This window comes from Apteryx mantelli, chromosome 30 (assembly GCF_036417845.1).
Source record: "Apteryx mantelli isolate bAptMan1 chromosome 30, bAptMan1.hap1, whole genome shotgun sequence".
Taxonomy (NCBI): Eukaryota; Metazoa; Chordata; class Aves; order Apterygiformes; family Apterygidae; genus Apteryx; species Apteryx mantelli.
The window spans coordinates 5,606,137-5,888,772 of NC_090007.1; the positions used below are offsets into that span (position 1 = coordinate 5,606,137).

Consider the following 282,636-nt stretch of genomic DNA (forward strand, 5'->3'; position numbering starts at 1 on the left):
CCCCCCCGCGTCTGGCGCGTTGGTCGGGCCCGGCCCGGCTCCTCATTGTGCTCGCTTCACGCCGGCCCAAGATGGCGGCGGCGCTGGAGAGCCCCGCGAGCCGCTAACGACAATAGAGGGAGGCGAAGGGGAGCGGGCGCCCCCGCCGGCACCGGCCTCCCCCCTCCCCCTCCCTCTCCCCCCCCCCTCCTCCTCCTCTTCCTCCTCCTCCCCACCATCATCATCATCGCCGCCTCACCTCGCACACGCCCCCGGCCGGGCCCGGCCGCCACACCCCGACCGGCCCCCTCTAGCATGGTGCGGGGCCGCCGCCGCCTCCTCCTCCGGCTGCCGACATGGGCGAGAGGCTGGAGCTCAGGCTGAAGTCGCCCGTGGGAGCCGAGCCGGCCGTCTACCCCTGGCCGCTGCCCGTCTATGTGAGTATGGCCCCGCGGCGCGGGGGGGCGCCCGGCTCGGCGCCCCCGGCCCGTCGCGGCGGCACCTGCCCCCCCCCCCCGCTCCCTGTCACGCCGGTCCCCCCTCCTTCCCGGCAGCCGTGCCCTCCGCTCCCCCAATATCCCCCCTCCCCTTGTATCTTTATTTATTAATTCACCCCTTTTTATCCCCCCCCCCCAGCCGCCCTTGCCCGGCGCTGCCCCCGGGGGCTCCGGCCGGCGCCGCGCGGCTCCCGGGCCGCGGCCCCGTCCTCGCCCCGCGCAGCCCGCTCCTGCCCCGCGCCACCCTCCTCGCGGCAGGGATTTCTCCTCCCTCGGCGCCCCAGACGCACCTCTCCCGGCTCGCCGGACCCCTTTCCTTCCCCCTCCGCCCATAGTTCAGGCTGAATGTTTTATGTCACTTGTTAAGGCTTTCTTTTTTTTTTTCTCCCCCCTTACTGGAAGCTGTAACAATTTGGATTATGGCATATATCGTATAGTTATTTTAATATAATAACAAAAAAACAAACCCACAGGCTCCAGGGGGAAAGACTGTTGAGGCTGGATTCTTCCAGGCTCCCCAATCTGGGGTGCTGTTGCTCTCCTGGAAGTCAAATTCCCAATTTCTTTTTATAATTGGTTGACTAAACTTAAGGGCGGGGATGAAGACTGGTTAATGAAAAGTTTTCGTGTTTTCTTGAACTCAGCTCGTGTAACTAGTTAATAACCAGAGCTGTTTCAAACTGAGTATGAGTGAGAGGGCTTGCTAGTTTATAAATCCATACAAATCACCTATTCCTTCAGACAGTAGTGGGGATCTCCCCCCTCCCCAAAAACCCAAAACAGTCGCAGGAGTGGAGATAAACAGAGGAAAAGCATAATTTCATTGTGGGTAGAGAAGGAAAGGCTTTGCACTTGGTGTGTATTCGTAGGACTGGTGCTATTGCTTATGTTTTCGTTAAGCGAGTGCCCTTGTACGTTCTCTCTTACTTGGTCTAAATAAAATTCAAGGCAGGTTTGGCAGTTGATGGCAGTTGTAATCCACATGCTTTCAAATAAAATGTCACTGGTCCCTGTTTAGTTATGTCAACAGCGGTTTTTTTTTTTTTTTTTTAACTTGCCTGACTTCTGTCCTGCCTCTCCGGAGTCGGGAGTGGAAGATGTGTGACCTTGATAACAATGTCCACGTTCAAATTAGCGAAAATCTCACGAGAGGCAGGAAGCTTGCTTCTAGTTTTTGTGTAAGGCTTGTGCCAGTCCTTGAACGATTTTTTTTTTTCATCTTAAATGTTTATATTGCCTTTGAGAACAGTTTTGTAAAAGCAAAAAAAAAAAATTATCTTGGCTTGAGTACTGTTGATCCTTCCATGTGTTTGAGGGTTTGCTCTCGTACGTGTAACGCTTCGCAGGGAGAACATGCTGGGACATAGGCTGGGGAAGCTGCTATTGCTGATATCGTTGCTGACTTGGCAATCGTAGCCTACGTGTGTGTGAACGATTAGAAATACATTGCTTGTGGCAGAGGGGATGGCTGTGCGTTAGTATCTGCTGGCTGCCTTTTGGTGCTGTTGATGTATCTGTGGCTTCCAAAACATCCTCCATGTATGCTGGCGTGCTCTTTTAATCGGCTGCTCCCAGAGCCTGAGCCTCCAGCACACACTAGTTAATGCAGCCTTTCCTGTTTGGGCAGCTCTGTCATTCGTGTGTGTCTGTGCGCGGGCGCGCGCTATGCTTAAATTGACAGAAACTGAAAGTATCATGATGACCAGTTCAGTTTTCTTCATGTTGCCAAATATTAACTTGCTTCTCCAAGCAGGTTACGTGAAGTATAGGTTAAAGATTACACAGGTTAAGGATTAATCTGGAAGAAAGGAATGATTACATATATATATATATATATATATATATTCATAAAACTTTGTACGGGTTAAAAAAAAACAACTCCAGAAAAAAGCCCAGATCCACAAAAATGTGCATTTTAATGCTGTTTTTAACTTAGGATTTGGTTAATTGGGGAAAACTTGAGCAGCTGGTTCTGAAGATGGCAGAGGACATAAATTTTCTTTTCCAGTTGATCAGAAATACAGTGGGCAGGAGTGCTTATCCACATGTGTTATCTACATATGTTAAGAAATGCTGCAAAACCCGAACATCCTGCCATTAGAGTGGCCTCTCTGGGTTGCAGATTTTTCCATAGTAATACAGAAGCGGATGGTTCATCTGGAGCCAATCAGTATTTTGTCCTGCAGTTGTGCGGAGCAGATCATGCCGCATATTATAGAAGCGTATGTTTGGGGGGGGGGGGGGGGAGAGCACGCATGCATACGGCCTGCGGCTCTGGCCTTTGCAGCAGCAGATGAACTCTGACGCTTTAGAAATAAATCCTAGTCTTTGTACATGGCAGTGTTTGGCCTGCTAACATTGTACTCCGTTGAACTGTAGACTTTCTTTCCCTCCTTGGCTCAGGCTGTAGTTGGCAGCAGGGTATATGTACCGTTGTGGTTTTAGAGCTCGGCTCTGTTTGACGTAAGCAGAACATTTCTTAGTTTCACCACTCTTTCTGCTGCTTGGTTTCTAGGAAGCAAGGTGGGATACCTGGAAACAAAATACTTCAAGTAGTTTTATTTACCAACATTCTCTCTCTCAGCTTCCAAAGGCTTACTGCTTCCTGTTGTATACCATGAAATATGTTTTCCGAAAGGGGTTGGCGGAGGGGAACCCTCGGTCCTTACTAATTCTTTTTTGATAAGAGCAACGGGAATGGCAGAGAATCGTATTTCCCAACAGCAGAGGTTGAGCTGCATTGTAGAGTTGCTGCTTGATGAACACCTCCGTGATGTAACACTGTTTTAAGTAACTTGGCTATTTTTATGTTCTCACTACATCTTAAATTAGTGATGTTGGTGTTGCTATGCAAAAGGCTAAGAGTCTAATCTCCCATATTAATGGATGCCTGGATTAATAATGTGTCTATTTATTTAAGGACTGTTGCTTATGGTACATATAATAGGAAAAGTGGGATCTCTAAAGACTGCTGAGTTTGCATAATAGCTCAGCTGACAAACTAATGCTTGTTGAGATGCTAAAATGGCCTAGGAGGGTGATGTGAAACATGTATTTCCCTAGCAGACTCATTAAGGCCGTGGGAGGAGAGAGCATTGGTGTTACAGATACAGCCTCCCACTGGCTTACATACAAAACTGAAAGTATGACTCTTTCCCCCGCCTTCTGCTTTCCTCAAAGGGAAGGCCATGGTTTTCTAATGAATACATGGTGAGCAGTTCTGTCCATAACACACTGTGATGAGTAAGTTGAATAGTGCATGGTGAGTAATCTCTCCTCATGACTCACAAAATATTTTCTGATGTTGACCTCCGGTTTTTATGAGTGCCCTGTTTAATCAGAGCTGAAGTGCGTTTATTCTTTTGTATGCCCGGTTTAACTCCTTGGCTCCCAAATACCTGCCCGAATTTTGGCTTGCTCTAAGTTGTCAGAGGTCTGTGATCCTGCAAGCTGGGTTATGCTTCTCTTCTTGTTATCAAAATAAACAATTTAATACATGTGAAACATGTAGGCCTCTAGATAAAAGAAGTATATTAGCAGCTCTGCTGGCTCACCCATTTCAGCAAATGGATCCAGGTGATCATAAATAGGCTAATGCCAATAGAGAGTGTCATTTGTGATCATACTTCAGGTATTGATACACACAAATTAGTATTTATTACCTAGAGGTAGATATGCAGGGGACTTCATCCTTTGTACCCTTGTAGTTCTAAGTCTTGAAGATATTTAGGTTTATCCCGGAGAATTGTCCTTGGATTGGCTCATTTTCTTGTGGATGTCTCCGACTTCTGGTATGGTTAAATCTGAATACTTCTTAGGTTTGAATGTGAGTTTTTTTTCATAACCTTGATCAGTTCCACCTAATCTGCAAGGTATTTGGGGTTGTACTTCCAACACCTCTTTTGACAATAGGGCCTGCTTAAGGAGTCATGGCCTAGGATGTGCAAAAGGTTTTTTTTAAACCTGGGTCCGTTCCTTCATCTGGTTTGGGCACTGCTCTGCTAACTGTATCACTGGCATACCTGAGGGATTGTTTGTGTGCCGAACTGAGCCACCAGCGGCTCGGGAGCTGCCAAAGCTGATTTTTGTCACCAAAACCAATGTTTGTTCAACTGCACCTTAGGGTAACTTGCAAATTTGTATGTAAAAAGTCTGTTTTCTGGGTAGCCCGTATATCAATACGAGGGCACTTCCCTGGTCCCTTTTTCTCCTCTCTTTTGCATGTGCACTGAACCGCTTTGCAGGGTGATCAAAGCGAATGTCAGCCCTGACGAAAGGGAGGGAATGGCAAGGCGCAGTCAGGTGATGAGAGGAGGGTGGAATTGGTGTTGACTTTGAGTGGCTTAAGCTGTTGTGGAACTGCATCCTTCATCTTGATGGCTTTAAGTGACTCGCTGCCTGTCATGTTAAATAGTGCTTAAATCCTTGCAGGTTTCACAATTAGACATCTGCCTGTCTTGCCCTGCTCTTCTCATCTAGTAGACTTTCTCTCGTTTGCCTACGGAATAGCGTTCCCCCAAAAGCTAACTGCTAACCTCTGTACACGTCAGGATTTTTTTCTCAGGTTTGCCTTTTAAGGGCTAGCCATTTCTGTTGTGCTAATGCCTAGGAAGGCCTCTTGCAGCACAGGCCTCCGGTGAGCAAGTCGTTGTGCATCCCAGGAGGGTTACCCTTTTGGCATCTTTAAATTTTTGTTCCCATCTTCCATATTCCAGCCTGGAAATCTCAAAGTCTTGACTCTGTCCTAGGAGGGGACGGTCTCGGTTGTGCCTCTGTGCAAGTCGTATCGGGGTGAAGTACCTCTATGATGAGCCACTGAAGCTTAAGCCTCCAAACGGTGGTGGTAAATCCGGATTGAATAATTGAGTGATTTGTCTGTGTTTTTTCTCTTTGCTGCTGTCTTTCCACTCCGTTGTAACGGCAAGAAATTCCCATTGGCTAATTGAGTGTTGTCATAGCATCACTCTGTGCAGCTGTTTGAGAGGTATACATGTGTCTGTTACCAAGGAGCGATGGAATACAAGCTTGATAATACTTGACTTTATTTGTACAGGTGGAAGAGAGCATAGTATGTGGTCCCCTTCCGCCCCCCACCACAGCTTTAGCCTGTTGCCCCCCCTGCCCCAAACCAGGTCTGTGATACAGCTGATACAGTTCTGTCACCCCTGGGATGTGTTATGCACCCAAAGCTCAAGGACAGCCGGCGATAATGAAAATCGCAGCCCAGCAGGGAGTGTCACCCTTTAAAATTAAAGATCAGCTGTAGAGATGAATAACAAACCCTGTTTAAGAATGTAATGCTGGGTGTTTTTTGTTTTGTTTTGATGGCACTTGGCCTTGCTGGGAATATAGTTTCTCTGATAACTAGCTTTTACTTATGAGACACCTGTGTAGGTGTGGGAGCAGATGCTGAAGTTGAGAGTGCAGTTGCGCTGTATGGTAAGATCAGCTTAGGAAGGCCTTGTTTTCAGCAGCTTGTTCCTACTCCTGCGCAGTGCTCTCCTGGTTTGTACAGCGTGGTTTGGTATTGTACCTAATCCGGTGTAGCTGCAATGCTGCTGCTAAGGGTGGTGCTGCTACCTCCCTTTCCCCAGCCGCTTGCCATTTCCCTTCTCCAGATCCAGCCATTACTACAGATCACGTTACGCTTCAGCAAGATGACCTGATGGAAAACAGTTTCACTTTTTGCATGTGCGCATGGGGTTTCTGTTGGACCGGCTTGTGCTGGACGGCTGGAGGGAAAAGGCGGGAGCGCCTGGCCGGAGACGGGGGGGGCTGCACGGCGAGGCTGCCCCTTGCAGCGGCCGCCCGCGCTTTCGCTGCGGGAACGGTAGCGTCGGGCCCTCTGCGCTGCTGTAAGCGTGCTGGGAGTAGTTGGGTAAACCGGATCGCCGAAAATAATCTGGGCAGGGAAAAAAAAAAAACAACAGTTTTAGTGCTTTCGCAGTGCCCTCCCCCCCCCCCCCCCGGCCAATCTGTAATCTGACTCATGCTGTCTTCCCCCCGGGCAGTTGTGTCAGTACAAAGGAGGGGGTGGTGAGCGGAGGAAACTGGTGAGCTGGCTTTGCCAGGCAAAACCCCCTCACGCTTTGAGTAATCGCCCAGAAATACAGCAGTGGTGGCAGGGGTTTAGGGGATTTTTCTCTGATTTAATGTTATTGATGAAGCTTGTTGGGCAACGGTTGCGGGGATGACACATCCATGAATAAAGCTGCTCTAGTGAAAGAAAAGGTTTTGAAAACTTCAGACGACTTCCTATTTCTCAAGCCCTCCCTCCCCCCCCCCCCCAATTCTTCAAAAATGTGGAGTGCCAAGAGCGAGTAGTATAAAACCGGGAAATAATTGACTCAATCATTTCAAAAGTGCTCGGGCTTCTCTGCTACCCAGCAAATAAACAGAAGCAAATGACAGAATTGGCACGGTCGTATAATTTGTACTTTTCTGCTCCTGAGAATGCCAAGTGGAACTAAGCAGTGTGCTTGTTCTGAGGTTGTTAATCTACTAGCTCAGAAGGTGAGGAAGGCTGTAACCATGCAGGTTTTAACTGTGCAGCCTGTGGTTACTTATAGAACAGCAGTTTTCTTCTGTACTTTACCCTTTCAAGTCTAACTTGTCATGGGTGACAACCAGTATTTGTTCAGTTTTCAGACTGACTTTTGTTCAACGCTCTGACCCCAAAGATACAATATATAGCAGAAGTCCAGTAGGCCTAACTTTTTTTTTTCCCCTCTAGTATTTCTATATGAAAAGTGAAAATTGTTTTGTTGTGTTGTGCCATAAGACCACAGTACTCCTATTTTTCAGGTAGCTGAGAGGCAACTGTTGAAAGACAGAAGTAGTTGCTAAAAATCCCATTTTTCTTTTCAGAAGAACGGTGAGGATTAATGTCCCTGTCTGGACCTGACTTCCCACTCTGGTGGTTAGAGTTTATCTACCTAAAATTCACCCATCAGTTACAGTTGGACACGGTATTGACAGTTTTCAGTGTGCCAAGGGAAATTCATGCCACCACATGCAACTCCAACTCTTGTCCTTCATGGCAGCCCAAATATATATGGAGATGATTATCCTTTCAGGTCTCAGCTATGTGAATGAATTGTGTTTCTCCTGGGAATATAGGCAAAATATCTTGCCTCTTGGTATGCAAGATTTATGGGAAATCTTATCACCCTTCTCCCCAGACATCCGTATGTCTACATTTGTACTCTTCCTTCTTCCTTTCTTTTTCCCTTTTCATACTGCCTTTCTTTTTTTCTTGCTGCTTTAAGAGTTAACCTTTGACTGACTACTGCTTTTTACTGTATTGACAAAGATAAAGGAGCAGAAGTGGGGTGTGTGTGTGTTTGTTTTTTTTTTTTTCCTCCTCCCATTATATTTATCGCTGATTGTTAGGTTGATAATCATGAAGTATCTCAGGATATTTAAAATATTCTTGCATAGTTTTTGTCCTTCTAACAGAAGGATCCACAGAAGGAAAAGAAGTTTACACTGGGAACCTGTGTATATACTAAATTTGTTTTTGTAGCGGTCATTAAAGACAAGACAAAACCAACCCTGAAGAGGAGCAAGAAATAAAACTGGACATATGATACTTGCCACACATTGTATAGATATCAAATTGAGTAGGTACTATTTTTAGCATATAGGAGGAAGGTGAGTGTCTCTTACAGCAGGAAATGATGGCCTCATAGATAGGAGCAGATCTATGAATAACGAAAAAGTTTATGCTCTGCAGTTTTTTTTTTGTTTCACTTCATGAGTGAATGAGAGTTTCCTCAAAGTCAACACGCGAAAAATATTTTGGTTTTAGATGAAAAAATCTAATGAACAAATGAAGACAGCTAAATCATATACTGGAAAGAGTTTGTGGTATTGCTTATTAAAATTATTATTGCCTATTATTATTAGAAAACCTATAGAAAGTTCTGAGTAAGTTTCTTTGTAAAACCTAATGGATTGTTACACCTTTTCTATGACTGAGAAGGTTTCTGGTATTTTCTGTGCGGTGTGAAGTGTATGCAGTTTCCTGAGTTTGCTGGCCTTACAGTATTTTTGCTGTGTTTGACAGTATACAGTTTAAAAATCTAAAAACTCTAACTCTGAAACTCTAACTAAAAAGTTTGGGCTCTTAAACTGCTTTCTCATTCCTCTTCAGATACAGCTGGATTTCGGTTGTGTTGCAAGTGATCCCTCTGGTTTGCATATCTGTTTGCAAAGTTCTTTGATGTGAAGAGCTCAGGTGTTAGCGCAGGGCAGCATCTGACCCTGTAAAGCTGGTGATATGAGTCTGTGCTCTCACTTGATGTCTTCAGTGACTGCTTGTTTGAAAGCATAGTAATTTTGTTCTGTTTTTTTCTTTCTTCTCCTAAATGAAGACTACCTTGTAATATTGTAGAGCCTAAACCATTTTCAAGTCCTTAAAATGGAAGCTTTTAAAAATGATTAGCACTTAAAAATTCTGTATGTATGCTCAAAATCTGTAGTGGGTGTAACTTGTATCATTGCTCTGTAACAGAAGTTGGAGCTTACTGGAGGAAGAACATAACTATTCATGTTCTTCTTTTGTACCTTGCAGAAACATCTTTTTTTAGGAACTCAGTGGGCTTCATAAAGAATACAAGGCTTTAGTGCTAACTTATGTTGTAGTAGAATATTTGTGTGGTAAGTAGGAGCAAAATTTTTGAGTTGTCCAAGACTGACACTTCATAGAATGTAAAGTGGATGTTTAAGTCAGCTTTGTCCTACCGATGGCCTGCAGGATGCTTCCGTTTGGCCTGCCAATTTTCCTTGCAGGAGATGGAGAACAGCTATTCAAACACCAAATGCTCATGGGCTTCTTCCCAGACTCTCAGAGAACCAGTGTCCACCAAGGAGGTGGGAGGACAGTGGGCTTGTGGGAGCAAGAATGGGAATAGATGTGATAGCCTCTTCCAGCAACAACAATTATCCTATTCTTTCTCTTGGCTCATCTGAAAAGTGTGCATGCACTTGTCACCAATGTCAGCTTATCTCCTGCAGTCCTCCAATGTCTTGGTGACAGGTACAGCAAATACAGAGGTCAGAGTCTGCTGAGAGGAAGGGCTGGTTGCTGCTAGGAGGAAGTTGGAGCGGTCCCAAAGCCTTCATCCATCTCCCCTTGCTTTTGAGGGTTGGGTCATCTTAATTAAAGGTGAGACTAACCGCAAGAACAGGTAGAAGAGTTAGGTTTTTTAAGGTAGATTGCTTACCTTCAAAATGAGAAAAGAGTTATCTATATAAACCAGCAAAATTCTAGATCACATACAACTTCAGGCTCCCATAATTCTGTTTATTCTTTGGATGTGTTATGTGCATAGCCTGTTGATCCCTGTGACTTTTCCAGTCGAGTGAGATGAAATCCAAACATTTCACAGATGCTTTAAATGAAGGCAGTGGAGAGCCTTATTACAGTGGGAATTTTGTCACAGCCTTATTATTCTGGGAGTTTTGTCACAGAATGACACTTCAGGCAAATGTATTTGATAAGTCTGTTACTGTTTCCACTCTTCTAGAGGTAGACAAACATACGAGTTCTTTTATGAATAATACTTTTGGTTTTTTTAAATGTCATCAAAGAAATTTGGAAGAAAATGGGCTTAATTCCTGATTTCTTTTATTGCATCTGTGTTCCTAATGGAATTTTAGAATTAACGCAACTGCAGTTCATATTCGGGCACTTTTGGGACTGGGTATTCATTTCTATCAGGAATAACCTATGTTAATTGCCTTTGCTTAGGTTTTACATAAAGGCTTAAGTTTCTGGCAATGAAGGCTGCGTTCTTCTCTGCTTCCCCCCCATTCCCCCACTCCCTGCTGTATGGGAGGGTTATTTCTCTAATAACACGGGCCGTGGTTACATGAAAGTTTGAAACTGGTGCTCCTGCAGCAGAAACACTCCTGCCTTCCCTGTCCGGTTGCCGCTGTGTTAAAGCTGCCTCACCGTTACGATATGTCTGTAGAGTAGTGTGGTGAACTGGGTCAGTGAACTGGTCTGGTTGAAAAGTAACTACGCCAGGGAAAAAAAAGTTGAATTTTAATCTAGGTCTTCACTGACTTTGCTGTGTGTGTGCACAGGCACTGCGGGGCCAGAGGAGGAGGTGGCTTTAGTAGGCGGTAGTGGCTGGGCAGGTGGCTGCGTTGGTTTAAAGTGTTTGTGAAACGATGGCTGGAGCCTTCTTTCTTGTTGACTGTAGTGAAAGCCCAGCAGTCCACTCTGTCCCTGAATAAGCAAACACTGGACATCTTTGCGTGTACACATTGTGCTTCTTCAGCTGCTGGGATAGTTAAAGCATCAGCATGCTCCCTCCAGCTGTTGTATTATGGAAATGGTTTGTAATTGCCTAAAATTTACTGCAAGGACAAGAGCATATACCATGTAAGCTACCATTTTACTGAAATGGTTACATTCCTCTATATATTCCAGCAGAGCAGCCTGGATTTTTTTTTTTTTTTTTTTAAACTAAAAAGTTGTCTTGCATAATAGAGCTACTACTTAATTATGCCTGGTCTATGTCTGGTTCGCACAGACTGAAGCCAATAGGGTATATCAGTGTAGCTGTCCCATGTGGATGTTGCCTTAGACTCTTCTACAGAATGATTGCATGTTAATGTATTTCTACAGCCCCTCCTACGCACTATCATGGGAACCATTCCCTCTTGCATTTGCGCAGTGTCCGTAGCAACAGTTGTGATTGCTGTGTGGAAAGGCAAAATGTTCTTATTGTGGCTTGAGTAGCTGCAATGAAAGTGTGGGTGCCCTGTGGCAGCCAGGTCCACGCTTCTTGTCTACAAATTCTGGATCTCCTGTACTCGTGGTATGTGAGGGTTGCCCAGATCAATGTGGATCCGCTAGTCTGCTTATTTCCTTTGCTGATTTAGCAGTTTTAATAAATATTGGTCCAAACTTTGCTTTGTTTTTCTTTTAAAAATTCTTAAGTAGGTCTTAAGGAGGCCATAACGCACTCCATGCTTTCCATGGTGTTTTCTGTTTAGTTTTGTGTGGCACAGTAAAGTCTTACTAATTACTGAAACTACAACAAACTTGTCTTTTCTCTTGCTGTCTGGGAGATGGGTTTCAAAGTGCGGTCTCGGTAGCTCGCTCTTCCCAATTTAGTGAAGATTAAACGAATGGACCCAGGCCGTTGGCAGCAGAAGGCCTCTCTTTATATGTATCAGTATCTATGTATACTTTTCTCTGTGTGTTTATACTTTCTTGATATAAGGTAATAATAGCCACTGGATGCTTCAGAGAAGGCTTCTGGTTTGGTTGCTGCTGTGGAAATTACAGGGCACCATCGTATTTTTGCATAAAATCAGATAATGTTAAAGTCTAGCTATAAAGCATGAAATGTTGCACAGACCACACTTTCCCTTTTCCATACTCAAAAGGTTATAGGCTTTTGAGCATTGGCCAAGCACCTAAAAATTCTGAGTGATTCAAGGTCCATATATTGGACTGTCTGAACTGCAGAGCTTGAGATTTTTCCTTTTATTCAGCTGTCCCCAGGCAGTCTCTCTTTCTTTGCTGTTGAAGCAGCTGGAAGTACTTCTCAGATCGGTTTCAGCTTGTCATTAACTCTTATCAAGCACTGTTTGCAAGTGTATTGAATATAGACATGTTCCGGACATAGAAACTTTACTGGTGAATCTTACTAGACAGTATACAAAGTAAGTTAAGCCCTGGGGGGCTGTCCTGGGTCAGGAGGCAAGCAAACTTTGGATATCCTTAAGGCAGTGGTTTTCAAGAGGGCATTCAAGTGCCATGCAGAATGCTGCATCCTCTCCTAATTCCTTTGGGGCAGTTGCAGCTATAGTAGCTCCACACTACCTTTTTTTTGTATTTAGAGAAATACTTATCATCTGATCACAGATGGAGAAAATCTAGGGGATGTTAAAGAGGCACTAGTCGCATTAGTCTTCTGCAAGATAGATTGGCTCTTCCTATTCCATCTTTCTGATCTCTGCTAACCATCTTGTCTCCGGCTGTAACATCCTCTCCTTCAGATTTATGGCCACTGCATGTGGAGAAAGCTGCCTCTATGGGCAACCAGGCAGTGTTTAAATCCGGAGGCTAGTGAGGCTGACCTCTTCTGTTTTGCAAGTTTAAATAAGATCATAGTTGTTTGCAGATCAGAACTCGTCAGTTGAAGTGGCTTCTGTGAAAGTGTGAGGAATGGCGTCAGCATTTAGAAGTTGAGAGCCAATGTTAGATGATCCAAATGTTGGAAGTAGAATGACATTTAAAGATACATCATTAAAAAGTGCACGAGTGTCACTATTAACTTATTTTTAATTAGGTTGTCTCTGGTTTTGTTTCTTCTGAATTGTTTGGATTCATCTGGTGGACAATGAAAAGCTTGTAGGAGATCTCTTCCTGCCGCTTTGCAGATGCTTGACCACAGCTTGTTTGCCCAGTTCTGAAGAGCTGCTTTGGTCACCTAGTCCGTCGTTTGGGGAGGAAATGTGGTATAGTGAGTAGAACACCTGACTGGCTCTGCAAAGTTGAGTTCTTGCTGTGGGACAGTTTACTCTTGGGCAAGTCAACACTATCTGTGTTTAAAAAAAAAAACAAAAAACCCACACCCATCTGTGAAAAGCAGATAAGGAATCTTAAAGCCCTTTGTAAGGTGTTTTGACGTCTACTGATAGAAAGTACGTGTATTTTTTTTTTTTTTTCTCAAGACCACATCCAGATTCTCAAACGGTTGCTCTCCTCTTAGATTTGCAAGGTATTTTAACCTGCATTTTCCACTTGTTTTCTATGGGGTTTTTGCTACATTAGTATGTAGCACTGCGTGGACCGATAAGATTTCCTAGGGACACCCCATTTTACACATGGGAGAAATGAAGCTGGGTGTGAGATTAAGTTTAGGAGAACACAGCATTCGCCCTCCTCCCCCATGCCCCAACGTGATAAGCATAGTTTAATAAGAAGGAACGAAATACAAGAAGATGCAAATTTGGAAGGGCACTAGGATGTGGTTCCTTGCTTCAGGCAATGCCAGCCGCAGCATTTAATTGAATGTGCTCTGTGTTTGAGGAAGAAATGTATAGTGCTTAGATCTGTTGCTTTAGCTTAGAGATTCAGTTTACAATACAAATTGTTGCTCTGTGAAACAACTAGTCCCTTAACAAATATACCTGAGAGTCTGGGATACAGTGCTGGATTACAGAAGTATTTCACAGTAATGCCATTAAGCTATCCGAAGGGATGTTAACTTTAAAAATAGTCTGGCCCAAACAGCCACACCTCATGGAAAAGTGTGTAGTGCTTTGCATTTGATGTTATGTTGCCAGCCTTCATAACAGCTAGCTTATATTGTGGCGAAAACGTAACAAATGGTTGTTTTCACTCTTGCTTACTCTTGTAGCGTGTTCTGTAAAAACTTCTCGGGTAGCTGGGTTTTTATTAGAAATTTGGTGTGTCATAGAACAAAGCTATATGCAGACAACTGAAATGTGTCTGGTGCTGTTTATATGATGCATAGTGTGATTGGGTCCCCATCAACTTTCTTATGCAAGTGTTATAGTAACAGCTGTGATTGCTACTCCAAATTTATCAGTTCTGGTTGTATTGATGAGTTTTTTGTTTTTTTTTTTTAACTTGGGTTAACAAAAGGAGTAGGTGATTATAGAAAATAATGATGGTTGCATGAAAATACCTATTTGGGAAGTGTTTTTAGACACTATCTTGTCTTACCTTTAAGAACCCGTGCAGGGCTTCTTGTATAGCTGTCAGATATAAAACAGCTTCCAGTTCAAACAGGGCTGGCCGACTTTTGCATTGAGGCATTCAGAAACATTTATGCATCCTTGTTTTCCTGTGATGGGAGAGCCTAATTTAACCTTCAGGAAAAGGTCCTAGCTTTCAGAAAAAGCAGGTTGGATAGCTTTGGGGGAAGAGATGAAGGGAAAGATCAAACTCTCAAAAAATAGTTCCATGGCCTAATCTTCATGTCCATAAAGGCAAAACTGTGAAGGAAGACTCTTTCTGCTGGGCACTGTGTATAAGCACAACAGTGGGAGCTTCCCCTATCGGCACTGGGGTACTAAAAGTAAGAGTAATCAGGATACTTTTGGCTGTACTCTATGATTAGAGTAGTAGCAACATACGGATGGAGAAGTCTAGTCTTAAGAACTGGAACTGTGAAGCTGGTCAGTAGTGCCGCCTGCAACTCTTCTCCGCTCTTTTCCATAGAAAATTAGATTCTTGTAAGTGACTTATTCAAAAGTGTCTGCTTTCTTTCCATTAATTTTTCCAATGAAACATCTTGGCAAAAACTACTGAATCTTCTCTGGGAGCTCACATTTCAATTTTAGATTGAACATTTAGGTTGAAAATAAGAAACCTTTTATTATAAATATCAGCTGGAGAGAACTGACTGTAATAACTAGCTTTTAATATGTGTGTTTAAGTTTAAGAAAAAACTTGTTATGAATAGCTTTGGGCATTCTCAATAATTATATACTACAACTTTTTATTTTAAATACTTAGTGCTTAGACCACATTAAAGAGATAATGTCTCATCTCATGAAACAGCTTCCATTTATGTGGCCCAGAAGACTCAGAGTGCTTCTCTAACTACATGAATATAAGATCATTGCAGAAGTACAGCCAGACCAGTGAACGGCACGTAGTATGCTTCACATGAGTGGAGGAGGGAGAACGGCTCTGAGCAGAGCCAGAGGATGAATGGAGCTCCTTCTTCGTGACAAAAAGTACTGTGGCATCATCTCGTGACTACATACAGAACAGATACGTTGCTTGAGCCTCGTCCAAAAGGCTTCTGCACAATGTGTTTTATGATAGAGAGCCAGTCTGCTTGTAAGAGGCTCTTTATCAGTATATTTTACTGGCAAAGCATGGAGTGTATAGATGCAGATACAGTGTAAAGCTGTGCTGTCGCTGGTGACTGTTTGCCAAAGCACATCATGACATGTCTGTGTAATGCGCCTGTGCTAGAGGCATAGCTGGCATTCTGCTGTTGGTCATGGGTCACTGCAGCCTGAAAAAAATAGTAGGGTACGTCTGAATTTGAGAAGCTATAGGCCACCTTCAAATGTTCAGGTTCAACCATTAGCTGAGCTAGCTTTAAAGGTTGTCAGGCTTTTCTGATTGCCGCAGAACCATCAGGTTCCCATCTGCCCCTCCCAGCCTGCCAGTTGGTGTTCAACCTCCTGGGCCTGTAAAATGATCCAGGTTAGAACTGCTTCACCACGCTCAGTTGCTGTAAGAGTAGCACGTCTGGCCGAAACCAGTGCATCTACTTGGAAGCGTGAGGGGCTGAGGTTGATCCTGACCGGAGTGGAATCTGTGGTTTTGGTGAGGTTTCTGTTCGACTTGCTTTTTGAGTCGCTGAAGAATCTCCATCGTGATTGTGCAAACACATTGATGCCTGATGCTGGTTAGTGCCTGTTCTTATTAAATCTTACAACTGTAACGCTGAAAGGGACTAAAAGTGATGGCTAAAGAAAGTGATGGGTATTTTCACTAGATCTGGGTTCCCCCCCTGCCTTTCCCTCCTCCATTTCTCCAGCCATTTGCGCTTTGGAGAAATGTTGGGAGATCACCTCTAATTTCTTTTGGAAGACTCGCATAAGATCTTGGAGCTTGTCTACCCAGACAAAGTATATAAGTTAGAGAGTATAGTTAAATTGGTAAGTCTCTCAACATGAAAAGTTTTATTGAGGTAAATGTGGAGCTTTCTCAACTTTGTTAATCCTAAATAGTGACACAATAAACTCTGAAAGGCCTCTTCTGGCTGGAGTCCTCACATAAGGCATGAGGTTGCATTAGTAAAACCAGTTGTTTAAATTGGAAGATCTGTAGTTGTAGGCATGCATTGTGTTTTTCTTTTCTTTTTTTTTTCTTTTTTAACTCAGGATGAAGGAATCTGTTGAATAAGCGATTTTGAACATGTACAGGGCGTTTTCATGAAGACTTATAGGGCAGGGTTTTTTAACGTGTGTTCTGCTAGCAGTGAAATTGTGCAAAACAGTCAGTGAAGAATGTAAGTTTTTCAGAGAAAATGGTTATGCCAGCATAAGCATGAATACACTTTTGCAGCATAATGTGCTTATGTTGATAAAGCATATTCTTACTATACAGGAGCACAGTTTACTGGAAGAGCTAGATCAGCCAAGGGGTTTATATTGTGATAACTGTGCATGTAGTGAAAGGTGAAAACTTAAAGGGAGTGTTTATGGATGAGCTGAGTCTTTTGTGGTTTTTTAATACCTTGCAGATGAGAAATAAAAGGCCTGCTCCTATAAATACATATGTGTGTGTGTATTTATATATATACATGCACTGAGTCAGGTGCGGATTTTAGTTCAAACACTTGCCCGTTTGCTTTTTTTAGGCCAAGATTTATCAAGATGATTACTTACCTTCCCTTTCTGAACTTATATTGATTGTCTGTTTATTGATGCTGCTGGTTTCTGTTGGCTTTGGGGCTGTCCCAGTCTGGAGCCATGAGGTCAATGGCAAAGACTGGAAGAAGCATAATCCCAAAGTTTTTCTCGATGGCTTGTAGTGTTCCAGGCATTTGTGTAGCATTGCCGTTTTGTTATGAAACGTGACCAAGGTAACACTGGCTTTCTAGACTGCTGTGTATTGAAACCAAAATGTCCTGACTGCTTTTTTTGTTGACTTCTTCTCCTTTTTGATGATGATGATGTAGCTGGAACGTTTTGTTTTTCTTCAGTGATGAGATTTTTCTGCTCGTGTGCGACTCCTAGATATGGGGTTGACTTCTGGCATTCTAAAAGTAAAAACTTCTTCTAGTAAAATAGGAGATGTTCCTTCATACCTTTACTGTAACAGACTAAGAAATATTTGCCCTCGTTTCCATCCCTCTCACTCATGTGACTTTTTCTCCAGGTTGCCTCAAAGGCCTGTTACTTGTGTGTGCAGGTTTCTTGGAATGAGAACTTCTACGAGGCAGGTTGACCTTGAGTAGATGAACCCATTGCACAAGGGGAAAATCTGTCTCCTCGTGCAGACTTGAAAACTGTGATACTGTCAGGAAAAAGCTTACATTTAACTTGCAGCATGTCCTTCAATAACTTGTAGGAGTTAAAATAACGCCCAGCCATTTCTGTCATCTGTCCGTTAGGGCTCCTCTTCCACTCCCTTCCTTCCCCTGCTACCAACCCTCTGCTTTTTGTTGTCTGTCCCTACCCTTTGCTGTAGAATTTCCCACAGGTAGCACTGTAGAAATTACATTTCTGCAGCAGAAAAAAGGAAAATTATTTGAGAGAGAGAGAGAGAGATGGCATTTACCCTTCCAACTCTGGAAGGCCCTTAGATCCTGGAGTCTTAATTAAAAGGTCAAACCCACTCCAAGAAACAAATACCTAAATATAACCTAAACTCTCTGCAGGCAGTCTCTGGTAACTAAGACTTTACAATATGGACACAGTAAAATATATATAGGAACTCTTGTAACTTTCCTAAAATAGACTTAAAAAAACCAAAAAAACAAAAAAACCCCATGGTGCATATATATGTACCTACAATGGCTTTATTGGTGCTCATTTGGAATGACTTCTAAACTTGCTTGTGCTTCCGCTGTTCCCAGGTAACTTCCCAAATTAATGTCAACGAACATCTGTGCCAGAGTCTAGCATATACGTACAATGCGCAATTTTTAATGTGCTTTCCGTGTGTGTGTTTTGTTTTTCAATTGATGAAAAGGTCTACATTTTCAGGTAGAAACTGTCAGGTTTTTTATACTGATATCGGCTCTTACTGCTTATTTGATGCTTCATTTTAGAAAGCCATTTGCCACTCTAGAAACGTATTATCCATATGGAGATGCGAGCATGTACCAGACGCTAGGTCGATAAAATCAGCTGTTCGTTACAGAACTTGCAGTCCCATACCTCCTGCGTACCAAAAATCTCCCTGGGTATCAACTACACAATTCCTTACTTTTAGACATGACAAAGAAATAAGTGGAGTGGCACTTTCTTCATGTAAATCTTGTGCTAGTCCACAGAACCTTGAAAAAATACAGTCCTTAAGCCTTTTTCTCAGGGTGATCGTTTTTGATTGGTTTAATGGCCTGAGTGGCAATTGCAGACTCCTTCCCTTGTATGCTTGTCACCTGTATTTTTGAAAAGGTTGTGATTCCTGTAATCTGTAACTGACAGGTATGGTGTTTTTCAGATGTCTCTTTGAAACGTCTATTTTCCTTTAATTTCAGGACAAACACCATGATGCTGCTCATGAAATTATTGAGACAATTCGGTAAGTGTTCAATGCAGACGTGCCTAAAATGTCTTGTGTGTTACTTTGTATCAAGAACTCCATTTACTGAGATAAAGTATAAAGGAGGACAGTAGTCATAATAACTTAGCAGCTCTAAATTTAATTTTCTAAGCTGAATTGATGTTGTTGCAATACAAATCTGTAACTTTCCCTGTCCAACTTAAACTTGATTTTTTAACATGCCAAATTCTGTTCTTGTTTGGACAGAATTAAAAATGAATAGTGATATTCAACTTCTGGTGCTGTGTATAATGAAGTTTATGATGCTTCCAGGAAGCTCTGCTTCACAAACCAGTGATGGCAATTTGCATTCAATCTTTAGAGAAGCAAAATTAAGAAAATATCATTGTCACGATGTGTTGAGTTCTGGTCCTGTTCAAGATTAAACTGCTTATTCTCTTCTCTGCCTTCTTCCTTTGTTGCTGCGATGTTGCAGCATCGTTGGCATTTGTACTATTTGGAGATGATGTCCTTATTATCACTTCTCTTAATTCTGTTGATGGAGTTGGATCAGTGTAGGGGAAAAACGTGAGGATGGAGGTGAAAAACAAATACAAAGAGTAGGAAAACTGAATGTTTCCAAACAGTATTAGGGTCGGAGGAGGCAGTGGCTGTGACATGGCTTGCTGTTACTTCAGCAGGATGAGGAAGTGACTTTCTGTAGAGCAATGTCTGTTAAACAATAACAAAAACTCTCCAAACACCTCAGGTCAGTGTTATCCACATCAGTTTGTTTAAAAGCTGTTCTTGATAACTGTTTTAAAACCTTGGTTTTTTTTTAATGTTTTCCGGGTTCGAGGGCTTTCTGTGATTGAGTGTTGTATCTGCAGCAGGTTTTAATGGTTGGACAATGCAGATACGGATGAAATGTGAACAGTGTTTTGTCTGCACATCTACCTTGGCTTGAAATCTGATCAGTAGCATATGGCCTAGGAAACAGTGTTGAGGCTTCTTTGCTCCCGACATCACTTCAAGAGCTAAGTGCTTGCTCGGTCGTCAGAGCTGATAATATCACTTACATACATGAAATCACAGAATTTACCATGGTCTGCAAAACAGGTTTCTTTTGTTGATCGGAGACAATGTGTAACGACCGTGTTAGGGGCTGCAGCTGAGACTTGTTTCTCAAAGCAGTGTTCTTTCCTAACTACAAAACCTTGTCACAAGATGCACCGTCACTGCTGCTTCCAGTTCAGTTGCACTGATTTTGATAATATTCTGTGCCTTGGTACTTGTGGCATCATTTGTCAGTGTGGTTTTTGAAAAGACCCTCTGTGAGGAGATTTAAACAGACATGGTGCTGAAGCTGACTGCCGGAGTCATCTGTGCTAGCGCTGCGCTATACCAGCTGAAAGCAAAGAGGAAACTGTGTTAGAAAGCAATTGGGCCAAAGCAGTGTTTCACAACTTTCTTTTAAGTGTGATTGCAGTATATACGGGCTGTTAAAATGCTTTCATACTGCCTTTGTTTGCCTTGTGCAAAGTAACCATGATGTGGTTGCTTTTGATACTGAGCAGTCTTAGGAAAGTTTGGGGTAAAAGAGTTTGAAGAAGTCTTTCTCTTTTCAAGCTAGTACTAAACAGCTGTTGCCTGCCCATTGGCCTAATTTAAGGGAAAAGACTTGCAGATATTGAAGTAGTCACATTTTCAGGGCAATGGTAGATACTAGAAGAGAGGCAGCCATAGATCTAGAAGTTCTGTTTTTCTTCCTTTCTTGCTTATTTTTTTTTAATCATTGTGAATCAGCCAAAAGGAACCAGAACTGTTGGATCTCTAGTTATTATATTTTTTCCCCGTTTTTAAAATCGAAGTATGTGTCAAGGTGCACGAAGAAGGAACTTTGCCGTTCCCCTTGGAGTTCATCCTACATTACAATCTGAGTTTTCTTTTGATGATAAACGTTTTCCCATTTTGATGCTTTCAGAGGAAAGAGTGTGCAAAGCCTATACGGCTTTTAAGTTGTCTGTGAGAAGAATTAATTTTTCTGTTTTTGCACGAGTGAAGACCTCTTCTGTTAGATTCTGATGTTGGATGCATTGCAAGTGGGTGTGAGCTTTCTGTTCTTAATGGCAACAACATTTTGGGCTTTGTTAATTCATCATGGAAAAGGTTTTTTTTTTTTAATCAAAATTACTTTTGAAAGAGCAGTTTAGAGCACTACATGGAGGAGAATATCCTTGCAACGAATATTTGGCATTGTTTTGGGGTGCTGTAGGCAATGTCTTCTCTACATTCAGCTTTGTCAAGAATGCTTATTACAGTATCAGTTTTGTTAAAGATCTCATCAAAATATTGCACTTTGCATTACGTTTTATGTTAGGTTAGCATCAGCTCTGGCTTTGTGTATTTTTAGATGCGTTGAATATATTTGTCACCTCACTTTGAAGCTGTGCCATTTCAAGAGCTTTATACTACTGCCAATGTCTACAGGCATCTTACTGCTTGTTCAACAGAAGCAAATACGAACTATTGTAGCTTTCCAGTTAGCATTTTGTGATATCTGCCTTACTCCTAACAATGCCGTGATCTTTCATGTCTGCTGCAGTATTTTGTCTTGATATATGGCAATGGCAGTCTAGGATTGAGACAAATTGAGCCTTATTAAACTAAATTGGAGATGTTGTTTTTATTCTGTTTCTTCTCTCGTTTCAGATGGGTCTGTGAAGAAATCCCAGATCTCAAGCTTGCTATGGAAAATTATGTTTTAATTGACTATGATACAAAAAGGTGAGAGGAATTTTTTTTCCCCTTCTACCAGGAGGGCAGGCCAGAATGGTTTATAATGAATTGGTTTGTGACTGATTATTCTTAGACACTATAAACTGAAGTTTTCTTTTAGAACTGGCTTCAGACTCTGCAAAGTTATTTTGGTAGGAAATGTGTAATAGAAATATTGGCAAAGGCTGTTGGATTAAGGACATAATTGGAAACTCCACACGGCAGAAAGTTGAGCTCTGGTGTACGTTGGAATTACTCACTCTGAAACAATGATTGGTATCTGTGCTGTTGGACTGCGGCCAGAATTAGGAATCTGAATGGCATTGAGGTTTCTACTTTTGTAGTAGCTAAGAATTCCTGTTTAGAAAACGGCATGCCAGAACTGTCTGTCAGCACTATGTCCTTCTCTTGCCATGAATGTAGGAGGTTAACCTTCCCCATTCCTCCTCTGGTTAGAATTCAACGCAAGTGAGATGCTATTTGAGTGGGGGGGGATTACATTAAAAGGCAAAGTATTTATACCACTCTTCTGGGCAGCTAGAAGTAGCTTTAAGATGCCTTGGGCTACAAGCGCCGACCTATTCCACAAACAGCTTGGGATGAATGTATAGTATGCGGCATTCACCTAATGGTTGGGAGAGGCAGTTTTGGATCCCTTGATACATATGTGAAGTTGGCTGTTTTGTGTATTGACTTGTCTGTACTGAGCCTGGAAAAAAGAGATGGTAATTTGCAAAAACCTCCTTAATTGCTTTCATGGGAAAGACTGAATTTGTTCAAGTCTACAGCGTGACTAAACTTTCAGAACAAGGTTTACCAAAGAAACAGCATCAGTTTCTAATATATCATTGGCTACTGTCCTGAGCACCGGAGTGATACTTTTATCGCAGTCTGCTTGAGGGATTGCTTCCTCCACCCTTTATTTCATTTTCTTTTAATTGTTTCACTGCAAGACGTGTTAGTCCCTCTTTGCTTCCCAACGAATTCAGAAGGAGAGATCAGGACCCGGCAGCCCTTGTCATCAAATCCACGGTTTATGCACTGAGACCGCAGTGCTGTAACATTTGCAGATCTGCTGTCCTCGCTGGGCACGTGTAACTTGGTAGCACTGGCGCTGCCAGCAGTGGCACTGAATAAAAGAAACCTCTGTTCCCAAAAGTCTCACCTCGCTTATCTTCCTGCAGCTTTTCAAGCAAGTCATAAACCTGTAATTTTGGTGATGGTTTTAGTCTGTTTACTGCCTTTTGAAAACTTTGTCAGAAAAATTACTTGAAGAGAATCGACTGACAAATGCGTAAGGACGCCAAGCAGTGAAGTACGGAAACGGGTGCTCGGTGTGTCGATGAAACCCGTTTCGGCCTCTCTTGTTGTCTTAACAGGGAATTAAACACAGACGGTCGAAAGCTTGAAGAGGGTCCGCAGTGCCCTTCAATGGAGGAGTCTTAGCCAGCGTAGTGCTAATATGAGACTCACAAGAAGCTAAAGAGCTGCTTCCTCCCCCTGGCCTCCATCTCCTCCCCTGATTTGGGGATGGCCACGATTTAATTATCTCACTCGTATAATTCCCTGGCTTGCTCTTCTTGCTGCTGCTTTGTGGAATTGGATTGCGTATGATGTTCCTAGCGATATCTTTTCCTCCCTGGCCTGAGATGAATTTTTTTTAAATCCTCTCAGCTTCTGTCATTATGTGACTGGCTGAACTGACTGTAAACCCAACCAACCCAGGAGGCAATTGGTATGCTTTTCTGATGGGTGAAATTTTATAGATTATGTGCTGGGGCCGTCTGCGTGGACGGATGGAACAAAGCGCAGCAATTTACATGTGCGTTAAATTTCTGTGTATCCGAGGAGCTGGAAAGGAGGTAATGGACAATAAGAATACAAAACTTCCTAATAAATCAGAATTTATTTTAAGTTCTGTCCTTTTCCTATTGATCAAGGAAACTAATATTAAATGTTCAGCTTCCAAAATCTTAGTGTAAAATGCCACTTTTTCTCCTACTGCACGAGTATATTGTATTGCGGAATTTATTGCTCGTTTGTCATGTATTGCTGGTCTATTGAGACTTTTTTAAGGAAACTGCATACAATGCTCTAAAACTGTACGTAATTATATAGATTGCAGAAAGCAGGCTGCCTACTTACAGCATCTATGATTAAAAAAAAAAAAAAAAAAAAAAAAGCTTGTACCTTCAAATCTCAACTGTTTTTAACTGACCCTGAATTTTTTTTTCCTCCCTTTGTAGCTTTGAAAGCATGCAGAGGCTTTGTGACAAATACAACCGAGCCATTGATAGCATTCATCAGTTGGTATGTATTTACCTTTGTTATGCCATGATGTTTATCTAGCCGGTTTCAAATTCATGTATAGGGAATAATACCCAAGAAAGTGCTGACTTTCTTAACGCTGAACTACATGTGTTAGTCTAGCTTCATCACCAATATTTCTGCATTTCCATTCTTTCTGGGAGTTAATAAAACTTACATTAAACCTTGTTTTCTTGATTGCATCTGGGCAGTTAGGGATTTTTTTTTTTCTTTGGAGCGTCTTTCTTATCTAAAGAGAAAACCAAACTTGCAGTTGGGGGGGAAAAAAGATATATATATATATAGGCTATTACTGTCAAGTGTGAACCCTTGGCACCCTTGTCTGGACGCTTTGAAATAGCTGGGTTACCTTTCAAGAAAAGGTTTCCCTGAACTCCATGTGGAGCTTTACTCCTGCATGTGGAAATCTCTGGCTTATGGGTTACTTAAATAATCCATATGAACCCGCCTGTGTATTGCGGCAGTGATCCATGGCTTAAGAATTTCCTTTCTATTCAGTTCAGCTTCTCTGTTCTACAGGATCACTCTGGCAAAACTAGAGTGAAAAAGATAGTCCTTTTGGTTTTCTTACCCCAGTATAAGGTTGCATTGGAAGAAATAAAACATGAACACTGGATTAATAGTACTATTTAATTGTGGAAGTATAGGTGGATGTTTTTCTCTCTAATGTGCTTGCGGGCATTATTTGAAATATGCACCGTTATGACCATGAGACTTAACTTTTTCGCCAGGCTTTGCTTCGCTTTATGGGCCTACAACTCCATAACACTCGTGCTTGTTTGGATTCAGGCTTCTTCATTCATGTCTCTGTCAATAGCTAAAAATTTGAAGCCATTCAGCATTTGTAATTGCTGTCTGAAATGTTTAAGCATAGGCCAGCCTTGGAAGCTGTATCTGAATCTCAAACAGGGGAATGTTTGGGAGGGATCCTGGAGTTGTCATGCCCTCTCCTTTTTTCTTTTCTTTTTTTTTCTTTTTTTTTTGGAAGAAAGATGGTTAAGAAGTACAGTAGGAAGATTAGGAACAAAGTTAATTATCCAAGGAGAAAGTAAACATTTTAAACTTAACAACTTTTGTATTTAGGGGAGAGTCCTTCTCTTAAAGAACAGAAGCTTGATTTTCAACTCTTTCCTGCCACTCCCTACTTGAGTGCATATGACCTCTCCCATCCTACAATTTATGAAAGAAAATGAGACCGTTTCAAATATTGACAGTACAATTAACAGTTTGGTGATGATCGGTAAATAAAAAATGAGTAAACTCGCTTGTCACCTACTCTGAATATATTATTTAGCTTTACATTGCCTATTGATTTATTTTATTTTATTTTTTTACATCTCTTTAATTTCCCCTTACCACCTCTTTCCAGCAGGCGTATTGGAGGTTACTTGTTAGTTGATGTGACACAGACTATTATCTGTAACATCTTTTGCTCTTTTTAGAGAACACCTGCAGGCCGGCATGGGGGAGAAGGGATGGGAGGGAATTGTATCGGTTCTGCTTCCTGCAAATGCAGCCTTGTTCTGGGGAAGTTTACTTGTCCTTGTATTTGCTTTATGTTATTCTCTCCCTGCTCTCTGTTTAGTGGAAGGGAACCACCCAGCCTATGAAACTGAACACTCGTCCCTCCAACGGGCTCCTCCGTCATATCCTGCAGCAAGTGTATAACCACTCGGTGACCGATCCAGAGAAACTCAACAACTATGAGCCCTTTTCCCCAGAGGTTTATGGAGAAACGTCCTTTGACTTAGTGGCCCAAATGATAGATGAAATTAAAATGACAGAAGACGATTTGTTTGTTGACTTGGGCAGTGGTAAGTGACGAATAAACTTAAAGGATTTTTCTTTTTCTCTTTTTTGCTCACTGCTTTTTCCTTTCATTCATTCAAAAAAAAAAGTTAAAAATATTTTGAAAGTAAACCAGGCCTGAAGATTGCATTGCAGAATAAGTATCTTTTCTAGTTAATTCCCCAACGATGCTCTTGCTTTTTATGATAATATTAAGTAGACCAAACAGATATTCTTTCCTGCGCTGTTAGTGAAATGGACTAGAAATGCAATAAGCCCATATTACAAAAACAGTCTCTTCTTTAGAAAACTTCTAGTTTCTGTCGCTACTGGTAGATACACTTATAAAGAAGAGAGGGTCTTAAAAATGATTCTGGAAAGATAACAACAGCGGATTCCATTTTTAAGGATTCAACCATTTTCTGTGGATTGAGTTTATGCCCTTCATAAATGAAATTGTGATTTCCTGGCCCTTCCTGCGCCAGCGTGACATGCTTGACCTGTTATCTGAAAATCAAGTGGTTACTTACCCTCTGACATACTTTTCAGTATGTCAAAAAAGACTTTATAGTCAGCTTTGACAGCTGACTTTGACAGCTCTGTAACCCACAACTGCATCTCCTCTACAGGTTAGAGTTTTAAAAAGAAGTAAGTGTTTCTGGTTGGTAAAGAAACCAGATATGACTCAAACGCATGTGGAACAGATATACTGAGTAAGAAGATGATGTTCTTGCTAAGATCTGATTCAAAGCAGGAAAAAAATAATAAGAATTTCCCCTTTTACTGGATTGGTCATAAAGTTTTAGATGAAGCATGTTTTGGTTTTGTGGCTGGTAAGATAGAGGGCTTTGGGGAAAAATATTTTAAAATATACTTAACTAAATATATTTACCACTGGTAGTTCTGCTGTGGGTTTTTTTTCATACTTAGTATATTCCAAGTCAGGGGTCTTCAGCAATTTTCCCTCTTCTCCCCTCAGTGGAACTTGGGTCTTAAATTTCCTGTTTCAGTGACTTATGTACAAATGAGACACTTAAAAAAGCATCAGATCTGATGAGCTGTTTTCCATCTGGAAGAAAAAAAAATTATCAGAGATGCTTGCAATTGTTTGTGCAGAAAGGTCAAAGCAGATCATATCTGAAGTCCTGTAGTGCTGCTGTTTATGTAACAAGATGAAGTGTGTGATCAAGCTTAAAAGTTAGGTTTCCTTGTACCCAGTACCACCAGAAACAAAATCAGGTATTTATTACTACCCTTATCCTCACTTTAGTGTTGGCTATTGACCAACAGTATAAAAATTTTCAAATGCCACTGAAGCTCTGTAAAGAATGGTTTAAATTCAGGAGTCTTTAATGTTTGGAGCACTGAAATAATTAAAAGCAGAACATACAGAAAAAAGTATTCTCTCAGTTGTTGACTTTGTTCTGATAGAGTAAATTTTTGTAAATTGTAACGAATGTGATATTGAGTGCGGTGTAAATGAAAATACTGTGATAGGATATTATTTCTATGAGCGAACTTAATGTCTTTCCAATAATTACATGCATACAGCAGGGCTATACCCCCACCAGAATGTCGTGGCTGTTTTTGGTACTTCTGTGTATGACGTCAGGATGAACTGGCTGATTGCAAGTGGATTTTATGGAGGTATTGATCGTAATTAGGCAAACAAACTACAATGCAGTTAAGTCCTTGCAAAAGAAAAGCCAAGGAAAGACAAAATTAATAACTTATGCAGCATCCGTATGATTTGAGTCAATGCAGCTTGTTCTTGATCTTCTTTTTTGTCTTTCTGTCCTTGTTGCTCCTCTTAACCAAGAGATCCTGAAACAGTTGTGTCCCTCAGAACATTCTTTGTGTTTTGCACACCCCATGCCCCGTGCTTAATGTGAGACGCGTCAGTCCTTATCGAAGGCGCTGAACAGTTCCCCCTGCAGAAATGTGTACATCCGTACTTGCATGTGTTTAAAATCTGTGTGTACGCAAAATGTGAAATAACAACAACAACAACATCAACAAAATATCCCGTCAGTGCTGCACTTCTCGTTGTGCCAGGCGGCGTTACGCTGGTAATGGTTTAAAGGCAGGAGTTCCACCCCTTCAATTACCAGCGCGGCTTCCTGCGGGCAATCAATGAAATGGAAAACAGCAATATGTTTTCTGTGCAAGTGGGTTATCCTCTTAGATTGCTAGTGCGCTGGTGAGACGAGCGTACGTCTTGCGTTAGTCATAGACAAAAGGTGATGCATCAGTATATTACTGATGAACGTTGCATACTTGTAGAAAATAAAGTGACCGCTTTGAGCGATGTTGTTGCACGTGCTGAAGGAACGTGGAAAACCTGGGTCGTTTGTGCAGGCAGAAATCTAACTGATAGTTTTTCTTTTTTCTCTTTAACATAATCCAGAGAGAGAGAAGACAGGGAGTGTGTTCAGGCAAGGTGTGGAAATGGCAGCTAATTACTGGTCGAGTCCGACACAAGTAGAATTTGGAGTGATGGGAAGTTCGTGCAGTTTTAAGTAATAGTCTTGCCAGTGTAGCTTTGCGTCTGCAATTGTTTTGAGTTGTGAACCCTGTTTCTTTCTTTTATTTATTTATTTTATTTTTTATACAAAGCACATTTAAGAACAAGTATTACTTATTCTCAGACTTTAAGTGCAGCGTATCATGGTGGAAGGTTGTATAAATAATGCTGGACTCTTACAAACATTTTTGTCGTTCGTTAATGGTGTAGGTGTGTGACCAGCAAGTGGTGTGTTTTGGGATGTGGTGGGATTTGTCTAGGTGTTGTTTCAATTACTGCAATTAAATAGTGAAGTACAATGTAAAATCTGTAAACTTTATGGAATGCATATAAAATTTGTGGACAAAAAATTTTAAAATCCAGATATCCTGAAGGCCCTCTGTATCTGTAAAATTGAGCCCTTAATATTTAATTATAGTAGCTGTTAGTGTTTATCAATACAAATGTCGCTGTAAATGTTTAGTTTTAAGCTATTTTGATAAAAGCCCTCTGCGTATGCAAAAATATAAAATGCAAAACTATAACTTCTTTCTTACAGGCAAAAAAATTCTGCTACTAAATTGCCCTGTTTACTTTGTAGTTAGGGTGTAAAGTCCCTTTACTGGAAAGTAAGTTCCTAATATTTCATATAATTCTGGAAGACAGGACTCGGTTTAGTAACACATGTTGGCTTAAATCCACTTTTCAGTTGAGGAATGGAGAGGCTTGATATGAGAACTGTCAGGCAGAACTGGGAGTTGAAACTGGGTGTCCTAAAGTCCGGTCCCACAGATGATCTGCGTTTTCCTTGTTACCGCTTGGCCTTTGCTCTAAAAGCGCTCATCCCCACTTGCAGTGGTTTTATGCTGCGACTTGTTCTCAGGCTTGTTTTTTCTTTTCCCGCAGGTGTGGGTCAGGTGGTGCTTCAAGTGGCTGCAGCCACAAACTGCAAACATCACTATGGTGTGGAGAAAGCTGATATTCCAGCCAAATATGCTGAGGTGAGGGGTTTTTTATTTTGTTTTTTTTCCCTGTTGTTTGAAGTAAAGAGGGTGTGTGTGTGTGTGTTATTTGCTTTTGTTTATATATATATATAAATACACACACCTTTAAAAATATATATATATATAAATAAAAGGGATGTATATGTGTGTCTGTGTATATATATATATGTATAAAAGTACACACATCTTTTTATATATATATATATAAAAGGGATGTGTCTGTGTGTGTGTATATATATATATGTATAAAAATACACACATCTTATATATAGCACACATATATATGCAGACATTGAGGCTAACTCAGTGATTCAGGCTTACTGCCAAGTGCTGTGCAGCACCAGGCAGAAGAGCTGAGTTTCAGTCTTAGATGCTTTTGCTCCTCAGGTCGGTAAGACCTGGAGCACAGTGCGCTTGGGGCAAGCTGTGTACGTCCTCTCGTTTCCTAGCGGTGCTTGCTAAGCGACCAGAAACAGCATTAGCTTGGTTTTGAAGAGATTTCAGGACCAGGAGATGTTAAACTGTATAAAAGTAATGGTGTAGGACCTATTCAAAACAGAATGCGATATAGGCTTCACCGAAATACTTGGAATTCTGTGTCTGTAATGGGTCCGATACAGTGCTTTCAAAGACCGTAGCATTGGGCAAGTCTGGGAATGAAGGACAGAACAAATAATTCTTGAAAGCTATCTTTCTGCTTATTGTAGTGATGCACCTTTTTAGGTACCCCAAAGCTGAAATTCAGCTCACTTACTAAAATGTAGGCTAAAAAAAAAAAAAAAAATTGTTTACGCAAAAATGTGTAAACACAGCAGTGAAGATGAGAATTGGGTCATTAAAAAAAAATACAATTACTTTACCTACTAATTGAATATTAGGAGTATTAACTCGTGGGATCCTTTCAGCTTCAAAAGACGTGCATCAGTATTTCATAAGTTTACTGGATGAACAAAATGTACTGCATTATGCTTCCAGTTAGAGATGGTGTCCTGTCAGATTTAAGAACTCAGCAGCTGCTGCAGTTTCTGAATGTGTGAATCTGCCTGAGTACAGCTCATCTGCCTCGTGCTGTGTGTAGTGGACCAGTTTCTCTCCCTTTCTTTGACAAACATTTGTGGCAGGGATTGGATTAAACTTTGTTAAGACTTGCTGTGGCAACATGTCTCTGGCTACTATGATAGTTAATGCAGATGGCCTTGAAAAGCTTCAGCTAAAGAGGGAGAATCTTAATATATTTTTTTAATGAAGTTATCTTAAAAAAGTTCAGAATGAAAGTTCATACTGAATATGAAGATACTGAAGATCTGTGCGAGTTGTCCCATTAAGCTCTGGGCTGCTTTTGAAACCTAAAGAAATTTAAAACACATCTGTCCACACAAACCGTTTCACTGACCTGCTGATGGAGGTCTCCAGCATCTCCGGATTGTAGGGGAAACCAGAATTTCTGCTATGCTCTGTTATCTCCCTTCCCTGCTACCTCCAAATTTAGCCCCTTCATTTGTGGAGTCAAATCTTACAAATACAGGAGGATTTTTTTCACTCTTCCAAGGCACTCAAGTTTTGTTTCTTGAATGTGGTATAAGGTACAACCTCACTGCCACTATAAATGAATGACTTGCGCTGCATATTCTCAGTTTATTTAGAGAGGGACAATATTTTGTAAATATGGAGGGGCTTGTTCGTAAGGCACTGAACTATCTTGATGTGCGGGGTTTTTTGGCTCCTTTCTCCCAGTATTTGGGCAATGGATAACCAGTGCCAGTTACCTGGTTTGGTAGTAGAGGAGCCTTCCGTCCTCTGTAACCCTAGTCTGTTTAAACGTACTTTGAAGCGTTCTTCCTGGTGCTCTGGCAAGTGTGGTGCTCCTTCCATTAGCTGTTGCAGTTGCTTTGCATGCCGCCTCCTGCTTTCTCACTCGCCCTAGCTGACCTGTCTTTATCCCATTTCCTCCTTTGCTCTCGGGGCTTAGACTGGGCTGCATTCGATGCCTCCTACTCGCTGTGGGTTTACGTAGCACAACACAGTAGCTTCTTTAGGTTGCGCCATTTTTAGTGCTGAGTCAACTGAGATTACCTTTCTATAATATGTTTGCTGAAAAGGGGAGGAGAGAAGATGATGCCAGTTTTGACTTGGCTCTGGTGAAGTAAAGGTGTTTCTTAGGAAAAAAAAAACTGCAGTAGATGTCTGTCTATCTTTTGAGTGTTAATGGCAAAAATGCCTTGTGGGTCAATGAACACTGTCAGAGTTGCATCTCTTTTCACTGCAATGTAACTGGTAAAACGAGATGTCCTAATAGGTGGTTTTGTTTTTCCTCCCTCTTCTAGACGATGGACAGAGAGTTCAGAAAGTGGATGAAATGGTATGGGAAAAAACATGCAGAATACACAGTGAGTGAAATTCAGCTGAAAAACTTTGTGATCCATACTGATGTACAGAATTTGCAAAGTCCTCTTCAGCCCTTCACCAGCCAAGCAGCAGTACGAGTCATCTGCTTCTTGGCTTTTATCTTAATCCCGAGGATGGTGTTCTCTAAGACATCCTCCTCCCAGGGCCCTCTCTTTGTCTCACTTGACATTTGATATGGTGGTTATTGGGAGTACATTCAGGGCTTTTCAGAAGTTCTTGGAAGATTTTACTCTTCCAAAACATAGTCGTTCATGAAATGGGGCTGCCATATGTCTTTTCTTTCTGGGTCAAATCTTCTTTTACTGTGTGGTGGTTTTTTTTATTTTGTTTGTTTGTTTTTTGTTTTTAATTCCTCTGGTACATGAGTTCTGCTGGGGAGGCTGTTGAAAATGGCAACCCCTGTTGGGGTTTCTGAGATCTCCTGCTAGTAGAAGCAAAGCTGAAGCTTTGGTTCTGCAGGCAGGTGAAGGTGTAGTCATTTGGGACAGGTGATGGAAGGGATGGCGGGGGGGGTTCAGCTTTGGGGAACATGGGGCTGAAGTTCTGGGTTGACTGCCAGCACTGCAAAATGAGTGTGTGAAACTCCAGGGCTTGTAGCAGCATAGATAGCTTTTAGTTGGAGGTAAGGAGTGGGTGTGCAGTCTTGGGAGAGATGATGAATGGTTAGTTCTGAGTTGGAAAGGATTGGGATTAAGTGCTCCAAGGGTAGAACTAGAGCAGGAGGAGTCAATGGGTCATCACAGGAAATCTGCCTGCTTGGGACTAGTAAGACATGTTGGAACAGCTTTCTCCTTCTTCCTAACCTTCCTTAGTCATTGTGGATGTGTTTTCCACTCTGAAATGATAGTTTTGAAGCACATGCACAATCATGTCATATACTGTTTTGGGTTATTCCTTCCCCTTTTCCTTTTCTGCCCTTTCTTAAATGTCATTAAGAAAAGCTACTCCCCTAATTAACCACTTGCCTGTGAGGAGATGTATGTAATCATAGTACACCAGCAGCCCACTGAGAATTTTAATAATACTTGTTCTTGTGCTTCTCCTCCCGCTTCCTATGTTCAGGCTGCATGGATCAGTGGTGGTCTCTAATGCCCAGAGAAGTTGAGGCCCTCTTTCCTGCTTGGAAGTTGCAGCCAGTGATGTGTACCGCAGCTGAGGTGCAAGCAAGCTTGAGGAACTACTTTTCCATTTTGTCTGCTCAGAGCAAGTTATTGCTATGTTATTGGACTGGTTTGAACCACGTGGCTTTCGGCATCCCAGCAGTGTAGGATCGGATGGCACGTCATTGGTGGCCAGCCTTTATTTCCCAATGTTTGCAACTGGACTTAGATGCTTTTTAGGGGGCTTGCCTTGTAACGAAGGGTGCTCCTTCTCCCTTTTGGAAGTAGGCTGGAGCAAGGTGACAGTACCGCCTCCCTCCGGGTACTTTCTTCCTAGAATGCCTTTATCGTATAGCTGGAGTTTCGTCAGATGGATGCTGGGCCTGCTGGGGGACTAGTTTGTAGCAGGATTGATATCGGGCTGCTAACTCTTTCCTGCTGTGGAAACACTGTGCATGCTTTACTTTTCATGAAGTGGCCATATGGCATTTTTCCATTGTGTCACCCAGCTGGCATTACATGAAAGGAATCGTTACTGAAGATACTCTGCTTATGAGCTGTGTAATTTAAAGAATAGGAAAGGAACTTGGCCTAAAATATTGAAAGCATATTGATTGCCTTAGGCAGCAAGCATTTCCATATTGTGCATTCCATGTGACAGAATCTGGTACTGTATTGAAACAAAACTACTTATTTTTTCTAGTTTCTTTGGCTTTTATAACTGTTTTGTGAAAAGTGTTTAGAGCAAAAATTTTTTTTTTCTTCAAGTACGCAGTTTGCTTTTTTTGGGATGTATTGAGTACTTGCAGCACTTCCTGACTTAACTGAAAATTGGTTTCCTATCACTTTGTCACAGTGAGGCTTAAAGATAGTTTGGTCTCTTATGTGTAGACACACAAGGTTGATTTTTATTCTGTTTTTATTGCTTCACCAAATGAGATTTGCATTTGCTTTCTGTTGCCAAACAGTATGTTGTTTTTTTTAATCACTCCTCAGACAGCTCCTTAGACAGGTGACTCTATTTTTAGATAGCAAACTTGTGTCATAACGCAGCTAGAAGACACTGGAAGGCACAGGATTAAAAGCCTGGTACCTTCATCTTGGTGCAGAACAATTTTGTCTCTGCAAAATGTTTAGTGAGGTCCCAAAATTCCAAATGTTGGAGACAGACAGAATAAACACAGATTGAAATAGTCTGTGATCAACAGAGCTTAACTTCTGAATTCCACTCTAATGTTTTAGGCAGCCATACGCAAAATAAATATTTTGGGGAGAATAAAATGTTGGAGGAGGGAAGCTTGGCAGAAGTTCAGTGGGAAGAAGTCTCAGATCCCACCTGCTGCTTTGTCTGAATAACGCGGACAGCGGTTTTGACGTCATGTGTGTCACAGCTGCTTTGCTCTAAAAGTAAAAACTGTGGTACATAAGGCGGCAATAAATCCTGGGGTTGGGCCTGCAGGTTTGCTTTTTAACAGCCAGGAGCCTAGTTCAGTTCTAAGGTCCCAAGACAAATGGATTTTTTTTTTGATTACTCTCTGAACAGCGATCTGCTGACTGTCTTAAATCTTGTATTTTACCTGATGTTATTTTGGTGAGGCGACGACTGATTGCACTTATTGGCTCTGCAAACATCAGTTGGAGTTTGAGACTTGAGGCTTCTTTTCCTTGTCCTTGTGCTATTGTTCTTTAGCTTCAGTTGCTCCTCTGCTCCCCTGATATCTCATTCCTGCTCGGTTAGGAGCAATCATACTCTTTGCTACTCTTCTCTGTATTTGGAAGGAATGTTATGCTTCCGGAGGTTTTTTCATCGGCAGTAGCTGCTTCAGCTTTTTGGGCTGGAATGTTCCACTTCAAACCCATCTCATTTTGTTTCAGCTCCTCTTATATCCTAGTTTCTTTTCCTGTGGAACTGGAAAGTTTGCAAGATTAGCTTCATGTCAGGCTTTTCAAGAAACCTGTTGTCTGCAGGAAACTGGAGATTTTTAAGGTTGTAGGGCCTAGGTAATTAGAGAGGTTCTCTTGGGGGATTTCCGCACATGCGCAGTCACCAAATTAAAACAGGATTGCAATTAAGAGACAGATGGGTTTTCATGGTTTCTAAATATCTAAATATCCTCATGTGGATCCAAAATCAGAACCATCCCCAGGTGTCTAGGGTGTAAGGCTGAGATTGCCCTGTAGAAGAAAGTGCCTAAGTGCTCTTCCCAGCGTACTCTTGAAATAAGTTTCTACTGGGTCCTCAATGCCTACTACCTGTTGTACTGTTTTGCTAAGGGGAAAATATTCTCCCCAGTCATAGGTTAGAGTTGCTCTGTGCAAGCAAAGTTGGCGGTAGCTGCAGTCGCACAGTGGACTTGTCATTCTGCTGAAGACGAGGGCTTTTTTTGTTTATTTGCTCTGGGTTATTATAAGGGGAAGCTTTCCTCTGCTCCTTAAGAGCTTGTTTGAACAAGGAAATCATCTACAAGTCTGCAAAATAAATGTAGGAAAACACAAATCGGCGTTGCTAACGGCTGGGATTTGGGCTGGATTGACGCCTCTAATGCCACGTAGTGTCTATTCCAAGGAAACCCCAATAGCTTCTAATAGGGAGGATTCTCTGTGCTTCAGCCCCGGGAATTAGAGGTAATATTTGTGCGTAGCTGAGCGGGAGCCTGGCATCCGTAAGCTTGCCGGCTTCTCCCTGGCTGGGGTTTGGGGCGCTTGTTTTCGCAGAAATCTCACTTCTGAATAAAAGCAGAGCGAGTTGTGTAGGAGTAGCACCATCTTTTACTGTCTGATATCAGTTGCTGGGCTGTGATTTGTGGGGCTATAACTGACATCACCTGTACTTAAAAACTCCCATCGCTTACCAGTACACTCCAGCTAAGGAATGGGCAAGATATCTGTTTGTCCCAGATATTTTTGAATGCCCTATTTCAGCGGGAAACTTGATGTTTTGGTATTTGAAAAGCCCTCCAAACGTCCCCTGTGGCTTTGAAATGATGCCATGTTTTGGAGGTTTGGATTCGTGCCTCCAGTTATTTTTGAAAAGAACAGGAACCTAAAAATAACCATGTGTACTTTTCCAGGCAGAATTGACTGTTTTTTTTTTTTTTTTTTTGTGAGCCAAGTGTTTGCACGGAGGCTGCTGGAATGAAGCGTTCTGCGTGTGAATTTATGGCTTTGTGCAGCCGGTCAAACGGAGCGTTACCGCAGGGACTGCTGGCGTGGATCTGGGGGGAGAACGAAGTCCTCTCCCAGGGAAAAGGGCACTTGACCTTCAGAAACCGTTGCTCTGCAGCGTAACGAATATAAGCCTGCTATAGCGGCTCTCTTGTTGCTTCCCAGTGGCTGCAACCTGCCAGTTTGCTTTGGAGTTAGAGGAATCGGATACTGTTGAGTGTATTTCTGCAGTCTCTGAGCAAATTTGTCCAGCTGAAAAACCCGAAGAAAAACCTGTTTTTTGCTTCTAAATTTAGAAACAATGGAGGCTGGCAGCTCTCCGAAGCGGATTTCAGGGAGCTAATTATCCTTTTAGATAAAGCCCGTCTCCTGCATTGTCTAATCAGATGAAAATATCTGCATTACAGATGGTCCCTTCCATTCATTATTCACTAAGGAGATTAAGTTTCTCGGAGGGAGAGAGAGAACATGATGGGGGTGGGGACACTGATTGGAAGAGATTGAGCGCATCCCCGTTGCCGTTATTGCCATTTCACACCGACGTGCCGCGGTTTCCCTATGTGACCTTAACGTATAGCGTTCTTTTACTGGCTTGCTTAGCACAGCACTTGGTCAGGAGCGTGCTGTTAACTTGCATTTCCTTACCGGTTCTTGTTGCAGTCTCCAAAATTACCGCAAACCGGAGTTGACTGGGATTTTCGTTTGGGCTTTTGTACTGCTGGGAGATGCTGGCTCTCGCATCCCCTTTGCGGTTGATAGGAAAGGGCTTGCTTTCCCCCTTTGAGGAAGCAGTGATCAATAAATGAAGGCTTACGTATGGCATATGTAAAGAAACTAATTGTCGGGAATAGTCCGTCAGTTAGCTCTTGCGCTCTTTTGAGCATAGCAGCCAGCTGATCTAGGAATCACTGTCTTGCTTCCAGAGGGGAAAAAATAACCAGTTTTCTCCCAGCCACGCTTGACCATCTGGTTATTTCCGAGTTCCAGTATTTTTTCCTGGTGAGATTTTTCCCTCAAGTATTGGCTACATTTGAGCTAGGGTAGCATTACATTACAGAAATAGCAGTGTTTGAACAGGGCTGTGGTTCATTTGAATTGTAACACGGCTATATCTTACTAAAGTAGTCAGGAAAAATGTGTTCAGCCTGCGTGTGTGTGATATCAGGTTAAAGCATGGTGTTTTTGGTTGTACCTCTTCTAAACACGTGGGCAAAAGACAAATATATAGTATGACTGGGTCCAAATAAGTTTCACAACCACTTATGTTAGATCTCAAGGCCTTTATAAAGGCTTAATATTTCAAAATAGTTTCATGTCGCTCTGGTTCTTTGTTCTCCTCCAGACTGTGGCTTTACAGTTGCACTTCATTACTCCTGAAGTGGTTTTCTTTCTCCTGTTACTGTATGAAAACTTCCTACAGTCATTAGAAGTCGACTGTGTGGCATGGAGGACAGCAATACAGAAGCTGACTTGTGCATATTGCTGTAAAATAAATATAGTTAACTTGCATGTGGGTTTTCTTCTACCGTCTCTTGGTTACTCGACCAAGAAACTGGTTACTACGAGAGCACATAAGTCTTTGAGGCAAGATTATGCTTTAAAAATAATACAGAGAAAATAGACATTCGCAAAGAGGGCATATGGTGCCCCAGAAGTAATGTTTAAGTATAGTAGATGAGAAAAATATGCAAAACTTTTCTGATATTACAGTGGGTTTCTGCTTTAGCTCTTGAATGTACATAGTATTTCTTGGTTAGGTTGGATCTTCTCTCTCAGTTCAATCTCCAACATGTACTTTATTTTTACTGTAGTAGAGATGGGAAAAGGTACATGTCGCCCCCTTGCCTCCCAAAAAAGCACGTGTGATAATACAGGTAGTCATTCTATTTAAAACCTTATTTCAGTGTAGCTGTTAGGTGGAGCAGATAATTCTGATGTTAGACTTATCCTGACGAGTTGTTTTTGTCTTGTACGGTTTCTAACGCTTAAGGCTCTTTGCAGGGCTCTTGATCTGTCCCTTGCCTAAGAATCCTTGATGTTCGTTTCTCCTGGCCCTCCTCTTCCTCCGGTGAAGCAGACTGACTCCTGTCAGCCACTGTGGCTTTTTCCTTCGCAGTGGCAGGCAGATTTACCCCCCTTTGCCATCCTTTCTGTGGCTCTGAGTGAAGTCAGGCTACTCTGCTAGGAAAGGAAAGCAGTGTTAGAAGACATCAGGCTCCAGAACTGAGACAGATATCCCTGCCGAGCCAGCGCGGTTTAGAGGAGCCTGAGCGAATCTGCATTGCAGTGCAGGCACTGCTGTTCGAGTTGTCACCAAGCTAGAATAAGTACTGGCATTGGAAGCGTTCACTTCTTCCAACAGAAAGAGGAATATCTGCAGGAAGAAAACGGATGCTAAGCACTCGCTATTGTTGCTTTGATGTTCCTGGGGTTGTGATACAAATCATCTTACTCGTTCCTCCTTCAAACTGTGTTAGTCATTAATTACATAGTTGCACATTATTTTCTTTCTCCTCCCCCTCTTCTCCCCCTCCAAGCCTCCTTCTGCCTTACTTGTGACACAGCAAAATAGCATGTCCCCTGAGGTCCCTCCCTCATTCCTGAAGCACAGCTGAAGAAACTGTTGATCTGCAGAAAAACTTCATTTAACCTGTGACATGGCATGTTCTCATCGGCGAGTTATTCAATAAGTCACTGAAGTCGTCAGTACAGTCCTTTTCAAATAAGGCCTTGATATGTTCCAACTTGAAAGTGTTAGAAGCATTCAAGATTCATGCCTAGCGCCAGTGAAAAATAAGATGCCGGTTGAAAGCAAGCTAGGCCGTGGGTTTTACCGGCATTGGGCAGCATCTCTTTGCTTCGATTCCCCCCGCAAGAAGGAGAAGATAGGATCTCGTCTGTCAGTGGGGATCTGAGGAGGCATCTGTTGAATGTTTATGATACGGATTCTGCAGTGCAGAGGGCTTTTAGCCTTATTTGCTATATGTCTATATTGAGTATAGCATTTGTAAGGCGCTGGTTACACCCTGAAAGACCCATTTCTCCCATGACAGAAGAATAGCTGAGGGGTGGGAACAGAAAGAGGGAGGCCTTCCGGGACCAAAAAACTGGCTGCTGAACTGTGGGTGTTTTGTCTCTTGGGTATTTCCTAAAGACTTCATGTGGCCTCATTTATAGTAATATCACTGAGTTGTTAAAGCATGTTTGGCCTTCTCCAGGCGAGAAGAGATATGCAGTGGAAAGGAACAATGTTAACTCTTGTGTGTTTTGTGTGTGGTTTTTGTTTTGTCTTTTGTTCTTTTTTTAAGCTGGAAAGAGGTGACTTCCTCTCGGAAGAATGGAGAGAGAGAATTGCAAACACAAGGTACAGTACAGCAGTTGAATGCTGCTTTATGAACTGAATATTTGGGAGTTTGTATAATGGAAATTGGGAGGCTGGCCAGCTTTCTGTATAGAATTTCCATAGCAAATAGCCAAAAGCCTATCTGCCAACTTTTATACTGGCTTCTTCAGATCCAGTTTTCTGACTGACTGGAAGAATAGGTTTAAATGCATGTTCCTTGATACTACACAGAAGGGTGTATCTGGTTATAGAGAGATTAGACCCCTATTTTGTATATCCTTATAATTAATGTCAGTAATTCTGGCAAAATACTAGTTACCTAGCATACAGCTAGGCTCACTTTCCACTAAAAAAAAAAAAAGAAAGAAAGAAAAAGTGAGGCTATGCCATATTAAATTGGGAATTTGGTTAAACTGTTTTTGAATGCTTATATCTGTGCAGATCTGTATGGAGGGTTAGAGCCCTTTTTGACAGTAGTAAAAAGGGAATAAAGTTGTTAAAGAATTAAAATATTCCTCTATATTTTCAAAGGCTTTGCAGTCTTTCAGCCTTAAGCCTACAGAAAGAAGTCCTATGGGTATATGACCTTCTAGGGCCACCCTGTTACGTGGGGGAGTGGAAGGCAGGTGTCAAAAAGAAAGACTTTGGAAAGTCTTCAGGGCTGTGGCAATTCAGGGATTGCTTCCAGGATGGTGTTTAAGAGCTCTCCATCAAGAAGGTGTCTGCCAGGCCGATGACTTTTGCGTTATGTAGACTTCTGGAGCTGCCTTTTAGTTTGTGGACAGACTTGTCCCAGGCCTGCAGTGCAACAGCGGGGTTTTGCTTTGTTGCTTGCTGTTCCAGACGCACGCTCCTCCGCTGCCTGTGCGGCTTTGATACCTTAGGAAGAAATTTTGATTTTTCTTTTCTAGATGGAGTGCATCTAACTGCATAGGGAAATGCTGGTAGATGTTTGTTTTGCATGGTGTGCAGCTAACTGTCTTCACACTGATCCTTGCTCTCTGCTACAGAAATTCATGAAGAAGTAGCTTTTTGTTCGCAAATGTTAGGCATTTGTGTTTGTTCCGTGTGTGCCAACTGTTCAGCATCTGCTCTTTTTAATGAGACTGCAGATTGCCTGATAAATTTACATTTGAGCCATCCGAACTTCTAGAATAAGTTGAAGTGTCACCCTTCTAGCATAAATGGACCAAAAGCCAAACTCTGAAGGGAGTACATGCATTTTTACTAGTACACAGTCCTGCTCAAGTGAGTGCTGACATGTAGGCTTAATATTCCTCTTAACTGTACTTGAGGCTTAGCAATATGCACTGAAAAGCGGGATGAAATCGAGGAGGACGAGGGGCTCCTGTAGCTCTGTCATGTGCATACAAAATATTGCGCCAGAATGAGCGCTAAAGAATATTCCTGGCAAACTTGCTCTTTTTCCCTTCCTTTCCTGGATGTTTTCTAGTCACATTAATATGCTTGGCTGTTCTGCAAGGCCTCTTTTTTGGCACGCGGTAGGAAGGAGGAGGAAAGAACCCCTGCTAGCCTTACTTGCCAAACAGGGTTTCCCAAATTTCCAAGAGCAGGGCACAGCAAGAATAAGATTTTTTTTTTCTTTATTGGTGGATATGCATTTTTTTTTTCTTTTTAAACTGTGGTTTTAAATAGCTTTGGCTGCTACTCTTAAACTCGGTGTCCTTTTTGAGCGTGTTTTGTGTGTGGAGGCACTGGAAGGGGAGTTTGCAAGCAGACCTCTTGTCGAGAAATTGATTCTGTACATTGAAACCTTCTACCGGAAAGGCCTGCACAGCTGATGCATGCAGGATGCTTAATGGCTCCTAAAAGATGTTGAGGACTCCTACTGCAAACTGGTAGGAAATGGGGACCGAGGACAGTTAGCCACTCAAAGTAGGAACAGGCTTTCTGGTTCTTAAAAATAGACGACTTATTTCTTTAATCCATAACGTGGAATCATTTGTGTGATTCTGCCTTTGTGCAGGTCTCTCTGTTTCTGTGTGACTGATATTTTGCAGGAGCAAAAACCTCTCATCGGATTTCATAACCCGGAAAGAAAGATGCAGCTCTTCCACTGTAGGTTAGGATAAAGTGCTGAGCTTAGGACAGGGATAACGCGTTGAGAGGTGTGAGCTGCCTCTTTACATTATGAAGGAATTTAAACTTGCAGAAAAAAGCTATGGTATTTTGCTGTGGTGTTTTTAAGCAAATGTGAAGAAGAAATTGGATGAAGTCTATATCTGTTATGTCGGAGTACCGTGTTTCACATGTGGCTCTACTACCATAAGTGTATTGGTGGTTGTTAGTGTTGATCTCGGTATGAGAGATGGTGAAAATATTTTAAACATTGTTTCTGTGTTGAAACTTGCTGATGTAATTAATAAGTTTATGGTGCAAAAGCCAGCAATGTGATGAGAGGAATTGTCATAGGATGACAACTGTTTTGGGAATATCTGTGAAAGGTAAAGACAATTTACTGTCTTGTGAAACTATAAGAGGAAGACTTGCTTGCTGGATGGAAGTAGCTGTATGATCAGGGACAAATAGCGTTTTTCTGTTTCATAATAGCGACTGTCACTTGCAGCAGGTTTTTTGAGGGATAGTTGTGTGTGCGCGTATACTAAAATGCTGCTTGTCTGTCCCTGTTTATTAACTAGACCATTATCTTGCAGTGTTATTTTTGTGAATAACTTTGCCTTTGGTCCTGAGGTGGATCACCAACTGAAGGAGCGATTTGCGAACATGAAGGAAGGTAACAAATCGAACATAAAACTCTCTTCCGTTGGTTTCCTGCTTGCTGCAGGAGCCGGTGGCGGTAACGGTTTAGTTATAACCATCAAAAGCCAGGTTGGTGGGTTTCACTCTGTTCCTTCTGGACAAGTATCTGCACCGCAGTGGTTGCTTCTTGGACTTCTTGCTTCCCTTATTAAATATACTCCAATCCACCTGATCCTCCTTGTCTGGAGATAGCTCTGCATTTTCAGATTTTATGTGGGGCTTTGGGGGGTAGGAGGAACTACCACTCCTTTCCTACCTGCTGTGGGAGCTGACAAAACTTCTGACTGTAAATTTGCAAAGTTTGGATCCTCTGAACACCAATGGTGGGGAGAGGGGGGTAGAGGATATATACAACTCTTTGAAACTCTGAGGCTTCTTGGCTGTATATGCAGGTGTTTGTAAATCCAGTTTCTGTAATTGCATGCTGAATTTAATTGCTGGAGTCTCCTGTTTAAGGTTGCCACATTTGGAATTGGGTAGTAACTGATAAGTGTTAAAATGTGGACACTGTTGCTGGCTACATCTTGGGTACCTCCTGAGAAGATGCATCACGGATATTAGTGACTGGAATGTCCTGTAATGCCACAGTGGCCCTTAAGTTACCTGAGATACTCTTGGTGTCTTGGTTTCTTTCCGCTTAACCGCTTGGACAATTAACGATTTTATTTGGGTATGGCAGAAGTTACAAAAATAAGTATTTTTTTTCTTGAAAAGAAAGTGTGCGGAATGAACCAAAGAGGCGACTTCAATATAGCAGCTTTGTGCTGAAGTAAATAGTGCAACTTTTGGGCTCTGATGCAAACCAGAAGACCCCAAACCTTCATCTGTCTTCTCTGATTTTACCATTTGATCTTTTTGATTTTTCTTTAGTAGTGACGTGAGAGCAGTGGAAAGATATGGCAAGTTCAAGAGCTCTTTATAAAACCGAGACACCTGAGGTCTCTCCCCAGTTCTGTTTCATAATTTGCTCAGGCTCTGTGCCTTTGATTAAATGACCATAAATAGCTGTAAAATGGAGATTAACATCCTTTTTTTAAATAAAAGGACTTTGGGGGCTTGTGTATAAAAGACCCTAACTAGGAATGAGATAGCGGTGCTCCTAATTAAATTTTCTGTAGATTGCCACAGAGAATTAATATGCTCCTTTTTCTGAAGTGTTTTTAAGATCTGTCATTTTTAAGTGGTCCTTGATGTACTGCCTCATTGCTAGCTACCGGGACTAATATATTCACTTTCCTGGATGCTGCCAGAATTAGCTTTGTGATGATTTTTTTTCTGGTAATGGTATAAAAGTGATAGTCTTATTTGGGCTGCTCTTTAGGGCCGTGTAATGAGTTATAGTTAATAACCAATCTTTTCTAGAAGAAACAGCATTAACTGACTTTGCAATTTTTCTTTTTCCAGGTGGGAGAATTGTGTCCTCAAAACCTTTTGCACCTCTGAATTTTAGAATAAACAGTCGAAACTTGAGCGGTATGATTGCCCTTTTTCCTTATTTATTGCTATTACACTGTGTTCATTATCTGACCCTTTCTACAGTGAGGCTTTTTGCTGCTCTTTTAAGAGCTCTATAAGTATATAGAAAAATGCTGTTGTATTATAGCACACATGCCAAAGGCACAGGTGTCCTTAACAAATAAATCAACCAGAAGAGATGGACACTTCTTTCATGGGATTCATCCTGCTATGTTTAGATGTCTATAGCGCAGATGTTTCCCTAGCTTCCTATGCCTGCGTATGTTTTATAGTTGGAGAGAAATAAGGTGGTTTCTAGCGCATGATTCATTATTGACTCCAAAGGGAGTTGCAGTGACTAGCTTGCACATAGCCTCCTTATATCATAGCTGTCTAAATTTGGACAGGTAAATCCCACCAGTCACGATTTGTAAGGCTTAGAAGCTGAAGTGTACGTCTTTGAATGCCTTATCTTCTCTACCATAAACTGATCAAACAGGCCCATCCCATAAACGCCCGGTAGCAATATCTGCTTTGTTGCCAACAATTTTTTGTTTTCCCTTCTGAACTGAGCAGGCTTCGTATTTGCCGGCGTTACCCTTTGCAGGTCGGTGAACTGCAGCCTGAGGTTACGAGAATGCTCGTACCCCCGTGGTGGTGGTTTTGCTTCAGACATTTTTCACTTCTTATTGCTGAAAGCTTTGCAAGCAGTAGGAAGATCCAGGCCCGGGATTACGTGCATTTCTGTGTCCAATGCAAAACCCTCCCTAAACTTAAAAAAAAAAAACAAAAACAAAAAAAACAACCCCACCTTATTCCCCTCCTTCTGCAAACATGGCAAGTGGTACCAAGTTACAAATCTCAGTCTCTGTATTCCTTTTTTTGGCCTGCCATTTATGGAAGCTCCTTTTCAAGAATAGTAATTTGAAGACTGTCATTAAGGCATTTCACTGAAATAGTGCCTTTGTGGCTTATTTTTGCTAAACTTGAATTGTTGTGAATGCCCCTTGCACCGAACGCCCCAAACCGTCAGATTCTTGCGTGTTTGTGATACTGTTTTCTGTGGTGTCTGGTTGTTTGGAACCTTATTAACCTTATTAACCATTTTGACCCTGGCTTGCTGATCCTTTTTGGATATGGACTTAAAAGACAGGGGTGTATTACTGGCAATCCTCAAACCTCCGGAGAGCAGACATCAGTCTGTCACTTTTTAATAAGAGACCTGCCTACGTACATAATTTCTTGGCTTCTCAAGCGTTTTCTTTCCAGGCTTTTCACTATCTTGTTCTCTCTCTCTTTGCTAGGTTTGGGATACTGCAGTTTTTAAATAAGTGGTGGGGAGGCAAAGTAGGCAACGTACTACTACTTTTTCCTAGTAAAAGGCCTGGTTTTGACTATCCGTTGAGCCATTTTTTTATCCTGTTTCAGCCTTCACCCTAGTACGCTTTCAGTGGGAATAATTTTCTAGAATGCCACCTGATACTTAATGCTTAATGTGAATGATGACATTAAAATTATGTAGAGAAAGCTAATTAAGGTTTGGCCTTAATTTTTGCTTAGCGAAAGAATAGATAATCGCTTCCCCTAATAGGTAACTCTTACAGTAATTCCGGAAAGGGGTCTTCAAAAGATACTACCTTTGTATACTACAAATAATGGGGAGAAATTGTGGAAATCTAGTTTTAGGTTTTAATCTCATTCTCCAACCATACTGTACATGGGAAATACCAATATCAAGTAAACATTCATGTGATATTCTAGACTGGGACTTGTTCCAGGCTTAATAGCTTGTTCTAAATGACACTTTTAAGGAAGTGTCATCTGCTTAGCGCTCGTGGCATAAAACGTGGCGTATCCTTGACGTACAGGGGAGGTGATTTGTTCACTTCGCTGCTCTAGCTTTACGCTGCTGCCTTGCCAAGTTTTTCGTAACGCCTTTATTCAGCTTTTTTTTTTTTTTTTTTTTTTTTTTTTTGTACCCAAGTGTGACTTGGCTGATGCGGCCTGCTGTCTGTTAGTTGTTCTGTTCTAAAGTACGAACAGTTAAATAATTGAAAAAAAAATATAATAGAAAGGATAAAACTTTAAGAAGGAGGAAATTTTTTTTTCTCAGTGCCATTTTTGTCCTTAGTAATTCCTTCTGGAAAAAGAAATGGAAATGTGGGAAGAGTTGGGACAGACCAAAACAAGTATTAGAATGTGGGTAAAATGGTGATTGCAGTTGCTGAATCCTAAATGTTACTTTCTGACTCTTCTGGGTAATTTTCTCTTTAATTAGAAATGTGCCATGATATTTCCTCTACAGTCATGCCACTTACTTAGTGCTCAGTGGTTATGGAAATACTTGGACACATCCTATACCTATTAGTTCTGGGGAACAAAACAAATATAGACAAGAAAACAAATATAAAACATTTGTCCTCAATCCAAATATAGCGCAGTTATAGTTTACATGGGTTGGCTCTGTCCATATTCTGTAACTGGTCCTATCTAATTAAATCCTGCCTGTCACTACAGATGTGTTGTCACGGAGTTCCTTGTACAAGTTATTTCTGAGGCATAGGAAAGTTCTGTTCTATTCAAAGTTTGCCCTAAGTCATAACTTTACTTTACGATGGTTGACTGTGAAGACGTAAAAGGTAGATCTTCAAAATGCATTTCCCAGGTTTTCTCTATGGTGCATATGGCAAGGGAATAAGAAATGCTTTTTAAACTTGCTGCTATACTTTCTTCCAGGTCATTGCTATCTGTATGCAAAGTTCATCTTTTTGTTGGGAACCTGCTTTAATACTGCACGGCTGGATTCAGCTCAGTAGTACCGAGTGGAAAACTGGTGTGAGCTTTTAATTCCCTAACTCAACTTTCTTCCTTTAGATATTGGCACTATAATGAGAGTTGTGGAGCTATCACCACTGAAAGGGTCTGTGTCATGGACCGGGAAACCAGTTTCTTACTACCTGCATACTATTGACCGAACCATAGTGAGTATGCAAGATAGGCCAGGAGATCTCTGGCTGCTTTACCTACTTTGGAATCAACATGCAAACTTCATACCCTTGTTCTTGAGAGTTGTTTTTATACTGTTCTTGCATGTTTACAGACCTGTAACACACCTTACTGGGATGGGTGCACTTCACCAGTTATCAGCTCTAACTAAACATGCAAAAAAGGTGTGTGGTTTAGCCTTTGGCTACTTCAGAGCAGCGTGTTGCACAAACAGATGAATTATGCACAGTACTATGGTAGTCTCTAAATTAGTTGAAGATGCATAGATTTACGAATATAATTCCTTTTCATATTCCGGTGTAACAACTGTGTATAGTACTCTTCCTTTTTACATTGAGTAAAGATTCTGTGTTTTTAATTCTTTAATTTGCTTTGGGATATACAGAGCACTTCGTTTCATGATATGCAAGCAGTAATTCTCAATCTTAATTGAAACTGCAGTTGCAAAGCTTAGTAACAATGCTGATGTGTTCACTGCTTTTTCTTTTTTTTAAAAAAAGTAAACTTTTGTGGCGAAATACTTTATTTCCACAGTATCTGAGGTTTTTTTGCAATGTGATGGTAAGACTACTTTTCTAAGCCTGCTTTAGTCTAATAATGTTGTTGTTAAAGAACGTCTAGAGTGCAGACAAATATTTTAGTGGCGTATAAGAATGAAGTAGCCTCACTGAAAATAACCTTCTGTTGAGTGGAGATATATTACACAAAGCTTTAAAACAAGGATAGGCTGTACGGAAGATGATAAACCTTGTTGAGGCTTGGATTATGTCCTGCTATACATCATTAGAGTCTATGACTTTAAAAAGAATGAATGGAAATGCCTTCTTGATGTAGCTTATCAGAGGAAAAAAAATGGTCAGAATTTCTGCAGTTCTGCGTTTGTTCTAAAAGAATATTTTGTTCTTATGTGTTCTTCTGTTCTGACTTACAAAATGACTATCTTATCTTTCCCTTTTCAGCTTGAAAACTATTTTTCTAGTCTCAAAAATCCAAAACTCAGGGTAAGTTTCAGTCAGTTTTCTTTAGAAAACTCGAAGCAATGGAGCAACTATTATGAGGACTTTGTTAAAGATCTTCAGAATTGCCAGAAAGAAAAAAAAACTTGATGACTAAGGAATGTGCGTAGAACTTAGCGAAGCATCATAAGCCATCAAGCGCTACTGCAGTCATGTTCAAGAGTTTTATAATTGAGAATTAACGGGGCAGCCTCAAGGTGTTTTCTCCCTTGCATTGGAGAGCTATAAAGAGCTATTCATTCACTAAAGAACTGAAGTTTAAGAAAGAAATAGTAAAGTAAGTCTGTCCCAGTGTTTGGCTGCATCAAAATGAAGCTGAAGAACCCTCTGAGCTGTTACTTTTGGGGCATGTTATTTAAGACACGAAATGCAGTGCTACCACATGTGGAATTCAAATGCCAGAGGTTTTCTGAGGCTGTGCTGGGCTGTATTGGTCTGAAATGACCTACGGGGCTGGCATTCCCAGGGAGGGGAATGACGTGAGGCTACTTAAACTTCAGGAGAACATTAGTCTTCAGGCTAACTTTCAAGTAGGAGTTGAAAACAGACTAATGGTAGCTGTGGGACTGGGTGTTTCAGACTGCCGAATTCAAACTCGGAAGAAGACAGACTTCTGAGAGTCAAAGTAAAAATGCAGGGTGGTGCCGTGTGTCTTTGAACTACCCTGCTTTTAATGGTGAGGCTATTTAAGCAAACTGCCAACCAGACTGCATAAACGGCAGATTTAAATTGAAAGGATGTTGGTGTTGTCAGAATTGTTTTATGCAGATTAAACCTCACCTGGTACAAGGTGCAAGAAAGGCTTTTTGTGAGTTCTCTGAAAATCTCTGTCCTTAGTGGCTAGTTGAAAGTAAACCTTAAAAGCCGCTTTGTGTTGTTAGGCTTGTGTGTAGACTTGGCTACAATTGGATTTGTTTTGTTGAATGGCTTTGACGTTTCAAGTCATAGAAGGTTTTTGTAATGACATAACAACACGTGGAAGGTTGAAGGTATAGCTAAAGCCTTAAATATAGATAAAGCTATACCTTTTATATATAACACCAGTGTGACATGGAGGGGAAGAAGTTGTGGCCTGCTCTCCTTTCCCTTGAGGCTGCACGTTTGAAGCTCTTTATAGTAGATATGGCAGCACAATAGGGTAACTTGCACTTTCCTTCCTTTTCCTGCTCAGTGTTGCCTGGGGCAGGGTAAGTTGGTTTTTCCCTGGCTGGTAACAAAGGATGTTTTCCTTTTTTAATTAGTCTTTATATGATAACAGCCTAGAAGAATAAGCTGGGAAAGATAAGGGTCTGTATTAGAAATGTAACAGCAAGTTATAAAGTCTTCTCAAATGTTTGTTCAGGAGGAACAAGAGGCAGCTAGACGTCGTCAACAAAGAGAAAATAAGAGCAACACAACTACTCCAACGAAGGTTCAAGAAAACAAGGTGAGCTTCTTGTATCTTCATACAGTAAATGCTTTCTGTTTAGCTATGCCTGGACTTGTAATCTGTGCCAGTAAAAGCCTGATTATATGGGAAAACTGTGTTCTGAATATATAAACTGCTATAGACTTGCTGTGGGGAAAAAATGTGATGTAATAACTTCGTAAGAACTGCCCTTGAGAATTGCAGCAATAGTTCTGGGGAAAAAAATTACTGCATGATGAATAGAGCAGGTGGTTTTCTACCCTCATTTGCCTTCCATACTGACTTGCAGAGTTTTTTCTAAGCTGTAGCCTGTTGAATGGAGTTTCGGGTGTGTTGAATTGCTGTTGCAAAGACTCATTTCCTTTCCCATTCAATTGCATAATGTTCTTAGAAATATAGTGAGTGTTCCTGTGCAAAAATATTAAGGACTTGATGTACTTTGACTCTTTAGTGAAATGCAATAGGTGAAAATACTCAATACAAGTTGAATAATCAGCTTTTCTGAGACAAGTTACAGATTTTCTTCTCCATAATGAGTAGACCCGGAAGAGAATGGCACAACTTCTTGGGTGTCAGGGACAGCTCTAATCTCAAGGAAATCTGTCTAGCTGGCAAGTTACTTAGAGTGCATCAACTTTCTTCCAAAAAATTATTAAATGAAGTTATTTATGCTTGCTTAAAAGGGATACTGCATATGTAGGTATAAATGGCTAAATATTAAAGGGCTTTTAAAAATCTCTTAGGATTCTGGTGCTGAAGAAGAAAAGGCTGGGGCAAATTCTGTTAAAAAGCCATCTCCCTCCAAAGCACGTAAGAAAAAGCTGAGTAAAAAAGGAAGGAAAATGGCAGGCAGGAAACGAGGACGTCCCAAGAAAATGAACACTGCAAATACAGAGCGCAAGACCAAGAAGAACCAAACTGCACTAGAACTTCTGCATGCTCAAACTGTGTCGCAAACATCTTCATCCTCTCCTCAGGGTGAGTTAAGGCTGGCAGTAGAAGAAGCCTCACCTCTACCGAATGAGCTTAGATAAGTGTTGAGGGTCTGAGTGAGTGCTTTGAGGTCCTTCTTCTATTGCTACGTTTAGTTTGGTCTTCATATTGCAACTTCTCCCTTACTATCAAAGCAAAGCTGCTTTTGAAGTGGTGGTATGTCTCTATCTGAGATGATGGTGATTGAAGCTGTCCGTAGTTATTTGCCAGAAGCTGCAGCTGAGCTGTGGTTGAGACCTTGCTGCTGCTGCTGCTGTTCCTAAGGATAAATTGTAGATGTCCTTCCAAACACCATTTGTTGTAGTAGTTGATCTAGCCAGTTTACTGAATCTGACATTATAAGTAACGTGCTTTCTAGTGGCGAAGCTACTGTGCACTTGCTAGAAATGCTGAATTTCATAAATCAGAAGTGTGATCTTTTTCTTGCTTTAGATGCATACAAGTCACCTCATAGTCCATATTACCAACTACCTCCTAAAGTGCAACGGCATTCATCTAACCAGCTACTGGTGACACCCACCCCACCTGCACTACAGAAGCTGCTAGGTAAGACTGAAGGTGTGTGTGTGTGTGTGTGTGTGTGTGTGTGTGTGTGTGTGTTTATGGGGACCTTTACTTTAAGCTTTCTAAACATACAGTAAATCAAAGGGCTATCAATAGACAGCCACGGTGGAAAGCTGTAGACTGAACAGGAGAGGGGGCACTTTACCCTGCTGCTTCCATTGGCATCACCAGCACGTCTCTTCTCTTGCTTGCTGCTGAAGTTGACATCTTGGTTTGCATTTGTTTTTGTTGTTTCAGCTCTAATTTGGCACAGAAGAAGGGGAGCTGGGTTTAACAAGAAGCCAAAATAGCTTTAAATGGAAATGGCTTGTCAGAAATAACTTTATTTTAAATGAAACCGTTCTCTTATTTTTAAATGATGCAATCTTGGCGAGCAAAACTTAATTTTTGCTGTAAAACCGAAGGCTAAGTCAAACAAAAATGAGGTGCTGTCTGAGTTTTGGAGGTCACAGAGGTGGTGTGGTTGGAAATGCAAGAGGTGGTTTAATGAAAAACTTGGGAATGTTTATTTTCAGGGGTGGAAAAAATACAGCTGTAAGATCTGCAATGGCGAAGGATATAAATTAAGATGGGATCAGTGTTAAGGCACAGTCCTTCAAAGGGTGGAAGGAATGGAAATGTGTGGTGGTGGGGGGGGGAGAAACGTATATTGAAGTACCTGTAATAAGTGGCTAATGGATCCAAGAGGTCAGCTTGCTTTGGAACACAGTTTCAGCACCCTCTAAATTGATCTTTAGTGATTTGGTCTAACTTACAGCCCAAACAACAAAAAAGGAGCAAGGAGGGTTAAATGGGAGCATTGCGGTTTCTCTCATGCAAAATGTGTTATCTTTTTATGTATTTTGCAGACTCTTTTAAGATCCAGTACATGCAGTTCATGGCGTACATGAAAACTCCTCAGTATAAAGCAAGTCTGCAACAGTTACTGGAGCAGGAAAAGGTAGTGTTGTTTTATTTTTATTTTTTTTAACCATTTCTAAACAAAAGCTGCCAGACTACTCTACTAAATACCTTAGATGAAGGGGGAAAATACTGGAGGCTGTAATTGTGTACATCTTAACGACTGTGCTGTGCCAGACCAATTAAAGACTCTACCAGAGTAATGGTTAGTCTGAATGACTGCGCATGGGGATTTTGTTGCTGGGTCAGCCTGTCATGTTGTGTGCTTAAATTCCCACTCCGCGAACTGGGAAAGATGCATCTCTCCTCTTCTGTCTCAATATTCTGGCCCCCCTGCAGACCACCTGATAAGATTAATTCTGCAGTTCTATTTTGACATGCAACTGCATGCATATGCAGCAAGGTGTGTGGCTTGAACCCTTCCTTTTCTCCCAAACTTTTCATTTCCAAATGTTACAGGTGCAAGAGGTGGTGGTCAACTTTTCCAGCAGTGTGTCCTGCTTAAATACATTCCTTCCCTCCTCTTCGAGGGGCTTCCCTACATGGAGGCATCCTGTGAGCTGCCAGTGGAACTGTGCTTAAATAATTAAATTGTGTTTAATCTAGCTAAAGATTGCAGCAGGTTTGAATGAGGTCTGCTTTAAATCCTTGGAGTTGAATTTTCTGGGTTTTGACACTTTACTCTTTTTATGGTGTAAGAAAGCCTAAATGATTTCTGAGTATTCTAGCATCAGGGTGGCTTGTTAAACTTGTAACAAATTGAAGAACAAGATGAAAAAGAGAGCTGTCCGTCATAGCTGACTTAAGGATGCTTCATTCAGTCTCTTAGTAGTGATAATATGTTAAGGCTACATTGGTGGGCAAAGTGTGAAGCTTTAAAAGGTGAGTTGAAATACGTGGAAAGGCAAAGAAAATACTTGAATTATGACGTGTGTGTGAGTTTTTTTGCTCTGTTGCTGTAGAGACTTCTCTCCAGCAGAGGGAGGAGATTTACTGCCTAAATACCTTTTCTTCTTGTATTGCCTTACCTCAATTAATGAATAATTCAATTGCTGTATAAATTAGTCCTGATGAGATAGCCTGCTTAGGTACTTAAGTAGAAGAACCTTTCCCCATAGAGCTCAACAGTAACGTTTAACGTCTTGGGAAGTCCACCTTTTGGTAGCCCTCGTTGAACATTTCTTTTGTTGTGCGGACTTTCTGAAAGTGTCAGCATAAAGCTGTTGCATTGTTTTATGGGATTTTCCATAACTGGAACTCTTTTTTTTTTCTACATGAGAAAGGCTGACTTGTGCCACCCCATTCCTTCCTGTGAATTGGTCTGATGCTGTTGTGATGTTAATGAAAACCTTTCTACTACGCTTGCTTTCATTTGTTTTCACAGTTGAATGGCACTTTGAATTTTGGGCCGTTTCCTTAAGCAGCATATTTTTCTGCATGTATGCATGTTATCAGAAAAATGAGATCATAAAGTTAACTTATCTCCTTGCCCAGGAACAGAATGAAAAACAATAGCGTGAAATTATTGTGCTGTACACTGGAAGTACGAGTTGGGAGTGTGGAAAAGCAATCACTTTGTGTTGGCATCTGACAGCTGTTGCATACTTAAAGACATTTAAAATGGGAAATTCTATGTGAAAAGATTATTTGATGGAGTGTTACGCTGAGAGCATGGCTAGTTAAACTTCATGAAAGCAGATGCAGAACTGCTCTGGCGGAGGTGCTGTTGTTCTATTTAAGGACTCCCCCAACATGCTTTTTTTTTTTTTTTTTTTTTTTTTAAGTACAACAAAAATGTCTCTAATACGATTTTAAAATAAACAAGATGCTGTGAGCTGCTAGTTCACCGGAGTACCCTTAGAGGGAGCTGTCAGCTCCTCCACTGCTTATAAAGGCTGAATGAAATGCCCAATGTTGAAAGCATAACTGACTTTTTTTCAGCGTCACCTATGGCAGTCCCTTTAGCATTGCAGTGACTTGGCTGTTCGGCCAAATCGTTGGAGTGAGAGGCGGCTAGAGCTGTACACCAGGTCCAATGTGTTTCTCACGTGTGGAACTTGCCAGCGCTGCTGCTTCGCTTCGTGAATGCATGGCTTGGAAGGTCGAGGCGTCTTTCTCCCTTGTCCTCCACCTTCTCGGGAGTGAATGCTCCGTGTTTGCCAAATTCCTGTTTGGTTCCTGCAGAAGTTGTTTGGGGGGGAAACGTAATCTGCAAAGCTCTTTCTTCTCACTGCACTCATCTCGCAATTAGGAATGGAAAAAATGTGAGACTCCTCAGCTGGTCCTACCCTTGCCCTTTGCTGCTCACATAGTGCAAGACCCTGAAATGAGTAAGCCAATATCTAGTTAAGGAATGTTACAGGCAGGAAATGTTCCGTGAGTGGAAGGGTAGGGTGGCTCATTAAAGTAATTTTGGCATTAGAAACACAAATGGTTTGGCTTATTTATGACTTTCCTCCTGCCTCCCCCACAATGTATTTTCATTTACTGAGTGTCTTTTGTGAATATTGTGTAGGAAAACTCTGAATTGGGACTCTGGAGACTTAGAATCTATTCTCAGTTTAGTAACAGATTTCATACAGATGATCTTTTCCAGTTCTGTTTCTCCTCTGTAGGATGTGGTTATTACTATTTCTTTACAGATGTGCTAGGCGGATAAAAATGAATTTTTAAAAATGTCCTGATTAGATTTTACTGTATAGCAGAGAAATCTACTTAAAGGTTCTTTTCAGCTTAAGCAACTTCCCCACTAACAAATACAAGATGACAGAAGCCTGAGACAGAGGTGGATTAGTTCCCAGATCTCCTCTCTGAGCTCAGATTCACTTCCACCTGTGTACCAACTTGCCTTCTAAACTACATGTAAACATCTTAAGAGGAAGCTTCCTTCAAGGCCTGCTTCAGTTGATGCTAAAAGTGTATTTTCTCACTCTTTCCTCTTCTAGGAAAAGAATGCTCAGCTACTGGGGACAGCACAGCAGTTATTCACCCACTGCCAGGCACAGAAAGAGGAAATAAAACGTCTTTTTCAACAGAAACTTGATGAGGTAGCCTTGGTCTGGTGGAAGTGTATGCTTGTTTGCCATCTGTGTGGTCAAAATATTTTTGCTAGAAAGGAGTAAGACCAGAGTGGTCTTGGGTCTTCAGCCTCCTTTTTGCGATTACATTAAATCACGTGGAATCTCTTTGCTTCTAACCTAACCTGGTTAGGTTTTATCTTCAATGTTGAAATTGTTGTGTGCCACCATGCCTTTATCCAGGGCAAGGGAATGACAGTCTGCAGGCAGTATAGCATTTTAATAAAGGGTAGTTGCTAGTTGAACAAACTCTGTATTGCTAATGCAAGTTCAGAAGCACAAAGGGAAATATGGCGTCTCTGCAAAAATAGTATTCTCATGGCTGGCAAGAGAAACTAAATGGCAGTTTTGAAGTTGAATTGCTAGAGCAGCTGCTCAAAATGAGGTACTTCTGTCCTTCCTCATTACCTCATTTGTAAAATAGTGATGGGAAAGTGCCTCAGAGAGTGCTGAGAGACTTTCTATGAACTGTGAAAGTTTTACAGGTCTCCTTAATGTTACTTTTGAATGTGACAGTTGTCTGGAATTAGTGTGTCAAGACCTTATTGAACGATCTCTTTCCCTCTTGCCCTCCATTCTGTAGTTGGGAGTTAAAGCTCTGACATACAATGACCTGATTCAGGCTCAGAAGGAAATCTCTGCTCACAATCAGCAACTGAAAGAACAGACGAAACAGCTGGAGAAGGATAACAGCGAACTCAGGAACCAGAGCTTACAGCTGGTGTGTACAAAGCTCGTATCTGAGTAGCAGATTGATGCTCCTGTTTATGCAAGGAGGGCAGGTCACGAGCCGATGGCTGCCTCACCTGTCTAGTGTAGGTCCTCTGTAACAGAGAAGAATGATATTGGTGGAGGAATGCAGGTGGTCCCTTTTCTTGGAGACCTTTATTTACCTCTAGCAAATGCTGAGATGACAGTTGGCTCTGGCCTCAGCCATATAGCTGTATATGGGCTCGTCACTGAACTTGGATCTCACTGGCCAAAAAGTCTGCGTAGTGTTTGCTTCATGGTAGCCATAGCTGCTCTTATTCATCTGAGTATTAAGGTGGGCAAGGGGAAAATCTGGATGCAGGGGTGCTTAGTTATGCTGGGTGATAAGACTAGTTTAAGACAGAACCAGGCCACCTCCCGCCACATTAAAGGGGGACTACAGGACCATTTTGGTGGTGTTTGACTTGAGCTGAGAGGAGTTTAAGAGGATGAGAAGCTTCTTGCAGAAATGCAATTGAAAGATGCATGGCGCTTGCAAAAGGCATGCCTTGTGCCTTGGGTGGTGAATAGTGAAAGTCTTTTTTTGATCTGTTCATCCTATGTCTTTGCAGCTGAAGGCACGGTGTGAAGAACTGAAGCTGGATTGGTCAACACTGTCGCTGGAGAACTTGCTGAAGGAGAAGCAGGCATTGAAGAATCAAATTTCTGAAAAACAAAAGCACTGTTTGGAGTTGCAGGTAGGGAGCAAGGGAAAAAAAAATCTAGAATCACCAACCTGGGTTAGCTCTTGGATCCTAGGCCAATTAGGGTATTTGATTAAATACAATATTAAGGGTAAGCTAGGTGGCTGTTACTTCTTTTTTCTAGAGATTAATATTTATCAGAGGGTTTTGGTAAACTTGAGATGAATAAGAATACAGATAACTTTTTGACTCTCAGGGTAATTAAAGGAAGCAGACACTATGACCTGATTCCCTGGTAGTACTGTGAAAGACGGAATCATGGTTTATCTTCTCTACATCATTAGAAAGCTTGACCTGGTGAAAAGAAAGGTCCTGCTTGTTTACATAATGTGTGACTTCAGTTTCTTCTATGTGTTCTGAAGTTTCAATTCAGGAGTTGGTTTCCACAGAATATCACTTAACCATAGTGAAAACAAATGAAACTCCTGCGACTGAAGAACTTTCTTTCCTTGTGAGATAAGCTTTAGAGAGTTATTTTGCTGGATGCCTTGACATGGGGTGACTCTTTCCTTCTGTGACTGACAGTAGTGAGTTACTCCATACTTCTTATATATGTGTATATGTGTGTGTGTGTATATATACATATATATATATTTATATTGGAGATATCTTAATGTTTGCTTCCAAGAATTGAAAGGTGCTTTCTAAAAGTCTCTGAGCCATTCTCCTTAACTGCACCTTTTGATCTTGCAAAATCAGAGTAACTTGTTGAAATTTGGTTCTAAAATTGTAGGTTGCTTGTTTTGCATTTTTCCCAGAAATGGTTACCCAATTTCTAAGAAGTATATGATGGCAAAACTCCATAATGTGATAGAATTCTTAAGTATGGTTATTAATCCTTGTCCTCCTCTTCATTTAAAGATCAGCATTGTGGAACTTGAGAAAAGTCAAAGACAGCAGGAGCTCATGCAGCTGAAATCGTATACGCCGTCTGATGAGTCACTGTCAGTACAGCTACGCAATAAAAACCATTTGAGCCGTGATCCTGAGGCTGATCATGGCAGGTTCCAACTTGAGCTTGAATGCTCTAAATTTCCTATGCCCCACATGAATGGCATGAGCCCTGAACTGTCCATGAATGGCCATGCTACTCCCTATGAAATTCATAACACTTTTAGCAGGCCCTCCTCCAAGCAGAACACACCTCAGTACACAACCTCTCATCTGGACCAAGAAATAGTTCCATGTACTCCAAACCACAACAGCAGACAGAAGGCAGACAAGATGACAAGCTTGTCCTTACCCGATTACACCAGGTTTTCCCCAGCTAAAATAGCACTAAGGAGACACTTGAATCAAGACCATGCAGCCAATGGAAAAGCAACACCTAATGAGATACAGAGGTGAGAGTGATCATTTCCTAGGATGGGAGAAGAGGGGTAATATTTGCTTTTAGTAACAGTAGTTTATTTGGATTGTCGAAAAATAGTTTAAAATAGTTTTATACACTTAAAGCCTTGTGTCATAAGCCAGCAAAATGAGCAGTGCCAGCTGATCAGGTAAACAAGGCGGTATAGTGCCTTGAGTTTGGTACAGAAATTCCTTGTATTCTAACTATAGTTCATCTCTGTTCCAGAGTTGACCATGTAAAAGAGAATGGCCTTACATATCCAAGCCCTGGTATTTCAAATGGCATAAAGCTGAGTCCTCAGGAAACTCGGCCCTCTTCCCCAGCGGCCTTACCAATTGCAGGCGAGAAGGTAAGAAGAGGTCTGATTATGCTCAGGTGCAAAGACCTTATACCTGCTAGAACAAAGAAGAAGTAGGCCAGACTGGGGGATGCAGACACGTTCTGTTCTGTGGTCAGCTTGGTATAGGATGTAACACAAAAACCAGGAGGTGTGGTAGAAAGAAGGGACTGGCTAGAGGAAGAGAGTACAGTGCTCATGAAAGAGATACTTTCCTCAGAGTTGCTAGTTTGCATATGAATTATGCCAGTAATACAGTAGGACTTTTGGTCTGGTCTGAGTCTTTCAGCTTCAAAGCCAGATTCTTTTTCATTACAAAAAAAGTTGGTCTTGCCACATAGTTGGTCCTGCCATGGATCCTCCTGGTGCTTGAAGTGCTCTTCAGCAGGAAGTTACCATGGAAATCTTTCTGGCTGCTACCTCTTCTGCATACAGAGGACCTCAAGATAAAAATTTTGTCAGATGAGTGCTTTTCACAGAGCTCTCACAAAGACACGAGGAAATGAGCTTGCCTAAAGCATCCTTTTCCTTATGCTTTTGTGGCCAGCAGTAGCTTTAATCTGCATATCTTTCTACACTGTCAGATATTCCTGTCCCTGTAGATTGGTGTTGCTGGGTAAGCTATCTTTGCTTATGTAGTCATCACTCTTAAGCATGTAATTCTTAAAGAACCACACAACTAAATGAGCAGGTTACTGTTAGTTTTTAAAAAGTCTTTTCAGTAATAGCATGCAGTTAAGAACACTACTTTTTTTTTTTTTTCTTTCGCATTTGCAGGTTTTGAGAGAGAGAACCTCTGTGAGTAATGGAGAAACTATCACCAGCCTACCTATCAGTATTCCTCTCAGCACAGTGCAGCCCAATAAACTCCCTGTTAGTATCCCTCTGGCCAGCGTAGTCCTACCTAGCCGTGTTGAGAAGGTGGTGAGTAAGGGATTGTCAACACTTTCCATCCCTAACTAAAATCACATTGGGCAGTAATGGTGTACCGTGCACCAGAATCCTGAGTGGGCTGCTAATCTGGGCTGTCTGTGATGCTTCGGGGGAGGCTGCTGTTGGGATGCATCCTCTTGGCTCTTAGTCATTCTCTAAATCTTCTTACTCTTGTGCCTGTGGAGTTGGTAGTATTTCATCCAGAAAGGAAAGTGAATACATGCCTCAAAAGAACACACAGTCTAAACTCTGACTTGGTGGAAAAGTAGCAGAGTTTGAGAGTGTGTGTGTCTGAGAGCCAAGAAGCTTGCAAATAAACTTGTTCTTAGCCCTTGCCTTCTTGTATGATACTAGGAGACAAATTCTTCTGCCTCAGTTTGCCCATCTATAATTTGTGGATCTTTTTTTATCTCATGAGAGTGTGGGATGAATGTGGGCAGTGCATTGAGATTGTAATACCTACTGTGTGAGTAACTGCTCTGTAGCTGACTTCTTGGGTATTACAACTACAGAATTTTTTGGGCCATCTCTTTTTGAAAATTTGATAAGTCCATGTGACTCTTGGAGGTAGAGAAGTTTAAAAAGGCTGGGTCCTGTTTCTCACAAATGTTTGTCACTAGAGGGTTCACAGTAGAGAACTAAGAATCATTCACTGTTTTCGCATAAGTGCTGTGAGTTTAGAATCTGTTTGCAAATGTGTTTGAGGGCATCAGTATTACAATCCCATATTTGGAAAGCTGGAGCTGTTTTATTGTCTTCAATCCATTATCTCGTTCCAGCCATAGACTCTGTAGCTGTAGCAGAACTAAAGTCTTCCCAACTCCAAGGAGAGGTGGTATCTCCTCAGAGAGAGTGAATGGGGCATAAAGTCTCAGCTCTGGGCACCACCTCTAACTTCAACACGTTATTTATTCAGGCTAGGATTTCACAACTGTTGTGCCTCATTTTGAAAAATACCGCTTGTTTATTGTGCCTCGGATAGTGTATCCGAGAATGTAGCCTAGTGCATTCCATGTTGTTTCAGGGTTGCTTTGGGGAACCTGGTGTCTACCAACCTGGGGACATGACACAACCACCTGTTTCCTTTCTGGCTGCCTATGAAACAATGGACAGAGGCATTTGTTCTCTGATCACGCTGCTGTCCTGAGTCTAAACTTTCTGGGACAATGAGCCTATTCTCTCTGGATTTGCCTGGTATCTGGCATATGCTAGATACTATTGCAATGTAATCGTTATTTATTTTTGTCCCATAACATGCTGATCTGTATTTTCCTCAAAACAAGCAAAATCTAGGACATTCAGGAAATAGAGCCACTTAACTTGGTAGATCTGCTAATGCATGTGAATTTTGTTTAAATTGATGGCTTTTGAATGTATTTGCTGGACTGAAACACTTGTTCCTCTCTTCCCCAGAGAAGCACACCTAGCCCAGTTCATCAGAATAGAGACTCATCGACACTTGAAAAGCAGATTGGTGCTAGTTCTCATAATGGCGTAAGCAATGCTGCTGGAAACAAGCCACTGGCTTTGGCTACCTCAGGTAACAGCCTCATCTATGCGAAGGTGCGCTGTCTCACCATGACAGCACCCACAAATGCACGCGTCTGAGTTCTGGGCACTTCAGGTCATTCAAGGCAGCAGAGCGCAAGATAAATGTGCGTTCTGCAACAAGACCAAAGAATCATGCATATTGCACGATGATGTTATGAGACACTTTGGATGCATTTTTAGTATGGCGTATTAGTTTGAACTTGCCTTTGTTATCTGAACTGCAGCACCTTGCAGTGTAAGTAGATAATTCCTTTTGTAAACTCTGTGTGGATTAAGACGTTCTTACCTTTACACTGTAGCAAGCCAGCAAAATGTTTTGCACAGCTATGCTTTAAACTGAGCTGGCTTTGAAAGTTTTATTTTTGCAGAGTGGTAGGGCTTTTCAATAGCAAAATTAATTCCTTGATGCAGGACACAATGGTGTCTCATGAGCAGTTGTACAGGCACAACTATTAGGGTAGGAAGAACCATCAAGAGGGGAGAGGGTAGGGATACTTAAGTGTAGACACTGCTTCTGAACTCGCTTACCTGTTGAAATTGTGGCTTTTAGCTATTCAGGATACAGAGACCTTGTGGACCAGGAAAACTAATTTCTAGCATGCAGAAGCTGTTCTACAGCTGATCCCTCATCAGAGAATTCATTTGTTCTTTATGTTTACTACCTCTAGGGGCTTGTGTTGTTACTAGCATCTGTTTTGCAAAGAAGGGCTTGGCTGCAGTTTCCTATAACACCAATGAAGTAAAAAAAAATTGTGAAACAATACTGCGTTCCCTTCTACCCCTTTCATTTAGGCAGCCTGGAGACAAGACCTTACTAGAGCACTAAACCGATTTATGATGGACTGTAACAAATGCTTAATTCCCTTTCCATGCTTACTCCCATGTGGCATTCTTCTGTTACAGTTTCCTTGAAGATCCACTGTCATTTCCTAAGCCACAGCCTTTTATTTAATTTTGAGTAGGGGGTGGGCAGTATAGATGACAGCCCTTTCCTCTTGGGGGAAAGAAGGTGGCTGAATTTGGCAGTTTTCTTGATCGTAGGAGGAGCCCCGACTTCAAAAGGCAAAAAACCCCTTGAGTTCCATTTAAAACTGGGTAGGCCATAGGATATCTCCATATAGCACATGAATTCTCCTGAACTGGCAAAAGACAGTAGTAAAATGTGCTAATTCCTAACTGAAGCTGTCGGCGCTCAGAGCTGTGTTCTCAACCTCACTATGTAGAGTTTTCTGCACAATACACAGTCGCTAGCTGGTCTAATGCAGGTGCAGTTGAAACCACTCCTAACCATCCCTGAAATCTAGCACTGTGAACTATCACTCAGCAGAAGCAATGATGTATACTTTCCCTTTCAACAGGTTTTTCTTACTCTTCTGGCTCCGTGGCAGTCAATGGAACTCTTTCAAACAGCCCAGCCCATCTTAACCATAGTGTTGATCAGGCAGCTCTGGACGACTCTGGGAGTCTGTTTAACTCAGTAGGGTCTCGGAGTTCCACTCCACAACATCCTTTGCTAATGATGCAGTCAAGGAACTCTGGGCAAAACTCCCCTGCTCACCAGCACTCAACAAGCCCCAGGTTAAATGGCACCTCCCAGAGCCTGGTAGGGGTATTGCAATATGCAGATGCTCAGAAGATGTTTGCCGAAGGAACAAAGGGGGATCTTCAGTCTGATGCAGCGTTTTCAGATCCTGAGAACGAGGCCAAGAGAAGAATCATCTTTACAATCTCTCCTAATACAGGACATGTAAAACAATCCCCTTCCAACAAGCACAGTCCTCTGCCCCCGAGCGCTCGGCTGGACTGTGGCCAAGCACACGCGCAGGATGGGAAGAAGCGAGGTCGGCGGAAGAGATCTTCTACTGGGAATATCAGCGGGAACTCCGGGGTCTCCCCTAAACGCAAATCCTTACCTACTGTGTCGGGACTCTTTACGCAACCATCAGGTTCACCGCTCAATATTAACTCCATGGTAAGGACAAAAATGAAGAGCTCTAGCAAAACAGAAGGGCCTGGAAAACCTCTTTGAATTAGAAATAAGTTCCGACTGCTCCACTCGTTAACATACTCTCAGGTTTTGCAGTGTTAGTGGCTAGAATTGGCATGAAGAGCCTGTGTGAAAATGGCCCCTCTGAGAGGCTAGAGAATTGCTGAAAAGTTGAGGAACTATTTCTGCATAGGTAGAAGATCTTCAAAGAGTTTTTTTAATCAGAACATTAAATATTCAAAATAATCTCTTAATTTTTAGTTCAGGCTTTTCCCTTATGACGAAAAGCTTGTGTCTGCAGCAAAGTTGATTTTTTTTAGGCTACAGATTAAATATTTTGAAAGTAGCTTAAACTAAGACTGACTAAACAGCGTGAGAGTGCTAGAAGCATATGACGTTCCCACATTAATAAGCTTGCTGTACAGGTTGTGTTCATGTGATCCTGCAGTAGCGGTTTGAAAAGAAGTGTGGTTATCCCATGTTTTCATTTCTGCATTTAAACATAAAATCAAATTATTAAAACTAGATATTTGTCCAAGTTGTGTTAAAGCATTTGTCCGTGGCTCTAGTGCAAGATGCTGAAGTGTAACAATGGCAGTGTTAAGCATGCATACACCGTGTTTTAATATCTTTAACAAGATACTTCGTTTCTAAAGGGATACTCTCATCCTTACCTGTTTTCTTTCCTTCTTGACCAGGTCAATAACATTAACCAGCCTTTAGAAATAACAGCCATTTCCTCTCCTGAAAACTCCCTGAAGAACTCTCCTGTTCCTTACCAGGACAATGACCAGCCCCCAGTATTGAAAAAGGAAAAGCCACTCATTCAGACCAATGGCGTTCATTACTCCCCTCTAACGTCAGATGAAGAGCAGGGATCTGAAGATGAGCACAACAGCACCAGGTGAATACGCGGGCATAGATTTCGCAATGAGATTTCTCTGACAGTTGGGAAGGTGCTCTAAGCTAGAGGGATGTGTTAGGTCTTTTCTCTTTGCTCCCTTTACTTGGAGAATGATTCCGCTAGGCCAAGCCTCTTGTGAGGCCGAAATTATAAATCAGAAAGTTATTGGGAAAGTAGTGCTTGAACAAGTGGGAACCTACTCTTCTTGCTGTGTTTGCAAGGCTGACAGTGTCTGGCCTTTGAAAGAAATAGTTTGGAAATGTGTTTTTTTTTGATTACTGTGGTGTTTTGTAGGAGTACTTGGGCCAAGGGTATAATTTTTAACTAAGAATCTGTCTCCCTCTCACTCCCCCCTTTTAGCTTGATCAAGAATTCTTCACTTCCTACCCCAAATTGTTGTGTGTTGCTCTGAATATTGCCACATTCTGCCTGCGTGTGGATGCAATGATTTTTTTTCCTTGTTTGAGGCACTAGAAAAGTAACCAGTATAGAGATGAGAGCAACAGCCTATTTCTTCTCATGAAAGAAGAACAACAGTAAAGTTCTCTAAACATACAGTAATCTTGGGAAAGAGTGCAAATTTTTAACAGCTTCTACTCAAAGTTTTTGGTGGATTTTTTTAATGCTTTTAAGTACTTCCAGTAACAATATGCTTTCATAGATGCCTTGCTTTATATGCTCTAGACAACTCTTAAGACATGAACATAAGGAAGATAAGCTATGAGGATAAATGTGCAACAATAAGACTGCAGTTAGCGTTATAACCTTTTTATTTTCTCACTAGAATTGAGAGGAAAATTGCAACAATATCATTGGAGAGCAAATCTCCACAGAAGACTGTTGAAAATGGTAGGTATGAGGAACATTAATCATTCCTTTTAGTGGCTGGAGTTGGGAACAGGTTGACTACTGCTGACTTTTAAGTTGTTAGTGGATAGCAGGCTTTTCTGCAGTTTGGTGCTTTCGAGCAGACTACAGTTCTGCTGGGGCTTTGCATAATCATCATTAAGACAGGTGGCTGATGATAATTACAGATCTTGGGTCAGTTCTTTCTGTAGTCACAGGTCACCATCTGATTCTTTTTTTTGTGACTCAGGGTTTGGGGAGGGGGTTGTAGTGCAAAGACTGAGGAAAGAGTAGATTAGCCTTCTCGGACTTTTTCAGAGCATTAAACTAGAATTGGAGGATGATTAGGTGACTTCTCTCAAGTATTTCTGCCTTTGAATCAGAAATAGAATTACAGACTGATTAAATAGGGGGGTTGGCAGGGGGAGAGAGGAAACAAAAAAGCTCCCTATTCTTAATAAACAGACTCAGTGAAGGCTGTTCTCTGATATTTTTGTAACCTTTTCTTCCAAACTAGGCGGCAGCTTACCTGGGAGGAAACAAGCACAAACCAACGAGAACATGAATAGCAGTAAATGGAAATCTACTTTCTCACCAATATCTGACATCAACCTGACCAAAACTACAGATAGTCCCTTGCAGTCTGTTTCATCTCTGAGCCAGAATTCGCTGTTTGCCTTTAGGCCATCCTCTGAGGATAGCCTAGCCATTGACTCCAAGATCACAGCACACGCGAGGAAAAGCATTGCCATGCCCTCCTCTGGGGCAGATGGGCTCAGCCCTAGTACAAACTCCACTAATGGATTCACGTACAATGGTGGACTGTCAACAGATATTGGTTTACACAGCTTTATTGATGGTGCTTCTCTTCCGCATAAGACTTCAGACGTGACAGCTTCCAACTGCTCCCTGGGTTTTCAGTCACAGCGCAGCAAAGATGTGGGGGTATCAGAAACAAACCCTTTTTTGAACAAGAGGCAACTTGAAGGCCTCAGCAGCACGAAAGGAGAAGACTTAAATCGGTCAGGGGTCAAAAACAAAGAGATCAGCGAAATAAGCATTCGTACTGGGGGTTCTTCGGAAAAAAACTCTTTGCAGCATAACGGAAAGGTCGGCAAAGGAAGGGACCGAGATATGGAGTTTAAAAATGGCCACAACCTTTTCATTTCTGCTGCTGTTTCATCTGGTGGCCTTCTGAATGGTAAAAGCCTTTCTACTGCTGTTTCTTCAGCAGGCAACCCAGCATCTTCTGTTCAGCCGCACCATCCTTTCCTAAACGCTTTGACCACTGGATCACAGTTCCCCCTTGGCCCCATGGCCTTGCAAGCAAACCTCAACTCGGTGACAAATTCCTCAGTATTGCAGTCCTTATTTAATTCAATGCCAGCTGCTGCCAGTCTGGTCCACGTGTCATCAGCTGCAACCAGACTGACTAATTCTCACACTATGGGGAACTTCTCTCCTGGGGTTACAGGTGGAACAGTTGGAGGTAGGCAGAACTCTTTCTCTGGTATAAGACAGGGCCTAAAGGAAAGTCTGACTCTGCCTCTCCAGGGGTGAAACCCTTTCACTTCTGCAGGATGTGAAGCAGATCTGTCCCACATAATCTGTCTCCTCTATCTCTCGGAAATGCTAGGATGAGTTCAGTTCCCCACAGTGAAATCTCATGAGCTTTGTCTACTAGATGAGCATGTTGTATCACCTTAATGAAAGAATACACCCAGACTTTGTGATTTCATAATGTATGCTTGTTCAGATGTTGCTGTGTTGGAACCAACTTAGGTCTGCCTGCAGGTAAAAGATTTAACTTGTCATGTTACCAAGTTAAGGATCTCTAACTTGACAACTTGACGAAAGGTTGAGATTAGGCCTTGAATGGATGTAGCATGATCCAGGAAGAGCAAAACATCAGTATCTCTTCAGAGGAGATGGTGTTGGGAATTGCGTAGCATTCTGGCTCTTGAATGGACATGAAGAGCGTTTCTTTGCCAGGAAGGGCAATGCCATATGCACCTTGCACTTCTGGGATTCTGCACAGGCTTGGCTTCTGTGGCCCAAACTGGAGACAAGCTAGCAGGAGTAGAAGATAGTCTGAACCTGCCAATACTAAGGGTCAAAGGCAGTTTTTCTTACCTGTCCATAATCATTCAGGCACCATGTCGGGAAATCCTAACTCTCACATCTCTCAGCATGTAGATTTGCTGGAAATACAATCTCCCCTCTGCTGCCCTGTAAGTGGGAAAGCAGGAGGGTGGGGAGGGAAGAGCAGCAATTTGAGTCTTCAGATAAACGACTCTAGAGACCACGTAATCTCATCAAAAGTCCACCTGTGTGGTGTAGAACTGACAGTTCTTGGGTCTGACCATTTTTCCTCGTGGCATTTAGAGGTTGGCAGTAGGAAAGGTAAGTGAAATCTTTTGTACCTCCTGGCCTGCACCATTATCTCTCATTGCTTGCTGCTATCTCATGCTGCATATTTTTGTATGGGGCTGTAACTACTATAATTTTGCTTTTTTTTGCTTTTTGTTTTGTTTCTCTTGTCACTTGAGACTGTACAAAGCCCATCTGTTGAAGCTGAGTTTTTCTCTCCTGTTTGCAGGTATTTTTAACCATGCGGTGCCTTCTGCCTCCTCTCCTCATCAATTTGGAGCCAGTTTCAGCAGCAGTGCTGTCTCTAGCAGCACAGTGCTAAGCTTAAACCCTCTGCAGGCTGTTGCCAGCACCTCATCCTCATCCTTCCCATCCCCCTCCTCTAATTTAGTAACATCTAGTGAGAATAGATCTGCTCAGCACCTCAACAGAGCGCCAGTGCAATCTGTTTTTCATTCCCCTCCACCTCCTCCTAACGTTTCATTGCCCCCACCTCCTCCATTACTTGCTTCTAACTCCGAGCCTGCGCTTCTGCAGAACCTGCCGTCCATCCCACCCGGCGAAGCTTTTTTGCCATCCTCTTCTGCTGCTTCTGTCCAATCTGCTAATGCTTCTTTGTCTATTAAACTAGCTTCTCTCCAGCACAAAACTTCCCGCCCCTCCTTTACAGTCCATCACCCGCCTCTGCCCCGTTTGGCGCTGGCACAGACCGCGCCAATGATCACGCAGTCCAACGCAGCTGGCACGTCCGCTATGTGGGTTACACTTGGCATGCAGTCTCCTTATGCTTCGCACCTTTCTGGGGTTAAGCCACGATAAAGAGCTTGCTTAGCTAACAGTTCTTATTTTGTAAGGTAAGGCTAGAGAAAAAAAAACAGGAGTTTTGTACGAGATGCTGAATGATGCTTCTTCCTTTGCAGAGATAGGGTGGGAAGGGGCTCTGTGACACAGAGCTCTAAAATGGGGGAAGCAATCCAGCGGCAGAGGATGGAGAGTCTTAATGCTTCTTGTATGGGAGTCAGGATTTCTCGACACTGAGTGCTCGCTATGGTAACTCTGGTCTGTCTCATCTGACGTTAGGATTATGTTCAGGTTGGGATCACTTCTTGAAAACATTTTTTTTTGTGACGATCCGAAATCAGGAGGAAATGTCTATTTTTTAAGTATGTTTTTATATGGATATTGGAAGTGGTGGTTGCCTACTCTGATTCCCCCTCCCCTTGCCTTCCAACACTAACTGTTGCATCTCCCACAAGTCCGTGTTTCCATAGCATTAGGATGCGTGAAGGCGCTGCTTTGTGACTGTCTGTGGCAATGTGGTCTTGTTTTTTGTAGTCTCAGTCAACAACAGCTGCTCTAAATACTCAAAAGGTAAAAAATCTCCAGGTTACAAGCTGCAGCTTTGTCTTGGAATGCAAATGCACTGGTCTTGCATTGCAATTAATGTATCCCTTGCACCACTGCACAATGAAAGAGCAAACGCAGTTATGACTCATGTCTGCCTGATGTAATCACAGGTAGCAAAGAAGGGTTGTGTTGAACTGGATAAGAATAAACCAGGAAGGCCTCATTATCTGTGCACTGCAGCTTTACTGGACTTCCGTGATAGGGCTAACGGCAACAGACTCCATCGGATGCTGTATCTATGCTCGCTCTGGCAATCGCTGACTTGCTGGGTAGACTGTGACTGAGAAGATAGGGAATACGCAGGGTTAACTGTAGTCCATGTTTACTAAGGGCAGAGGCTGTAGAAGAGAGGAAGATCTTGGGAGGAGATATGTGTTTACTTAAGTATTTAAATGCTTTTCAGAGCAATGCCAGAACAAAGTGTACCAGCACAGAGCTGGTACTGTTGTTATGAAAATACTCTGTGGCGTTATGATGTAACTCATGATTGCAAAGCTAAACGAGTATGTTAGGCCCCAGAGCTTGCTCCGTGCTTTCTTGTAGGTCTTTGATATTGTTGCTGTTCATTGATACCAAAGTTACGTACAGTATATGATTGAATACTCTTTGCCGCTTATAAAACATTTGACTCAACTACAATCTACCTGAGAGATTCTTTTGACTGTGCATTGTGTATAGTGTTTTCCTCATCAAACTGGTCCACAGACATGAAAAATCCTCACTTAGGCTTTTGTGAGGCAGGTAAGTATTACCTCGATGTTCATATACCAGAAAGTGAGGTTAGTAACAGCTCAATAACATGGCCCCTGTGCATTAGCAGGGACTAATGATGTAATGTGGAGTAGCACGGTGGTGGTTACTCAATAGGTTTGAAGGACCCTGGATAGAAATAAGAGCGGGGAGATGGGGTGAGGAGGTTTAGGCTACGGGTTTTGTATATGTGCGTGACTCAAATGAGAACAGCGTGGAAGTCTTCTGTTGAAGCAGTTGCCTTACTGGAAACTGGGGTCATGTTATGCTAGACTCCATACGACTGTAGATGACAGTTCTGCTGGAAAAAGCTCCTGAGCAAGATAGACAAAGAACAAAAGTAAAGTGCAGAGAAGGGCAGCTGGATGACAAAAACTAGACAGGAGCAAAGGATGTCGCCAGCAGATGATGTGTAACATAGATGTACCATAGTTGTAGTCCAGCAAATATGTGAGCAATTTCGTTGACTTTGGTGTGAATGCTTGTGCTCAAAGACCTTGCAGAACTGAGGTTTACATCTGGAATTGGGGGCTAAAATAATCTGCTTTGTTTCTCCTAATGTTTCTGAGAGTGGGTGATGACCCTCCCCCAAGGCGGTAATTAAAAAAAACAAAACAAAAAAACCCACAAAGCAGATCAGCGTGTGTTAGAAAAAAGCTGAAGTACTAAATGCAAGAACATTTTTTGCCTCTCTTTGAGGTCAGTCACATGAGTTTAAAGCTTTCCGACAGCATAATCAGATCAAAAATGGCAGTAGCCAGGAGGGGCTGCGTGTTGCACTTGGAGGCATCCTTTATGTCTAATTGTGGCTGGGTCAAGGCAAGAATCGTTCCTTCTCCACTGGCTAACAGGTCTCAGAACAATGTAGACGAGATTGTCACAGCTAACACGTAGTAGATTTTGTCTCTTATTTAGATGAGTCTCTTCCTCTCCTCCTGTTGTGCAGGTAACTAGGATTTCTACCTCAACCCAATGTGACCTATGCAAGGACAACGTGGACCAACTTCACTCGGCTTCCACTGAAAGGTGCTCACCTGGCCTGTGCAGGGGTTTCTACTCTTACTACTGGACAAAATAAAAGCGTAAAAAGACCTAAACAACAGAGAAAACAATATTTACTGTGAATCGGAGTAAAAAAGAAAAAAAAAAAGGCAAAAGAAATGCTTAAAGCTCCAGTTTTATTGTTGATAGGTTAGATAAAGTATTTATCTTTTTTTTGAAGTGAAAACAATTTTGACTTATTTTATTCCACCTAGAGTCATAAATACAACTTATTATTAAATTCTCTGAATAATAAAGGACTGGCACACCAGCAGAGTCATAAAGAGCCTCCTCTCGGTGCTATTTCATCCGTCAGAACTGTGCCTCTAGTTTGAATCCTTGGTGCTGAATTTGGAGGGTTGACCAATGCCAAACCCAGTTCTCAGAAAGGTCTGCATTTTATTTATTCAACTTACTCTGTTCATATACCAAAATCCACTTGGTTTGCAGCAGTGTGAGCTATAGAGAACGGCAGTCTTCGATTTTTAATGTTTTAATTTGAACTGAGCCAGGCGCTCTGTTAACTGGGTGGTTTTTAATTGCGTTCATTACAAACAAGAACTCAGTTCTCCCCTCTGGAATGGCAGCTACGTTACCTGGCTTGACCCAGGGAAGCTCAGCCAATTCAGGCACAGTTTGAACAGAAGAAATTCAAGTCCTGCCCCATCCAAACTACTTCACCGGGCCATTTGCAGTTGCTGGTGGCACTCAAGTCACTGTGAATTTTGGTAGCTAGTCTGGTAACTTTGTTTTGGGATGTCATTGGCATATGAACAGGGTGCATAATCACTGGTATTGGTCAGGCCCTTTTTAACAACGTCGGGAAGACTGAAAATAGTGCTTCTGTACTGGTGCAGGTAGCATATTTTCTCAGCTTGTTTTTGTTCTAAGTACAATGTATTTTGTTAGTAGGGTTTTGATACTTGATTCAGAAATGGCTTAGCCGTGTACATTTATTGATAAGTGCATTTTGCTTTTGTATTTCTTTGCTTTAAGTAGGTCTAAATGGTAGTTCACAAAAACACCACAATCTAGCTTAACGTGCTGCCACACTATCCAACTGGTGCATTTAATTGTATTGTGACTTGGTGTTCTGTGTACAGAAAGTGCCGCTCTGAGCAGTGGCTGTATTTTATAGAGATGTGATGAAAATTTATAAATTTCATATACTTTATTTCATTTATTTTTAGATTGTACAATGCACAGTAAACTTGTAAAAACTTATTTATTCAAGTGCACAAAACACGGAGAAGGATGATCCATTATGTAGAAATCACCTTGGTCCGTAGTTCAGACTGGACCAAGCACCAATAAAGGAAACTACAGTAAAAGAAGGGGAATTGCAACAGCAAAATGACTAGAGTAAAAACACGTATAGGCTTTGGGAAACATCTGCCTGCTAGCCCAGGCGCTCGGAGGGGCAGTATTGATCGCTCTGTGTCAGAGGCACTCGCTGTCCTTAAATCCGTTCTAGGTTGCTAGTACTCCCTGATGAGTCTCAGACCTCCAGCAATCAGGCATCACCTTGGATTTGAGCCCTACCTTACCAGGCACCTGATGGCGTTTCCTGTGGTCACAAAAAGCTGGGCTTAATGAATTAGTTGTTCAATTCCTCCCGTTGTATTCAGAGTAGACAAGATACTTCTACCCTCGTCTGCTCTCTCCTGCTGTCTTTTCCGGCTTTGGGAAGCATGGCTGTGAATGCAAGGCTGGTTGTCTTCACAAGAGTGATGGGGGAAGAGGAACTCCTACCCCCTACCGGCTTTGGCTGGGCCCCTTTCTCTGCACCTCACCTCTGGCAATCTAGTAGAGAGAGACGTAGAACAAAGTGCAGTTATTTTGTTGGTTCCTAAGCATGTCTTCCATAGGCAGTCTTTGTGTGCAGAAACGGTCGACCTAGCTTTGCCTTCTTATTCATTGGAAAGGGAAGGGATTTATATCCCTGGAAATTAGGGACATTTGGAGCTGTTTTCTGCTTTGCATGTGGGAGAGGAGTTGACAGCGGTGTACCCTGCTGAGTTCTTAATAGCAAGATGAGACCCTGGAAAAGGGAAAGATGCTCAGGGGGTGATAGCTGAGAAACATCCAGTAGCTTCTAGTAGAAGCCATACCCAGTTTATGTCCTGGAATCCAGGAAGACAATGTAACCCAGATATTATTCAGCTGGGAGTTGGGCAACTCCAGCTTGATCCAGATCCCTGGGTAACTGAAAGTTGCAGAGCTGCCTTAGCATCCTTCCCAGTGAAAGGCAAAGTGCTCAGGTCTTTGGAAGGCTTTAAAACGATAGGCTGTGCATGAGTAATTGCTGGAAGGGCTGTAGCCTTAATTACATTTCTGTCCACTCCCCCCATTTATAGCCCTGATGTGAGAGTAGGAGGAAATAGAAGAAGCAGCTTTTAATCAGTCTGCTTTCACCTGATCGTCTTCTGAAAAGAGACCAAGATGAAGTGCTCCTTAGACCTCTTGGCCCCTCTTCATCTCAAACCACTAAAGACGTCCAACAAGAGGGTGCAGTCACCATCGCTATTTCTGTGCAGGGAGATTTTGCCTGTGTTCACTTCCTAAGGTGCTTGCAGGACAATAGCAAGGATGCTGCTTTTTGTGGAGAAGGAACTTGGAGAAGTCTAAAGTACCTAGTGTACTTTCTAGCCTTTAAACATTCTGCCTGATGCATGTATCATCCAGCTGGCTCTTGGCGCTTCTCTTCAACTGAAGAGGGTGACCAGATCCTCCTTGCATGGCATGACTTGTTTTGCCCCTGAGGTTCACAGCATTTCAAAGGTCGGTGTCTCTGGAGCAGTCAGAATTGCCAGAGCCTTCTGAGCAAAGGCCCTAGGCAAGGAACTTGAGATTTGACCTCCAGTGCGTGTTCTCCTTGTGGAAAAGCAAAGCACCTCTTTCCCTCGGCGTTGCCTGCAGGAAAGCGTTGCCCTTTACTCCATGTGCAAGGTTTGTGGTGCTGGCTGCTTTGGTAATGTGATGGTCTGTCAGTGGTGTCTGTGCAGGACTCTTCACAAGCAGTCTTCAGACACCTGTAACGTAAGCAAGCCTGCTGGCTCTAGCTAAACAGACATGCACTAACTAGATATTTTTAGCCAACTAGCATTTGGGACTCAACTCTCCAGCCATCATCTGGGAAAACCAAAGGAAACCAGCTGGGCACGACTCCACCTGGTCCTGACCCAGGAACAAAAGCATGGTTAGGGAAATGCTGGAAAGGGATTCTGTCTGCCGGCAGCCCAGAATATTGGACATCTGCTTTAACCTCCTGTGATCCGTGGAGGCTGGGCCTTCATCTACCTCTTGATCACCTCAGTACTGTAATTTTCAGTGACCTGCAATTTCCAATCGCAGCAGCCCGCACTGCAGCCTTCCAGAGCTGCTCTGCCTGTGCCAGTGTCTTCCACCCATGCCAGGCGCCATTGGCACGTTCAGCTTCGTGTCCTTTTGTAAATGCATTTTGCTCGTGTGGGAGTCTTAGGCTAAATCTTCCTACTAATCTCAGCTGAGGTTAGCTTCCAGGAGTCTGATAAGCTAATGCTTGTAGAAAGGACTGCAATATGGGAAGCCAGGCTGTGGGATCCTGTGTTTCTGGCCAGGGATGCCCCCACCTTGCCTGGTGCTACATCTGTTTGGGGACTCGGTGCTTCTATGTGAAGACTTTTTGGATTGGGGTCTTAATACTGCTTTACTGAGGAGAAGTTGTCGCTGAAGTAGCTGAGGAATTTAAGTGTCTTCCTCTTCTCCACTTGTGCATCCTTTGCCTGTTAGCCATGATCTTGGGCAAGTTCAGTTTGTTTCGAATCTGAGCCCTTCTGCCTGCAATGTGGGGAGGGGACTTACCTTGCGTTAGGATTGCTGAAGGAATAGCTCTTGGAGGTATTAGGAGATCAATAATAAAAGCTCCAAGCCATATGACTACAAGAATAAAACCTCTGTGACCTTAACATCCAAGTGTGGTGCCAGAGATCTGAAACCTGTTTTCAATAATTGGAGATACTTTTGAGTAATCAAAGCCAAAAAGTGAGTTCCAAAACGAATTCTTTCTGTGTTACAGCTTCCTGCCCTGAGTCTGATCACTTCATGGCTGTCACAAATGTTCCTTTTCATCCATGTTGCTGCTGCCAGCAAGGGACTCATCAGGAAGTTAAAATACATCTCGTAGCATGTATGTTGCCAAAAAAAATTGAACTTCCTGAATGCTGTGCTGAGCTAAACCTGTGCCCTGCTGCTAAATGTCAGGCTTGGGGAACAAGCGTTGCGCTCTCTTCCTTTTTTGGTGATTTGCTACCTCTGGCTCTCGCTTGCCGTTTCCAGTCCACTGAGACCCACTGTGCTCTGAAGCTGTGGTGTGCTGGGAGCGCTCCAAAAGCACGAAGCTTAAACTTGCTATTTGCTGTAAATTAGTCATTCAGCAACAATTCTTCCATCAGCCAGGGGTGTGTGGGGCACCCAGAAGTGAGATTGCTTTGCTCTGTGTAGCTGAGGGAGAAAGCAAAGAGATGTTGCTAGAGGGTATGGATTTGGGTTGCTGCTGAAACCTCGCTGGCGTGCAAGGTCTTAGGGAAGTCGGCCTGTACCTGCATGACCTGTGGTTTTGGTGCAAACAAGACAGTTTTCTTAGGGAAGGTGCAAATGATTCTGTGGACAATCACTAATGATAGGAAGCAGCTTGACTCCTCTTAGTTCAGGTTGCGGATGCAGTGGGAGAGAGGTGAAGGGAAAGTGGCTTGTGAGGAAACAGCCACCAACAGGGAGTACAGAGCATCTTAGATGTACTTTGTATTTAGAGACAGATCTTAGAGTGCAGTTTCCAGCTAGTTTCTTCTGTTAACAGCAGGAACTGTTGTCTCCTTGGCAAGGCAAACCAGAAGGCTTTTCTGATGCTTCTGTCTTGCTTGCTTCCTTCCTTATGGGGCTAGCTGCTTTGTCTTGCAGCGCACGGTTTGTGCTCACCCTGCCATCCTGTGCAGTTTGAATAGTCTCGGGCTTTGGGCTTAGTCTGTGTTTTCTCTCTGTGCCAAGACTTGCTGGAGGCATGGGCATGGCAGGGGAGATGAGCTTGTAGGGTCTCAACCTGCAACTTTGCTGTCACCGGGAGTTCCACGCGTGGGAAACCTGGGCGATCGCTCCATCCTGAAGAGACTGTGCTGGTCGCTGGTTTTGTGAATAAAGAGCTTTCCAACCCCCAGGCCTTGCCACTCTTCAGCTTGACATTCGCACAACTATTTTTCACGCTTGTTGTATAATCTTGAGTCAAAGTTTTTATTAGCTTTTTTAATTCTTTAATCAAATTGAATACGTGAGCAGCTAGCTTCTTCATTTGAAATCTGCTGAGCAGATGGGTTTCAGGCTTGTTTGATAAGCTCTTCCATTGCATCTCTGACTCGAACGTTTCAAAATCGAGCGTTGCTTCGATATCACTTGACCATGGTGGCTGTTGTGGCTTGACAGCATGGTCTACTCTGCAGCTAGGTGTGCTTGTAACTGTGTGCCTTTACCCTGCTTGTGGGCAAGAGTTTCCTTTCGAGAAGTATTTGCTGTTACTAGAGCGCAATAACATTTTGTCCGTACTGCAGAAATCTGAACAGACGTATCTGGGATCATCGCTTTGCCTCAGAAAACAAACAGGAGGGATGTGAGCGGGAAGGAAATGTGTAACCCAGATCTGCCTAGCTCGCTTTTATTTTAGCGCTGGTGCATATTGATGGCAGTGGAGGCTAGAACAGGAAGTGCTGGCAAGGCAGGTGCTCCGCACCATGGTGGCTTTATTCCCTTTGGTGATCAGGTTCTGCCTCTAATCCCAGCCTTTCTTAAAACCCTTCTCACTGGGGAATTGGTAATCTTTTTTTAAACAGTCAGGCTTTCCCTTTCAGGAGAAAGTGTCCAACGCCACTGCAGAGTAAGGAGGCCGCAGCACAGACGGGCAGCTTGGGGTTGCCTCTGGGGCCTGTGTGGTTCGATTCTTGCTAGGATTGTGTATTTAGAAAGCAGCATCTGCTCCCACCACCCGTTATTTTTTCCACTCGGAAGAGAATCCGAGCATGGGAAAAGCTGAACGATTGCAGGAGAGAGCATCACCTGGTGCAGAGCTGGTATCTGCAGCTGGGTAGACTTAGCTCTTGCTCAAGTGATTAGTTTTTTGTGGGACGCAGAGTCATTGTGAGCAGTTTGAAGGCCAGCATGTGCTTTCATCTTCTCCGGGTTTATGCGGAGGGCCCAGCTCTTTGTGACCCCTGTGCATACGTAAATGGCTCCCAGGGCCTTTGGGAGCTGTGCCTGTGTAATGCTCCTGCAGAAGGGAGTTGCTGGCGCAGGTTGTAGCACTGATCCCAAAACGCAGTGCAGCTGGCGGGCAGGAGGCTCTGCAGAGCAAAGCCTGTGTCCAAGCCCAGTCTTGCAAACTGTCATTGAACTGGTGGGCAGTGCCACTCCGTGCAGGAGGCTTGCAGGATTGGTTCCTTAAATTATTAAGGCTTCTTCGGTCTGCAGTTGCCTTCCCCAGGCAAGGTTTTGCTCTGTTGCTGGAAGAGGAGACTCCCAATGCTTGGAGCTTGTCTTCAAGCTACCGATGAGACTCCTGTCCTGGCTCAGACTCGGAACGGCGTTTCCCCGTGGCCGTTCTTCCCCAGCCAGGTTGGGAGTCGGTGCTATTTTACCTCCTAGCACTGCTTGCACAACACGCCCATCGCTGACCTGGGGGAGCCTTATCGTGTTGTAGACTGCTAACGTCGATGCTAGGTGCTGCTCATGGAAGAGCTGTTCAGTAGGACTTGGTAGCTTGTCCTAGTGCTAATGTGGGGCTGATAAAGTCCTACGTGGAGTCCATTTGCTTTCTGCATTGAAATCAGACCTTTGAATACAGGGTGTGGAAACCTGAAGATTATTGACATATATATATATTTTTTCTTCTTAGAGGGAATTCTCCCAACTAATACAGGTGGTCTTCAAAAATTCTGCTTTTATTGTTTTGCCTGAGCCAAAAACATTTAAGAGGACTGGGAGAGCCCCAAATGATGGTTTCTTCAATTCAGGAAGTGATACAGTGGACTGCAAACTAACATTAATGTATCTTAAAATCACAATTTGGGGAGAAGAAACTAGACAGTGTTTTTGTGAACTATCTTTGCAGCACTGAGGAAAAATCACAATAATTGGATTTATTTTGAAGCACAGATGTACAGTCAGTGTACGAATATTTGAAGTTTTATGGCTAACTGTTCAAGTTTGTCTCTCTTTCCTTTGCTCCAACATTTCCATAGCTTGCATATCAGATTTTCACTAAAAGTTGGATTACCAGTTTTTAAAATTTTGTTGTGCCATATTTTATTTATCCTTTTGCATTATAAATATATAAATATCTATTTAGACTGAACGATGCTATTATTGTGAACTTCAGGGTTTAAAACCCAAGGAAAAAAAAAAAACTGGAACTACTCCTCCAGTTTACTTAATGCTTGCAACCCTCTTTCTGAAGAGGTTTTGGAAGCTTTTTTTATAGTTTTAAAAATAAAACCAGTTTTTAAAACAATTCTTAAAATGCTAACCCTGAAGTTCTCAAGTTTGTGATCCTTTGGTGGTTATTATTATTTTTTTTAAGGTACATCTGGTTGCTTTTTCTGGTGCAGTCAAATCATCCTTTAGAAAGGTTGTGTTTCTGGAGTTAATGAGGAAAAGATAGAATGGGTTGATCCATCCTGCTTGGCTTTTTTTAACCTATTAATCTTTTAAGCGATCGATATCAAATTAAAAACCAACTCTTTAGGTCTCTGTTCTACTTAAACTTTTTAGGAGTGGGAGCCTGCCCTTGCTGAGTGGGACTTTGATGGGGAAAGCAGTAGATTATGAGGTTGCTGTTGCTCAGGAATTGATTAGTAAACTTTTAACTACTAATAAAAATCCATTTTTCAATGGATTTTTTTAAAATACCCATTTTCTTAGAACAGTGATATGGGATGTTTCCTAGTGAATAGGAATTAGTTTATATAATTTAGCCTATTAAACTGAATTATTTAAAATTCAAACTTCCCCTAATTTATCTTTTTTTGTTTTGTTTTGGGTTTTTTTTTTTTATACCGGTAAGTTGTCCTGTCATTCCTTTCAATCTTCCATAGAAGTAGTGTGAATTCTTCTGGTGTGTATATATGTATGTATAATATATATATTTCCACCCTACCTTTCTAATTCTCCACAATGTAAGAGTTAGTTTTTTCTCCCCTTCCTTCACTTTAATTTCTTGTGTCTTTACCTTGATTTGTAATTGAAACAATGCTTTGAAGTTTTGTCTTTATATTAAAGTGTATGTATTTTAATACACCGTACTGTTGTGGAGTTTCACTGCTTCAGCAGGATAGACTTCCAAAGGGGATGGCTTCTCATGGGGTGAGATAAGCCCCGCTTATCTCCCCTGACTCTGGAATGAGGCAACTCTCAGCTTTGTCAAGGCTGAAGACAGTTAAGCTGCCAGGGTTTAACGTACTAGTCGTGTTACAACGTTTACTATTCACTTTTAGCCAGTAATTTTGCTGATGCAATGAAACTTAAATCAGTCAGGCAACATATTTAAACTGCAAAAGTGATGATTGTAAATCTTTCTAAGCTGCTACTTTTGCTGCGGGATTCCTCAAGTGAGATGAAGACCCTGATTCTTGCAACGCTTGAGCAGTTCCTGCAGTAAGGATGGCCTTTGCAGGGGAAGGCTCCGGGTAGGATGTTAAACGTTGAAGAAAGGTTGCAGCAACGTGTTTGTTGCTGAAGCTGCTGCCAGGCGGTTGGCTCCGTTAGCAAAAAGCATGCCAAAAATCCCCTTATGGAAAAATCCCTAGCTAGCTTCTGAGCTTCCTACCAGAAGTATGTAGCTCTTCCTAAGAGGACTGAAGGAGCAGTCTCTATAGAAACCCTACTCCAATTCCTGCAACAGCTGCCCTCTCCTTGCCAATCCCTGCTGCTGCCCCTCCTCTAGCTTTGCTAGCACAGAGCCCAGCTGAGGCTTGAAGCCGGGGGCAGGCAAGTCAGTGAGATAAACCTGCTGCCTTGCCTAAGGCAGGGAAGGGGCAAACCTAGGACCGGGAGCTTGCTCTCTCCACCCCTCCCCAGCCATGCCTCTAGTTTCTTAGAACAGCTCTGACTGCCACAATGATTAAAACAAATTTTTATTGGAAACATTCATTGTACAACAGGTAAACAGCTTCAATATACTTTCAGGGAGCCTGTACTCAATGCTCATTGCAATAGGCCACTGAAATACAAAAAAGTGTAGTGAACAGAGTATGAAAAAAACGAACATTTGTCTATAAATCACCATTAGTTAATGCAGATCTCCAAAGTGGCTAGAAGTACCGTCTTCCCTTACTCCTGAAATCTAACCCAGTGTCCTAGCACTAGTCTAGAAGTTGATCTAGCTAATCAAGTTACTGGGCCTGGGGCAGGCCCACCTAACTTGTTCACAGCATTTGTTTTACATTCAGTTAAGAAATGTCATTGTTATTTCTTAAATAAGTGTTGGGAGTCTCTTTTGCTCACCCAACTGTTCCCTATAACATCTAAATAAAATGCCCATTTTATCTACAGTGAAGATGGTAGGCGCAAGACCTACCTTCTGAAAGGCTTGTAAAGAGAGGAGGCTAGTGATAGTGGAAGGCACACAGCAGAAACCTGTGTTAGCTACTGAAGGTGGCTGGCAGCAGTGAACCTTGCTGTAGCACTAGACTTCTGTTTGCTAGAGGATCAAGTCTTGGCAAAATTCCTAGGGTGTTGCTTATAGAAAGGTTGACTTTGCATATTAAAGAGCTCCCTAATACTGAAGTTTGAGGAACTGACTCAGTTTACACATGGACGTCAACGTTCTGCCTTTGAAACCGGCTGGAATGAACTTAAACCTTTCCTTTCTGCAGCCGGGTTCATGCGCTGGTAAGCTAAGGCTGAAGGCTGGACAGCCACAATACCTCTGTGTCGATGTGGGAGCCTATGTCTGCTCTGCTCAACCAGAACTGCCAACGAGGAAATACAATACGCTGCCGTGTAATTCTGATTATCCTGTTGCTGAGAGCCTGAAGCATGTCTATCACCATGGCACTTGTAAGGCCTCTATAGGGACCAGATGGACAAGTCTTTTTACTATCACAGTAAATAAGGTTGCTGTGTACCCCACCAGCAAGTCAGGAACATGTCCCTGCGCTGAAGTAAAGCAGAGTAGGCTCATGAGGATGAAAACACACTTTAAGGTCATTTGAGGACACTAATTCCCTAAAGCACAAGCTCTGATATGTTCCTGCTTTTAATCCCTTATTGCTGCTTCCACTAGAGTTGCCATCTGTCATCAAAAATGACCTATTTTCTGCTTCCAGCCTCTCAGGTCCTCAGTTTATTATGCAGGACAGCTGTCCCTCTGCTTATTTTGGTAATGGCTGGAACCACTGCAGGGAAAAGGAATATTTGGGAATAGAAAGGAAAAATCTTGGGCTTGAGGTTAAAAATAAAGCATCAATGACATCTGCCACTCTCCTCGTACCCAACAGCGCGAGGTAAAGAAGGTAGGCCAGGCCACTAAAGCTTGCAAGCGCAGGTTCTTGTTCCTGCATTAATTCCCCATTAAAGAGCGAGAGCCTTGAGACTTACCCTTCCAGTCTGGATCACAGCACAGGCTGCTCTAACCCAGCGCGCTCACCACGCGCTGTGTCACTGCAGAGCAGCTTTCCTGCTAGCCAGGCAGAAAAAAGCGGAAAGCTGCAAAACCCCAGTGCTCAGGTCAAAGCCGAGTGCTTCTGCAGGGTTAACAGAAGCCTCTTGCCGCATTCTCCTGCCCCAGGGGCGAGTGAAGCTCCTATCATCAACTGTGTGAAGATGTTACCTGGGAGCTTCCACATGGATTTCTTGAGGGAATGCCTCCATTTCCATGAGCTGCGGCACTCGGCTGCGCCCTCTGCTACTACCGAAGCCACCTCTTGGCTGGGATGGACCATCCTGGTGGCAGTCAGGAAGCAAGGTCTCTTGAAGCCAGCTCTGCGTAGCGCATGGAGCAGGGGGGCTTTCTGCTCCTCACATCTGGCTACCGTTCTCCTTCCTGCAGTCACAGCAGTGGCTGAAGGTGCAGAGCTTCCCAGGAGAGAGGCTGTTCCTTAATGCTTATCATTTCGTTACAGGAGTCCCAGGGAAGGCAGCACTCGTTCCCCGGCAGAGGGGAGAGCCAGCCTAGGTCTCTGTGACCTTGGCAGGTGCGGTTGTTCTGGTCTTTCCCTCTGCAAGCTCACAAAGGGGTGAAAAGCTGCAGAAAGGGCTCAGGGAATGGAGTGTTAATGCACAGATGTCATAGGCTCCGCGGGCTTAACCGTGGTTCTGCACACCCTGAAGCGCATACATCGAGCAAAAGTGCACGTAGCGGTTTCTGTCTTTACAAACCTCTTTGTCTGGCTTTCCTCTCCGGGAAGTTAAATAACTGCGCGATTTAGCCCAGCCCACAGTATTGCAGAGGGAAGCAGGATCATGAGACAGAGCTTTCAGACTGCTCCGCTTTCCCTAGTGCTTTGCAGCCAGACAGCCTCACCCTCCACATACATTTGTGAGAGCACTCGAGCTAAAATCTGTAGTGTGGGCTGGCCCTGGGGCCAAGCTTCATCAAGCCTCTAGGAGTTAGTTAGCACCACCTGCCCAGAGGGGAAAAAAAAAACAAAACCAAAACCCCTCCAGAGGCAGGTGCTAGTGACTGCACAGACGCTGCTGCCTTGACACAGGGGAGCGATGCCCCTTCCCTGTGAGCTGGAGCAGTGGCTGAGCTGCCAGCGTGGGCCCCTGCTACCGGAAGGCTTCCCACTCCTCCTCACTTAGCCCCTGCCCTTCAGACTCCGCTAGCAGAAGTTGCAGCACCCGAAATGGCTCCGTGACCAACAGAAGAGGACACGATGGGGTTAACCCTGCAAGCACAGAAATGCAATCAGCTGGAGCATCCTCTTACAGCAAGGGGTTGAACAACCCTCAACAGCTCCCTCGGAGGTTGCTGGAAGAGCCGGAGCCAGAAGAGCTGAGTAAATCACTGCAGGAGGGGAACAGGAATGAAGAGGGAAGCAGGCCCTTGCTGGAGGACAGCAGATGCTGGGGATTCTCTTCAGTCCCTGCCTCCTCCGCTCTTGCTCGGAGTGGGGGCTGTTTTACTCCCCCAGCTACAGCAGTGCAAGCAGGACGCACCTGCGGAGAGCTCAGGGCAGCCACCAGTCAGCTCGCAGTTTTGGGCTACAGTGAGCGGTTAAGACTCTGGCTGCCTGCACCACTGGGGCAGGCCAGGGGCACCAGAAGTGGGAATGTGCAATGAATTCCCTTAAAAAAAATCATACAAAATTATTTGGCTAATAAATTAAAAAGTCACTTGGTCACCACTGTGGGGAACTGTTGCTCTTCCTCCCCGGGGAGCTTGGGTTTGACCCCTCCCAGAGGGGGGCTGTGGCCAGGAGCCAGTTCAGCCTGCGTGCAGGGGTTATTGCTTGCGTGTTCCCAGCTGGAAGCGGGCTTCCTCGGAGATCCCATACTGCTCCAGGGGGTCCTGCAGCAAGAGCACAGCAAGGGCATCAGCGAGACGTGGACAAGCGGGCAGACCAGCAGGACTGTCCCTTCACCAGTCCGCAGTCTGGCATGTGGTCATCTCACGGTATAGCCCTCCAGGGGCTGGTGCTGATTCCAGTTGCGCGCTGGATTTAGCACAGCCCGGCCCCTGTTTGGCCTGGCTGCTGGTTCCTGGTGCAGAAGGTCAAGCAGCCCTTGGAGAGGACACAGCTGAAAACCAACGTTCACGGGCTCTACTCATTCCACTCTGGCACAGGTGCTCATGGCTGAGGCTCAGCCACCTCTGTCACCTCAAGATTGCCAGGAGCAAGGATGCTCCAAGTAGCCTGGCACAGGTGTGAGCAGCACCTCAACCCAAGCACACCCTGATCTTGCCAGGGCCAGGTCTACCTGCGAGCTCCTGCAGGGGCCTGGTGGCACTCAGGGCTAGGCCAGGGCAGGCCCATCTGACTGCAAACCCCAGGCCACTCTGTCCTGTGCTTAGAACGTACAAGGGCTTGAGCTGAGCACTACGCTCAGACCACCTCACGCACGTGTCCCAGCTGGATGCAAGCTGCTGAGGCAGATCCTCAGCAGAGGAAGGCTCTCAGGTCACTGGGCTCGACAGGCTGTTAAGATCATGGCTTCAGGAACTGACTTACTATGGGATCTCTTTCCTACACAGATTAGCAAACACCTTTGTGTAGGATGGGTGGCAGCAACACCTGAGATCACCAGCTCCTGAAAAGCCAACTGCAAGGTACTCACCTTCCCTGTCATTTTCTGGATCTCATTTCGATAGAAAATCAAGCTCCTCCTCATGAACTCATAGCTGTAAGACAGGAACAGACCATGCAGCAGCAGGATGAGCAGAAAAGGATGTGGGGAAGTTTCAGATGCTATTTACAGCCGAAGGGAAGCTTGCTTGGGAGGACACAACCACTTTCCTCCCCAAGTTCACCACAAGACAATCCCAGAATACAAACAGCACAGGGCTGCACCATACAGAGAGCACAATACAGACCTTGCCTTAGAGGCCCAGCCTACCTGGCTCGCTTGAGTGCCTCAATCCACTCCTGACACTGCTGTTCACTGTCACATTCAAAGCAGTATTTCCTCTCTGGCTCCTCAATGAAACCTGCCAGGGATAAGGAAAAGGAGTAAGAAAGGTCCTGGCGGAGCCACCTGCTCTCCACTGCCTCCCTCCACAGCATAAGTCAGACTGTGTCAGGCTGCAGTTAGCACCTCTGTTCATCTAAGATGGCCTGTGAACGAGCTGGTAACCCAGGCCTCCTTCTTGTACCGTTGCTCCCTCTAGGTTTCCCTGGACGGCTTGGGATCACGCTCACTCCCTATCCTCTAAGGGCAAAGGCCCAGCCAAGTTTGCCTCTGCGCACTCAAAGTCCAGCTCAGGTAGCGGTTTGCTCCAGGCACCAGTTATGAAGGCACTGGAAAAAGCAGACGTGTTCCTACAGCCACTCAGCTGCCCCAAACCCTCCCCTGCTCGGCTGCTTGTACAGAAATGCCCTTCCCCATACTGCTATGCTAAAGCAGTACGGGAGCGATGGTGACCCAGAGGTGCCCTGGATACCCAGCGCACCTCGTACTGCTCCAATCCCTTTGTACTCTTCTTGCCTGAAAAAAAAGCGACACCAACTCCTTCTGTGCAGCATCTCCCAGGTGGCCTGGAGCAGCTGCCTACAGCGTATGTCAGCTTACAGCAGCCAGCAGCTTTGGAGAGGAAAGAGCAACTTCTCAAACTGAGAATGACAGCTGGGAATTGAATCTGGATGAACATGGCCAGATTCAGGACTGAAATTCTCTCAGCCTCCTTGCAAACAGTCACCAGAGATTTAGGAACCAAAATGGAAAATGGCCCAGAGGAAATGATTTTGATATACGCAAAGGGCAGCCACCTGAGGAATTAAATCACACTCAGAGAAGGCACTGACCTGTCTTTGCTTGAGGCTTTGGGGAATTTGGTACTGTGCACAGCGGAAAGCAAGTCCCTGGGCAACTACAGTTCTTTACCAAGACAGAATCAGGACATCTAATTAATTACGTTGTTCCCAAAGATCTGCACTTTAGTACACAATTCACAGAAATCTAGGCTGCTGCTGGGGAGTAACCGGGTCAGACTGCATCATACCCCTCAGGGCTGCTGTATGGGGCCACAATCTGACTCCAAGTGCCATCACTTTTAACCCCTTCCTCAGGAAAGCTCATTCACCAGGGCTCCCGACAGTCCTAAAGCCCTGGTAACTCAGAGCGTGGTGCCTAGACAGGTCGGTAGGCTCAGGCTGTTTCGAGGATCCTTCGGAGACAGTGAGAACACGGTCCCTCCCGGCTGGAAGAGAAGACAAGGCTCTGCACAGAAAAGCAGCTGTGCCTGACAGCCAGGCCAAAAGATATGGGGATGGCCTTGGAGAAACATCCTGTTATTTTTGCCACATACCTCTTGCACAATGATTAGTTGTTGGATGAAAGGCTGCTTACAAAGGACGACACACCATGAGCCAGCTGGAGTCATGGCTATCAACACAAGGACAAACACTGTGGCGGGAGGACTGGTGCTAGATTAGCCCGACAGATGGTTTATCTGAGGCTCACTTCTTTCGATAAAATGTAATAGCACAGAAGCAGCAATCTGTCAATACCAAACCGTCCTCGAGAGGGATTTCCACAAGCACTAAGCCACAGCCAGTGTGTTTTTACAGCTTCTTTCCTCACATGCAGCTGTGCAAATCACACACACACGATTTCAGCCAGCAGTGAAATACCATCGTCTCGGGAATGGAGCAGGGCAACATCACAGTAACAACTGGCAGCTGACGAAGACAGGGGCTGAGAAACGCTAACCCCAGCGTAACCAGAGAAACACAGGGAAAAGCAGGAACTAAGTAGCAAATTATTTCCTTTTACATAGTATTTTTAATTGCATAAGGGAAACGCAAAAGGAATCCATATGCAGAACTCACTGATTGAGAAGACGTTCTCCTCCTCTTTGGTGATTCTGCAGTGCTCCAGCAGCAGAGCTCCGATGGGCTAGAAAAAGACCAGGAGAGAGGGTTTAAACACACGTTTTCCAGCCAGCGCTACAGACACGGATCACCAGGGGAGACAGCGACCAGATTCATTTTAACCCAGGAGTGGTTATAGGGGAAACCTATCAGAGGAACTGTTATTTCCATGAGATCTTTGCATATTCTGCACTAACTGCAGCATAAACAGAAAATCAAAACCAACCAAGTTATGCCAGCGTAGCAAGTTCCTGACCATCAGCTGATGCTGGAATTGATGTACATATTTATAGCCTCATTCCTTTGTGGAGTAAAAAAAGATTTGCTCAACTAACTGTGAAGACAACTCGAAACACGTGAGATAGATACAGAGATAGATACGTGTGGGTTCAGAACTGTGTGAGCAATATAATTTTGCTACTGCCTTTCAAGCAAGTTGCAAAACTTGTTGCCACTTTTAAGGTAATTTAGTCCAGAATTAAATGAATGCTCAGTGTTCTTTTAAGCAACCTATTTGTGTCTGCTGGCGTGCCTCCTTGTTCTTGTTTTTAACACTGTGTTTCCACTTCCTCAGATTCAGTCTGGGGGTTAGCATTCACTTCTGTGACGCACGGACAGTGACAGAGTTTGCTTTCTAGCTCAGCAGATCAAATTAAGACAAAATATTTCACCAGGCACATAGAAAGACTAATGAAATTCCACATTTAACTTTGTAAGGCCAGACTCGAAGCTTTGCAAGAGGCTAAGAACAGTGTGTTGATGAACTAGGACAGTTCAGGATAAACAGACAAACGGCAGGTACTATTTGCCACCCTGTGTGCACTGAGCAAGGACATGAGAACCAAGGAGCGATACAAGCCATAAACAAAAGCAAGCCGCAAGTGAATTCTTTTGTCCAACCTAAACAAAATGCAAGAGACAAATAAAGCAGCAAAGAAGATACTGAAAAATCTGTTTTAATATATATTTCTGGCACGACGGTTTTACTTTAGAACTAACCACCTGCCAAATTATTTTTGGTCCATTCAATAACATCACCTGCCTTCCATCAAAACCCACAAGAATGCTTAAAAATAATAATTGTCAGAATAGAAAACAGCAAAACTAGCTTCAGGTTGCAGTAAAGGAGATGTGCTGCAAGGAGTATCCTCAAAGTCTCATAACAGAACGCTCACAGGGGAGTTACAGACAAATCTTTATACCTACAAGAATATAGATACATACAAGAATATATATATACATACAAGAATGATTGCTCAGCTTTTGGCCATACCTAGAGCAATGTGATTGCAGCTTCAGTAGAAAAGTGATTAGTGACTGCAGTTCAGTAGACAGGAGAAAAGAAATGTCTTAAAATAAGAGCATAGTCATTATCAGGGTTAAATTTTATAACAGACAGTCTAAAAAGGCCACGAAAAGCTTTTCAATTAATTGAGTTGTAATACCTCTTGCCAGCATGCACACAGCATGTTTCTTCACACACACTATAAAGATTCCTTTTCAACTCATTTTTCAGCTAGACGATCTTTAGCAACAGTTATTAAGAGACTCACTAAAACCCATAATATCTCAGCAGTGGCAAAGCCAGAAATGGAACCCAGATGTCCCATCCCTCATTCTACTCTAGACCTAAACAGGGCCTCTGCAGGCCAAAAATAATAATATTAATGGGGTATAGCCACGCAAGTTTCTCAGGAACAGCAAGCGCTGTATGTAAGCAATATTCCTGGCGTAAAAAAGAAGAAACAACGCTAATTCTTTTCCCAGGAGAGCATAATATAAACTTCCCCTCACAGTTTAACACAAAAAGCTACAGTTCTACAACTAAGAGTTATAGATTCCATCTTTTGCAGCTTTGGGCAACGGTTATGTTTAAAAGATTCATTCCAGATGCACGCTAACAGTATCTGGATGTGGTTAGATGGCACTGATTTCTTCTCACCCCTCGGAGCTTTTGCTGTTTTGATAGAACAGCAAATACGGGCAGTCTGTTCCACCTATGGCAGCCTGGCACCCTACCAATTTACAAAGTACACAAAGTCAATTTGCAGAGAAAAAAAAAAGCAGATTCCATACCTCCGCTTCATCTGTCCGGAAGTAGAAGAGAAAGTTGACAACAAGCTTCACAAGGCGTTTCTTTAACACTGCAAAGAAAAAGAGCATTCAGGTGGCAAGTCTGTAGGATGAAGCGCGTGAGCCAGCTGGCAACGGAAAGGAAAAGGGAAGCACATTCCATCTTTGCTAGCACCCGGCAACACGCTGATTCAACCACGTCTAGGGGAAAGCTCCGTTTTAATTTAATCCTTTGCCTCATATGAAGGAGCATCCAAGGGACGGGAGAGAGAAAGGGACCTGTTTATCTTCCACCCTGATACCTCTTGCTTCCCTTAAATCCCTCCACACCTCTCCGTCTGCATATCCCTCCAGCCAGCTTCTTCCTCCTGTCACCCAGTCCTATGCTCGTGGTCTCTGCCAGCCACACTTCGCCCCAGTATGTCCAGTCCAGCCTCCCAGTCCTGCCCCAGTAGCTCCACTCCAGCTCAAGCCTCTGCAGTCCAGCACCCAGCCCTGCCCCGATGCTGCAACCCCAGTCCAAGCTCATGATCTTCACTGCTGTTCCCCAGCCTTATACCCCAGCCCTACCTCTAGTCCAGCCCCCCAGTACTCCCAGTCCAGCCCCCCAGTGCTCCCAGTCCAGCCCCTGCCCTTTCCCCCCAGTGCTCCCAGTCCAGCCCCTGCCCTTTCCCCCCAGTACTCCCAGTCCGGCCCCTGCCCTTTCCCCCCAGTGCTCCCAGTCCGGCCCCTGCCCTTTCCCCCCAGTGCTCCCAGTCCGGCCCCTGCCCTTTCCCCCCAGTGCTCCCAGTCCGGCCCTTGTCCTTTCCCCCCAGTGCTCCCAGTCCGGCCCCTGCCCTTTCCCCTCAGTGCTCCCAGTCCGGCCCCTGCCCTTTCCCCCCAGTGCTCCCAGTCCGGCCCCTGCCCTTTCCCCCCAGTGCTCCCAGTCCGGCCCCTGCCCTTTCCCCCCAGTGCTCCCAGTCCGGCCCCTGCCCTTTCCCCCCAGTGCTCCCAGTCCGGCCCCTGCCCTTTCCCCCCAGTGCTCCCAGTCCGGCCCCTGCCCTTTCCCCCCAGTGCTCCCAGTCCGGCCCCTGCCCTTTCCCCCCAGTGCTCCCAGTCCGGCCCCTGCCCTTTCCCCCCAGTGCTCCCAGTCTGGCCCTTGTCCTTTCCCCCCAGTGCTCCCAGTCCGGCCCTCGCCCCTTCTCCCCAGTGCTCCCAGTCCGGTCCCGTCCTTCCCCCAGTCCCCCCGCCCCAGTGGCCCCTGCCCCCTCACCGCTCCCCTTCTTGGGCACCCGCATCAGGATCTCGGCCGCCTTCTCGGCGGGCTGCCGGGCCAGGGAGAGCAGCTCCCGCTCGTTGTAGCGCATGGCGAGGCCCCGCCACCCTCGGCCGCCGCCGGGCGGCCCCGGCTCCCCTCAGCCTAGGCCGCGGCCCGGAACCGCTCCCGCCCCGCCCCGGAAGCGCTCGCGCCGCGCCGGAAGGCGCCCACCGGGCCGGGGGCAGCGCGCATGCGCGGAGCGGGGCGCGGGGCGCGGGCTGGTACGGGCCGGGCTGCGGCGGGGGGGGGGGGCCGCGCGGAGGGGTGGGGGCGCCGCGGAGAGCTGGGCCTTGGGGGGAGGGAGGGGCTGGGGCCCGGCTGCCGCTGTGGGGCTGGGGGCAGCGGGGCGCTCGGGGGCCTTGGGGGAGGCGCGCGGGGGGGTCAGAACCGTGTTGAGTAGCTGGGGGAGGCGCGCGGGGGGGTCAGAGCCGTGCTGAGGTGCCAGGGGAGGCGCGCGGGGGGGTCAGAGCCGTGCTGAGGTGCCAGGGGAGGCGCGCGGGGGGGTCAGAACCGTGTTGAGTAGCTGGGGGAGGTGTGTGGGGGGTCAGAGCCGTGCTGAGGGGCCGGGGGAGGCGCGCGGGGGGGTCAGAACCGTGTTGAGTAGCTGGGGGAGGCGTGTGGGGGGTCAGAGCTGTGCTGAGGGGCCGGGGGAGGTGTGTGGGGGGGTCAGAGCCGTGCTGAGGTGCCAGGGGAGGCGCGCGGGGGGGTCAGAACCGTGTTGAGTAGCTGGGGGAGGCGTGTGGGGAGGTCAGAGCCGTGCTGAGGGGCCGGGGGAGGCGTGTGGGAGGGTCAGAGCCGTGCTGAGGGGCCGGGGGAGGCGCGTGGGGGTTCAGAGCCATACTGAGGGGCCGGGGGAGGCGTGTGGGGGGGGTCAGAGCCGTGCTGAGGGGCCGGGGGAGGCGTGTGGGGGGGTCAGAGCCGTGCTGAGGGGCCGGGGGAGGCGCATGGGGGTTCAGAGCCATACTGAGGGGCCGGGGGAGGCGTGTGGGGGGTCAGAGCCGTGCTGAGGGGCTGGGGGAGGCGTGTGGGGGGTCAGAGCCGTGCTGAGGGGCTGGGGGAGGTGTGTAGGGGGATTAGAGCCGTGCTGAGGGGCTGGGGGAGGCGTGTAGGGGGATTAGAGCCGTGCTGAGGGGCCGGGGGGGGGTCCTTGACCCTTGCTGGGGGGATGGAGAGTGTGTGGGGGGCTTTGACCCTTGCTGAGAGGGCTGGCAGCGTGGGAGCTTGAGCCGTGTTGAGGGGACGGGTGTGTGTGCATGTGCGTGGGGGGAGAGAGGCTTTGAGCTCTGCTCAGGGGATGGGGGATTTGGGGAGGGGGGTCTTTGACCTTTGCTGTGGGGCTGGGGTGTGTGCGAGGGGCCTTTGACCTCTGCTCAGGGGACGGGGCAGCTCTGGGACCTTACCAGGGGTTGGGGAGAGCTGCTGAGGCCATGGCCTTGCTGAGGGGTTGCGGTGGGTGGGGGGGCTCTGGCCAAACCTCTGCTGAGGTTTTGGGGGCTCAGTGGAAGAGGCTCTGGGGCCATGCTGGTGGGTGTCGGGGGAGCGGGGCAGCTCTGAGCCTTGATGGTGGAGAGGGGCTTGGACCCTTGATGGAGCTCCAGGGCTGTTCGTCCTTGAGATGGAGGGAATGGGGGCGCCTAGTGCAGCTCGTGCAGGTGTGTGTTGCTAGTGAAGCTACAGGGCCTTGCTGGAGCCCAGCTGAGTTTTTGGAGGGAGGAATCCATCTCTCCTTTTGCTGAAGAAGGCACTGAGGAGGTTGGAAGGTCTCTGGTGGCCTATGTAGGTTTTAGATCATTTTAGTTCTACTCAACTTGTTGAATCAATGGCACAAGACCTACTGAATTTGAAATTGTTTTGTGGTGAGCTCTTAGCGAATGCTTTTATTGTACTTGTCTCCTGTTACTACTGATGGGTCTAAATAGGAATGTGAAGTCCAGGTTAGGAAGAGCATTAATTATCACTCATGTTGCTATTCTTCGTTTTTCCAGACCTTTCCATTCTTCTTAACTAGTTGAAGTACAGAAGTCCCCATCATGGATTTTCAGCATCGTCCTGGAGGTAAAACTGGAAGCGGAGGCGTAGCCTCTGCTTCCGAAAGTAACCGAGACCGCAGGGAGAGACTTCGACAGCTAGCTTTGGAAACGATTGACATCAACAAGGTGAGCATTGACCGCTCTGTGTATATAGGAACGAAAGGACATGTCGCTTCAGTCCTATGAACTGTGGATAAGTTCAGAGCTCTGCCTGGATGAAACAGTTTGGAGCATGAGAGATATGGTGGGGAGTTGTGGATCTGAATGAAATACTTCTGTTTCTTTTAATGTGGGAGTTGCAGGAGAAACATTTGTGAAAGGGCTGAACAGAGAGATGCCAACGCTTGTGTGTTCAAGTAGTTACTATTATGTTATTTTGGGGCTTCTCAGGACTGGTTCATGTTTTGCTGATTCTTCACAGCAGTTGGGTATGCTGTTACCAATTAACAAAATTGCTATTGTTTGTCTCTCTTTTTATATTCCTAGAACAATGTTATGCTAATAATTTAAATCCAGGAGCTCAGTTCTTCCAGTGCAGCAAAAATTCTGCATTATGTATTTTGATTACTCTGTTGTTTTGCCATGTATTTTGCCTGTAACTTTTTAAAAATTCTCTTCCTAGGACCCTTATTTTATGAAAAATCACTTGGGTTCTTATGAATGCAAGCTTTGCCTAACGCTGCACAACAATGAGGTGAGTCTGTCTTGATCTCCGTGGGAACAAATATTTTAGAATAATATTGGCTTCACATGCAACAGTCTGGGGCCTGTGTAATGACTGATTGCTGAGGAGATGGTGATGGGCAGTGATTTGTATGTGTTAAGCGCAACAGTTAATGACTGCTCAGCGGTTGTGAGCAATCTGCAATTTTTGAGTAAGATTCCTCTCTGCTAAGGGTTAAAATATCCTTGTGGTTTAGAGTGCTTTTTACCTCTCAACATGTAACATAGCCTCTCATCTGTGACAAGTATCTTCCAGTTTAAAAACAGTCTTGTCTTCATTTAACTTTATCTTGCTTTCATTTCAGGGAAGTTACTTAGCACATACCCAGGGGAAAAAGCATCAAACTAATTTGTAAGTCATTCTCCATTGTAGCTTTATTCTCCATTACTTAGACACTTCAAAATTATGATTGTGTTCATCTATAAATGTTGAACTCCGTTATGTAGCAGGACACTGTGCCTGAGTATCTTTTGACTGTATTTGTTTTGAAGTGAACAGCATGGCACTGGTGAGCAGGTACGGACTAGATCTGCTCCAAACAATGGTGTTGCCAAGCTTCGTTTCAAGCTGAAGTTCAAAGCCAGTTATGATATTTCTGAAGGAGGAGGGAGAAAGAGCTTTAAAAGCAAACTGCATGAGTCTATTTAAATCAGGAGTGTGTCTAAGCACCCTTCTCTCATGATTTCAGGGCCCGTCGAGCTGCCAAGGAAGCTAAGGAAGCTCCTGCCCAGCCTGCACCAGAAAAAGTCAAAGTGGAAGTGAAAAAATTTGTGAAAATTGGACGACCAGGTTATAAAGGTATGTCGGGGTGTCTGTCATGGCAGATACCTAATGCCTGGCGGAGCTTGCTAGAAGTGCAGTGCTGTGCGTATGAATTATTGATTAGTCTTTTTAGCAGATCTGGCCATGAATAAGATATGGACTTATCTCCTGATGTCCTTTATTGTTTAAATTACCCATGGAACATCTCTTTAGAGCTGACAGTTGAGTGAGAACATTTTAATAAGAGATAAGTGCGTCTCAGTTGTTCAGCTCTTACTATAATAGTGAGACAGGAGAGGATGACATTGCTTCAGTCTCTCCTCCCTTTTTTGTTGTGCTGTACCATCTTTCCCTGATGCTCACAAATCACTCACTGGGTGTCTAGCTCCATTTTTTCCCCTCAACTCCCCATTGTTTTGCTTTGGCCTTCAGTCCATCTCCCGGCTTTGTTTTGCAATGCACAGTGTATCAGTGTCTTTGCCCTGCAGCAGCTGAATTTCAGTAGTGACCCGTAGTAGCTTTGGTTAAAGACAATGTAGCATTTTATTTGATAAACGAAAAAACTCTCACAATGTTTTGTTGCAAGGAGCTCTGTGTATTTCCTAGGGTCAGAGCAATATTATTTCTACCCTGTTAGGTGTGGTACTGAGTTTTCCTATTATCTTTGCAGTGACTAAACAGAGAGATCCAGAAACGGGCCAGCAGAGCCTTCTTTTCCAGGTAAGGGCACTGTTAAATTCTTGGTGTCTGTTATCCAAGTAAAAGAGCTATCCAAGAGTTATCCAAGTAAAAGTGGTTCTTTCCAGCATTCATTAAAAATAAATAAATAAAAAGGCCTCTCCTCACTAGTCCTCTGCTGCTGCTGATAATTGTGTCCAGTAAATGGAAGAATCCGTGATCGTACGTGTCAAGCCGGTTCCTTTGGCAGCATTAAGTTCTCCTTGTGGAGCTGATCTCTTGACTTTCTTCGTAGCTTGAGGGTTTGTTTTGTAGGAAGGGGGACTGAGAAGGGGATGTTCTTCTTAATGTTGCAATAACACTCCGACAGATTGATTATCCGGAGATTGCGGAAAGTATCATGCCTCGGCATCGGTTCATGTCAGCATATGAGCAAAGGATTGAGCCCCCTGATAGACGCTGGCAATACCTTTTGATGGCAGCAGAGCCCTATGAAACCATAGCTTTCAAGGTAAGATTTGAGATTAACTGATTACGGGGAGAGTTCTCCTACATTCTCCAAGACATTAATTCCCAGTGAACAGCAGTACAGACTTGTTCTGTTCTAGGCTTTGTGGGGTTAATAGAGTGGAAAGGGGGGTCAAGAAGAGATGACTGGAAGTCATTAAACCCCAATGAGAATTGGTGGAGGACTCTGGCATGAAAACTAGGCTACGTACTGAGCTCTGGGGAGCCGTTGAATTCTCAGTGTCTGGCACAGAAAGGAGCCTTCTGGGCTTTGCTCCTCAGCCTTTGTGCAGATGTTGAGAGGGTTTTTTGCCAGCACACTTGTCCTTGACCGATAGGAAAGTAACTTAATTCTTTCCTGCCCCCATCTCTATCTAATAACATCCGAGACTAGCACATCTCACAAAGGCCTGGAATAACTGTGCTTATCTTGCAGGCTCTGGTGCTAAAAAGGGCCACTGAGCTAATCTGGCGGTGCTAATAATAGCTCTTTATTCTTTTTTGTTGCAGGTGCCCAGCAGAGAAATCGACAAAGCAGAAGGAAAGTTTTGGACCCATTGGAACAGGGAAACCAAACAGGTAGCTGGAGTGTTGCACCTTCTTTCCTGGGGTAGAAGAGAACGCAGGGGAAGTCTTAGGGGTAGAAGAGAGTGCAGGAGGGGCAGAGCATCTTGGGGGAAAAGGCAGTGCAGGAAGAATACACATCTGTATGTCACTGGCTTTGATGCTAAAATCTCGACTCTTTCAGTGTACCCGCGTAATGACTCCTTTTGAGATAGGTGAAATGAGTTTCTTTGGCTCCTGGTGTTGAATGGAGACAGCGTTAACCTGCTGAGCAATTTCTGCATGTTGTTTGAGATGTCCTCCTTACTCATAGTCTCAGCAAGGAGACCGAGATTTGACTAGATCACTGAAACATAACTTTCAAGACCTCCTTGCCCCTTAAGTATCTCTCGGGATGGGGTGGATTTTGAAGTGCAGTGTTTAAGGCAAAGCTTGTACAGCTGCTGCAGAATTAAATTCCTATGTGGAACATAAAGAAGGAATTTCAGTCTTTTGGCAGTGAAGCTAGGTCCAAGCACTTCAGGTTTTGTGTTTGTTTTTGTTTGTTTTTTAAATAAGGCACAGTTGACTTGAGGAATCTTCCTGTATCTGATCTTTGTGAGAATTTAGGTTGGGAGGCAGAATCTTCTGAATGAAATTTGCTGTCAGCAGCAGCAGGACAGGGCAGAAATACACACTGCACCCACTGTATGGGCTCCTCACTGCGTGTGTTCTGCACACAGCTGTCTGTGATGAGCTCGTGGCATGTATGTACCCACTAGGTATCATATGTGGGGACAGGGCACCAGTGCATAGGTAGGAGATGCTGTCCCCATCACCGATAGCTTAGCACTTAGAACAAGTTTCAGAGGAGTTAAAATACCAGACAAGACTGGTGAAAGTCCTGAGTGCTGTCAGGGTAGGAAGCCAGCTGTGATCTGTGAAGGTGATGGTTGAGGAAAGAACCGAGCTTTGTTCCTTGAGGCAGAGGGAGAAAGGGCAGAGCAGCTGCGTTTTGTGTTGCTCCAGAGTTGTCCCGAGCTGCAATTGTTCCCTTCTCTTTGTTTCTCCCCACCCAGTTCTTCCTCCAATTCCACTTCAAAATGGAGAAGCCCCCAGCTCCCCCAAACCTCCCTCCAGGGCCCCCAACTGTGAAGCGGCCACCTCCACCTCCGCTGATGAATGGCTTGCCCCCAAGGCCACCTCTGCCAGACTCCATGCCGCCTCCTCCTCCAGGAGGCATGACTCTGCCACCTATGCCTCCCTCTGGACCAGTGCCACCACCGCCAGTACCACCTCAGCTGCCACCAGCACCCGGTGTACCTCCCCCTGCTCCTCTGCCACCCATGATGAGACCACCTCTCCCCACCGAGGGGCCGGGCACTATCCCCCCTCCACCTCCCTCCAACTGAAGCCCCTCCTGGACTCAGTCCCCCTGGACTCCTTTGGCTCGTATCTTTTTATATGCACGTCAGAACTGATTTGGATAAATTTTTCTGTTTTATATGCCTGTGATTTTGACTAAATCCTGTAGGTTCATTAAAAAGTTTTCAGCTTCGCTTTCTCTGTCTTCCTGTGTCTTGGTTAAAAATGTTGCTGTGTGTTCGCTTCCTTTAGCCTTTAAATATATAAAAACGTTTTCAGTCTGGTTATATGTCGGAAATTATCCAAACAGGAGGAAAAGGACTGGAAATCTCTAGGCACTTCACCTACTTCTAACTAAGGTAACTATATTAACAATTCAATTGTGTTAGCTCAACATGTTTCTCCAGCTTAGATTGCTTGATGTGTATCCCATAAATAACCAGCCAGTTAGTTGATATTCAACTATGTTCTCTGTCAAGCAGTTCATTCAGTGATTGGGAGACTCTTCATAGAAGCACCTAAAAGGATTATACTTTATTTTAATACTGTAGCACCAGTAATCATGTTGGTGGACAGAACGTAAGGCAAGTAGAAGTTTCTAAATGCAGTTTTCTCTGTATCTGTGCTGAGTTACAGTGAATCAGAAATGCATTGGTTGTGCGGCACCAGAAACCTCTTGTTCTCCCAGTGTCAGAGCACTATCGCAGCTCATTTGTTGCCAGCTAAAAGCGTAGAGGCATCTCTACTGAGGAATTAGTTTGGACTGGATCTCAAGAGTCCTTGAAAAGTGCCAGACAAGATTTAATTGACAATTCTAAAAAGATAATCATCCTTCTCTGCTGTACAGCTGTCTAGCTCCTTCCCGGTGCTCAGACTGTTTATGCCAAGCATGGGTTCACAAACAAAGTTTTTAATAATTTGTTGGCGCTGTCATCATCTTTGACGATGGCAGAGATTCTGGAAATGTTTAGTCAAAAGACTTTACTGAAACTGCAGTTATATTAAAATCTTAGTTTGTTGCTATAATTCATTCATTGTCTGTTTGCTTACGAAGCACCTGCTGTTGTTACATATGATTTTTATTGTATATATCCTCCCACTGCTAGATTAGTTTTGGCAAGCTTTTAGCCCTCTGTGTGTTTTTTTTATACTAAATGTTTCTTTCAAGCAATCTTTTGGTTCCCATTAAAAAGTAGAAAAAGTCCTGAGATTTCTCCTCTGTGTCCTTTCTGGGATTCATCTCATTTAAGTGGCGCATTTCAGTTAGTGCAGGATACTAGGGCACTTGATGGGTGACGAGGAGGGCGCGTTGCTGGAGGCTGAGCTGGCTGACCCCAGGCTCGCTCTACATACCTAGGGAGGCCGTGCCTGCTAGAGCACTTCAGTTACGTGCCTGTTCTTTGGTGGGAAGAATCAAAACCTTTGCCTCTTCGGCTGACCTGATACGGATCCCAGCCAGAGCCATGAAGAGACAAGAGCCAGGCAGAGGATTTCCAGCTCTCACTGGCTTTAGTGCAGTATTAAGCGTTTTTTCTTAAGCTGAACTGATCCGATGTCTGAATCGAGCTGTGTGAATTTCATTTTTGTCAGGTTCATATCTTTTATTCTAGCTCCTTTAGAAGAGAGGTCCGTGTTCACCAGCCCTTTGGTTTGTTCCCCTTTATCCCTGTCTGGTTCTGGGGCACAGTGAGTCTGGGATGGAGTCCTGTAGCCAGTTCCTGAACCCTAATCAACTGCAGGAGTCCGGGAAACCCAGGGAAGGGTCTGACCATGTGCTGGAACTTTTTTGAAGGTACATTTCCCCCCTCCCCTCCAATATCAAAATAAGAAGGTGTCTTGGGCGGGGAGGAGGTTTCCCTGGAGTGGATTAGGTGGTTGGCATTAGTAATTCCAAATGCTGTAGTGAATATTGGTATCTAATCGAGGGAGAATCCTTATAATTCTTGCATGTGTTTAAGACTTTCTAAGACCTGATCTAGTCGAGTCTTAAGTATTCAGACTTATCAGGCTCCTGCTGCACCCCTTAAGATTCTCTTTTAGGTATTCTTGTGGTTTTGCCATGTCGAGCAGCATAGATTTCAGGAAGAGCTGTATTAAGAGCCTCTGTAAGGCGGCCTTTCTAAACTGCAAAGTGCACAAGGTGGCTTTCCAGTGAAGAGAGAGAGAGAGAGAACACTTTCTCTGCATTTACTTCTTAGTTTCTTCCCATTATCTGTCTTTATCCCACTCCTCCTAGTCTATCTAATTCTTCCCTCCCAGTGTTTCATTGCTGATGGGAATAGTATGTGCCAGTCCCCATGAAGACTCAAGTCTAGACTTCCATCCTCCTTTAAAAAAAACATCTGAAGTCAAGGACATACGTCCCTACGAGAAAGGGAAACAGCTTTAATTTTTTTACGTTTCCAATACTACATGCAAGCCCAAAAATAGAACAGAAAAGTTTCTTTGAAACATCCCTCCCTCCTTTATAGCATGACAGCCTCTGAGTTTCTCAAGGGAGGTGTGTTGTGCATTGTCAACTCAAGGCCACTGCTTTTTAAAAAGGGAGATGCAGTCCTCCCCTTCCGCACAACTGTTTTGAGAGATGCATTTGAGCAACTCGGACAACGGAGTTTGGAGTAGCTGAAGTGGGAACATGAAGCCTGCTCTCAGGGTGCTTTTGCAGTGCCTGGTGCTGTTGCTCCCGTCTGTAGCGCTGCCGAGAAAAGGGAGCGTTGGGGAACGGATTTCCCCTACTGATGAACTAGAGCTGCCTCTTTCAAAGGAGCTGGGACTTGAAGAAGAGGAGAGGAAGAGAGAAAACGCAAGTGTACACGAAAGAGCGAGACCCAGCTCATTGGCAAGATCAAAGATGACTGTTGCTACTCGCCTCTTTTCCAAGACTGACCCAGGAGCAAAATGCCTCCAGGTGATCAGTGAAGATAGGGCCATAACCTGGTCTGACTCCAGCCTTCACCCTTGGCCACTTGGGGGGCTGGAAGGTCCAGTGTGCAGGGTGAAAATGGAGCAGGACGGAATGACCTCGAGGCACCTGGAAGTCGTGGGTGTTCTCACCCACTATGAAAGCAGCTTCATCAAGCTTTTAAGACGACGTGCCAGCTGGGATGAAAGCTATCTTGAAACCTTTGGGATCTGTCCGGCAGGGGATGCACATGCTGCTCTCCGCTCCCTCAAACACATCCATGCTCACTTGGCAGAGCCAGGGCAGGATCGGTTCCTTGTGCTGCATCTGGAGGAAGGTAGGTGCTTTCCTGATGGAAGACAGCAAAATTCCTGGGGATTGAGCACAGTGCCCAGGCAGACAAATGTTATTTTATAATCCTAAGTTAGGCTGCCAAAAAATGAAATTTGTGGGGTTTTCACTTTAAAATTAGTCGACCAGTGTAATAAAATGTCTTTCCATTTATATCTTTAAGCAGCTGCAGTTTTAATAGTGATGACAGCATGTATGCAACAACATGCTTTGTCATTGGCTGTGATTAACACCCAAGTACCATGGTATCGGTGGTTTTTATACCCATTTTGCTTTCAGAAGTAAGAGCCTTTCTCCCTTTCTGCCTTAATCATTTGGATTTCCTATGCGACCCAGTACCAATTCTATCTGCTGGGGAAAAGAGAGGAGACAATCCGACAAGCAGACCCGAGTGGTCCCGCTGTGGAGTAAACCTTTCTGATTGCAGCAACCTAAAACTTGTGCCAATATTTTATGCTTAATACTGGCTTGATAGTCCTGGAACCTGAACGTATTTTTTATAGCTCAGCTCTCACAGGTAGATCAAATACGCTCATCACTTCTGTTTCAATCTTAAATTATGTGCTTGAGGGAGGACTGCCTGGTTCAATCCTTGGTTTTAATCTGGCTTCCTGCTTAGCAAGAGGATCACAGTTGTTTCTCTGGCCTTGAAATTATTTCCTCCCCCTCGTAGGTTTTGGATTTTCAGCTAAACTTGCTGGTGTTGGTCAGCTGAGGATATGGCTCTTATCCGGCGAGCGCTGCCCTGTGTTCCCTGGGGCACTGCAGGTGTTGATAACCAAGCCGCACCACGATGCCTGAGATTTTCCTGAGCCACTGAAGGAACTAAAATTGGAGAAGGGATTTCGAGAGGGCTTCTGTCTCCAAAAATTTGCCGGAGTAATTCTGAGAGTGAGGCAGTGCCGTGCTAGCTGGGGCTGCAGGGTCTGCCCTGCTGACCATGTCCTGCCCTGAGAAGGGGGAAGAAAATTTGCAGTGTCCTTCCACTTGATCAGCTCAGGGCAAGCAGCCGGGGCTTCCAGTCTCTGCCCTTCCTCTGCCACCAAAAGGTCCCATATCTGTAACATCTCCCCACTCTCTCCCACCAAGAGTCTTCGTTTGGCCCGGCAGCTGGTTCAGAGGACAGTGAAATAACTGTGGACGTGGGTGACTGTGCTGTGAAATAACCTGCCCAGCCGAGGAGGGGGAACCGTTTCTATCATCCCCAGCTGTTAACTGCCGTGTAGGAACAGTGGTTGGTCCCGAAACCCCTTCCTTAGCTGTGTCCTTGTCTGTTGTTGGCCCTTCCAGGCTGCCTCCGGTAGTCGGGCACGTGAACCGTGTGCGGGAAGGGGGTTGTTTCCCACTCTGTGTTTTCCTTTCAGTGAAGTGGGAGGCGCAGGCAAAGCTGCAGTTCAAGCTGCCTTTCCAGGCGGACGTGGGGCGGTCGCTGGGAGAGCTGCGGTTCGCCTTGCTGCTCTTCTACCTGGGCAGCCGAGCGGGGAAAGGCACCGGGGAGAGAGCGGAGCTGCTGGCAGCGGGCCAAGGGCTGTCCCAGGAGCAGGTAGGCAGCCGCACGGAGCTGGCCTGGGGTGCCGGCAGGGCAGATGGGAGAGGAGGTGTCCTGGCACTCCTGGCCCAGCACCTTTCCCATCCCGTCCCAGCATCTCTTGCAGGTAGCACCCTGCGGCTGGGGCCAGCGGGGCCGAGCTGTGCCTGAAGATGGTGCTGTTACCCTGTGGCCAAGCTGCTGACAGGGACCAAGGGAGAGCACCAGGGGGGTGACACAGCCCACGCTGGGGGTCCGTTCTGGGGGGACGCGCAGCTCCCCCCTTCCTGCACTGCTGCCTCCCCTCCCAGCTGCCCCAGTGCTCACCAGCCTGGCTGGGGAAGCAGCGGCAAAGCCAGCTCTAGTGACACATTAGCAGGGGAGAAGCGTGTCTAGGGCTGGGCCCTTGGGCTGATCTCATGCCTACCTGGATGCCTACTGTGTTCCCAGCTGGGCTCCCAGACATCTTGCAAAGCCACCAGTTGGCCTTGAGGATGGCCTGGAAGTGGATATGACCATTTGCAGGGCCACCAAGACATCTGGCACCCCACACTGCTGGGTTTCTGGGTCATGTTAGCCACTGTCCGTACCTTGGATTGGGTCGGACCCAGGGGATCCAGAGCCAGGAAGGACCGTAATGAGGGGCTTGCTTTACTTCCTCCCCCCGTGATGTCTCACCCAAGTTCTCAGGGGCTTCTGTGTCTTTCATCTCTGTACAGAGCCTCTGCCTCTCCAGGGACACCCAGTACTTGGTCCTTGGAGCCTCGGTAGCATCTGTGACCCGCACAGACGAGCAGCTCAGCTTTGAGGTTTCCTTGGCAATTAGGCATCGTGGTGATGGAGGTATGGAACGATGGTCAAAGGTAGCCAGAAGTGTGGGAGACATGGAACTGCGGGAAGCCCGTGGCAGCAGGGGACATTTTTGTTAATGGTCTCTATGCCCTGACTTGGGCATTTGGCATCATCTCAAGCCTGACTGTAACGAGGGGAAAGCTGTGGGCTCCTATGGGGGCTGTGGGGCCGCATGGACATGTGTGGGGGGCCCTGGACCACTGTCCTCACCACCTCTCTCCCTGCCAGATGCCCCCCTGCCCTCAGCAGAGACCCAGCAGCTCCTTTTCGGCTCTGATGACAAGTGCTTCACCAGGATGACACCCGTGTTGCTCCTGCTGGCAAAGTCACAGAGGGAAGAAGACGCTTTGGCCCCTTCTTCCTACCTTTCTGCTGCTGGGGCAGTGGAAGTGGCTCCATACCCACAGCTCAGGTCTGTGGGCTTCAGCGCAGCCGCAGAAAAACACAGGGACTGAAAGCCAGGAGGGAGAGGAGAGTCCCAGCCCTTCTCCCTTGCCAGTATGGATACTCCAAGGCTTGGGTGTCTCATGGGAGCAGAGCAGACCCCATGAGGGTGCTGGGCTGGGGTGCCTGGCTGGGAGCTGCCCAAGATCTGACACTGGCTGGGCTCCTCACTGAGCAGCCTTGGATCCCCACAGGGAGTGACGTATGCTGGGACCCGGGAGCCTTCCTGACCGGGTCGGGGCAGTGTGCGCGAGGGTCTGAGGGCATGGGGTGTGTTGGGGGGGGTCCGAGGGGGGACCGTGACCAGCAAGATCAGGGGCAGGCCTGGTGGGAAGGGGATGCTGTGGTGAGATCCATCACTCTTGGGGTGCTGAAGGGCCCCTGTGACCCTCTCTCTGTTCCCCTTGCAGCCCACCCCAGACTGGGACTAAGGAGCTGCTGTCCCCCACCTCGCCCAGCCAAGCCAATGCTTCAGCCCCAGCACCCGGTGGCAGCAGCCAGTTCCTGGACATCCTGACCAGGTTCATCCGCCAGGTCCTGAGCCCCTCCAGTGAGCTGCCCACCCAGCCCAGCTCCCACCACTGGCTGGACTTCCAGATGATGGAGACCCTCCCTCACCAGCTGCTCAACCTGTCGGAGAAGGCAGCGCTGGAGCGGCTGGTGCAGTCGGAGGAGCCCTCGGTGCTGCTTTTCCCCCAGGACAGCACCGCTGTGCTGGAGCAGCACTTTGGGGGCTGGCAGCCGGAGGGGACCGTGCTGCAGCTGCTGATGGGCAAGCTGCAGGCGGTGATTCAAGAGCTGAAGGACATCCCCTCTTTCCAAGCCAACATGGGGCTTTTCCAGCATCTCCTGAGCTTCTGCTACTACACGCCGGGGCCGGGTGATGGCCAAGCCAGTGAGCAGCCCCCCAACTCCGGGAAGCTGCACACGCTGCTGCTGCTGAAGGCTTTGCAGACGGTGCGTGCCCGCTGGCAGGAAAGGAGGAAAGTCCTGCGGCAGAACCGCAGCGCGCGGCACCAGGCCCACTGCCGCCTGCAGGAGCTGACCATCGACCTCCACGACCGCAAGTTCATCGTCATGCCCACGGTGTATGTGGCCAACAACTGCGAGGGCCCCTGCAAGCTGCCCCTCTCCACCCGCGTCCCCAGCTACTATTCGCACACCGTGCTGCTGCTGGGCATGCAGGAGCGGGGCTCGCCCCTCCAGCGGGCTCCCTGCTGTGTGCCCGTCCGCTACTCGGACCAGCTCATCATCAGCATTTCCACGGAGGGGCTGGAGGTCCGCAAGTTCCCCAACATGGTGGCAGAAGAGTGTGGCTGTCGATAGAGGCTCCTGGCCACATCCCGGCTCTCCCTAGCCTCGCTCTGCTCCTGCTTTGCCCTTGCAGCTCGGAGCTGAGCCTCCTTGCTGAGGTGCGTGGCGTCTGCCTGCCTTTTCTCCGTGGTTCGGCTTTAGTGTTGCTCTGGTTCTGGGTTTGTTTTTAGCCTTGCTGGTCCTTGGAGAGCTGATTTGCAGCCTGCTGTTTCCCGGCTCCCTTTCATGAGGCCGGGTATGTCCGATGCACCAGGAGGCCCAAGCTGCTGTGTGGCTTGGGCTGGATTCAGGAGGTTCAGGGCTGTCACAGGCAGGGAAAAACCTGGCTGATCCAGTTATGACCATGACTATTTATCCGTTGCCTTCTGTTTCTGTAGCTCCCTGGGGAGGACAGTTGTTGCTTCCTCTAATACCCCTTTGCTTGCAGCATGCTTGGGCTGTTTCTGAGTCCAGCCCATGCTGTCCACATTGCTCTAAACGCTCTGAAGAGCAAGACAAGCAGCAAAATCCCCCCTGCATGCACAGACAAAGCCCGGCCCAGCTTTGTCGCTGCTCACGCCATAAATAGGACACAAACTGCGGCCCCCGCTGCCCTCGTTGGCAGTGTCTGTCACCTCCCCGGGCCCGGTGGCTGCCAGGGCACCTGTTCTGCGTCCCTCGTCCAGCGTCCCCCCGCTGGTGCCAGCCCCAAAGAGCCCAGCTGCACCCAGATCGTCTTCCCAGCTAAGCAAGCGGCGGTGCCCTGTGCCTGGGGCTGCCCTGCGCAGCCACTGCGACTGCCCAGCCTGGTCCCTGCAGCAGCTCTTCTTCCTGCTGGACGTGGTAACAGGAACAAAACCAAAGATCCTCCCTCTTCTCAGAAAAATCGGTGCTGCCCTCTCCACCCCAGCACCTAGTGTGACCTGCCTGGGGCGGACATAGGGCCCGGCATCCCCCCAAAAGGGTGCGATGTCCCCGCCAGCTTCCTGGCTCTCCTCCCGCATGCGTGCAGCAAAGTGCAGCCCCCGAGCGCAGGGAACGGCTCTTCGGCTTTGCGCCGTCCCCTCGCTGGCTGCGAGGCCGATGCAGGCACGGCTGGAGGCCGCCACGCGTTGTCCCCAGCCACGCAGCCCACACGGGGCCTTCTGGCACCACTGGCGGCCTGAACTTCAGGTGAGCTCCTGTGAAAACACACAAATATAACCAGGACCAACTTCTTTTTTTTTTTTTTTAAAACATTCAATTTAATACGTTATTAAAAATGAAAATAGTTTATTTTAACCTCTATTGATGTAGTAAATACTGCAATCTGCCATGGCTTGGGGCTGTTAACATCTCCTGTAGTTACTACAGCACTGTGAGATATTGCACTTCTGGTTTGTTCCTATAAGCTACTCTGTAAAGGCAAGTCCCAAAGGGAGCCCAGGGCCATGGGCTGCGTCAGCGGGGTTTTGTTTCTAGCAAGCTTTGCTTCATCCTGTGGCGATGGCACCAGGGCCTGGCTAGGTCTTTGTGCTTGTTTCCCTGAAGTCCATCCAAGGATGGCAGCAGCCCGGCTTCTTTAGCCCATAAGAAACTTCTCTCTTGATTTGCTTTTAATAAAACAATTAATTGAATTCAAGCGCTAAACAGTCTGCAGGCAAATTCTGTTCGCTGGTATCACTACGGCCGCTCCTTGCTGACTGCGCCATCCTGATGCCTCAGGTACTGTGTGGCGGGCCTGGTTTGCAAAGCAAAAGTGAACGGCAAGAAGTTTTCTGGTGGGGATGGAGAATTAGCACGAAGCCCAAGTGGAGAGAAGCTCATTTCCCCGGTCCTTTCAGCTTGCCTTCATGCATCTAATCCAGAGGGGCCCAAAGTCCGCAGGGAGGCTTGTGCCATGCTCCTGGGCTGCTCTAACTGCCTGGTGTCTCTGCTCGGAGGTGCAGGAGCGCCTGCCTGCTCTGACTGCGATGCCCGGCTTGGAGACGGGGGAGACAGAGGGATAAAGAAGTGATGTGACTTGGGCAGGGTCTCCCAGCGAGCTGGTGGCAGAGTGGGAAACAGGACCCAGGTGTCTTCACCTGTTGCTCTGACCACACGAGCCGCTGGCTCCTCTCAAAGCATGGGGTGGAGGCACGGCTGTGGCTGGGGATTTCGGCAGACAGATGGAGTCCGGGTGTCTCTGGAGAGCAGGCAGGGAGTGGTAGGAGATGGGTGGATCTTGGCCCTGGGGGGTTGCTGGGGTGCTGGCTGCAGTGGCAGTGCCCAGGCTGGGGGAGTTTGGACCCCCCCCTCCCTGGATTTAGTGTCGTTCAGCCCCTTGTTCATCCCAGTCCCGCAGGCCGGGGTCTCAGTCACGCTTCTTGCCTTCCCTGGGCCTGGCAGTGCTGTCCTTCCCCGGGGCAGACGTGTGATGCTCCCAGGGCTTCTTGCCCTTCTGCTCTCCTCGCTGCTGCCTCCAGTCCCGCTTCCGGTTGTCCTCGCGGTCAGCCTTGGCGGGGCGGCTCTTCCACTCGTCTTTCTTGTGCTCGTCACGCTCCCTCCCTTCTCGCCTGCCCTCCTTGCCCTCCCGGCCCCGCTTCTTGTAGGGCTGCTGCTCCGGCTCCTTGGGTGCCCTTGGGGTTCTGCCAGCCTTGTCCTCAGGGGCTCTGTCCTTGGGTCGCGTCTCCTTCCGGCTGCTCCTCTCCACCTGGGCTGCACGACTTTCCCTGGGCTTCTCTTCTTTCCTCTCCGGGCCTCTGGGCTTCTCTCGGCTCTTCCTCACCTCGACCTTGGCTGGTGGCTCCTCAGGTTCGGCTTCGGGTTCTTCCTCTTCGTCCTCTTGCTCCAAGCGGCCAAACCATTTCTTGAAGATCCACGGCTCGGCCTGCAGGGAGAGCAGAGTGAGTCAGGGCGCTGGCTCTAGCTGGCCGTGCTCCCGTGGCCGAGGCCTTGGTCCCTGCATCCCTGCTCTGCCCTCCCTGGCTCATGGCCCCACCTGGCCAGGCCCTGGTGACATCTGCCAGCCCATTGCAGGAAGGGCCTGGGATCCCTTTCCCATCTGTCCCTTGGGAGATGAAATGCTCCCCAAAAGGGAAGTGCCCAGAGGCTGCTGTTTCTCCCTCCTGCCCCAGGCCCATACCAGGTTGCTGTCAGCTTCACTGTCATCTTCCCTGTCATCGTCACCATCACTGTCCTCGAACAGGCTGCTCTCGGGTTGGACCGGTGGGGCAGCCACCACTTCTGGGATGTCCTCCTTGGTGTCAATGACCTCTAGGACAGGAGTAGGGTGAGCCAATGCTCTGGGGAGGCCCAGGGGCCTCCATCTCTGTGCACACACAGAGGACAAGACAGGGGGTGGCCGCTTGGATGTCTCGCCTCCCAGATTATCAACATTTCCCCCCACAGTGCCCACCCTGGTCCCTGGTGCCAGTTTAACACAAGGCTCCCGGGGCCATCCCACCCCAGTCACTGGTTTCACCAGGACGTGGCCCCATCTCAAGCCTGACCCAGAGGACCGGGCCAGTCCTGAGCCAGACAGGAGCATCTGAACCTACCGTGAAGGGGTGGAGGTGGAGGGGCCTGTCTGTCACTGCTAATTCCTTCCCTAGAGCAAGGTGCTAGAAGAGAGAAGCGAAGAAGAGGCAGGAGGAGTGGAGCTGAGGGATGCGATGTTGGAGGGGTCTGGCCATCCTGGCCCTGCCACAAGGCCAGGGCTGCAGCCCTTTGCCGGAGAGCACGTTGTGCTAGCAGCAGCCAGCACGTGGCTTTCAGAGTGGCCAGACCCTCATTCCGCTTTGTGTCTCCCAAATCCCCCATGGGCTGTGCCCTAACTGACCCCACAAAAACCAGTCTGGGACCAGCCGCTGGGCTGGGACCCAGCAGATTGGGGTTCATTCCAGCAACCCGCTGGCTAGCCCTGGGCAATTCGCCCCTTCTCCCTGAGCCCCTGTGAGCCCCAATGGGGCCGTGTCCGGGAGCAGAGCTGGTCCCTGCAGGCTCCCCGCTCTGCCGGCCCCGCTTACCTTGGAGCACCTGGAAGCTGACGCTGAGCAGGGCGACGAAGGAGGCCACGAGGATGCATTTGTTGAGGGTGAGCCCTTCCCAGATGAGCGGCTCCTCCATGGGGTCAAGGCTTTGGGGCTCCACTGTCCTCTTCACAGGGAGGCTCTTGGGGACTGGTGAGCCCAAAGGAAAAGAGCGTTATGGGGAGGGCAGGCAGGTGGCAAATGGCTCAGTGCTGGAGGCAAGAGCCCCTGGCATCACCCTGTATCACCCCCATTTCAGGGTGGAAGCAGGGCCAGGAGCTGCCAGCAGTGGGTTTGTGCTGCTGAGAGGAGGGAGAGGAAGGGATGTGTGTGGGGGGGGGGGTCAGCCTGAGCTGTTCAGGCTGCGATGGCTTTGTAACATCCCAGGGCTCAAACAGAGTAAATCTGCCCTTGTTTCAGGCTTCTCTGCTCTCCCCCATCCCAGGACCAGTGGCAAAGCCCAGCAGGAAGAGGAGGGAGATTTGGCAGGTGACCCGCAAGTCCCATCCCCACTTTGGAAGGGCCATGTCCTCTCAATGCCACTGAGCTCACAGGGACTAGGGAGAGGAGCGTTTATCCCATCATGGCTCCATGGCCAGATGTGCTTTCTGGGCTGGCCAGAGAGGCAGGGGGGGTCTGTCTCCACTGTGGGGCCAGGAGGCTGTTTCAGGGAGGATGAGAGGTTTCCAAGCATGCTTACCTGGGGGCACGGAGGTGCTGCCTTTTGCTCCCACCTTCTCTGCACGCTTCTTCTCCACCGCTTTCTTGTCTGCGCCGAGGGGCGCTGGTTCTGGCATGCTCAACTCCCGCTCGTCTTGATCCTCCTCGGAGACACCAAGTCGGGACCTCTCCTTCTCTAGGCCCTGTGGGGGGAAGCATGGGGTGTCAGAGCATCACACGACAGCCACGGAGACACCAGCAGCGTGGCCGAGTGGGAAGCAGGGGCATGACCGTGCGCGGGTGCCTCCTCCCAAGGCAGAGGGTGTTTAATGCAGTGGACTCAGGTCCCCTGAAGATTTGCGGTCAGACTGTCTGAGGCCTAATGTGGCTGAGCGAATGCTGCTGCAGGACCCCGAGCGGCGCTAACCAGGCTCCTGACTCAGTCCTTGCAGCATCCAGCCCTGGTGCATGCATTTGCTTCATCTTAACCCGCCTGGCAGCCTTAAAAAACACAAGTGGCTTTTTTTTTGCTAGGACCGATTCAGCCACTAGCTGGCTCCGTGCTGCAGGGAAGGCGCTGGGGTGCGGCCCTGCTAGTGCACACACACACGCACAGGCGTACGGCTGCACCCCCGAAGAGGCAGAGCTGCAGGGCTGAGCTGGGTGCAATCCTCCCGGCCCTGCTGGGTGCGATCCTCCCTCCGGCAGCTTCGCCCTGTGTGTCAGAGGCACTGGACTCGTGCCCCGAGCGAGCACTGCCCGCCAGCGCAGCTCAGTGACAGTGACAGCTGAACGGTGAACCCTTTGGCTCCGATGAGATGGATGTGGTGCAATTCCCTGCAAAGCCTGCCCAGGTCCTGCTCCTGGCTAAATGTCATCAGGGAATGACCCTCGGTTTTGCTCCCCTAATGGGAAACCTCTCCTGCACCTGCACTGACCGTGGCCAGAGCCTCAGGCACCAGGGCAGGACATGACCCCATGCCACCAGCACCCTCTCCTGGTTCATCAAATGAGAAATCTCAGCCTCCGCAGGGAATTCGCTCCAGCCTCTGGCCGGGGATTAGTTTACACCGAGCCGCACGGGGGTTGATCACTTTGTGGCTTTACCCCTGGCCGTGTAACCGGAGCGGCTGCTCTCAGCCGAGTGTCTTGCACCCTGGCCAGCCTCTGAGGCAGGTCCATGTCCCCAGACGGGCCTCAGCCGAACCACCCTGCGGGGCCACCTCTTCCAGCTGGCACAAAGCTTGGCTCTGGGTCCAACCGCCCTGCCCGTGGGTCAGGAGCTGGGTTTTGGCTTGTTTAGTGGATGGGAGGCAGTTTTGCTACCAAGGTCCCCTCCATGTCCCCTCTTCCCCTCCAGGGACACAGAAGGGTCAATCCCAACAGCTTGTGAGCCTGATGTCAGCAATTCCCCGGGACGGGAGGGTCTGAGGGCTCTTGTCTGGGCTGCGAGGTGGAGCCAAGCATGCCTGGGGCTGGGGGCAGACCCATGGAGAGGTCAAGCACTGAAACCTCCACCGCCTCCATCACAAGCTGTGGAGGTGATGGACAGAGTGAGCAGGTCCAGCTCAAAGAGGGGCCTGAGAAACCCCAGCCCCTGCCCTGCTGCCACGCTTGCCCATCCCTGTGGCAGCATCCCAGGGAGCGCCGCTGGCAATCCCGCTTCCGGCGTACTTACATGGGACCTGCTATTTGCTCTGTCGCTGCTCCCCAGCACATCGGCATCTGTTAAAGACAAATGTAACACAGTCTGTTAAGCAACGGGCTGGGAATTGCCAGGGGCTCGGGCTGTGTGGTCCTCTCGCTGCCACCAGCCAGCCCGGCGAGAAGGAAACCGCGCTCCTGGCGCGTCAGTGCTTTCCCCTTCGGCGTGGCAGAGCTGCGGCTGTTTCAGAGCGGAGCAAGCCTAAGTCCCTAAGAGCGGCTCTGCCAGCACGTTTCCAGCCTCACGGCAGGGCCTCCGCAGGTCACACGTGCAATGAGGTTTCCTAAGACAGGCAGAAGCCACTGGCCAGCTGAGCTGCAGCCCGTTGCCTTCAGCATCACAGCACCAGCTTGGAAGATTCAGATCTAAGAGCAGCATTGGTTGCAGGCTGCTGAGCCCCAAAACGTCGCCATCCTGGGTGAGCTAAAGCTGAGAGGGGAACGATGAAATTCCTGCCAAACACACAGCCCAGGATACACCAGGACACCCTGAAAACCTGAGGGCTGGAAAGACACCGTTCAGGGGTGGAAGGGCAGATGCAGCTCAAGCCATAGTCCAGGCAGCAAGGCAGATCCCCCCCATCAGCTACTCAGATCTCCAAGAAGGCCTTGAGCCACCAAAGAGGACTGTGACCCTTGGGGGTCCCAACTGCGCCCACACAATGTTGTACGCGCGTAGATGGGAGCGCTGCTCCGGGCTGGCTCCACAGAGGGATCTCAGCTTTCTGAGAGCAGCAGCGAGGAGATGCCCGAGCCCACCCAGCACAGTCCTGGCACCGGGAACTGCTTTGCCTCCAAACCCTGCACTTTCACGGCTCTTTCCAGATGTTAAATGGGAAAGAAAACTACCCAGAGGAGTAACCAGAGCTCTCCAGCGCTTCACCACAACGACTGGATTCAGGAGCATGCTGGGTTTCTCTTGGTTTATAGTCGCTGCAGTCAGTCATTTTTGCATCTGTGGGTTTGGCATGAGCTACAGAATTAAAGAAATACTAAACTGATCCCAGTGTGAAGAGGTCTCAGCTCTCTCAGCAACTCCGACCTCAGCACTCGCTCCATTGGGATCTGAATGTTGCACCCATGCAAACGCTTATCAGAAGCAGGAATTTCTGCCCCATTTGACCCAGAATCCGTTTGTTTTTCCCTGGTGGAACAATGAACGCTGAGAAAAAAAACACCAGGTCCCGAGATGAAATCTAAAACATGATACTGGAAGCAAAGCACATAAATAAAAGGAAACCTTTTGGCTGGGGAACAATAGTCTAAAAGATCTTTGCTTTCAACACGGAAACAAAACATGTCTTTGGTTTTTGTTTCAGCAACATCAGGAATGGCAAGTCTGGTCTTTTCTCTTTTGGGAAGTCTTGGATCTGCCATGAGGACGCACAGATTTCAGCTGGGAGGGTTCCCAGCCCCCAGCTAAAGCACAAAGATGAAGAATTGTTTGTTCTCCCAAGTGCTTGTCTTGTTTTTGACCCACATAGACCTTCACAAAACCAGCAAACCTGAAGAAGCTTTGCAGCCTGCTTTGTAAGATTAATAAAAAAAATCTCTCCTCTCAGTTCATCAGCACCTTACACCAGGTCGGTTCAACCCCATCAGCTCCCCGGCCAGCCGCAGTCTTCCACCACCCTGCACGAGGCCTGAATTTCAAACGGAATGAATTAAATTCCCTTTTCAAGCATTTTCTTACACTAGCATCAATGCTGCGAAGCCTGGAAGAGGGCAAAAGCCCCTATTGCTCTTTGTCATCTTTAAGGCAAACATGCTACTGCCTGTCTCACCCCATCTCTCAAGCAGCGGAGGATGCCCGTCACGTCGTGAGGTCACCCTGAAACTTCAATATGAGGCAAGGAGATGCCCAGCACTCTCCCAAAGACCTAGAGGAGCGTTTCCAATGCCTTGGCAGCAGGATCAGGCCAACCAGTGCGGCTGCCAGGGCCCCGGCGAGGGCAAGGTACCTTTTCTCACGTCCTTCCTCGGCTGCCTCTGAGCGCTCCCTGCCTGCCCGGGCAGCTCCTCGGTGGCCTCAGGGCGTCCCAAGTCTGTCTCCAGCACCTCCCAGGGACCCGCTGCCATGTCACCTCGAGGGATGCTTGCTAAACCGAGAGGGATAAAGCAAACGCAGGGCAGTCAAGAGGAAGCAGGACAAGCAGCCCGCGGGCCGTCCCGCTGCGTCCTGGAGCCATTTGCCGGGAACGGGGGTCCCAGGCAAAGCTCAGCTTCTGGCTCAGGGCACCGTGCTCTTTTCATGCCTTCGTCCCGCAGATTCGGCCTGATGGAGGAGTCGCAGTTGCCCCCGAGGGCGGCGTGAGGGTGACGTGGGCCTGCCTGTGGTAGCCGAGCGCCCAGGTCCTCAGGCCCTGGAGCAAGGAGGTTGCTGCTTTTCTGGCCCTGTTCCTGCATGCAGCCTTCAGGGCTGCACTTTTCCACGTGGTCAAAGGTGCCGAAACGCCCCGTGTGCTTTAACGCTTCATCATCAGCCGCCCCGGGCTCCCTCGGTGCCACCCGGCTGTTTCCAGGTTGGATTCAGACGGGGTCTGTGCTCAGGGGGTGGATGGGGACTGATCCTGCCCGCTGCCAGGGGCAGGCCAGCTGGCTACAGCACAGCGCCTTTTCCCTGGAGCATGCGGCCACGCCAGAGCCATGGCGGCATGGCCACCGCGCGGTGTCCCTGCTCCAGGTCCCGGTGAGGCCCCAGTGCTGTGGCCAGAGGAGGATGCCGAGCCCCTTCCCACCCTCGGAGGCTCCTCTGGAACGAGGATTCTCCAATCCACCAACCACGTGGCAACCGCCCTGGCCAGGAGGCAAGGATGGCCACCAGCGCCAGAGATGGCTCATCCCGGCCAGGATGGCTGCCCACAGCCCGCAGAGCCGACCTCAGCCCTCGGCTCCCGCTGGAGCCTTCAAAAGGATCAAGGCAACCTCCCGCATGAAGGTCGTGCCACCCACCGGCCCTGTCCATGCACCACTGCCCCGGATGCGCCCTTGCGCACCCATTCTCTAAAATGCGCCAAGCTGCAGGCGTGAAGTGACTCTTCCCACGTTGCTGGCGCTGGGACTTCTCCTGACCGGTCCCGAGATCCCATGGGTGCCTCTGCTGCTGACCCACGTCCGAAACTCCCCCAAATAGTCCCTTGCCTTCGCTGCCCGCCCCGCGAGCACCTGCATGGCGGTGGCAGTGGTGACCCAGCCCCAGGGCCACGTCCGTGGCCACCGGGCCGCGACAAGTGGCCAGCGTTCCTTGCAGCTTATAGCTGCGGGCTGCCCCACGGTCAGCAAAAAGGGTTAAAAGCAAGGCAAAGTCATACCTAGGGCTCCAACGCGGCCGCCTCGCCTCCGGTCTGCCTCGGTCTCGCCGGGGTAATATACAGCAACAGCTGCCGCATCCTGCCGGAGCAAAATAGCACCCAATCACGGGGCGCTGCAACACCCCGTGCCGGGGGGAGGCCGGCTCGCCGTGTGCGCCAAAAAGGCAATTTAGCAGCGGGCGTCTTCGCTCTGCTGCCCTAAGCAGCCCCCTCTGCCACGGGGTGACCGCTGGAAACACGGGACGGGCAACGGCGCAGCTGGGATGCGGCTTCCACCTCGGCGTCCCCCGCGAGAGCCGAGAGGGGACATGGGGCTGTTTGTCTCTAGAGGAGGGTTTCGGCACGAGTGACGGGACGGCCGTGGTGCGTCAGTGACGCGCAGACACCACATGCGAAGCCACCAAGCATCAGGTACGGTGGAGAAGAGAGGACACCCTACGGACCTCCACTTCTGAAAGGTTTTAGGTCTAAAAAACCTTAACATTGGATGTTTTGCTTTTGCAGCATTGGTCTTTTTCTTTAGCATGGGTTAGAGAATTGGTTGATTGCAAGATTTAAAAGGAGGAATAAACCGGGCACCAGTTTCCTGGAGGAGCTCACACTTCCCTCTTGGCTTCCCGATACCAGAAGTTAAATGCAGCCGATCACCAAAAATGGCCCAGTCGCTCCTCAAAGTCCTGGGCTTTGCAGACAGTTGCAATGGCACTCTCTGTTTCCTATCAGCCTTAAAAACAACTTACAGCACATTTTTTCCCCTTAACATCACTTCAGTCTCTGTTTTTCTGATGTCTCGGTGATGTATGGCATGGCCTGGCCCGTGCCCAAGGTTGGAGGTTTCCCAGGATTTTTCACACAGATCCCAGGGCAGGAGCAAGAAGGGACAGGGAGGAGACCTGCAGGGCAGCGGGGTGCACGTTTGCACCCTTGTTTCACCCTGGAGAGCCTAAGCCTGATTGCATCTGCCGCAGCTGCAAGGCTCTGGCCTCCACAACTGGTGGTTGGCCCAGAAAGACCAAGTCAAACCACAAATTCCAGTCCCAAACAGGACTGCAAATGCATTTCTGGCTGAACTTCCCAGAACATGCCATGTGTCTCCTTCTCACCAAGTATCCCAGCTTTTCCCTCCTGCCCGGACCTCAGGGAGGCACCTGCACAGTGTCCAATCATGAAGGGAGCCGGCTGCCCTGGCGGGTCTGCGGGAGCTGGCCCGAGAACACCTTTCATCGAGTAAAAACACATTGTGGTCCTGCTTTAGGAGCACGCAGCAAACGAACTCCAGAGCAGTCGTCTGCTTTCCAGGGCAGGGATTTCCCCTCTTTGGCAGAGGCAGGACGAAGCACGCAGTGAACCCTGCTGCGGTATAAATAACATGCTGCAGAAGCTGAACCCAGATGGAGGAAGAGATGGAGCTATAAACAAAGACCTCCTCGCCGCGCCAGGGCTGCGGGATCGCATGCCAAGGGTATTTTTCTCAGTTTTATTCCCACTCCGGTAAGGTCAGGGCAGTTAACCAGCGAGGCATGTTTGCTTTATGGGGATGCAATGAAAGCAGAAAATCACACACAGGCCAAATAAAAATCCCTTCTGTTCCCAGTTAATCACATTTCTTGTGATGCTTGCAGAATCGTAATCTTGCCCCCATCTCCTGTTGACTATGTCATCCTCCCAGGAAAAAAATGGGGGTTGAGGGATTAATGTTTGCAGGCACACAGAGCCCAAGCAGTGCTTCATCCCGGAGCGGGGACATGGGACAGAGACCTGCTCTCCCATCCCTTCCGGGGGATCTTTCAACACACGTTTCCTGCAGCTGGGAGGGACCGAGAGTGTTTTTGCCTCCACACGTTTAGCTCTGAACGCTCCCCGGCCAAGTTCGAAAGCCTCCGTTACCACTGTACAATTTAACCCAGGCAGATGGAGGAAAGCGATTCCCAGGGGCCAATTCTTTCCTAATCCCTTGCAACTCCCTTAAAATCCCTGCTTGTCCCCTGCCCTGAGATGATAAGTGTCTCTGGGACCAGTTTTGCTTGGAGAAGTGGGGGGAAAAGCCTTGGAAATGTGATCCAGCCATGCAAAAATGCAGGGAGAAAGCGGCTGGTGGAGCAGCACAGGAGAGTAATCAATCAGCACAACAGACCAGGGCCCGGCCGCCCACGGGCTCTGCTCAGCGTTCACGCTAAATATCAGCTCTCCGGCTTTGGCTTGTCAATGCAAATCTATCTTCTCTGCCTTCCCAGGCTGTCAGCTTGCCTCAGATTCGCACGGGTGCTTTTCTCGCTGTGGTGCAATGGCCACTGCCGTGGCTCTGCCGTGGCTTGGAGGTTGGTAGTCCAAGAGCCCGGGTTTGCGGGTCCGGATGGACCAAGCAGTGCTGCAGCATCGCCTCGCTTCTATGGCAACACTCATTTATCCTCCCACCAGGACATAATCTTCTTTCTCACTGTCTTTAATAACTCGCAGTTAAAAGGCAATCATCAAGACATAAAATTAGTCACTGATTATTTTTGGCGCAGGTTAGTTCTGGTGATGAATTTTCCTTTTTTCCCTGCAATTCATCCACTGTCCCCAGAGCTTCCATTCCTACGGCAGCCCCCCAGTCCTGCCTCTTTCTTCTCCTGCCACATGTACGAAGGAAGGCACATGCTGTAAGCCAGTTGCACGGCTGGATTTGATGCTTCCCCAGGTCCTGGTCCAGGTCCACCGGCTCACCAGGTGCATTTCCAGGTCTTTCCACCCACTGGCTGCAAGCTGGGTTTCATCCCCAGCTACACCAGACCCATCCAGCTGGATTCCCCAGGCCTGGGAAGCAGCAATCTTCTTCCAGTCCTCGAAGCATTTATCCTCCAACCCTGCACATAGGCAGGGTTGGGCTCTTACCCTCGTTTAATGATGAGAATTTCAGTGTTGCCTGCTAAGCCCAGGCCCAAGCCTACGTTCAGGCCTGAAAGAGCCTGGTGTCTCCATGGGCAGCCTGGGCTTGGGTGCAGGTTTGCAGTGAGTTCAGGGACACAGCAGGGAGGCCATTTGACATTAAATTCTCATTTAGCCTGGCCCATGGTACACATTAACTGACTCTCAGCTAGGAAGGTCTCAGTGTTGCCAACAGCAAGGACCGCTGGGCTTTGTGGGCACCACCTCCAGCCCAGCTCCATATGTAGGGCTTTGCAATCCTGCTTGAGCAGGATTCAGCTCCATGCCAGCATCATCCCCAGTCCCTTGCGCGGTGGCGGACGGCCACGGGTGCTGGGGCAATCCTGGGTGATGCAGGTGATGGCCCCTTCGGCTGCCAGGCGAGCCCGACACAACATGTTGCCTTGCAGCCGCTGGCAGCCAAACAAATACCTGCAGGAGGTGCACATGGCACCCAGGCCGGGCATTGCACGGGCTTGTTGCAGGCACTTCGTATTTTGTAGCCCTCCACCCTCCTGTTAGATGTGGTTGGAGTTTGCCACTGGGCTTAGGAGGGATCAGAGGTGAGAGCGGGGCTGACGGATGGAAGAGATGCTCACAGAAGTGTAATTTCTGGGGGAAATCAGGTGAAAGAGCATCCTGATTCCTTGCACTGTCAAAAACCTAAAGGTGCAGGTGTCCCCATAGCAACTTGGCCATAACCCAGCACTGCCAACAATATTCTGCTGACCTAAAATTCCTCTTTTGATTGCATCCAGCAGTCATCAGATCTTCCCATCCTGAACAGTTGTGCAATATCTGTGTGCTGAAACGCAGCTGCTGCCTCCTAACCCCGAGGTAGCAACACATCAGCATCAGTCAGAGAGATGATTTCTCTGGGTGATTAGAAGAATCACAGACCTTTATGAGCACTGTCATTATTCAGGAACACTCTGGAAGTTACAGGAAGTGAAGAGACACTTCGGTCTGCCAACTACGGGTCTCCTGTCAAATCACAATCTATCATCGTGGAAGATTTTAGATATGTTGAGCTGAACAATCTCCTCGTGGAGGTGCAGCTAATTGCAGGCTTGGGGCATTTTGGAAGCTGGATGTTCCTGTGGCTTCGTGCCACCAGGCATAAATGTGGGGTTGGGTAATGTTTCCCAACACACCGGGAGGGATCCAGCGAGACAGACCATGCATCCTTTGCGCAAGCCGATACCCACAGCTAATAACCTGGATGGGCTCCACTGCGCTGGGGCAATACCCTGTCTGGCTGCTTGCAGGTCCCAGCCCCGATGGGTTCAGCTAAGGGAAAACATCTAATACTGCAGGACTGGTACAGCACAGACCTGGGCTTTCCCCTGTAGCTTCAGTGTTGCTGTGATTTGGTTAGCTAGGAAATCACAGCTGAGGATGCCTTCTGTCCCTCACCTGGGACGAGGTGGAATTGGCCAGGGAGGAGACGAGCTCTGAGGGATTTGTGCCATCTCAGGCTGGCCTGTGGTTTAAGAGATCACAGCCTGCAGAGTCTTTGAGGCTGCCGTCTGTCTTCCTCTTACCCAGAGCTTGTAGCTGTGGGCGAGCTTGGTGGGACAGCAAGCCAGGAAGATTATGAGTCTTCGTTTGAAGGCAAGGACATACCCAAGGAGCAGGCTGGGAAGACATAACACCACTGGTCCTTAGAAGTGAGGTGGGGTCTAGCATGAAGACAAAAACCAGGCACCAGCATAACTGCCTGTGGACACATTCTTCCAGCAGAGGATAGCAAAGATAATCACATCCATCCCAGAAACACTCTCCCACTTCAATCTTTCCAGCACTGAGCTAGAGCCAGCTAGCCCTTCATTCAGGGAGAGAGCAGTGTCTGTGCCAGACACACAGACTTATCTATCATCAGCAGCATCCGATTGTTTTAAGGGTCCATGTTTTCTCATAACTGTTCCCAGTGGTGATGGCTGAATTGTGCTGGTGACAGGCCTTGGCTCTGCAGAGCTCCTGCAGGGTGAGGCGCTCAGGGATCTGCTGGAGAACAAGGAAGGCAGATGGACCCCAGCCGTCGCCTGTCCCCAGAGTGGCTTTCTGGGGTGGTCTGGTGACGAAAGGCTCACGCAGAACCAGGAGGAAGGTCACCTCTGTTGGTGGCCATAGGAGACACATCCCCTCAGTGCACCCAGAGGGGTGTCCGGGCTCCCTGGCTCTGCCAGGAGGGTGAGGTTTTGGTGGCTGGGAAGTGTTAATGATCACATTTGTCTGTTTTATCCATTAGGAGGAGGGGGGGACCCAGCCATTAACTGGTCCGGCAGAACACGGATACTCTGCTCTGGCCTCATGCCAGCACTAATCACCCTTCATGCTGATACGGTGAAGAAGCAGCTGCTCAGATAACATGAACAGATCCAGACAGGCTGCGGTTTGCTCTCAGGTCCTGGCCTTGCAGATGGCCCCAACAAGACTCCTGGGTTCAGTCACCAGCCTTAGTCCTGGGGCTGGCTGGAGCTCAGACCTCTCAGCACCATTACAAGACATCAGGCTGGAAGGGACAGAAAATACCACATCTAATGGGTCTGTGACCCAGAGCTGGTCAAGAACAGTGTGGGTGCATTCTTAAATGAAATGAGTTTGTTAGGTCTCTGCTACCTTCATGGCAAAGAGCAGAAGAGGCAACTAGTGTCTATGTTGAGAGGCTCGAAGCTCCCACTGCACCACAGTCTCCTCTCTCGCCTGGATGTCTACATCCAAGTGGGGATGAGCACAGTGCATAGATGTGCTGCAGCCAACGCAGTGGCAATCCGGACCACAGGGAAGGGCTCCCTGCCCCTGCCCACAACAGCTGTGATCACACACAGGTGAATAACGCTTGTAATCTATTGTGCCTCTGAAAGACCTTACAAAACACAGCTCTGGAGGTAGAACATTTCGCCAGGCTCCCCTGTGATCTCCCTAAAAGGCGTTGAAAGCATTGATTCCTTCGCATACTGTATGATCTATATCTGTTCGGAGCAGCTCTACATTAAAGCCAATCTGATCACACTCTAATCCACGTGTGACCTAAATACTCCGACTTACGAATCTCAGAGGTTTTCACTCTCTTTGCTTGGCAGAATGAGCAGCATTCAGGTCAGCTGGAACACAAGATGCCGGATCCCATTAAATGCTACTTTTAGTCTCAGCTGCTTTCAATAATTGTTCCATTATACGTTTTCTCACAGCCCAGCGCTGCTTAGGGCTAATCATTATTCTCTTTGAAGATTTACAGCCGTTAGTACCTCCGAGGAGAATACAAGTAAGTGACTGTGTTTGAACATGACATTTCAAACAAACTGTCCTTGGAAGTGCCATTTGGGGATAGGGAAACAGGCTGTGATGTTTGTCCCTTAAAGGGTTACCACTGGAAGTTGTTGGATGTCAGGGGAAACTGAGGCAAAAGGTGATTAAAGGGAAAGCGAGCCTTTGGATAAGGGGGGCTGGGCAGCTGCCCAGCCCCAAGAACTGTCTGGGAATAATATCCCAACAATCATAACTCTGCTCTGTTTTGACTTTCTTTCCAGCAGGCAGTGACTGATTCGTTAGTGGCCTTGATCAGTGAGGTTACTGCCCCTGACCGTGCTGGCACGGTGGGATCTGCAGATCTCACCCCCCCTTTCACCTACAGCGTGCGACCAGTCAGGCAGTGCTCTCCCCTCGGCATCTGCACAGCGAAGCAGCCAGAGGGGTCTGATTTCACCGTAATCCCTCAGCTGCAAGCAGCCAGGCCATGTTCTTGATCTAGGCCAAGGCTGCAGCCCTGTCCTCCAGCCTAAACGCAGACTAAACCACCCAGTTTCAGGTCCTCTCATCCCATGAGAGAGCCTCCGTGCTCTCACCATCGTGGCAGCCTCTCTCTGCACTTGTTCCAGCTTTGGTCTATCCTTCTGGACTACTTTGGCTCTTCAGAATGACGGTAGGAGACCTAGTCCTGTCGATTTAGCACTCCCCTTTCACCTCTTGGTTCACAAACCATAAAAAGAGTCTTACCCGGCGCTCCAGGTTGCCCTGACACCATTAATAACACTGCAAAGTCCTGGTGGGATTGAGCAGTCATTTCAAAAGCAATCAGCCCACGTCAGAAGAAACTCCTTTTTGTCCCTCTGTCATTGCAGGGAGGATATTTGCAGTTCTCGGGAGCCTCTCAACAATTTTACGAGGAGCTCCTGGAGCTCAGGGGCCTCAGGGAGGACGCCTGCCCAGAGCCCCTTTGCACTGGCTGGGTTACATGGCAGGAGGGAGGAAATGCCCCAGGCAGGCCGATTTCGGGTCTTTAGGGTTAGATGGGTCATAAAAGTACAAAGTACACCTGAAGCCACTGCAGCAAAGGCAAAAATAGCAGGAACTTCTTAACCACCGGGAGACCCTCAGCTGATGTTTCCCAATGCCTTCTTGCTCCCCCACCCAATTCCCCACTTTTCAGCTTCGAGCAATTTTTCTCTCTCTGTTGTTACCAGACAACGAAACCTCAAGCTAATATTCAGGAGCCTTCAAAGACAACGCACAAAGGTTTCTCATACATTGGCTTGTCTGCTCTCTCTGCCCTGCCCCATGCCATTTCTTTCTTTGTTTCCCTGTGATGGAGAAAGAAGGCTGGAAAGGTTTGATTTCTGCTTTCTTAAAAAAAGTTTCCCCTTGACAACATCAGAATGGTCTGCTCTGGTGTTTCCTGACTCTCCAAGGAACGTACTAGGGTCCTCACGGACGTGTTTTGCTACCTCTGAGGTTTGGAGACTTTGATGATGCCTTTCCTTCTCCAAAATTTGAGCTGGTCTCCAAATCAGTTAACAATAAACAGCACAGAAAAAGCTGAGATTTGGGGACAAGGTTTTTGAGTGAAATTCCCTTCTGCTCTCAGCTTTCAGTCTCCTTACTTGTATAAAGTAATGCCAAACGCAATACATTATGAATAGTAACAAGCAAGAACCAAACCATTTAGGCCTTAAAATAGCAGCAAACTCCCTTTCCCAAAGCTGCATTTTAAATTATTCAGTTTTCTCTCCTTTTTGCCCACTATCATTAGCATCAACCTGCAGACGGGGTTTTGTCCTGCACAGGCAATTACACTGCAACAGTGCAAATACATAAATATTCATGTTCTGCCCTACTTGAAGCCTGGGGGTCTGGGATCACACTCTCCTAGCTAAATCAAAACACATCAAATCTCATGATCTCTAACGTTTTCTATTCCTTTCCCAAAATTTCCTTGCTGGCCGTTTGTTCTTAAATTATGTCCTGTTCAAACAGCATGGAACAAGATCCATATTTAAACTAAGGTTTGAGACTCTCCATATCTGTGGCCACCAAGACCAAATTTCTAGAAATATGTGGCTGAAACTGGGTGAAGCAAACAACTGTCGAACGGAGAGATGTACGCAGAAGGGAGCATCTCCCCTCGCCATCAAACCAGCTTCTGTTGACCCCACACTGCCAAATACACAAGCAACCACGCGCAGAGCCTGGGAACCCAGCGCTGCAGTGCCAGAGCGAGCATACTTTTGGCTGTAGTTGACAGTAAGCAACCAAGCAATTAATTTTACCTTCACCCCATGGACTAAACACAAAAGCCTTCTGGCAGCATTACTCTGCTTTCGGCACCTGGTGCTGGGAGGTTGTGCAGGGTCCATCCGTGCAGTCCTATGAGGACAGATATCATTGTAACTTGTGCTCACAGGTCATCGTTAATGCTCACAGCCTACAGGGGCTTTGCTAAATTGCAAACACTTTGGTCGAGACTGTGGGTTGCATGCCAGGATGAGTTTTGCTGGTGTAAATCCAAGACAGCTTCACTGAATCAATGGGGTTATGCTAGATTTACAAGGGGATTACAGAGCTGTGGCTCTTTGGCATCAAAAAGGCTAGTCTATAAGATGGATGCTCACGTAAACCTACCTTCTATCACCAGAAGAAACAAACATTCTGGAAAAGCCAAGGTGCAATTGCAAACTTGCCAGGGTTAACACAAGCTTAAGCAGAAATTTTTTATGAACTGACAGAGCAGAAGATGCAAGAATAAAACTTTAATGAAAACAGGCTCTTTCCCATGGGGCTGCCTGTCTGTAAAGAGACTTAGACAAAGACCTCCATATGAGGGGGCATGGAGATATGCAATCATTTTGGTTCAGCTTTGGCAATGTGCACTGGTTTTTATGCTGTTTTCTCACCAATATAACATGGTGGTGGGAGTACCAAGGCTTGTTCTGACTACTGACCCTCCCCTTTTCCCCTCTTGAAGAAAGCTTGGTTAAGCAACCTCGTTTTCACTCCAGGTCAAGCACCCTGTGCTTTATTCCAGGGCAGGAGACAGCAATCATTCCTTGGATCGCAGGAGCAGAGCTCAGCACAGACTGAATTCGTTCCCATGATCGTCTACAACACCAGTCTGGTATTTCTTGGCAAGAAGGCACAAAGTAATGAAATACGCCCCAGGATGGGGCAGGTAGGAGCAGAGACATATACGGGAAATGGCAGGGTGCCAGCATTTGCTTTTGTGTACAGCCAGTGAGGACTTGAGTCAGGAGCCTGGAGGCTGTGGTAGTAACAGCTATTTAAAGTGATGATGGAATTATTAAAAAATGGCAACACTCCTGTACAAGTGGGCAGAAGAGCAGGAGATGATCTCCTCCTTCGCAGCCTTATCCCAGCAGCAAGGTGCTCAGCATCCCCTCCAGTCAGGCTCTGTTCCCTGGCTGTACCCTCTTACCTCTTGTCTAGAGACTCCTTAAATGACCAGAAATCCACTAAAGGTTTTGTGCTTTCGGACGTACAGCTCAACTAAAGGACCAGGGACCTGGATCCAGGTGCAGGCTCCATCCTGGGAAGAAAACCCAGGCACAGCAGTCAGAAGGGGGGTTTGGCCATGGCAGAAGGACATGAGGGGGCAGGACCATGGCCCCCCTCCCAAACTGGCAGGTTGGATGCAGCCAAGGAGAGCTGTTGCAGTCAAACCCATCCCAACTGGATGGTCTCCAGCAGCACTTCCAAACCCTTCCTGCTCCTGGGATCTGCCCTGCTTCGCCTAGCTCTGGAGAGCAGCGTTCAAGGACAGCGTGCTGCCCTTGCAATGACGGGGAGGTGGAAGTGCCTTGCCCTTTCCAAACTCTGGGGCAGGCATTTTCCTTTGAAGCGTGGCTGCCCTCGAGTGGTGTCTCAGGGGCACAAGTGAAGCCCATCAAAGGGATGCTCTCTTGAGACACAGCTCCAAGACAAACGTTTAAACATTAATATCCATAGTTTCATCAGTTCTCCTCCCTCCTCCTCGCCCCCCCATGTGTCCAGCCTGCTTCACGCTGGGAGGTATGAAAGCAGAACCAGCTGAGTCCTTTTGCTGTTTTTTTGTTCCAGTGAAATGCAAACAACAGCCTGAAAGAATTTCCTCCTCAAGCCCCAAGTTAGGCCCCAAATTAGCCATTCAAAACCATCAGGTTTTTCTTGCTGCAGGAAATGCTGCGGTAGTATTAGACACCAGCAACCTCCCTCACTCTGGACACTGTGTCTGCCAGCCTCGGGCCTCTGCATCTCAGGAAGGAGCCAGGTCTCACCCGCACAGCGGAGCATGGTCTCCAAGCCAGCTTCAGCTCTGTACAGCAGTGCAAGTGATGTCATATTCTACAAATCTGGAGATTTTACCAACAAAAGCAAGAAGAGCAAAGCCACTTCCTCTTTAATCACCTCTATCCCTCCAGAGATGTGGGGTGGCACAGTCCCCCACTCCATCCCTAGCAAAAAATTGGAAATAAGCCTCTCGTGGTGTCTAATGAATCCCACATACCACCTGGAAGCCAAATAACAATACACACCTCTGACAACCTGCTGATTTTTTCTGTTTCTGCACCTCCATAATGCAGGGAAGGGTGCTATAGAAACGCTGAGATGGCGGAGTCAACTCGGCCTTAAATGCACACAGAAGATATCCCCTGCTGGGGAACTAACTGCTCCCAAATCGCTCCATTGTCACCACTGGCCTGTTCTGGTTTATAGTTACTAGGAGAAGAAACAGAAGCCGTGGTGGCCCAGCAGGTAACAAGCCAGAGCCTGAAAAAGACTCCCTTTCAAAACCAAGAACCCCGCGCCAGAATACCATTTGGTGCGTGTTTTGCTTTTGAGTTCGGAGGTCAATGATCTCATCGGAGAAGAATCAAAGGCAGCAAACCATTTTTGCAGGTGAATGAACAACACGGCCAGGCTGAGAATTACAGGGCAAGACGAAACAGCTCACAACGCAAGGCAGAGTTTGGGTTTGGCTGCAGAAAGGTTTGAAGTTCTGGGCTGCCTCGTGGGAATTTCTTTTAATGTCATGTTGGGGAGGAGTGTTGGTGAATAATTGCTCCATGGCAGGTCCAAGAAGTGAATAATTTTCCAAGAATAAAGGTTAAAAGCCTAGATACTCCAGTGAAGGGCACTCTATAAATAGGACTAACCGGGCAGAGCAGTGGGAATAAGTGGCAAAAGCTTCATGTGGAAAAGAGATGGAAATGATCTGACACACATGTTGGGATCAGACATATGATCATCTCTGCCAAGCAGATGTTTTATAAAAGCTAACACTGCACAGTGTGCTTCTTTTGATTTTCTGACACCCTTCTGAAAACGTGGCCTGTTGCATCTTGGGCTGAATGAGAACGGTTAGTTGTCTGGAACACGACTGTCTAAAACCGTCTTACCGAAAAGACGCGTGACTTGTCTTGTCCCTGGACAGGAACACTGTGCCACTGCTGAGCGACAAGGCACCAGACAGACAGCTGAAATTTGGTGTCATCCCCTGTGATGCTTTGATTGACTTCTGTGGCCAGAGGAACCAGAGAGGCCTGGTTTCCTCCTGATTTACATTTTTCATCCGCTCCGTCCTCACCACCTCTGTTTGTCCCTCACTGGACACAACCCTCTGGTTGCATACGCGTGCGAATTGGTGGGATGACAGATAGCATGATCATGTACACTTTGTTTCTTTAAAAAAACAGACTTAAAAAAAGACCCTAATGACCCATGTGCAGTAACAGGCTGAAAATGAGCTAATGCTGCTCTGAGATCTTAGAATCAATGTGGATATAACTCTGCAAATGTCAGCTCAGGGCTTACAACAGTAAAAAGGCATCCTAGGGAATTGTTGCAAATGGTATAGAGATCACATTAGAAAAACCCATTACGTTTTTGTATAAATCCCCTGTGCACCCGTATCGTGAATGCTGCCAGCAGTTCTGGTCACCTCATGACAGAAAAGATAAAATTAAGATTGAAAAAGGGCTGGGATGGGGGTGGGGGCAGATCGTGCATAGGGCAGAGCTTCCACACAAGGAAAGGCAGCAGAGTAAAATGTCAGCCTGGAAGAAAAATGATTACCTGAGAGAGCTACAAAAAGCAGGAATGTCGTGGGGAAGGAGGAAAGGGAACCGTTACTTTTTAATTCGCATAGCACAAAACCTGGGGCCCCATTTGCAATTAGCAACAGGCTGAAAACTAACAAAGGAAGTACTTTTGCCCAGCCACATCATGAAATTGTGAAGCTCATTTTCATGGATGTGGTGGGAGCCAAGCAAATAAGCGTGTTGGAAAAGGGTTTAAAGAAATGCACGGAGGACCAGCCCACGAGGGGCTGTTAGACTCCCAAAGCCAAGTTCAGCTCGTAGTTCAGAAAGTCCTTAAACTGGCCACGGCGGGAGACGGAGACTGCGCCACATGCCTGCACCGTTGGACTCTGTTTGCTGACTTGTAGTCGCAGGGTAGGTGTAAATCTAGCAAAGTCAGATGATTTACGGGAGCTTTACAATTGTGTACAAGGTTAGATGCGGGGTCCAAATTTGCACATCAAAACAGATTTCCCATAAATTACTATGTTAAGGCTTTTCATCAAAGTTTAACAGCGCGAAGTATGATTCATGAGGAACCTGTAATGTTTAATTAAAGGGGGGAAACCAAGCCTGCTGTGAAAAACTTCCAGATCCCATGCCAAGCTCATCATTGACTTAATTTACGGGACATAAACAGGCCAGAAAAACAGCGTAAGTGGTAAAATCATGTAACTTTTGCCAATTTGGAATTCAAGGGCTGTGCAAAGCGGGGGTGATTTACAAACTAAAGGAGACGAGGGTGGAGGTGTAGCAAGAAAACAGCAAACAAACTGACTGGCGGCGTGGTGTCCCCTACTACAGCTGTTCTTTTTGCTACTCCCCCCACTTTCTACCCCCTCACATGAAGGTCATTGGTCTTATACATCCATGAAATTCCTGATTGGCTTAAATTACATGTGTCCTTCAAGCTTCTAACCCTAGATGTCAAACCATCAAGGTTGCTACGTCAGTGACACGGATATAAATTCTGGTTAACTCCAGTGAAACTGATAGAATTACTTCGGATTTATACCAAGGGTACCAATGTCCTACACCACTATCCCACCGCCAGGGAATGTTTCTCCAGTTTCCCTGGGGCTCAGACTTACTTGCCCTGTGCATGCCTCTCAATGCAACCATGCCCACGACGGGATGCAATGTGTGACCAAAAAGGGACTCTTACCATTATTCATACGGAAAAAATGCTGTGGGATTGCTTCCCTTCATGTAACTAACTGGTCCCATGATCTCAGTTTCATGATTCTTGATTTCTGAGTGAAGTAATTTCCAACACCAAGAAGGGAGAGGCTGCCGGTTGTGGGGAAGGCAGTAACTGAGGCCACTGTGAGCAACTGCTTGCAAAAAAGACCAACTTGGGAGCCACACCTAAGCCAAGCTTGGCTCCAGCCTTGGCTCCCTGCACCTTCTGCCTGGGGCCTTTCTAACAGCCAGGAGCAAGAGAGTGAATTGGAACTTCGAGCAATACCTAAAAGTCACAGAAAATTGTTGCTGGCTACACCTTCAGTGGTGTGTTCACTGGTCCCTAAATAGAGCAACTCTCCACTTACATGGGAAAGAGGGATGTGAAGAATTTGAAACCAAGAAGGGAGAGGTCACTGCAGAGCGACTCGAGTTCAGCTGCAGTTTCACAGACTCTCTAAATACCGCTCCCTGCCATCCTGTCCAGGCCTGGACAGCACAGAGGAAGCTGAAACAGCTCAAAGACTTGGAAAGATAAGGGGGGAAAAAAAGAGGGGAATGACAGCAGAGGCTCCCTGGTTGTACAGGGAGACGACTCCAACTTCCCTCCTTCTCATCCCTGTACGAATCAGGATTTCACAATGAACCTGCATTTGGGTACTAGAGCGTGAAAGGAACTTCAGAAGAAATTGGGTGGCTAATGCCATGTGCCTGAAGCATACCACAGAGACACAGAGGGGCCCTAAGCTTCAGTGCTACAGCAAAATACCTGGGACACAAACTGCTTTGCTTCCTAGCTGACCCACTCCTCCCGAAGAAGGCTCATGCCGCGTTTCAGAAAGACACTAGGTTCACAAAAGGGATCCTGAAGCAGAGAAAAACAAATTAAAAAGGCAAAAATATATGCAAAATAGCCCAGCCCAAGACTCTTGGGTGCAAAAAGAGTTACAGATGCCAGGAACACCTATGTAAGAGGAAAATTTGAAGATAAGCACCAGCTCACACTGCTGGCAGGAGGAGATCAGCCTGTCAGGGCAGCCTGTTGCATTCCTGCAACAGGATGGGTCGGAAGCATGCAGACTGGAGAAAATCACGCTCGAGTGCACGAGGCAGAGCCGCACACAGCTCTGGAGCCCAAGCACTGCTCCCGTACCTCTGCGAGCACTGACCCCAGGACTGTTCCCCTGCCTCTCAGTGCTTCCGTTTCCCTTTCTGTAAAATAGGGAGAATATTTGCTGCACTCCCCACAGCACAGAAAGGTAAATGAATTCATTAAGACAGGTTGGAGGAGAACCTAGATGAGTTTATTATTGTAGCTGCATTTTTGTTGCAAGGTTTAATCTTAAATCCACCACCCCCAACTACTCTACATTATTCTCTACAGCTTTACTCAGTTCAGCTTTCAGCATCCAAACAATGTTTTTTTTCTATTCCTCCTCTCGAGATATGACCCACAGCTTACCACATCACACAGCCAGAAATCATCTTTGACACCCAGCCTACGATTTCCGTTAGTTTAGCTTAATCCTTTTCACAACACAGCTTCGATACCGCTGCCACTTCCTCTTCCTCCTTGGCTTCTAAACACTTGTGGCTGGCTACAGCAGCGATCGCTCAGCCAACCTGCAACATCTGCTCCCTTATTCCCTGGCGTTCGGGGGCAGATCCCGGCTCAGAACGGAGCCAGCTCCCGGGAGATTTCTCCCCTGCGCCTTCCCACCTCCATCACTGCAGAGCAGAGTGCGGGGCTCAGCTCTTAGCAACGCCGCTGCTCCTGCACGCAGCTTCCTCCGGCGGTGACGGCAGCCAATGGGCGAGTCGGTGCGGAGCAGAAATGTTTTCTGCTTGGAGACAGAAAGGCAAAAAGATAACTGAATACAGCTGGCTGGGCTGGAGGGAGAGTGCAGTGCTGGGGATCCACCCGGGGAAGGAAGTGGAGAGGTAACCAGCAGGGGAAGGCATGATTCGTACAGAGAATAAACAACATCAGTCTGATCAGCCTGTACCCCTAACGAATGCAGCCGAGGAATGAAAGCCTTGCAGAAACATATCGCTGGAGTCTTTCTCTTCTTATACTTAGGAACATTGTTGTTAAGACCAGAAAGAAAACACAGTGAGAGCAAGAGATGAGGAGGAAAGCTGGACAGAGCTGGGAGTGGAGGGAGGGGGGAAATACAAAAGAGAGAAGGAAAAGAAGATCAAGAAAGCAGGAGCGCAAACAAGCAAGCAGCTCAGGAAAAAAAAGGCAGGGTGTGAAAAAGCAGAGTGGTGAGAAAAAGCATAATGAAGCACCACGGAAAAAACAAACCCAAGGGGAGCAGGCAGGAACAGCGCGCTCAATCAGCCCCGAACAAAGGCAGCCGTGGAGGGAGTGGGGACAGACCCAGGCCAGGTTCACGGGATGGTGATCTGCATCCCATGTCCAACTGCTAGGAGCAAACAGCAGAAAGCTTCCCCTGAGCTACGTGCGGCCAGCTGGGGACTCGAGCGCGTGCGTGGGTGTGCGGGTGTGCACACAAGGTGCACCAGAGAAGCAGGAACTGATCTGCTTATATGTGAGCAAAGATGCCAGCACTGCTAGTCCTCAAACACCTACTGTGGGAAGATGGGGAAGAATTTACAACTTGAAATTCAATGTATTCATAAAATACTAATTTTGGAGGGTTGGGTGGTTTTCGTTAAATAAGATGCCACTCATGTTGTCACCTTCTCTCTTCTAAGCACTTTGCATGAATGACACCTGAGAACATATCTGCACGGTACGCAGATGGTTTCTCTCTTCCACAAGCGTGGCGGAGGTCCAGAGAGATGCCCAGGGTCACTGAAAAGTTCTGTGTCAGAATTTTTGACCTGTTTCCCTGCCCTGTCCATTTACCTGACCACCAATCGCCCCACGCAGCGGGGGAGCCCATTCCTGGCGAGTGCCCCAGGGCCAGCAGGAACAAGCGGGGTTGGTAACCCACGTCAGCACTGGGACCAGCACCCTCTGCCGCGTCTCCGCTGCGGCCACCTCTCCCATCTGTTTTCACTTGTGTCAGATGGGAAAGGGAGGGAAGGATGGGGGATGGCATTGCATTGCTGGGATGTCGGGGCCCCGTTTCTTTCTATTCTTTTCCTAGTGACACTTAACTGGCTGGCCCCAAAACACTTTCCTGTTGCGTGTTTTCCAAATGACACAAAGGCGAGAATCTTTCCGAATAAATCCTTCAGAGGCAGGAACAAAAAGAAACAGGCCTGGCCCCACACGTACATACACCTCCCTCCTCTTCTCCCTCCCCTACAAGCATGTTTTGCTGCTGCTCAAGCAAAGGGAAGAGTGAGCAGGAGTAATTTTCCACGGATGCAGGGAACAATTGAGCCCTGCATGGTTTTTCGTCGTTAAAATGCTTCCCTCCAGCGCTTTATGTTCATCCACAACAGACAAAGGCGATACGCATGCAGAGACCAGTTTAGTCTTGCTCCACCCTCCGGTGCTGAGGAGTCGAGGTGCAGGGTGACGGGGAGGAGGAGTAGGGGAGAGATACTAATGTCATGACGTGGGACTCGCTCCAGCTCCTTTAGCTCTGCACGTAGGGGATGTCAGAAAGCAACATCTGAGTCATCGTTACTTAGCCACAGCGCAGACCTGGCGCAGAGTCAAAAATGCCCAGGTATGTGGGCTGGTTGGCGGGGGGAGAGGGGATGGGGCAGGCTTGGCACAGAAAACCAAACGTGTGGGCTCAGGGGGAAGTACCGCTCGCGTTCCCAGTGTGGCACCACTGGAAGCCACATGGCTCTGTGCAAACACCAGCCCGCAGGGTGATTGCCCCCTGCGAGAAGACGAGAGCACGTGTCCGTGCTCTTACCAGATGCTGGTGCCACACTGGGGCTGAGAGGCTTTAGGCAGACCGGAGCAGAGTGGTTTAGGCATCCTTGGCGCTGCGTAAGCTCCTCACAGTCTCCACGACAGCGCAGCCCAAAGGGGACAATACGTGGCTGGGGAAAGCAGTGCAGCTGCTAGCTGCTGCAGGTCTGAGAGATGGGGGAGTGCAGCCCTAGTCCTGAAGCACAGCGGGGTGATCCCTGAATCAGGCAAGGCCTCGCCATGAACCTTTTCATCTTTGTCCTTAATTCCCTTCCTGCCCCCAACTCCTTTCGCTTCGGGGAACATATTTCTGTTACCGTCCACTTCCCCGGCAGAGTTCCCCAGCTCTGAGCAGCAGCAGTCCCAGTTACAAGGAGGAAGGAGAACTTGTTTCAACACCTTGGAAGTCCCCCTGCCCGGGGGTCAAGCCTACACAAGGATATGAAAAGCACAGCTGCTTTTTATAGCACAGTTCTACCCAGAACAAGAGCTATGGCCTTGTCCAAGTAAAATTGCTTTTATATGTCCATTTCCAGGACTTGTAGGACAGTAGGGAGCAAGCTTTGGATTGGCAAGTTCTTTGCTCTTATGAATAAAATCACAGCATCGTTTCTGAGCCCCTTTCAGCGCCTCGTTCTTGCTCTTCCCCAAGTGATGCTTACTAAACACACCATCCTGGGAAACCTACTACACACTGGGAGCATGTAGGGCTGAAGGGGCGATACCACTGGTCTTGGGGAAACCATGTTAAGACTACATTTAGCTCTGAGCGCAAAGAAAGATGAGAAGCAACTAGTTTCCAGCAAAAAAAAAATTCTTGTAGTTCTTTATCAAAGATCAGCATATAGGAGCTAAACAGACTCAGGCCCAGACTGGTGGGAGATCTCTAAGTAACATTTTTGTGGTGCAGAGTAAGGTTTTGCCAACCTCCTTCCACCTAGATACTACTGCGCGAGTGGTTCAGACCAGCGCTGGTTTGCATCCTTCTGCCAGACCACTGGAGAAGGCTTTCGGCAAAACATCAAAGCAGAGACCCAGTGAATCACAGGATCCAATGTTGAGGCTCCAACAGCCCTTTTGGTAAGCATAACGAGCATTAGCCCTAACCTCCTTGTCAAATTATAACCCCCCAGGTGCACATGCCAAGCTTTTCTCTCCCTGTTTTACTCGGATATGTGTGCTTTTTTACCTTATTTCAACATTCAGCGAATGCATTTATAAACAGTTGGGTTCCACCTAAGAGATGATGGCACTTAACGTGGTCATGGATAGATTCTTTACATATAGAAATTGCGCAGCAGAAATTTAAGATGGCTAAGATAGTTCCTTGACAATAAGCATAACAACAAGGAAAAATGAAGCTATTACAGAAGGCAATCTTGGTTTGCTTAGCCTAACAAAGGCCCAAATGAGTATGACTGCTATGTATAAAAGCACTCATGAGAGGGCTTAGACACTTAATTAAGCATATGGATAACACTGGCATGAGACCAGTTGGGTAAAAATCAGCTACACATAAGCATAACTGGGATTAAAAAAGGAGCTTCATAACTCTTAGAGCACTCAGGTGGTGGAACGGCCTTCCAGAGGACATGGTGGAGGCAAAAATCCAAATGCTTTGAAGGTGGAGCATTATACCTTTATGAACGGTATCCTAGGACTATGTGGGATGACAGCAGGACTGTCTTCTAGCCCTGTGCTTCCATCACTAAAGATATCCCATACTCAGGTCTCTGAAACTGGGAAGCTAAACCTTGCAGCATGGGGGGGGAAGGGGGTCCCAGTGCTCAATGTCCCCATAAAGCTTTGCCAAGAACTCTTGAAATCCTCCCAGATGAAAAATCAATCAAAGCAGCTATATAAGGCTGACTTCTCTTGGATTGCGTGTGCCTTGAGACTGTCAACTTTTCAAAATGCTATAATGAGCAAGGAACTTGGAGAGCTACAACAATAGCTTATTTTCAACAAAAATTAAGAACAGCTTGTTTTTCCTAATCTTTCAGTTTCCTCCAAACAAATGTGTCATGGCTGTTATACCTGGAGGTCATGGAAAAAAGGTCTCATCAGAACTGCTGTGAGAAATATTTTGGCTTGGGAAAAACATTTTGAATGTGTCCTGCATGAATACAGTAACAAAAGAGTGAAGAAAAACTGTCTTCCTGAAGCATGGTAACAGAAAGCTGAATAGCAGAAATGACTTTAAGAGGAAAAAGCCTGAATACTTTCTAGTAATAAGGACAGAAAAGCACTGGAAGAGACCATCTAGGGAAATTTTGGCTTCCCTGTCACTGGAAGATTTGAAGAACAGCTTAGATACACTTCTGTCAGGAATAACTCATGAAAACATGTGGTATTATAGTCTGAATTAGAATGATAAAGGCTCAAATCAAGCCTTATACAGAATTAAACCTTTACATGGCAGCTTATTCACACTGCTTTGCATGCAAGGCTCTTGAAAGAATCTACTGCCCCAGATGTTAACGTTTTTGGCTTTCCGGGTAGGCACTAGCTGATCAAACTCAATGCTAGAAGATTTGCTGCTTCAAACTTGGATCGGATCTTTGCAATGTAAAGCTTCTTTTAGTAAAAATTCAGAGAGTTAAAAGTTTCAGGGACACCGAGAGGGTTCTCAAAAGTAGCAATACAAATGACCAGAGTTTTATTGCCATCACATTGGTGTTGTTTGGCAAAGATACAAACAACAGCAATGGCAGTTAGAGCTGTTCAGAGACCCAAGATAACGATAATGTCAATTTGCACTACCATGAGAATATTAAAATAAAAAAATAGTTTAGTGTGAATTGATGTTTCATGGCTATCTCCATAACATTTCATGGGAAAAAAGCATCTAGTTACAACCAAGCAAGCATATTTCTGAACCCACAGAAAAATCTTAAAACCACATTACGTAAACCTAACAGAATACTAAACAGCTAGACATTAGGAAACCATTGAAAGAAATGCCCAGTATAATATAAAAGAGAATTAAATATGACCACCATTGCAAAAGAATAGTCCCCCACAAACATTTTTAAAGACAAGAAGAGGATTATCAACAAGAAGTGAGGCAGGATAAGGACAGATGATTTAGTTCTATGTCAAGGGAACATTTTTGCCTATTTCAAAGGTGCTTTGAGGTAAGTAGACTTTTTAAAGTGACCCAAAAAAACCCTCAGTCCATTTTCTGTAGAATTTGAGGTTAGAGGAGGCAGCCTGAAATGAGCAGAGGTGTAAAAACTCTTCAGCTCCGATCTCAGCTTTGCCGCTGAGGTTAGTCCTTTCTACTCTTTGTCTCTCGTTTTCCCCATCCATAGTAACACAAGCACAGTAAGTTCCAGCCTCCCAAGGGATGCTCCGATCTCTACAGGGACGAGTTTTAATGTACATACTCTAGCCCATTAAGTCCATGCCTCGATTTAGCAGAACGATGGAGCAGTCGCACTGCGTACATTGTTCTGGCAGCTGTTAAGGACTGACCTGCTGACGCTCATTGCTTCCTGTCACATCCCACTCCTTAAAGAAGAGCTGATTACATTTTCCTCCCAAATGAGCTCAGTGAGTCTGAAGACGGGCTGAGACTGCACAATTGGGCAGTATGATATTTGGCTACCGGTGCTGTTTGACGGCTGGCAGTCAGAAATCGAGGACATGTCTGTGTCCAAAGTGAAACAAATATTGCATGGAAACATCAAGGGCAATAAGGAACTGTGAGCTAAGAAATACATGTGGTTTATGACAAAGTCCAGGGAGAGTACCAGAAAGGCAAGGGACAGCTTATAGTTGATGAGTTGAACTGCAATCTGCATGCAATTTAAAAGCCCATACACGCTAAACAACCCAGAATTAGCCTGTGAAACTCACTGACGTAAGAAAGGACTGAGACAAACCCTCATATGGGAATCAGACATCCATAGGAACAAAAATAATAGCTTCAGCAGTTAAAATACCCCCCAAACATATTCGAGGACTAATTTTCAAATCACTGTCCAGACAGCTTATTTTCTGTAACCACAACTGTTCCCTTTCTTTAGGCAGACTTCTGAAGCACTAGGTTTTCAGACCTTCCTCTGAACTACTTGGTAAAAGTCACTGTAAGCAAGAAAACAAACTAAATAGCTCATTGGTCTGATCCAGAATGGTATTTTCTAGCTTTCTTGCCTTCCTTACGTCAGCTCTTTATCTTTCAGCACCTTAGGAAATCTGTTGGTCTTAAGTTACAAACATGCACTCGGCTCCACACGGCAGCGTACTTTTGCAGAGATAAAAAGACAGTTAATTTCCATAACCTTCCCCAAAGTCGCCAGAAATGAGTGGCAGGAGAAGTCAAAAGCACTGCCTCACAGTCAGGAGATTTAACTCTTAGACTACCCCGTCTCTGCAACCGGAAGCCCCTGTGGGTCGAGTTAGCATATCTTTGTGAGATTGCTGTACTTACACGCAGCGGGACACTCAGGAATAAACGGCTCCCCTAGGGCCCGGTTACTTAGGAAACATGGGGACAGCCAATGTGATTTTCTCCGGAGCACTGCTGTAAAACATTAGAAAACAGCCTTTCAGTGCTTTGCACCGAGTTGAACCTTTCAATCAGGGTAAGTAATGAACCCCTTCAATTCTCAGCTTCTCCTAGAAGTTAATAACAAACAGGAAGCAATGTAGGTTAATTTGTATCTAGAGCAGCTTCATAAATAAAAACCTTTAAGAAAACTGGAAAATTCTGGTAATGGAATAGAGCTGCCTTCATTTTAAAGCCTCCGCACTCTGAAACCTAAATCGATAGCGATTAAAAATCATGTCTTTTGACAGCTTGGTGACTTATTTGATGGCAGTTTGTAGTCAGTTCCTTATGAACACCATGACAGCACCAGTTGTCTTTGGTTTTCCTTCTGCGGCTTCCAGAGCGATGGGTGGGGAGAGGCTGGGGGGCTGCTCCTTACCGGCTCCTCAGAGGGGTTTCCCTGGACAAGAGGTGCAGCGAGCGAGCCGGCTGGAGGGGAATATGCCGCAGGGAAAGCTTGCGTTTCCATTGCTGTACCTGCTGGGCGGGCAACGGCTGACCAGAGCTGTCAAGCTGTCACCTTTCACCAGCCTGAAATTCAAGAGCATTTTTTAAAAAACATAAACACAGCAAGGCTGCCAAGCAGCCCGCCAAGCCAGCCTGATGGCTGATCCCAGCTCCGCTCGCACTCTGAGGGACTGCGGACCATCTCCGCACCTAGAGCAGCGAGTAAACAGTGGTTCAAACACGGACAGCAAAAGCACAAGGCTGCACGAAGCACAGGTAGGCAAAAGAGATTGCTACGGGGGTCGGCGTCGCTTGCGAGCTCGCTGAGCGCTGAATCCACTTCTCTCCGTCATCCCTTCCACCACATCTGGGGTTATACCCAAAATAAAGCAGCAGGCAGCACAGTCATACAGCTGGAAGAAATCCCCCCCCCACACACCCCCCCGGGCCAGTTCTGCTGGTCAGAGGCCTTCCTAGGGCTTGTCCCCAGCTACAGCAAACCGATTCCCTTACTAGCAACTCTCGAAAGGACCCATGTGGCATGTAACTTATTACAGGCTAAATAACCTTCCCTGCCCTGGAGGCCTGTTCATTTTATTTATGGGAAAATATGCTCGTTAATACTCTTATCGAAGGAATGATCTAATCGGGGGGGGGGGAAGGAATTCTCCTTTGAATATATCCATTTTAATGAGCTGCTGGGCGAAATGTTTAGGCAGGCAAAACTGACTCTGAACTTGTTTCTGAGAGAGCAGACTCCGCACAGGTCTTGACGCTCATCCTGCTGGCATCTGTTTGTTTTGATAACGTTTCCAAACGAAATTACGAGTTACAAAAGCCGAGCTGTACCGTGCACTTCCTAAGGTTGTCCCTAAAGTTGACTGATCCAAGCACAACAGGAATTAAATGAAAACAACTGACCCTATCCAGTGTGGCCTCCCCCCCTCATAAAAGAGAGGGTGTGAAAGTGGCCCATCCTGTAAAGAAACATCAGATTGTGCTGAACCGTTCCGTTAAAGAAAAGGGAAGCTAAGCAAAAAATAAACGAATAAATCCACCGCACAAAGGCTCCAGCAAGCGGCTAGGCAAAAGGGTCAGCCGAGAAAGAAAATGTTCGTGAAAGAATTCCACAAAGCCACCGCACACCCAAAATGCTAATTCCATATGATCAAACGGGGGCTTGTTTTCTCAGGACCTGGCTCTGCGAGGTGCTGTGCACCCCACTGCTCTCCCCCGTGCTCAAAGCAGCTAAGGCATTTGATCTCATCCTGAGTTAAACTCCCCTCTACGGGACTGCACACTTTGCAAGGATCTGATCTTAATCACTCTGCATTAAATTGGGGAAGGGGGAGTGGGGGGAGACGGGGGACGTGGAGGGAAAACACTGTGAACGAGACCTGGCCCAAAGCGAATAAACCAGGCAACGTATCGTGGAGGAGAGGATGTTGCAATGTCTTGCACTGTATTGATTTGCAACTACCTCCAAATTCTTCACGAGCATTTGTTTATAATGGGCAGCAACACCTGGGAGGGGGGGGAAAAAAATCAACACAAAAATAAAGTTTGTGGAACGTTATTCTTAAATTACAAAGTCACAACTGCAAACTGCAGAAGTGCTCTGGCACACTTCTTTCCCCAGAAAGGTTAAGGAACACGGTAGTATCTTGGGGCTCTGTAAAGCTTGCTTGCTCACTATCTAGCTGAATCTATTTCCTGTTATCGCTTCAGACTGCTCCCCTCACCCCCGCATTATTTTTATACAGCAACTGAAAAGACTGCCTAATAAGTTTGATCCTGCAAACTTACAGACGACAACTCAGAACTTATTAGGTGGTCACCACCACGCTGGGTTACACCCCTAAAACAGATAACAAGATTTTTAAAGCATATTAAGCATCTGTTACCTCATCTGCATTCAATATACAGTCCTCTTCATACCAGCTGTTTTTAAGTGAGAAAGCAGAGATCCAAAGTTTCTTTGGTGAGAAGTACAGACATTTGTTGGCCTGGGGTACGAGCAGCCGCTTTCTAGTTCAGTATCTCACAAAGATCTTGGAAAATAAATTCTTCCCTGTGCTGGTAAACATCTGAGAATGCCAGTTTTGCTTTGCAGTGGCATGTAGAATTTCCTTCTAGCACAAGTGGGTCTGCAAAAAACCTGACCTTCAAATCAAATCATTCTCAGAGGGAAGTCAGTGAAAATGAGGAGAGTTTTCCAGGTAGAAAAAGTGTTCTAATTACACGTCCCACAAAGATCAGAATAGATTCCAACACACCAAATAGCATTTTACTGGGGGAGTACTTAAAATTAGCTGAGAGTTAACTATTACCTGTAAGGCAATGAATGAGAAGTTCCAAAGAAGGAGATGGATGGATTTAAAGGTCCTGCCTTATAAGACTGACAAACTACAGCTCTTATAAATTTTAGATATAACACTGACCAGTGTTTTGATAAAGACTTCGTAAGATTTTGCCTTACTTCTTTCCCACTTGGAGCTGACCCAGATAAACATTTATAGTAGCCTGGGACTAAAACCCACTAAATTACAGGGTGGAGAAGTCATCACATACAATGATTTCTGTGAAAACATGTTATGATGGACATCTCTGTGTCATATTCTATTCTGTTTTGGTGCTTAGCTACATCTCTGTATAACTCTTAAAACTGTAAGAACAAATGGAGCCCTCCTGGAATGGAAAGAGAGAGGAATGGCAACCAGAACCACTTGATTTAAAGTCTTAATGACTTAATTTATTAAAAAGTTTTTAACCTTTTTTTTGGAATTACTAAGTGTGCAATGCTATGCAAGGACTGCACACACTTTAAAAGGCAGTTTATACTTTCCTTTCTGCTCAACTTCCCTATTTGGCGAATCAGAGGCAGATTAATTCCCATGATGCTGCTCAATGTCATAAACATCCCCTATTTCCCTATTTTCAAGAGGAGCTCTGACAGCATGATGCAGCTAAGCAGAAAATATACTAGGTTTTCTGCTACACGTCAAATACCAATTTTGTCCATTCATCTTCACTGCAGCTTTGTTACTCCTCTAGAACGTGGAAACAGTCAGTGAAGCCTGCAGCAGACCACTCTCAAAAAGCTCCTTCTTGGTGGTGGAAAAAAACCCAGATGCACTAATGTTTGCAGCCCTGCTATTTAGTTAACTTTTAATTAGCTAAACACCAGAACTGCTGATCTTTCCTTTTCTAAATAAAAGCAGCAATGGAACTATGATATCAATGTGCAGGGCTTCAGAACGGTCAAGTCTTATGAGTGTTTCAGGTCCAGCAAATCTTTTTAAGCATTACTTTCTTGTCGTCTGATCACAAACACTTGCAAACCTGAAAACAGACAACGAAGACGACATTCAGTTACTTATCCTGTCCACCTCTTGCTCTAACATCTGTTAACATCAGCTACCAGTCTTGAACTTGATTTTACATATTCCTTTGCTGCCACAGACTCTTCTTCCAATCTAAGAGCTTTCAGCAAGTAAAATTATAAAAGCTTGACAAAGAATCCTTAACTGGGGATTCTGACTAATGTTCAGGATCTCCCTTGTTGAAAGAGAATGAAAAGCATGCTGAAACAAGGTTAAAAAAAAGGAAAATGTTCTAGAAAATAAAACTCTGGCTTTCCTCAACTTAAACATAGATTCCTATTGTGGAGTTCCATTTCGTTGCTTCTCTTTACTTTCCCCATTAGCAGGTCTGGTTATTTAATAACCCAGATTGGACAGGATATTTTCCCAGGTAATTTTATACAGCCTAGTTGCTGCTATGTGTTTGTGTAAGAACAGAGAACTGGACTCAGTGCATGCTCACCTCTGAAAGAGTTCAGGAGGGAATTAATATAAACTTACTGCCCCTGACTCCTTTGTATATCCCCTGCTTTGGGGACTACACTGGTCCTTTGAAACAGGTATCTTGGGGATGGGAAGGCTCTGGTCATGGGGAGCCAGTGGAACAAGGGGGTCTTTGTATATTCGTGGGGACTTGGGATGACCCAGAGCCTCAGGATTTCAATGAACAAGATTCTCTATTTGCAGTTGTCCATCTTGCTCTGTCTTTAAAGTTATCGTGTCACAGCAGAAGTGGGCAGGTAGGAATGGATGTCCACACCTCAGCTGTTCACTCTAACATCATTAGATAACACCAGGGACTGGGATGGGTTTGGACTAAGATGCCAAACTACAAACGCAGCTGGAGCAACTGAGATGCAGACACACAATTACTTCTGCTTACTCTGCTATGGGTATGGTAATCATGGCAAAACATTGGTAATACACAGCTGGAGATGGCAACATCTCAAACTGCCTCAGCTGTTAATCTTGAAGTTGTGAGTCAGAGTCCTCTCTGTGAGGATTTATGAATCATTGTCACCGCTAAACTGGAAAAGTCAGGCTATCTAAACAAAATTGCAGCTGGAACTAATCCCACGCAGTATTTAATGCAGGAAAACAAAACAGGTTGATTGGGCCCTTTTCAGGCTACGTAACAACACAGCACTGTCCAGGTCACTCATCTGCAAAATGGTCTGATGGCCCACTGAGATGACAGGGATCCAAAGATGAATGCTATTTCAGTTGTCATAGTAAAGAGGGAGGCAGCTGCAAAGACGATGCCCTCTGACACAGTGCCATTATAAAGAATTACAAGCAGATTACCACATAAATAATAAATACCATTATTAGAAATAATGAAACCTAAAACACAATTTTAAGGCAGTCCTTCCATCACTGAATCCATTCAACCCCCACCCCACCAGAAAAACCTTTCTAAAGCAACATACAATACAGAATTGCCAAATCTTCTCTGATGTGCTTCGTTGGGCCTGAATATTCCTGAGTTGCAGCTGTGCTATTGGTTCAGATTGGTCTCTGGATGACACATTAAACTGCTTCACCTCCATAAATCAGTAGCCAAGTCTCAAGAATGGGGTGAAAGCAAGTACTAATGTCTCAGTTATTTTGTGTTCTGGGAGTTAAGTGCAGATACCTGCAGCAGGAAAAGGATTTTTCCCTTGCACCTCTTACTTACCATGACTCCCAGACAAGTAACTGGCTGCTGGCCAGGCTAGGCTTGTCATCTAAGCTGCAGGAGAACAGACAATGTTTTCTTTTGGCAATACACTTTGTTCCATCATAGTCAGTGTAGTTTCAGGACACAGAAGGTGGGTGGGGATTTAGACCCTTATTCTTGTGCAAAGTGGAACCAATCAATGGAATATTCATGTGCTCAGAGTTCCTGGATGGGAACATTTTAAAGCAAATAAAAATAAGCAACAATGTAAAAACAAAAGATGCCCAAATACAGCTACCATAACTGAAGGTAATAAATAGGTTTGTCATAGCTAGATTTGATTAAATAAAAAAAGAATGGCCATCTCCATTTTTTAGAAAGCCATGATTTTGAGTAAAACATACCTTCAGTTTTTCTTTGGCTCTATATCCACCTTTTCCCACTTACTTTTAGGGCACTTACTTTACAAGGCACACCTGATCACAAACTTGATTCAGCATCAGGTAAACCTTCATTTTGAGCTTTCTTTCTATGCTGGATAATAAGATACACACTTTAGGATCTGCCCTGTTCAGCTTCTGGCTTGGTTTTCAGAAGAGGGCTGATGTCACCTAATATGTTATACACTTAAATGTACAGAACCGTCTAAGTCAAAGATCTCCTGGCATGGGAAATACAATGCATTTACTTTTTGCACACATTTGACTGCTGCTTTTAAGATGAACGTTTGAAGACCCTCCCCAAAAGAATGAGTCTATGTTTATGCCAGTATTGTCCAAAAGAGAACGGGGTTGTCCGGGTTGTCCAGTCCACATCTCCTCCAGACCTTGCTCTTGCCATGAGGCTGCACAAAGGCCCAAGTCTGTCTTGAGGCCTTGCATTTCCAAAATGCTCGTAAAAGCATAGCGTTACATTATCAGGGAAGTGTTTTGGACTGTTTGTTAAGGGGGTGGGGAGGCAGATTAACTTCTGCCAGCATTTGTTTGCTTCCTCATTCAGGTACAGCACAAAAAGTTTTGGGTTTTTTTAAGACATTACCAGCAACCCACTCCCCACTACCTCAGCTGTAACTATAAATTACCACACAGCACCGTGGCCCATATAAAACACAAGTCGGGGGGAATTGAAAGCTTTAAGGTGTTGAAATTCCAGCCGGGTGCACAGTGACGACGGAAAAACGGACACACCAAAAACAAGTCACCATTTCAGCCTAGTCTTCTCGGGACCATTTTTATTTAACGTTTCTCTGAGTATTAAGCTGATAAACGTTTTCCGCGGCAGGGCCTCCGGTCACCGCCGCCGCCCTCCTGACAGGCTACCGAGCTGCCCTGGGGGGGGGGGGGGGGCGCAAAACCGAGACGCTCCCCAACGACGGGCCCCCGCCCCGCCTTCCCCAGCCGCCCCCCGGCTCCGGTTTACGCCGCCGCGCCGTGAGGCAGCAGGCAAAGCCGGGCCGCCCCTCCCCCCTCCCGGCGCATGCGCGAGGCCGGCGCTGGCCCCTCCCCCTCCCCGCCGTTTACCTCAGCGAGGCGGGGGCGCAGACGCCGGGCTCGAACCGGCGCCTCTGAGTGGAGTGAAGGCTGCGGCGCCGCGCTGAAACCTCCCGGCCGAACCAGGCCAGCCTCAGCCCACCCGCAGCAGGCGCAGCCAATCAAAGCCCCTTCTCCCTCCCCCCGTCCCGGCATGTCGCGTTTCTAACCAATGTTAACCCTTCACTCATGCTGTCAACCAATAGGAAAAGAGAACTGTGTTCCGCCTCCGCTCTCCCCTCAGCCAATGCGGAGCGAGCCTCTCTAAAGGACAGTTGGGCTGTTTACCGCAGAGAAGTTCTTTCCTGTTCGGGGGCGTGGCCCGCTCTGCGGGGCGTTGCCATGGCGAGGGGGGCGTGGCGTGGAGGGTATATAAGGACCCATTGCGTACACGGTGCCATTTTGTGTAGCAGTGCCTGGAGAGCGGCCGGTGGGGGGCGGCGGAGGGTTTCGGGGTTCGGACCAGAGCGGCCGGATGGTGAAATCCTCCCTGCAGCGGATACTCAACAGTCACTGCTTCGCCAGAGAGAAAGAGGGGAATAAAAGCACCGTCATGCCCGCTGTGCTGAGCCTCAGTACCGGACAGAGCAGGTGAGGGGCCGCGGCCTCCCTCAGCCGTTGCACCGCTGGGCACCCGCGACCTCCTCCCTTCCCCTCCGGGCCTGCCCTGCCGCTCCCCCTCCTCCCTCCGGCGCCGGTTGCCGCCCCCGTCGCGGGGGTGGGGGAGGGGAGGGGTGCTCCGTGGCGAGTGGGGGAGGGGCAGCCCGCGCTGCCTCCCCCGCGGCCGCGCCGGGCGCCGCCGCAGCGCCTTGCGGCTCGCCTCCCCCGCGAAGGGGAAGGGAGGGGGAAAAAAAAAGAAAACAAGTTTTTTCAGTCTCCCCACCTCCCGTCTTGATTCCGGTGTGACTCCCCGCCGTGCCGGGGGGGGAGCTCGGGGCCTGCATGACTGGACTCTCCTCCCCCCACCCCCCGGGGAAGCGCCCCCGCAGTCGCCTCAGGCCCCCCCCCCCCCCCCGGGCGCTTCGTGCCGTGTGCCACGTTAGCTGCCGTGTGCCCGAAGGGGGACTTGTCCCTGTAACCTCGAGGTATCATAAACCACGGCAGGAAGCCTTGAAAAACACACGCCCAGCCCCTAACGTGAAGCGGCTCCTCAGAAGTACCTCTCCCTGAGAAGCTAATGGGCTCAAAGGTGACTCGAGACAAAAGCCAGGGCCTGAGTTGCCTTGTGCCTACTGTGGGAGAAAACACACAATTAAACAAGGCTGGCGAAGGGTTGAAAGCCGTGATCACCTTATGTAATAATAGATATTCTTGAAATCTAATCGAGGATACTGAGTCTAAAGTAGAATGTGAGAGTGTTAAGAGAGCTGTTAGTTTAAAATTCAACCAGAATTAAGCAATCCCAACAGATGCTGGGAAAAAAATATCTGAATATCAGGGTGAGCCGTGTAGAGTGAAGCTTAGGACACCAATCTGCTCTGTATAAAGAAAAGAAAGTGATGATCAGACCTGGTATGTGAATTATAAAACTAGTTCTCCTTGAATGCTTTGGAAACCTATTTTCATACTTGATTACTCTTTGAAAAAAGATTCTCCTTTTTTTCCTAAGAGGAGTGAGAGCACACAAACTTGAAATATATTCCCCATCTCAGAGCCTAGACAATATTAATCATACCTGCTTTCACTGGGTGAAAGGTGAAATCATAGAATATAAAGGGTTACTACACTCCCTTATAACAATTGCTATTGAAGAGTTCTGAGCAGGGTGCTTAAATGCAGATTTATTTATAAGAGCAGTCAGGAATACATTGATTTACAGCCAATCATGGATAAAATAAGTTTTTAATGCTAGTATTAAAGGAAACTGGCTCTCTTGCAAAGAGCCTAAAAATAATGGATCGAAGGTTCACTTAACAGAAATAAAGCAAATTCTAATTTTCTGTTTGGATCAATACAACTTTGCAATTACTGCCCTTACTGATTCTTTTCAGCATAGGGTAGATGGTCTGTGGGGCCATTCAGGTGCTTTTTAATATGGGTTGTTCATCAGATTTATGACTAATTAAAAAAAATTAAACTCAAATGAACCGTGCAAAATGGTGGATTATTTTGTACATGTTTATTCTGATTTGCAAATGGCTGCTGGCGCTCACAGACAGGACGATTGTGAAAATTTCCCTAAGGGCCTCGATTGCTGCATCTGCTGAGATGACGCAACTAAAGAGTAAGCCTGCAGGGTGAAAGATGGTGCAGAGGGAGGGGCCAGTCAGTGTAGCGTTTGCTCTTAGTACAGCAGAAGGCTTATTCGGTTAAGCAGGCTTACAGATGGGATGAAACTTAGCATGTGCACAAGGAATGTTTCATATCTTACAAGAATAGCATTCTTAAGGTTAAGTACTGAACTTGGCAGAGCAGTGTGAAATTGCTCTGGAGGTAACTCGGTAGGAAGATTCAAGTAGGTTTTCAAATATTCTGATGTAGTCTCAAATGACTTAAAATTGGCAAGCTTGCTTGTCTGAGCTTTGCATAGTGAAAGCATTTGAGGTAGATTGACATCTCTGACTTTCATGTAATTTTCTGACCTCAAGCCAAGAGTGCTGATGCAAAGATCTACTGTAATTATGGCTGTATATCAGGAGGAGGAATGATACCTAGCTTGCTGGGCAGGTATATTCTTTGTAATTATTACAAGGTCAAAGTGGGGGAGGAGAAGAAAATGGTATGTTGCATGTATGATAGCAAACCAGTTGATCTCTTGATCGGATCAAGTAGACTGCTGCCTCAATCTAGAAGTAAACTTCAAATTGAAAATATTCTCATGTCCAAATTCACTCAAAATACTATCAATAGTAGTGTTTTCTGAGGCTTGTGGGTCTGGGCTTTAGATGGTGTTCCTGTGCTTGGCCTGGAAATTCCTTTGTCTTGTCAACTTGTCTAGGTTGAAGTGGGAGGAGTTCCATTGGCCTGAGGGTTATTTTTTTTAAAAACTTGCCTTCCTAATCACTGCTTTAAATACAAAATTCACAGGGCTTAACACAACTACTTGTTCACTTCTGTAACTGCAATTCTTTTCTAGTTCCAGGGTTCCCTTCAATTGCTGTAGTAACCTGGGTCCGGGGCCTCGGTGGTGCTCCTGATGTCCCTCACCCACCCCTGAAGATCCCAGGTGGGCGAGGGAATAGTCAGAGGGATCACAATCTTTCAGCTAATTTATTTTATTCGGTGAGTAATGTTAAGTAGTTCGCTATGGTGAACTTGAATACTTTTCTTGTCTCAATCCTATTAATGGGAGTTATCTTTTCTTATAATGAATCGGAAGTAACTTTGCACATCTTACTACTACAGGATAATCGGCTGAATGTAACAGAAGAACTAACATCTAATAACAGGACAAGAATTCTGAATGTCCAGTCAAGGCTTACAGATGCCAAACACATTAGTTGGAGAGCAGTGCTGAACAACAACAACCTCTATATAGAAATTCCCAGTGGTGCTCTGCCTGAAGGGAGCAAAGACAGGTAGGTAGAACAAAATGCAACTGCAGTTTTATTTGCCTCCCTCTTGAAGGTTCCTCAGTGCAGAGGAATAATGCTGTGGTGTTGACTGCCACAAGATACAACTGATAAGTCTTTCCTTTGTTCTGAAAGTTTAAGTCTAAATATAGTGCTTGAAGCTGACTTGTAAGAAGCTGTCACTAAGTGATCCTATTTTGAGGGCTTCATCTACCTATTTTGCCAGTTAGGACCAACAAAAAGTCTGCTTCAAGCTGTGTTCCCAGGTATTAAGAATGGCTACTTTTTATTTAGTGAGAATACCAGTCTGTCTTTTGAGCTTTTATTTAGAATAGCAGCTTGATTGGAGCTGATGTCACTGAAATACTCTGTTCAGTTGCAGCAAGCTTGCTTTGTGATGAAGACTTGGATTTCTTCCCACCAAGTTATACCTAGGGCTCAGGGATGTTTCTCGTTGGTGTGAATCTGCAACCTCAACCTGTTACTTCTATGAACGCATTTGCAGATATGCTTATGAGGCTTTGCTAGGTATGTCTGGAGGACAAATACTTGTTCATGTTCACTGAGTATGTCTTTCACTTGTCTTCTAGTTTTGCAGTTCTTCTCGAGTTTGCTGAGGAACAGCTTCGAGTTGATCATGTCTTCATTTGTTTCCACAAAAACAGAGATGATAGAGGTAGGTGTTACCTCCTTAGCACCATTGGCTCTAGGCTTATTGATGCAACATTTGAAGCTGGTTTTGCTGGATGCTCTATTAAACTGTTGCATGGTATCAAGTGGTTGAAATGTGTATTTTCTGTTTTCTTCTAGCTGCATTGCTCCGTACTTTCAGCTTTTTGGGCTTTGAGATTGTGAGACCAGGGCATCCCCTTGTCCCCAAGAGACCAGATGCTTGCTTCATGGCCTACACGTTTGAGAGAGACTCATCAGAAGAAGAATAGATTGCAATGTTTGCCTCTTAGAGCTTTCTTGTTGTCTATAAAGATGATTCTGTAGAAATTTTGTCAACATCTATTACAGTATATATAACTGTTTGTACGAAATGTTGTGACCGACTGCTCTGGTGGTGAGATGTTGAAAATTTCAGACTCCACATCTTTTTCTGGATTTGTGCGCATGTTGTGGTTGTGCAAATAAATGCTCCCTCCAAATTAGCAGTATATTTCTTGAAGTTTAATATTGTGTTTGTGATACTGAAGTATTTGCTTTAATTCTAAATAAAAATTTATATTTTACTTTTTATTGCTGGTTTAAGATGTTTAAGACTTGCATTCTAAAGAGATTTGGCTATGAAATTGCCCCAACCATGTAAATTAAAATTCTAGGTATGGAAAGGCTTGCTTGGGTCACTCATTGCTTGACTAGAACTTGTGGTGGTGATCTGTCAAGACTGAAGTAATCTAGCACTCCTGCTAAAAACCTACTCTTAATGAAATAATTAGCATGTTATCCATTTCCACTGCTAATAAGGGACAGATGGAGTTGAAGCTGGATCCCTGGTGTATGAATGAACCTCCCCTGTCATGAATGTTTTATAGAATACTTCAGGGCATGTGTCAGGTAAAAGGAATCACAAATGAGATGCTCAGAAGTACAGCTGATATGTGTGTCTTGAGGTTGTGGTACCTAAGGATCAAATAAGCAGTTCTGGTATCTGAAGTCACTTGTAGCAGTGAAGTACTATGTTAGTGTGCTGAATTTTGTGACAAGACTCAATGACAAGCTCATGGGCTCTGTATTGATGAAGACCTCTGACACTTGTGTTAGCTAAGCAGTATTGGCTAGGCTAGGCAGCCTCTGGAACTGAAGGTATGTCATGGGGAGAACTGCTTTGAGCTGGAAGGGGCAGGAACATCCAATGATTGGGTTGCACAGGCACCCTGAGTTAATATTTGCAATACCGATACAAATGGGAAGATGGTACTTGCGAGTTGCTGATGTTACTGAAACTTGTGTGGGAGTGCTAGTGTGTTGGTCCAGACCTGAGATCTGTTTAGTCCAGTGCTGTTTTCTATGTTGGCTGTCAGCTTGCTTTCAGGGGAAGGGCCTTGCAATGCTGGTTTAACAGGTAGGTCTCAGATTCTTCCTGGTTTGTTGAAGACCCATGCTCAAAGCAGCATATTTGAAAGCTTTTCTTCATACTCTTGCAGCTTTGAAGGCCTGTCTAGCACCTTTTGAGCCTCTTAAGTTTGCCTCTATAAAAGCTTGTAGCAGTGAGTTCTGCAGCTGAATTTGTGCTGGGTCTAAGGCTATTTCATCAGGTTTGAAACCCACCGTCAGACTGAGAGCATAAATATGAGCACATGATCCTCCAAGTTTGTACTACTTTCAGTGGCTTGACATCCACCCAGAGCTTGGCTTTGGGAACCCATGTCCGGCTTGCAACTCCATATAAATGAGTCCCTTGGGAATGCTTTTTGGGGTGATCCTTAGGCTGCTAAGGCAGCTGTTCTTGATTGAACAATGCTGGAATGGCATAGAATATGCTTAAACCCTAATCCCTTAAAATCCATTCCTAAAGAAGCAGCAAACCTCCATTAATGGTAACTGCCCTTACTGCTACACTAGCAGAGGGTGCTACCTCCCAGGGGACATGTTAAATTAGCAACACAGCAAAAGGTGTATGTTCTTGATCTTTTTAAAGGGCTTCAGATATTTATCTGAGCCTTTTGCTAACAAGTCAAGCCTTGCCAATCTCCCCTCCCCAGCTAGGGCAGTGCTCTGTTCCTTGGGTCCCTGTGTACAGCACAACAGTAGCCTGAGCTAGGACTAAGGCCCTTGGCTATGGTGTGATTCAGTTAATAAAAGCAGGCCTTTTGCCAAAATGTTGTGGCTTTATAATCATGCTCTTCCTGTGCCCCCCCCCTTTTTTTTTTAAGCAGTGAACTTGCAGTTCTTGGTGTACAAAAGGCCAGCAAAGAGGAGGTGGGCGTGAGTGTGGAATGGGTGTTCTTGCTTTTGCTAAACCTGCTACAGCAGGCCTGAAGTTCATAAACTGTTTCTCTAGAGAAATGGTATTTTTCTCCGATTCTGCTGTTGCAGCAACACTGCATCTGTGGTGGTTGCTTTCTGCAGGGGTGAGTATGGAAACACAAGTTATCCTGCCTTGGAGGCCACAGTCCCCTATAAAATTTCTCTGTCTCTTTGGGTGCTCTGTATCCTATCTGGCAGGTGGAGATTATAGGACCTGTCTTGCAGGAGAGGTGAAGTAAACATAGTTGAGTGTGAGGTGATCGCCTAACAGTGATGGTCAGATGAAAACCAGAAATAGAGATGCAGGTGGCGGTTCTCAGAAGTGGCACAGGGTCTGGCTGGCCTGGCTCCAGGACATGCTGGGGCTGGAAGAGGCCTGCGGGTGCCAGCCTGCATCTTGGCCCCAGCAGAAGCAGGTTTTTTCCTTGCTTCTCCAGGATCAGATGCTCCAACAAGCTGTGTTGGTGGAGCTGCTGCCAGTGCCAGGTGTTTTACTGCCATCTTGTAGCCATGCAAGATACTACAAGAGAAGTGGCGTGGGCAAGGCTGCAAAAATCTGTGCTGCACACTTCAAACCCAGACAGTCTTTTCTGAACCTTTTAGATCCAAAAGCCCGTACAGGGCCTAATCTCTGAACACTGTTTTGGGGCACCTGCTTAGGGGTCAGGATGTCAGGATTTCTGTGGTTGGGGACTGTGCCTGCACGCACATACTCCCTGTGCTTATTTGTCCCTCTTCTTCTTTGAAACTCAGCCAGGGAATTCATGCTGATAGATCAGAAACAAATCGACTTTCTCCAGTGCTGCAAACGTGACTGGTCTGAGCCTCTGCCCTCAGGGCCAGCCTTTCGTTACCTGGGGTTCGGAGTTGGTTTGTTTTTCCAAGGGGGTCTGTTCCTGTAAAACTGCAGTGTTGCATAAGCTTAGCGGCATGGCAGGCAGTACTGAGCATGGTGCTCACCAAGGTGGGCTCTGCTGAGAGCCCTGATCTCCAGAGACACTGCAGGTGTGAGTCGTCCAGTCCGTTTCCATCTCTGCTCCAGAAGGTGACCTGGGCAAGCCCCATCTCACCTCCCTTCGATGGCCGTTTTAGCTTTAGTTTGGAAGCTGCTCAGGGCAGGAACAGTCCCCTGCTGTGCGCCTGCAGAGCCTCGTACAAAGGGGCTGTGATCTCAGCTGGGTCTTTGGCCCTGCTGTAACCCAAATAATGAGGCTGCTGTCTTCCCGTGCTGAAGGCAGAGAGACAGAGCCTGCCTTAAGGCCTATGAGGCAATGGTCACAAGGAGCTGATGGATCTAGGAGCATATTTCTGCCGTGCCAGGCTAGCAGAAAGCAGTGCTTCCCCTGGGAAGAGCAGCGCACTTAACAGAGAGGGCAGGAGGCAGAAGCCCACTGGTTGGGGCAGCTGGGAGAGCTCATCTCTGTGGTTTCATCTTTTGGGGTCACATCCCAGTTTGCCAGCATTTCAAGTTCAAGGACTTCTAAGAGGAATCCTCCCAGATCCAGCCATGCCCTTGGCTCTAATGACTGCCTGGCCTGTCATTGCCTACATCCATAGGGATGGAGGGACTGACCCAGCGGTAGTGGCAGGGGACACCCGGAGGGTCCATTTCACTGCATGCATAGCCCACAACTGCTTGCTGCTCTCAGGTGGTAGCTCAGAGTGGATTAATAATCGCTGCGTATAAATTGCCCGAGCAGGGCCTTGCACAGCGCTCCTCCCTCTGCAAAGGCAACTGCGGAAATTGGGCTAATCAGCCAGCATCCAAGCGGCGATGAAGGTGTAGATTCTGCATGGTGCTGAGCAACTGCAACTCATGTGACCTTTCCTGGAGATATGCCCCCTTGAGGGCCCTGAGACAGGTGTGTGGATCGCATTAGAGGTCTTTTTATACAGAAAATGAATTTACTGCAAGCTGCACTCAGCTGAGTCACTGAGTGAGTCAGTGTGGAAGCATCTTGCCTGCAGGCAAAAAGAACTTCCCAGAAAAACTCCAGTGAGCTTGGTTCAAAGTGTTGCGTCACAGGCTGCAAAGCTGGCTGAAGGTCTCTATACCAAGGGAAATACGTGCTGCAAAGGCCGGGGCTGTGGGGAGTGATGTGCCGGTTCCAAAACAAGCCTCAGGGTCCCTGACATGCTAACCCTGCTCTTCCAGCCCTGGGTGTTATAGCCAGACCTTTGGAGAGATTGTGCAAGATCCTGGGCTTTATGCCTTCCAGCATTAGGTTGTCCTACTGCCTGGGTAGCTTGAGGACTCTCTAAAATTTTATAGCATGGATTGCACCATGGAGATTGCTGTGCAGACAGAGAGACACAGGACACCCAACTGCTGGATTTGCAGTGTCTCATTCCTGACATACCCCCAAAAGAGATTAGGAGACTTACCTGTGAGTGTATCTTATATATATATAACAGTAAATGCAATGGACCTGCCTTGGGCCCATCCAGAGACCAATGCTCCAGGCCGATTCCTCTGTGTGCAGCAGCCATAAACTGACCTGGACTGTTTACTATATGCGATCAACACTACTCTAACTAATCACCGCAGAGCAGTGAAGCTCGGCTTTGTATTTCTCCCTGGGTACATTACGAGGGTGTGTAATGCTGTAAAAGAAGCACATAAAGGACCAGTATTTAAGAGTCTCAGATGTGAGTTTTATTGAAGCTTTGTGGCTGCTGTATTTCCCTCTTGGAAATGTCATTTATATTTGTGACTGTGCCACAAACTCTTTCTAAAGAGCGAGGATATACAATGTGTTGTATTTCTCCTTCGATAGAGGTGCCTTAAGGTGAACTGTAATGTTTGCCGTTGTGTTGTTTAAAACAAAGCATCATCGCAAGTGGAGCAGGAGGAGGGATCTGAAGGACTAGGATTTTTTTTTGTCTAGAGACGAAGCCCTGTAAACTCTGCTTAGGATAATCAGCCCCTTAATTGGCACTTGACCCTGTGGCTTCCATCAAGGCATCTCTCTTGAGATGCTCCGATGAACTGGATTCATAGCATCAAATGAAAATTATCTGAAGGTGCAAAAATATGTCCTGCATTGTGGGAGCTCCTTGCCAAGGTAACACAGGGTAGGAGACTGGTCCCAGCTTACTTAGGATTGTATTAATGAGCTACAGAAGAAGCAGCATCTCAGTGCAGAGCTTTAAGAACAGAGTTTTCCCAACCAAGCCACCAGGACTAGCTTTGGTTCCTTGCGGGAGAAGGAGGCTGGTGGATTTGGCCAGGTCACCCATTTTCCATGGGCTCTTGGCTTTCAGGAGGTCTCTTGGGCAGGCTGAGCTTTAGCTTGTCTTTAGGTAACCCCCAGCGGGATCTCCCAAGCACACATCTTCATCCTCAGTGTTCAGGGGACTGCCTGGCCTTCTGACTCCAATGACTCCATCTCTTCTTCAGAAGAACAAGAGGATGAAGGGGATGAAAGACTCCAAGAGTTCAATGCATAAACCCTCCAGGCTTCAGGGAGTGTAGAGAGCCTGGGTCACTTGGTAGATTGTGTGTTCAGTGACCTCTTTAAAGTACTGGCAGCACAGCCACTCCTCGAGGCTAGGGTTCCCTCCAGCCCCAGCCATCTTCTCTGCAAACTTTAGCAGTAGCAGGGCCCTCTTGACATCCATCCAGCTCCGGAGCAAGACAAGTGTCTTCTTGCTCCTGGCAAAGAGCTCCTGGCGAGGCCCCCAGAGCAGGACCTGCAGGATGCTCTTTGCCTGTTCGACAGAGACCCTCTTGCAGGGATCTCTGTGAAGAAGCAACGTTGCCAAACGCTTAAGTCCTATGGAATAGATAGACAGGGATGGGATTTCAGGAAGCCTATTACTTCTGAGGCCCAAGGCATTTTCCAAGGAGATGTCCACATGCAAGAGCGTATAGATCAGCATGCCTATATTCAGCTCATCTGCCACTGGAGAGAGAGGTGCAGAAAACCCTTTGGTCCAGTCTTGCTCTTGGGTTGTAGAACAAGGTCTTCTCTTTTCTTTAGCCTTAAAGAAGTTGCTGATAAGTAGCCTTGGAAGGGAGAGCCCCAGGGGTGTCTCTTTGTCTTGCTTCCTCAGGGGAGGACATGGGCACTGCACTAACAGCAAGTTCTCTGGGCAGATGTCTCCCTGACCAACGTTCTGCCTCTTGAGGTGCTCCAGCCCTGTGCACACCTGCAGAAGGAGGAGGCAAGCCAGGCGTTCGTAGTGACCAGGGCTGGTCCTGTGCACATCGTGAGATTCCTTCACAAAGTCTGCCAAGGTCTGGTAGGGAACCTCAGGAGAAATGAGAACCTGCAGGACAGGAGGGGAACCAAGGAGGGCTGTGTCCTCTTCTCTGGATTGGGACTGATTATGCTTCCTGGGGTTTCTTGGGAGTGCAAGCTCCTGAGGGAGGGAGTCAGTGAAGTGGCTGATCACTCGTTGGATGCTGCAGTGCACCCCAATGGAGGTCTGCACGGACAGGCTGCAGGAGCGGGACTTGAGGACCTGTTAGGTGAAGAGACAGGGTATGGCCAGCTGCATGAGGACAAAACCAAGGGGTCAGCCAAAGCCTTGTCCTAGTTCAGGCCACCATCTCAGCTCAGAGCCACCAGGACTGGCTGGGACAGGGTCTGCATAGGTTATGGGAGACCGGGACAGGCTGCTGGGAGACAGCAGTACCATTGCATCCTTTGGCACCTACTGGGAGGGGAAGTGATGAGGAAAGGAGAAGCAGCACTGAATTCTCTCCCTGCGCCCTTTCAGCCCACTGATGCCTGCTGAAGCACATCCCTGCCCCAGAATGGTTTTGAGCAAGGAATGGGATGGGAAGACGGAGGTTGGCCACCCCAACCCAGCTCAACAGGGCTGGAAAACTGCTGTGTGAGGTCTGATTCTGCACTGCCAGGGGAGCCAGCTCCACTCCAGCCTCTGCTTTATGTCCACTGACCCACCGAGGCCTCTCGCCAGGGCATTTTCCCCAGTGATGCTCTTCTCGATGTGTCTTCTGGGCCATTTCCATGTAGAAGCATCCCTGGACAGGTTGCTAGCTACAAAACGACGCAGGGAGCTGTCTCCCCCACCCCTCTGGGACGTGTTAGCAGGGTCTTTGTTAGGAAATGAAGAAATAGGTGCTAGAAGGGGAAGTGCCTGCTGTAACAGTGAGTCAGTGGAAAAGCCAGCACTGCTGACTCTCATTTCACACTCTTCTGAAGCACCACAACCCCCCCACCGTGTGCTGTGGGAGTGGGCTCCCTCCTGATGGTGAGTAACCCTGAACAGGGCAGAGGCAGGACCGAGCTGAACCGTTTCAGGCTCTTTTTCCTGATTTTCGTGCTTACCTTGGCTGCAAATACCAGCTGGGCTTGCTCAAAGGCAAAGCTGACTCGAAAGTACCAGGCATCCCCTGATTCACAACACGGGTCCTTCTCCAGGATCTTGAGATCTGCCCATTTCTTCCCCGCCAGCTCTGCTCCCAGCAGCTGCTGCCAGTCCTCCTTCCCCAGGAGACCCTCCTGGATGTGGGCCGAGAGCCGGGCCAGAGATGCCCACTGGCACCCCACCACCACCTCGCACACCTCGGCTCTGCTCTCCAGGGCCTGGAAGAGGCGTCCGAGCTCCCCGTCGGGGGTTGTGAACGTCAGCTCTGCCGGGCTGGGAGATGGGGCCAGGCTGCCTTTCTGCAGGCTGCTCCAGGCCACGGGCGCCCCCAGGCTTTGGGACTTGGTCAGGGGCCTCTTGGGTCCCCAGCAGGGTCTATCCCGTGGTGGGCTGGAGATGGCAGCCCCCTCCTCGCGCCTCGGATGGGGTGGCAGGATGCTGTAGAGGACGCTGCCGGCGCATGGCGGGTTATCATCCCAACAGTGACGGGCCAGGCCCTGCTCCGGGAGGGACTCCGCTCGTTGAAGCTGCTTTTTCGGCAACGGGGGAGGCAGGGGGTCCTTGCTGGTCTGAGAGGGGGGTCTCCCGGCTCCTTCCCTTCGACTGGCCTTGGTGGGGACGAGGTGGGCCCGCACCTCTCCTGGGGAAGAGGAGCAGACACAGCAGGGCTCAGCCTTCCCCGGGGGAGAAAGAGGTGGGAGATGGAGGGGCACGGGGGGGGCCGGCATGTAGTTATTTGCCCCCCGCTCTGTGTATTTCCAGCCCCCAAGCGATGTTCAAAGCCCAACCCCAGCCCTGCTCTCAGCCAGCCCAAAGGGATGCTGGCCGGGTACCGCGGGAGGGTGTCGGGGACACGACCAGGGTTCGTCCCCCCCCCTCCCTGGCCGAGCTGGCCCCTCGCCTGCCCGAGCGAGGAGGGCAGGACTTCTGGGGCGGCACTCACCCACGTTGCTGTAGATGAGGGCTGAGCTGGGCGACCCGGGCGAACGGCCCCCCTCGGGGTCTGGCATGGGGGTGGACGGTCCGGGGGTGCCCTGGTCCAGGCTGCCGGCACGGGAGCACGCTCTTCCCCGGCCTTGCGGGATGTCCCTGCACGGAGGCGAGAGTCGGCGCTCAGCCCCCACCGGGCTTTCCGGCTCCTCTCCGTGCCGGCGCAGGGCAAGAGGGAAGAGAAAGGGGAAGTGCTGGCCGGGGTGGCCCCAGCTGCCACGGTTTGGAGGAAGGAGGGGGGGGGGGTTGGTGGCCTCGGAAGGGGGGTTGGCCACAGCTGGTGACACTTCTTTCTCGCAGGGGTCTCGCAGGGGTCTTCAGCCACGGTGGTGCCCCTGCGGCTGGGGGCTCCGGGGGTGCTCCCGCGCGACGGGGGCGCCCTTCAACGGCGTGGGCTTGCGCATGCGTGCACGTGTGTGTGTGCACGTAGGCGTTCGCATCCCCCCCTGCTCGGTGGCTGCAAGGAGAAGGTGGTGCTGGAGCAGGAGAAGCGTGGCAGGAAAAAGCGTGGAGGAAAATCCCACCGGCGATGCGGGGCCGGGGGGACAGGACGCCTGTGCACGGGGACGGAAAGGGGTGGTGGGGGGGGAGGGACCCAAAGGCGCCCGGAGAGGCTGGAAAGGAGCCGTCCGTGGCCCCGCTGGGGCTCAGCGCCGCGGGGGGTTTCGCTTCCCCCTGCCCCGGCCGAGCTCAGCGCAGACCTGCAGCCGGGCCGGTGCCTTCGCAAGCAGTAGTGAAACCACGGTGGCTTTCTCTAAGCAAAACACTGTTTTCTGCTGCGGCCATAACTTGATGTATGGTCTCCATACATAACCCCTCTGTGGCCCACATTGTCCCCCCGGGGCTACGGGGGTTTATCGGGCTGCCTCTCCCGAAACGCGGCGTGCCGGGGATGCCCGAAGCACCCTGGCTGGCGGTGCTGGGGGCTCGCGCCGGCCCCGTTCTCCGCAGCCCCGCTTCCCTCTCCTGTTCCTGCTCCTGCCTTAACCATGCACCAGGCCATGGTCCCCGGGGCCGCTCTGCGCCCCTGCAGCATTTAGCCCCGTAACTCAAATTTGCTTCGAGGCCTTTGCTTGGGAAGCGCCTTCCCGGGCCGTGTTTGCAAAGCAGGGAATCTTGTTACCTCCGAGTTTTCCCCGGCAGCGGTGGGGGCTCAAACTCCATCTCCCAGTGCTTCGGAGGCCTCGCTGGGCTGGACGGAGAGAGGGGCCCGGCCGGTGGTGGAGGCTGAGCCGGGTGCGGGACGCGGCCCCTCGGCGCTGCCGGGATCCGCCTTGCACAAGCCGGTGCAACCCGGCTGCGCTTCCAACCCGCCGCTCCCGGCCGCGTGCGAGCTTAAGGGTGGCCGAGGGCTCGGCGTCGCTCTCGCCCCGACGCTGGCGCTACCCTGGCGAGGAAGCGCTGCCCGCCGAGGGTTGTGTTACAGCCACACTAAATTGCACCACCTTCAGTTGTGAACACCGCCGGCATTACAACCTGCCGCGGTTTGGTGCAATCTGTTTGCTTCACCCCGGCAGTTCCTGGGAGGCTTCGGGCGCCTTTTCCCGCGGTGCTTTCTGGGCCTTAGCCGCGTTGCAGGGAGGGATTTCCACCGTCAACCGCCCCCCAAACCTTCTTTAGTTCCCTGTTCTGCGAGTTGTGTTATACTGCTTATACTGGCGAGGTGCAATTTTCGTTTTTGTCAGTTTGTGCCGGGATTTCCCCAGGCGTTTACTCTTCGGCAGCCAAACCTTTAGCAAACATGTTTTTCTCCCTGTGTTTTACATGTGCTGCGAGGACTTGAATCACCAAAAACCCAGCGGCCAGAAATCGCCCCCGGTAGCATCTGTCCCCTCTAGGATAAAGCTGCGCTTTTAACATTTGAAAAAAATGACACATTTGAATGTCTGCCCCCTTGTGTTTAGTCTTTGAACTAATTAGCAAGTAACTAATGGCACTAAATAGCAATTAGCCTGTGAGCCGATGCTGGCTGGTTCGGCGCGGGATCCGCTTTGCCGAGAGCTGCACGACGGTCGCCGGCCAGCACAGAGGCCGGGGTGCAGAAGACGAGGATTTCCCTGCGGAGAATGGAAACGTCTGGTCCCACTCCTGTTGCCTTTTTAAAGTTTGTGTGCCGAGCTCGCTGGGGCTCTGAGGGTTTTTTTGCGGCTCCCGCGGGAGCGGGCGCCTCGCCAGGGGCTCGGGGGCCGCTTTGGGGCTCGGCTGGTGCCTGCTTCCAAGTGCGGTGCTGAACACCAGCAAGGAGGCAGCCCGCATCTGTGTTTTCCTTGCAGGATATATATATATATATATATTTTTTTTTTGCATCAACATCACCCAGAAATCTGGCAGGTTTGCATCTGTTTGCCCATGGTGGTTGTCAAGGGCCCGTTTCGGAGGCGCCTCGGCCATATGCTAGAGCTGATTTATTGGGACCGTGGTGTGTTTTAACACCTAGACTACTTGGAAAGGCTGGGCAATAATTTGGGAGAAGGTGAACCGCACATCGGCAGTGAATCAAGAGGAGGGGTGGGATTTTCCCGGGGTGCTGCGAGGGTTGGTTCTGCCGCCCGCGAGGGCAAGCTGGCAATCCCCATTGCTGGGGAACGTTTCAGCTCCTTCCCACGCAGGCTGCTGGTTTGCTTTTCCGGCATATCCGCCCTGACGGCGCATCCCAGAGGCAGCGGGGCTCAAATACTTGCTTAGCTCCCAAAGGAATTGCAACTAATCACTGCAGAGCACTGAAGCTTGGCTTTATATTTCTCCCTGAACTCGTCAACTCGGACTATAATGGTGTAAAAATAAAGAATATAAATGGAAAGCATTTAAGATGCAGCAGGATCCTAGGCTTATTGATAGCATTCGGCAACGGGGTCAGTATATTTCCCTCACTCTAATCAGTCATTTATGTTAATGAGTGTGCAACAACCTGTTTTAAACAACAGCAAAGCTATTAGAAGCATCAATATTTCTCCCTAATAAGTAATCTTACCTTCAAGATAAACCAGAGTCCATTAGGAGCAAAAAAAAGTACAAAATCAATGAAATGAATGTGGTGCCACCGACATGGAACGAGCCCAGCGGAGACCCACAGCCAGGCGAGAAGGAAGCCCCTTTTGGAGACGGATTTGCTGCAAATATTCTGATGCCGCTTATTATAAAGAAGGCGATAACGCCAAGGTTAAAAGCAATCCAAACCTTTAAACAGCAGTGTGATTTCTATATTGCTAAGCACTTCAGAAGTATTAAGCAAATGCTAATTTGAGCCAGGGTGTTCACCCCGTGCCCGCCGCGCTGGGAGGTTTCTGAGCAAAAATGGCCCTGGCGTAATGGTTAGAGTTGAGATTTTAAAAGTTTGCGCCTGCAACTTTAAAAAAATTAAACAAAAAAAACCTGAAAATCATTTACAGCAACTGCCTCAGACACCAGCATTACCTGGAAACGACTGCAACGTACACCAGCACTTTGGGTAAAAGCTAAATTGGTTTCTAAATTGGTCCAATGTTAAATCACTTTGCAAAATTAAATCTCCGAATGTCGGATCCACGATAACACTCCAGCGCCAACCACGAACAGCAAATTAAAGGTGATAAAGCAGCGCAGCGATTGCCAAATTAGAGAAATTGCGGGTATCGCATCCAAACAAAAAAGTCACACTTTCGATGTTTCTCCTAACGGCCCTTGCCAGAAAAGAGGGATTGCAAAGATCTGTGTAAAAGGAAGGAGAGCTCCCGCTGGGAGTGCCTTGGGAGGCCGATTTGGAGATAAACCCGGAGGCGCCGCTCTCTGTGGCACCTCGGATTAGATTTGCCGGCTACTTTTGCAGACGCTGCCGAGCACTCGTCACCTTCGGTTGCCGCTGGGCCAGGCAGGTCTCGGCTTCAGTGTGGCAACATGGAGCCTCCTGCTCCCCGCTAAGCTCCACGGTCCTGGGATTTGCGGAACCGAAGCAGGGAACTTCCACTTAGCCAAAGTCTTTTTAATTTATAAGGAAATTGCTTTCTCTTCCCAGCGGGCGATAAGATCTTTAAATGCACCCGCTGGAAAATTGCATTTTCTAATTGTGTTTTCGTAGTTGTTGTTTGGGGTGTTATTTTTAATACTTTGCTGCAGCGAGGCCTCTTGGCACCTGGCTCAGGGCAGGTCAACGGGGGCTCGGCGGCGCTGCTGCCGGCCGAAACGGCTTCCCGGGCTCCGGAGGGAGGGGGAAAAAGCACTTTCGGAGCCGGTTTCCCAGCATTTTTGGTCCCGGCGACTCCCTTGCCCCCAGAAGGCTGCCGAAGGAGCCGGCGGGCTCAGGCTTGGGTGCACCCAGCTCCCTTCGACGCAGGTTGCTGCAGTAACGGCGTGGTTAAACGAGCAAATTAAACGAAGAATGGGGTGAATGAGCCTCATCGCTCATCAGGGCTCATCGGCTGCGGCACGGCGCCGTCCCAGGCAGCTCCCGGCGCTGGGGCAGAGCCAGCGGCCGTGTCCCCGGGCTCGTCACCTCGCCGCAGCCCCCCGTGGGCCTTCGAGGCTGCCAACGGGCTGGGGGTGGCGTGGTGCCGGCGGCGGGATTTGGGGCTCTGGATGGCTGGAGACGGTCCGGGGCCATTTTCTCCAGCAGATGGAAGCATTGCCTGTGCTTGCACCATGCCATCGCCATTGCCGTCCCCCTCCCAGGCTGGGAAAGCTGGCGCCCTGGGCTGACTGACAGTGAAGGAAGCACGGAAAATGGGCTTTTGGGAACAACACGAGTGTTTCGGAGAGTGTCAGCAGCCCTTTTGCATCTGGGACTGTGTGGCAGAAGGACAGACAGTCCCCAGCAGCCCTGGCTGGGTTCCTGCCGGTGTCTCGTCCATGGGGACGCCGATGGGGATGGCCTCGCGCGGGACCAGGCCAGGGCTGGCGGACAGAGAAAGAGGGCATGACGGAAATGTCTGTTTTTCTTTAGAAGTGGCAATTGCAGGACGCTGGTCCCGGTGCAGGTGTGTCCACGCGGGACCGGCAGCCGCGACCCCTTCGTGCTCCAGGCACCCGAAGAAGAGGGCTCAGCGCGCGCACCCACATGTGGGGGTTAATCCTTCCCGACGTCCCTCTTCTTCCTCTGCGAGCGGGAGGGTGGGTGCCAGCGTGGCACCCTGCAGATTTAAGGGCACAAATACTCCCTTAATAATTAATAATAGATTAATAGGGGGGGCAGTTTGTTAACACATGCGCATTAATCATTTATTCGTTATTAATATGCAATTCTGTGCCCTCTGCAAGTTGTTTTAGTAGCGCTTACGCAGTGTTTTACAGGGCTGGCAGTGGCATTTGCTGGGGAATCGATGGCAAAGCCACAGCCACCTATTAATGCTCCCTCCGGAGCCGTAACCCTGCCCTTTAGCTCTTCTCCAGGTCTCCCACCGATGTCGAAACCTGAATGTGGGATGTTATAGTTACCCACTGCTTCTTATTATTGTGGGCGCCAATGACACCAAGGGCAAACTGGAGACCATCAAGCAGGACTTCAGAGCTCTGGGGATGGTGGTCAAGGGTCTGGGAGCCCAGGTCATCTTCTCCTCAATCCTGCCAGTGAGGGGGATGGATGAGAGGAGGAGGAGACGGACTTTCCAGGTTAACGACTGGCTGCGCCGCTGGTGTTGGCAACAGGGTTTTGGTTTCTACGACCATGGGACCCTGTTTGAAGATCAACAACTGATGGCGAGAGATGGGATCCACCTCACGAGGCGGGGCACACAGGTCTTTGCCAACAGGTTGGCCAACCTGGTAAGGAGGGCTTTAAACTAGGAAAGATGGGGGAAGGGGAGAGTTATAGTGACAGGGTAGTTAGCAAAAGACTGCTCAAGTCAGGATGCCTCCAACAGGTGAATGCAGCCAGGGAAGTGCGCATGGGATGTGGCTATGGAGGACCCTCTTTTAGCCCTCCTGGGAAACCTGCATGCTCGATCACCTCCCTGAAATGCCTGTACACCAATGCACGCAGCTTGGGGAACAAACAGGAAGAACTAGAGATATCTGTGCGGTCGCAGGGCCATGATCTCATTGCCATTACAGAGACATGGTGGGATAGCTCGCATGACTGGAGTGCTGTCATGGATGGCTACGTGCTTTTTAGGAAAGACAGGCCAGGAAAGCGAGGTGGTGGAGTTGCTCTTTATGTGAGAGAGCAACTGGAATGTATTGAGCTGTGCCTAGGGGTGGATGAAGAGCGAGTCGAGAGCTTATGGGTAAGGATCAAAGGGCAGGCTAATAGAGGTGACACTGTTGTGGGTGTTTACTACAGGCCACCTGATCAGGATGAGGAAGTTGATGAGGCCTTCTACAGACAGCTGGAAGTAGCCTCACGATCCCAGGCCCTGGTTCTCATGGGGGACTTCAACCACCCCGATATCTGCTGGAAAGACAACACAGCTAGGCACAAACAGTCCTGGAGATTCCTGCAGAGCATTGGTGACAACTTCTTGACCCAGGTGGTGGAGGAGCCAACAAGGAGAGGTGTGCTGCTGGACCTCGTACTAACAAACAAAGAAGGACTGGTGGAAGATGTGAAGGTTGGGGGCTGCCTTGGCTGCAGTGACCATGAGATGGTGGAGTTCAGGATCCTGCGAGGAGGCAGCAGGGCACCAAGTAGGATCGCAACCCTGGACTTCAGGAGAGCAAACTTTGTCCTCTTCAGGGACCTACTTGGAGGAATCCCATGGGTGAGGGCCCTGGAAGGAAGGAGTGTTCAAGAGAGTTGGTTAATATTCAAATATCACTTCCTCCAGGCTCAAGAGCGGTGCATCCCTATGAGTAGGAAGTCAAGCAAAGGAGGTAGGAGACCTGCATGGATGAGCAAGGAGCTCCTGGCAAAACTCAACCAGAAGAAGGAAGTCTACAGAAAGTGGAAAGGGGGACAGGCCACTTGGGATGAATATAGGAATGTTGTCAGAGTATGCAGGGATGCGACGAGGAAGGCTAAGGCCCGTTTGGAATTAAATCTGGCTAGAGATGTCAAGGACAACAAGAAGGGCTTCTTCAAATACATCAGCAGCAAGAGGAAGACTAGGGAAAATGTGGGCCCTTTGCTGAATGGGGTGGGTGCCCTGGTGACGAAGGATGCAGAGAAGGCAGAGTTACTGAATGCCTTCTTTGCTTCAGTCTTTACTGGTCAGGCCAGCCCTCAGGAACCCCAGACCCTGGAGGCAAGAGAGAAAGTCTGGAGAGAGGAAGACTTTCCCTTGGTGGAGGAGGAGTGGGTTAGAGATCATTTAAGCAAACTTGACACCCACAAATCCATGGGCCCTGATGGGATGCACCCACGAGTGCTGAGGGAGCTGGCGGACATTATTGCTAAGCCACTCTCCATCATCTTTGAAAGGTCATGGAGAACAGGAGAGGTGCCCGAGGACTGGAAGAAAGCCAATGTCACCCCAGTCTTCAAAAAGGGCAAGAAGGAGGACCCAGGGAACTACAGGCCAGTCAGCCTCACCTCCATCCCTGGAAAGGTGATGGAGCAGCTCATCCTGGAAGCCATCTCCAAGCATGTGGAGGAAAAGAAGGTGATCAGGAGTAGTCAGCATGGCTTCACCAAGGGGAAATCATGCCTAACCAATCTGATAGCCTTCTATGATGGAATGACTGGCTGGGTAGATGAGGGGAGAGCAGTGGATGTTGTCTACCTAGACTTCAGAAAGGCTTTTGACACTGTCTCCCATAGCATCCTCATAGACAAGCTCAGGAAGTGTGGGTTAGATGAGTGGACAGTGAGGTGGATTGAGAACTGGCTGAATGGCAGAGCTCAGAGAGTTGTGCTCAGTGGCACAGAGTCTAGTTGGAGGCCTGTAGCTAGCGGTGTCCCCCAGGGGTCAGTCCTGGGTCCAGTCTTGTTCAACTTCTTCATCAATGACCTGGATGAAGGCACAGAGTGCACCCTCAGCAAGTTTGCTGACGATACAAAACTGGGAGGAGTGGCCGATATGCCAGAGGGCTGTGCTGCCATTCAAAGAGACTTGGACAGGCTGGAGAGGTGGGCAGAGAGGAACCTCATGAAATTCAACAAAGGGAAGTGCAGGGTCCTGCACCTGGGGAGGAATAACCCCATGCAGCAGTACAGGTTGGGGGTTGACCTGCTGGAAAGCAGCTCTGCTGAGAAGGACCTGGGAGTGCTGGTGGACACCAAGTTAAGTATGAGGCAGCAATGTGCCCTTGTGGCCAAGAAGGCCAATGGTATCCTGGGCTGCATCAGAAAGAGCGTTGCCAGCAGGTCGAGGGAGGTGATCCTCCCCCTCTACTCAGCCCTGGTGAGGCCACATCTGGAGTACTGCATCCAGTTCTGGGCTCCCCAGTACAAGAGGGATGTGGCACTACTGGAGCAAGTCCAGCGAAGGGCCACAAAGATGATTAGGGGACTGGAGCATCTCTCTTATGAGGAAAGGCTGAGAGAGCTTGGCCTGTTTAGCTTGGAGAAGAGAAGGCTGAGAGGAGATCTTATCAATGTGTACAAGTATCTGAAGGGAGGGTGTCGAGAGGATAGGGCCAGACTCTTTTCAGTGGTGCCGAGCGACAGGACGCGAGGCAATGGGCACAAACTGAAACACAGACACTTCCATCTTAACATGAGGAAAAACTTTTTCACTGTGAGGGTGACAGAGCACTGGAACAGGTTGCCCTGAGAGGTGGTGGAGTCTCCTTCTCTGGAGATATTCAAAATGCGCCTGGATGCAATCCTGTGCAATGTGCTCTAGGTGACCCTGCTTGAGCAGGGGGGTTGGACTAGATGATCTCCAGAGGTCCCTTCCAACCTCAGTGATTCTGTGATTCTGTGATTCTGTGATTAGTTGCCAGCCACCTCTGCTGTGAAATCAGGAGATTCACTTACGGTTCATTTGTGCACGGACATTTGGCTAAATCAAGCTCATTCATTTTTAAAGGTGGCTGCTTAAACATCACGAAGATTTTCCAGCATGAAGATGCTCTTCGCTCCCCGCAGTTAAAATCCCGTCCGGACTCCCTGCCTGAGCCGCTGCCTCCCCAGTGTGGTGCAGCCCCCCCATCCCCACTCCCGTCTCCGTGTCCCGTGCCCAGTGCTGCGTATCAATGGCTAAAATCCCCGGGGCACCCGGCTGCTCTGCACCCGGCCGGAGCAAGGCCAAACCCTGTGTGCGAAGCAAGGGGGACCCAGCTGCCTGGTTTGCACAGGGGAGCGGAGGGATGGAGCCGGCCCGGGACCGGCTTTTCTGGCTCCTTCCCAGCTTCATGGCCAGGCACGCGCAGCATTGCCATTGCTCCTCTTTGCAGGCCTTTCTCCATCGATCCTGGCTTTTCTTATCCCGTGCACGCGAAGAAGAAGAAGAAGGAAAAAAAAAAAACAACCAGCCCACGAGAGTCCTGTTTTTTTTCTTTTTTTTTTTTTTTCTTCCCGCAAATATATTTCACATGCTCGTTACATAGAAAACTGTGCAAGGTCTGTACTGCCAAAACCCTTCCTCTGCCAGCAGCAGGCGTCTCCCCGCCGCCAGGTTTCCGTGCCCGGACCCTCTCCCCACGACCCCCCACCCCCGTTAAAAAAAAACAACCAAAAACCCAGACACCGAACAAGGACGCGGGAACTGTGCGGGTGACACCAGGGGACTCTGGCCACGACACGGCATGCACGGCTCGGGGAGCGAGGAGGGGGAGGGGGTGCCCAGCATGCGAGGGGGCCGTGGGCTGATGGCGATGGAGGATGGATGGGGAGAGAAGGGAAACTGCCTCGGCGGCTCCCGGGGCCACGGCGGCCCGAGCTCTGGGTGAGGGGCTGAAATCGCTGGAGTGGGGCAGGCGCAGGAGCAGCCTCCCTAGCAAAACGGGGCGAAAGATGAGGTTTGAATGCTGAGCCCGGGTGCCGGTGGCTCCCGTGGACGCCTTAGTCCCGCTCCTGCCAGGAGGGGGTGGGGGGAGGTCAAGTCCAGTTTGGGGGAAAAGCCAAAATGTGCTGAAGCGACGGGCTCAAACCCAGCGTTGTGCCCATGGGGCTTATGTCGGGGCTGGGACAAGAGCAGGACGGGGTGCAGCGAGATATGGGGTGCAGGGGGCAACATGAGCAGCCGCCGTGGCTCGTGTCCCTCCCGAGATGCTCGTGTCCCATGCAGCAAAGCCAACGGGCAAATCCCTGCCTGGCTGTTCGGCGCTGCCACGGTCTGTGCCAGCTGCCGTGGAGGGTGCAGGCAGGGCAAACGGGTGCCAGAGCCCCTGGACTGCCAGGCCACAGGCAAGCACAGCACCAGGCCTGGCCTGCCGGGCTGCTCGGGGCAGCGACAGGCTTCCCGTCCCACCAAATGCCTGTCTAGGCTCTTTGCTTCCAGCATGGGCAGCTCCACACCTTCTTCCAACCATAAAAATTTGCCCCTGTGCCGAAGCCAGCGGTGCCGCGGGCAGGGGTAAATGACCCACCAGGGTGAAGGACCACTCCAGATGCCTGGACCTTGCATGCACAGTCGCATCCCTGCACTCCTTCCCCAAAAGCCCAGGCAAAGCGGAGCACCCTGCGCACCACGAGGTGCACGTGGGGGAGCCTCAGGATCCTTCCTGGGAGCCATCCTCCTTCCCTTCCAGCGCTCTGCAAGGGCTAAACCTCAGCTTAGCCTCACCAACCCCTCTCCAAAGCCGGGCGGGCCGCCCAGGTGCCGCGATAGCTTGAGTGCTGAGTAAATAAAAATAAGCAGGGATTTGCACACGGGAGCAAAAGGAGACCCAGAAAGGGGCCGTGAATCCCCAGAGCTGGCCCTGCCGAGCAACCTGGCTCCTCCCCACAAGCCCTAGCTCAGGAGGTGCCAGCCTGGCTGTGGACAGTCCCTGCAGCAGGAGCTGCTGGGCACGGGCACTTCCACCGTGCCATGGAGCGGAGGGCAATAAAAAAGGGCTGAGAGGCAGCAGTGGCCCACGCCAGAGCGACGGGACCTGCCAGTGGCAGCGCTTTGCACAAATGCCATCCCGAGATGGCTGAGGTGGGGCAAGGAGGCCCCCCCGCCCCGGGCTGAGCCCAGCTGGGCTGCCCACCGCCAGAGTTGCAGATGCAGACAGTAGTCGCCGGCACGGCGAGCGCTATCCGGGGAGCCTCTTTCTGCCTTTGCTCTGTGGCTGCGTTGCTTTTGCCACTGGTTCCAGAGCTGCTCATTGCAACCCTTTTATTCCCCCTCTTCTTTCTTGCATTGCGCTGCCTCCCCCACCTCCCCAGCACGAGATGAACCAGGTCGCTCTCTCCCACCAGCTTTGACCTTGCAAACTAAAGCAAATGGCCTGCCTGGCCCCAAAGCTGCCCCTGCCTTTTGCACCCGGCTCAGCAATCACACGTATGCACCTAATTTGCCTGCACAGTTGACAGATGCTAACAGGATAACCTGGGAGGGCAGCGCTGAAATGCAGATGCATCCCCCTAAATGGGATGCCTGGGAATCCTAGACCCCCCCATTTCAGGAACTGTGGATGGAGCAGGAGGAATGACCCCAGACCAGTTCACTAGCAGTGCCACCATCCCCCTCGTGAGGCTCCTGGGGAGATGCCGCTCTCCAGGCTGGCCTTAGGGTGCTGGCTCAGCCCCCACCTTCCTGCACCACCGTGGTCCAAGTTCTCCGGGAGCTTCCCTTGCTCCCTGCACTCCCAGCTCGGCCCCAGGTGTCCCCCTGGCTGTGAGTGGCCATTCCAGGTGGGTCACACCTGGAGAATGGCTGCGCAGACGCAATGACAGGACCTGCTAAGGGGCTGCTCCTCCTAACGGTGGTGGCCACGACTGACGTCTCATTTTCCCTTTTTTTTTTTGCCCAGTGTTGGCACAGTCTAGGTGAGACTGCCGGGATGGGTTATTATTGCTTTTGTAGGAGCGTCCCTGGGCACCCAGGTTTGCAGATGCCAGTTATTAAATCTGCCAACAAGCTTTCAAGGCACAGCCATGCCCTGGGGGGGGTCCGGCTTTGCTGAGGGGGGTCGGGGAGAGCTGGGGTACCTGTGTTGGAGCAGCCTCCCCCAACAACCCAGTCCTGCGTTGCACCGGAAGACTTTTCTCTTGGAAATTCATTATAAAAATTTTTGGAGGAGGAAAGAAAAAAAGAAGAATCATAAACAACCACCATGAAATTTTCCAGAGTCTCTCTAAAAAAAAAAAGGAAAAGGGGAAAAAAAGAAACAGGTTTTTCCCAGGCCCAAATGCTGTTCACCTCATCACTTGAGAAATGCATAGTTGATACGCAAGAACATTAGCTACATTGGGGACCCCTCCCCCCCCAAGCCCTCAAGCCGTGACCACCTTCAAGCTACTTCTGCCCTGTGGGAGGGCAGCCAGGGGTTTTGGCAGGGTGTCCCTGACCCCGAGGTATGTGCAGTGCAGTTCTTGCTCGGTCCTGCCTGTGAGGAGCCTTCGGCACGTCTCCCAGCTGCTGCAGGGCCCTCATGGTGATCCTCAGCCAACGTCCCAGCAGAGCTAGGTCCCACTGAGAGCCTGCCGGAGGGGACAAGGATGTCACTGGAAAACAAAGAATGGATGCTCCAAAGCCAATCCTCCCCACCCCGCCCCCAGCCCGCACTGGCCATGTTTGGGGACAGGCAGCAGAGAATGGTTCTCCTTGGGAAAGGCTCAGATCATCTTCATGTTGAACTTCCTGGCTCCTCCTTGGCCCGTGGTGGTTGTGGGGCCATCCACTTTACGGAAGGAGTACTCCACGGAGAAGTTGTTCTTGTGCTGCCCCCGGCCCCGGCTCCACACAAAGAGGAGCAGGAAGCAGAAGAGCACCACCCCGAGGAAGGTGATGCAGCCCATGGCCGTGGAGACCAAGATGGTCTTGAGGTCCAGTGTAAACTTTAAGAAGACTTGTGTGTCATTGTGGTAGGTGTCGTTGAACTCGCTGAGGTACAAAGTCCGGTTTGCATACAGGGAGCCATCGGCCGGGTGCCCCTTGACCGTCAGGGTAGCAAAGTAGGTGTCGTTGCCACCTGCGTTGCTGGCAATGCAAATGTACGTGCCACTGTCTTGGACCTGGGCGAATCGGATCTCCAGCGTACCCCCTGGCAGCACGATTGCCCGCCCCATGCTTCTGGTGGTGATCATGCGGTGCTGGGGGGAGACCCACATGATGGAGGGGTCTGGCTCCCCATCCGCCCGGCAGAGGAAGGAGACAGACTGTCCTTCCCGGACCGTGATGTGTTGCAGCTTCCGGTCCCTTATTTTGGGCTTTTGGCAGGTGAAGTACTCAAAGAGTATGGAGTCCGGGAAGTCGCGCAGGGCATTGCCCTGTATCTCGGGTGGTGAGGAGCACATGGGCTGCTGCCCGTCGAAGTTGAGTGTCTTCCGTCGCTGTAGGATCCAGAGGAGGCGGCAGTCACAAGCCAGGGGGTTCTTGTCCACACGCAGCGTCTCCAGGGTGTTGACAGAGTGGAAGGTGCTCTCCTCCAGTGTGGAGAGGAAGTTGCTGGAGAGATTGAGGAGCCGGATTTGTCTCAGGCCGGAGAAAGCCTGTGGCTCCACAGAGACCAAGAGAGCACCCACAATGTGGAGTTCCTGGAGCCGGATTAGGTCTTTAAAGGAGCCCTTCAGCACAGTGCTAATGGGGTTGTAGGACAAGTTCAGGTATCTGAGGTACACCAGGTTCCTCAAGGCAGCTGTGGGCACGGCTGTGATGTTGGTGTAGGTGATGGAGAGCGAGGTGAGGTTCAGACCCTGGAAGCTGGTGGGGGAGATGTCTTCCAGCAGTGGCCAGTTGTCAATCTCCAGCTGCAGGAGGTTGTAGAGCTTCTTGAAGTTCTGGTCCTCCAGCGTGGAGATGCTGAGGTGCCGGAGCCGGAGCACCTCCAGGTTCTGGAGGTAGGACAGTGACTCTGCCGAGAGGGAGGTCAGGTTGCATTTCTCGATGGTCAGCTGCTCCAGGCCGAGCAGCCCGGAGAAGGCCCGCTGGGAGATGTACACCAAGTCGTTATCACCTACCTCCAGGCTCTTCAGGTTTCGCAGGTCCTGGAACATGTAGTCCAGCAGGATGACAATTTTGTTCTCGCTAATGTCCAGGAGGGTGAGGTTGGTCAGCTTGGTGAAGACTCCTGGGGGGATCAGCTTGAGCTGGTTCCCTCGCAACCGCAAGGTCTGCAGGTTGAACAGGTTGCTGAAGGCGCCCGGCTCCACATTGGTGATGATGTTCTCGCTGAAATCGAGCTCCTCCAGCAAGGGGTACGGGGAGAGGTCGCCTGGGTTCAGGCAGCGGATGCGGTTCTTGTTGAGCTCCAGGATCTTGGTCTCGGTGGGGATGCCCTCGGGGATGGAGGTGAGCCGCTTGCGATGGCACACCACTGACTTAATCTGAGGAGCGCACTCACAGCGGGCTGGGCAGGCTGCGACCAGGGCAGTTCTCAGGAGGATCAGGTGGAGGACCAGGACTGGGAGCCAACATGTCATTGTGTAGAGCATGGTCTCATGGGCTCACTACCATTCTCCCATGCACCTGGAAGGAAGAGAGAAATGTGGCATTAGCAAATGGGCTAAATATGCCTCACAAACAGCGTGTACCATTTTGAAAACAGGGAAGCTGAGGCAGAAGCAAGAGCAGAGATTTGCAAGCGGATACAAGACAGGAGACTCACATCTCAGCCTCTGCCCCCCGCAACTCACACCAGCTCTGCCGCCACCGACGGTGCCCATTCCTCCAGGAAAGTGCTGCTCTCACGGAGCTAAACAGGGCCAGCGCTCGGCTAAGCAACGCGATCTGCGCTCTAGCTGATGAGGTGTCCCCAGAGCCTGCGGACGGAGGTGGTTGCATCTGTGACGTTTTTGGTGGGCGGAAGGCAGCATTTGCACATGTGCATGTGCAAGCATAGGAGACCGTGTGCATGAAGGGGGGGTGCATACTCATGAGAGCATCCTGGGATAACAGGGCACCCAAACCGTCCAATATCGCTGCACAAGCAAAAAATGGTGTTAGCATCCCCCCCCGGCTGCCCCGGACCAAGCATTAGTGTGTAAAAGCCAGAGACCTGAGGACAGCTTAGGAGCAAAGAGAAGCAGCCTGAGACCCTGCAAACTTGTGATACAGCCTAGACACCACATCCTCCTTTGCACCCCATGGTGGCCACAAAAGCGTCTCAGCTGGTAGCACAAATACTTCCCTGCCATGGTCCTATAGCCTTTCCTCCAGGCGCAGTCTGTCCTGCTGACACGAAGTCCTGCAGGACGGGGGATGCTCCCAGCCACACGTATGGGGTGGTCCTCCCGGCCCTGGCAGCTTGGAGCCACCCTTGGCAGAGTGAGATTAAGAAGTCTGCAGACTGCAGACACAGTCTTCATAGATTATGGATTAATATCGACCTTCTGAATCATAATGCACCATCCTCATGGCTTAGCAACCGCTGCCCTCATTTTGGAGGGATTAGCACTTTCCCACCAGTTTCCCTTTTCTCTGCTTTCCCCTTCCCCACTCTCTTTTCCCTTCTTCCCCCAACCTGCCCGGTGCCCCAAAGCCCTGTCAGGAGCTGTGGTGCACTGCCTTCTCCCGCAAACCCTCTGACCGTAACTCAGTGCATCCGATGGTGGCCAGGCAGGGCCAGGTTTCTCCAGAGCGTGCTGGCCGATGGCGGTCCTGGCATGAGAGCAGGCAGCCTCTCTCCTGCCCATCTCCCTGCCACCAGGGACATGCCACATGTGGCCGGGGCTGGCAGGTCTGGCACAGCCCAAGGGCTAACATCTCCCTTATTTTGCAAGAGGGGAAACTGAGGCACAAAGAGGGAGGTGGCTGTCTTCACCTCTGCAGGGTGATGGTGTATCTGGGGCTGGTGAGGTTATGCTGCTACCTGGGGTTTACTGAGAGCAGAGCCAGACCCATGGTTAGCCTTAGCTATGTATTTTGGATATGGCACAAGCTTGACAGGTCTCAGCCCAGCTCTGAGAGGTGAAAAATACAGAAAATACCCCAAAACACCTGAATGAATGAGAGCTCTCTGTCCCTTTTCCAAGAATGACTTAGGCACAGATTTAAAAAGGTATTTAGGGAGTCTGGATGCTACTGGGGAACCACTCATTACCTGCCTTTTTCTACAGTTCTGGCACTGTGGAGGCCTTTGAGCTCTCAGCCCATCTGCCACTAGTGCCACGCGTCCACCTGGTCTGGACAAAGCAAACCTAGCCGCATCTGTGCCCGTTCCCGAGACTCCTGGGTCCGGCTGCCCGGGAGCTGGGCGATGAGGCAGTGGGAGCAGGACCTGAGGTCAGGAAGTCTCATTTTTTTTCACACCGCTCACTAATGCCACCAGTTTAGGCTGGGGTCGAGCTTTCATATAATCCAAAGAGCTTCAGCAGCTCTTGCTTTGGCCCCCAAGAGAAATACGGCTCCTCATTGCCTTTCTTGCAGCATTTTCATTCCAGGACTGTGCCTCTGGGCAGAGCTATTTCTCTCCAGTTTTCCTCCCCTCCTGCCGTTCCCGCAGGGGAGAGCCAGCGTGGGCCCCTCCGGCCCCCTCCTTCCCACAGCGACACAGATTTTAACAAGAAGAGAAAATGGCAGGGCATGAATCAATTGTTATATGAATCAGAGGATGGTAATGAGAAGCGAAAATGCCACGCTGGGAGTAGGATTTGCTGACCATGCGGAGAACGTTCCAAGGACTGGAAATGGCAGGAGCGCCTGCTCCGGACCCAAGAATGGTGCTGCAGGAGCAGAGGTTGGGGCAGCCCTGAAATGACCCTGAGGCTGTAGCAAGACAGGGACACTCCTGCAGCCACGTACAGGGGACAGACAGGGTGCAAATGGCTCAGCTTGGGTCTGGGTATGGTCCTCACCCCCTTCACTGATGTGGTTGGGGCGTGATGCCTCCGTTCCCACCACCTCATCTGGTGCTGGAAAAGGGTCTCCATCCATCACTGTGCCAACCCAACCCACCGCGGCAGCTCCCTTTGCACACGTGGCCACCTCCTCCTCCCCGGCCGCCTCCTCCTCCCCCTCGCTGGGACACATTTGCTTTGCACCTCCTTGCTAATGTGTCTCTTTGTCTGTGTGTCTTATCAGCGCGAGGCAACAACAGCTTGCTCCCTATCTGCTGCCTATATCTGCAATATTTATCTACGGGCCTCTGCGCTCCTCCTGCTCTCGCTGCACCAGCACTACCTCTTGCAGCAGAGTCCGTCTGTCTCCTGGACATCTCCATTCCCACAGCCTTGGACCTCGGCCCGGGGCACCTCGTAGCGGCAGCAGCCAAAGGACAGCAGCTCCTCCAGCTCGGCACAAGCTACCAGGGATTTAACCTCTTCCCTGCCTTTAATTCCATCGAGCGGCTCTCAGGCTGATTGTGAGCAATGCTGGAGCTCAGCCGCCCCCGGAGAGGTCGGTGGGATGCAGCTAGTTGGCTCTGGCTTTCAGTCCTGGTGAAAGCTGCTATCTCGGGTGATTGGAGTTGATATTTTTAGAATGAAAGGGAGGTTGGAAAAAAACCCTGCTTGTTGACTTTTCTACCGGTGTAGATTTTTTTAAGGCAATTTAAAGCAGTTTTATAGACAGTTTTATCAAAAGTGACATGAAACTAGCTGCTGACACCTTCCATTTACTAACTCTTTCCCTCTGCCTGCCTTCTCTATTATTCACATTTTCAATATCCAGTCCAACAGCAGTGCCATTCTTTCCTATTAAAAGCTGTTGCAAAATCCTGTGGGGGAGAAAAGAGAGGCCAGACTCACTCAGCACAATGGGAGGGACATTTTCTGATTTCTCACGCAGTTGCTACAAAAATCTTTTCTTTGCCTGGCTCTCCTTGGGTGGGTGAAGGTTGGTGCTCCTGCGCCCTGCACTGCTGCCCAGAGCAAAGGCTTGAACAGGAAGAGCATCAACCAGCTCCCCGGAGGTGGTGGGAAGCCCAGCACACTGATGCGGAAGCTGATCCCATCTCCCACAGCACTGGGAAGAACTGGTGACAGCACTGGGACAAACTGGTGTGCAATACCGGCAAGAGAGCTGAGCTCATGCTGGCTCCTGTGAAATCCAAACTGTGTCCCTGGGGCAGTTTTGCCTCTCAGTTCAGTAATTTTTTGGCCAAGCCTATGCATGAAGAGCCCTCTGGCATGCTCTCCCATGTGTCCTCTGCCCCTTCTTCTCCCTCTGGGCTTGTGCAGCTCCCAAAATGCAGTTGTGTCCAAGCCTGACATGGTGTGGGGCATCAATCATCCACCAGGCAGGTGGCACAGGATGGAGTCAAGATGTCATGACGTCCATGGGCGCCATAATTCGTGCTAGGATTGCCTTGGTTTCTCGTGTTTGAGCCCACCATGGCACTGCCACCTGTCTTTGCTCCCCACACCGCGTGTTGCCCTCCCTCTGATCCCATCCAAGCTCAGTGGCAGTCTCCGAAAGTTCAAAAGGCAGGATTTAAAGAGGTTTTGTGCTTGGTTTAAAGGGTAATGGAGGGAGAAAGAAGGAGCCACTGCTCCTCAGATCTCTTCACTACCAGGAGCTATACAAGAGAGACTGTGGCTCTTGGCGGGGAGCTGTCAGGGGCCAGGGCCATCTCCCAGCCCTGGGTCCCCTCCTGGGCAGGCAGCGTGTTCCCATCCTGCCCCTTCACTAGTGAAGCCACGGAGAATGGCTGCATGGGGAGTGGAGGGCCGGTGCCTCTCCCAAACCTCGAGCTGGCTTTCTTTGGCCGGTGCTTCTTGGTGCTTGCCATGCTCGCCTGGCCGAGCTCCAGAACAGGTAATTACATCCCACTCCTGGAGTCATCCTGCGCCATTTGGCCAGTGAGCTCCCTGGATGCCTGGCGAAGGCCTTGGCTCTTTGTCCCCTCCACTGAAATGCTGCAGAGCAGCTCCAGGAGCGACCACGCTCCCCCAGGCAGAGCATCTCTAAAACACCTCACACCTCTACCAGCTCCCTGTGGGCTCCTTGCTTGGACATACTTATCCGCCATGGGGTTGGCAGACGTATGACAGACACTTGGCTTTATTCAGGCCCTTTCCTGAGCTCCTGAGCCTTGGAGAAACATCTCCAGCAGGTGCACGGACCAGGGTGTTCATTACAATACAAAAGCCCCCTGTTATCTTCCCTCTCCCACCACACTTGGGTCCAGGAGGTACAGTGCCCTATGGCATCTGAGCCGAGACTCAGCAGCAACTGGCTCTGCCACGACAGGCAGTGCAGGCTAGGAGGGCTCTGCCTATGCTCCCCTACCTTTCTTGAGCACCCTTTCTACAGCTGGGGAAACTGAGTCCATGGTGCCCACACTCACACCGCCGCTCACGGGATGCGACGCCTCAGACGAACCCCTGAGCTCCAGCACCTCTGAGCCAGCACCCAGCACCCACCCCACCAGCTCCCTGGTGCTCAAATGCCCACCAGCACCTTGGTCAGAACGTTACACTTTCTCCTCCCAAGGGGGCTGGCCGATAAAGGGAACGTCCTCGGGGGGGTACAGGTGCAGGGACATTTACAGCCCTCTTCGTGTATGCGTTGAGGGGAAGGATGCAATCTCAGTGGCTAATTTCCAGCCCTGATCCTATTATCCAAGCTGAGCAATTGTCTGGCAATAAAACCATTGCCCAGTGCAATTTAGAAGCCACAGGAGATTATCTTTTAAAGATTTTTTTATATGTCTTAATTTTGCCACATTTCCCTTTCTCTTTAAATGAATCAAACAGAGGGGGAAAGCATTATGATTTTTCACACAGCTGCAGGTGGCAAGGAAAGGATTAATAGCCAGGTTGGATGTTGAAGCAGGTTTCCCTGCCGGGGGCTGACCGGCTGGGATCGGAGAGCCCACTGCTGCTGCCATGATGCACCGCTGGTAGGTGACATTTCACAGCAGCAGGTTCCTGGGGCTTTTCTGGCGCCATGGTGGGACACCCAACCAGGAACAGAGCAATGCAAACAGCCTCACGCAGCTCTTCCTCTCTCCTCTCCAACTGCGCAACCCCTGCGCATGCGGCACTCTACCACCACTGGCATAGGACTGCTCAGGGCTGACTCGCTGCACCTGACGAGATGCTTTGCTGCATGTCTGATGACACGGGCTGCCCCATGGGCTTCACATGATGCCCGGGCACTGGAGAGGGGATGGGGGCAGTGCATGACTTGGGTCTGGAGTGGCTTTTCCTAGATGCTGTCTCACGGGAGCCTGCTCTCAACTGTGTCAAGAGCCATTTCGAGACTGGCTTTGCCTCACTGCCAGCCTTAGGAACTCAAGACAGCTTTACAGCTATGCATTTCCAACTTAATCTACTCGGTTTAAAAGGCTCTTCTCCTTTCCTAATAGCCACTAATGCACTTAGAAATGAGCTCCTTCCACCTTCACTAAGCTGCACGGGAAGGATGCACGCAGACACCAAGAAAAGAACCAGCAAACCTAGAAACATAGCCCGTGCTTGAACGCGGGGGCCAGACACTGCTGCCCGTCCCAGGCTGGTGGTTTGGGGGCGACCGCGGTCTGCAAAGCCTGGCCGTGCCCTGCACCCACTGGACCTGACCCCAGATGGGAGAGCGGATTAGCGTGCCAGCTATCTGTTGATTCCTCTGTTGCGTTCATAATGAATGAGCCCTCCGTAACTGTACTCCACTTTTGGTTACTACTTTGGCCACCTGATCCTCTAAACAAAGGTACGAACGTGCTTGGGTTATTTTACCTGGTTAAAGGCAGCAAGGTGAGTGGGAGCTGAAGCTCCTGCGCTGTCCTTCCACCTCCAGAAACCACAGCAGAGGACCTAGCCAGGCACCGCAGCCTGTGCTGCCCCGAAGCCCTGTCCCGTGAGCACCTGGGAGAGCAGGGCACTGCCCCGATGGCCTCACCAAAGCCCACGGTGGGTGATTACCAGGTGCACTGCCTGGGCACCCATCTTGCCCATTCAGATGAGGACATCCAGAAGCGGCATAACAACACCTGACCCCCAAGGCTGTTTCCAGCTGCAGAGACGCCAGGTCCCTTAACCCTGAAGTGGCAACCGGGGGCTCCAAGCAGATCCCATCTGGCACGAGCAGATCCGAGTGGAGGAGAGCAGCGTGATTTATTAATAGCTCATTACTCTGATATTATGGCATTCTCCAGGGCTTGCCTGGTCTCTGGGGAGCAACGCCAATTAAGACTCTATTTGAAGGCCTAGATAGAGGCTCTTCTTTGCATTTAATTTATTTTTAAAAATAACACGCCCGCTGCATGCAGGGATGAGGAATTGAGCCAGGAAACTCCAAGGCTCAGGGTTTCTAGCACAGTGCAGACATGGTCCCACTGCATACTGGAGGCCACAGATTTGATAGACAGGGAAGGGGAGGGAACTGCATTTGGCCATTTAACTTCTGTGCCCCAAGGACACCTGAAGGTTCACCTTGGAGAGCAGTCCCCCTCCCTTCCAAGCCATGACATATTGCCATCAGCTCCGTTGTGTCCCAGCCACCGACAGCACAATATTTCCTGAGACGCACAGGTTAGCATGCAGGAGAAACCTTCAGTCTCATATTTCCTGACTCTCAAATGCTCAGTTACCTTAACAGACAGCCAACCAGTTCTGCGGGTGTGTTTCTGCTCTCTCACACCACCACTTTAAATAAAAAGGGATGGCAAGGTTTCCCCCACTTTAAATGACTGATACTTCAGTGGTAAATATTCAGCACTCCTAACTCCTCCAAGAGCTGCTTCTCCTCAACTTTGATTTCTCTCCTTTTCTGAATAAAGGCCAGAAAATAAGCCAAGTTTGACATTTCTAGGTTCTCCTTTTTTGACATCATGCAAGTACAAATACTTCTGTAAAAGCAATGTCTTGTTTTATTCTTCCATCTCCTTGCAGAATTCAAAACAGTCCTGCTTAGACTTTCTTTAAAAAACCCACACTTCCTTTGTTTAAGACAAAGCACACGTATATTTCTCCTTCTCAGGAATCTGCTTCAGGAAGTTAGGGGCACCCAAAGAGGAGGTTATGTGCTCTAAACCAAGGCTGTTGATATGGCAAGCTGCTAAAGCTTTCCCAGGGATACCATGTTTAGAGGCGCCCATAATGGGTTCAATAAGGTCCTTGTGTAATGGAGGGACCCCAGAGGAGGATCGAGAAATCTCCGTGTAGGAAGGGAGCAAACAGGGGGACAGAAAGCAATGCTTAGACCACCAGGCGCTTTGGAAAGGCTCATCCCCAAAACACCGATGCTGCAGAGGAGAATAATGGGGTGATAATATAAACACCCCAATGAACAGATGATACGGGGGTGGCAGTGCCATCTTGCTAGTGACAGCACTTTCCAAACTTAGCAAGGGACAGGAAAAGGCACTTACAGGGATCACATGAATACCTACATCAACTGAGAGCCAAACACTCCTGAAAACACCCCCTACACCCTCCCCAGGCAGGTGATGAGATGCCCACTTACTGCTGTCGGGCTCAGAGTCCGCAGCAAGCCCCTACCCTGGTAGTGAGATGTCCCAGCTGCCTCACCACAGCTGCCCTCACTTTGTGGTTGCTATTCCCAGCCTGTGCTAGTTTTCTGTGCCAGCTCGTTTGCAGATAAGACAGCAATATAAATGCTGCACTGCCACCCCAGCAGCAGCCGTACAGATGGCAGTCTCTTCTATGCATGTCCTGGGATTGTGATGAACACCCTTGTACAATACTATCACCCCAAATGAGAATTCCCAATCATCCTGAGTGCTGTGTTTTTGGCTGGGTTTCCGAGACGGATGGAGAGGCCGAGTAAAATGAGTCATTCCCTGCCTAAGTGACGAGGGGAAGGATATTTCCCCTGGCTGTGGCCCGTTTATAGCTTGCCGAGAATGTTAATGGGACAGTGCCGGACTCATCTGTCAGCACAAGCTCTACGCGTTTCCTAGTCCCAGAGTATCAACTAGACAAGATCTTGATTAACAAGAATGTGAATATGGTTGCATTAAGCAGGCTTGATGGCTCATTTGGGACTCAAACCATTCATAGCTGCTGGCACAGGCTTTGAGCGGAGGATGGGTGTGCTGAACACAAATGCCAAGAATACCCGCAGCCACGTGCCAGGCTGAGACATGACTCCAACCTCTGCTTCCTAGGTTGAGCACTGCACATGAAACTTTGCTCAGGTCTCCAAGCAAGCCCTTAGCCAAACCTCCAAGGGACAGAGCAGCTCGGTACCAGAAAGTCAGCCAAGATCACCAGCCCTCTGCCAAAGCTCCAGTCCAGAATTTGGTTCCTTTCTGCTTCTCCTCCCAACCCACAAGGACAGATGCTACAAAAAGAGCATCTTAGATCTTAGGTCATCAACCAACAGGGGTCTGAACATTTAAGGACTGATGGTTGCTGCTTCTTTTAGACAGCAGAAAGCAAAGGCTGGTGTCTCGTGTGGTGTGTTGTCTGCAGCTCTTCCTATAGCTCGGCTGTAATATGCCCGGGGCTGGGATGTGCCACTGAATGTCTACTTTCTGCATGCACAGAAGCACACTGAGGCTTGCTTGGAAACTCTCCTTCCTGGTCTTCATTGCCTCATTTGCTGCAGAATAATCCCTCTGTTTGCCCCCAGGCAGGAGAGGACTAGAGAGGCCCTTCATGTTCCCATTTCCATCTGTTGTGGTAAAGGCTTCGGTAGAGGCACAATCTGCACATAAATACGGCCTCTTTGGGGACCTGCTGTGGGTTGGAACATACTCTGGCTGCACATCGCCAAAAAGCTCCACTTCAAAGGCTTCCATCTCAAAGCCAAAATGTTTCTTCTGCCAGTTCATCTGGTCCCATTTCCCCAAGGACAGCAATTTGCTGGGATGCCTGGAGGGGAATCGCATGGGTTGTTCTGGTGCTGCTGTAACCGTTTGCTCTGCACATGGCCTGAGATGGGATCTGGCCATGTGAAGAGGTGGTGATTAGGTTGTGTGCTGGGATCTTTGCACGTAGGGACTGGTAGCTCTGAGGTTTTAAAAGCTGACCAGCCTCTCACTTTGGTAGGGTAACATTACCTCTTTTCATCTCTCCCAGCTACATTGGCCAAGTCCTTAATTCCCCTTCCCTGCCCAACTTTGCTTTACTCTGTTCTCTGTAGAAGAAGAGAGCTTTACCTTAGCTGCTATGGAGTGAGGAGGGTTTATTCATAATTTAGCTGGTGTTTATGCCCTTTCAGACCTTGCAAGGATGCGACCTAGGAGCTTCAAAAGCCCACAGCAAGCAGGTCCCTCCCTAGCATCCTGGTGGCATTGCTAGCTGAGGAAGGCACGAGGCGACATGCTCCTGAGCATCTCCGGAAGCCTGTGGGAAGCCTCCTTTGGCCCTCAGTTCTCTGTTTTGAGAGATCAGGAATGATCCCGGCTGCTGTCTGCAGATACGGAGACGGCTGTGGTCTCTGCCGTCACTCCGCACTTCCCCAAATCCCTCCACACTTCTTCCCCTCGCCTGCCCCCGCTCCTTCTGCGTTTCTCATCTCGTTCACGCTGCAAGTTGTCCAGGATGGGAAGCCTCGCTCGGAAAGAAAGTCACAAATATCACAGCAAACTTGGCGCAAGAGGCACCATGAACAACCGCTCGATAATTCACAACGTGACAAAGCGCAGGAGCAAAGTACAACCCCACACAACATAATGCCAGCGCCGTCGGGCAGCCCCGCAGCCCCAGCCACGTCCTTCCCTCCCCGCCAGAACCCCCCGTGCCCTCAACTAAGCCAGGCAACGAGGAGCAAGACCAAAAGACCCCGAATATAGTTTTCGGGATGTAAAGGGAGAAAAGCCGGTGTTTCTGGGATGTCTCCTTCTTGCTCAGCTCTTGCTACCCCTGACGGGGGCCGGCAGGATTAAACCCTGCAGCACCGGCAGGCACCCGTGAGCCTGTGGGGGGCTTCAGGCCATTTTTCTGAACTGACGGAGCAAATTTCTGAGCCCAAATGTGAAGCCGGGGATTTGAATTGTTTTTTTTTTCCCCCAGCTGAGGCCACGAATGGCTTTGCTTGCTGTCTCTCGTCCCTTCAGAGACGCGGTGGAGCATTAATTATTATAGAGATCGCCCAACGCTAACAGCTTTGCTGGGAGTATTAAAGCGAGGACCAAAGGCGACCGTGCTGTTTGGTGGCTCGGGGCTTTCTCCTGCCACCACCCAGAAATAAACCGGTGGCTCCTGATGCTGTATTTAAGCGGGTTGGCTTGTCTCAGAAAAAAACAAGGGGTTTGGGGCCATACTGAGCTTGGAAAAGCCCCACGAGTGGGCTGGGTGGTGGAGGCACCGTGGGGCTGCAGCGCCCCCGCTGCCCCCAGACACCACTGAGCTCTGCCCGAGCAAAGCGCCTCCTTTATCGCGCGCGTTTCTCCCTGAAGAGAGGGAAAAGGGGAGCGGAGGAGGAGGCGAAGGGGGGGCGAGAGGCGCTGTGTGGAAACCCTGTCGCAGCAGGCCAGGCCAGGCTGGGCCATGGCCGAGCCTCCCGTGTTGCCTAGCAACCAGCAGGGCTGGGTGGAGGTGGCCGGCCAGACCCGTGGGGCTGCAGGGACCAGCCTGTGGGGGCTGTGGGGCCAAGGCTGTGGGGCTGGGGCCATGGGGCCTGGTTGTTGTGGGGCTGTGGGGGCCAGGGCTGTGGGGCCATGGGGCCAGGCCTGCAGGGATCAGGCCTGCGGTGCTGGGGCTGTGGGGGCCTGTGGGGTTGTGGGGCCAGGCCTGTGGGGCCGGGGCTGTGGGGGCCAGGGCTGTGGGGCTGCAGCTGTGGAGCTGCGGGCATCGGGGCTAGGCCTGTAGGGCTGCAAGGGCCAGGCCTGCCAGGTTTTGGGGGCTGTAGGGCCAGACCATGCCCTTAGCTGCCTGGCTCTGCCCTTGGCCGTGCGGAGACGTGGCAGTGCTGCACACTGTAGGGAGTCCACGAGCTTGAGGCCCATCTGCAACCAGCCCAGAGGCTCTTCTTCAGAAGGGGCTCAGATGAAACACTGCAAACTGAAACATGCTGGGAGTTTTCCCCCAGGCGACATGTTTCTGTCCTGTGGTTTGAAGTCTTCGCTGCAGGTTCCCTTTAAAGGGGTGAATGGTGAAGGCTAAAGCATGCCCGCAGGCTGCGATAAAGCAGATGTTATGGCAGGAGGCTTTATCACACCAAGATATTAATGTGAATGTGACTGATTCCAGGTCAGGGGAGCACCTCTGCTTCTGCAAAGTGAATGGGATTAGCAAATCCGGGGAGGGAAGCACATGGGAGATCCCAGGCATTACAGCAGGACAGATGGAGCCCTGCCCAGATGGACAGCGGGGACGGATGCCTCCCCAGGCACCTGCACACCTCGTGCCGACCGCAGCAGAGTGCAGCGCAGCCAGACTGCCGACGGTGTAGGGCAGCTGCTCACAGCTCACGATGATCATGAGACAAATGCTGAACCGCACAGCCCTGGGGAAGCCCTAGTGCTCTGGTCATGGGGGGCATCCTGGCTCCAATAATCAGCACAATCACTGACAAGGGAGAGGACAACTAATGCCCATACTTGGCACAGCAACAGCGGTAAAGGGATCCTTGAGATGTGCAGGCTTACAGGGTGGTTGATGATACTGGATGTCTTTTTTCCAGATCACCTTACAGGGAAAGGACTCACCTAGAGGCCTGTTTCTCCCTGGGCCCTGTGCAGAATTGCTCCTCTCTTCTCACAGCAAGCTCCAAGGGGAAGAGAGCATGTAGAGAGCAATTAAAGAGCCTGCCAGCATCCCCCAAATCTCCATTAATAAGGCAGCAGAGACAAGCCAGAAGGAGCCAAGACACAACAACCTCCAATACACTTATCTCCTGCCCCCAAACTCCCCCTTTATTCAAGGGCATCAGAGGAGCAGCCTACCTGCCAGAGAAATACTTGTACCCAACAAGCATGTGACTTCCCAAGAGCCCAGGATTAAACTGGCAGGGGAAAAAACATTGGGATAGAGGAACAGCTCAGCCCTGAGTTGGGGAGCTGAAGGGGGCAGCCACGTGAGCCTTCCCCAGCTTCAGAAGTGCCACCAGGAAGCCCAGAGGCAATATATGCATGTCATGTTGCACCTCTTTTCGCTTTATCCCTGGCCAGGCACAACTTCTCTGCTCCTGTTCAGCGCTGAGCGTGGAGCAGAGCCACACGTTCAAAGAGGCTCTGGCACAAGTCCATAGCTCTGCACCCAAGGGGAAGATGCACGTGGGGAAGGATTAACAAGGCACCTCATGTTCTACTGAAGTTCTCTGTGCCCAGATTAAACCTGCTGCGAGAGGGGAACACGGCATGCTTTGATAGAGGGATTAGAAGGTTTTGCTACTGCTCTTGGGAGTGCCCCTTCTGAGCTGCTTTGTTGTGCGGTGCCGAGGCTCCTGTGCGAAAGGCAGTGGGTAACCCTACACCTCCTGCAAACTTCTGCTCCCTTTCTCTGCTACCACAAAGAGCTCTGCTCTCTGCTTTCTGGGATGCCAGCTCCTTGCTGTGGAAGGGTTTAAACTCAGACTGGACTTTGGTGTAGACGCAGGGGAGCAGGATGCTGGGGAAGTGTCCTGCTTCTCCCCACCCACCCCTGTAGTCCCTCCCTTCCTATTAGCTTCCCAAATCCAGCTCCTTCTTCCTTCCTCACCACTGCAGCAGAGGGGGCCCTGCTTTCCACATAGCCATTAGCACCCCGAAAACAGGCCTCAACTTTGCAGGGACACTAAAGTTTGCAACTGCCTCATGCACCGCACTGCATGGCACGCTGCTGTCAGTCCGCAACCTGCTGCAGTGTCCCAAGGAAACCCTGGACCTGGTCCAAGGTCTCAGCCTGCCTTCAAGCCTCTACTCCAAACCCCTCACAACTTTTCCCACCCTATGGAGAAGGAGTTTCATCTTCCCAAGGGCCTGGCAAATACCTCTCCACTGGCTGTAATACTGCCTCCATGGCCAGAAACCAAACCAGTATGTTAGCAACACCATCTCACTGCATGTGTGTAGCACAAGAGCCTCGAGCATGGTGGGTACGGACTGCACCAGATAAACTCCAGCCATAGTTTTCCAGCACTCAGCAGCACCCTACTCGCTTCTAAAGGAAGCTTCTGCTTCTCTCCCCTGTTTTACCCTATGTCCTAGCTCCTATCTAATGCCAGTGTAACACTGATAATTCACACCAACATCTGCCCCCCCCAGCACAGACAGCCTAACACAAATTCACTGAACATTTTTTTAAATAAGATACTGTATTGCAGCACTAGAAAAAAATGTGAATTTTCCATGCACTTTCTACATGTCTTCATGCACTGTCTACAGTTTCCTGGTCATGCTCTGTTCTTAATTAAGCGCCCTAGGAATCCACGTGCAGTCTCCTAACACTGATGACAGACCGAGGTAGGAGACAACATGCACAGCTATGGACAATAATCTATCTACTGCTTGTGATGTGACTGCTGAGTGTTAAACTGAGCCTCCCGGACTCCTGCAGCCTGTTTGCAAATGTTCGCTGCTGCCCTGTCTAAATGCACCTCATTCTCACCACGTAGACGAGGCCACCTCTCCTGCTCCGACTACCTGACATTTTTCCTTTCTTCGCTACGTGACTGGCAGAGCTCCGAGTAGGAACAGATTTCTCCACCTGATTAGGGCAGCAGAAACAATACAGCTTATGCTGGGGAGTGGAGGAGATTAAATCAGAGCTGAGACATAAACAAAGAAACAGAAAACCCAGAGGTCAAAGGAGGTCAGTGATTTTCCCCGTATGTTGCTCCGACGAGACTATAGTGATCAGGCAATTAGCAAACCAAGCGTGAGAATAATCCAGCTGAAGCAGAGAGAGGGAGAGCACCGGGGGTAGAAAGAAAGAAAATCAATCACCAAATCTAATGGAGAATTATCTAACAGAGAATTATTCCTAATCCCATCAGAATCTGGCTGGGAAACAAATTCTCCTGTCTCTGCCACTCTCTGTGCATCCAGAAATTGTTTTTTCTAGGTCATTTTGTTTGCAGGTTATGTTTGCCTGCAAAATAAAAAGAGAGCTTGAGCAGGTGGGATGATGAAGGGAAGGTCTGAAAGAGCAAAAGGGGAAAACCAAAGCAGAGGCGCACAAATGGCCACGATGGGCTAAGGGGTAGCCTCAAGAACTGCATGCCCCTGCCCTCCTCATGAGGGAGGCCATGGCTGCTGCTTGACAGACAGCCTTGCACATGCTGACACCCATGTGCCCAAATGCGAGAGGCCCCAGGGAGGAGGGAGCATGCTGGCCGGCAGAAGAGGCAGCCTGCGGGCCGGAGGAGCCCTTTTGGCCAGGCCCCGGAGCCCTTCCCATCCATTTCTCTTGATGTGCGTCTGTCACGTGGCACCTACACGTCCATGTGTTTCGAGTGCCTCCTGCCCCAGCACTGCTGAGGTACGCAACTTGGTGACCCAGAGCTGACTTGTACAGGTGAGACCTGAGATGAACACCCTTTTGAGGGGCTCTTTCAAATCTTTCTTCACTTGGGGATTTGCCCACCTATGCTGCAGCTGAAGAGAGCCAGAGGCTCCTGCCTTGAGCTCCTGGATTCTCCCCTGGACTTGCCCAGTGGAGGCACCACCTCGGTTTCCACAGAAGCCAAACAGAGCTAACATCACTGCCTACCTTCGCAAGGAAATTCCTGCTAACATATCTGATAAGAGCATATGAAAACCTTTGTGATTCTTGGAGGAAAATCATTACACAGGTGTACAGCATCTGAGGACAATGCGACTGCTGTGGCAGTAGGGTCAGATGGCTTCACACCTCCTTCAGTTACACTGTACCTACAGCTCCTGTCTTCCTTGACACTTCTTCCTTCTCCTTTCTCACTTCTCTCTGCCATCTTATCTGGCTGGGAGATTCATTTGGGCAAAAGCTTCCATAAGATTTAAAAGAGCTGCCCACCCCACCTGGCTACCTTCCCTCTCCTGCTTGCCTTCACCCTCCCAGGCCATGATCACCTGGCAACCCTTAGAGCAAACTCCAAATCATTTCTTAATCCCTCCTCAGTGGCAGTCATTGAAGGTCTCAGATGAGCTCTGTATTACAGGTTCTCCTAAGTGCCTGCTACACATCATCAGGAAGTGCTCCAACAATTTGGTTCACACATGCACCAGCCTGTTCCTAAAAGGCTGCAGCTCAGCAGAATAGCCTGGTGAATGCCCCAAAAATGGGGTTGTGGCTGGAGTTTACCAGTACACCAGGCGGGTGAACGCCCTAGCCATGATTACATGCTGCTTCTCAACATGAGAAACAGCTCAGCAGCTCATTGCTGGCTGGCAGAGAACTTATGTTCTGGATACTCTTACTGAACATGCGAGACTTGCCTGTCCCAAACCAATGGGATCACAACCCACTTGAAACTGCTCAAATAGAGGCACATTTTATTGACAACTTACAGAAACAGGGAGAGAAAGCATGAAATCAGAGATGACTGTATGAAGAGGCATGCACCTCCTGGATCACTGCAAAAAATGCCCCTAAGCATGACTTAAGGGACTGTTTAAAAAACATGAAAACCTTATATAGGAGTGAGTTATTTTGGTGACTGACAGCTGCAACATCTTATGACTTTCCTCCTGCTCAACAGCCTGAGGTCTAGGGGCCAGCCAAGAGGATGCTAGAGCAGCAAGATTGCACAAGCCTTCAACGGAGCCAGGTTTTACACTTTCTACCTAGCAAAACCCATGCCCGATGTCCTCAACAGCCATGACCACACAGGACACTCCACTTCCCTTTCACATGGAAACTTCCAGCCCTCACAACTGCTGAGAAAACCCAGAAACAAGGATTCCCTAATGAGCTAAGACACCAAGGAGGCAACTCAAAAGAAGTTACTGCTTATTTTTAGAGACAACCTCATGATTCTTGAGCACGTGGACGAGGCAATACTGCACAGGCAGCCACAGATTGGCTGCAATCTGCTTTTCTTCTTGATAGACATTATGTCTGAATCTCTATCTCCACAAGATGCTCCCATGAGAGAAGACATTTAGATACGACCACAACTTACAACATTTCAAAAAGGTCAACGCATGTACTACAGAATGAAGCACAGAACCTATTGATAGGCAACAGGGACTTTGGGGAGGTAGTTAATATTCCATGAGCATCTTTATTTCTTTACCAAGGTGAATAACTCCTCTAAAATGACTGCTGGGGAATGGGGAGCAGAAAAGGTGGGGGTCTATATTCAGATTTCAACCCAAGGAGTTAGACTAAACCACCTTTTTCTCCATCTGGAACTAAATCTGAACTGTTATTGTGAAATGTTTGCTGAGAGCAAACTTGACCTGAATCTGAACAACTTCAGTAACTGTGGGACCACACTGGAACTATGGTATTGCTGACTTTGACCCTCTGCCTTCAACTGGCCCCCAAAATGTCTTGTTGCAAGGAAGCTATTCTGCTAGCATGTATCAGAAAACATTCAAATTGAACTTGGTTTTAGGTAGTGGAAGTTTTAATTGCACAAGCAGGGTTCAAAATTTTCTTTTTGCAAATACACAGAAGATTAAAAGATGCAGCTGGGTCCCACAGCCAAAGCCAACCAAAATGATGCCCATGCTGGCCTTGGCAGAGCGGAAAGCAAAGGTACTCCCCTTGAGACGGTCTCCCACATGCACAGTTACCATTTCAGGTTGGATCCTGGTATTGTATGATGGGGCTCTTCCTGGATAGTTTGCCAAAAACTTATACCCTTAGCTTTCTGTCACAAGTACTGTCTGCTGGCCATATCCCCCTTGGCTATCCTTGGTATCGCCTTGGTATCCTTGTCCATGAGCACCCATCAAGCTGGAAGAGGAAACCAAATGCTGTGAAGGTCCAGGAATAAGTTCAGAGGGCAGCCGGAGTCTAGGAGACTCCATCTGTAAAACTTTCACCTTCCATCTCTTCCATCAATTTGCAAATTACAGCCTCAGCAGCTCTGTGATTCACCCAGCTCTACCTCCTGCTGCCCCATCTGCACAGAATTAGGGCCCCAAGGTTTGGCCACACTCACATTTCTTCCCTCCTCACACTGCCACAGCCCTACTGCCCTTATATAGCACGACCTGGCCCAGCACCGGGAGCGGGGATGGGGAATCCTAACCCCCCAGGAAACATCCTCCTAGCATCTGTCATTTTTTACAGCCCCCCTCCACAATGTTGCTGAGAGATTTACAAAACACAAACCCATAACAACCCTGGCAAGCGCAGACACGACGGTCAGGCATGCACGTATCCTGGCTACGAGCATCGTGTCTTGGAAAATAGGGATATGCTCCTGGCACCAGCTCCTGCCGCCGCAGAGACACAAATAAAGATCAGTAAATCAAAGAGGGGAAATATGCTCCTTCTTCTGCAGCCACTTCCCTTCCCTGTCTTCTTGAAAGTGAGGTCTCTCTACTCTCTTGTCACTTATCTCCCTCTCATCATCTGGTAGGGGTCTCTAGACAGCTTTGATTGGCATTGACTCTCTTCTCCAAACAGCTCAGCCCTCCTCTTACTCTCCCTCTCCATTTTGGGCCCACACATTGGTATCTCAGCTCCATTCAGTCTCCTGAGTAAGGCTTCTGCCAGCCTCCCTAGGCCACTTCTGCATGGAGGGAATTGCTCCCACGATGGGAGACTGCTGCAGATGGTCCCTGATGGGGCACCTACCAAAGCCAGGTGCCTACCAAACACAGCTGTGCCTGGGGAAATGGCCCAGCTTTCCCCAGCGTGCCATGCTTGGCCAGAGCCATGTGGAATGGGATGGACAGAACACAGCAGACCCTGGCAAAGCAGGACATCCCCAGGCTGCCCCATCCCTGGCTGACCGCAGGCTGTGCTAGGACACCCCCCCCCCCCCATTCTTTGAGCATCTATTTCCCACAGAAACATCACCTGAAATGGCACCCAGCTCCAAATAGCAGGATGAACGTGCCACATTGTCACACGCTTGCCTGGAGAGGGGTCCCTGTGCCTTCACTCCTATCACCCAGGGAGTGCGCTGCAGGCAGTTCCATAATAAATGAAATACAGGAGCAGGATGATTAATAATCATAACAGAAAAGCATATGCTGTAATTATCCACCTTTCAGAAAGCTGATTAATGACACTGCTCGGGGGCGTGCAGAGAACTCGGTCTGGCACACAAATTCACTCTCGCCTTCCTGGCCTGAACCAGACAGGTCCTGGGTTCATCCCAGCAGGAGAAACGAGAGCCAGGCCTGGGTATGGCCAGCAGCGTCCAGGCAACTCCCTCCCTGTGACTTCAGTTGTGGATTTTGCAGCAGCCTGAGTAGAAGTTGCTTCCCCACAGGCTTTGCCCCAGCAAATGACCTCCTTTGTCCACCTGGTCCAGCATTTCACTCCTAGTTAGATCTGGTCATCCTCGTTAGTTCATTAAACTCAGCATCTCAACACGATTGATGCCTCTAATCTAGCTGCCTGCACTGGATCCTTGATGGCAAAGTCTACTGCTAATTCCTTATCTGAAGCACCATAGCCCTGCGGTGCAAGGTGCTGCGCAAATTGAGGACAGCAAGGCAGTCCCTGCAGTGGATCTGGCCTCCCCAGAGGCTCAAACGACAGCTGCTTCCAAACTTGACCCTAAGGAAGGATCCTGTTCCCAAGTGCGCAGTCCCACAGGGAGCTGTCGCTCATGGGCAGTGGGGTGCCAGGGTGCTCAGCATGTCGGCGAGCTCAGCTACCCGGGGAGCAGCCAGCCTCCTTCCCACCAGCCCCACTGCTTGGAGATTGGCTGCTGGAAACAGCGGGTGCAAGGGTGAGGAGTGAACGGGAGGTGAGAGGGAAGGGGGCCCTGCAGCGCTGACAGAGGATCAGGGAAAAGGCAGGCTCTTGCTCCTTGCACGCTGCTGACAGCCAGGCACTGCTGAGGAGCTCTGGTCAGGAGAGAGACACATCATTCTGGAGGGTTTAATTTGACCAGACGGCTGGATTTGTAGGTAGGATGAACAGACTGACAGGCCAGACTGATGGACAGATGTCCGTTCTGAGGAAAGTGCGAGAGAGGTAGCTGTGGATGGGAAACGGCCCTTTCCCAGCAGGACCGCTTTGCTTTCCGCAGGCTAACAAGCTTGTAGCTCCGAGACCAAACCTCTTGGAGAAGAGGGGCATAGAGGGGTGAATGCCAGAGATCTCACGCCTCCAGTCTCCTGGAAAAACCTGCCTCAAGCAGTAATCCCAGGTAAGGGGCAAGTGGAGTGACAGCCTTCCTGAGACGGCTTTCTCTATGCCTTTCAGCTCCAATCAGCATCAATCCAGGGCTGAATGCATTTTTTAAGACCTGTCTACAGCTGTTGCATCTAAAATTTTATTCCCATTCCAATTATGATCATGGGAGCAGCCAGCAAAGAAAGCCAAATGCCATTACAGGGTGAAATAGTGCTTGACATCATTGCATTATATACCCTCATCCTGCCAGGCAGGAGTGAGACCAAACTACCTCTGCTTTAATGAGTCACTGAGAGGGGAGGGGGACTGGAGATGTCTTTGAAGTACTGAGTGCTACGGAGAGCAGATCCCAAATCCGCCATATCCAGGCAGCAAAACCTCTGCAAGGCACCTACCAGCATCCCCGAACCTGCATCCATGTCTGGAGGAACTGGGAAGAAAGCAGTGTAAGATGCAAAACAGCAGGATCCGGAGCTGCACCCAGCCATGCTCCGAGCGTGTTGGCTCCCCAGCCCGTTCCCAGAGCGCGGAAAGCTGCTCAGGTTTCAGCCTCTCAGCCCCTGCAGGACTTCAGCTGTGCCAAACCGACATTTCCTCAGGACTGGAAACTTCAGCGCGAAGTAATATTTGGAGCAAGACATGCCTGCATCAGGCACCAAATCCACAGCTTCAGGGCATCAGCTGTGGCTGTGGGATCAGAAGAGCATTTCCCTTCCTATATGCAGCCCCAAAGAGGCTCCCAGAAGGCAGAAACCTCCGTGGCAAGGAGGCAGGGCTGGATTTGGGAGACGGAGGAAGGGCAGAGCCCGGGTGAGCAGGGATGCTCAGAGCTGCGGCATGAACACGGTTGGTAGCCAGATTACAGCTCTCCAAGCCCATTGCCTGTGTCTAGAGCGGCGCCCAAGGCCGGGTGGACTTGTTTGCCCCGTTCTGCGGCCCAGCAGCAATTGCATCTCAGACCTTTCACGGATATCAGCTGCTGCCGGATGCAGCACCCGGGTGTAAACGCTCAACACGAGGCTGCAGGTTGTCACCTTGCTCTCGGCGGCTGCATGCCAGGAGCCATGCCGAGCCAGGCCACCATCCCTTGCTGGGCTCAGGCACGGCTCTGCCCCGTGGGACTGTATCATTTAACTCCCAGCCTGGCATCTTGACAACACAGAAAGGGCAAAGCCTCCAGAACTCTGCCTTCACTCCTGCCCTTTCCCAGAACTACGTGGGCTGAGCTGCCGGACTCCCAAATCCCTGTCCGCCTCTGCAAAACCTGTTTGCACAGCTCAGCTCCAGCCAGAGTACTACCACTCTTTGGAGCGAACCCTCCTCTGATGCTGTGTGAACGTCCTCCTGGGGCGATTAAAGCTGGGGTCCCTGCTCCTGTCTGTCCAGCAACCTCAAAGTGATTACCAGAGCTGAACATCTGTAACAGCCCCGAGCTTAGCATCGAATCATCACTTGAGTTACTTCTTGCACAATTTGGGGACATGGCAACGGCAAGAGATTTCTCAGCCGTTACGTCGAATAAAGCTCATGGCCCCAGACTTAGCAGTACTGAGAGCTTAAAGCTGCAAAGAGGAGGGCGGGGGGAGAGGAGGGAGCTAATACCACAAAGTAGAGATGGTAATGAGCTAGAAATGAGCTGGATTTCAAGCATCCCAGCATCAAAGGCTCCTGAGACGCTGGGTTTCACCCCAGCTCGTTAGAGGACCAAACGCAGAACACGCACTGATCCTGAACTGAGAGGCTTTTTGCACATGGCTCTTTTCAACTTCTGTGCTTGAGGGGAGCTGGAGAGGCATTTGCCTCCCTGCTTCTTGATCTCAGCCTGCCCTGAGGGCTACCGTCCTCTCCAAGATGACCAGCGCGGAAGCTGAAGGGGCAGGTTTACTGCCATGCCCGCAGACGCTCTCCGTTCTTCCTGCTCTGCAGGACAGGGCATGGATGCACAGGATTTTGTTTGCCAAACAGTGCCCAAACTCCCTCTCCTGTGCTCATCCCCCGTGTCCCCTGTGCTCCTCTGCTGGGCTTTACTGCCAGTAAGGAGGCTCGGTTCGCCCCCTCTGGCTCCTGCAAAGCCACCCAACGTGGGCAGGAGGAGGGCAAGCCCCCACCTTGGCGCCTCGCTCTGAGCCCCGGCGACCACTCACCGTTCTGCAGGTCCGGCTCCGCATCGGCATTTGGCTCTGCTGTGGCATTCGAGGCTGGGGAGGTTTAAATGGCAAAGCGTTCGGCACAGCCAGCTGCGGCTCCTCTGGACAAAACAGCACAAGGAGAAGACTGTAAATTACCTTTACAGACCACAGGGTCCAGCACAGATATCCTGAAAAAATGCCCCTGGGCCCAAGGTCACAGTGCACAGCCACAGACAGGCAACGTCCCAGCGAGAGGAAGCGGCCTTAGCCTTGCTCCAGCCTGACGTGTGATCCGAACGCCGCGAGTCTCCTAATTATATAACACTTTGCACCCTGAAGGATCCCCTTACACACAGGACAGTGCCCGAGTCCAGCACCAAAGGCAGCCGGCTCTGGGGTGGAGCAAAGGAACGTGCAGCAACGCTGGCTGGGAATCACGTGTGGGGATTTCAGCAGGACGTAGCACCTACACGGCAGATGCCTCCCGACAGCTTTTCAGGAGTCCTCTCACTCGGGGGTTTGTCTCAGCCGGCGTTTGGATTCAATCCAGACTTTGCAAGCAAAAGTGCTGTTGGCTCAACCGCCCCCCTCATCCTGCGTCCCTGCCAAGGGGAGCCAGTGGGTATTTCCCGGGATTCAAGAGAAGCTTTTCCAGCCCTGATGGCAGGCACAAAGGCTGCAGGACACGAATGTTCAAGCAAATGTTTTTGCTGCAGCTTTGCTCAAGCGTTTTGAACTCTCTGGATCAGACTAAAGCTTAATTTGCCTGCAACAAAGAGAGAGGGAATTTTAATTGCACCCTTTTTTTGGCCGGGGAATCCAGCTCATGCTGGTGAATAGAAAATAAATGGTCCCAGACCTAAGGTCCTGTTCAGGCTACACCTGCACAGAGATATTACAGATCAGGAGCTGCTCTGACCTTTCATGTGGTGAACTGAAGCTGAGGAAGTGACAACCTTGCTCCAACGTGCAGGGCTGGAGGCACCTGTGCTCGGGCGCCAACCCATCTCTCTCCCCTGTATCTGCCCCATCCCATCTGCAACAGACTGCCCAAGGGCAGAAGCAACTGGGGAGGTTAATTCCCTGCTAAGAGAAGGCTTGAGGAGCCTTAGCCAAAGAAGCTTTCCCCAGGGATTTGCAGCAGAATGACGGAGAAACGAAGACCCAGCTCTGAAGCGGCAGTCAGACCCAGGAGCACGTGGTTCAAACCCCGTTAGCACTAACGGGAGGCATCCCTGCTGAGCCTGGGGAGCCAAGACCTGGACCCCAGTATGGTGGCATCTTCCTGCGTGGGCAATGCATCCTCCTGCAGATGCCCTGGCCTCTCCAGGGAGCCTTGGCTCCATCAGGACATCACGAAAGGAAGGACAAGAGATCACCTTCTGGGGTCCATCCGGTCCCTGAAGAAACGACTGAGTTCACAGCGGTCCAGCCAACCTAGCATCGTTCCAGAAAGGCATTGCTACCCACAGGGCAAAAGACAGAGGGTTTCCTCTAAATTCAGGCTGGCTTACGCTCAGCACGAGCGCTAAGGCAGAAAGTGTTGGTCAGAGCCCAGCTGTGGGGACAGGAGTCCCTGGCTATGCCTGCCCCGTGCGTATACCTTGCAAGGTCTCCCCTCGCCTGGCCACCCCTTTTCAGGAGGTTCACGCACTTTTCCCTGCCGTGGCTTGTGCTCCGGCAGGGGGATTTGCAACGCGGGAGCTCTTTAAGCGAAGGCCAGCAGATGCCAGCTCCTGCAGTGCCAGGAGCTCCTGCGCAGCTGGGAGCAGGGTGAAGGCAACCAGTTTCCTCCCCCAGCACAAGGTATTGCAGCACAGCCTGTTCCCACCGCCTGTCTTCACGTCACAGCTCCGCTACCCACCTGAAAACTGTCTCTCGCACATCTCACTCAAGCACTTTCTCCCGAAACAATGAGCCGGAGGTGGCAGCTGGTCCGCACCCCCTAATCAGCGCTGCCGCAGACTGCAATATTCTCCGGGAGTCGTGACATCCACCTTCTCCCCTCCGTGGGCTGGGCTCGCACCACTGCCTGAGGGACCTGTTCCCTTGCCAAAACCAGGCAGCCGGGGGCGGAAAAATCATTGGGGCAGGGCAGGGAGTCTGAGGTGGCACTTCCCGACCTCTGGCTAAAGGATGCCGGCAAGGCAAGTTGGCCACGCTGCTGTCTTAAACGATCCCTGCAGAGCTACCCAGGATGAACCTGACTTGGACGGCGAGTGCTGCGGGATGAGATAGCACTTGCAAATAATCCCAGCTCACTTCTCGCACCAGAAAACCTTCTTCTCGCCTGCCTCTGCCTGGAGGACCCTGACTGTTCCCTGGGAGGGCGAACACCCATGTTTTCCAGCTGTCCCTCTGCTGCAATACCACAATATTGCCACTTATAGACTCAACAGTTTACTGCATCCTCCCCCAGGATTACCTTTTTGCAGTCAATGGCATGGACACATATGCATAAAATTAAGCTTGTGCTTTGCTGAATAGGGCCTTCTCCCTAGCAGGCATACACTCCAACAGAGATTAGCTAGCAAAAAAAAAAAAAAAAGAAAAGAAAAGAAAAAAGGAACAGTATTGAATTTCCCCCCTGTTCAGCAATAATGGCAAATAAAACCTTCTGCCACGGACTTGCCAAAGTTGGCTGTCCAAGGAGCAGGTGGAGGCACAAGGAATCGAGGCTCTGGGCCCTCCTTTCCTGCACGAGGAGTGCTCAGTTCCTCTCCAAGCAGTCCTGAGACAGCTGGGGCACTGGCAGCAATGGGAAATTAGAGGCAGGGAGCACTTCTGAGCCTCCACCGTGGTGCGGGTAGAAACATTAAAAAAATCCAGTGTAGATCCCACCCAAAATCTCACCTAATTTAGAGCTGAAAAATGTAAAGGGGCATTGGCTCAGCAACATCCAAATGCAGAATGCTGCAGCACGGGAAGCTGACACATGAACACGTCTGCAAATGATTCATAACAGTAAATTCAAACAAAGACCCAGTACTTAAAATAAAGGCACCGGCTATCCGAAGCAACCCCCACTTGGAGGCAAATGACCCAGAAACATCCTGGCCTGCCCTCACTGTGTGCTCGGGGCCTGCGTGTAGGAGATGGAGTTTGCAGTGCTAATAGCAACTACGATATGATGCAATACAGCAAGGATTTTGTCTAGAGAATTAAGCCATGTATTTAATTCGAGGGATTATAGCCTTTACAGAGTTGATGCAAAAACACCTGTTTCAGCTACACACTGCTGATAGCTGCAAAACAGGTGGAGCTTTGGTAATGCCTAAATAATGTGATAATTGGGAGGGAAGACGTATTTGTTTTGCATTGTTGCAATGTGTGCGGTACATCTCACACTCCAGTGTCTTTGTGCTTTGTAGCAGGAAGTCAGGGGTGGGGGATGTATCTGCTGAAAACCTTCAGAGGCATTTCCATGCGAAAGTTGAGTACCACTGCAACAGAGCAGCTCAGCTCGCTCTTCGCGAAAGCCAGGGCTCAGGCTATTGGGGATGGACAATGTGATATGAATACCAGCAAGCTGGATGTGCCCATACATTTATTATGGTCCTGCTGAAACCAAATTGTAGTAAACCCAGCAGTTATCAAAAGCTACTCAGCTCCCTGTTCTTACCAGCCCTTTATGCTCTCCTTACAGACTGCAAATTCTTCCATGCGATGGCTTTGCCTCCAGACCTGTCTGCAACGAGCCGGCCATGCCATTGCGGGGCTAGCATTGCATTTATGCTCACTTTAGAGTGAACACCTGGAGTTGGCATATTAAACCTCTGCAATTGTTATTTGAACCTATCATTCCCATACATCTGAATGATTAGGGTCTCAACTGATGTTCTTGGCATTTATTTTTGGTAACTCTTACACCACTTAGCAAAACCTCAATTTCAGGTTACTTAAGTTTTTTTGTCTGTGGAGGCATTAAAATTTCACCTACCTGCGCAATGGGACCTACAAGCATGCTAATAAAGTGGATTAAAAGTGTCTTTTGGTTCCCATGTACCAAACTCTGAAATCTCTTCCTGACACTCCTTGTTTTTGTAATATCAGAGCACATTTCACTGTCTAGCCTTTATGCTTTTTAAACTTGCATTTTAACTCTTTTCTTAAGCAACTTGCTCAAGGCCATGGAGATCGCTGGTGGAAGACCAGGGAATTGAATCTCCTCTCTCTGGCTAATGCATGGGATCAGCCTTTCTGTTGAGAAGGCTGAACTGCAAATTCTGAGCCTGGGATCATCTCGAAGAAGAAATTATGCAGCCTATCTCAAAGCCAAAGGACAAAAAAGACCCAGCTGTCTTTTGAAATCAACAGAGATATTTTTGCCTTTTGGAAGACCAGACCATGATGTCCCGCTCTACAATACTGCCTTGCAATTTCCTCCTATTGCTGGGTTGAGGTCTTCTTGGGAAGCAACATCTCTTGGTACATGCATACAGCATCAGCCAGAGCCTGAAGACAAGCAAGACAGCAAATCTGCAGCTAATACTCCAAGGTAACAAGTCTGCAGCTCTCTGGCACTCCAGGAGTCTCATCACACCATGCAGACAGTGCTGCTTGCAGCTGGAGGACAAACTGAATTGCTTCCAGCAGCACGGCCCCACTGCTAAAACATGAGGACCCACTAGTTGCCACCAGTGCGACCCTGAGACAACCTTAAACTGCTTTCATTGCATCCATCATGCAGCAGCGGCGCTGTGTCCCTGTGATCTGGGATAAAATAGCTTGTAGCAGTAAGACAGAGACTTTTGCTCATTAGTGTAATTACTGTCAAAGTTCCTAGCTGGCCAGGCTTCTGACTGACCTTTCAGTTATGGAAACATGAACAACCAAAATTACTCATTAACATGAAGGGGATGTTACAGGCTGTTCATCTGAACAGCTTCAGCACATTCATGGATGAATACACTGCAGACGTGCTGGAGGCATCGGTCACGGCCATCGCAGCTAGGGAAAGATGTCCAGCGACACCCAGGACCATCGGCAGAGTTGGCCAGTGACACATGTCGAAGAGTCACAACTTGTCCCTCAAGCACACCAAAGCGTGGACAGGTCTGGCCAGCCCATCTCCCAAAAAGCTATGGCAAGCAGCTGCCTACGAGCAAGTGAGCATCATTCAGTACCCGAGAGATGAGCTTTGAAATGTTTTGCTGCCACCCTCCCTTCTCACGCCGGGCAGAGCAGATATCTCACCAGCCTCCTAATCCCCCTCCTAGGCAAGGAGTACCTCTTCTTCCTCGCGAGTAACTTTGCAGCAATGTATCTCTCTGCCTTGTTTAACACGTGCTCCGAAAATTATCTCATCTGATTAACACAACAGCCTGCCCGACACGAGGACCAGCACGGAGCATGCTGCCTTTCCCCAGAAGTGGGGAAGAGACCAAAGGCTACGTCTTGGTGTCAGCCGTGTGCACGAGCACATGGATTAATGAAGGCAGAATTTTCTTCCCCTCCATTTGTCACACTTAGTTAATACTCTGGCTTATGGAAAAAGGTCACAATGTAGATCTCATTTATGTCACTTCATCTTCGGCTTGCAATTGCAGGGTCCTGCTCATTTTCCACCCCTAATTAATATTCAATTACAGCAGCCCTACTCCACCCCTCATTGCTGCTCCTCACCGGGGTTTGTAGGTTATGGGCCAAAGCTGCCTCCTGGTGAAAAACTTAGTGCCAAAGGTGGGTGATTTCAGCAGCTCCAAATCCCCTCTGGAGAGTCAAGGGGAAGAAGGGAAGAGCTCAGCGTTACAGAGCTAACAGAGAGGCTCCTGCAGCCCTGGAGCAGGTCTCCTGCAGCCTGAAGAGCCTGCTATGAGGATGCTCCTTTGAGCTGAACCCCCAGGGAAATGAGCACATGTCCTCCATCACTCCAGAGCAGATCTGCAGAGCTGGGAAAGGGTAAGAGCTGGAGGTACTGGGAGTGCAACCTCGCCTTGGTCTCCATCTTGGAGATGCACCTTAGACAGCTGACCTGAGATGAGCCTGTTTCCTCTGGCAGCACGAAGGGAACTAGATGGACTTTCCTTCAAATGAGATTTAAATGGAAAAATACAAAATAGCTCATTCTGGCTATATCAAAGAGCTGGTGCCCAGCTGCCCAGAGCTCTGGGAAAAATTAAGACTTGATGACCCTTTGGTGAAAGATGACAAAAAAGACAAACATACTCGCAGTTTGCTCCTCTTCTTGCACGACAGCACCAACGCAAAGCTGGGCTTTCGCATGCTGGCATGGGCAATGAGAAGGCAACACGTCCCTGAGGTTTGACACAGAGGAGCATCACTCAGCGTGCTGGTCCAGGTGCTCATCATGGTGGTCTGGGTGCAGAACCAGGATCCAGGACTGGCTTTCCCGTCCTTGGCTCGGGCGCGCACGCAGGGTATGGCTCTGGGCAGAGAATTCAATACTGCTCACTTCCCTCCTGCTCCCTTTCTCCCACCAAGGGGAAACAAAAACACTCACCTAATTTGAACTATTACTGTATATACAAAATAGAGTCACCACAGAGGCTTGGCTGATTGAGCTGGTGATTGGGTTCCCGGGCCAGAGCTGTTTTAATTATTCTGCTCACCATATCGCTGTAGGCCTTTACTCCACAAATGTCTGTTATTTACTGACCTTGCGAGGGGCATCGTGAAGATTAAGCTAAATGTTCATAAAGCCTTTTAAAGACAGAAAGTGCAGGATAAAGGCTGGAGGGCTGGCAGACGGCAGGAAAGGGAAGCGAGAAACTGAAGTCATTAAAGATTATGTTCTGTGCTCGAATAATCAGGCTCGGAGGCGGTCAAAAAGCTCTGGAAACACAAGCCCAGGACACTTTGATGCCTGGGACTCCCTCCCTGCTCCCCAAATCTGTGTCCCCTGCAGAGCCGACACTGGGCACCTGCTTGCCCTGTTCCCTGCGGGGTCTTGGACCCGGCAGCAGCGCTTGCCGGTGCTTCCCCAGCCCCAACCTAGCTTTTCTCGCCTGGCACCACTGTCTGCTCCTGCCACCGCATCCGTGCCCAGCCTGCGCCTTGCACACTGCTCCCAATCCAGTTGTATCCCATTTGATTTAGAGCCCCGGGTCGATTCTCCACCTTGCATCAGGAAAGCCTTTTTTTCAGTGTAGTTTATTTTACAATAATCCTGAACTGCCCTCGGGCTCCATTTTACAGCCAAACGTCCTCTTTTTACAGGCTTCCACAGGCTAAGATTAGTTGGCCTAGCAGTTTGCAGACTATCAATCTCCGCTCTAAATTATTTTAGCCCACAAATTTACTCTCGTATCTGCCCAGCTGTATTTTACGCTGTCAAGTAGGTCTCGCTCTGCCCAGATGCGGAGGGCGTTTTGGCTTTCGAACTCTACGGGCTGCAAAGACGACTGTAAACCTTCAGTGGTCGCAGGGGCGTTCGCTGCTGCAAGCGCAGGTTCCCGTGAGCCCTGGCGGTGCGAGCGCCAGATGCAGCCAGCACGGGGCGAGAAGATGCACAGCCCTACAGCCGAACGGCAGCAAAGCTATCAAAACAGCATCAAAAAAACCAGCAGGGAATGAAAGCGAGGCCTGAAGGAACTTTTCTGGCGACGCCGGGGACTGAAGACAAGTCGGAGGTCACGTCCATCCCTGCAAGGTCCCTGGGCAGCCAGGCTGCACCCTGGGAACAGCAGGGTCCTGGCACCGCACCCAGCAGGGTCACCGATACCTGCCTCCCACATTGCCGTGCCTTCACCGAAACATCCCGCTTAAATACAACGTCCATCTCTGCTTTCTGTCCTGGGCTTGGGGCTGTTAAATGGCACCTGCGTTTCGGTGACCTTGTGCTTGGGCTCAAGCTCACCCACTGTACCTGGACAGAGCAAAGATGAGAGGGACGATATTTGTTTCTGATATTCTTATATCAAGAACATGCCCTTCCTACGACTTAAAATATTTTCCCTCCTCCTTTCCAAGAACCTCCTTTATTTCTCCCCATCTCCCTCTAGGAACAGGATCTGGGAGAAACAATGAATTTTTAATAGAAGGCAGGGGGTGGGAAGAAGGAGACCCTCAGGCAAAGATGTAAAGCAGTGATCTATTAAAAAAATCCATTGCCATGAAAGCACACATTAGGGAAAAACAAACCTCCAAGATCTGACTCGCAGGCCTGGCACTGCCAGCGTGGCGGGGACGAAGCACCTGCCCGTCCCCAGCACCGGCAGGATGAGCACGAGGTACCACGCAAAAGCTGGGCAGGGAATGAGAAGATGCCATAGAAACACAGTAATAACTAAGGGCAAAGAAAAAAGGAGAGTCCACAAAGCAGCGATACGCCCCAAGGTGGCCCTCTGGGAGATGCCTCCTCCGGAGCTCAGCAAACAGGGATCCCCGGGCTGGTGTCCCTCCCGAGCCCCCGCTCCACGGAGACGGACGCGGGGGGGCCACCGGGGACAAGGACGTCGCCTCCTCTGCCCACTCAGCCTTTCTGGCCCCAGCCTCCAGATCACACGGCTGAACCTAAATATAGTCACCGGTCTCCTTTCCTTGTAGACGCAACCGGTGCTCCGGGTGAAAGTCCTTTCCCATGAACTCACTGTTGCTTAATAAAGCATAAACCCTCCGAGACCTTGATACGGGCCTCTGTCATTTGAATTCTCGGCAACACTTGTTCCTCTCCACTACGGTATGCAGCCGCTGCTATTTTGGCTGACGCAGCGGGATCCGAACAAGGAGCTTCGGTGCTACGAGTCCGAGCTGTTAAGATCAACCTAAGCTAAAGAGCCAGGACGCGGCTGCAAAAACACCTGGGCTGAAAGGGGCCCCTCAGTGGCCACAGCGCGGCATGAAAAATTCAGCAGGAAGAGAAGGAGAAAAGCAATTAAAGAACCGGGCAGCGCGGCGAAGGAGCAAAGGGATGAAAACCTGGCCTCCCCCCAAACTCCCCTGCAGTCCGGCAGCTCTTTAGGAAGCGGTGAGAAACCCTTTGAATCCAAACGGCAAGGCAGCGCCAAGGCCTCTGCTAACGAGGGAGGCCAGGCCGGTGGAAGCGGGGAGGCGGGTGCCGCTGGGGAAACCCCGGTGGCCACGCCGGGAGCAGGGGAGCCTCTCGGGTGGCTGCAGTGGGGGCTCGCCGCTTGGGATTTAGCGGCACGGAAAGGCACCGCTTGGCACAGCAGACTTCCCTCGCCTGTGCCGGTGATCCCCGCGTGTTTGCAAAGATGAGTGCTTTCCCCTCGTCCGAGCTGGGTGCAAGCCTGGTGCTGTACAGACGTGACAGCAGCACCGTAGCACTGAAGAACGTAGCTAAGACCCTGCGTATTTATTTTTAATTCACCCAGGGGGAAGCTGTTTCTCTCGGGCTGCCCTGGAGCCAGGATAAAGCCAAGTTCTCCCCAGCGTGTGCATTTATCTGCAGCTGGAGGCTTGGCTGCAGTGCAGCAGCCTGTTCTCGGCAGTTTGCGCAGGGACCAGTGGCCGCTGGGCAGCTCAGGGCCCCGGGTGACCCCAGCCCCATGCCAGCATCACCCAAGGGAGAGCATCCCAGCCGGGAGGTGGGTCAGGCCGGCTCACAGGCCTGTGCCGGGAGGCATCCCGACTGCAGGAGGTCATGGACATTAGCAGGCTGAGCATTTTCTGCAACACAAGTGCATCCTATTTGAATGTGTTGGGGTGAGTTAGTTGTTTTTCTGAGTTTTGCCATTTTCTGATAAGGTCAGGGAGGAACAGGCACTCGCAGAGCGCTCTGCTCCCTGGCGAGAGATGCCATTTCCCAGCTCCTGCACAGAAACCTGCTCTGACGCTGAAATCGCCCCAGGCCCCACGGTCTGCTCTGCATCGCCAAAATCCTGGAGCACGTCCTGGCACCAGGACGCCCCAGGGCCAGCACAGGGGTCCGACTAGAGTCCCAGAGGGTCGTGGCTTAAAGCTAAGTGATCAAAAGAAGGGGAAAGCAGCACGCATCGTTGCTGTTGGTACCAGTGACCACTGCCAACAGCCCAGAACAGACACAGAACGATGCTTCGGTCCAGCCTCCCTCGCTCCTGCACCTCCGGTCCCCTGTCCCACATCCAGACCTTGCAGAACAGCCCGCAAACAAACAGGTCGCACGCACAAGACAAGCGCCTTCTCCGCTAACCACCCCAATGCCGTCCACCACCCTGGAGCCGGGCACTGAAGCAACTCTCCGGCACTGCAGTTGCCGTGAATCCCTTGTGCATCTGCTGGGTGCTCACCAGCGTGGCCTCCGCCACGAGTCGGGACGCCTTGCCAGCTGGCCAGGAGCGCGCCCGACGCGTTGCAATTTTCATGGGGCCGTTGCGGGCGCGCTGGCAGCCCCAGGAGCCAATCGTCACTGAAGCATTTGCTTTGTCTTTCGAGGTAAACTCTACATAAACACTTCCAAAATAGCCTCCCACAAAAGTCAACCGATAATGCCCGAAGTCAAATCAATGTTCCTACTGTTGCCGGCGAGCCTGAGCGGCTCTCGTCATCTTTTCCAAATGCTCTCATGGGTTTTAGTGCTTTACTTCTCTTCTCAAATCTCTGCTCTGAACATTTCTGCCCTCGCCTGTTCGTCTTGGTGTTTTTCCAGGACTCACACAACAGCCCTTCAGACTCGGGCAGCACCTCTGTATTGGGGCTGGCTGCGACACGCTGTACTTTGACAGCGCTCTTCATCCCAGCATCTCCAAGCACACTGCGCTACAGCCCCAGCGTGGGCAGGCGAAGATGTTGCATGCCCCCTGCTCCCTTTTAAGAAAATCAAATCCTCACTTTAGAAAGCTGAAAACTAGAAATGCAGCAAGACTGTAGCTGTCTGCGAGAGCATATGAATCTAGAGAGCAAAACCTTCACAGTATATCCATTTCAGACAGGGAAACTGAGGCATGGCATGCACACTGGTTTTTTTATAGTCACCCAGTGAGTCAATGGCACAGTGGGGAGCAAACTCAAGGATGGCCTCGCTTGAACCCCTCTGCCCCTTAACTCAGAAGGGATATGGGATTTGGCACGCTGCGGGATGCTGCCAGCAACTGGTGTCACGAGTGGGCTACCCCTGTTAGTCCTTGAGCACCATAGTGAGCTGCCGTGCAGAAAATGGCGATGAAAGATTCACAGTTCAAGGGCTGATAGGCAAAGTCTTCCAAAACACGGCCCCAAACTAAGCCCGACTTAACATTTCACTTACGCCCACGACCTCCTGAAGCAGCTTCAGTCCCCCAGAGTGACACAACTGTGAACAATCTGGGGGACGTAGGAGGAAAACCAGCAGCTTTCACCCGCTCTGCCCCGCCGCTGGGCTGCAACCGCCCCAGCGTGGCAGCGTTGCCGGCAGCAAAACTTGCTCGGCTTCCCCTGCTTCCCACGATGCGGGCATCCGGTGGTCCAGCCCTGCGCTGCGTTGAATGTGCGACATTGCAAAGCCCTGAAGGGTTGTGACACGTGGGAATTGCAGCTGCCTGTGCAAAGTGCAACCCAGGCACGTGCTCTGTGTTTCAGGAATACAACACCAGCCCTCGCTCCCTGTCCCAGGGAGGCAAAGACAGCAGCGACACGGAATAGCCCAGCAAATATAGCTCCTCCGCGATGATCTGCTCGTTCTGCTCAGCATCTGCCTACTCAACGCTTCGGTTTCCCGCACCACGAGCTTTTGCAGAACGCGCTGTGTCGGCACGGAGAACAGGCCACTAGGTCCCTGGCCACGTCAAGGAAACTCTGGGCAAAATGCAGCAAAACACACAAGTTGAAAAGGCTACATCGATTCCAGTGGCATCAATTTCAAGCCTTTAAATGCCGAGTGCAAATACATCCAGGCACCCCTGTCCTTCTGTACAATCAGCCTCCAAATTAAATGCGCAATTCAGGCCCGTAACGTTGCTTGGAGGGGAAAACGCAGTGATTAGTTTAGGGACTCAGAGCAACAGATGCATATCTTACAGTGCAAGATTAACATAGCTAATACAAGTAGACGTTGCTGAGCAGAGTGTAAGACGTAAGAGAAGAGAAAAGCCCACGACCCTGCTAGTTTCAGCCAGGGAACGGCACAAGCGCTTCACCCGGCAAGGGCCGCTCACGCTCAGCATCCGCCTTGGCTCGCCTGATCGTGCTGGGTCTGAGCCCCTTTCTCTGCCTTCTTCCAGCCCCCTACTTTCAACAGGGCAGGAAAAAAGCAAAATCTGCTGATGTTTGAGCCAAGAAATAGCTCTTGCTTGAAGCTGCTTTGCCTCCTGCTTCCCTCAGCCAGTAGGGAACACGTTTGCTCCCGACTCTCAAGTTGTTTCGCGTGCTGTTTTGCAGGCTAGGCGTTTCTCTGTTTGCACGAGCGCATCTTCCCCCGAGCTCAGCTCAGCCGAGGACAGGAGGCTTTGGGAAAGGCTGCATATATACAAACGGGATTTTTGCAAGCCCCTGAAAACCAGGAAAAATGCTAGTGGCTCATGAGCCACCTCTCCCCACTGCGCTGGCTCCGTCTGGAGCCGAAACTCATGCGTCTTCTCCGGTGGCAAGAGGCAGCACCTCTCCTCCCTCCCCTCACAGTTTAACGAGCGCCACAGAAATGCCAGTGCTAAACAAATTAGCTCAAATGCAGCCAGATCAATCACAGGCTGGCAAACCGGCAGCTCCCCATCGGATCTTTTTCGAGTCATGTTTAAAGGACATACGCCACGTTTCTTGCACGGGTGCAATTCTTCCGGGGGGGCTGGATGCAGGTGGCAGGTGGTTGATTCCTAGTTTCCAGCCTGCAGCACAAGGGATGATGATGATGATGATGATGAAGCAGAGGTGAAGGGCAGAGCTTCGGGGTGCAAAGCCCTGAGCTCCCCCCCCACCGTCCCCAGGGCAGATGGAGCACAACCGCCCCTCGGCATCACTCCCTGGCGGGTTACAGAGCTTGGAGCAGGGAAAAGGGCTCAGCTCACACCCAGATGGGGCAGGGACCAAAGGTTTTTGGGCATATTATGCATTTTTCAGGCCAACAACAGATTCTGGCCCCTGGCTTTAAAGACACACATGAATACATCGCACTGAGCAGCCCCTCAGCTTGCTGGGAGCCGTTGTACAATTCCTTTTTTTTTTTTTTTTTTTAAATTCCTTGTGATTTTTTTGAGGGAAATGTCCATATGAACTTTCCCTTTCTGCATATGGCTCTTCGCAATGCTTTCTCCCCTGCAGTGGGACCGGAGTTGGGTAAACCAGTGGCTGCTCTGGCGGATGGCTCCGAGCGGGACAGCCTCTCCTGCCAGCCAGGCAGCCCGTTCCCAGCACGGGAGCAACCAGGATGCCGGAGGCAGGGACAGAAAAGCGCCATGTTCGCAGCTGAGACCGAGCCACGAAAACAAGCAGCAAGTGGGAGCTCTGCAAGGCCCGAGCTGCCGAGACGCAGCTTGCCCGGTGCAATCCAGCTTCCCCGACCAGCTGCCCCACATCCAACCTCTCCAGCAGCCACAGGCAGCAAAGCGGCTGCTCTTCACTTTGAAGACAAGAGCTTGCGCTTTGGGCGCTGCCAGTTTGAGGGTCCAAACTCCACCACGTACAAGCACTTGCCAGCATCTACCCACGAGCCTTTCTCCCTCTCTGCTCCCTGCCACACACTGTTTGGCTGTCAATATATTTTGCATGTGCTTCTGCCTGTTTCTGTTATCCTCTCTCTTCCTGTTTGCTCTTCTTTCCTTCCCCAAAACCATCTCGGAATAAGACAGGGAATGAATGTAAAGAGCAGCTGCTCTTCTGCAATAGCTCCCTTGCGTGAACGCTCGGGGAATTAGAGCACCTTTTATCAGATTTTAGCTCAATCCACTTTGCAAGTGGATTAAGAAACTGGCACAAAAGTACACTGGATCTGGAGTAGGAAGAGGCAGGCTGCTATTCTGGAACTGTGATAGGAGTCGCGTATGCTGTGATCACTGCCTGCTCCATTTCCCCGTGAAGCTCAACCCTGGTAACACTTGCATTTAAATCAACCCCAGGATTTTTGACAGAAGAATCTGCCTGGCCCCAAAATCAGTGCAGGGAGAGGGGGGGCAGGCAGGGTCCTGGGGTAGCAAGGAGTGAGACCCTGCAGGACTCGGGGAAAAACAGGACTGATACGAGATGCAGAAGACCCTTCCTTACATCTGGAGGTGCTCGGACCCGCTCGGGTCTGCCGGGGAAAGGCTACGCGGGGCTGCAGGAACCATCAGCCAGCCCTCACGGCGCGGGGGAGACTGCAGGTACCAGATACTCCCGAACGTAGCGGACGAGGGCAGAGGCAAGCGGTGGAAGATGGAGCGAGGCACATTCAGCCCCGAAGCACCCAATCGTACCAACACGCGCAGCTCGCGATACGTTTGAACCCGAGAGCATTTAAGGCATCCCTCTGATGGCACGGAGGGCAACAGACCTGCCCGCGGCCGCCCCGTTCGCCAAGACCCCCAGCCTGGGCTGAGCCACTCTCCCCGCAGGCTGCGGGGAGCGGAGGGGCCTTGCGGCAGGTGGGCACCGGGCGGGCAGAGCCCTGGGGAGCCGGTGAGGGCCGGCGGCAGGCGGCGGGGGCCGGGCCGGGCTCCGCGAGGGCAGGCGGAGGATGCCCCGAGGGGCGGCGGGGGGGCTCGGGGCTCCGCGGCCGCCCCCAGCGCGGAGCGGCCACGTGTGCGCGCCCCGGGGCGCCCCGCCGGGCGCTGCCTCTCCCGGCGCGGCGCGGGGCTGCGCGGCTCGGTGCGGTGCGGTGCGGCTCGGTGCGGCCCGGCCCGGCCCGCTCGGGCGCGGCTCCGCAGCCCCGCCGCGGCTCCGCTCCCCTCCCCGGGACCCCGCACTCACCGCTCCGCTCCGGCTCCGCGGCTCCCCATGGCGGCGGCGGCGGCGGCGGCGGCTCCGGCCGGACCCCGGCGCGTCCCCGAGGGCGGCGCGGCGGCGGCGGCGCTCAGCGCCTCTCCCCGCTGCCCGCCGCCGCTCGCCCTGCGCCGGCGGAGCCGCGGATGGGAGCCGCCCCCCGCGCCATCCCCGCGGCCCCCGCCGGGCCACGGGGGAGGGCAGGGGCAGGGGAAGGGCTGCGGGAGCCCCGGGCTGGGCTGCTCGCGGAGAGAGGACGGAGCCCGCAGCGAAAGGCAGGGAGAGGGGGCGGGGGGGGTCCCTTCCTCTCCTCTCCCCTCCCCTCCCCTTCGGGCACGGCAAAGCAGGGCGCGGGGGGAGCAGCGTGCTTTGGGGGGGGGAGGAACCTGGCACAAGCAGGGTAAGGTGCCCCCCCACCCCATGCCACCCTGCTGGGGCTCCCCCAACCCCATGGCAGCCTGCCTGGATGCCCCCCCAAATTTCAGCTTGTTTGGTCTCCCCCTCCCCCCCATGCCAACCTGCCTGGGTGCCCAGGGCCAGGGTTCAGGTGTTCCCCTGGGCACCCCCTGTATCAGACGCTTCCTTTGCAGAGGCGATCAAGGACCAGCTGTCCCCCCCCCCCCATTTCAACAGGGAACTGGGGGCCAGCGACAGCGTGGCAGAAAGGGCACCGCAGCTGGGGCATCTGCCCTCCGCGAGGAACCAGCACAGCCCCCAGTGCAGCCAGGGCCTGGTGGCTGTGTCCCTGCAGCGGGCTGTGCCGTCCCTCTGCAGAGGTGCCAAACTCTGGGGCTGGCACAGCACGGCCGGGAAGACACCCACCTCCCAGGCTAATAACGTCCGTACTGGGGATGGGGGACCAGGGATGCAGGAGTGGACGGAGGCTGGACCAAAGCATCACAGCCTCACCAGGGTGCACGTCGCACATGGGAATGGTGCTTGCCAATTAGCCATTGGGAGCTTCCCCTAGCCCCTGTCCCTTAAGTCTCCCGCAAATGGGGATTATTTGGTTAATTAGGCTTTGAGGGTGAGAGAGACCAACTCTCTCATCGGGGCTGATTTCCTTCCCCCACAGGACTGTTGTTCCTCTGTATTCCCTGATGCTTTGGGCCAGGCTGCCTTTAGCTTTGCTGGCCACAGGGCTTCCCTCCGGAGCTTGCTGAGAGAACATGGGCTGCTGGAGCAAAGTGTCCTTTACTGTTGATCTGCTGTGTTACAGCTCATGATAATCACCTGAATGCTTAAATTACATTTTCTGGATCTTGCAGGGGTTTTGAGCTGAGTTTGGCTGCACATCCTCCATCTTTCAGGTGGGGAAACTGAGGGACGGACAGCAATCCTCCAGCAGCGATATGGAGTGGGTACAGCCCTCAATCCCAGGCTGATTTAGTGTCATGGGCTCTCTTATTACATGTTCTTGCTTGAATTTGCTCTGTTTGTGCAGGATCCTGCGAGGAGAAATGCCAAACTATTCTCCCATCTTGAATGCCTTATTATTTCTAGTTGCAACTTCCATCCTTCTTCCCTTGCTGCAGCCCAGCGCTTTTGCTGATGGAGATTTCTGTCTGCCTCCTACTGTTCATTTGCTGTGGGACGTGGATTTATATATCCGTTGCAGACACAAGCATCTCAGACTTCTCTCATCCCCAGCCTCATGCCTGAATCTGCAGTGAAAATTCAGGAGATTTACATGTGGGTGAAGGAATTTTGTTGCTATTCTAAACAATAATAATATATGTGCTTAATAAAAGAGGACAAATCAGTGTGAGAAATGTAACTGTTTTATTTGGAGTTGTATTTTTAAGAGGCTTGCATGGGGGGGAAGGGAGCCCCAGAGCAAGGCACATTTCATTTCAATTCCCCAGAATGAAAAGGTGATTCTGGCTAATTTGAACCTAGTCATTAAGCGGCTGTTTCAAAAACAGAGTCAATTAAACAGCATCCCCCCCACCTTCGCTCCGCAGGCCTGGGCTGTTATTAATCAAGGGACAGGGGGAATTGCTTCATCTGTACAGTTTGCATTCGCATTGCGGGGAGCCAAGTGCTGATCTGGTTTTGTCTAATGGAAGAGGCTTTTATGCCTGCTGGATCGGGTGAGAGATGTGAGTCCTGGACTTGCTCTTAGTCCTAGCTGCCTGCTGGTGCTCCTTCCCTGTCCCCTCACTGCCCCATGCTCGCCAGAGATACGAGCCTCTTGCTAAGAGAGCAAGTTATACGTATCTCACCACATCCCCTTAATGCTGCTACTCATGTTTTACTTCGGGGGAAACTGAGGCACAGCAACACAATTTGCCCAGGATAAGGGAAAAGGCAGCTTGCTCCTGGAGCTCGTGGTTTGGATTCGTGACTCTCTCTGGATACGTCCTGGGTGAAGGGACGCAGCCTCCCATTTGCTTTGATGCTCCTTTAGCCTCGCTTTGGTCCTTAGTAAAAGAACAGGATAAATACTCAGAGAAAAACAAGCCAGGCTGGGGTTTGTAGCAAACAACCAGCTCTGGTTTGCAGAGCCTGGATTCCCCCCGCACGGATGACGGGAACAGCGCAGCTGCTTTGTGCTCAACATCAAAGAAGCACGTGATGCAGGGTCCCCAGGTCTTGCTCTCCAGTTAATCCAAATTGGCTTGGATAGGAGCATCACTGAAGGGACCTTAAATACGGATTAAATAAAGCTGTGGCGCAGGGACAGGAAGGGTTTTCTGGGGCACTGTGGGGGCAGCTTTGCCAGCCACCCCGGGCAGGGGAGAGCAAGCTGGGAAACGTGCAGCAGACACTGCCAAGGGGGGTGAATTTGAAGCCCCAACGGATGGGTGGGGAGCTCAGAAATGGAGCTGCCATAAAAACTTGCAAGAGGTGGAAAAAAAGGGAAAGGGGACATAAATCTATGGTTGGTGTGAGGAGCCAGGAAGCCAGCGAGGTAGCAGAGGACGGTAAATCGATGCAGGCGGGAGCTGGCAATGTGAAATGGCAGCAGCTTTGGCTCGAGCGCTTAGGAGGGTTGTGCCAGGGGATTGGGGGGGGGGCAGGACATGCCGGAGGCTTCCATGTCTTCTTGCACCCGCTGCTTGCCCAGCTTTGGAACCAGGGTTGCAGCGGGGTCACCTGAGTCCCAGCCTGTACCCTTAGTGCATCTGCCCTGCAAAGCCACCTGACAAGGACTTGCAGTCCTGGTGGGCCCTTGCTCTGGTCATTGCTCCAGTCTCTGGCCCCCCAACCCTCTCATAGCATACCAGAAGGACCATTTCCCTCAGAGGGCTGTGCAGCACAGTCCAGGCTCACGTTTGCGGGAAAGACCATAGGGAAAAAGCACCACAGCTGCAGGAGTCAAAGGGCCGCGGGGCTGTTTGCACACATCAATTTGGGACACGAGGGATGGTCACTCTGTTTTGGAGGTGCTGCTCCAAGCGAGCTATTGCTGGGAGCGTCTTCACAAGTTTTACTGCTTTTCTGGGTCATTTTTGCACAGACTCAGCAAAATAATAAAATAAAAGTCACAGCTGCTCTGGCACACACTCAAAATCCTGAAGAGCTTTTGGCTGAAACATGCCAAGTTTAAAAAAAAAAAAAAAAAAAAAAAAAAGAGCAGCAACCTCCCCTTTGCCCCCACTTCATCCTCCCATTGAAGAGCAGACGAGCTTTCCACGATGAGGCTGGGGTACCTCCTCCCATGGCAGGATGCCGGAAGCAAGGGCCTTTCCCTGCTGCTGATAGCTCCCCACCGGCCCCGCTTGCTCCCTGCCGGCTTAGATGCAGTACTTGGGTCTTGCCAACTCTGATGAGAGTTAGTGATTTTCCCTCCCCAGTAAGGATGCAGCAGTGGGAGCCATGTGATGACTACAGACTCTTGGTCATTAATTCTGACTAACAAAAAGCTTAAATAACTCATAGAAGAAGCCACCCAAATGGTTCATGATCCACAAGACAAATGCAAGAGGAGCCAGTATTTGCCAGCCTGCAGAATTTGGGCAATTTTGAAAGCCTGTTGCATGCCCTTTTGGGGCTGGGAGAGGAAGGGCTGGACAGGTGCTGAAAGGACTCAGGGAATGCAAGGGAACCAGTCCTTGCTTGGTGGGACACCACCCCCTGGGCATGGCTGGAGACCAGCCCAGATGCCCCCAGTACCAGCCCCAAACCAACAGAGAGCACAGCCAGTCAAGTCACAGGCCACCAGCCACAGGGACTTGGCGATAGGGACATCCCCAGGACTTGTCCTCCTTGGGGTAGACACTGCCCAAGCCAAGTCCTGCCCTGGGACAGGCCAGAATGCCTCTTTCCTGGCCACCCAAATGCTCTTGGGGGGCAGGGGGAATGGAAAAGGGGTTATTCCCCCACCCCATATTTCTGCGGCTTGGAAGTATTTTGCAGAGACCCAAATTTGAGTGGAGAGTGACACCGCATGGCCAGAGGCAGAAGGGCCCTGGGTGCCCAGGGGGCTCCAGGGCATGGTTGTCTTCTCCAGCTCTATCAGCAGGCTCTCCGCTAGAGAGCAATGGCTGCCTCTCCCTACCACCGGCACCCACCACTTGCTCATCCATCCTCTCCCTTCCCACAGGGTTGCTCGGTATAGGGGTGGGAGAGGGGCAGGGAGGAGAAGTACAGGTGAGAGATAGAGGTCCTCCAGCCCTGGTGGGGCAGAGGGTCCAGGCTGGCAAGGTGAGCAGGGGACCAGGGGCTGCTGCCCACGGATCCAGGGCAGGATGGATAGAGGACAACAGCACAAGAGGAAGAGCAGGGCATGGGAGAAGCATTGCCTGAGCATGACACCAGCTTCAGCCAAGTCTCAATTGCTTTTACATCAGGCTGTTATTTAACTTGCCTCAGCCAGGTCTTGGAGAAAGAGGCTCCTGGGTGTCATGAGGTTTTGGCCACTGTTAATGTGCACCCCACACATGCACCCTGTGCAGGATCCTGCGGCAGGTTCAAACCAAGGCAGTTTCAGAGAGGCAGCAGATTCACATGCCTTGCAGCAGGAGCTGGAGGATCTGAGCACACCCAGGGATCTGGGGAGCACAGGACAGGAACAACCCCATTTCTAAAAAATTGCAAGCAGCACGTGTGACCTTCTCTGCAGGGAGCCAGAGTTGTTCCCCCACTTCAAAGCCCATTTCCTCCAGCTCGGTCTGCCCTGACCCTGTTGTTTCTGTATTTGTGTTTTTGATCTGCTGCAGAGCATGAAGCCCAGAGAGAAGACCTCTCACCCTTGTACTTACCTGCAAAGCACCAGACATATGTACCTGCTCTGCAAACACAGCCTGAGCCAATGACTAATCCCTAGTTACTTTTAATAAATATTTGGTAACTAAAATAAAAGTTTCTGCAGCCAAGCACCTGCTGTTCTGAGCTGTCTCCATCAGAAACACAAATCAGGCAAAAGGAAACCTTCCTGTGCCCCGACTGTCAGGGCTTTGAGGGACAGCAAAGAGGAGGTGGCAAAGCCCAGTGCCTGGCTATCCATTGCCCCTTGCAAATCCTGATATGAGCCCTTTTGCTGGCAGGCAGGCAGGCAAAACTTGGAGCAAAAGGAGACACTGGGATCTGTGTCCTAAAGATGATCCTTGCTGGTTGGGAAAATGCACATGCACCAGTCCTACCCTCAGCTCTGTGTAACTCCATCCCCTCTCCTGAGCACTGGTCCTGGAGATGGTCTCCTGCTCTAAGCAGCTCTAAGGTAGCCAAAGAGCTGCCCAAAATAACCCCATGCTGCTGCCGTGTTTATGGTTGAGGGCTACACAGAGCCACTAGCATCCTTCTCCTACCTTCATGTGGGCTCAACTGCCACTTCCTGGTTTAATTCATATGATTAACCGCAGTCCCATGGGTCAGAGGCTCCAGGAGCAGGCATTGACTGACAGGAGCAATGCCAGTGCAGAGCCTCATCACTGTTGCAGGAGACGCCACATTCACAGCCAGCTCCCTGAGCTGAGATGGGAGCAAAGTGGCCTTGACCAGACCATCCCCAGCCCAGGCAGGGACAACACCGCTGAAACCAGCACAGCTACTTCCACAGAGCACCCTGCTCCCTGCACAGCACCCTGGCAGCTTCACTCACCAGCACCCTCAGCACATGCACCTCAATTGGAGGAGAAGGGACCTCTCCCCAAGCTTGCAGCGGCCAGTCCTCCCCTAGGACCTGTAACCAGCTCCCAGGCTCCAGGCCATAATCCTCCCACTCTCCCTATTCTTCCTTGCTTTACCAGGAGTTTCTTTTCACATAAATAAATCTCACCCACTGCAGTACCTCAAGATAGAGTGGATTTCTCCAGCTCTTACCCCAATATAGCACCAGGAGAGGACAAGAAGATGCCTAAGCCTAGCAGCCCCAGCACATCCCCTGCAGCATATCTCCCTGCTCCAGGGAGCCTTAGACCCATTGGAAACCTTCATACTCCAGACCATGCCCTCCCATCTGCTCTGCAGGCTCTTGGCTGCAGCTTTCAGCCCCCAGACCCACACACCCAGCTTTGCAACCCCTCACCCTCTGCTACATCCCCCTGCACTCACCTCCTGGAGCTGCCTGCCCCCAACTGCTTGCTGCCCTCCTACCCCTTTGCCATCAGCAGCTCAGTTGCAGCCCCTGAGCCCTGATTTATACAGCTCTGCAGCCGGAGCAGGCACTGGCCAGCTCATTCGGGGCCTGTTTTCACATTCACGGCTGAGGGGTTTCTGTTTGTCACACTAATATTTTCCTGGAAAGTGCTCCAGGTACCAGTATAAATCAGTAGGAGAAAAATCACTGCAAAGGGATGTTCCTCTATCTCTCTTTCTCGCTGTGATCCTCAGCTTCAATGAGAGTTTTTTCCTGTTGCTAAGCCTGGCCCAGGCACGTGGGGTTTGCAGAGCTGCCCCATGTCCACAAGTGTCCCCAGACCGTTGACAGGGCTTGGAGCAGCCTGGCACAGCAGGGATGGTGTGATGAAATGGAGAGGTCCATGGGGTCGGGCCCCTAGAATTCATGTGGCCAGGAAGCCCTGGGAGGTGTCCCTGCTGCAGGGGACCCTCAGACAGTGCATCCTTCCCAGCTTGCCAAAGAGGGACTCTGCCCCACGTCAAGGAGCTGGGAGCCGCGTGCCCACCTGCTCTTCTCTCCTCTGCTGGTGCCCCTCCAAGCCAGCAGTTTGTATTTCATTTCCTCTCTTTTCTAAACAGAGCTGCTCCCAAAAAGCGTGTGTGTGCATGTGGGGTAATCCACTGAACTGGCAAAGTCGGCGAGATCCGGGGCTGAGCCGGCCACCACGGGTTGCTTGCAGGGCGCTGCCGATAGATCAGGGTGTACGGCGAGACAGCCGCGCTGCCTCGGAGGAGGATGCTGCGCGCAGAGCGAGGGCAGCAAGCCAGACACAGCCACCACCAGCTCTTCCCCCATGCTGGCCTGGCTCTGCCGACAAACCCAAATGCCCCATTTCTATAGCAGCTATGTGCTCAGAGGATCCCCAAGGGCTGGGCACTTGCCGAAGTCACCACGGGGCAGACTGCGGTCACCCTCGGGCAGTGCGCGGCTGCGGAGGGCTGGAGCCCACAGACCCCAGACACCACTGCATCCTCTGCAGGGACCAAGCTGCAACCTCAGCTTGGCAGCACCAGCATTCCTGGCTGGTGCTTGCGATTTTGGGGGGCTCCCCAGACCCTTGGCAGGGATCTGTCGAACCAGTTCCTTACTTCGCACCCAGAGTGAAAAAACAGTGCAAATCCCTTCCCCACGCGTTGACCTTGACTTTTTAACTGCAGCCCCTACAACACCTCCCACGTCAGAGTGCCTGTTAGTAGCGCACACAAGCCCTAAGTCTCACTGCCGTCATTTTATGGCCAGAGAAACTGAGGCAAGGAGATGAGCAGTAGTTTATCTGGGACTTGCTAAAGGCAAAAGAGATAGAAATCTCTTTTTTTGCCCTACCCACTAGGCAATACTGCCTCCATGATGGTCTATCCACCAGGCCAGGCAGCCCAGCTGGCTCCGCTCGAGCTGGCCGGCGAAGCAATGGGAGCTGGCAGAGCCAGCTCGCGTACCGGGGTCTCCTGCGCTGTGCAGGCAGCCAGTCATGCAGACGTGTGGGTTCTCCCATCGGAGCTGACAGATGCTGCGTTTGCTAAAGGAGCAAATTCGGCAGTTGCCCACACAGCTATTTTCTTCCTCTTTCTCATCCTGGGTCAGCACCCCGCACGATGCTGCGACAATGCGGTGCCTTCCCAGCCCTTGGCACGTTACACATCAGCGTGGAGCATCCTGCAGCTGCCTGCCCAGGGGAGGATTGCACAGACCCTGGGGCAGGAGCAGAAACAGCACCGTAGGGCTGGCAGTATCCGACCACGCACTACCAGTGTTAGCATGTTAGCACTGCTTGTTCACCGTGACTCTCAGGATTGGCCAAGCACTGTTATCTTCGCTTGGAGCTGGGGAAACTGAGGCACAGAGCATTCAGTGCAGGGTACAACCCTGGGATAGGGACACACGCAATAACCCAGTGCTCATAAGGAACCTGATCTGAGTCACTGCCTCCACAGGCAGCCCTGAGGGTGCCAGATGCTGAAGTGAGCATGGTCCAGCCTAGCTATGCGCCAGAAGCTAATGAGATGTGGGGGAGCTTATGGTCCTTGGTGTTGGCCAAATGGCTTAGCACCGGCTCAGTGAGGGCTTTTTCTTTCTGGCCTCTTTGGATCCATCTATCCTGCCACGTCCATGCAGGGGTCACACCTGCTGAAGGCCCTAACCCCATGGTGGTGTGCACGGCCTCCACTTTGGTCCATGCTCTGACTCCAGGTTGGTGTGAGTCAACCCGATCTCTGCTCATGAGAAAGTGCAGGCGTGGGCTGCAGTGGCTGGGAACCAACCCGAATGTGAATCCTGGCAGCACGGGTGACACCACAACTAGCAAAATTGGACTATACATGGGTTGGGATGTGCTGGGGCACCATCTTGTGCAGCGTGGCCATCTTCATGCAGAGATGGGCAGGAGGAAGGACGATCAAGCAAGGCCTGTACAGCAAAATTTTACATGGCGCCGACTGTTTCATCCTCCTGTTTTCTTTGCATGGCAGAGGCATCTGTAGCTGGATCTTAGCACCTGAACCGGAAAGACCCAAGGTCATCTATCCATTACCCAGAGGAGTGCAGGCGGTTTCATGCTGGAGCAGCGCCCAGCTGGGTCCAAACCCTCCCTTGCAATCAGAGAGCTGGGGGCGGCTGCTCTGCTGCCTGGTAGCTCTCTCCCCATTAGGAAATTGCTCCTGATGAAATTCAGCCCACATTTCCCCTCACTCAGCTGCGTCAGACTCCTGCGAAATGTGCTCCCCACCCCCGGCTCACTTGCTCTCCCTCCACGCGTGAGTCCTGCCTGCATTTATCGGAGCATGGCATTGAATCCCTCCCAGCAGCTCCAAGTTCATTTTCAAATATCATCAATGCTTTGCAGGTGATTGGGATTGCAGGCACCGAAGTGCCACGGGCAGCAAACGTGCCATTTGCACTCGCTAGCCAGAAATTGGCCCAGGTGCCTTCTCTGCCCCATGCCCCAGGGACCCTGGTGGCTGTCTTCACACTTAATGCAAATAAACTGTGTTCTCACCTCTGTAAGATTTTTGTAGAAGCTCTCTGGCAGATGGAGCAGCTGTGACATTCGACCTTGATTGGGCTTGAGGGCAAAAGGCCTGTTGGGACTCCAAGTGCATCGGAACAAACTGTCCTGAGCCGGAGAGGGAGAGCTCGGCTCCCCAGGAGCCTCGGGGAGGGTGATGGGATGGGGTGTAGCTGTGCGGGTGGCTATTGGAAGCTAGCAGCAAAGGGGGCTGTCCTGGCCGTGGATGGAAGATGATCTTTGAGGGGGTAGATCCAATGGCCAATGAGTGTTTTATGTCCTAATACAGAATATGAGATAGTTATAATGCCAGATGAACAGCCTTAACTCATTGACTCAAGTCATAGCCATGCCTGCTCCCAGCTCTGGAAGTTGCAGGTTCCCGGTTATGAAGAAGACAGATATCCTGGGGCCAGAGACAGGACCGCTGCACACAAGTCACGGCAATCTCAACCCCAGGCAGTCTACATAGAAGCACATGGGTGGCAATAAGAGCCCAGAGTGGTGTCCATCTCCTCTACGTGGGATGGTCCTGTACCCATTCTCATACAAGGATGCTGAACATATTCTTAACCAGCCCATGCATCTGCTGAACCCACCTAGCAATGGGGTGCCATCAACAACTGCAGATACAAGGGATCTCCCCTCCCAGACCCTGGGATGAAGGTGTCTGCGAATGCCATGAGCCAGGAGATATGCTCCTCCTGCATTTCTAATGACTCCCTATCAATTATGCAGCGTTTCTGATACATCTCCCAGTCTCTTGGGATAAAAGTTGCACTTTGATGTAAATCACTTAGGAACACATCCCCAGCTACTGCTATTTTTATTTTTTTTTACTTTATTTGAAAGGAACCAACTTAAAGTATCAAAATCCATGGAGGAAACATTACTCCTGAACTTGTGAAGAGATGTGCACAGGGTGCTGAAGGCAGCCACAGTGTGAGGGGAGGAGGAGGGCTTGCAACTGCTAACATCTCACATGGCTGGGAGCGTGCGTGTCGCAGCAAGCAGTTTGGGGGGGGCTACACCCCCCTTTTCACCCCCTGTACCGCACTGTATTGAATACAAGCTAATGCATTGAGCCTGAAGGACCAGCATGGCCAAACAGCCCCCGGGACTTTGCTAAGACTCAATATGGGACTTGACTGCTCTTCTGGGACTGGCAGGCCTTGGATAAAGTTCAAGCAGAGCACCCACACATCGGCCACTGCGGGCTGAGACCCCCGTCTTGGATTTGGTGACCTCTTAATTTCCATGTCGGCAGCTACCAAAGGGCTCTCAGCTGCCTCTGTGTCTCTGCTATGTCCGACAATAGCCAGCAGATGACAATGGTGTATAACACACTTCTTTGATCCTTTTCTTATCGGAGGCTTTCAAGGTTTTATTCATTTTGCGGCTGCCCTGTCTCTACTCATTCAGGCTACCCCTTGGAAAGTGCTCTTTTAAGTAAAATTCAATGGTTCAAGGCTACACAGAGGTGAGGTGCCAATGCCTGACAATTTTCTTCGTCTTCCCTGTCCCCATGAATACCGTGTCCAGAGTACAAAATCAAATGGCAAGGGAAAAAACTCCCCAAATCCTGTCTCTTACTGTCCCACTGATTTCAGCACATGGGATCCTGCTTCTTCGGCTCTCTAACTCCTTTAGTTCCACATCCTCAGAGTGGGATGGGAGCCATTATGATGAAAGACAAGACAAATTATGCTCATATGCAATGATGGTAGATCTGATTCACAAGCCAGGTGGGTCTACGTGGTCTAATTTGGGATGAAACATAGCTGACAACTTCTTTAGTAATGAAGAAGATTTAGAAAACTTTAACTTTTCTTTAAAAATGCATTATTTCTTATCAGCTTAATGCATTTGTCATGCCCATCTAGGGGCTCCACTTCGTCTGCAGGAAGAAAGAGCTTTCTTGGTTAGGAAATAGATTTTAAATATGAAATGGTTTAACAGCAAAGGGTTTAAAATTTGCCAGAAAGGTCATCCATGTGTTTGTTTGCTGATCTCCAGGAGTGTCAGCCAACACCAGTGAGAAGATGGCATATGAGATGCTGGTCTCCCTGCTGGGGAGCCCAGCTGTTTCCAGCTGTTGAGAGTCTCTCCTGGCCCATGTGCAAAATTTTGTTCTTTCTCTGTCTCCCATCTCCAAAGGTCCTGGAGTGTGGGTGGGCACAGAGGGCTTCGTCAGTGAGCGACTTTCTGACGTAACCACCAGACGAAGCACCGGTGAGAGCAGGCAAAGCACAGACAACCTCGGGCCATCTCCGCGGTGCTCTCCATGCCGTCCAGACTCCCCAGGGAGGTTTCAGACAGGTTTTCCACAGATGGCAGACATCAGGGCAGGCCTGAACTTTATTTTTTGTTCCCAACTGTCCCTGCTTGTCCGGAGCTCAGAAGGAGCTAATGTTCTCCCGAATGTGCAGGGAAGAGGAGTCCTTCTTCCGAATACTCCCTGGATCTTGCAACACTAGAAAGATTTGTCGAATGGGCCATGGAGGGGGGGAGTCCAGACACAGAGAGGAGCCCTGGGGTGAAAACTGGCTCCAAGGTTTGAAGCTACTTTTCAAGCTTGATACTGAGGGAATTGGCTTTGCTGTTTAAAGGTTGTCTGCAGCCAGACAGGTAATTACAGCTTAGCTGTCAGCCTTATTGAGACGCAAATGCCTTGGAGGCTGGAGGAGAAAGGCTCTCCTTTTGCCTTTGATAACTCAGTTGTGGCCTTTGCACAATCCCGGTCTGCTGTCCTGGACCGCAGGTGGCTCCAAAGAGAGCAGAGAGGAGCCCTGGGATGGGGGATAGGACCCCGAGGCCAGGAGAGCAGGGGGCAGGCTGCGGGCTGGCCTGGAGGAGCCTCTGAGGAGCATCAGCACTGTAGGTGAGAACTCAAGCTGTGCCGCAACACGGTGCCTGGCGCTGGGCCAGCATTATTAGTCTCTCGCTTTTACAGGCAACAAATCCACCCACGTACTGAATCGAAGGAAAAACTGTTTGGAAACAAGGCCTCTACCTGGTAAATGGATCCAGATAAATTCATTACCCAGCGCCTCCCTATTGAACGTGTCTCTCTGCGAGGCACCCATCTCCAGGCTGCACAGGCTACAACTGCATGACTGAATGCACAGCCCAGCTCTCGCCCAGACACCTCACCCCATTCCCCACTCCAAAGTTGAGTGTCCACATCCAGCCTGCCCTTTGGGGATGGTCCCAGGCCCATCCTCAGGACCTGCCTGAGCAGTGCTAGTCGGCGCGAGCCAAAGCCATGGTGGGAGCATGCCGCTGATTTAATAATTGAAGGCCTGGCTTAATTACCAGCACAGAAATTGGTGTGACGGCAGCTCCTCCTAGCCAGGACTGGGAAAAATCCCAGCCCAGAGTGCAGCAGGGCCAGGAGCTCAGAGATCACCATCCACGGTGAAGGCTGTGGAGGTACCGGGCCCCCTGAAAGGTGGGTCCCAGCTCTGCCCGCTGCAATTCTGGCAAAGAGCATCCTCACCCCCCTTCATCTCCTCCCCATGGGAAACTGGGTCCAGTCCTGCAGCCTTCACACTGGGAGCCCTTCTTCAGCCTGGCCTAAGGACACTTCCCCATGCACTGTCACCAGCGGGGAGCATCGGGAGGAGCTGGGGCAGCTGGGTCCTGCCGTGCCCAAAGGAACACAGGTCCACCAGGGCCATTCCCACCATCCTTCCCTGTCCCTCATGCCAATGACAGCCCTCTGCATCTCGCACCAGCACACTTAATATGAGGGAGGGGGTGAAGATCACTGTGCCCTGCCTAACACAATGAATTATTAATCCAACATTGTACAGGTTGGACTGTTTAATCTTCTTCAGACCCTGCTGGAGAAACTGGCCCAAGACAGAGTGATCCAGGCTGAGAGTCATCCAGCCTGCCTGGGAATGCTGTGCCCTTCCTCTGCTCTGCCACAGAGTCATGGGGAATTTAAGGTTGCTTTCAGGTTCCCCTGTGCCTCAGGGTAAAGCGTGTACCTGTTTGGGGACATGTGGTCAGGATTCGTCTCTCAGTGACTCCGTGGTGATTCTGCATCTCAGGGCAGTGGACTCCAGTGAAGATCCTGGTATCCGCAGACCCTTGCTCGGGATATCTGTCTCCCGGAGCCAGCTGTTTGGTGAGGTTTTGTGGCACGTAGCAGAGACATCATCAAATGCCAAACCTTGAGGTCTTCCAGGCATGTGCTGTGGCTCCTGGGAAGAGCAGCCACGGTCAGGGTGGCCTGAAAGACACAAACACTGTGCAGTACCATTGCAGGGAAGAGAAGGTGCTTTGCAGGGAACATACTGGCAACTGGGAGCTCGGGTGCTGCTTAGGGAGCACAAGGCAGCACCAGGGTGCCCCTGCATGGAGCTGATGGTGCGTGGGCACAGCTCCCAGCTCCCAGCCTGGGAGCTGTATGGGGCAGACAGAACAATTTCTGGTACAAACACCAGGTTGCATGGAGCCATTCAGAAAGTCAGAGTTTGGCTCCTTCCTAGCAATGCTCTCCTCTCCCCAAAGCCCCAAAGGCAACTCCCCCGAGGCAGACAGTGCCTCAGTCTAGCACCCAGCCTTGTGTGCACCTTGAGTGCATTTTCCAACCCTAGGTGCTCAAATATCCTGCAAAGGAAGGGAGGAGGACCAAGTAGCTAGAGGCAGTGGTCTCCTCTGCCGTAGCGAAGGCCTCAAGCTCATTGTGGCTTGGTCGACCCATTGGTCTGAGTGACAACTTTGGCCACCCCTCCACCCCCAGCTCAGCTCTTGCTCTTCCGTCACTCTGTGTTTGTGTCCCCAACAGTATGATGCTGTTTGCAGGCAGCTTCTGTCAACTGACAGCCGCCCCAATTGCATGGCCAAGGCAGGCTCTTTGCAGAGGGATAATTAGGGCTCCAGGCAAAGGGAAACTATCGCCAACTTTTGCATTCTCCTGAGCCATCGTTTCTGCTAGTGTTTTCTAAGTAGGTTAGCTAAATGCGGCAGGATCTTTAGCAGGGCAGCCGATGCCCAGCCCACCAGGCTGCTGGGAGGCAATAAGGGAGGTGGTGAGGTTTTACTGGGATATGGGAATTGGATGGGCCAAAACATCTGCTCAGAAAGACCCAGGCGCAAATTCGCTGATGCTGGAGCTGCATGGCTCAGTGGCCAGGAGATGGCTGGAGGCAACCACAGGTTCCTCCTGGCCCTGGCAATGAGATGCAGCAGTGCCTGCTGGGACTGGGTGCCGTACCCACTCCGGGGGGGCTGTAAAGGGACATGCTTTGTGGAGAACAGCATCTCCCTGTGTGGAGGAACTGAGTAACAGTGACACGAGGGCTGAAGGCTCAATCCAGGCACTCTCTGAGCAGTTTGCCGGTGGCCCACATGCAGCTGATGGACAACCTTTTCCTGTAAATTTTTTCAGTTAAACCAGAATTTCAGAAGGACCAAATCAAATAGCAAATTCAACAAATAAACAATTTTGGCCGAAAAATATTGAGGGAGAGGAAGAGTAAAAACATTGAAAATGTTTTTTCATTTGCTACAGAAATGCTCCTTTTTGACCACATTTATCCCTTATTTTTATTTTGCCATTAATCAGAAACTCACTGCTTCCTCAGATTTATCCATGAGTTGATCCTCTTAACAGTTTTTATTCTAACCAGGTTTGCAAAACCTCAAGAACTCCCTTGAATTTCATGAGTCTCGGGGACAAATCCACCTTGCCACTGGTGCTGCTGGGCCAGATGGTCCCTACTCCCCTTTGCAGAGTCTGTCCCAGGCTCTGCTCAGCCCCATCTCTTCAGCTCCCCTTTTTGACACTGCCTTGCTCAGCTTGGCCAGATGTCTCTGACACACCTTTGTGCCTGGTCTCTTCCCATAACGAGTTTTATAGAAACTTCATCCAGCCAAGCCCCTACACTTGCTGAAAGCACCCAAACATATTTCATCAGTGAAAAGGAGAGGAAGAGGGTGGGAAGAATCAAGAGGAGAGGTGCGTTATAGTTGTTAAAGAAAACACATGAGGAGCATTTTCTGATTGCTCTCCTCATCTGACAAAAGCTACTAAAGTTTTATTAAACTTCAGGAGTAACAATAATCCATCAAACTACTGCCACCATTAATCCTTGGTAATTGTTTCTATAATTAAAAGCCCCATTGTGTCTTGTCTCTCTAATATGATTTATCAGATAGGGAGCACTCTTGCATGGATGATGCATGGCTGTTGGGAGGACATCTGCCTCATGGCTGTTGGCATTGAGAAGCGTGGAGGCTGTCTTCAGTGCCAGCCTTTCCTCCACCAGTTACATCTGCTGTGCACACCTCATGGTGTTCACCCTGGGATGAAATTCCCCTTTCAAAGACCCCCCCTTCACTGCCTAGACACCCAAGGAATGTCAAATACAACCAGGAACCAGACTGTTTCATTGTTCTGTGCAAAACTCTTGGCTTCTGATCCACTTGTGAGCTACAGCCAAGGACAAAGCCAACTCATGAGCAAGAACAGCAAGAGAGAAGCCACGTAGAAGCCATGTACTTCTCTGAACATGTAAGAGGGCTGGGTTTAATCTCAGAAGATTGTGCTCCTGCCTCAGATGCTAGCTGCGTTAAAACCTTAAAACAGGACCAGGTATGACCCAAGGTGGGAGTAACTACTCTTTGCTGGCCAATGGAGATAAACTAGCTGGTCTTTAAATTCCCTTTCCATGCTACAGACCACAGGAGATGATGTGGGAATCAGCTGGAACATGCAGCAGAAGATGCAATCCAAGATTGTTCTGGGTGGCACAGAGCTATATGTGTTCTGGACAAAGTTTCTGTTGCCTTGGGCTCCTCCTGAAAAAGCATTTTTGGTGGTAGACCTGGGCAGCTGCTATGAAGGCTGAAAGAGCCATCAAGGAGATCTGAGCAGACTGTCCACCTCCTCTGTATTCTGCAAGAACAGCAGCCTCAGGTGGGCAACAGGAGCCCTTGGAAATGCCGAGCACAGCCCGCAGGGGACAACAAGTCAGCCGTGACAAGATGAACAGAGCAGAAAGTCCATTGGGGGGCAAATCAGTGACCTGCAACCCTGTCTGTGCTTTCAGATTGCAGATTTTCAGGCACCATGCCCAGATCTCTCCTCCCAGCAGGTTGAGAGGTGGGGATGCATCAGGAGGAAGAGTCACTTGCTAACAGTGTAGAGGGAGAGAGCTCTGTGCAGAGGGTCACCCACAATTACAGCAAATGAGGTCTATGGGGGAGAACGGGAGATGTCAGAGCAGGGGCCACGTGGGTGAAGAGGTCTACACTCCAGCTCTGTTACTTGCCTGAAGCTGTTCTGCATCTTGTCTCAGCTGCCTCTTTCCATGCAGGAGATGAATCCAGGGCACTTTAGCCAAGGAACCCAGTGCAATCCTCACCCCTGTCCAGCTCCTCTGCACTTGCATAGCTGGAGCACATAGCTCTAGTTCTAGAGCACAGATCTAGCAGATCATGGTTTGCAGCTGGCTGCTCAGCTTGCCCAGGAGGACCTGATCCTTCCTTACCTCCAGAAGGCTGGGATGGGAGTTGTCCTTGGTTTCCCTCCAGCATTATCAGTCTTCATGTCACCTCCCATTTTTTTAAGCTAGTACCTTGCAGCATCTTAAATGAAATGTGAATAAATACAGTGTGTCTCAGAGAGAACATGGATGAAGCTAATCGGACATGAAAACTACTCTCCTTTACTGTGTGAGTCACACCTAATATATGTGCATATTAATGTCTGCAGCACACTCTCTTTCCCATCTTTGTTTTCTAGAGGTTTCACTAGGGGTTTGGCTAGAAAGAGACACACCACAGAGTCCCTGAATGACAGAGATGTAGCTCATTTCCCAACTCAGTTAAAGTAGTGCTGGAAGTCTGAATCTCACATTTCAATTGTTTTGCTCACTGTGTGATGTGGAACAAGTCTCTGGGCCTCAGCTCTCCACCTCCCAGCTGGACATTAGCCCAGTCAGACTGGCATCCAGTGTAGCACTGGTCTTTCCATGCCTCCCAGCTGTGACCAACAACTTGGCTCCAGTTCAAGGGACTAGAACAAGAACAGCAGTGCTAATATTGGCTCAAAGCTTTCAGAAAACTTAGACACTCAGAGCACAAATGATCCATAAAGATTTGGACTGGAAACTGTGTGCCTCCTAGGTGAGAGCTCCATTTCTAAAGGCATCCTTCATGTCCAGGAGCTCTTTGTCACTGAAATAATACTTTGCTCTTCTGGTGCGGACATGCAGGAATGGACCTCACATGAAAGAAGTTCAATCTGGGTACTCTGGTGCAGCAAGAGATCAGATCCAATTACACGCTTGGATGCACCTCTCTTTGCAGCAAAGGGGCTGTATGCCCAGCTCAGGTACTAACACTAAAATGCCTTTTAGCTTGTGAAAGGCATCCTTGGACTCTTGGATCCAGGTAAACTTCTTGTTTAAGTAGGAGTGGTGGTTAGCTCTAACAAAAGCCCCTGCTGACATGGTAAAAACTGACCGCTGCCTCAGTTCAGCCTGACTTGGTGTCACTGACCAGTCACCTGAACAAAACAGAATCCGTTCACTAGCACTGCCTTCACGTCGCTGCATGAGGCTACTCAGTGTCTGTGTGCAGCAGTACAGTTGGGGAAAGAACTGGCCTGTGGGAGAGGAGCTTTCTCCACCCAACCAGGCTGCAGCTTATGCCAAGCTCACCAACAGCCTGAAGCTCAGCACCCCTCCTGCCATTCCTGACAGCAGACAGACCCTTCAAAGGACTCACTCCAACAGGTGGCCAAGCAGATGGAGACAGGCAAGAACTGCAGCACATGCCCCTGGCCAGCATGCGCTGAACCCAGTCCTTGCTCAGACATATCCCCACCCCTGCACAAGGGTGAATAACTCCTGGGCTAATGCAGGAGAGGCAGAGCTGGACTAGAAAAGGCCAGGGATTTATTTCAGATGTTACTCAAACTGCTATAATGGTGTGAATAAGGGATTTGGGGGGGGGGGGGGAATGGGCAGACTGAACAGAAAAAGAAAAGCTCAGAGAGAAGAGAAAGATTTTGATTCCATATTTATCCAAATGGAGAAGAAGGGGCAGGGGGGAATTTGGCTGACAGAAATTATGACCCTATAAATGATTCTGCTGGAAATGAAGGTTTTGAGTCACTGACTGTTGCATGCATGTGATAGGTAGGGGTGTTTCCTAGTACTCAAAAAATTACGTTTAAGAACATTTAAACTCATTATTTCAAAACCTTTTCTGTTTTTTCCTCCTTGGTTCATTTCCATTCAGAAATTTTCCATTGCAAATTCAGGTCAAACTGAAGTAGTTTTGTGCTCCCTAAACCACTTTTTGTCTGATGACTCCTTAACTCCTGCCTGTGCCACTCCAAACCCATCAGCTGGGGCAGAGGCACTGCAACAGAAGACATCCCCACCTGCAGCCTCCAAGCACATGAGGAACACCACAGCCAGCTGTAAAGGACAGCACAAAAGATGGGGCAACAGCACAAAAGCAGGGCAGCTGCAGCTCATGAGATGCTCAGGAGAGCTCTGCTCCTTGGGGAAAGAGCAAAACACTAGAGTCCAGCACTGGAGCAACCCTGGAAGGGGATTTTGACCTTGCTCTTGATTACAGGCTTTAAACCATGATGGCATTTGTTATGAAGCTGCAGACTGCAGGGATAGAATTTCTGCTTCACCCACTATTCCCCATTCAGAGCCCAGCTGCCAACAATTCACCTTGCTGAGTACAGCCCCCTAAATCCATTTCTCCATCCTAATTAGGGGCACAGAGCCAGCAGGCCCTGCCTGCCCCAAGGAAACAAGGCTGCTAATGAAAGCAGGCCCCGAGAGAGTGCACACCACTCCACGGCCCCGTTTCCTGGCATTTCTAGGCCGCGGGGCTGCTACCACACTACCCCTGCCGCATGCGCTCCCAATGACAGGCCCAAGGTAACCCGCCAGTGGCTCCTAATTGGATTTGCTCACACTAATTGCTATCATTTTTGCCTCAATTAAGCCATTTGTTTCCCACACAACTCCCTCATCATAACTCTAGCAAGGAGCCCTTTGCAGGCCTGTTGGCCCACGTGTCTGCAACTGTGCTGTCTCCTCCCAGCCGCAGCAGCAGGGCTCTTCGGACCCTGGCCCTATGGGCACAGGCCACCTTCACTCACCCCTTCAAGCTCCCCTGAAATGCTACCTTCTGTCTCTTCATCCTCCCACCACTGCCCCGATTTCTTAATTTCTCTCCCCTTCTCCTATTCCCCTTCCCACCCTCCTTCATCCAGGGATACCTCTTTCTTCTCAAAGCACCCATATTGCTCTAGGGAGCGAGCTGGAGAATAGCTTTTTGTCCAGAAGGTAGGAGCAGGTAGGTGGGACTGGCCCTGGGGTCACCCACAAAGCCACTGAGTCTGAGTGGACCCAGGAGCAGAGATGCATTTGATTCGTTTCAAAGCACAGCATGTTCAAAGGGGCTGGTGAACATGCAGACCGAGGCCATGGTTTGCAGCCCTTGGTGTTCCCACAGTCCCAACCCTTCCGACCTGTGGAAGGAGGCACAGGAACATGGCCTGAAGACAGTGATTGGAGACTTTCAGAGGGTGCTCCAGAGGCCAGGAAGGGTGGAGGGAGGAGGAGGGCAACTGGTCCTCAGCACAACTCCTCATCCCTCTTCCACAGCCCCACAGCACAGCCCCAGAGCCTCGCTTAGCATCACAGCTACCTCCTCTGCTCAGCTCTTGGCACCTGGAGGAAGGATGAGTGGAGCCTACACAAAAGCTAGGCTCAGGCAATACCCATTCCCTGGGCCAAGCCACCATTCAAGCAGAGCAGAGGCACAGCCAAGCACAACCCACATCCCCTCTCAGGCCTTTCCCCAGAGAGTGCTAATAGGACACTGAACAGCTCCATCCAACCAGAGCTCAATAAAAGTGCTAAGTGAGGCTGCTCCTCACATGCCCCCCAGACACAAGGTGGGCTTCCAACTTGGCTGCAGCCTCCCTGTACAGCCTGGGGCAGATCTGTGCTTCACCTTCCCGTCCAATGGGGAGGATAGGCCATGGACAAAGAACCAGAGACTGAGACGTGGAGGAGCAATGGTGAGAGAGAAGATGCTCAAAGGCACTTGCAAAGACTTATGGCTTTCAGCAGAGGAACAGATTCTCCCTTCACCCCTGTGCCCCACTCTCAGTTGCCCCCTCCACCCAGATACAGCTTAAAGAGGGGTCAAATCCTCAAAAAGTGCATCAGGTCCTGTGACATCCTGGTGAGCAGGCCTGTTGCAGCATCACTGAACTACCCTAAAGAGCCTTTTAACAATGAATTTGTATTTCTGTGATGTACAAGCCTTATCCTATTGCAACTAAATGAAACCCATGCTCAAGTGTGTATTTAGGGCAGTTCATTCACAACTGCGCAGAATTCCTGGCCCAAGGGAGTGTTATTTCTCCATTGCTTCTCTCCCTCCGCTGGCAGGGCCAGGCTGCAGCTGTGACAACTGCCATTCCTCACCAGCCCACAGAGACCATGACTAGCTGCCACTGCAAAACCTGTGGAGGATGACTGCTGGGAGAAGACACCCAGGATGTCACCATCCTAACACCAGGGCTAAGCAGCAGCTGGGGGAATAGGTGTGAGGATCTTCCATGCAAGATTTCCCAGATCTGTTATCCCCATTCAGAAGAAAGGGCTGACTAGATCTAAGCTCCCTTGACTTTGAGCAGAGGACTGTCTACCCATCGCCCACAGCAAGGGGCTGAGAAAGCACAAGCCTTTTACTCACAGACACCAAAACCAGTGGAGCTTTCAGCAGAAGCCAGATCTCCATTTATACACCTCCCATGCTCCCTGCCTTCTCTCTCCAGGCTAAGCTCTTGCTTGAGCAACCATCAGCTCACCCCTTTTCAGCAGCCTGCCTAGTCTTGCCAATAATACAAACATGCACCACCTACTTACTTGGGCTCAGTTCAAGGTGATGACCTTGGAATAAGACAGCATCTGGTTCTCACTCCACCAAGCCATTTACTTGCACCATACTGATCTCCATTCTCTTCTTCTTAAATCAGGGCTTAAGATTCTGGGAGGATTTGGGCATGCCCCTCATTGCAGACAGGTGTGCACAGGACTGATTTGCAGGTGAGCTCAAAGAGTCAGATTCAGTGCTAGTCCCTTCCTTGCTACATTTTAAGGCATAATCACTCTGCAGCTTGGCACTCAGACAATGAACAAAGCCTCCTCTTTAATAACACTGGATTTTGAGATAAAGCTCAGGAACAAGCATGGAAATCCTGCACAGATTTCAGAGAAAGCCCTTACCTAGCTACATGCCACTAAAGAATATTTTATTAATCTCTGCTTTGAAAACACTGGCTGCAGAGAACAGGAGAGCTATCAAACACAAATGAAGAGCAATTGAATTAATGCAGAACCCAATATAATATCCATGAGTTGCAATACCAGCTCCTTTATCAGCCTTAAGAAAAATCTTGCTATATTCAGCAGTAATGAAGCCAGTGTTATTGCAGCTGCAGATAATGCAAGGTAAGAGGCATACTTACATTTAAAGAGACACCACCATGGCAAAGGATATTGAGCAGCTCTAACTACCTGAGTTTTGTTACTCAAGACTGTTTGGCACACTAATGGTACACAAATATACTGGTCTAACCTGTAGGAAAACAGCTCTGTCCAGTCCAAGGCACAGCTCTTTCAAGCTCCACTGAAGCAGATGTACAAGGAGCAATCTCAGTGCCAGGTGCCCTACTATCTGGCTAGAGCTGTATGGGGAAAGCCTGCTTTAGAGCCCCAGAGAGGGTTTTAAATGTTGCAGTCCAGGGAGAGGTGTCCTGACCCAGCCACTAATTTCAAATGAAAGGATTCCTTCCTTTAAAAGGTTCATTGCTGGCCAGAGCAGCCCTTTGCAAGATTGCTTAGTCCATCAGGAGAAGCTGCACAGACCACAACATGCCCCAAAGCTACCTTTGACAGATAAAGCAATCTTTAATTAGAAAAACATTAGCACATGATTGCCTTTGCTTCAGCTAAGACCCAGCAGGGTCTGGGAGCAGTGACACCTCCAACCTCATTACAGTCCTGCCTTTGAACTCTGTCAGATTTTTAACTCCTGCTATTCATTGTAGCCCATATGCAACAGAAGACATGAGAACAAAACCTTGGGGCAATTCAATACCCCCTGCTCCCTTCAGTGCTAGGGAGGGTTTACACTTCAGATGTTTTATTCCTGGCAGGGGTCAAGCACAGACATAGCTATGCTAGCAGGGCAGAACTGTCTCATTCCCACACTGGACTTGGCCTGGCCTGTCCAGCAGCACTTGCACTGCATGAAGTTAAGCCTGCTGGAGAGCTCAGCTCATTCAACAAAATAACCCTGCTGCAGGATGCCACAGTTATTTTTAATAGTTGGAGCACTATTAGCCCAAGGGGCAGTTTATTCGCATGCAAATGTGGCTCAAGGCAGTTGCACAGGGCACCAGACAGGGCCTGCAGGCAGACCTCAAACGATGGAGCCATCGCCAATCTCCTTGAGCCTTTTCCATTGCTCAGCTCACATTTGGAAGACTGATTCTCTTTTCAGTTTCAGCTACTGTGATTCGGTCTGAATAATGTGTTGGTCATTTTCAAGTCATTCCATAGTTGTGGGTAGTGTTCATGCACCTCCTGAACCAAACCTGCCTTTCCAGACCCTGAATCACCCTTCACTCTTGCACTGAATCAGTCCTCTGTAGATCCATTTGGAGGGAGAAGGACCCATGCAGAAATATGCAGACACAAAGGAGCCAAAAAGCAGACAAAAGACCCTTAAGCACTCAATGAGCAACACTCTGGGCTCCGCATGAAGTTGCTTGGTTTATCCCAAGGGCAGAGACTTGCTACCTTTCTTATTGTTGGAGGTGCCACGTTTGTGACACCTGAGCTTCTGGGTCTGTAAAAAGCTTCCCCATGGGGCAATCAAAGTGGAAGGTCCCACTGGCATCCCAGTTCCCACTTGAGCTCCATGACAGGAAGAAGCTCAGCCCCATACCCTCGGCTAGGAGCAGCCATATGACTGTGCCATCTGGTACACACACAGAACCTGCCAGCTCCCAGTACTGAGAGCCAATTGCTTCCTGATTCACATGAAAAAATAGGGTAATTTTATTATTAAGTTCCAAAATATTAACATGGCATTCAATTGGACAGCTTACTCACAGGGCACAGTGGCCACAGAGAACCAGGCACTTCACAGCCACAGCAGAGAGATCTGGGCCCATGAGTCAGAGCTCCTGCTTATCCTAGGAAACAAGAGATTTCACCCTGAGCACTGTTGCTGGCTAACATCAGCACTGGGGGGTTTTCAGCTGCTGAGCAAAGCATTGCTGCATGAACCAATGTATCCAGCACCTCTCTGTCCATTTTGTTGCAAGCTGGGCTGCTTAGCACCATTATTATTAGGAACTGAAAGGCTATCAGTCACTGCTTCGGGAACAGATGGGTCTGGAGTAGTGAAGGAGTCTATGCAATGTCACTAGTGATGACTCCCACAGATTCTTTCCATTTTAAAATGCAAGATCTTTGGGCCAGTAAGTCATTAAGGACTAATGGTGACCTGCTGGTACAGCCTCTGGTTCAGAGCTGGCTGTACTGGGTACCAGCACGAGATGCTCAACAGGCATCTGGCAGTCCCATCACACAGGGGATGAAGATACCCAGTGCATTGAGCACACCCAGCATCATCTCAACAGCATACTTGTGACTGAGGACATCTCCTTCTCCAGAGAGGATACCTACAGCCCCCACATCCCTTGCCTTGCCCACATGGCAGTGATGGGGAGGGACAACTATGGCTCAAAGGCTCAGGGACATCTGCTTCCCAAGCAGAAATGCCTCTGAGCACGGACAGCTTGTCACACATCTCCCACTCTACAAAGGGAGGGTGGGAAGAGTTATTACTCAGCACAGAAAAGTCCTCACCTCATTCTGCAACAAACTGCTGCTCCCATCATGATCTGCATCAGCTCCCTGCTCCTGGGAACTGCCATCACTATTGCTCTCATCAGCTTGTGGCTTCTGGGCATCTTCATCACCACTGCTAGTGACATCTGGAGCATCCTCCCCACTGCTGGACACAGCTGGAACCTCTGATTCCCCCTCTGTGCTCACAGCCTGGAGCTCTGGGGTGTTGCTAGCCCCAGCAGGTTGTACATTCTCCACCTGTAGAATCAGGGGCATGTTCAGACTGCAGCTCATTGCAAGGACAGCACAGGGAACTCATGAATGATCTTATGATGTTCAGAAGAGTTTGAGTAAGCCCAGACAGCTCTAACCAAGGTGACAGGGAAAGACCTGGAGTCCTGTAGCAGCAACCAGGCCAATACGGGTTGTGGGGTAAGGATACAGGTCTCATGTCTCTTCACCTTCTTCATAAGGGCTTCAACAACATAGTGTCAACCACAGAAAGTCAAGAAGATCAGAGCCCTGGACTGCATGCTTCTCCTTCTGTAGCCAAGGAGGCAATGACTGAAGGATGTTTTTCTATGCCAGTACTTGCAAATCTACCCAGGAATAAGTCTGCAGCCAGCACAGGACAGGCCCACTCACCTGGAGATTTGATGATTCCTTCAGTACTATGGCCCCTTCCTGCTCTTCAAACTCCAAGTCTGTCTCAGTGTCGTTCTGGGACTTGTACTCCTCACTATCCGTTTCCACTTCTGATGGCTATGGGAGGAAAGAGACAGTCTCTGCAGAGGAATGCACAGACCTGTCTCCCAGCTGTGCTGGGAGACAAAGCCAAACAGCAAAGAACGGCTGAGATGCTCCTTGCAGGGATGCTGACCAAAAGGAAGCATCAATGTTATGGAACAAGTGGGGCACCCACACTTTTCAGACACTGAAGATGTGATGTTCAAGTGCTTTTTGGATAGCCTACAGTCTCTGAAGGGTATATGATAGAGGAGGCCTCTTTACAGCTTTCTACACAGCAGCTCAGCACAAGCTCCTCTGCAGTGACACTCCCAGTCTACCAGGCAGACACAAAGGCCAAACACAATCATCTTCCAAGTGCTCAGGCCCTGAGGAACTGATCTACTTAGCAGCCAGAACTTCATACCTCATATGTGACATCTTCAGAGTCATCTTCTAGGAGGTCTTTCTCCAGGACTACCACCCAGGACTCCTGTTCTTCCAGAGCTACATCATCCCTCTTCCTCTTATTTGCTTTGTTAGATGGATTGATCAGAGTTTCTCGGATCTCTGCAAAGATTCATAAGAGGCATGATCACAATCCATATGAAATAAATGCATGCATTTTTCTGTTTCACCACTTTCCACCCAGCACACGAGCTCTGGACCTAATGTGTTTTGATATCATGCTTAGTGCTTCTGGGATGCAAACCCTTCAGGTGCCCCAGGAGGCCCTGTTTCCTACCCTTGGGCATGTTGGTCTGACCCCAATCTGCCGGCAGGTAGCCCAGGATGTTCTGGAACCTGGTAGGGATGATGGAGAAGAGGAGGCGTGCTAGTCTCCCTCGGCGTTTCTTGGCAAGCCGTCCAGGCCTGTTGGGAGACTGTGTGGGGTGGAATTTGCTGACAATAGTCTCCACAGGAAGCACAAATCCAACCCAGTCTGATACTTTTTGAAGGACCTTCAGCTGCAAACAAGGGAGAGAATTACATTAGGTAATGTGAGACCTTCCAGCTAGTTAAAGTCCTTAATGAAACCCTTAAAATCTGCTCTCTTACAGTGTGCTGCCGCAATTGGGATCAACTTTGGCCACATAAAACAGAAACTATCAGACTCTACCTTGTCCCCAAAGATCTCCCATCCCTTCTGGCCCAGAGGCTGAGAAAAATGTGAATGCTGCAACAAAATTCCAAAGCATCTTGGATCTCAGCTTTCCTATATACAAAAGGAAATTTCACCCAGGTGCCCTTCAGAGTGGGCACACTGGACCTGTGTGCTTGGCTTCCCCACAAGCATCTAGTGCTCCCACCTTGGGACTGCTCAGCTGCCAGAGCCAGACATGAAGAACAACCCCAGCAATCCCAGGCTGGAGGAATAGCTAGGCAGGTCCTTAGGCTCTGATCCAGCAGGAGAGAAGCAGTCTAACTGTGAGAACAAATGCCCTTTCCTTCTCTACAGCTTATTTGATGGACAGGAAAGCAGCAAGAGACATCACATGCACCTATTGCTCAGGGCACATAGAGGCCACCATCAGCAGAAGGGGAGCAAGACAAGAACAAGCCAGGCAGAGGACAAAAGCTGGGGTGGGTAGGAAAACAGAGGATGAGCAACACTACCTGCAGAGCAGGATAAAGCAGGGCAGAAGGAAGAGAATGAAAGAGCAAAGAGGATGATATTGCAGAAAAGCAAAAGGAACTACCAGCCTCAGAATTTTACCCCCCCTTTCACCTTGGCCTCAAACTTCTTCAGCAGCAGAAATGTCACCTACCAGGTACTTGACAAAACTCAGCTGAACAACATGGCATAAGAACCTGCTGGAGAGGGAGGAGGGCTCATTATGGATAACTTGCCTCCCCTAGACACAAAGAGAGAAAGGTCAGACATCCTCTACAGCAACTTTAACATTGCCCACAGCAGAAACCACCCCTTTGGCACCTGGAGGAGCTCTACCCGCTCTGGGCTGGCACGTGGCATAATAGGCTTTGCTTGCTGCTCCATGAAGCACAACCCACTGAGCTGGAAAGAAGCCTCGTTTAGCCTAGCCTGGGGCCCTCATGGTACATGTAGGCTCTGGCCCAGCTGCTCCCCATTGCACTGATGACCTGCAGGCCTCACTAATCAGTGGTGCAGCCTAGTGTCCTCCCACAAAGCATTCCTCTAGCAAGGGCACTGGTCTTAGCACCCTGTTTGAGGGGGTGAGGGACCTGAATTAGGGGCTTATTTTCTTTGAATCTGGGGTGTCTGTTTCCTGCTGGGAGTTGTAGGCTGCAGTGCCAAGACTCTGATTTGGGACACCTTCCCCCTACTCTGTGCTGACGCAAATAACTGCAAGGAAGAGGGTGATGAGATGCCAGTGGCAGCTTTTCAGATGTACAGCAGTGTCTTGTGTGTCTAGATGCTGATATGGTTTGGAAAATGTGGTACTTGATCTCCCACTCCTGCAGCTGTGATGGCAAAGGGGAATCCACAAGTCCCCTTTCAGCTAGACCCTGAGCACCACTTCCACCAGCTCCATGTCCCCAACAAGGGGTCTGAGCTGCAAACTCCTTACTCTGCATGTCACAGCCACTGTGACTGGTGCTCATGGTGCTTCTCTCCTGAGCCTGGAGCGCTGGAGGCTGCAAAGACAGAGCTGTGCAGACAACCTGCCCCTCTGAGCCCCCCAGTGATGGAAGAAGCTGGACTTCAGGTGAGGGCAGGCCCCTCAGCATCCATCCTCAGCATGTCGGTGCCCTCCCCTTGCTCCCAGGCCAGGAGGAAACTGGGGCCTGGGATTCATTTTGGTCAATAAAGATGAAAGGAAGAGAGTAAACCTGGTCCTTTGAAACCTCAGCCTGATTCAATTAGCCAGCTCTTATGTGTGCATACAAACGTGCGCGTGCACACACACACGCACACACACTCCCTCCCCTTCACAAAACAGATACATCTGAGTTCCCAGCAGCATATTCCAGAAACTGCTCTGCAGCAGAGCCTTTCAGCCTTCGCTTGGTGGAATTGCTGAGGTTTTAAAGCTGTGCAGGCTGTGCCCTCTCTCTCTGCTGCACACCCGAAGGCCCCACTGAGCATCCTCCCCCTCAGCCCTGTCTCATGCAGACGGCTGGCCCTGCTGACCCACTGCTTGCGGTGGAGTAGTGATCCTCCCTCCTGCTTTGCATTTGGCCAAACTGGCCACTGCGATGTGTAGACACCCATGGGCTAGGATCACGCCTCTGACTGACTCATGTCTCACATCTGTTAAGAGGGATTTTCAGCTGATGTTATTTCTACTGAGCTGATAGTTTGGGACTGGTGAAGGGCACTTTATGTCTGGATGTCACTTTATCCTCTTCCGCTTCCTCTCCACTGCAACCACCAGCAAGGCATGGAGAGCAGGCATGGCCCCTGGGGTGAAGGGCGCAGAGTTGGGATAACAGGGCGCACATCTCCCTGCTTCATCCAGTTGAGCACAGCAGTGTTGGAGAGGTAACCTCCTGGAGTTGAGACCAGTACCCCAACATCCAACACTCTGCAGAGCCTGCTAGTAGCCCTGCCATCAAAACTGGTGCAACCAGCTCTGGGGTGGCTGCAACCCAGGCTGGAGGCACACCATTTGGGGGCCCCCTCTCAACTGCCCCCATAGAAATTGGGATGTGACTGTTTATGATGCTCTAAGACAGTCTCCTGGGCTTGTCCACGCTCTTAACCTCCACTTGTGCCCCCAAAAGCCTGCTCTTGCTTCTGCTCCTATTGAAACCAGTGGCAAAACCCTCTTCAGTTCAAGGGAAGCAGAAGCAGGGGCAGGAAATGCAAGGAAGAGGGTGTGCGGGACAGGACGAAATTGTGGTGCATTACAACAGGCCTATGTGCATTACTGCAGGGTCAGCTAGATGGTGCTTGGAGTCAGACAAAGCACTGCACAAAAACTGAGCTGCTTTTTATCTCTGCATTGTTTCCAGGGCAGAAACAGTTGTAAAGCAGCCTTTATCCACCTGTTAATAGAGGTGACTTCATTAGCAAGCACTGCTTGTCTAGGACTGTGGCAGGGTAATCCAGCTCTGTGACTTTGCTGCTGCCCAGCTGTGAGAGAAGAAAAGACAAAGCACTCTTTGATTTAAGCACGGCTAAGAGAGCAAGTTTCACGTTCCCTGCCTGGAGGAAGCACAAGGCCATCACTGTGGAGCTGCTGCTCCTCCATGGTTGTGGCCATGCACAGAGGCTTCCCTGGGGAAGGCTGCCTGGGGCAGACCCAGGGATGCCTGTGACTATTACTTACCTGCAATATGAGAACCTCCCCCAGCAGAGACAGAAATACAATGAGACTGTGAGAAACAAGAAAGAGCAAAGCCCTAGTAACAGCATAGACAGGAAGAGGATTTGGGGGCTAAAGCTGTTGAAATTGCTGATTTATCTCAGTAACCATGTTGACTGAGGTGGAGATTTTCCTGGTGGGAGATTTACTAGATGAAGAGACGAGACAAGACGAGATGAGAAAAGAGAAAAGAAGAGAAGAGAAGAGGAGAGGAGAGGAAAGGAGAAGAGAGGAGAGGAGAAGAGAGGAGAGGAGAGGAGAAGAGGAGCTACACAGTGATTTTATCTTGCTCTCTGCTTTCTTGCTTTGCTCTACCTGATGCCCACAGATGGATGACTCATCTCGGGAAAAGGCCAATGCTGTCTTCATTTGTTCTTCTCCCCTCTGTGAGCTGCTCCCTCTCTGCCCCGAGCTCTGCAGCTGCAGGGTCAGGCAGCTCTTTCAGTTCTTTGCATCTTCAAAGTGTCCCCTCTCCCCACCTCCATGCTCTTATCTCACAGGTGACAGGAGCCTGCGGGCATCAGTGGCCCTGCATGTGAGAAGGAGGGCAAGAACAGAGGTCGGGGACAAGTGTCTCCTCTTGTGTCCCTCTTCAGCTGTCTCGTCTTTGTCTGGTGGGTGATGAATAGTCTCTGATTCAGACAGAGCAGGTGCAGTGAGCTGGCAGCAGTTGTCATGGAGCGTCACTGGGCAGAGAGCAATCAGGGCTGAGTGGAGAGCATAAATACGAGGAGCTGCTCCAAGGATCCCTGCAGGAGCCACACACCTGGCTGGCAGGCACGCGCTGGGGCAGGGGCACAGCCGGCACCTGTGGGTCTGGAGATGTCACTTTGGAAGGTGATGCCCTATTCCCGCTCGCTCCAGGACAAGAGCTCCAGGGACATCTTCCATTATGTGGTGACCCCTGACAGCATCCCGCAGTTTATTATCCCCTCTTTGGAGAGCCACAAAAAGCACAGGCACTTCGGCAAGGAGAAGGGGCAGCCTGCAGGGAGAGCCCGGAGGAGCAGCTCAGACCCCATCGTGGAGAGAGTGCTCAGCCAGCCTGGCTCCATGCTGTTCTGCTCTAACACCGAGCTCGCTGCCACGGTGGAGGCGATCCCAGACCCTGTTGCCCGGGCAGCCCTGTCCCTGCCTCATCTCCCCAAGATCACCACCCCATATGGTTTTGTCAGCCTGGGGGAGAGCCCTCAGGTCACCAGTGAAGAAGCCTTGTTTTTTCACTTGGACTCAGGTTACCCTCCTGCTGCTGCCAGGATACATCCTGCCTCCCAGGAGAAACCTGGAACCAGCAGACATCCTAGGTCTCCTGCTGCTGGTGGAGATGATTGCTCCCAGATGGGTGGATACTTGAGAGACTGCAAGCAGCCAAGTCCCCATACCATCAGTCACCAGGATGGCAAAGGAAGCCAGGAGCCAACAGGGCTCCCCTTGCGCAGGAGACATGCTAGCCCGCTAAGAGATATCCAGATAATAGATGTGCTGGAAAGCAAAGAAGCAGAGAAGACTGAGAGGAAGCAGAAGACTTGGTTCCTGGAGGTGAGCTGCCAGAGGAGCAGCTCCAGCCTGGAGCTCCCTGCTGGAAAACCCAGGAAGAACTTGCTGCAGAGGATCCTCAAGAGGCACTTCACCCACCTTTGGCAGCTCAAGCCTATGAATTTAACTTTCCATTGATCTTACAAAGCAGCTCTGAGAAACAGAGGTTGCCCGAGGACTTGGGGAAAGAGGAGCTTTTTCCAAATGCCTTAGACTGCCAGGCAGCCAGACTCAAGTACAGGGGCATTAGATTTGTCACTTTAGCCAAAGGAAAAACATTCAAATGGTGTTGCCCTTTGCTAGGACATAAAAATTGCTTTGTGGCAAGAGATGCTACAGGGTTGACCACTGACATCTGCTTTGCCAGCTGCAGGAGGAGGGACAGGGTCTGGGCTCTGTGCAGCCCAGCAACACTCCTGAAGCTGTGTGGGGCAGGCTGGGGGAGCAGAAGGCATGCAGGTTTGTAACTGTACGGTGTCTGAATAAAAGTGACAACATTTCCACTGACAAATGCATCTCTTCTTTTTTCTTGCCTATCCCAGCAGTCATGTGTCAACAGAATATTCTGATGACAGTCAAAAACTCCTGAGTCATGTGTATCCCTTCGCCCCAACATTCGCTTTGACCACATCCCCAATCTCAGCATGTCCTGCTATTTATCTTGTGGCTGTCTGAGATCTCCAGTTGAGAGAAGGTTCTTGATGGGCTGAAACTGCTGAAACACAGAGCAAGAGACAGTCTGTGTCCTCCAAGACACAAATTGCAGCAGGGTGTGAGAGAAGAGCGATTATTACTTCCACTTTACAGCTGGTTTCTTGCTTTGGGGCTGTACAGTGGGACATTTGCAGGTATTGGGATCCCTATCCCAGCCTGTCCATTCCAGGTGGGACCCCTGCTTTCAGGAGACAGCAGCTTTCCTAAAATAGTTACTCTGCAGCCAACCCACAGAGTACAATCAGCAGCCACTCTTAAACAGCTGCAGTAAAGTGCATTTCACATTACTGGATGTGGTCTCACAAATTACTTTTTGTTTTTATTGAGAAGCAGAACTTGCAATGCCAGAATTAAAGCATTAGTGGCAAGCAATGTTTTGGGGCTAATGGAGCGGAGCCTCCTGGGTCAGCAGCACTGGATTGGTGCCACAGTCACTTCAGGGCTTTTAATTCTCTGTAAGGATCCCTTGAGAGCTGGAATTTGGAAAGCTGGTCCTGATCCAGGTATGCAGCTGGAGTGCGGCCAGTTTGGTCGTACTGAAAATCATGCAGGCAGACTCAGGGGGAGTTAGCAGAGATCCCTGCAATAAGATCTCAAGGAGCAGGGGGCAATCGGGTTTCATAACAGGGCCATTAAACCGGGAGTTAATAAATGGTTTGATTCTCGTCTCCACCAGGCTGGCCGTGTGACCTGGGCCGTGTCCTGTCCTAACTTGGTGGCTCAGTTTCCCCCATCTCTTCAGTCTAGTTAGATGATAAGCTCTTTGCAGGAACTGCCACTTAGCAAGGATCTTTGCACTGTGTGTCTGAGTCCTGCCCTGCAATAAGGACCAGGAGGAAGCAAGATCTAAGGGGCAGAGTAGTCTCTACTCTTTTCCAGACTATGCTGTATGAAAGTGCTGGTACCCACAAGACTTTACAGACTTGCATTGGTATGAAATGGCTCTGGACCTTAGACAAATAGCCAGAGCAAGTCATGACAGAAACACACGTGATGAAGCAGGTTCGGAGTTTCCAGGCTGAGCCATCCCTGAGTCAAGGGGGGAAGCTTTCCAGAGCGCAAATCTCACCTTCTTTCAGCCCTGTGTGTGCCCTTCTGCAGTGCCCACAGCACGCATATTAAAAATTCTTCTTCCAGCACAGGAGAATGTAGCAGTAAGGGCTGCTAGAGAGGGAACCAAGATCTGCTATGTGATAGAAAATCTGCTAACCCTTTATTATAAGGAGTCCAGGCACTATAGGGCAAGTCAGGGGCTAAAACTCCTGAAAATTTAAATTGATTTCCAGCTCCTGAGGGCATCATCTCTGTTCAGCATTTAGGACTGAGAGAGCAAATTGAGTTACCAGCAATTAATAAATGAGCAGTTGTCAGTTAGCTGAGTTGTGATATCTGAACATGTGCATGCCCCAAGTTGACCGACAAATGTGAAGTAAGCCATGCTACCTTAAACCTCTCTCCTTTTTCTTTAGATGCTTAAGCTATTACACAGTAGCTGGTCTACCTAACTGCCTCCATAATCTTCCAAGGAAAGCATGGGAAAAAATTCCCAGTGACAGCTGATTGAGCTTGTGGGCCTGCTGTATTTAGCAATTATACCTGGAGATTGGGGGCCAGGACTCCTGGGTTTGATTCCCTGTTCTCCTGCTTTGTGACCCTCCTCAGCTCCCGGGAACATTTTTGGGCCTTTTATCTTGTCTGCAAACCAGGAAGAAATCTGCTCTGCTTCACAGGTGGATTGCAGGGCTTCATTCATCCTTGTTCACAAGGCATTTCTGGTGCCCTTGGCAGGCTTTCCCAAGGCAAGAAATATTATGATATGTTATTACTGCCTACTATGGTACTCATTTCCTCTGGATATGCCAATGTGGGGATTATCAGCCTGGACAGAATCACAAATTAAAGATTGGTATAAAATGGTTATGGTGGGGATTAGTATTAGGCAGGCACACTGCTTGGGCTAAGCAAGGAAGGAAACATTCGTTCCCTGCAACGCAGCACAGCAAGGGCCCTCTGCGGTGAAACTATGCCTCTCCGCTGTATTTCTGCTAGCTGCCAGGTTACAGTTCAAGGCATCTCTCCAGGCTGTGAAGTGAGAAGGAGAATATCTCCTACGTGAGCAATGTGCCTCCGAGACTTACAAGACAACCTGCCTCTGCTAACCCCACTCCAGGCAATGAGGACATTACAGTGGAAGATATCACTGGTGTGGTGAGATAAATAGTCACTACCAGTGACTGATTATTCTTCCTGGGCCTCGTACATTTTCTAAATGTTTTTGTCTGACTCAGAATTTTGTTCTAGCCTCCTGCAGGTACAGACAGCAGAAAAACTCGAGGCTAATTATCCACTTGTAATCCCACATACCGTGGTTTTAGTCGCACTAACCACGCTTGGCTGTAAGTAGGCGGAACTTGAAAAGTAACCAGTTAAAATCTCCCAGGCACATAAGGACAGAGTTGAGGACAGTTCTTTAAGTGCTCTGCAGCTGGGTGCTTCTCCCCAGGCCCTCTCACAGGGTTTTCGCTCCTGCTCCAGCTGCAGGAGCCCGATGGTGTGACATCGCTGTGCCACGCTCTCCTCCCTGAGCACAGTCTCCAAGCAGGCAGATTGTCTAGTGACGCTTGGATCCTCTTTCCCCTTCTGCACTGACCTCACATGCTGACCTTTGTGAAAGTCCAGACACTGCAGAGGCCAGTTTATTTGAAAGAAAATACACCAAAATGCGCAGAGCTCCCAAAGCTTCCATCCTACTGACTGCAAACTCCGCATCAAGAAAGAACCAACTTCTGGTGACTACAAACCTTTCCTTCTAGTCTCAGTTGCTCTAGGATAGCTCTCAAGGTCTCTCTGATATCATCATCTTGCCTGTTCTCCAGCCTTTTCACTTCAATGGAAAACAAGATATATCCTTCTTCTTTCCAAACAACCTACTTCCCACACCGCCAGGCTCCTAAAATCACTGGTCACATCGGCAATGCAGCCTGGCATCCTTCCATTTAGGCTTGATGGGGAAGAGCAGAGCCCCTCGAGGGGATGCCAATCTCTCCAAGTTGACTATGTCCGGGTGCAACAAATTTCACCTACTGCTTCACCCACTCCCTTGGCCATGCCGGGCCAGGAGAAGGGTCAGTCTCATGGGACACCGAGCCCTAATCAGCAGTGGGAGCCAAAAGGGAGCAGAGATCCTTTTTCCATGTGATTTTTATGCAACTGAACACCTGGCCTTCCCAAAAATCAATACAGAGCTTCTGTCTTTGCCAAGAATTTTACAGCCGGCATCCATGCCTTCTGGGTGAGATAAGCCCCTTTGTGCACTCATTAGTTACATGGCTCCTCTTCCAGCTAATTAGTGCTGGAAAGGTCATGTTCTGGCTGGGAGACAGAGTTTGATGCACTGTCAGGAGTCACTGCTCAGGAAGCAGGGGGGCATGCAGTGGTTGAGATCAGGATGTCCAGAGTTGCCCTTGACTATGCTCTTTTTTCACTGACTTCAGCAGAGGTGGGGAGGCAGCTTCTTGTTGGGGTAGCGAGCGTGGGAAATGGTCAGTGCCTGCTCTCGCCACCCGTGCTGTGGGCTGCGGGTGCCTGGCTAGTCTGCAGGCTTAATTAGTGCCTAGATGCTACAAGGATAGCAGTTTCTCCAGTGGATGAGATTTCACCTCCTCAGCTGGCAGGCTGTTTGCAACCAGGTAACGATTGTCTTGGATTTAGCTCTTATTCTCATTTATTCAGTGAATAGATTTGTTTGCTTGCTTCCATTCCTGGCAACATCTGGCAGCCAAGCTGTGCTCTTTAGCCGTGTGCGGTGCAGGGCAAAGGCACAGCACTCCCTGTCGGGAAGAGTCTCTGTGAGGCACATGGCAGCAGCTACTCTCGTGCACAGCTGCACTTTCATGGAAAAACCACTTTTCCACACATGCTGGCTCCAGCAACAAGGTCTCTTTCCCCAGCTGTAGTCTGCAGAGGCACAGGCGTGTGTGCGCAGCATCCATGGCCTTGCTTTTCTGTTCAGACGTTCCCAGAGAACCAACCCTGGTGAGATCTTCTCACTGACGGGGAGGAGGAATTCGAGTTGCCTTCCCCTCTTCAGGGTTTACTTTAAGCCGCAGCATGATCATTTGTTGCTATTCACAGAGAGCTGAGAGAGAGTCATGTTTGATTGCTTTTCTAGCAGCTCCTCTTGTTTGGAGATGTGGTTTATAGCGTGTAGCTGGGAGGGATGGTGCAGCTGGTGCATAGGAGAGCACAATGTTATCTCTGGACATCTCTGCTCTGTTGGTGGAGGCAGGCTTGATATAAAAGCAAAAGCAAAGCAGGTTCTGTGAAAACAAGGAGGAAAATTCCTGACTGAGCTCAGCCTGAGGCAGCAACTGAGATGTGGTGATCTGAAAGTAGAAGCTGTTGGGGTGGGGGAAGAGCTTGCTGTGGTTAGCAATCAAATTGTGCAGGGCAATAGAGAGCCAGATTGCTGGAAAAATGAACTTGCCCAGACAGGACAATAATGGCAGCATCTCCTGGGGAGTGAGGCAGATTGGTGCCCAGAACACGTCTGCACACCTTCTACCTGCAGGAAGTTTGCAGGTGTGATCATGAGTGCATAGAGCTCAGGAATGGGTTGGAGAATTTGCCCCATGGAGTGATGCTACCCTGGGAATATCCACCTGTGGCAAGTGTAATTCCTCCCCCAGCTTTCCTGAAGAACCAGGCAGGCTGCTCCCTGGGTGTGGTGGCCTCAGCAAGCAGGGAGGGATGGGGCTAGGCACACGGCTTGGTTTCCTGCCTCCCCCTTGATGCAAGGGATTGTTCCCCAGAGGAGCAAGCTATTCACATCATCCTTGAAAGCAAGGAGCACGGGGTAAGAGCAATGCCACAGTCCTACCACCAGCACACAGGGCTCCTCCAGTACCTCTCCAATCCTCTGCCAGTCCAGTGCAGGACACAGTCCCAGGACAGCTGGAGCAGGGCTGCCTAACGCCCAGCGCAGTGTGACCCTGTGCTTGGAGCTGTGGATCATCTCTGGCAAGCCCAGAAGGCTGGGGGTGGGTTGTGCTGTGCCTACAGCATCCTCCTTCCCCATCATTTTGGTGCCTCTCCCATCCTGCCCTAATGGCACTTCCCCTGCCTGAGCAGATATGATTGTGCTGAGACAGAGCAACAGAGACAGCGCATTACCTGTTATTAGAGATGCTGCAGCTGTAATGTTGTTGTGACAAGACAGTGGCAGGTGGCTGAGATGCGCTCTGCTGTTTTAGCTGAACCCCATCCCGGGGGGAGGCAACTGAGGGGATCACATACACAGGCTTTTCAGTAGACCTTGAGTCTGCGTTTTCAATTTTTTGTACAACGAGATGCCAACTTTCCTGAGTCAGTGACTTTTTCTTAATGCAGTAGCAGCCCTGGGCACAGAAGGGTGGCTGGGAGCACTGCCGTAGCAAAACTGGCCAGCAGTAAAGCCAAGTGGTTATTCAAAAGGAGTTGCCCATTACTTTTTCCAGGCAAGTCCCCACCTGCAGTTTGTCTGACCAAAGCTTGTTTGAACTTGCTCCTGGATAATGTGACCCACCCATGGCTTAGTGTTGCTTTAAGGTCACAGTTCCTCACCACTGATGCTTGGCTCAGCCTCCTCTTCGGGAACATAGTAGACAAGGTGGCAGTGTGGTTACAAGCTCAGAAAGAGGTCGACATGGTGGTTAAGCGAGATCCTAAATGACAGTCTCCTTTAGCAGCCTTCCAAAGCTGTGGACAAAATGTTTGCATTGTGCCAGGACAGTGTCCTTGTTCCATTGCTAGAAAGCAGCAAGACTTGGGGGATGAATCCAGACAGAATTTCTCACTGGAGCCTCCTGGAAACAGCAGCCCTGGGGTGCTCTACCTCCCAGTCGGGGCTTCCCAAGGTCACTGCAGTGGGTCTCCTACTGTGAGAAGTGGACTGAAGGACGGAACACAGCGGGATGGTGTCTCTGCTACAGCATGGTTCTCTGAGAAGAGACCCCATTTGAAACACTCCAGGCAGAGCTTGCCTCAAAGACATTATTTTTGACTGCTTTGTGTTCTCCTCGAATTCTCCTTGCTGTACTGTCTTCATTACACCAGCAGAGAGGAGACCATGGTTGGTGGTGACTCTCTTCTCTGGGGTTGCTGGAAGAGCATGGGAAGACACTGATTTTCCTACCCCAGTGAAGCCTGCATTGCCGGTTCCCATCCTTGCACACTGGTGCCTGCTGATGGGGACTCTGCTCTTGTTTGAGCTGTAATGTACCTGCTCCCTCTGCTGAGGACTGGAGCCAGCCCAACTGAGATTGCCAGCTCAATTAGAGGAAACACATGGAAGGCATCTACAGGGATAGATCCAATTTTGGGTACAGGGTAAAGCTGGGAAGCTGTATTTTCTGTCTTGTTTCTACTAATTATCCACATAGATTAAACAAGCTGTTAAGACTGGAATCCAAAATAATTTTCTTCTATATGTTGGCCTTTACACCTCTCCAGATTTGACCCTACTGAACAGCAGAGACCTGGTTTGTTTATTCGTGGGTATTTTACTTCCTCTTGGCACTTCTTCCATGATCTTATCTAGACATAGAAGATGCTCTGCCCACCATTGGGAAAGCAGCATTTGCATGAAGTAGTTTTCCTGGGCTTGGGAAGGTGTTTTCCCTTTCTTCTGCAGCCTGGAAACCCATCTAGATTCAGGCCAGATTCACTCAGACTGGAAAAGCCTTTTCTTGTGGAAGGCCAGCTGAGCCTTGCAGGGCTGCAAAGCCCTGGGAGCGGCATATCATGCTGCCAACGCTGGTTTTGCAGTCCAGAGGCCCAGGGATGTGAGGTCTCAGCAGCATTAGCTTTGCACCACAACAGCTGGCTGAATGCAGATGAAGCGAATGAAGCAGAAGTGCTTTACTCAATGTCAGCTGCTGTTTTCCTCGTGTCCAATGGATCAATAAACTGCAGCTGAAAATAAAATCAGTGTTTGCCTTGCCTCCCTTCGTGTTCATCCTCAGCCAAGAAGCTTTAAATGCCAAAGGAAGCGGAGGCTGATCGCTTCAGACAGGCCGATGGCTGCGGCAGGCTGATTTGCAGAAACCGCTGAGATGAGATAATGCAGTGGGAATCCCGGGCTGACCACGCCAGCAGAAATCAGCTGGAGTGTGACAGGGCTACTGACCCCATCTCTGCCGTGTCATGGAGTGCAGTGAGAATGGCAATAGTAAACTACTGATTTCTTGGTGCAGAGAAAAGCCTACAGTCAGTGCAGAATGGATGTTTATGCTGCTAAAGCAGACAGCAGAGACAGCAGTGATTGTTACTACGAGGAGGCTCTAGTCTGTGTCAGGTGCTGTACAAATATACAGAGGCAGCCAGAACAGAGTTGGAATCAGGCTTGCAGCTTGTCTCAGCCTCTGTCCAGGTCCCTCAGTAATGAGACCATTCGACTCCCTACCACCCACACAGCAGGACCAGGGAGAGGGCTGGAGGAAGGAGAAGAAAGAGAGAAGGAGGCATTGCACTCTTATTGTCTACCCCAATTGGTAGGCTGAAAAATTATAGGCAGCTGATTTGCAGATCTGGGCCCTCTGTCTGAGCTATATCCAAACTCCAATGTTCTCCAGGAGTTTGGCCCTCAATGGCCCTCAGCTGATGCTCTCCACAACTGCTGTTTTTATCCCTCTCTGCATGAACCTGTGTGTCACAGTGCCACCCTTTAGCCTCTGCTCTCGTTAGCACTTCACACTCTGCACGTGTTCATGTGACGGCAGCCAGCAGATAAACTTAGATGACCAGCAAACATCACCACTGCAGATCCCTGCACCAGGAAAACTGAATAATGCTCCCCTAGACCCCAAGTTCTCATCTTCTATCTCAGCTCCTTCTTCACATGGGCAACTGCATGCGAAAGTGCTGCTACAGGCTTTTAAACCAATATTGTTTTCCACATTGAAAGCCCTGAGTCATGTTATTTTTAAAAGCTACAAGGTTCACCTTTGTATCTGCTTCGAGCTAATTGCTTAAAAAAAAAAAAAGAAGCAGGATTCATTATGTTACTTTAATTGCCCTTAGGGCTGGGTGTATTGTGAGGGTGAATTTAATTTAGCTGGGAGATGATTTTCATTAGGGTATAAAGGAGAAGAGAGAAAACGTGCTGTGTGCTATTTTATTCTTTAACAAAACAATTCTTTGCGAAAGCTCTTGAGAGTAAAGGGCCAGGCTGCTGGCAGGACTGTGCTTGGTAGGTACCGGGAAAAACGAATCCACTTGTGTAGTTTCTTTGTTCGTTCACCCAGCCTCTCTGCTGTTGCTAGTGCAAACACAGCAGCGAGTATCCGCTCGTCCTGGGGGCTGGAAAATCCTTTGCCAGATGTACAGGAATGGATGGCACAAAGTGTGAAATGCCTTTGTGCTCATGGGCTTTATTCAGGTGTCACTTGCCCTCGAAGCAAGTCCTACAAGGGAGCATCTGCTCCTCTTCTACCAGCAAAGTCCGCAGCTGCGCAGCTCTTCGACAGGTCAGGGAGGGCTCAACCAGGCCACTAGCCTACTCTAGAAGCATTCAATATTTCAGGGAAACTGAGGCACAAAAAGTTCTCTGGCTCACGCAAACCAGCACAACCGAGCTAGAGTTTGAGTCCTGCCTTGCCACTAAATGCACCAGGAGGTTTCTCCCTTGTTGGCTGATTTCCTAACTCGCAGTAGGCTATATGCCTCTGTAAGCCTGACTTTGCTGGGAAGAAAAGCCTGCCCTTGGAGCTTCAGTTTGGGTACTTTGATTCCTTTCTGAATCGCCCATTCCCACTGCGAAGCTGCCATTCTTGCCCTGAGCCAGCTGCCCAGATGGACCCTCATGTGCAGGAACAAGAAAATGACAGTAAATTCTTTTCCTAACTAGTGCTTATCAGAATGTGTCCAAGCCGGACTTGTTACCTGCTAGAACAACAGGAAGGTTTTGTAGCCCTTTTTGACACCGAAGGGTCTCACCTGGCTTTGAGACAGAAAAGAAGGAATTTTGAAATGAGGAGCCTAATTACAAGATAAAAGTCTAGGTGTGAAAAGCACTGGGTGTGCGCTGCTTTGTGAAATTCCAGGCAGAAGCGAGATTTTCTCTTCTCGCCTTGTCTCCTCTCTGTCACTGCTCAAGTCTCTGATGGAAACTCATCATTCTCCTTCTCTTCGTGTCTTCGCTTCTCTCCCCCTATCACTTTCACTGCAGCAATTTGGGGGCCATCTGTATGGCAGACTGTGTCGCACTTTTGCATTGTGCTGTTGTACTGCACTTTCAAAGCAGGAGTCTCAGATTTCCTGATAAGATTCTATTCTGGGAAATACATTTCAGCGAGACCAACTGGGCTGATGGAGATTTAATCACTCTGTACTTCAGAAAAAGTCATGATAAGGTAATAAAATCTGGGTATTTATGGCCCTCCTATTGTTCTGTTCTGAAAGGCGCGGATCGGTGAGAGGAGAAATGTGCAACGCGTACAGAGGGATATTTTTCTGCTTCTGAAAAGCGGAACAAAGGAAGACTGAGGATGGGCTGAGCTGTGCATAAGTGCCCAGACATGCAGCCCTCCAAGTAAAATGGCAAAAGATACGAATATTATGAGTGGGAATTCTTGGCAAAAACTTGTGAAAAGAGAGTTGCACAAGTGCAAGTGTCAGAAGTACTCATGGTTTTAAGGGCTTGAGAAAGAGGAACCCAAGGAGGAGAAAGTATACGATGTGACTTATGTGACCAACACAAGAGAAGAAAACGTCAAAAGCAGTAGTTGTCATTGACCCATGACTGGAATCAACTTCTGAGCCAGATGTAGTGGAGAAAGCCCATGTTTTCTAGGGGGTTCATGATGGTAACTATGGAGCTATGGAAACAGCTAGCTGATTAAATCTATCTTCCCCAATCTCCCTAGCAGCTAGTTTGAGACGTGATTGGTGAAACTGGATGTGCTGATGCGAGGCCTCTGCAAACTAATAAAATGCTGGTTTGTTTTGGAAAGATAAATCTGCATTGTGCTTTTATTTCTAGCTGCATGCGGTCCCTTCAAGAGTAAGCCCACTTAACTGAGCTGAGTCACGCAGACATGCAGAGAGTGCTGCTTTAACCTGTGGCTCAGCTGAAGCGAGCCTCTGATTCGGATGTACAAAGATGCTGTACTGGAGTATCCGGGAGGGTGATGGAAATGCTGGGGTCCTGAATAAAACCCCTAAATCCATGAGAGCCTCTGCAGCAGGAATCTAGATGCACCCCAGGACAGCTCTCCTGTAGCAAACCCCCATAGCCTGAGTTGCTTCCAGCTCATCCATGTTTATGTGCATGAACTCCTGGGATGTGCCTACAACAACTCTGGGCATAAGCCTACAATAACAGCAGGGGCAAACAACCCAGCCATGTGACCCTCCACCAAACGTGCTTGTGCATATGCAGCTGTTTGGAGCCACCCTACAGTAACAAAGCATCATATCCATTTCTTGCTTGCCCATTCCTTGCTTGTGGCAACAAACAGTGACGGACTCTAAGCTTATTTCCTAGTTTAAAACAGTTTCTGCTCTGTCCAGAGACATCAGCTGCCATCATTACTGAGTGTTTTTTGGTCTCCATATGAAGGCTTCTCAGTCTGTCCTCCCCTCTGTACGTCCCCCATCTCCACACATGTACCTGGCACACGTCCCAGATCCATTGATATTTTATTTCCTCTCGGCAACTATATCACCATCTGGGCTGCGAAAGGGCAGACGGCTGCAGAGGCCCCTTTGGGCATTGCCTGTTGTGCAGCTCTGTGCTGCGATCCGCAGCCGCTCATACACCTGGTTGCCCCCGGGGAGGAGGAAGGGGTTTGCCTCCATATCGCTCTTTAGGGGACTGGATCAGGGAAGCAAACCCATACTCGGCCCTGGGGACACTCTTTACACATCTGTTTTCAGTAGGAGCAAGGAGCTATGCTCCTTTTAACCCCCACTTCCATCATCGCTTCAAAAGCAAATCTTTTAATGATAGAGCTGTCAGGCAGCTCTCCTTTTTTTTTCTCCTCCTCTTTCTCCTCTCCTTCTTTCCTTTTTTTGCTCTGTCACCTTACAGCTCTGTTCCACCGCATGTAACCTTTTCGGAGAGGCAATTTCCTGCAGTCCCGGAGGAGTCTCTAAACCTGACAGCGCAGTAAGAAACTGCTGGAGGCGACTAAACTCATCATATTTCTTTGAGGATTATTCTCCGCCAGAAGAGCTCGTCTTGCTCTCCTGTTCTGTGGGAATTTGCAGTCTGCCTTGCAGCCTCCTGCCAGCAAGTGAGACACGTGGAGAAAAGACGATTTTAGTCAAATTTGCTTATACTTTTGGGACTGACATATTATTTAAGAATGGTTTAATCCAAGCTTTTGTTATAGAAGCATAGTGAATGGGATACAGCTGTAGATATATCTACATAAATAATAAGTTCCATTGATTTTAATGGGGTGATTCATTGGCTTCAGATGAAACACCTGCTTATTTCATCTGCAGGATCACGGCTAGAGAATGCAGCATCTTGCAGGCTCTGGCCCTTAAGTACCACAGCTAGCTATAGTCAGTGCAGGGGAATACAGCCATTTTAGTAGCAAGGGTTTTGAGATTATGTTGGGTGTTTTATTACTATTATTCTAGGCAAGGTGCCCAACAGGGAAGAGGCTGATTAATATTTAGGGAATAAATCCAGAGGTAATGGTCCCCATGAGCCCAGGTGATGGTGATGCGGACAGCCCTGGGAAGTGAGGTGGAACTGCCAATTTCCAAGCTGCAGCTTGGATACGGCACCAGCAACTTTTCATGGTGGACTGGTGGCCCTAGAAATAAAATTGGACTGCCCACACAGCTCATCCGCTCCGCTACAAGGGACTGTTTGACACGTTTCTAAAGCCCGAGTGCTGTCTCTGGGGTCCTGTGTTCAGCGGGTGGGCAGTTATGGTCTCCGCAGGTTGCACCCACCCTGCACCCCAGGGGGCAAAACTGCCTTGTGCCCATGCATAAACCTGCATTCAGACTGTGCTTATAAAAGCACAGCAATCTGCAGCTGAGCACCAGGTCCATCCTCCTCGCCGCACAGACGTGTGCAGCCAGGTAGGAGAGCTCACCTTCTCCCGGCCTGGCCACCCTGGCACAGAGAGACCGCAAGGGCAAATGCTTCCTTCCGAGCAACACTGCCATGACCCAGGGATGGGTGCAAACTAACGGTGTTGGGCTCTCTCTGCCTCCAAACACCTACACCTACAATCTCACCTCCCTGGGCTCTTGGGGGATGTGATGTTACAGCCCCCAAATGCCTTGCTTGGCTTTGGCTGCTGCTTTGCAGCATTTGGTGCCCTCCTCTGGCTCTCTGCTGCACTGTTTGCCTTCAGTGCCAATTTGCTGCAGATGCTGTCCAGTGCTCACAGGTTTTCAGCACAGGCAAGTGAGGAAAGTTGATCCTTGTCCTACCTTTTAAATATTTGTGTTTTTTTCAGTCTTGGTGAACAGCTCACAATCTTTGAGGCCATCTCTCTAGATTACTTTTTTCTCCTCTAACCTTTCTTTCTTAGTATATATGTATTTTTCTGTTATCAGTCATTTACCTTTCCTCTCTCCTTTCCCCTCTGTGTCTTGGTTTATCCCCAGCCTTATTTAGCTTAGCTAAGGCTAAGATCAGGGTTTTTTTGAGAAACAACCTCATAACACTTCTCCTATGGGTGCTGCCTAGGAGCAGCCATAAGTCCTGCTTCTCCCTGTCAGGCTCTCTCCAACAGATAACGTCACCTTTGCAGGTCGGCACAGAGGATCATGAGCTATTCCTGTGTGACAGGGGGATCCAGTCTGCCCAGTACTCAGCACCAATCCTGGTCCTGGTGCTTGAGGAAGCTGAGTGCTGTATTCAGCACTTGCACTGACTTCAAAACAGGCGATGAATGCAAGTTTGCACTCAGCTCTATCAGCATTTCTGGCACCAGGGAGATGACTGTAAGAAACCTCACACTTCTTTAGAGCTGGGATGCTCCACCTTCCCAACAAGATCAATTTTTAATTAATATAGTTGAGGAGGAAAATCCCCAAAGCACAGCTTTTCCTATAATTGCCCATGATGGGATTTTCTGTTCCATCTATTGTAGCCGTTTGTTATCATCCTTTGCAAGAGACAGAATATGGATTTAGTGGGAATTGTTTGTTTCTAATTTGGTCGTTCCTAACATGTTTCTAAATGTGTTTGTAGTTTTGACTGGTTTTTGATTTGATTTGGATTGATTTGGATTTTGGTTTCATCGCAAGGATGCAGGGAACAAGAACAGACAATCCTTTTAATACGGTCATCAAATACTTCATGTTCCCAGGCTGAGGTCATGAAACAAGCACCATAAGAAAACAGTGTGTTGTTCCTCAGTACTTTGTCAATATTTACTTGCTGACCCACAGAAGAGGAACCAGGCAGAAATGCTGGGCTCTGAACAGGAATCAATTTTTGTCTGTCAAATATGCAGACCTTGTATTCGAAGGTGCACTTCACATTGTTGGATTAAGCAATGCTCTTCCACGTTTCAGCTGAATCTGCTACACAAAATCCCAGCCTGTGCTCCTCCTGGGATTCATAAAAGCTTTCCGTCATGATGGAAAAGGACGACTTCCACTCTCAGCTAGATAGTTCCCAACACAGTCAGTTCCCATGGGAATAGAATTGATCCTTCATATACAGGAGTTTAGAAAGTGAGAGCAAAGTTTTGCAATTTTCTTTGAGTGCAGTATGACAATGTGGTCTTACATTATTCATTGGATACTCCTGACAGTATGTTCTACATAGGACATTAATCTATACTATGTTTAAAAACCTGAGTCTGCCTGTGCAAGGAGAATAATAATTGGACTACTGCAAATGTTAAAAAAGAAATGTCTTAACACTAATTAAACCTATTTATCTTTCACAGTTAGAGCAGTTAACATCCCAGTAAAAGGTATCATAGGACAATGGTATGTTTGTTTTTCAAATGATTTTCCTGAATTTAAGGACCTCTTCTTTCCAAACTGCATGAGGGAAGAGGAGGTGGTACATGAAGGTGGAAAAAAGCCTGAATATTGCACTGTACGTGCTCTCAGAAGTAAGACAGCTCATGCTGAGCAGTTCACACTAATTCAAATTAAGTCCTAGTGTCATTATTAATATTTAAAGGAACAGCGAGACTTCCTCAGGGGCCAGGACTCATTTGGGCTGCATACTACACCAAGTATAGAGTAAGGACAGTCCATTTCAGTAGGAAACTGCAATCCTTCAGGCCGGAGGATACTGCCCTACCAGTCTTCTATTTGGCAGCAAGCCGAACACCAACAACCTTGTGCCATCTGGTGACTGTGAAGTGGACCAAAGCCCTTCACTAATAGGATGGCTGTGGTCAACACCCTTTGCAGTGACTTCACTGACCACACAAATTGCAATTCAATGGCAAATGGGGCTCTACATCTGTCTGGTTCTGTTGCTCAGATCTGACCCATAACCCATGCTGACTAGTGCTGCGCAGCAAGGCAAGGTTGGTCCCTTGTGAGGTCTCTGCAGGACAGCCAGCCCCACACTAGCTGGAGAGTCAAGCAACAATGAAAAGACAAGGATACTCAAGCAGCAGCTATGTGTATCTTGGATAGGTGCTACTGTGTTGGGTCGCCACTGCAACAGGCGTGCTGCTGTAGCAGGGTGAAACGAGCTTGCCCCACGTGCAGAGATGTCTGAAGCCGTGGGACCTGGCACTGGAACAACTGAGGAGGTCCAACAAGAACTGCTGCAACCTAGCCAGGCTGTGGAGGACAGTGTGAAGAGGTTAAATGCCCATGTCCCAGGCACATAAGGCTCAGTGCCTCATGAATACAGAAAAGCTTTCCAGCAGATGCTCTTTCTAGCCCATCAATGGCCTCAGAGTCTAGAGCATCCATAGCTTCTAGTCTGATTAGGACAGGTTAGAAGGACATAGAGCCAACAACATCTGACTTCAAGAGCCTGAGCAAAGGTGACCTCCACAGATAAAAGTGCTGACTGATGCAGGACTGTGACTGCAAGCTGCCCGCATTGTCACCTTTTTTGTTCTGCATCCCTAACCTAAAGCCACAGAGCCCAGGGGAAGGCTAGGCAAGAGGCAAGTCAGCAAATGAAACGGGGCTGCTCTGTTCCCTTTGTGCCAAGTTCCCTACTCAGCCTTTTTTTAAGGACAAAAGTCTTTGAGAGATGAAAAGTGTTGCATCCGTGGTGACTTTTAAAACACAAATGTGGCCTGAACTCGACTGGAGGCTTGCTCCTATGTTCCTGAGGAAGGGGGTAGGAGAGTGGGTCGGGAGAGAAAAAGAGGAGGCAAAATATAGAGAACAGAAGTAGGAAAGACATGCAGAGTCACTGGAGGAATAAACAGAGATGTCAAAAGAACTGAGAGAGGGGGAGTCATGCAGCTAGAGAAGAACCAGATGTTGAGAAAAAGCCTAAAAACTGGAGTCAGAAGTAGTAGGTGGAATAGGAGGATGAGGATAGGACAGGCTTGACAAGAAAAAGGTGTTAGAAGCTTTAGTCTCAGTGAAATAGTAAGTAGAAGGTAGTCTGGAGGGGCTCTGAGGGATGATAAAGGATGGAAACTCAGGCAGTGACTGTAGTTGCAGTAGCTGACAATTTTTTTTAGGTAAAAGGAGTTAGGAGAGTGTCTGCTCATCAGTGGACCGGGACCATGCTTATGAAACTCTGGGCACACTAGGAGCCCAGTTCTGACTGAGGACCCTCAGAAGATGAAACTCAACAACCAAATCCACTGCATTTACACCTGTCTCGTGTTTCTCAGTGCACAAAACGCACCTGCCTGTTAAACGGCACCTTGTGAGAGGTGGGAATGAATCTGTTCTGGATGTGAACGGAGAGATTTGGCTCATTTCCCTGGCCCAGCCTGTGACAGGAGATCACACTGAGACCATCCCACTAGATACACAGAGATGCCCTTTTAATCATCTGAGCTCTTGTACTAGTCAGGCTGCCAAAACCTGAACTGACTTGTAAAGATACAGTGTCCTGCACAGGCATGAAAGGAAGGGACTGTAAAATAAGGAACATATAGCTTTCACAGAGCTTAAATTTATCTGCTTTTATTTATTCAGGGTGTTGATCCTCTAGTCTCAACAATAACACTGTTTTCTTATCATCAAGTTCCTAATCATTATGGAGTGCCTGGGAACAACATGTCTTCACTCGTGTGAAACCACAGTATGATTTTAACAGAAATTTTATCCAAGTTTTGTGATTTCTATTACACAAGCCAATAAGGTTCATCTTTCCTGTCCAGGCTTTTTTTCTGAAAGAAATCACTTCATCTGCCTGGGGGTGTCACCTTTTGAAGATGGGTTTTGTCATTTGTTATGCCGTTAAACTGCACAGCTGATCAAGTATCAAATTGCTGTCTTGAGATTATAACCATGACAAAATGTAACAGCTATCAAGGAGGCTGTCAAAATCCATCTGGACGTTTTGGGCTTAAATTCGTTCAAGTCTTTCAAATACAAACTTCGTTCCTAAAAAGAAAATTTCTAGGCTCTGTATTGTAGGAATATATTGGGAAATGCATCCTGTATCTATTACATTGTTAGCATAAATAAGAAGTAGGGACATTTTAAAAATTCCAGATGAATCTCATGCTTCAAAGGAAGCACAGCTCTTTTTAGGTGCAGTTGAGTATTATCACCCCTAGATGCACCACTGTATTGTCAAAGGATATAACAGATATTTTCATGAATTCTGAAGTCCTGGTCCTTGTCTTTGCTGGTTCTAGCTGCGAGTCTTCAGGGTGCTGGAACTGTGGAAGCAACACTGCCAATAAGGAGGGAAAGGATTGGTAGTCAGTGAAATTTTCCCAATGTTTGCTTTGATAATGGGAATTTTTACATTCTGGCCAGGCTGCAGTTTGGCTTAGTTTGCAGCAGAGAAATGTGCAGTTACAGTGAGAACGGGGCAGAGGAAAAAGGCTTGCATGCAATACTAGGCAATAGTAACAACAGAAGCAGCAGCAGCTGTTCTTCTTTTCTCACCACTAAAGCTGCATATGGTTTGCAGTATCTATCAGCAGAGACTTGGGTGGCCAGGAGGGACACTATTTGCCAGGATGGAGGAACAGCGTAAGAGGTGGAGGAGAAGTCTCCAAGCCTGCTCTTACACAAGTTGGGTTCCCGTGGCTGTAAATCACCTACTTTCAAAAGTGCTTGAAGTCATTACGTTACCGCAGAATTTCTCAAGCCTTGGGCTCTGCACTATGATACTCCAGGCTAAACAAACTTCCTGTCTGCTGCAATCATTGCAACATTTTCAGTTCTACCCTGGGATGAAGTTCAAGCAGAAAGCAGCTGAACCTGGCACCTCGTCCTTTCTACTGACTGAACCATTCATATCACTGAAATAAGCTCATTTTTTACATACTCCTTCTGTCAGCTGGCCTTGGTCTTGCCTCTACTTGAACTGGTGCTCAAGATCACATGAAAAGGTCTGGAAAGCAACAGAAGAGGGATCCGTCTACACAGGGCAGATGTTGAGCTGACAATACAGGTGGGTTTAGGAACTCACCTCTCAGGATACTAGAAACTAGCTCAGGTCCCATAAAGGCCAAAGGTGGTTTCCCTCTATTAGTTGTTCAAAATCCTCAGGGAATGAATTGATAAATAATATCCTCTATCAACAGCAAAATTACATAGAAATCTATCAGGATCAGGTTCTGAGCAAGTTCCCAGTAATGGAGAAACTGAGAAGGAACTGTGGTAATTGATCTAAATATTTCTTGCTGACCTCATGTTATGATTAAATTCATTACAAAAATCACATACAAAGGACACAATGTTGTCTATATCTGTACCTTCATCTGTTTGGCTCAGTACAAATATAAAATTCATCAGCTGTACTGAGAAAAGCTTTTAGAAATACACATAATTCAATTAGACCATCAAAAAGATGATCTAATCATGTCAGTTCAATTATTCAGACTAGAGCAAGCTAAAATCTTTAATGTTACCTAAACTGAAAGCCTTCTGCTGTGCCAATCCTCTGATAGTAATACTCAGATAGAAGGAGATTCATTTAGACTTTATTATTGCTTTTCAATTTAACAGTAGATCTTTTTGCTTAAAAAAAAAAACCTCTTAGTCTGATATTAATCAGAAAAAAAGTAAGCATCTCAGACACTACAGAGCATTTTGCAGAACAAGAAAAGATGCAATGTGAACTGGGGCTCCTATAGGCAGGATATGCAGAATTCCTTTTAACATTGGACCTGGACACAGAACCTGTAAATTCTGCCTGCCTCCTGTGGAGGTATATTTTGGCAGAAGCCTTTTTGTCCACTTCGGTTTGGCATCCTAACAATTACATAATTCAAGTTATTATGCCTATGCAACTCCCTTTTCCTGCTATTTTTGCTCATATTCAGTTTCTCCATCCTCACTGCATTCTTCCTTCTTTTGTTGGCCATTGTTCCTGTCTTTTTGCATTTCTCTAAAAAACCCAAACCAAAGACAACAGTGTTTCTCACTGTTTGCTTGTCTGGCAGAACTTTTACTAGGGTCATTGAGAAATCAGCTGTATGCAAAAAGGCACATTGTATTCTAACTTTTCCCCAGTTCTATGAAAGGACACAAGATGTGACCTTCAGCAAAACCTTTTTTTCCAGCCCTGCTGTATCTCATTCCTGACTCAGCCTACACCCATATCCTCGGTCTCCTGTCAATCATGTATACTGTTTTTAGTGGTTAAGGAACTATGCTATCAACCCGGCTCTTATCAGATGCTTGGTTTCTAGAGACGAAATACTTTTACACTGAACAACGTGTCACTACCAGTCCTTTAGTGGCTGCCACGCAGTGAATACATCCTCCCTAAAAACAAAAATATTGGAACAGATACATAATGGGTACACAGATGAGCCTTTCAACCTCAAGCCTCACCCCTGAAGCCACCCCAAAGACACAGAGAGTTTAGCCTTGATTAAAAAAAGATATGAGCACACTTCTTTTGCTACACTCTGCTGCTGTTCTCGGGCAAGTCCCAACTAGATGCAGTGATGGCCAGATCCCGAAGAGGAGAGAGCAGAGTCAGAGTGCCAGCTGGCTCTCGCACTATTTATTCTTCTGTTTGCTCACTTGATCTTGGACAGTTCCAAAAGTCTTTCACTTCAGCAAAATAAATAAATCACAAACTACTCAAGGAAGCCTGAAGGACACAGCACATGGCAACGACAATTTGAGTACTTTGTATAAGGATATAAACAGGCTCTATCTGCATGGATTCATCACACAACATGGGCATTTTTGCTATCCTTGTTTTAATCCAGGGATCATTGACAAGGAAATGGAGACTGCTGAGATACGAACAATATGTTCAGCTCGAAGTCGTATGGTTAAATAGCTCTGCAGTGAAAAGTTCGCTCATTGATTAGAAATTCATCAAGAGATGAAAAGCAAAATGTAGGAATAAGTGGTAAATTTTCAGCATGGAAAGAGATTAACAGCTTTATATGCTAACAATTTGTGTAAGAGCCAGGATTACTGCATATATTTAGTGATGATCTGTATAAAATGGTGAACAGTGGATGTCATAAAATTATGGCTTACAAAAAATTATTTAGATGTGAGAAGATTTTAAACAGTCCTAGATATGAGAGGATTTTTGAGGAACTCTGGAAGGACAGAACAAAAGATCAGTTGGGCAGTAGGATGGTAGATGAAAGTCATTGCAATATGATGCATTTGACATGAAACAGTTCGAACTATTCCTAGTCTTTATGCATTGTAAATCAACTAAAAAGCCTTGATGTCACAGTTAAGAGTTCATTAAGACGCATCTGCTCAGTGAAGCATTCTGGCTGGAAAAGTAGTAGGACATTAAGATATTTAAATGTGAATTGTATGTAATGATGAAAATATTATAGTGCCATATATTACGTAAGTGATGATAACTGCTCATCTTAAACAGTGTATTCATTCAGTTCTCTTCCCCTTATTTGGAAAGTATAAATCAGAAAAGGAGGTTCAAAGAGTGCAAGAAAAAAAGGCTAGAAACCTGGACGATTTCCATATGAAAAGAGACTGATTGGACTATTCCAGCCTTAAATAAGAGATTAGTAATGGAAAAAAATGAAATTCATTCACTAATGAGTGCGACTGGAAAAGTAAAACTGATCTTCCAATATACTCTGTGCTGTACTAAGAGAATAAAAAGAAGGCACTGATATATATTCAAATAACCTTTTCATATGGCACCATTTTTATGTGTCACCATTAAATCACAGACTTTTGATCTGAAAACTCATTAACTGAACATAATAATTTGTGTCCAGGAATTTAGTGAGATTCCAGAAAGAGTTATACTTCTGTGTCAGCTGGATTATACACAACTGCACTAGCTAGACTAAAAATGTGTGAGAGAGAGTAGTTTGCCCACCTTAGACCAGAAGCCAACTCCTTACTTTCTGCAAAGGAGACAAGAATGAGCCCACAGCATTGCTGCTTTTGCAGCAGCAACAGTGGAAGTGGCCAGGCAGAAGGGCTTTGGGGGTTATTCAAATGTCTACTTCCGACAGAGAAAGTCTAGTTCATTTAGTGGGGAATGCAAAACACCTAAGTGAGTCTCCTATTCTGAATCACTTTCAAGAATGAGTTTGTACTGAGTACATAGGAGGAACACGTTCCCAACATGGGCACCTAGATACCTAAATTAGACAGTATGACAATATCAGCTGTATGCTACTGTTTTGGCTACTGACACCTACCTCTCTTGCTACTGCAGTTATAACCCAAACTCGGGCACTGATCCAAGAGTTGCCTCCTCTTCTAACAGATACTTGCAGACAGACAATGCCAATTCTCACATTTGGAAATTAAAAAATAATCTCATTAAACTCTCATTCATCTGGGAGACTCCCAGAGTATTTCTTGGGATAGAGCTCACACTTCTAATACACCACTGAAACTAGGATCCTGAACAACTCACTTGCCAACACATTTTCTCTGGGAAACATCCAGAAATGCTTCTGTAATATCAAACCTGGTAAATCTAGGCTGCTGTTATCCACCTGTCAGTTTAGCTACCAATATAACAGTTAAGATGTGTGAAAATCATTTCACATGAGCATCCTTATTTCAAGCAATTTCAGATAATTCCCTAACTTCCACCCTTCAGTTTTAAAACCTTGAAGAAAAACCATCACACTTCAACTCCAGGTGCAACCTTGCATTTGAGTAGAACAAGTCACAAATTTGGGAACATTCAAAAGCACTCTGTGGGAAGTCCAATGGCCACTGTGGGATCTGCAGAGGACATCAGTGCTGCATGGCAAGTGGCCTTGAGGCCAGTTGCAAGATGAAATTCACCTACAAGTCTAGATGTTGATCCACAGGAGCGAGCGCAAGGCCAGGCTGAGAAGCAAAGGAGTACACTTGAGAGCTACCGCAAATATGCCCTGCATTTAATAGGTGCTCCAGCTAATATCGGCTGCATGGGGAGCCAACTTGGCCACCCCATGCATGACCCAGCTCCATGTTCTTGCAGTGATAGCATGAGTGATGCTAGTTGGATGAGATGGCCCCTAGTCTTTCCTAGAAATTTTCATTCATCACCTGCTTTGAAGGCAGAAGAAATCTGCAAGTGGCTGAAGTTCAGCCTCCTCTACATAGCAATGTGGACCGGAGCTGGATCCCAGGAGAGCCCTGAGGATCAGGTGACCCCCAAAACCATCCACTTCAGGTGGAGTACAAACAGAAACACAAAGTCCTAATCTCTCCTTACAAGTGAGATTGCTACAGAGCTTCCAAGCTATGGGCTAAAGGACGGTGACAGAGACATACCATTCCGCCACACATGCTACTTTGGGATAGTTTCATTAAATCTCTTCACTAACTCCCTTAGTGACTTTCATAAACGACATTATTTTAAAATACCAGTTTTGAAGGAAATGTTTAATTTATGTAGGAATGAGAAATATTATAAATGTTACAGATAACATAATGCAGTTTTGCACCATGAAGTAAAACTTAAAAAACCCTATAAGTTTGGCTTCAGTGAGAATCTATAAGCTTAACAGTGCAAAATAATACAAAATACTATGTTTGGGGGATGAAGTGCCTGATTAAACACAAATTCAGCACAGTTGTAGGCCTTTCCAGAGAAAACCACGTCTTTTAAGTCCCTCTGCTTTTATATGGTTTTCCATGAGGAAACACCATATTTGCTAGGAGCAAACCGCCCTTTTGAGTGTCATCTGGTTCAAATGAGAGGTCCAAGAACGCGATGGCAGAGGAAAGCTGGGCGGCTGTGGTGGGACCAAGTTGCGCATTTCAGCACAGGTGTTTTTAGAAACTGACTGTAATTTCAGTACCTGGTTTGAATGAATCAGCGTGAAAAGGTCCCAGCACACTCAGTGCTGTGATATATATCACTCAGGAGCTGTGCTTGTCTCACCCAGGTTCTGCAGAGGATTTATGCAAGGAAAACCAAACCAAACCAAACCTACCCTGTGCTGAAGACACATCCCACATATCTCAGCGGGGATTACACAAGATAGTCTTAAGTGTCATGATATGGACCAAAACTCATAAGCCCTTAAAGGAAACTCCTTTTTCTGCAAATATCACCATGTTCTTAGATAATCCTTGTGTATTAATACTAAAGATTTTAATCCTCAGAGAGAAATCCACACCTCAGGACCACAAAGCTATACTGACAACGTGTTTCAAACACTAAATTAAACTTTCCTCCCTCACAGCTTACTGACTATAAAAAACATACTCCATCACTAAGACTACTCTCAAGCCCTTCTGATGAGTAAAGATTTTTTTTTTCTTTATTTTTTCTGTTTGCAGGCTATACACTCATTTTCAAGTCACAGAATGCCCAGCTTTAAAAATACAATTCTGGATTCAGTATTTTAATTTAAAGCAATAAAGTAATGTAGATCATCTCAGAAAAGCTTACTGCAAGATGTCCTGAGCTCCTGCAAGTGGCTGGCACAAGGGCTTCTTGCTGACCTTGCAACACAGTTGTGGTGCAGAAATCTCACATCACATCCACCCTGACGAACTGTTCCTAGAGCTGGTAAAACAAATTGAGAAGCAATTAGAAAAAGTACTGACTTTTCATGCTGCAATATTTTAAGTGGACACAATTTTGACATATTTATAAAATTTTTACACATGTAGAGAAGACACCATCTTCTGTTACCACTTAATTTTGCAAGAGAAAAGTGTAAATTCAAAAATGGTCTCTGCAGGCAAGCCCACAGAGGCAACACTGGAGGTGAGTGCCGGAGGTGAGCGGTTAAAGAGGAGCCCCAGACTGAATTCCCTTTGGGCAGATGAATGGCTTCATGCTGGATAATCAACAGTATGGAGCCTTAGTCCTCTCTCCAACCAGCTGTTACAAGGAAGCCAGGAGACTTATTTCCACAAAAGCAAATAAATAGCTTATCTGTAATAATGAAAGGTAGAAATTAATTCCACAAAGGAATGGAAATAAATTTTACTTGTCTATCACAGAAGAATGAAATCGTGTAAGGATGTCAAAGCAAATACAGTGTTGTCCATATCTCATCCTTCTACAGAAAAAAACGGATAGTGCTGGAAACCAGTCTGGCATAAAAGCCATTCACTCTGCCTTTTTCTAAAGCAGTGTACTAATGCATCCATTTTTACAGATGAAATCATGTTTTTAAATCTTATCTGAGGTTAAATATTTTGAACCGGAGGACCAGAATGTCAAAGGTTCATTCCTTAGTGGGATCAAGGTTTCCTGGCAGATCTGCAGGGAGCAAAGGAAGGAGAACCAGCGACTGGAAATGAGGAGCATTGGTGGGGACTTCTGCTAGGCGCTTGAAGCACTTCTGACACCAAAATGCATGCCTCTTTTTCATGCATAAAGTTTTCAAAGTTTTAAAAGACATGCTGATGAAATCCTGTATTTAATGTGCTATTAATGAATTCTATTCATTAGATTTTACAGATTTCAGAAACAGTACTTCTGAATACCTGGCACTACCCAATCAAAGGCTGGGATTTGTAATGTTTAATGGATTAAGGCTACACCTACATGGAAACTGAAATGTCTGTTTCCTTGGAAATTCTGTGATTTCAAATGCAATTTTCATTCCAGTGTGGAGTGAAATGTCATATTTAGAAATTCAGCACAAAACAAAATGTTAAAAAAGTTTTTAAAAGTTGCTTGAAACATTCTGTTGTCATTTTGACAGGCTTCTTTTACATTATTATTGTAATTTATTGCATCAAGTGATAATTTTCATAGCAAAAATTATTGTGAAAGGAAAAATGGAAATGTTCAGTTCTTGTCATTTTTAAATGGAACACTTCAACCTTATTTGCATGTTTGACTTTGTATTCAGAACATAATGGGTAAAACCCAACACATGCCTGGTAAAAGCTTAGATTTCAATGAAACATCATTTTCTGAGAGGAAAAATGTCCTGTGAGAATGATGTCAGCTGCACTGAGCCTCAGTACTGAGTTGTTCCTAGCCTAGCCCCACTTGGTCACTCCTGCAGTGCTTTGCCTTAGCTCAGATGTCGCTCAGCGAAGGTACCAGGGTGACAAGTGCTCCTTAGCATTAGGTAGGGCATGTTCATATCACATCTCACATATGCTTAATAACCACCAGCAAGGCTCACTAGGCTTTAGCACCCTCAGCAAAGCTCTGAGCCGGATAGACCTGGAGAATGAGCCCTTTCTTGTGCTTAGCTGCATAGTTTGAGATCCTCTGGGGAAGTTAGAGATGCTCACATTGGGGGTGGCTTGCACTTATATGAATCCTTGCTAGATGAAATCCACACAAGACCACTTTAATACCACATTTTTCCCTACCAACTATTGCTTTTTTATATAGGTGTCACAGGTGTGCTAGAAAGCTGTTTCTTCAAGCTTGCTGTGGTCCAGACTTTCTTTTTAAGAGCAACAGTCCATGCTATCTTAATTTAACAGGTGGCAAATAGATGTACATACTGAGACAGTTCTTAGAGTTACTGACATTTTAATCTTATTTCAGTTAATCAAAAACACTCTCACTGTTTCTGCTTTACAGCTTCATTGGACCCTACTGTGCGAGACTTGCATGTGTTTATATTATGGCGACAAATCAACCCCACAGCTCAGTTATATATGAATTGCATATCTATATTTTGCAGGCTCTGATTCTGGCACAAGTTTTCTAAATCCTTTTGAGAACTTCTTTCCCATGAATAACTGCCAGCAGTAAAACCCCAAAGCCTGTCTTCTATTATTGCTGCGCCTTTGCTAAACAAGCAGGCTTAAAAGAAAGGAAAATGATTTGATCCCCACAAAATCAAATCTCCCAGCACGGAAGCAGCTATCAGCAATATCAGAACTATTGCTCCTTTGTTCCCTGCTCCTTAGGTGATGCTGCAGTGGAAAGAAGTCATGGCCCTGGTGACAAGCTGGTCAAGGGGGGAGGTAATCAATTTGCTTGTGATCTTTTCAGTCAGGGAAAGAAGTAAACAGCAGACGCTGTAAGTGAGGCTGGGGAATGCAAAGTTTCCTCCTGTCCATGGGGCAGTTGTGTGACCCGAGCAGCAGCATCACCCCACCATGCTTCTCTTTTTATCCCTAAACATCCGGCAAAATAAAAAGTTAACTTTTCAGTGCACTTCATAATGATTAATTCCTTTAAGTTGCTGAAGGAAATTTTAGAAAGGATGAATGTTATGAGACTTTGAATCACTAATAATGATATTGTTCTCAAAAGCATACAAGGAAATGCACACACTGTCTCTCATGACTCACACTTGGATGAACCCTGATATTATTGCTCCTCCCTGGGTATTTACAATTATCTGTTGCTCCTAACAAAGTTGGTCTGTCATTCTGCATCTTTTGCGCCATGCCAAGAGTGACCTGGTTCGGGCAAGAGCTCTGCGTGCAGATGGTGCGCCGGGGTTACTGATCTTCATCCTTCCTCACGCTTGCCATGTGTAACACAGCTCAGGCATGCTGCAAATTTGGCTGTACCCCCAAGCTCTTGTACCCGGTGGGTCCCAACAGCCGTATGCCACCCTTACTTCCGAGCCCGCACATACCCCCAGGCGGTTGAACAGAGGGAGCCCAGAGACGCTGGCAAGGCTCTCTGCCTGGAGCAGTTTACCTGTGTCTTTAGCTTGCCCCGTAGAGCTGCTGAACTGGGAAATGAATGAGAGAAGCGCTGGATTAGCATGGCTACAGTCCCTCCGAGAGCCAAACTGCCCATCCGAGGCACAGCACAGCACTGTGCCACAGGGCCAAAGCCATTTGACACTTCATGCTCTCTCTTGCTTGGCCTAAAAAAAGAGCTTTGCCTGAAAATGGTTTATATTAATATAGCATCACATGCAGGGTCATTGAGGCAGGAATATCTATGCCTGCTGGAAAGACAGAGGTGGGTGGTCACGCACCAGAGTAACCAGACTGCTCCACAGAGTCCGCAAGGAGGTGTAACAGCTTAAAAAGCAGGCTACAAACTGCACAGGCCATAAGCCATTAGGGCAGTTACACCGTTTCAGCGGTACTATTACCCTGGCCTCCCCACTGCTTGGACCACTGAAAACTGGAACCACTCCTGCTGATGGAGAGCAACATAGATGACACAGATTTTCCTCTCCCTGCAGGGAATATCCTCTGCCGTAGTGGGTAAGAGCCCAATGCGGGAAGAGGAATCTGCTCTGACTTTTTTTAAGCTGAGCCAGTATGGCTGCACTTGCCTGTCACACGCAGTCACGGTCACCCCGGGTGCTTTCCTGGCGAATGAGCAAGGCACCTGCAAATACTTTGCAGATAAGCAGAGCCTGCTAGTGCCTTTATACTTTAGCTAAAGACATGTTAATGGATCCCTGTACTTCTTTAAAGGAGCTGGCAAGAAGGAAATCCCTCAGGCTCCTTTAATGATAAGAAAGCAAACCTACTTGGCTGCAGAGAAACCTGAATCAGGATACATTTGTCACCAAAAAGAAAAGCCCTTCTAAAGAATGCAATGCTAGAAATGCAGGTATACAGGATCCACACACCTCCCAGGGCCTGAAATGCTTGACCTTCACATTAATGCTTCTCGCCACACCCCAAATATAGGGGCATCCAGTATAACTTCATGCCTCAGGTGTTATTCTTTCCTCTGTACAATGAACTGGAAATGCCTCTCTGTCTTGCTGTTTCATTGTACTGGCATTTGCCTTTCCATCCATCTGGGCTCCCTTCCTTATTTGCCTGTTAACCGTTTGATTGCTGAGGAGAGTAAAATACAACCTTCAAATCCAAATCGGGCCTTGGATTTCAATATTCAGAGGTATCGAGGTTTTGGTATGATCCAGTAGAGGACGAGGGAATACTTGCAAAACTAGGAGACTTAGTTGTGGTTTTGAACCATGGTTTTCAGCAAAAGCTCAGGGTCTGAGCACTACTGCGTTGTGCTCATGTATCAGCTAGAAAGTGTGCTGTACAGTTTGCCTGGGGTAAGACTAGCATCTTCTGCAAAGAAAATTTTTAAATGCACTTGTAAAAGAGTTAATCTCATCCATGGGATTGTGTTTCAACAGAATTCCAGCCATTTGTACTATTTTGTTTAAGAAAAGTTCTTTGGGCTCTTAATCAGATACAGGATTTATTCCTATTATTACAAACTGAAAAGAGGAAAAAGAAAAACCAAACAGGTCTTTTGTGAGACAATACAGAGCCCCTCCTTGTGTTCACTGCATTGCATCAGTTTTAACCTTTTCGAAATCTCCTATTGCAGAGATGTCACCTAGAAATACCTGGCTTTGATAGTCAATGACTCAGAAGCTGAACAAAGCAAATTGATACCCTTTGTGAAAGGGTTCTTGGTGTTTCTGCAAAGTTTATACATAATTACTTGTGCAGGAAAGCTGAGCATGAATGATGGCAACACGTTGCTCCTCAGATCAAGTGACCTCTCTGCCAACCTGTTGCTGATCGGTGAAGAAGCAACCCCGTGACTGGTAATGCTGGGCACATCCCCACTGCCACGTACCTCACCTCCCTGTGTGATCCCTGATCTCCTTAGCCCACACTGCCCCGTGGTATTTCACCCAGCGAGGGCCCTCCAAGAAGACCCAGGTGCACACAGGATGCCACACCTACACTACTGTGAGGGTCCCGGTGTGGGTCAGACGCAGTGTGGATGTGGCCGGGCTACTCCAAAGCAGGAAATGGCAATAATGGCCAAGAAAAGATGGGAGCAAGAGGGCAGCTGGAGCCATGTCTTGCAGAGCTGCTCTGCAAGTTAGGAGAAGCTGTAGCGAGCCTGTTGAGAATGGAAAGCACAGAAAAGGGTTCTCCATCTCTTACAGAGCCATATGCTGAGATATGGGCACCAGGGAAAACATCTACATCTGCCCAAATCACATGCTTACCGATATATATCTTACAACCAAAAATTGCTACATGTATGAATGTTCTAGTAAATTAGACTCTTGTCAACATCCTAATATTTCATCTTCAAAGGATCAATCGAGGATAAAATATTTATTCTCTCTCCTAGATATTCATGTCCCCCAATTTATAAAACATATCTGGAAGAACTTCTAGATTAAAAACATGACCAATTTGCCTTCTAAGATTGCAATGGGATGAATTCCATGGGATTAGCTTTGCTCTATAAATGTAAATTTGATATCCTTTTGTGTTGCATGAGGGCAGGTACCGTTGAACCAAGCCTACCAGAGATTTTTGTGATCTGTCCTGTTCAGCGCAATCATTACTACCAGCAGTAGTATCATTACTACCCTGTGAATGGCCTGGAGAAAACAAGACCTCAGGAGCCGTTTATGGCCACTGGTGCTGCTAATACTAATCAACTTTCAAATAGCAGGTAAGAAATGGATTTCTCTCAATAATTGTCTTGAATCCCTTAAGTAGCCACACAGGCAATTTACAAGAAAATTATTTTTCTTTTGCCTAAACGTTCCTGTATAAACATTTTCTTAGTGAATTTGCCCACATGCATTTTTTTCAACAAAATGGCCCAAAATTTTCATTTTTAAATAGATATTACTTGCAAATGATCCCCACAGTGCTGAAAGCTAATGTAGCTTTGCACATAGTTTCCCTGTAGCTTCTTTTATGATAGATGAGTTTAAAATAATTGCAAAATTAGTGCTTGAAAAATGCATCAACAAATCCCACTGTTTGGCAGCTATTGAGCTGCCAGAAAATAATACCATTGCATACAATGCTCTGGGAAAGACTCCAGGGTTTTGTGATGGGCTGATCCATGTATGAATAAATGCTTACAGTTTTCCAAAAAAAGGAACAATCAAGGAACAATCTATTTCTAAAACCTTTCAGCCTTGAACAATATTCCCTTCTGTAATTCCTTGTAAGAACCTGGTAGTAAACTTTTGAAAGCTTGGTATTTGAATGTTATTTTTGCATAGATACAGAAGGGCAGGATTGAATATTTAAATTTTTCTCAGGCATATTAGAAAAAGTTTCACAGAAATATCTAGAAGCAGATTTTCAAATTACTGTTTGAAGTCAGTGTTGCTAAAGGAAATTTCAAGGTTGCCGTCAGCATCTTGCAGAATACCAGATTATGAAGATCATTATTGCTGTAATGTAATTAAATCTGAAAGAAAAGCTAAAAAGCCCATTTAAGAAAATATATTCTACATATTGGAGCCCTGGTAATGCATCCATGCACAACATTACAACAGCCTCACTACAGTAAGAGTATTGTCTCACTATTGTCTTACTATTCTTTATCTGTAAAAATGAGCTTCCTTTCTCAGAAAGAAAAATAATAAACTTTTCTGTGTTAAATCACCAGTCCTTACAGTGCATCATCTATGTAAATGGAAATATGCTCTTGGGAAGTTTTAGTTTTATTTTCAGAGATGTTTGGAAGATATGAGAGTCTTAATAACGGAGTTATTTCATTACTGTTTGTGTCAAAATGACCCTCTGTGAAAAAAACCCCATCCTTAATGACCATTATTTTCTGATGAGAAGAATATAGAAACCTCAGCCACTCTAAGCCCACAGGTCTCACTTCAGCCTTTGCTATCTGAGATATCGCACTGAAAGGACTTAAACAATCTATACACAAAATAGTCCTGCAACCTTTATGCCTCTCGGAGCTAAGCTACTCAGATGAAGGATATTTAGCCATATTTTTAAACTGACTTTTGCAATGATTTTGGTGATCTCCTCTTGGAGATGTAGCTGCACAGAGGCTGGCTAGGGACAGTAAAGGATTTTTACCTAATTTTCGCTGGGGTCCTAAGGAATAGCACAGATGCAGATGCAGGGAGATCCCTAGAGCCACACTGCTGGGAAGTCCTTGACAGCATTTCTAGGAGCTAGAGATGAACCAAAGGAGCCAGCAAGGTCCAGTAAACACACTGACTTCATTCACATTTCCAAGAAAGTCCCTCTGACATACCCTCACTCCTCAGATGCTGACAGGGGTATCTTCCAGATGCCAAGTCTGGTGGCTTCAAGGAGTTGTGCTGTCAAATTCATGGTGCACAGGGGAACCATAAACTGGAGTTAGGGATGTTTTCTCCCCCAAAGGCTAATAGAGGGGGAACAGTGATATGCTAGTTGAAGATATTAGACTAAAAAGGAAAACAAATGGATTTGTAAATTCTTTTTCAAATTAGTCTAACTCTCCAGGCAAAGGAAATCATCCTCTGACAAGGAGGAAAAACAATTCCCAGGCAGCACAAGCCTGCTTACCCTCTGACTTGCTTTTTCCAGAGTTTTTCTACCCTAAAATGAGTTCACCTGAGCCCAGAAACAGCCTCAGGACTGGGGCTGAATAAGGAAGTCAGATAACAAAAGATTCCTAATCCTTTTATTGCTTCCTTTGCTATTAAATCTCTTAGTGATTGGTCAGTGAACTGGTTACATATCTCCCCTCACCTCAGGATGGGCACTGGAGCGTTAAGGTAAATAAAACTTGTTTTTGGACTGTGCAAAATCCTCCATGCCTTGGAGAGGCAAAGGCAGTTCTTCTCAGGGGCTGCACTTCAAACCCTACTCCGTCCCCAGTGAAGGCATGAAAACTGAATTTTCACAGAATTTAGATGCTAAAATCTAAGTCTGTGCTCCTGACAACTACTGCTCTGCTGCTGCCTCCATGCTGCATGGCATCTTATGTGCAGAAAGATGCTGATGCAGTCAGAGCTCAGGCCCTTGCTTCCACCTCAGCCCAGGGAGCAGGAGACCAGCTGGTCTTCCACCCAAGTTTCCTGCAGTCTGCTTAAGTGCTCTTGGAGCATGTGCAGCAGGTGCTCAGTCTCCTCACGGGATTCAATGCAATTCACTTTGAAAAACACCTGGAACAAATGCTGCGTTCATTCCTCCCCCACTTTTTTTATAAAGCAACAGCCCAATGTTCAGAGCACCTGGAAACTAAGAGACATTCATTTATTTACATGTTTGGGAAGAGTCGAAGCTCTTTTGTACTCCTCCCAAGCGTTCCTAATCACAGAAGAGAACTAGGACCTGTCTCCCAAGAGAGAGGAAAAGTAGCAAATTTATTGCTTGCATCAGCACTACTGCTCAAATATCATTCACATTAGCTAAGTTTGCAATAATGTGTTTGTAAACATTTCTTTTCACTGCAGAGTAGATAACAGCATTGAATATCCTGGGAAAGGGAAATGAGTATAATCGAAAGCATGTACACTAGGAAGCATATTTAGGTGTGCAAAGACAAGGCCCAAAAAGGAGTTCAAGGAACTGTCTTTGCCTCCAGCTAAATCGGCCCTTACTGGTCTGAGTACTCTCTGGCAAAATATCATTAATTATGTATGTTGCTCAGCTGGTGACACCAACAAAATTCAGTGCAATTTTGGATTCTTTCCCTGCTGAGCTCCAAGGCATTAAGTGGTTGGAAAGGTCTGTGCCCCTCTTTCCCTTACACCTGAAGCATATGACATAGCTGTCAGGTTTCCGCTGAGCTGACCCTCGGCTGAAGGAAGAAGTCTCAGACAATTTGTAAATGACAGCATAGAGGACAGGCTATTTCTGATCTATTTTAAAATTTGTATTTTCTTATTTCATGATTTACTTTTGTAACAGTGCACCCCATTTTTCAATCAAGAAATTAGCTTTCCTTTGTTAGAATAAAAGCTGCTTTCATTTCAAGATTGTCTAGGTTTTTAAAGTAAGACTTAAGTGACGGAAAAAAAACACTAAAAGCCTGATTCACAGAATCAGAATCACAGAATCGCTGAGGTTGGAAGGGACCTCTGGAGATCATCTAGTCCAACCCCTCTGCTCAAGCAGGGTCACCTAGAGCACATTGCACAGGATTGCATCCAGGCGCGTTTTGAATATCTCCAGAGAAGGAGACTCCACAACCTCTCTGGGCAACCTGTTCCAGTGCTCTGTCACCCTCACAGTGAAAAAGTTTTTCCTCATGTTCAGATGGAAGCATCTGTGTTTCAGTTTGTGCCCGTTGCCTCGCGTCCTGTCGCTCGGCACCACTGAAAAGAGTCTGGTCCCATCCTCTCGACACCCTCCCTTCAGATACTTGTACATGTTGATAAGATCTCCTCTCAGCCTTCTCTTCTCCAGGCTAAACAGGCCCAGCTCTCTCAGCCTTTCCTCATAAGAGAGATGCTCCAGTCCCCTAATCATCTTTGTGGCCCTTCGCTGCACTTGCTCCAGTAGTGCCACATCCCTCTTGTACTGGGGAGCCCAGAACTGCACACAGTACTCCAGATGTGGCCTCACCAGGGCTGAGTAGAGGGGGAGAATCACCTCCCTCGACCTGCTGGCAACACTCTTCCCGATGCACCCCAGGATACCATTGGCCTTCTTGGCCACAAGGGCACATTGCTGCCTCATGCTTAACTTGGTGTCCACCAGCACTCCCAGGTCCTTCTTGGCAGAGCTGCTTTCCAGCAGGTCAACCCCCAACCTGTACTGGTGCATGGGGTTATTCCTCCCCAGGTGCAGGACCCTGCACTTGCCTTTGTTGAACTTCATGAGGTTCCTCTCTGCCCACCTCTCCAGCCTGTCCAGGTCTCTCTGAACGGCAGCACAGCCCTCTGGCGTATCGGCCACTCCTCCCAGTTTTGTATCGTCAGCAAACTTGCTGAGGGTGCACTCTGTTCCTTCATCCAGGTCATTGATGAAGAAGTTGAACAAGACTGGACCCAGTACTGACCCCTGGGGGACACCGCTAGCTACAGGCCTCCAACTAGACTGTGCCACTGATCACAACTCTCTGAGCTCTGCCATTCAGCCAGTTCTCAATCCACCTCACTGTCCACTCACCCAGCCCACACTTCCTGAGCTTACCTATGAGGATGTTATGGGAGACAGTGTCAAAAGCCTTGCTGAAGTCAAGGTAGACAACATCCACTGCTCTCCCCTCATCTACCCAGCCAGTCATTCCATCATAGAAGGCTATCAGATTGGTTAGGCATGACTTCCCCTTGGTGAAGCCATGCTGACTACTCTTGATCACCTTCTTTTCCTCCACATGCTTGGAGATGGCCTCCAGGATTCTAGCTTTTTGAATGGGAAAACCTGTTTTGTGATACAATACTGCACTACATTTCCACACACCATTGTATCATGCTAGTAACTCAGGCCTATGCGCTGCACTTCTCCCTTACCTTCAAAACAATGGGAAGCTGCGCTTTGTCACATCCCATAATCATACAGAATCAATGATGCTTTCCATAGTCAGCCACTTTTCTGGCTATGCCTTTTTGATTAAACAATCCTAGCAGTTTTATTTGCAGATGCCCTTCTGGTTTTCCATGAGTATGTTCATTTAAACATTCCTTGTTCATAAAGGACTTGGTTAGAAACTCTGCTTCATTGTATGTCTGTCTGGGAAACCATTTACTAGACAACAAGAGCAGCATTTCTTAAGAATCTTCCTTTTACGCTCTTATAAAACTCTCTGAGAGACCTATTGCAGGTATAAATGAAAGCTTTGTTTTGATAGACAGATGCAAAAATCTTACCAGCTTCTACAGACCACCAGAGAGTCTGCAGAGATCTGTTCCTGATCCAGGTTGTTAGAAATGAATACAATTGATCAGCCATGAATTTGCATTAAATCAGCAATAATCTTCTAGAGATACAGGGACCCTGAATCGGGAGTTGTTAAAATTGAGGGAGTTGGTTACATCTACTTCAGACCTTCCCATCTTTAAAAACAGTAACTCTGTCTCTGGTCATATTTGTCTTCTAATATTTTTTAAGATTAAATTAATATACAATAGGTGTTTATTCGGCAGATGCACAGAAGCAGGCAACAAAAAGTCCCCTAATATATTACTGAGGGACAGAGAAATGTATTCTGTGACTCTGGAGAAAGAGATTTGCTTTGATTAACTTCTATTTCTACGAACAGAAGAGTAAGAGTAATGTGATACAAGCCAGGTCCCTGTTCAACTAGAGAGGAACAAACATCCCCTGAAACTCCTTTAATCCTCTAAGTAAATAATGATAAGAAACTGCAGAGAAACCTTTAATATGTTTCCTGCTTCTTTCTTGAACCATTCCCACATTAGGGACACTCTTGTTCTATGAATTGAATTTATATTTCCTTTAATGAGGCAAAAATAAACTTTAAAATTTTGAAATTTTACAATAGGAGACATGCATTATAAGAACTTAAATAGGCAAAAATTAAGTCCATGTATTAATTCCATAAAAAGGGATAGTTAACAGGATTTCTTTGATACCATCTGAGCAGAACTCTTATATTTGGAGAATGCATATTTTTTTTCCTTTGCTTTTTCTCAGACTTGCTCTAAATGAGCTGTATGCATGACCCATGTTCAAGGCAAGCCTTAGCATGGCATAAAAAGGACACAAAGCAAAAGATATAAATCTGGCACAGATTTGAGAATCTGTTATAGATAAGGACTGCATGAAGCGCTACACTACCAGGATTTTGCTGCTTTCATTCTCCAAGATATTTCATTTAAATCTCCAAAATCTCTATGTGACATTGCAATCTGTGGTGTAGACGCACTCTCTCTCAGTCTTAATTGCAAATCACCAACACCATTATGAACTGACGGCATCTCTGATACTCCAGCCTGCCTCTCACTTCATTGCAATACCTTCATTAAATCCACTTAGAGATGAACCAACCCTTGAAACAGTAGGATACTCGTTGAAGGAGCTCTAGTTTTAGCCTACTCAGAGTCAAAAATAGGCTCAGGAACTAGGAATGGATGCAGAACTGAAGCCAAACCACAACATGAAACTTCTGTGCAATGTGAATTTGTGCATATGTCCCATCCATCAACACACAGACAGCAAGAGCCCTGTGTGGTATGGAGGTGTGAGTGTGGGCACAGGAGAACCATGAGCAGGTCAGTTGTTTGAGTTATGGCTCCTCCAAGGAGGCAAGAGAAGACTCAGGGGAAGAAGGGTGCAGGGAAGTGGAGTTCAAACTATTTGAATTACAAGACTGATGACACTTGGATTACAAAATCTCAATTCTTTCTTCAGATGAAAGAGGTAAAGGAAGTAGGTCGAATTCACAACCAGTCTTAGTGAAGATTATCTGTTTTCTAAAATAATGCAGAGTGCCTGTTTTAAGTTTCTCAGAGAAATGGAATTCTTTGAATCAACAGCTAGGGTAAATGGATAAAATAGACAAAATCAAGACAGCCGGGAATCAAGGCACAGGAAATACATACACATCTCAGTAAATGCTATTAGTATGAGAAAGCAAGCAAAAACTCTAGTTAAGAGACATCATCAGACATCACAAGGATGAAGGGAAATACATATACTTAAAAGTGCAGGGATGTGAAATGAAGGAGGCACAATGCAGGAGGACTCTCTCTCATTCAGCAGTGAGACAGCTCCCTTTGCAATGAAACTCTTAGAAACCCTTGGTTAACGATCATGATGGAGCACAGCAGTTCCTTTTCCAAACACAGCAACTGATGAGCTGAGCGCAATCAAGGTGCCTGTAGCCAGGACACACAGTCCCTGGTGTCATAGCAAGATGACTAGATGGTGCTGAGTATTCCTGTCCCCTTTTGAGAGACAGGCTAGCTCTGCCGGGGGAATGACTCTGGAAACTGCATATTTATTATCCACTACCCAGTGAGAACCGGACTTTCATGGAAGGAGACAAAAATAAACTGATGTTACAATAAATTATTCTTACAAGTTGGACACATCCCCAGGTGTATTGAAAAAGATATTCGGTAATACAATTCTGCTAAACATCAGTATAGCAGGAAGTTAAGACAGGCAACTCTTGCCTCAGTAGCCATAAAGCAGCCCTCTTTGGAGAGAACTATTCCTTATATGCTATTTAGAAATTATGCTGTTACCATTTCAGGGGAATGTCCATTACTTCCTCTGCAAAAGCTGTAGAAAACATGAAATATGTAGAACCAAAATTTTACTCAGTCTAAGCATATGTGTACAGAAAAACACAAGAAATCACCTCCAGAAATTCCCTAAAAGGTAGGCTAAAAGCCCAACTTGGAGGAGATTGAGCTATGCTTGGATCCATGCCTAATGACGAAGACAGCTCTCTGATTCCCCCACCAACTTACAGCATATCTCAATGCTCATTTAAATTGTATTACAGAACAGAACTGAATTTTCTATTGTGTCAGGTATAGAATAATCCTAGAACTGGTGTTGCATAAGCTTTTACAATCTTGTATTTTATATTTCATTGCCACAGACTGGAAAGATCCAGTTTGCTAATACAGACAATGATGCCACAAACAAAAGACTGTATTTTGAACTCTGCTGTTATAACTCATTAGACAGAGTGATCTTACATTAATTATTCCACATGATGGCAAAAAAATTCATTTAATATTCCATACAGAAATTGTCAAGGTTAATGATTCAACCAGCAGGAAAAACTGCTAGCAGAAAAAATCCCCATATTGACGAAAGTTACGATATTGGACGAATAAAAGAATTAAAGATTATGTTGGACGTGTAATTTCAGCGAACATGACACCTACAAAAATCCAGCATATCCCACTCGTACAATTATAAAGCTACATTTTATATTGACTTTTTCAAGTAAACACACCATACCAGCTTTTCTCTTGCACATTATATTTTCTCCAAACAACTTCAAGCAAGACCTACATTTATACCACAAAATGCTCGAAAAAGCCTTCAAACATGAAGCTTATTCCAGGGGGTGGTGTGAAAATCAGTCTGTTCAACTTCAGCATGTGTGTCACCCAATCTGTACCTTGGCACTCTGCCTTTAGGCACTGTGTGCAAGAGCCAGGCACAGGTTGGTATTTAAAGCTATAATTCATCCCATCATCACAGTACTATGGGACTCATATCTTACAGTATATTGAAGACATTTTTTTCTATCAAATCTGACCGTCTGTTTTGCCTTGAGCAAAGGAATCACACATTAAATATATTTAAGGGGGAACCCCCCCCCCATGAATGCTCTTCTATGTCTAAGTGTATCTCTCTTTTACATAAGACTATTAATTATAAACTAGCTATTAGGATCGTAATTTAATATCGATGCTGTTAGTAGAGCTCTCCCAAGATGTTTAGGCCCTAAATCTGCTAAGCACATCCCTAAAGTTAGGTAGGTATTGAAGCCTCATGGAAGTAAAATGCTAATATGCTCAAGACCGGGCTTTGACACAGGTACGATCAGACGCACAGTGCTTTGCCTAATCTTTAGCCTATCTGCAATTGCCATTATGCTGCCACAGCACTGCCTGCCATAGCACTGATCGCCAGCTGTGCAGAAGCATTATTAAAAAGGAGAACCTGGCTCTTTTCCTTCAAAAGGAAACACGGGGTTTGCAAGGTCCTTCGTATTGATAGTTATGCCTGTACAAACTGGATGTAAAACGCTACTAAAAGACCTCATTATAAAGCCCAACTCAGGAGACTGAGCTTAGGCTGCTTTTCCCTCATTTGTCCCTTTCATTCTGAATTGCTCCAGCAAATACCTTGTGTTTTATTGCTGTGTGGTGGCAAGGGCTGACCTCTCCCTCCACTCCTAACACAAAGGCTTTTATGTTTTACATGTTGCTAGGAGGGAAGACCTGGAAGGACTGTAAGGTGTTAGCTTTCCTTTTGCCTCCTTCATGCCCCAGGCTGCTCTACATGACCTTAGTCTTTACTCTTTGCTAGCCTCCGCAGGAAGGAATGGATTCAATACAGAATTTAATCTGCAGTTAAACAGAAAGACAGAATGGCTTGGTCAGACAGCAGAGGTTTTAAATACTCTGCTATGAGACAGCAGCAGTAGTAGCTGTAACTGAAAGACCACTGAATTTGTGCTACTAAACTGGAGTACAGGCTTGTGCGGTGCAGCACCCTTGCTCCAATACTGATCAGTAGCAAATGCTTCAGGAAAAACACACCAAACTCATAGTGCTACATGCAAAGAAAAACATCTTCAGAAATAAATGACTTTCCTACCCACTGCCCCCTCCATACAAGTTGGCATGTATTTTTAAAACATGAAAATTTCCATTGCTTTTACATCAAATAAACCCACATATCTAACTATGAATGTTCTCATTAGCTCAATAAAGGCTAATATATTTTAATGCAAGTGAGATTTTGAAAAGGGAAACTTCCCTAATTCTGTTGGACTTGGTTGCATTGTGCAGGTCCATGAGCATATGGAGACACCAGTGGAATGAAAAGCCTATCACATGAAGATTGAGAGGGGTTGCAGTTGCTCTCTGCGTATGTACATTTGGAGAGAAACACTGGGGAAGGAGAAGAACTTTCAAGCTAAAAGCTGGGTTTTTTTTGGCACAAAGACACACAGGCTATGAATTGTCCATGAATACATTTAGTTTGGAAATTAGAAACAGATTTTTAACCCTCAGACAGGTGATACTAGGGAACAGCTTTTCAATATCAGTATTAGGAGAAAAACTCAAGTAATGTTAAGATGGAACAGGACACATTTTTAAGCAGAGTTATATGATAGTGTGATGACACAAGGAAGGTTGAGCCCTACATTTCTGTTTTTTACTTTAGGTTCAGGAAATCTGCTGTGCATTATTAGACATTGGCTTAAGCTGATAGTCAATACAAGTTATCAGCTTTTCTTCCACTCTATCCTCATCTCTTGCCTCAGAATTTTATTGTCACACAAAACTGATCCTCCAGAAACTCCTCTGAGGAGAAGGTTGGACTAGATGACCTCTAGAGGTCCCTCCCAACCTAAATTTCTCTTTAATTCTCCGAAACCCCATGGGCCTATGGATTACTTAATAATCAAACACTTTTGGTATACGCAAGGAAGTTCTGAGAAAAGAATAGCCTGCATGTTAGCCACTTGGGTTGCTTTAAAAATATCTAGTTTTTAATTAATCTTTTACATTCCTTGTTATTGTCCTTTATTCACATGTGCTATACTACTTTATTTAATGAGGTATAGGATGGCCTCTAGTGGCCCAGATGATGCACAAGTAGAAACCCTGTTTTGTTTCACTTATCAAGGTATACACACAGTGAGGTTATACAGACAAACACGCCTTGCACAGAAAATGGGCTGGGCTGATATTAAGCAATCTCCATACATCTCCTTCCCCATTTCAAACAGCACCTGTAATAGTAACATGCATTTTTCATTTCAGGAAACAGACGCACATTATTTTCTAGATTATAATTTGATTTCATATCTCTGTTTAAGAAATCTGCCCTTGGAAAGCCTCTGTCTAATTAGCACAGCAGGGACTTGATCAGGTTGGAGGTATGCAATCAATGGTATTGCTTTGACATCAAATGAGCTTGGCGATCTCATTCTAGTCCCCAGTGGATGCTTTTGAACATTTCCAGTCCACTGCTAGGACTAGCATCTTACGACCATTCAGCTCTGTGGGTACCTGGACCCTATCTGAAACAATGGCAGAGGGATAGCTACAGTCCATTGCATTCATTACAACAACACTAGAAATTAGGAAATGTCATTTGTTTCTGTGGAACAATAATCTAAATTCATCCCTCTACTGCCTGTATAGGAACAAAAGAAGAGGCGATGTGCATCTGCCCTCTTCTAGGATTACAGGTTTTGCACATTTCCAGATGAAGGCTAGGCAATGTTTGAGGCTGATGTGCTTTGCAGGGATGCCAAACTGACACTAAATCAGATGGGAGTGATTTTTTTTTTTAATTAGCTACTTCCTTTAAATCAATATTTGAGCAAAAGATGGTGTGGGCAGTTGCTCCTGCAAACCCAAATCCTCTCTACCCTCCCTGTGAGAGAAGCAAAGAGGGCTGGGAAGTAAGGGACACCTGAATGACCTACTGTTTCTCTCCTAGCCCACCTCTTCTTTCAATAGTCTAGGCAGTTATATGCCATCAATACATTTTCTGATGCTCCATCATGATAACATTGCTTATGGAGACCTTCCCTGTTCCCAGCTTGAAAAGTAAACTTCAGCCCAAGAAACCCATTTTACTTTTTTTTGTTGTTGTTGTTAGCAAATCCAAATGCTCTTTCACTAATGTTGGCACAAAGGTACTTTGACGTACAATGGCTTAGCAGGGTGGTACTGGTCCTCAGGAAAGTTTTGTATGGATGCACAAATGTAACTGCATTTTTTTTAACCATAAATCAACACTTCAGGCCCACAGGTTTCTTGCCCAGATAACGACAGGCTTCTTAAACTAGGCAGGACTTTAAGGTGTGTCAACTGTTCAGCTAACAGAGCAACGTGCTTGCATTACCTGAGTTACTTCCATAACATTTGGAATTTGCTTTCAGAGGTAACAGAGTTACAAGGCAACTGAAGCAAATCTCATTTGGACAAATAGTCTCAAAGCAACAAAATGAATTGGAAACTTCGCTCTATGCAGTATTTTGTACAGCATATATTCATAGTCTTGGCATTTTTTTGCAACATATGTGCAGCAGGTAGGAATTACCTTATTTTTATTATTTCATAGAATATTCCAGGGAAATGATAACTTTTTATAATGAAGGGGGAAATTTTTTTAAAGGAAATTGTATATGTATATCTATATGTCTATGTGTCTACATCTAACTATATGTAGGCTAGGACCAATAGTAGCAGAGTGTATTGAGAATTTTCCCTCAGAATATTTATTTGTACATACATGTGCATACAATGCAGGACATGAAGTCAGGGCAGAACATAGCTGAGATACTTTCTAGTAATTTTATATTACTCTGGGAAAGAAGAGGAGAGAGAGAAAGAGAGAGAGAGAGGAAGTCCCAGAGAATTAAAACTTGATCAGTCTATGGCAAGTGCCTTGTAATGAGAGGTAACCACATAATTAAGGAGCGACATAATTTAACAAGGCTAGGTTTGCTTATTTCAAAATGAAAAATGTGCTATGCTGATCCAATTATTCCAATTACTTTTTTTTTTTCGGTTTGTGCATTTTAGGAGGATCTTTGCAAAGATGAACATACTGTATTCTTGTAGCTTCTCACCAGATGTATCTGTTGTTCACACATAAACAGCCAATCTCACTAATTTTAAGAACCGTATTGTGTATTTTTGTATAATCCCCATGCTGTAGGTGACATGAAAGAAAGAGATGCTTTCTCTTGCAAATTTGGACTCCGCCAGTCACAGAAATAAAACATTGTGCATAGCATTTCATAGGGAAGATCAGATGAGTAAATCAGCAAATTGCTTTTTCTTCAGCATCCTGTGTAGGACGGGTTATGGATTTCTCCCCCCAAACGCCATCACAAACCCGTTGCACACAGTTATACGTGAGAATATTAGAATATAGTCTGTGCAAGGGGCCCTGGGGCAAATCACAATTCAGAGGTGTTGGCAGAACTGTGCAGAACATGCAAGATTGGCAGGTGAAGGTTGGGGCTGAGCTTTGTCAGAGCTAGAATTCAAAGCTGACTTAAGCAGCCCATGCGTGTGAATCATGGGCAGGGCTGGCTGGAAAATCTAGGACTATAAATAATTAAGGTCTTTACTAATCAAAACTGGAGGATAATAGTACAGCCACTGCATAAAATTTAGGGAAGGAACAGCAAGGAGGGTGCTGGCAATACTGTGATGATGATGTAGCGGGGCAGAGCTGTGTGGATGGGGATTTTTGTAGAAGTATTCCTTGTCGTGAGAAAGAGGTAAATGTTTGCTGTGTATTGTCAATTAGCTGTTAGGTAGGTGACAGTAACTGGGAAGGAGTTTGAATAAATGGTGACTGATATAATCATATGGGCACTTGATCAAAGCTGCAACATTCACCACTAAAAATTGCTCTTCCTATTTTTCGCCCTGGATACCAAAAGGAAAAAAGGATCTTGGTTCAGGGAGCAGTAAGATCCAACTTCTAGTAATAAGTCAGTGAGTGATTTGTAACATTTGCTGAGGTGTTTGGAGATCCAATTTTCTCAGAATTGTGCCCAAATCCCGTTGTTGAGGTGGACAGAGAAAAGTGAGGTCCAGCACCTTCACTGATTTTGCCCTCAGACAGCAAACTTCCTATACCTTAAAATTCAGCACAGAAGAGAAAACCTGTCTGCAATTTCTGTACACGTAATCTGTCCCAATCCAATTTAGCACAGTGCAAACACTAGAAGTTAAAACTGCAGTCAAGTCTAAGAATACAAATCTAACTTGTGGTATAGTGAGAAACTTCTAGAAATAAGGGATTTAAAATCCATCACATGGTGCTCTTACCTGGGGCTGTAAAACTGGTCTGGCAGTCCAGAGCCAGTTATTAAAACTGATACATATCCATCGACCACGGAAGGAAAAACATCAAAAAAACCCCTAACTGATAAATCCACTCAACGAAATACTCTATCAATATCTGACATTTTAAATTGCGAAGATTAGTTAGGAGCTGGAAGGAAAGCAATATTCACAATGTGGAAATTCAGATGAGGAAAAGATACTCTCCTCAAATGAATCCTAAAGAGGTCAAATTTAAAATATCAGAATTACTGCATGAAAAAACGCTGCCTCCTGGGGGCTGAAGGAGAAATCTCTTCTCTTCTGGAGGCCACACGCATGAAGACAGCTGTGCTGTCTAATTCACTTCTTGGAGGATTTCTTGTACAAAGGGATATTTCAGGTACCTGGCTGCAATAGTGTCAGCTCACCCATGTAGAAGTGGCTCCCTTCGGTGCAGATAGACCAGGAATCCAAAGAGGCTACAAGAGAAAAATATAATAAGGATGCGAAGTAAGCTAAAAACGTCCCAGGAAAAGAAAAGGGGGAAGGAATACAGAAAATGAAAGAAATATTATTGTTATAAGTGCAGATATTAACCTAAGAAAAAGGCATTTCATAAATTCTATGACATACTGAGATCTATTTCTTTCCTCAGCAGAAGCAAAAAGCGCAATAACTGGTACAAATTTACTGACGGTGACGGCTGGGAGAGCAAAAGAGGAAAACAGCACAACGCTAGGACTGACAGAGGCGACAGAGGACAGTCACAACACGAGTGAAAACGGAAAACAGGAAAACTCGGGCTCTGCCGCCGCCAGCACGGGTAACACGTGGGGCCCCTCCACGTCGATGCGCAACGCCACCTCAGCACCCGCAGGCCTCGCCATGTCGGGCCCAGCCCTGCCCGCAGGCCGCTCCGCTGCACCCCGGCCCCCCGGCCCCTCTGCCGCCCCGCAGCCCCCTGGCCCCTCCGCAGCTGCCTCCAGCCCCTCCGCCGTGGCCTCCAGCCCTGCCGCTGCCACCCCCTCGGGCCCTGGCAGCCCCCTCAGCACCGCCAGCGCCGCGCCGCAGGCCACCACAGCCTCCCCACACGCCGCCCCGGCCTCGCAGGCCACCTCCGCCACAGGTAAGAGTTTTTATGCACTCATTACGTATGAATTTTCATTTTTTTCCTCATTTGTTAGCTTGAAGTAGTTGGTTTCGGATTAGGTTTTCTTTTACTTGCAGAGGTGCTTCTTTTCCCAAGTATCATTTGAAATGCACTAATTTTCCCTGCGATAGGTAGATTTTGCTTTTTTTTTTTTAATTTGGCAAATCTTCCATTACCACATGTGTCTGTTTACTCTTTAGAAACTCTTTTTGTACTATAGGATTATTCTTTTTTTTTACTTTTGCCTATACAGTATTCTCTTCCCTAGAGAATATCCAGAAATCCTCTTGGTTACTCAGGACTTTGGTGTCCCGGTTTGGGTCACGGCTGCAGAGTTAGTGACTTGGTTGCGCATTTCTCCCCTTCGGCTGCAGACAAATTTTGGTTCGAGCGCTCTCTCACAGAAAGCTCTAGGGAGTTTTGTCCAAATTTTTAAATGCCTTTCACCCTTGCTCTTTAATATTTCATTCCAATACTTCATTCCAGGAGGTAAGGACTTAATTAATGTCCTAATTCAGGAATAAATGAAAATAAGAGGAAATCACTTCATCTTGTCTATGTCCAAGTGCAGTTCTGTGTTAACACCAGCAGAAGGAAGCATTCAGTTGCAAATAGAAAACTAAAGCCTGATAAATCAGTTGTAGTCTACCTGAGTATTCATGTCAAAGGAATGACATTTATTATGAATCGCTTTTCACATTATTTAGAAAAGTAGTCGTTATTTCCACAGAAGATTTTCTTTTCAATGCCAGCAGAAATGCAGTAATTATTTTGGTTTCAGGACTGAAGTTCATTTAAGGTAGTTCACTCCTAGTTAAACGGCGGATTTTTTTGGAAGCAAAATTAGTGGCCACCTTTCTGAAGAGCGCCACATGCTTTAAGAACTAGCCTTGACTTCAGTTTCAATTACACGTGCAAAACCATTAAGTGCACGCAACCCCGAGTTCCTATGAGGCAGATACAAGCGCAGGGGTACTCCTTAAAAAGGACAGATGTGGGCTTGTGCAAATGTTAATAGAGAGGCATCATGCATATAACACCCCTTTTCTTTTTCTCTTCCCCCCCCTTTTTTTTCTGAAGGTTCTCACATCATCAGCTGTACTAAGCATTGCCTTTAGATCACAAAGAAAGGAGCTGTGATAGGACCTATTTCCATGAGCAGATTTTACTGGCAAATTCTTTTACTTGTAATAATAACAGGCACACCTCTTGGCTTATGACTCTGTGTAGCTCCCCCATCCAGGATTTTGATACCTGGTAGACTGAAAAAATAATCAGACTACTTTTGTAGTTAGAAGTTTGACATAAAATCAGGGTTTTTATGTCCTTTTTCATACACCTTTAGGATTGTCAAAATTAGTCCCAAAGCTTGTTTTTGTTTCAATTTTATTTATCTCTGATTTTTTTTTTTAATGCTGCATTTCTCCTTCTCACCTAATGACGTTCTAGAATGCTGGGAGGGTTTTTTCCCTCCAATTCTTTAACCATTTTATGCAGAAAGAATAGAGTAACAGGAAGAGCATGTTAAAGACAAGTGGCTAACCAAGCAGAAGTGAACTGTGAATCACAAATTGTTTCTCCCTTACTCACACCTGAGGAAAGGTCAAGGACGTGTATTCAACTTACCTAACTGCTTGCGCAACCAGGCAAGAACTCAGTACCTGTCAGTCCCTTAGACCATGACATTTGTGCTCACTCTAATTTCAGAAGCTTTTTGGGAGAGCTTTTAATCTTCCTAAATTATCCAAGTAGTAACCAAGCATCTAAGGGAGTCTTTGTATCACATAAACAAATGGAAATTGGATTTTAAAGAGAAATGATATTTAATTTGTGTGAGCAAGTCAAAACTTTTAAGAACTATTTAGTCACTCAACTAGGAAAGCTAAATTTACTTTAGTTTTGTCATAAATATATTAGCCAATGACTTTACCAGTGGGAGGTCTGTGAAAAGGGCATTTTTAGTGTAAATGTAATGTCTTTTCAACTTGAAATCTTGTGTATTGAAAGCAGAACTATACCCAGCAAGTTGTACAGCACAGCAAATACAACATAATTTCTCTATCCAATCAAACTAAACATTTCACTAATGCTGGTAAACTAGGTGATTTAATTCCAACTGTCTGCTAGCAACTAGTGAGCTTTCCAGGTTATACAGCCAAACATCTACTGTTCTGGGAGCATTACTAGTTAGTGTTTGAAAACTGACCCTCTAAACCTAGAGCTGAGTTGATAATGAAGGTTCTCCATCAGGAAGCAGGCTTGAAAAGGTGTTGGCCCTTTCCCTACCTAAAATACATGGTTTAGTGAGAGTCATTAACTAGAATCTAATAGAAAATGCAGACAATTTTTTTCTGGGTCTGCTGTGGACAAGAAATTTCAACTTTGGAAGGAGTATAAGAGAAAAGGGAAACAGGATTCTGGAAAGCCAGTGGGGAGAGAACTGAGGGAACCCAATGTCAAACGAGGTCTGCGGTGTAATTTACTCTGGGAGATTTTCATACTCTTTGTAGATTAATCATGATAAAGAATTCAAGAGCTATAAAAATTGCATCAAACTCATAAGCTACTGGCAGTGGTCCAAAAGAGTTGAAAAGCTTTTCAGTTATCTTCTCAATTCACTAATTATGGTAGTCCTTATGTAAACAGCACTGTCCAGTTATCTAATAATATCAGCACATGAATTTGCTTAATTTTGGAGGCACAAGGTGTTCCTCTGAATCCCACAAAGGTGTTCTCCTGAATCCCTTTGTCCATTCTCTCATTCAGCCACA

At 48.0% G+C, this 282,636-nt stretch overlaps 9 protein-coding genes and 2 long non-coding RNA genes across 16 annotated transcripts; 5 read left to right on the top strand and 6 right to left on the bottom strand.

The window, feature by feature from the left end:
- The first annotated feature begins 233 nt into the window (after positions 1-233).
- On the top strand, positions 234-69,248 carry DOT1L (DOT1 like histone lysine methyltransferase). 3 transcript variants are annotated; one of them, XM_067312950.1, is made up of 28 exons: positions 234-416; positions 18,704-18,747; positions 21,421-21,495; positions 23,733-23,796; positions 25,400-25,628; positions 29,012-29,106; positions 31,434-31,496; positions 39,089-39,144; positions 41,784-41,878; positions 43,309-43,377; positions 46,234-46,340; positions 47,325-47,366; positions 48,724-48,807; positions 49,533-49,767; positions 50,215-50,328; positions 51,195-51,286; positions 54,192-54,293; positions 54,907-55,044; positions 55,646-55,771; positions 56,639-57,120; positions 57,354-57,477; positions 58,243-58,389; positions 59,812-59,938; positions 61,308-61,921; positions 62,635-62,840; positions 63,625-63,689; positions 64,204-65,175; positions 69,160-69,248. In XM_067312950.1, the coding sequence occupies exons 1-28, from the start codon at positions 336-338 to the stop codon at positions 69,165-69,167; spliced, it is 4,656 nt and encodes a 1,551-aa protein (XP_067169051.1). In that variant the 5' UTR covers positions 234-335; the 3' UTR covers positions 69,168-69,248. The 3 variants fall into 3 exon arrangements, with proteins under 3 accessions (XP_067169051.1, XP_067169050.1, XP_067169052.1); XM_067312949.1 differs by lacking the exon at positions 69,160-69,248 and having other exon boundaries at positions 41,799-41,878; positions 64,204-65,745; XM_067312951.1 differs by lacking the exons at positions 234-416; positions 18,704-18,747; positions 21,421-21,495; ... (3 more) ...; positions 31,434-31,496; positions 69,160-69,248 and having other exon boundaries at positions 39,095-39,144; positions 41,836-41,878; positions 64,204-65,745.
- On the top strand, positions 65,835-69,162 carry LOC136994539 (uncharacterized). The gene is made up of 2 exons (XM_067312952.1): positions 65,835-66,089; positions 66,286-69,162. The coding sequence occupies exons 1-2, from the start codon at positions 65,843-65,845 to the stop codon at positions 66,873-66,875; spliced, it is 837 nt and encodes a 278-aa protein (XP_067169053.1). The 5' UTR covers positions 65,835-65,842; the 3' UTR covers positions 66,876-69,162.
- Positions 69,249-78,389: 9,141 nt separating the features above from the next.
- PLEKHJ1 (pleckstrin homology domain containing J1) lies at positions 78,390-88,286 on the bottom strand. Of its 4 annotated transcripts, none has more exons than XR_010886586.1 (7): positions 88,131-88,286; positions 86,882-86,949; positions 84,764-84,830; positions 84,241-84,317; positions 82,833-82,923; positions 82,554-82,617; positions 78,390-81,786 (listed from the first exon to the last, which is right to left on the bottom strand). XR_010886586.1 is itself a non-coding variant. In XM_067312754.1 (6 exons), exons 1-6 carry the CDS (start codon positions 88,222-88,224, stop codon positions 81,721-81,723), a joined length of 450 nt encoding a protein of 149 aa, XP_067168855.1. In that variant the 5' UTR covers positions 88,225-88,286; the 3' UTR covers positions 78,390-81,720. The 4 variants fall into 4 exon arrangements, 2 of the variants coding, with proteins under 2 accessions (XP_067168855.1, XP_067168854.1); XR_010886587.1 differs by lacking the exon at positions 84,241-84,317 and adding an exon at positions 86,079-86,122; XM_067312754.1 differs by lacking the exon at positions 84,241-84,317.
- Positions 88,287-88,313: 27 nt separating this feature from the next.
- SF3A2 (splicing factor 3a subunit 2) lies at positions 88,314-94,981 on the top strand. Its single transcript, XM_067312893.1, has 9 exons — positions 88,314-88,396; positions 90,161-90,331; positions 90,828-90,899; positions 91,234-91,280; positions 91,618-91,727; positions 92,362-92,411; positions 92,740-92,880; positions 93,387-93,455; positions 94,499-94,981. Exons 2-9 carry the CDS (start codon positions 90,206-90,208, stop codon positions 94,829-94,831), a joined length of 948 nt encoding a protein of 315 aa, XP_067168994.1. The 5' UTR covers positions 88,314-88,396; positions 90,161-90,205; the 3' UTR covers positions 94,832-94,981.
- A 2,178-nt stretch (positions 94,982-97,159) lies between these two features.
- Positions 97,160-102,405, top strand: AMH (anti-Mullerian hormone). Its single transcript, XM_067312768.1, has 5 exons — positions 97,160-98,023; positions 99,402-99,580; positions 100,285-100,408; positions 100,646-100,829; positions 101,272-102,405. Exons 1-5 carry the CDS (start codon positions 97,420-97,422, stop codon positions 102,185-102,187), a joined length of 2,007 nt encoding a protein of 668 aa, XP_067168869.1. The 5' UTR covers positions 97,160-97,419; the 3' UTR covers positions 102,188-102,405.
- Positions 102,406-103,390: 985 nt separating this feature from the next.
- Positions 103,391-121,460, bottom strand: JSRP1 (junctional sarcoplasmic reticulum protein 1). Its single transcript, XM_067312953.1, has 10 exons — positions 121,438-121,460; positions 120,275-120,371; positions 111,819-111,897; positions 110,469-110,606; positions 108,482-108,528; positions 106,844-107,006; positions 106,141-106,293; positions 105,673-105,735; positions 105,258-105,388; positions 103,391-105,002 (listed from the first exon to the last, which is right to left on the bottom strand). The coding sequence occupies exons 2-10, from the start codon at positions 120,359-120,361 to the stop codon at positions 104,487-104,489; spliced, it is 1,377 nt and encodes a 458-aa protein (XP_067169054.1). The 5' UTR covers positions 120,362-120,371; positions 121,438-121,460; the 3' UTR covers positions 103,391-104,486.
- Positions 121,461-126,596: 5,136 nt separating this feature from the next.
- Positions 126,597-136,634, bottom strand: LOC136994541 (uncharacterized). The gene is made up of 3 exons (XR_010886598.1): positions 136,011-136,634; positions 133,540-133,632; positions 126,597-127,101 (listed from the first exon to the last, which is right to left on the bottom strand). It is a non-coding gene; the product is annotated as an uncharacterized lncRNA (long non-coding RNA).
- Positions 136,635-136,953: 319 nt separating this feature from the next.
- On the bottom strand, positions 136,954-140,743 carry LOC136994540 (uncharacterized). Its single transcript, XR_010886597.1, has 3 exons — positions 140,649-140,743; positions 139,147-139,353; positions 136,954-137,448 (listed from the first exon to the last, which is right to left on the bottom strand). It is a non-coding gene; the product is annotated as an uncharacterized lncRNA (long non-coding RNA).
- A 310-nt stretch (positions 140,744-141,053) lies between these two features.
- OAZ1 (ornithine decarboxylase antizyme 1) lies at positions 141,054-145,411 on the top strand. The gene is given in 6 exon segments (XM_013948710.2): positions 141,054-141,248; positions 143,734-143,791; positions 143,793-143,879; positions 144,003-144,175; positions 144,760-144,845; positions 144,980-145,411. Coding segments are annotated over 6 exon segments (651 nt in total). The 5' UTR covers positions 141,054-141,132; the 3' UTR covers positions 145,111-145,411.
- Positions 145,412-150,604: 5,193 nt separating this feature from the next.
- Positions 150,605-153,492, bottom strand: PEAK3 (PEAK family member 3). The gene is made up of 3 exons (XM_067313092.1): positions 153,426-153,492; positions 152,443-153,122; positions 150,605-151,609 (listed from the first exon to the last, which is right to left on the bottom strand). The coding sequence occupies exons 1-3, from the start codon at positions 153,490-153,492 to the stop codon at positions 150,605-150,607; spliced, it is 1,752 nt and encodes a 583-aa protein (XP_067169193.1).
- Positions 153,493-166,028: 12,536 nt separating this feature from the next.
- Positions 166,029-167,846, bottom strand: LINGO3 (leucine rich repeat and Ig domain containing 3). Its single transcript, XM_013948711.1, has one exon. It carries the CDS (start codon positions 167,844-167,846, stop codon positions 166,029-166,031), a length of 1,818 nt encoding a protein of 605 aa, XP_013804165.1.
- Between the last annotated feature and the right edge of the window lie 114,790 nt (positions 167,847-282,636).

Excerpts from the sequence above, each read along its gene's own strand:
- SF3A2 (XM_067312893.1), top strand. The coding sequence starts at position 90,206 with ATGGATTTTCAGCATCGTCCTGGAGGTAAAACTGGAAGCGGAGGCGTA. Across the intron at positions 90,900-91,233 it reads TAACGCTGCACAACAATGAG|GGAAGTTACTTAGCACATAC; the intron begins GTGAGTCTGTCT and ends CTTTCATTTCAG. Across the intron at positions 92,881-93,386 it reads ATGAAACCATAGCTTTCAAG|GTGCCCAGCAGAGAAATCGA; the intron begins GTAAGATTTGAG and ends TTTTTGTTGCAG.
- LINGO3 (XM_013948711.1), bottom strand. The coding sequence starts at position 167,846 with ATGCTCTACACAATGACATGTTGGCTCCCAGTCCTGGTCCTCCACCTG.
- PEAK3 (XM_067313092.1), bottom strand. The coding sequence starts at position 153,492 with ATGCCAGACCCCGAGGGGGGCCGTTCGCCCGGGTCGCCCAGCTCAGCC. Across the intron at positions 153,123-153,425 it reads CCTCATCTACAGCAACGTGG|GAGAGGTGCGGGCCCACCTC; the intron begins GTGAGTGCCGCC and ends CCTCTTCCCCAG. Across the intron at positions 151,610-152,442 it reads AGCTGGTATTTGCAGCCAAG|GTCCTCAAGTCCCGCTCCTG; the intron begins GTAAGCACGAAA and ends TTCACCTAACAG.
- AMH (XM_067312768.1), top strand. The coding sequence starts at position 97,420 with ATGAAGCCTGCTCTCAGGGTGCTTTTGCAGTGCCTGGTGCTGTTGCTC. Across the intron at positions 98,024-99,401 it reads TGTGCTGCATCTGGAGGAAG|TGAAGTGGGAGGCGCAGGCA; the intron begins GTAGGTGCTTTC and ends TTTTCCTTTCAG. Across the intron at positions 100,830-101,271 it reads GCTCCATACCCACAGCTCAG|CCCACCCCAGACTGGGACTA; the intron begins GTCTGTGGGCTT and ends TTCCCCTTGCAG.
- PLEKHJ1 (XM_067312753.1), bottom strand. The coding sequence starts at position 88,224 with ATGCGCTACAACGAGCGGGAGCTGCTCTCCCTGGCCCGGCAGCCCGCC. Across the intron at positions 82,924-84,763 it reads GGAGAACGTCTTCTCAATCA|GTTTCATTGAGGAGCCAGAG; the intron begins GTGAGTTCTGCA and ends TATCCCTGGCAG. Across the intron at positions 82,618-82,832 it reads GAGGCACTCAAGCGAGCCAG|CTATGAGTTCATGAGGAGGA; the intron begins GTAGGCTGGGCC and ends CCTGTCTTACAG.
- JSRP1 (XM_067312953.1), bottom strand. The coding sequence starts at position 120,361 with ATGGACCCTGCACAACCTCCCAGCACCAGGTGCCGAAAGCAGAGTAAT. Across the intron at positions 110,607-111,818 it reads CGGCCGCGTTGGAGCCCTAG|CAAGCATCCCTCGAGGTGAC; the intron begins GTATGACTTTGC and ends CTCTCGGTTTAG. Across the intron at positions 105,736-106,140 it reads CAGCTTCCAGGTGCTCCAAG|CACCTTGCTCTAGGGAAGGA; the intron begins GTAAGCGGGGCC and ends TCTCTCTTCTAG.
- DOT1L (XM_067312949.1), top strand. The coding sequence starts at position 336 with ATGGGCGAGAGGCTGGAGCTCAGGCTGAAGTCGCCCGTGGGAGCCGAG. Across the intron at positions 31,497-39,088 it reads AAAAACATGCAGAATACACA|CTGGAAAGAGGTGACTTCCT; the intron begins GTGAGTGAAATT and ends TCTTTTTTTAAG. Across the intron at positions 43,378-46,233 it reads AAACAGTCGAAACTTGAGCG|ATATTGGCACTATAATGAGA; the intron begins GTATGATTGCCC and ends TTCTTCCTTTAG.
- LOC136994539 (XM_067312952.1), top strand. The coding sequence starts at position 65,843 with ATGTCGGGAAATCCTAACTCTCACATCTCTCAGCATGTAGATTTGCTG. Across the intron at positions 66,090-66,285 it reads AGAGGTTGGCAGTAGGAAAG|GTATTTTTAACCATGCGGTG; the intron begins GTAAGTGAAATC and ends TCCTGTTTGCAG.